This window comes from Arvicola amphibius, chromosome 14 (genome assembly GCF_903992535.2).
Source record: "Arvicola amphibius chromosome 14, mArvAmp1.2, whole genome shotgun sequence".
Classification (NCBI taxonomy): Eukaryota; Metazoa; Chordata; class Mammalia; order Rodentia; family Cricetidae; genus Arvicola; species Arvicola amphibius.
Window position 1 is genome coordinate 62,533,873 of NC_052060.1, and position 288,358 is coordinate 62,822,230.

Sequence of the window (288,358 nt, forward strand, 5' to 3'; positions counted from 1 at the left end):
GATTAGAATGAATTTTCTATAATGATTTTTGTCCTGAGAGTGAAAACGGATTAGGACACAGCCATGAATAAGATTTGTGGAAAATGGGACAGAGTAGCAACATATGTTTGATAATTGAGGTATAAATTAAGGTAGATATTAACTTGATAATTAAGGTATGAATTTCTAAGGTTATAATGTTCTGTTCACACTAGCAGAGACTTACATATAGATGTATGTCTAATCACTTATGTCTTTGCTAACTTTGTTAAGATTTAACTACTTGCAAAAATTGAGTCATATGCAAACAAAACCAAAAATGTTTACAAAATACTGTGATATTTTGTAAAATGAGGTTCCTGGTTTGTCTGTGGCCTGTATTTATGTTTTAAAATTTTGATATTAAAAGATCTTTAATTTAAAAAGTTATAAAATTTAAGGCTCAAACTTAGTAGCAATAAAATTTTAAAATCCTAATCTTATGAAAGTTATTAACTTGTTGCAAACTCTTAAAGATAATTAAGTTCTGCAGGTTAATGGTCATTCACCTTATGCATTATCAAATTATTGTTTTCAGAATTATGTTTGTTGTCATGCTAAGTACAAGATCAATCCTTTTACAGAGATAAGCTTTGAGAGAGAGGGTTCAGTTTATATCTTCCATTATAGAGTCTTTATTATATGTTGTCTAAATTACGCCTAAAGCCAGTAAGTCAAAACACATTTAAAGTAAACTTAAAGTTTGTTTATAGAAAATAATACCCCAAAATCAAGAATATTAAGCACAATTATAAAAAATTAAGTACTTGAATAAAATGGGTTAAATTTACAATACCATTGCATGGTAAGATGGCCCCCGGTCTACGTCACTGCCTTATGGAGGACACATTCCTTGTATTGAACACAATCCTACTAGAGGTGGGATTGAATGCCAGCCTTACAACAGGGCAAGGATACATTGGGAATAAAATTTTCTTGAAATCTGATGCTTCTTCCTCCAGCTGTGTAAGCCTCACTAGCTCCAGTCATGTAGGCTAAATCATAAAGACAATAAAACAAAACAAAAAGGTCCTTATCTATAATAAAGATGAATGGATCCTCATATCTCACACAACATTGTGATGGGTTCTCTATCTTAACTGTGTCAACAGAGAGGCAGCAATAGTGTTACTCTGTCCACTATAGCTTCTTAACTGACATGTGAAGAATGGGAAACTATGAACCTAAGCCACAACCTAGTTGATATGGGGCCTGCATGCTAGGTTAATTGGCCATGTTCTTTACCTTGGCTTTCAATTCTTCCTCTTAGCAGAACCAAGTCACAGGTCCATGACCTAGTCACCCACATTCTTTGATTAAAGGAAGCTGTCTGATATTCTCTTATCAAAGTCACAGCTTTGAAAAGTTATTCAAAATCTCTAAACAGTATCTTTGACTCTTTTGTATATGTAGAGTCAACAAATGACTTTATTAAGTGATATCCCAAGTCATCATATTCTTCAGGAGGATATGGCTTGGGTGATGCAGATTCTTTTCAACCTGGGCTCACCTGTGGTGCTTTGAGTTTATAATCTAGTTTCTACTGAGAGAGAGAGAGAGAGAGAGAGAGAGAGAGAGAGAGAGAGAGAGAGAGAGAGAGAGAGAGAGTGCTCTCCAGGACCAGCACCTGCACTGTTGCCTTAAAGCCAATATGGAGTTTACAGGCTTTGGCAAAGAGGCTTTTGGATGTTTTCTAAAAAATAAAAAATTCCAAATGCCAATATTTGTTAAGGCTCCTCTAATTTAGATTTCTTACTTTATAAAATATGCCTCTAAATAATCAGTTTATTTTTAAAATAATAAATATGCTTACTGATGTCAGTATGTGACGGCAAGTGATTTGTCTATCAATGGAAGTAAAGAATTGGCTTTAGCCTACTTTCTTTTCAGTCTGTGTTACATGTAAATTATTTATTACAGATTTGAAATGGCTTACTTCTTCAATCTTTTATCTGTTGGTTGAACTTACGGAATAAAAACATTTTAAAGAAAAACTTTAAATGTTCTGTTAATAGGATTAATTTTAGAAAATCATTCTTGTTGTTTGGTACGAACTTTGTAAAATGAATCATATACTCCCAACATGGTTGTTACTAACGCATGTACTAATTTCTAGTGTTTTGGAGTGTTCTAGAGACATGCCCTTGAGAAAGGAGCTAGTCATTCCCCATCTCTGGAAGTATACCTTTTTGAATTGAAAACAAAAGTGCAAAAATTGTTTCTTTTGGGGGAATACAACTTAAAATTAAGTAGTCTTTTTACATAGCCTAATAATATAAAAATATTTACTTATAGTATTGGAATATAACAACCTAGTGTTAACAGAACATGTGATTGTTATGTTTTTAAATTAGTGGACATGGTCATTTAAGGCAATTCTCACAATTTTTAGAAATTGGTGTGATGTTCCCTTTCTGCTCACAAGGCTTCGCTAACCCAGAGTCTTACAGTTTTGTCTGTGACTTCAGAATGTACCAAATGCCTCTTTGTGTAGGTTCTACAAGTAAGTCCAACTCTTTATTATTAGTTAGAGACAAGCTTTCCCATTGTCCTTTTCTTCCCAAACTAGTTCTCTTTCCTGCAGCTGTGTCTGATCCTCTCCGCAGAATATTCCCCACAAGTCCCTAACAGTATAAGGACGTTGTCGAAGAAACTGGTCAGGCCTGAAGTTTTACATTAACTTTCTGAAAATTTATTTTGTAGATTAATATTTTAGATAAGGAAATCCAACTGGAAGATATAAGCAATTTCTGAAATGAGTTTTACAAATAATAATAATAGCAGAAATGACTTAAGCTCCCTAAGTCCTGTCTGCAGCATCCATGCAAGAATCTAATTTACTGCTGTTAACTTAGAGTTCTGCATTAATTTTCAAAAATGTTTCATTTATAGCAAGGCAAAAATAGTCTTACTTTTAGTAAATACTTCACACTTCCATTTCAGGTGAAAGGAAATTGAATGGAAACACAGTTCGTAACAAATTGTAAGCCGAAAATAAGTAAGTTCTTGATATTCAGTAGAAATGGCAGCTCAGATGGGAAACAAAATTTTTGTGAATACCCAGCATCAAATTTATCTGAAAGATTATTGGAGAAGTAATAAAAATTTTCTCCCAGAGGTCATGAAAAGACTGTTACTAAAGGAGTTTTCAATTACTTCTGTGGCAACACACCCATTAGTGCATATTCAAAAAAATATGTGGTAATCACCTTGGCCATATTTTGCTAGCCTGATGTCATGGCACATGGTTTTACAACATTAATATAATACTGCAAGGAAGATTGTTTCAGAGAAGGTAGAACAGTGGTTGTATTCATGCTATATAGCATACAGATGAAGGGGGATTACTATAGTAAATAAATGCTTATATTTTAGATTAGGCATATGATCTATGATTTATTAATATTTGTGTTACAATGTGTGCACATGTATCTGCCTGTAGAAGTGATTTATCCTCTTTTAAGAGTAAAACTTTCATATGCAACTAATGAAAGAAAAATATAAAATGTTAACCTAATTCAGTTTTACCAAAGTCCATAGGTTTTAGAAAAATTCAGTTTACCTTTAAAGGAATATTTAGATAAAAGAATTCATATAAATATGATATAAGTTGATGAATTGATAGCAGCAAAGTTGGTAGACACAGCAATATTCATGAACATAGAATGTATAAACTTTGACAGTATCTTATGACAAAGAGAAGAATTTAGAATTTATTCTAAGTTGATAGTTCTCATTTTTATCAGACTCCAACCTTCTTTTATACATGAATAACATTCCTCCTTTGTTTATCTTGAAATGAAAAATCTAGATACCAAGAAAATGAGTATAACCCTTTAAATATCAAAGAAGCAAATTAATAAAAATATAGCAATATTCACCCCAATACATAAACCCTTAGGATAATTATAACAGAAATGGGAGAGAAAGTTAATATGTCTTCCAAGAATGGATGAGTGAAGTAAATCCCCCTTTCACAGAAAAACTTACAGCAGCTATGACTGCAGACCTATGGGCTATTGTAAGTAACTCAAACATGGAGCTACATTGCCAATGATGAGATACTTTTCTGAATGCTGCAAAGAATTGGCAATGTTTGAGAAAAAGGGCAATTTGCATAGTGTTTTAATTTCTGGAAATTCAATAGATAGTAAAACTTTGCCAAAAATTCTTCATGTTTGATGCAAAACTAAGTTAGTCCCTAAGTTAACAAAATTTGAATAAAAAGGGATTTAACCCATCTAGATGGCTGGTGTATGTTTATAATTCATTCAAGAGACACAAAAGTTTTGAGGTGAGAAACAAAGAGCAAACACTGGGACAGGAAAACAAATTCACTCCCAACACTGAGTGTCTCTTGCCATCCATCTCAGGACAAAAGACACATCTCAGAACCCCAATCAAGTGTCTAAGTGTTTCTTTAAAGGGCACTCACTTGTGGAAAAGCATTGCTTTATGATCTGGAGTCCAGGGTTGGGAATAAAGCAGTCGTTTAAACGATGGTGGGTACGTGTGAAAACAGTAAACTTCCAGAGGAAGAGGTGACACCAGTTTCAGGCGCATTATTATGGAAACAAGAGGTATGGGTTATCTGTACCCAGCTTTCAATGACAAGGGAGAAACGGGCAGTAAAGTTGAGGGCATGGGTTAAATGTTCAAAAGGAAAAATGTAGATATCAGAAGAAAAATACAAAAACAGAGACATCATAAGTTACATTTAGGAAAAGTTAAACTTAACCTGTAATTACTGATGTGTGTGTAGAATCTGATGTAAGAGTTCTAAGAGCAATATATATGCTAATATGAACTTCTCAGCAATAATTAAAATGTCCAGCAATGGGGAATTAATTTGACAAATAAATTATAATAATGTATTTGTCACTAAATAAAGTAAAATATTGAATTAAAAATGAAATGAGTTCTTGAGATATTGCTCAGAGGCTCGTGGGTGTGCATACCTGCACATGCACGTGGACATGTGCTCACTCAGACACATACACAGATAAACAAACCGTTGAAAATGTGATATAGATACAATCAAAGTATTTACCTTATGGTATAAAACCAGGTACAAAACCCATTGAGACAATGAATTATTGGAATAGAACATATATTAACTTTATATCTATACAAGATTTAAATAAGTTAAGATATGTGTAAGAGAGAAATACTATTCGTGTTATAAGAAAAATGAGGAGAGCAACTGTGAGATAATAATTACAAAAAAGACAAAGTCAATATGAACCCTTTTTTTCTATGATGGATTCAATGAGCCCTAATGGATCTGAAGAAGACAGAAATTTTGAAGCAGACTATTAAGTAGATGATTACTGGTGAACATTATCCATGCTTAATTTTGAGTTTATTATTCACAACAAAGAAAGATCAATTGTAAACAAACTATTATGTGGGTTTATTTGTATACTGAGAACACTGATATTCATCTCATTACAGAAAATTTCTCTGTTAAAGATATAAACGAGGGACCAGAGAAATGGCTCATCAATTAAGAACACTTGCTGCCTTTTTGAAGGACTCTAGTTCAGTTCCTAGCATCAGTGGTGAGCAGCTGCCAACCACCTGCAACTTTATTTTCAGGGTCATAATGCCCTCTTCTTGCATACCTGTATACACATGGCACACACATAAACAAACACATGTATATATAAATAAAAATATCTTTACATGTAAGAAGGCTATAACTTTTATGTTTTAATGATTCATTTGTTTACAACATCTTTCACCATAATATTAGAAAAATTTTAAAGCCTTTAATCCATCAATGAACTAGAAAAATGAAGTGTGTCATTCCTGTTTATAAACAAGTTATGCAAGTTATAATTCAGATTGTTGCACATAACTTTCTGTACAAGTAATTATGTTTAAGTGACCCATGGTTTTTATTGTCAACTCTTGAAATAAAATATGCCATTCTGCATAGTGAATTTAAACTTGCATCCTTATTATTAAAAAAGTCAGATTTACCAATTCATTACTGGAGTCCAGATAAACACCAAAGAAATGTCGCATCCCGAACTCTATATACACTATTCCTTAAAACCAAGCAGCCAAAATTGTTCTTCATTCTCTGCTGACTTCATCAACATTAGTGTGAACCTAATTCTGTATTTATTAATCATTATTAATAAGTCAAGTACCCCAAAAGGGTCAAAGAAAGTAAACCCTGAAATTCAAAAACTTGTAGGAAGCTGTAACAACTTTCCAAGCATTTTAAAACTCAAGCTCTTCACTTAGCAATAGATGTCCAAGGCTTGACATACTCAAGATGAAACTCTGTAAGACATGAAAGAATGAGTGTATTTGGATTCTCATGTCATTGACAACCCCTAGGCTGAGAGTAATCAGCCAGTCATGACTTTGCATCACAAAGAATTTTGTGATTGAAAATAGAAAAAATCCTGAATCATCATAAATACATAAGTGATTTTGGCTTTGATGGCTGTCAGGGTTGGTTGGAAAAATATCATCTCAAAATCAAGAAGCAGCCTCATAATATTAGTAGGGAATCAGCAGGCAGAGCTGTCACTTCATCCAGACAAATTTTGTTTTCTGTTTCAGAAGAATCCTGAGGCTTCATTTGCCTCATACATGGCTTAATTCTCTCTACATCCTCTTGGAGCTTTCTGTGTAGGGGTGGGTTATTGGTTTTCCTAGAAACTGTCATCAGAACGTCTCAAGAGCAGTTCTGCTACCATGAACACAACTGTGACACTCTGGGAGGGTTGTCACTTTGAGAGTAGGCAAAGGGATAGAAGTAGGAATTACTGGTCATTAATGCAGAGAAATACTTTCAGTGAATAGCAATAGTTATCTTAATGGCCAGATCAGTTTGACTATGACCTTTTTCTTTCCACATCAAATTAAGTGTCTGTATCTACTTTATAAATGGATTTATGGCCAGAACTTAATGGCAGGTAGATTTAAAAAACTAATCAAGGGAGCCTCTTGAAGGAAAAAAATCCATAGCTTTCTTTCTGAAACAGAGTGATTACCTTCAAATGACATCTGTTTTAAATCCTAGAGGCTGTAAATTAGAGATAGTGAAAGAAGCCGGGAGAAACAGAAGGAGGTAGAGAAAAGGAATGACTGAGGAGAAATAGCAGAAAAGAAGCATTGATATGTAGATTCATTAGTTTTACATTTTGATTATTTCATTCCTTTAAACATATATAAGATTAGGATCATGTAAAATACTTATTTTACATATGTATGCGTGTCTGCACGTGAGCCTGAGTGCTGATGCTTACAGAGGGCAGAGACATCAGAGTTTTAGAAACTAGAATTTCAAGTAGTTGTGAGATAATAGACTGGGAACTGGGAACCAAACATAGGTCCTATGCAAGAGCAGAAAGGGCAGAACACACTTTTAACTGCTGATTTATCCACCTGTTCCCATATTGGGCCCATTTTATGCTCACTACACAATGTCTCACAGGCAGTTAGCATGCCTAGTCCTATGTAGCTGAGAGCCACTGAGTGAGGAGATCATCTCAGCAATCAGCTTCATATCTGTGTCCTTAGCTCCTTGATGATATTACCAGAAAGTACGGAGTGAGTGGAGAAACTTTCCAGACCATGTGTATGTATTGTCTTAGTATACAGATTATAAAGCTTTGGTCTTTATTCTTGATAAAGGTTTGTCTTTCAGGAACTGAATCATGATGAGCAATTTATCATTCATCAGAATATAAAAGTCCAAACCAAAGCAATGTGAACCTTGTTGCATGTTATCAAGGTATGTGTCATTTGCAGTAGTTCTAATGGTCCATCCTTCATATTTCAGTTCTGGGAAAAGAATTCTTTTTTTTTTTTTTTGGTTTTTCGAGACAGGGTTTCCCTGTAGTTTCTAGAGCCTGTCCTGGATCTAGCTCTTGTAGACCAGGCTGGTCTCGAACTCAGAGATCCGCCCGCCTCTGCCTCCCGAGTGCTGGGATTAAAGGCGTGCTGCACCACCGCCCGGCTGGGAAAGGAATTCTTCACAACGCTTCTCTCCTGGTGTGTGAGGTTGGTGAAGGTTGTATTTCACTTTGCTATACAACCTCTTGAAGTTTCCTTTTCCTTCGAATATTAATTCCACAAGGCTGTCTTGCTGGCTCTCTGGAAGGTGACAAAGTATTTTAAAAATACATTTAAAATACTTTCCAAACCATTTCAGCTCTGCTCAGATTAGAAGGTCAATTCAAGGCAAAATATTGGTACAGGATTTTTTATAGATCTCTTCTCTACCTAAAGTTGTAAGGTGGATTTGTTTTTCTTTTCCTTTAAAAATAGAGACATAGCGCTGGATAGCTGGGAATGTAGTGTAGTGGGAGAGTGCTTTCTTAGTATGTGTGAGGCCTGAGGTTATGTCATCATCATCAGTAGCAACACACACCTACACACACACACACACACACACACACACACACACACACACACCCCACATGCATGCATGCAAGTACATGCACATATAGAACAGACACATGTATGTATGTACATGAATATACACACATGCACATAAGATTTATTATTTTGCCAATAGGATGATAATATTTTCTGGTTTCCAAATGTTCATGAATGTATCTTGGGCAATTTAAGTGATGAGTTCACGTATACTAGTCACTATCATTTCCAGGTTCCTCTTTTCAGCTAAATGTTTCTTGTATTTCTATGGGTATGTAAGTGCGCATAATGGTGCATGTACACTTATTGATATGTATGTGCAGGGCATATCTGGGTATTGGTGCGGGAGAATTGTCTGTAATCTGTCAATCATGTTTTAAATAAATGCTGATTGGTCAGGCAGGAAATAGAGGCGGGAAAAGCAGACAGGAAGTAGAAGTGATGCAATGAAAACAGGAGACTTCTGGGAAGGAGGAAGCTGATTCCTCCAAGTCCTGTCCAGACCACCTAAAAGCAAGATGTAACCTGCCAGACTAAAAGGTACTGAGTCATGTGGCAAACGTAGATAAGAACAATAGGTTAATATAAGCTACAAGAACAAGTAAGTAGCCTGAGCTAATGGGCCAAACAGCTTTATAACTTATAGAGATGTCTGTGATTTTCTTTGGGGCTTGCCAGCTGTGGGGTACCGGTGCGACAGAAACTCCAACAAGCAAGCCGGCCCCCATTTGTGTTACAGGGTATCTTCCTCAGTCATTCTCTATTTAAATTTTTGGACTAGGGCCCCTACCTATACCTGGAGCTTATCAGTTTGGCTATTATCTAGCTTCAGGGATCCCCTATTTTAATCTCCCCAGTGCTGGAACTGCAGATGCACACATGCCTCTGTGCTTATACTTTTAAATGTGTGCTGGGAATAAAGCTCAAGTCAAGTTTATGCAGCAGGTAATTTACTGACAGACACATCTTCCTAACTCTTCAAAAAGGTAATTTTACTTTTATTTATCCTTCGGTGTTTGCAGATTATGTTAATAACTGAACATGAGGCTCTGGATTAAGGTCTCACAAGTGTGATACTCATCTTTCAGTGATCATTAACTGATGGTAAGATGTTATAATAACATGAGCTTTTGATTATCTCCTTATGAAAAAAAATAATTCATTCTGGATATAGAAGAGGTCAGTGCACTGTACTATGTATATGAATCATTGCAGGCATGAATAAAACAATGAAGGCCTGACAATGGTTTATGTACTCATGTTGCTCCTATGGTCACTCTTCTGTACTCCCTCTTGTTTGAGGAATATGTTATTTACTTTGAATATGTATTTCCTTGCCATTAGTTCCAGTAACAACAGTGGGAGTGGCTCTAAATGAATGTATCAATTTAAAGCAGAATCAAAGACCAAAATCTGGCTAGGAAAAACACAAAATCCTCAATACACAGCGAAGAGTGTAACTTCTGCACACAGAGCTCTGTCCTCTGTGGTTCTAAGAAGTGATGACTAATGCATTAGTTTCTCTTCTTGTTGCTGGGAGAGAAGACTTGACAGGGCAACTTAAAGGAGGAGAGGCTTGTTTTCACTCGTTGTTTAAAGAATGCAGTTCATCTCTGCCCACATTAATGGAAACTTATGGTGAAATTTCTTCACATCTCCAAGGACCAGGAAACAGAAAAAAAAAAATGGGTCACAAGTGGTGTCATGTTATAGCCTCCAAGGGTCACCACTAGTGCCTACAGCTGCCAGTTCTCACGTCTCAAAAACTTTGGCAGCCTCTTAAAATAGCATTACCAACTGGGCAAACCCAGGAGTCTGTGAGGGAACACTTTCATTACCAACTGGGCAAACCCAGGAGTCTGTGAGGGAACACTTTCATTCAAACCATGACAGTCAACGTTTACTACTGTGTGGGCCAACAGAATAATAGCCTGCTTGCTTGGGTAGTAAAAGGCACCTCCTGGCTACCTTTAAGCAAAGAAAAAGGGCATGATCTCAGAGGGGAGACGGGCAGGTTGCCACCCAACAGAATATATATATTTCATTATGGATTCTGAATAATATATCAATAAGTATTTTATAATTACTATTATGAAAAAAATTAAGTAGTAGAAAAAGAATTTTAAAAGACACAGAGATGATACTGCTGGCATCTGCAAGTGAACTTATGTTTTTAAACCCTTGAAATCAGAAAATAGTGTTTTGTGAGAATTAAACCTACCTATCAACATGTAAGGAGTAAGTACTAAACATAGGAATTGATAAAAGGATTAGAACGTGGACTCCATTCTGTAATGCAGACTTTTCAATTATGAGAAGGATCATGATCACATCTGTGCCAGGCCTGGCATGGTAAAGGGCTCAGTTGGAATGCTATGCTAAGCAGCATCATGGTACTGTTTTTTTTGGAGGTTGATTACTTGGTTCAAGGAAACAAACTCAAGTCCTTTGGTCTAAACACCATGGACCATGCACATCCCCCCCCCCCACTTTGCACTCTTTTCATTTGCAAATCTGAATGATGAAGAAGCTCAGAACACCAAGGCACAGATGTGTTACTACAACTTGTTTCAAGTCTGCTGGGGCTAAAGACCCAGGTGAGATGAATGAGATTGAGTGAGACAGTTTTCAAGAATCTTGCAGGCATTGTACTTTAATTACAAAACTGTAGGTTAAATAAGCTAACAAAAAAGAGGGCAGGAAATTAAGACAGAAGCAGACTGGGAACCCAGGGACTTCTGCTGCCACTGAGCAGATGCTGGGATGCCTGTCGTGTTCCCTTGGAGAGATGACTGCAATTGCTAAAGTCAGATTTCCTGAATAAGCTTTGGAATTCCATCATATGGGCTTGTTTTTATACACAAAGTATTTATATAAGGCTTCAAGTATATTCTGGAGAAACAAATTAACTGCCTCTGTTTCATGATGGAAAGATATAAATGGAATGTATTGCACAGGTAACATGAGAAAGTGATTTATTTCTATTCTATGTAAATAATTGCCCTGGAGTTCTACAAAGCACATTGAGAATTTGGTTTTAGGATTTAACAGCACAGCCACTTCAGCATTCATCAAACCCTCTGTGCTTTTCAAAGTCACTGCTGTGGATACAAGGTGCCTGTAACATTGTGTCTGACCCATGGGAACATTTTAATGATGATTTGGGGACTTTGGTTTACAGTCAAACTTTCTTTTTAACCTTAGAAGTAGTAATAAATCTGCTTAGTTCTAAAATATTTCCACCAGTTACTTATTCACCTATTCTTTCTTTCCTTAAAAGACTTTATTTTGTTTTCTATTGAATTCTTTCTATTCACATAATAGAATCTAGCAACTGTGTTATGATATTTTGAGTTTCATTTGGCACTTAGTTAATTGGCCAATAGTGACAGCAAAGTGTGCAGAAGAAACTAATATAAACCCCAAAATATAAAATCAAAGCATCTGCTTAGGAAAGAAATGTTAATAAAACAGTATTCAAAATAGCCTACTCAAATAAAAGCCGCAGGAAGCTGGTGGTCAGAGGCAGCCTGGAAGCTACATTAATCACCATTCTGTTTGAACTGTCCAGGGTCATGTCAGCCCACTGCCTCCATCTGTTCTATGTGAATGGCATCTCTGTGAGGGAGCCCAGGAGGGCAGATTAGGTCACTGTCCACACTGGAATAAAGAGCACCCACAGTTCACAGATGGGGGGTCTTCTTTTCCTCATTTTGAAGAAGTTTGTCAGATACATGAACTGCAGAGAATTAATGAACTGAGTTTGCAGAGGCATTTTCTACAGAGACTTAATATCACTTGCAAAAGAGGTCTAGAATCCAAGCACAACTTACATTCACAAAGAATGGTCCCCACAAAGTGCCAACCTTGAGCCTCATAAACCAATGTGTCCAGGGTACCTTTGAGGAATGGTGCAAAGGCACTTAGGAAATAGATCGGGTATAGCACATCCTATGATTCAATGCTTTGATCCAGCACAGAGGCTCATGCTTTTAGCCACTTGGGAGGCAAAGGCAGGAAGACTTCAAATTATAGGCCCAACTGAACTGTTAAGTGAGATCCTGCCTCAAAAAACAACAGCAATGTTTTAAGCTAATAAAAAAAAAAGATTAGATGGATTTAAGAAACAGTTTATATCCTGCAGTCAACCTTGAATTTGCTTCTGCAAAAGAAGTCATTTGCACCTCTTCCAATAAAACTTCTTAAGTTCACTGTACACTTACAGCCCTAACTCTGTCTTAAATAACAGAAAGTACTGCATTCTCCTAAAAAAAAATAAGTCAGTTCTGTGATTCTATTAAACAGTGCCCATGTGTGGCACTCAAAGATATTCAGCAGCTTTTCACCTTATTTCTGAGTGTTAGTCTTTTCTTTAGACAGTATTAAAAAGAAAGCCAGGAAATGATTTTATGTTTATAATCAAAACTATATTCTTAATGCCAATGTATATCAATTATATAAGTTATTTAAAACAACTGCTTCTGTTTCTTGTCTATAATATTTTATAGTTTCTTGAGAAAAACTCAGGCATCTAGATTTATAATATTTGAAATACGAAGGTTGTGGATGGGGATTAGGGAGACAGCTCAGGTGGTAACATTCTGCATCAACAAGTGTGAGCAGCTGAGTCCAACAACAGAAGTCACATTAAAATCAAGCAACAATAAGAGCAAAGCAACAGTAAACATCCCTGCTCTGTGATGGTAGAAAGCAGAGGATCCCTTTTCCTTGTTGAACAGCAGTCAAATCAGTGAGCTTCAGGCTCAGTGAGAAGAGAAATATCTAAGGTGCAGAGCTACTAAGAACACCCTGCATCAACTTTTGGCTTCCTCATGCATGAAGATAAACACATCATATACCTCACACATGTAACCCGCCCCCCCACACACACACAAACCACATCAGCTCACATGCTGTGATGTGCACAGCCTTTTACACTTGTCATCCACCACATGGCTGGGACTTGGTACTAGAGTTTAACTAGCTGACCATGTGGTCATGTCTACACCAGTCAGACCTTGGTGTTTTCTCTGCAGGTACGGCAGACAAAAATAAGAAGAAAAGGGATGAGAGAAATGTTGTGGAGAAACTCTAATAATGAAACCCAAGATACATGATGATGTCTTTTCCTATAAGTTAGATTTGAATTAAGACATTATAAGTTTTAATAGCTCAAAAACTTCCCGGGTGCCTGTTGACCAACCAGATTCTGTTTTGTTTTGCTAATTTTCCTTTAAGTTCTATGAGACTATGACTAGTACAAAGAGGAAGGTGAGGGCCATTCATATTCAGAGACTGACTGACAGTAGGTTTTGTGGAGCTGATCAATTTAGAGATTTGTCTCAGATTATCAGTATTACTTTATAACCTCATGGGAATTAAACAGACCTGACTTGATTTCTGCCTTATTTAAAAAATATTTAACAAGTTTTGTTCTCATGCTTTTGAAAATCAAATAAAATGACATTATTTCTGCCTTTATAAAATTAATTTTTTGTAGTTAATGACAAAAATGAGGCCTAAAATGCTAGTGAGTTAGAATGCTGTATATTGTATATAAAGTGACTTTTTAATTTAAAAATATACATTCGTTGTTTACCTACAGGAAACAATATTTAGTGTTCCAAAGCAGCTTACCTATCTCATTTTAAGCGCCTCTGGGTGAGATTATATATGTGAAATATTTATGTAGGACAGAAGCAATCAGGAAGGCCAGGAGGATACTTGAGAGACTCTGAGTCTGTGGCCTGCTTATAATCAAGAGGAGAGCACCTTGGGACTGGATGATAATGACCATTTATTAGGGGTGTCAATTATTGCAAATCAGATGTTGAAAACATAAGGATGGAAACTTACGTTGTATAAGCTGGATGGCTACTATATATGGAAGTTGAGACCAGTGTGAGTGTTCAGAAGCGGAAAGAAGGTGTTCATCAGCAATACAGTACATAGCCTTGTTGAAAGCATTTTTTTTTCACATTGTGCTTTTGAAAATGCTGCACTTATCTGAGTAACTGTGATAGGAAGGACGATTCTATGCACTTCACAGCTGATCTTCACAGTGATTGTTACTGTGGTAGCAATCAAGGGTGGAGAAGAGAAGTGTAAATAATTGGCTACAGGCTATCAGGGACCAACAAGAACAAGCCAGTAGGTCAAGAGGATATGAGGAAGCAGACAATGGAAAGTGAGATAGTACAATGTCAGAAGAATCAGAGAAGGAATTGACATAGGAGGAGAACCCAATGGATATTCTGAAGTGACTGAGAGTGTAGTCTTGCATTGACTGACCACAGGTCCACACACTGGAGAAGGAGCTGGAACCAACCACCCTGGAAAGGGCACATCACTGCCAAAGCTCATCTCTGAGATTTTGAAATCACTAAGACTTTAAGTTGAATAGGGGAATTGCCATGAAACCATGAACATTGAGAATGTAATACAATTTAATTTATAGAAATGAAAAACAACTGACTTGATAAATTATAAATACATTAAAAAATAGAAGTATAACTTTTCCCATCTATTACACATGTCATTTTATGTATTCATCATTGTTGGGATTGACGCAGAAGCTGAAGATGCTGTCTTTGTAAAAAGATGCTTTCAGAGATAAGGATTGCCCATCAAATGCAAACAATAATAAAAATCCCAAACAATTTTAACCTGATTGCTAAGTGGGTATACTGGAAGGTGGCATCATTAAGACACATGAACAGAAGGGGAGATTTGAACTGAGTGACTTCACAAACACTTATGGAAAATGCCCAATAAGTTCACCCTCTCTTGCCACCACACAACTGTCCCTTCCTGAAGTTTATTAAGAGATGTATGAACTGTTAAGGTAGCATTAAGGATGATTAAAATTAATCCTTTTTAATTCCCAATGCGACTTAGAAAAACACTCAGCGAAACTATGAGAAATTCATTATGAGGTTCTTAAGCATGTGGTGAAAAATATGAGTTTTCAGGAGTAAAAGCTCAAGCAAAATGCTTGAATCTATCAAGTTGATTAAATAAAGGAAAATACTCCATGAAATATCAGTTTTTGAAGAGATTAAATAGAGGGAATTAAGCTCTCAGAATGAATTTTAATCCTCAAATTATGGACATATTAATGACAAAATGAGCAAACAATTTATGACCTTGGCATGGCCACTTTTCTAATAGGGAACTTATGAGGCTGACTAGAAAGGAACTAATTGGTGGGTGAGGAATTTTTACTGTCTACTGACTGGCTTCTCAATATGATTCCTCAATCAGCATAAGTGGGTATTTGCTTTTAAATTTCTTTTGAAAAGTGTGAGATAAATGAAATTACACAGACAGCAGCATTTAAAAATTTTAATTTTTAAATCCATATTAAAAATATAGTCATCTCATATTCTTAAATATCATCTTATTGAGATTCTGAAAGTCAAGCCTCCAAGGAGTGCATGAGAAGTATAGAAGGAAAGCAACACAGAAGCATATCCCTTTCATCCATGCTGTGGTTCACAAGTAAAGATAAGTAAAACAGTGTATTTCCGTTGCAGGATATTTGATCACACTGTGTGAAGATATCTCTCTCTTACCTCACCTGCCCAAGTCACCTTCTAATTGGCTTAATCAAGAGCTGAATGGTCAACAGCTAGGTAGGAGAGGCTAGGCAGACTTCAGAGAAGGGGGTGGGAACTCAGGAGAAGAACCAGATAGAAGGGGGATTCACCACAGCAGGAGGAAATAATATGTACTGTACTGAGGAGAGTTAACAAACCATGTGACAGAACATAGATTGATATAAGCAGGTTAATTCAAGTTTTAAGAGCTAGTTGAAAACAAACCTAAGCTAAGGTCAAGCTTCCATAAGTAGTAAGAAGTTTCTATGTCATTATTTGACAGCTGGTGGTCTAAAGAAAGACCTGTTACAGATTTCAACTGTCTTTAATGAAGGCAAGTAAATATATATCTATGGGTAAATGTAGGAAAGAAATGTCATCACAGTTATAATGATGGACTATAAATTAAAGTGTAAAGAAAAATATTTAATTCCAAATTTGAAATAGCACAAGCCTTCTTTATTAGATGATAATCCAACTGTAGTAAAAATAGAAAGCACAGAAAAATCCCAAACTGTATCAGTAAGGGCTATGGTGTGAAATTTCCCTGTTGACATGTGGATGGAAATATTCACCACTGTGACACAAGAAGTGGTGGGAGGCTAGAGTCATAACTTGGTCAGTAAAGTGCTTTTCTTGCAAGCATGTGGATCAAAGTTTGACACCCCCCTCCCAGAGCCCATGAAAGGAGCTGAACATGGCAGTCTATGCTTGTAATAACATTTCAAGTAAGGTTGAGACTACAAAGCTTCCTGATCAGCTAGTGTAGCCTATTTGGTAATTTCTGGCCAGCAAGAGTCTGAAACCATGTACATACATATGCACATACATATACCACACCTCAAAGCGTGTGTGTGTGTGTGTGAGAGAGAGAGAGAGAGAGAGAGAGAGAGAGAGAGAGAGAGAGAGAGAGGAGGGAGAGAGGGAGGGAAGGAGGGAGGAAGGGAGGGAGGGAGAGAGAGAGACAGAGAGAGAGAGAGAGACAGACAGAGAGACAGAGAGAGAGAACGGGGGAGGGAGTGAGCAAAAGATCTGTGTGGAGTTCTTCCTTATTATTCATGTGATTTACAAGTAGAGAGGTGAATGTGGACCGTGATCATCACTGTGGCCATGTTTCTTTTCCTTTCTTTCTTTTACCACATAGCACTCTCTGTCACCTTAGGACTAAGCCAGGGAGATCTTGTGATCAGATGAAGGCACTGAGCCTCCAGCTAGAACTCTGAATGAGCATACATCTCTTTTTTATTGTAACCTACACCGTATGTTCTGGCCTATCTGAGGAATATCTGGCATGCATCCTCCTTCCTGTGATGTCCTGAAGCAACCTGGATTTTTTTTTATGTAGATGGAATCATCATAGATTTGTCAAAACATTTTCTTTAAATTCCAAAACATCATAAAAACTCCATAAAAGATCAATAATATCCTAAGACAAAAATCTTAAACATGAGAAATGTTGTCTGTGAACCAATGACCTTCTTCTCTACTCATTTGACAATTATACTCTCAAAACATGTCTTTTAATCCAGAGTGCTTGGATATGCATCATGTTGTCTTACAGAGAACTTTGAGAAAATATTTTGGGGAAATTTTTTAGAACTCCAGTGTTACCAAACTTGTCTTGATAATTTATTTCACTGCTTCTGTATTAAATGATATATGTTAGTATCTTAGTTTCATTTCTATTTCTGCAATAAAATATTGAAAAAGAACAACTGAGAGGAAATGATTTTTTCATTTGCTTGTTTACAATGCCAGGCTGCAGTCCATTGTTCTGGGGAATCTAGGCACAAAGGCAGAAACTTAAAGCATTGCATTTATAGACAAGAATAGGTAGAGGAATACAACCTTGCTTGTGTTCTTTTGTCTTATAAGATTTAGGAGCTACTGCCTAGGGAATGGTGCTGCCCACAGTGGATTGGGTTTTTCTACATCAATTAACAACCAAGACAAAGCTCTTCAGTCATGTCTACAACTCATATCACACATCACATCACAACATGATCTAAATAACTCTTCATGAAAACTCTTTCCTAGTAATTGAAGAGTGTGAGAAATTGAAAGTTGGAATTAATCAGCATAGTTACTGTTCCTCCAACAGAAATTTCACTAGCCAGGCAGAGTAGAAAGGGATTTAACAGAAGTAAATTGGTATTGACAAAAACCACTAGAAGACCTGAAACTCCTGTGGTCTTAAGGTTGGACCTTGGGAAAGGTTCACAGGACAACACAGAAGAATTATCCCACCCAGAGCCAGGGACCAGAGTCAGCATGGCAGCAGCCAGAGCATCTCAATACCTTTACCACAAATGGAAGCAGCCCTCTGGACAGCCCCCATCTCTTTCTGTAAAAGGCTTTTAAAACCTCATCATGGTTTGTTTTGATAGTGATTTTTAGAATGCAAATAATTAAGCCCCTATCCAATAGCCACAGGATTTTATTCTGATAGTCATATTTAAACTTTTTCAGAAGATCACTAAACTTTTTCAATAACAGGAATTAAAACACCATTGCTTTCATTTATCTTACTTTGTTTTTATTTCCTTGTTTGACATGTGGTACAGAATTGTGGTTAAGCAAGCACACAGCTTCAGTGTAATGCTATGTGGGTCCAAGTTCTGATAATAACTGGGAAAGACTGGGAAAAAAACATATTAGACTTTAATTTCTTCATCTGTAAAATGGGCAAATTAATAATGATCACTGTTCATAAGACTATTCTGCAAATTTTCCTGAGTGCTTAGATTGGCACATGCCTCTTCACAAACTTGGTGTTCTTTCCTTTTCTGTCAATGCACCATCTACTTAAGTAACAACCTTAGACCTACCATTTCTTTCAGAGAAGAATTAAATAACTACAGCCCATGGTCTCTGCTCAGCCACATCTATCTTCATCTTTTACCCGGTACTGACAGGTTATCATTTTCCTGAGTTCTCAATATCATCAACGCTGACAGCTCACACCAGTGTTTGTTCTTCCCTGAATTCTCTCTGCATTCTTAGAGTAATTATGGAAATACATGTGGTCATCTCCTCTTTCCCATTCATCATCCTAATGCTAACCACATTATCCTGTCTGTGATACTTTTTCATTCACACACTGAATGTTGATGACTTTTCATTATTTCAATTTCAATTCATTTTGTAAACCTGTAACAAATGAATACTTTAAATACAATTATGATGTTGTTCTCATGCTCAGAAAGGGTGAGTCACTTTCTCTTGCACATCTTGTTCAGTATATCACACTGGTCTGAACCTCAAAACTCTTTTCTTGTAAAGAGTGAGGTTCTAATTTCATTTATTCTTTTCAGCTTTATTTCATTTCTTTCCAGCCAATATTTCCTTAGAACCAAAAAATGTAACACGGGCTTGTGAAATTTTTACCATATGAAGCTCCTTGTCATATTGCTTGTATGCTTGTAGTGATCTGAAAAACCCAGAATATTCAATCTGGGTAAAGCTTTGTTTAAAGTAATTTACATATATTGATAAACATGGAAGGTAGAAATTATGGCTTCTATTTTGCTCATAAATCTTAAGCACACAAGACTTCTCTAGAGTCAGCATCTAGGAAGTCATGTGTCAGTTCCTAACACTCTATTGTTTTTTAATGATTTTCTTTTCAAGACTGGGTTTCTCTGTGTAACCATCCTGGCTCCATTGGAACTTGCCTTGTAGACCAGGCTGGCATTGAACTCACTGAGATCGCTACCTGCCTCTGCTTCCTGAGTGCTGGGATTAAAGGCAAGTATTTTCTAAATGCTTACAAACATTAGTTTTTTCCCACCTCTTTTTCTGCTAATGATTTATGTCTTATTAAAAATAGGCTCCACAGAAAGCACCAAGATCCATGCTGTATATGAGCAACTCTGTCCTAAAAATGCAACTCTCACAAACTATCTCATTTACTCCTTTAATTGCTCATATTTGTTTTCCGATGTGTATTAACTTCTTCCCATACCAGTACAAGCACCCTCAGAAGAGAATCTTTAATTTTGAAAAATAATTAATATTGAAAATAATTTCCACAAAGCAATAAAATAGTTCACTACTTGTGACTTATAACCAGTGTTCTTAGTACTGACAAACTTGTGGACTATATCAATATCTGAAATCAGTGTTACATTTTATATAGCAATCAGTTGTGCATTTATAGTAGTCTGTTTCTTTTACACATTATGTTTCAAATTACTCATAGGTGAGACTTTAATCAGCCTTTATCCCTCCTTTCAGGTATTTATATTCAGCTTACTTCCCCACTTGTAAGCCACGATTTCACTACGAGCAAAAACAATGGCTGACCTGCCATGGGAATTCCTATGAAGAATGATCAACAGTCATAGTGAACACACAAATATACATTGTTTAACCATTTGTTGATAACTAGAAATCATTTTAGTTTTACATTCAAATACTTCTGCCTCTCTGTTCGAAAGGCTTTGCTGTAAATGCTTCTGTCTAGATCACTATGACTTTCAGCAGCATTGATGTAACTCCTCACCTCATTTCAGTTCATTCTCTTCTGCATTGCTGAACTGGGGAAATTGGTTTCAAATAACAAATGTTGCTGTTCTCTATGTGTCTCATAACCCATGATTCATGAATACCTCAAAGCCTCTGGGTCCATAATCCCATCCCCAATCTAACTCAGTTTCCCCCTGATCCCATGGCTGCACTGAGTTGCCTGTTCACATATTCTCTGTGCTGTGGTCATGCTGCATTCAAAACTTGCCCCAGGATATAGCTAGAGACAGGACATGTTTTTTCTTCCTTGTGGAAGGGTCTATTCTCTGTTTATATGAAATATCCTCTCCATACAGGTGAGACTATGTCACCATATGAAGTTTTCTTTATATATCAAGTTGAAGTTAGTAATTTCCTCTGTAGTCCACATTTTCATTTCTAATATATTAGCATTGATTAAAAATACTTTATATTGCTAACTGTTGAACAAGGAAATCTCTGCAAATAACAACTGTCAAACATCTCCAGCCTTTATCACAACATCATATAGTCAGCTCACAATGAGCACTTTTTAGCAGATGACTTTACCAGTCTTAAGCATGGAATTTTATCTGACATTGAGGTATATAACCAGTACAGTAGAAGAACAATCTTCCCAAGTGGGACTTTTGAGTAAAACATTATTTAAAATCATGATTTTGGATTGCATTCATATCCATATTCTTTATTTGGAAAGAAAAATGTCACACGTAGGAATTAAATTGCATCAGTAAATAATATTTGGCATTTGAAAATGGACAAGCTGCCAAGTAGACTGTAAGAAGTTCCTCATTAAAGCAGGGTGCATAAAGAAAACCACATTGATGTTTGATGGTTATAGTATAAAATTAGCTATGTATTAAATGTATCATGAATATATTAATTTTTCTAAATTGTATTTAATTGTTGGCCTCCGGTTTTCCTATTTAATGACCACTAATTGCAAGCTCAATAAGTATTTACTTTAATGTTAAGGAATATACCAGAATAACTATTTCAAAATAAAAACACTACACTGAAAATTGAAAGTCTTTTTGCTTTACTAATGGATCCAGCTCAACAGACTCCAGCATGCGTCTATCCAGTACAGCTATCACTCTCTGTGGGAAAAGCTGCAAGCAAGCATAAAACCAAATTCTGCCAAAGCATTCCACCATCAGAGGAGTACAGACACCTCTGGGTTGTACAGTAGGGATGATGGATCAGAAACCACATCAGGCAATTGCTACATCAGCAATCTTTCCAGCAGGGGAAGTCTGGCAGAAGATATGAGACACAGTATCAAGACCTCGACATGGCTGAAGAAAACTCTCAAGTAGACCTACCCCTGTTTATAATTTAAAAGCATTGGCATTACACCAAAGGGTAGGATGGAGTTCATGTTGATTCATAAAATTTCATAGAAATATGATTTGTAAATGAAATAAAATCATGGTCATACCAATAGGAGAAATAAAAAGGTAGTCAAGTGAGGTAATCATTTCTAACAACTGGCAAGTGTTCTATGACTAGAATAACATTTAAAGATTATAGCAGCATTGTGATTCTGCTATCAAGTGCTTACTAGACACTGGCTAAATAACCAAGAGAACAAAGTCTATTAGTTATGCATACCTGTGTACATATACCCCTTGAAATAATGAGGGGGAGGGAAAGAAGAGTATGATTCTTCACTGTGTTTTCAGGAGTCCACAGTGAGATCACTTGGAACTTTAAAATGCTCAGTCAGAACTGATAAAACAGAGCAAGACAAAAATAAAAGAATTCTTCAGTTTGGTGAGGTTCCTATGACTGTGATAAATTATCTGAGGAAATTATCTTAATAATTGAAAAGGTTATTTTCACTGAAAGTTTCAAGGCTTCAGTCCATCTTCTTCTGGTCGCTCTGGGTATGTCTCAGCACACTATGTAATGCATAGACATGCCAGAGAGAAGACAAAACGGAAGATGTTAAATATCACCAGACATCAGGGGGATGAAATATACCTTGATGAATATCTCTCAACCCAATCAAGATAGCTGTTACAAATGAAGCAGTAAATAGTATTAGTAAAAAGTGGAAATTGGAAGTCTCATACACTGCTATCTAAGTTTGTGCAGATACTATGAAAAAGGAGATCGTAGCTTAGTTCTTTAAAACATTAAAAATAAAACTACCAAAAATCCAGCAGCCTCACATCTAGAAATGCCTCCTCCACAGTGAAATTAGAATGTATAAGTGAGATTAGCCTTCCTATGCTCACTAAAGTTTTATTAGTAGGGCTAAAGATATGGAAACAAGCCAAGTGCCTTTATGTGGATAAACAAATAAAGGTGTTGCTATTTACACACTACAATGGAATAGTGTTTAGCCTTAGAAGGAATTATGCAATATTAAAAAAAACCTTCTAAATCAAAGCACGGGTCAACCTTGAGGACATTATGGTAAGTGGCATAGCCCAAATATAAGGGGGATAAATCTGGTATAATTCTATTTACAGAGGATATCAAATTATCTCTGCTATTTGGGAATCAAACAAAGGGTGAACTGGGACATAAGGACAAATGAGGAATTGATAATTAATAGGCATAAAGTCTCAGATAAACAGGATAAGTTTGGTCTAGAAATATGCTGTGCAACATTGTATCTGCAGTCAGAGATATTTTATTATACAGTGAAATTTTATTTACATGGAAGACTTTATATTTTGTATGTTTAGTGTAAAATAGAATTTTAAAAATAAAGTGTTTTACTTTAAATGTTTCTGTTCTATTTACTTGAATTCTTTAAAATTTTAAAAGCTTTTCATTCAGTTTCTTGATGATACTCTTAACTTATTTAAAAATCTAGATTATAAATATAAAATATTAGATCAGAGTATGTTAATACTGATATACAAAAGTGAGGTTTTCTTTACTGTGTGAATTTGAATATAAGGGAAATATGTATTAAACTAATAAATTATTGAAAATGCTACTGGCTTTCTGTTGTGTGTATTTCATAAGCACACGTGTGTCTGTAACTGGAGGATGAAAGGTCAGCTGGTCCTGATAACCCGAGGATGCACACATGCTAGCTGTGGCTCTGCATTGCTGAACCAAGAAAAACATTGTTTTCCTTTGCAGATAAACACAGCTAGAACTGCAGCACTTTTGCCTTCCAGCTCCAGCATGAGGCACCTAGGAAGCATACACATTTTGAAGAAATTTATGCAACATTTTCATTTAAATTATGATGAACTGAAAAAGGCAATGTAGACTAATTACAAGCTGAATGATGTATTCTCATTTCAATTCAATGAATACAGATACAGGCCAGCTCTTACACTGAGAAGGACATCATCTAATAGGGTGCCCTATATTGGATTAAATAAGAAACATAAAACTACTGTTTTTGAATGCCCTCAATTATTTATTAAATCTTTACTTAACATTATAAGGATACCATTTTATAATACATTTTGTTGTGCAGGTTTAAAACCCCCCTGCTCTTCCCATAACATTCAATGACGGGGGTGTGTTTTCTCCACAATGAACTACTTTTCATTTTAGTATGTATTGCACTTGTGTTTCAACAGGTGATACATTCACCTAAGCTAATAAAAATATTTCTACCCCTACTATCAGTTTTTCATCATGTTTTACCACTTGGAGGCCCCAAATTTTACTTTTTATCATACTTCCCTATGCATGCACAAACATGTACTTTTTGTGTATAAATAATGCATGCCAGGCAACCTATGCCCTACTTTTTGAAACAATATTACTTTGACAATTGTTTCAAGTTGGAGCTTAGTACTTTTCCTCATGCCTTTCACAGCCCCACAATTTTCCATTGAACCAGTGTTGTCATGATTAATTTCAATGACTCTGCACTGATGGACTTTGAGGTTATTTTAATTTCTTGTTGAGGCACACAGTGCTTCAAGGAATAATTTTATACATACATCATGTTGCTTGTGTTTAAAGGTAGTCAAAGATTGTAAAATCTTTAGAAAAGATGTGTGGGAAAATGCATGTGTTAGTTGGTTTTTATATTTGATAAGATAAAAAAAAAAACATTGTCCATAGAAGTTTTCTGATTTATATTCATTCTATAATAAACATACTATAATACTTATTTTCTATTCCTGACATTATCCTAGTTGAAAGAGCTCTAGCATCATTTTTAAGGACTTCAGAGAGAAGGGAAGCCACCACAAATGAATAAACAGCTCTCCACAAGCTGAACAACTGCCTGTGACTGGCATCAGGCATAGGGGAGTAGTTGCCAGCATACTAGAGGAGGCACTTGGCAGCAGCAGTCCGAAATCCCCACACAAAGGGGCTCTCCTTTTGACTTGTCAACCATAAATCAATCAACCTGCTGAGATGTATCCATGCTTGAATCCATGTGATTGTGGGGAGAACTAATATACAGTTTAACATGAAGAAATTGTTCATGTTCTTATTCCTGCATTGTATTCCATAATGTGACTATTCTACAATTCACATTCTACTACTGAGGAGAATTCAATTTAGATTTTACAAATATGCTTTTATGAATACTTAAAATATGCCTTTCAGTAAGCCTGAACACACACCTCTGTGAGGCATGTGAGTAGAAGTAAAACGACTGGACCATAGAGAGTGCATATGTTTAAGTTATTTACCAAATGGTCGTGTAAATTTGTACTTCAACTGTGTATGTGAGTCCAAATAGTGTCATATCTTAATTTATAATTGAGACTATCTTCTTTACTCTTGTTCTAATGTAACTTGATATAGTATTAAATTGAATTTTTCTCAATACAAAAAAACATTCTTTACAAGAATATTTGTCTTTTCCAGATTTCTACTGGATGTTCCTCCAAAATACACAAAAAGTAGATTCACTTACTACCCCTACACCTGTCTGGCTCAGCAATAGCCGGGAATCCCCGCTTGACCTGTCTCTGTTCTACTCCCTTTGAATCTAAGCTCAGCATAATAGACAGATTGGCACTGTAAAATCTTCCTATGCTTATTCACTTGTGTCTCTGTCCACATTCTGTCCCAACCATCAACTTCTCTTATTACATTATTCAGTTCCAACTGCACCATGGCTTTGTTTTCTGTCAAATACCTCAAGCATGCTCTGACCTGGAGGCAGCTATATTATCTTTTTCTGAAATGCTCTTAGAAAATTACTTTGGGTATATGCTCAAGAGTGGTATCGCTGGTTCTTGAGCTAGATTGATTCCCAACTTTCTGAAACCACCATACTAATTCCCAAAGAGACTGTAGAAGCTTGTACTCCCACCAGCAGTGGAGGAGTGTTCTTACTCCACATTCTTTCCAACGTAGGCTGTCATTAGTGTTTTTTATCTTAGCCATTCTGACAGGTATAAGATGGTATCTCAAAATCATTTTGACTTGCATTTCCATGATAGCTAAGGATGTTGAACAATTCTTTAAGTGGATTTCTGCCATTTGACATCTTTCTGTTAAGAATTCTCTGTTTAAATATTTTAATGGGATTATTTGGTATTTTGATATCTAGTTTCTTGAGTTCTTCAATGTTTTGGATATCAGTCCTCTGTCAGATGTGGAGTTGGTGAAGATATTTTCCCATTCTGTAGGCAGCCATTTAGTCTTATTGACAGTGGTTTTTTTTTTTTTTTTTTTTTTTTTTTTTTTTTTTTTTTTTTTTTTGCCTTACAGAAGGTTTTCAGTTTTAGGAGATCCCATTTATTAATTGTCCTTCTCAGTGTCAGGAAGTGGTCTCCTGTGCCAATGTGTTCAAGGCTACTTCTCACTTTCTCTTCTATCAGCTTCAGTGTAACTGGATTTATTTTGAGGTTTTTGATCCACTTTTATTTGTATTTTATGCAGGGCAATGGCTACCACTCAGGTATATACCCAAAGGATGCTCAATCATACCAATTAGGACATTTGCTCAACTATGTTCACAGCAGCATTATTCATAATAGACAGAACCTGGAAACAACCTAGATGTCCCTAAACTGAAGAATGGATAAAGAAAATGTGGTATAGCCAGGTGGCGGTGATGCACGCCTTTAATCCCAGCACTCTGGAAGCAGAGGCATGTGGATCTCTGTGAGTTCGAGACTAGCCTGGTCTACAAGATTTAGGTCCAGTAAAGGCTCCAAAGCTACAGAAAAATCCTGTCTCAAAAAAACAAAAAAGAAAAAGAAAATAAAATGTGGTATATCTACATAATGAAATGCTACTTAACAGAAAAACAAAAACAAAATAAAACAAAACAAAAAACCTAAAAACAAAAACATAACAATGACCTCATGAAATTTGCAGGCAAATGGATGGAACTACAACAGAAATCATCTTGAGTCATGTAACCCAGACCCAGAAAGACAAACAGTATTACTTGCTCATAAGTGGATATTAGATGTACAATCCTCAACCCCAGAGAAGCTAGGTAGCAAGGAGAACCCTAAGAGGAATATATGAATCTCCCTGAAAAGAGGAAATGTATGAGATCACCTGGATAACGTGGGGGTGGGTGGGTAGTAGGGGGGAAGGGGATAGGGGATGGGAATATAAGAGATCAGAGTGGTTGAGTTGGGGGCAGGGTAGAGAGAGAGAGTAATGAAAGAGGTATCTTGATAGAGGGGGCCATTATATGTTAGGGAAAAATCTGGTGCCAGGAACACTCCCAAAAATCCACAAGGATGACCCCAGCTAAGACTCCTAGCAATAGTGGAGAGGATGCCTAAACTGGCCTTCCCCTGTAATCAGATTGATGACTACCCTAATTGTCATCATAGAACCTTCATCCAGTTACTGATGGAAACAGATGCAGAGATCCACAGCCAAGCACTGACTCAAGCTCTGGGAGTCCAACTGAAGAGAGGGAGGAAGAAGTACATGAGCAAGGGAGGATTAAAATCATGACAAAGAAATCAACAGAGACAGCTGAACAGAGCTTGTGGGAGCTCATGGACTCTGGACTGACAGCTAGGGAGCAGGCATGGGACTGGCATAGGCTCTCTACATGCAGTTGACAGTTGTGTAAGTTTTAGCTCATGTGTCAGGGACAGATCCTAGCAGTGTGACCAGGACCTGTCCCTGACATATGAGCTGGCTCTTTGGAATTGTTCCCTATGGTGATGCAAGGGGGAGGAGCTTGGTCCTGCCTCAACTTGATGTGTCATACTTAGTAGACTCCCATGGGAGTCTTACCCCTTCTGAAGGAGATGGAGGAGGAGTGATGGGGGGGAGGCTAGAAGGGAAGTGGGGGAGAGAATTAGTGGAGAGAAAGAAGGGGAAACTCTGCTTGGTATATAAAGTAAGTATATAAGTAGAAAAAGAAAGAAAGAAAGAAAGAAAGAAAGAAAGAAAGAAAGAAAGAAAGAAAGAAAGAAAAGCAGGAGATGTCCCCAGCTTGTTCCTTGAGCAACTGAGGAGAGGGTGCTTGAACTGGCCCTATACTATAGCCACACTGATGAATATCTTGCATATCACAATAGAACCTTCATCTGGCGATGGATGGAGATAGAGACAGAGACCCATATTGGAATACTGGCCTGAGCTCCCAAGGTCCAAATAAGGAACAGAAGGAGGGAGAACATGAGCAAGGAGGTCAGGACCACGAGGGGTGCACCCACCCACTTTGATGGTGGGGCTGATCTAATGGGAACTCACCAAGGCCAACTGGACTGGGACTGATGGAGCATGTAATCAAACCGGACTCTATGAACATGGCTTACATGGAGGGCTGACTGAGAAGCCAAGGACAATGGCCCTGGGTTTTGAATCTACTCCATGTACTGGCTTTGTGGGAACCTAGACTGTTTGGATGCTCGCCTTCCTAGACCTGGATGGAGGGGGGAAGACCTTGGACTTCCCACAGGGCAGGGAAGCCTGACTGCTCTTTGGACTGGAGAGGGAGGGGGTGGGAAATGGGAGGAGGGGAGGAGGTGAAAATTTGTAATAATAATAATAATGCAATTACTAACTCCCTCAGCACCTTCATAACTTTTCTCAGATGTCACTTTCTGCAAAAACTCACCCTGACCACAGCTACCCCTGACTCAGAAACTCTTGACACCTATTATTGTTATTTCTCTCCCACAGAACTTATTATCTTATACATAATATATCTATTTCTTTGCATATTTTGGGCTTTTAATAAATGTATTATAAACATATGCATATTTTCTCCCAAAATGCCATAAAATGTATAAAAGGATTTGTAAAATAAAAAATGATGAAATTTAAAATATGGAGATCAACTGAAGAATGAGTGTTTCTGTTTGTATATGTGAGTTCACTTGTGCTTGTGTGTTTCTGTGTATATTTTATAGGTCTGGACATGATGAAATTTTTTCCCAAGAATTTAACCAAAGTTACCGTCATATAGAAAGGCACTACTGGGTGTTAATATGTCATAGAGATAATGTTCAGCAGTATATGAGGTAAAAACCCAAACTAAAATAAATTGGAAATGGCATCTGTCCCAGATCAGACTGTGAAGCACCTAGGAGGAAATGGTAAAGAGCTCATATAAACCAGTTTCAGAAATATATAAGCTTGTGGTCTGATTCATAGCTCTTGGGATTATTTTTCTTTCTCAATTTATAATTAATAAAACAAATTCTAACATTACAGACTTAATTAAAATGCATTATGCAAAGACAAAAAGAGAACCAAAAGAAATAAAAAATCAGTATGTGTGTTAATAAAATGCTCCTTGAGATTGCTTAAATTCTGTATACTAGCTGACTTTGGAAAGAATATAGTATTTGAAAATTTGGTATTTGATAAACTACATTTCCAGAGAGTAAACTTATATAACCATTAAAATGCAAAATAACTTTCAGAAAGTCTTTTTATGACATAATGATTTATAAATAGAAAATTTGCTTAAATATTGTGTATTTTAATTAAATGATGACACTTTGATCAATGATTATGTTGTTATTTGTAGGTGACTAAGGTTATTTCTTGACAATGTATTTTTATCTGTAGTTTTGTCTGCATTGCTGGTTGTGACTTGTCTGCAGTGATAAGGACCTATATCAGTAAGCAGAAAAGTCACTTTCATGAAGTAAGCTGTGCAAAATGTAAAGGATAAACAAAACCAGAGACAGCAGCTGATGGAAATGAAACCAACATAAATCTTGGGTTGACTTAATCACCTGAAAGGAACTCCTAGTCATTAGTTAGTAGCATAACTTCCCCCATAAGAAGTGCTCAGCAGGAAACTAATGCTTTCTCTTAGGGTCACTTTAAAAACGTTTTCATGTGAATAGCAATATCTCTGATTTGAAGTATTCTCAAGAAGACTTGACTATTTGGTATCATCATTTTTCTTGGCAGCCTCTTCCCTATCCTGTGATTAAGTTAAATATCTCTTGAGGGGGCCTATGAAGTCAAGACTCCCAGTGTGGTGTTTCTGCTCTCTGGTTATCTGCACCTTGCTCTAGATTTTTCAGAGTTGAAACTAGTTCTGCTTCCTTTATTGTTGTATCCTTATATTTGACCTGTGGTCTGCACATTATTCACACTAATCTTGTGCTGAATAAAATTTTTAAGGCTGTTTCTTATTATGTGGGTGTTTGGTGGTGGTATTATCACCACCACATCATGCAAGGACTCAGAAAAGTCAAGACAGGAGGCTCTTTGGTTTTTTTAAAACAAACCTGTGCTTACCTCTTCAGGGACCTGACTCCATAATACACACGATCTTGGAAGGTAAACGACTGCTTTGCGCTGCTCAAATTTTATATTGCATATCTCAAAAAGCTTGGAAAATATTGAGTTGCAGTGTTCATAAATTTGGTCACTGACCACACCCTAGCATGTAGGTATTTACGTTACCCAGACTATATAAAGACTCCTGTGGTCACAGAGAACACCAGCAGCAAACACACAGTTTGACAGTTCAATGCTTCCCTTGGCGCATTTAAAGCCTGGGGTTGGTTCCCCAATACCACACTCATCACACAGAAGCTTGTTTTCTGAAAACCCAAGATCAATTATTTTCTTACAACGTTGTTTTGGTTTTATTGTTGCACATAAGTAAATTGACAATTTAAACAACTTTTTTCCTTATGGCCTGCAACAATTGCTCTATGCTTAAAATACAAAATTTAGAAATAGCTGAGGAGTGACGCAAACTCATCCCAGAATAGTCAGAAATATGCTCCAGAAATTTCTCTTTTTTCTCTCCATATATTTTCTATGTTTCTTTAATCTTTGCTTTTGTTCTTTCTCTTCTTTTCAAAGTGGTTTGATTCATGGCATTGTTCTTTACAAGGTGTTGGAACTTTGAAACCATCTGTCAAAAATAATTTTACTTATAGAAGAATCAACTTTAATCTCTGAATTTGGCTACAATTATACAGCCTTCTTCTCGACTTTATTTGTATAGTACACTTCTTAGACTTGAATCAAGATCAATATATATTTGATTTTTCAAGACAGGGTTTTTCTGTGTAGGACTGGCTGTCCTGGAACTTGCTCTGTAGTTGAGACTGGCCTCAAACTCAGATATCTGCTTGCCTCTGAGTCCTGAGTGCTGGGATAAAAGGAATGTGCTACCATTGCCTGGTTTAGACTTGAATCAAGATCAATATTAACTTCTGACTTTAATTAGAAGATAAATGTGTCCAACTCTGGTTTTCTTGCTAACTTGCCACATCAAGTTCTCCTTCTACATTTGAAATATGATCAGAATTGATAATAGCAATAATAATAATAATGTGGATAGCTCATGTTCCTATAAAAGATCCTGAACATGAGGAAATTAGTTAGGAAAATAAATCATATGAATTTTTAATGCATATAAAATGTCTGGTAGTTTATGATTTTTCATTTGTTGTCATTTTTCATAGCCGTTATTTTTACTGTAATTAAAGGGGAACAACTGCTGTTGTGAATGTAAATTTCAGAACATAACATAATAACAGCAATCATTAGCACATAGTAATCAGCTGTTGACTCTAAATATTTCCCCCCAATTCAATGTGGCCAGTTACGGACTTAGTGATTTTCTTTCTGTCACCTGAATGTAGTCTCCTAACGATCATTCAAGAGCCTATTCATTTATCAGTTTTCTTTTTTAATACTGGAGCAACATCCTCATGCTTCATGTTCTGAAGACAAATATGGCATTAAATAGAATGATTCGACCTGCATTTTATGTATATCAGCTTCTGTCAGTAATGAACTAACTCGCAGTGCTTATCCATCCTTGGAGGCTGTAGGCTACAGATATATCTGTGAGCTCTCCAGTGGTCACAGGGAGGCTTCCAACCACAACACCATTTGCAACTCTGGTATCATTATTCTGCATGCCTGTATTTCATTTCATTGACATCCCAGATGGACTGTGCTTACAAGGCCTGTTCCTTCTTTGTTAATAAACCTTTGCACTCGAAGCACTGAAAATGATATTTTATGATCAATCAATATTTTGATTTGCCAAACAAAATCCAAGATGGTAACAAAGTGTAATTTCATAGAGGAAAGAAACCACAGTAACTTCAAGGGGCTAATTGTCTTTTTCAGCCTAGTTCTAACCTGTACAGGCAGACATTTCTTACCCACCTGTGTTTGGAATAAACATCTTGTGATTGATAAATAAAAGCCAACTTGAGTCTATTAACTTAGCAGACCACTAATTTCCAACAGATCAGAGAGTATCTCCGTCCTATAAATAGGCTGCCCTCTCTTCTCATTAACTTTCTGATATACCCACCAATGTATTTTAAACTTGTTTTATTTGTGACTTTCCTTGTTCTGTAAAATATATGATTTCATGAAACTGATTCTACATTGGAACCTAGAACTGGGGTAACCTAAATCTATGTTTGTGCTACATAGTCACTTAAAATGGTTCTATTATTTTCTCACGGAGAAAGAAGGGAAGGAAGGAAGGAAGGAAGGAAGGAAGGAAGGAAGGAAGGAAGGAAGGAGAGAAAAAGGGAGGAAGGAAGGAATGAACAAATAAAGAAACGAAGGAAGGAAGGATACTTCAAGAAATTCTGTAGAACTCCAGAGCAAAATCACTCACCAGTTACAACTTTATTCTCATATACGAACTGACCTTCAGTATTAATAACTGTCTTTTGGTGACAGTAGAATTGGCATCAGAGTGACTGCATGTTATAGAGAAATCTAAGTGCTCAAATCATCATTGGTCAGGGTCCTTTAGATTATAAGTGTAAACTCTTCTACTGAACCAGAAGAGAAAGGACATATCCACAGCAGAAAGGATGTTTGCTTTAGTCAGCGAATTGTGCTGGCAAATTATGCCTGCTATCCTATGCAAACACCCAGGAGAAGAAAGAGCTGTGACATGACACAAAGAAACCAGACAAAATAAACATTCAGAATCTCCAAAGAAGGCCGAATTGTAGGACTACCTAGATCTGATCTTTAGTGACATGCTGACTGCCTGAGCCACAAAGTTATTGAGCATCTCCTCCCAGGTAACGAGCAACACACACATGCTAACCTCATAACTTTAACAATTAAGTTCTCTGTACTTCACTTCTTGTTTTATATTTTTGCAAATATTATTATTACTTTCATCTATTACTAATATATTAATATTAGAATTTTCAAGAGAAGCCTAAATTCACATACTCAATGAGTTCACTAATTTCTAAAATTGATTGAGCTGGCAGAAAATAGAGAGTGAAACTTGTGTAAGCAGAAGCAATAACCTACAGTGCAAGGAGAAATAATGCATGTTTATTTTCTCCTACCCACACCTCCTTCTTTGAAAGCCTGCAGGCAGCTTCTGGTCCTCATGTAATAGTGGAGGCAGGAAACCAGTCCCTGGTGCCAATGCTTGTTGCTGGCTTTACAATCCATGTAATTACACACATGCTTTTCCTCTTTGTTAGTGATGAAGTTAACGGCTGGGCTGGCTTGGTCACCAGCATCTCTAGTGTGCTCTATGGTGGCTGCTCCACTTTACCTCACACATTTCTGCCTAACCACAGAGTGGTTAAAGTAGCAAATGACTGACAGAGAAAAGCCAAAGGAACACCAGCAATTCATGTGAAACCGCGAGACAAACTGCAGATCAGAAGCTCATTATTATTTTCCATGCAAATAAAAGCTCAAATTAACATTGATTTTTGTCAGTGATACCACAGAACATTTCCTTAAGGTAAAAGGAGCACTTTGCATGTCGAGCAGATGTGTGTGCAGATATGCTGTATAGTTTGTTGATACTGGAGCCTGAGTATAATGGAAGCAAACTTCATTGTTCTTGGCGTTTGTAAGCTTTCTTCTTTTAATCTGCTTTCATGGTTATCCTTGATGGGAGAAAAGAGAAGCCAGCTTTCAAAAGATAAAGTATACTGCAGTGGAAACATTTTTATATAGTGGGGAAGAAAGATAAATAAAAGTTCTTTTTTTGAATATTGTACCTAACTGTTCTCTCAGGAATGTTAATTAATTGAAAACTTCTGCTAGGAATAAAGGTGTAGGAATCTGACTTTGAAAATGAACCTCGAGTCACACATGTATTTGTTAATAGATAAAAGAAAAATGCTTCCAGGAGGGTTGTTGTTTTTTTTTTGTTTGTTTGTTTGGTTTTTTTTGTTGTTTTTTTTGAGGTGATTTTATGGTTTAGATGTAAAGATTGATATCTACTGGGTACATTTTTCTCAGTTCTTATTCAAAACAGCAGTTTTTGAAATGAATGACACCAACCCAAGATATTACATAATGTGATATCCTAAAAATAAAATGTCTGAACATCAGATTCCCTCAGTGTCCTGAGGTTCAGAAGATGAGTGGGGGAAACGATTCTGAAATAGGGCATAGGCTTGAGAACTGTGGAGAAGTTAAGAGCTCAGGAAATAAGGGCAGGCACGATTAGAGAGCACTTTTATCTCATTTCATCTGCTTCCCTGCTGTATGTAGGTGCTTGTTACCTAATCAATCCATTTTGTTTAATCTCTTAATTCAGTAGTCTTAATTCTTAAACTTAAAAATACTTATTATCCTATGGTTTTATATGTCATTGGTTTGATTATATTTGCATTCAATTTCTGGGTATTGCTAGAAAGTTCACAAGGGTTTTTGAAGTTCCACATTCTCTTCTCCTCATCTTGTTTCCTTCTACTTTCTCAAAATTAGCTTCCTAATATGTACAAGTCCAAGATAGTACTTTGAGGGACTAATGAAGCACTTCATGCTATCAATCCTGCTGATTTATAGCAACTGGGTTTAATATACACAATGAGGAGAATGAACAAGGTCACAAATCATCCCAGAAACATTGTAAACAAAATATACTTGTGACCACTATGCTTTTTTGCTCAAATTATAGCTGTAAGAATTCCTTCAAGACATTCTGTCTTTGAATGATAACTATCACTTCAGTTTGTAAACTCTATTTGTATCCTAAATAGAATCTTTTCTTTTCTTTCCTTTTTTTCTTTTCTCCTTGCCTCGCCTCGCCTCGCCTCGCCTCGCCTCCCCTCCCCTCCCCTCCCCTCCTCTCCCCTCCCCTCTCCTTCCCTCCGTTCCCCTCCCCTCCCCTCCTCTCCCTTCCCCTCCCCTCCTCTCCCTTCCCCTCCCCTCCTCTCCTCTTCTCTTCTCTCCTTTCCTCTTCCTTTCTTTTATTGTTGTCTCCTAGTACCACCAATCCTGAACAGGTAATAAATAATCTGTTATGAGTGGTGAGAAGCAATAAGTTGTAACATACTTTTCTCCCACCATTTTCTCCATTGTTTTTCTCATGACCACAGGGCTATGCTGATCTCATGCTATAGAACTTCCTTTATAGATGTCTTCTGGAACTGTGGAGATACTCATTCTGTAAAGTGTTTCTCATACAACCATGAGACCTGAGGTTAAACTGCGAGATCCCACATAAAATCCAAGCATAATGGGGTGAGCCTAAAATCCCGGCACTGGAAAGGGGGCGACAGGAGTTACAGTTTTTGAGCATCATATTAACCAAATAGGCAAATTTCAGACCATAGAGAGACCGTACTTCAAAATAGTAGATGGACAGTTCCTGAAGTTGACCTCTGGCGTCCATACATATGTACACATACACATGTGTGCATGCAAACATTCATACATGCATACACTGTAGAACAAGATGTTACTGAAATACACAGTATCTCCTGATATCAATTGGGTGTCACTCTTTCAAAGTAGGATCTGCTGTATTCCTCCACACAGTGTAATCAAAAGAAAAATGTCTGACAAACCAAAGTGAATAATATCCCTTAAAAGAATATTATCAATACTGTCCAAATTTGGCAAGGCTATTGGAAGTGATAGAAAACTGAGAAATCCTCAAAGATGAAAAGATGAAGGATGCTAGGAGTAAGATATGTTTGCTCAGAGCAAGGTCACAGAAAAGACATTACTGAGATCACTGGAAGATCATAGATGAAAATTCAAATGTATTTCATAATAAAAATAAAAACTAGAGTGTGGAGATATTTATTGCTTTTGCTCATTTCTTTAATTCTATTGGCACCCATGACACTGAAGATTCCAGGAAACCAATGTGTTCTAGTCATATGCTTTTTATTCTCAGAGCCCAGAATTGAGACAACTGGTAAGACCTCAGACCAAATTTGTTGGTTGGCCGAGCAGATGTGACTAGAAGATGTGGGTTTGGCCTTCCACATTTGGTCTGCTGATTCTGACAGAATAGATTCTTCCACAGGGGTGATCTCAACACACACTGTCACAGTAGGAAACCTCACTAAGGTATTCTCTCATTGGAAAAAAATGTATGACTTCTTTTTTATTCCTTATTTCCAGTTCTAATTCAAGTTTCTTCTGACAGGTCTTATGTTACTAAAGGAGGAGATAGATAAGGATACCAGTCTTCTAGAGTGTGAGAGCTGCAGAGATAGAATTTGTCTCAAATATCAGGGCCTTCTCTATACTTTCTTTTTAAAATAAAATTCCTTGTTTTTATACAAAGGCATACATTAAATTTGTGAACAAGAAAAATGGAGGGCAGCTTTGTTTCTAGTTTTATTTGTGGACCTTTAAGAGTTAGCCTAGGCTTTAATAGAATCCAAATTGAAAACCACTTTTGCTGCTTAGTGGTTATTGTTAGTTTGAGACAACCAAGAGTCACCAGAACATAGGGGACCTCGGGAGTAAGGCCAGATCGGGCACACTTGTGAGAAATGTTTGTAATTAATAGAGGGTGAAGTTCATTGTGGGAAGCACCATCTCTAGCAGGTGGGCCTGAGATGTGAAAACAAGCTAGCTGAGCAGAAGAGAAGTCAGAGAGTGAGACAGTAAATAGCATTCCTTCACAGATTCTGCCACAGGTTCCTGCCTTTAGGTTCTTCTTATTTTGAGTTTCTGCCTTGCTTTACCTCAATGATGGATTCTGATGTATAAGAATATGTTGAAATAAAACCTTTTCTCTTCAATTTGTTTTGGTTCATGATGTTTATCACAGAAATAGAAAGCACATTTAAAATAAATTTTATGATTATTTCTATTATTATTTAAAAGTGTTTTCACACAATATATTGTAGGCAGAGTTTCTCCTTCAGACCATCAGCCAGCTCCCAAATAATCATACAGAGACTTAAAATTAATATAAATGTTTGGCCAATAGCTCAGGTTTGTTACTAGCTAAATCTTTTTTTTTCTCATTTTTTTATTTAAGATTTCCATCTCCTCCCCCTTCCCTCCCCTCCCTTCCACCCATACCCCCACTCCACCCCTCTCCAAGACAAAGAGCCATCAGGGTTCCCTTCACTATGTTAAGTCCAAGGTCCTCCCAGCTCCCCCTAAGTCCAGGAAGGTGAGCAACCAAACTGACAAGGCTCACAGTGAGCCCGTCCATGCTGTAGAGTTCATGTTCATTGCCGTTGTCCTTGGTTTCTCAGTCCTCCTCCACCGTCAGCCACATTCAGAGAGTCCGGTTTGGTCCCCTGTTCCATCAGTCCCATTCCAACTGGACTTGGTGGTCTCCCGTTAGATCTGTCCCACCATCTCAATGGGTAAATGCACTCCTCACGGTCCTGACTTCCTTGCTCATGATCTCCCTCCTTTTGCTCCTACCCATATGTCTTACCTATTCTCTATCATGTGGCTTAGTACTTTTTCTCAGTATAGCAAGTTCAATTCCTCTCTGAGTCTCCTCATGATTCTGAGACTCCTCATCTTCTTTGCACTCCCTTTTCATCTCCAATTCCTGTCTAACCACTACCTGCCCAGCTATTGGCCAAAATGTTCTTTATTAACCTAATCTCAATGACATATATCTACACAGTGTAAAGGAATATTCCACAATATATTTTGTTCATATCCTTTCCTTTCCCTCAATACTTCCCAGAGCATCCCTACCTCCTTACCCACCAAACTTAATGTTCTTTACCTCTTCCTTAAAAGAAAGGAAAAACAAACAGAAAAGTCAATAAAATAAAAAGTACTGGAACAAAATAAAAACAAATAGCACATAATAAAAAAAAACATGAGTTTATTTTATCTTGGCCAATTATCCCAGGCATGCAATCAGCCCTGGAGTGAGGTTGTTATTACCTACTGAGGGTCACTACATTGGGGAAAACTTATTTTCCCTTTCCCACCAGATATTAGTTATAAACACCTTCATGACTAGTGTAGGATTTTGTGTCCACTTCCCCTTCTCAGTGCTTTTATTCAGTATGATTTGAACTTGTGCAGGTTGTGTGAATGCTGTCCCAGTCTCAGTGAGAGCTTATATGTATTAGTGTCTGGAAGACACATTTTCTTTGAAGTCATTCATCATCTCCATCTCTTAAAATTTTTTTGGCCTGGATATTTGTTCATAAAGCTCCCTGAGACTTGGGGAAGGAATTTGATATCCCATTTATGGCTGAATGCTCCAAAGTCTGTAATTTCTGCAGATTGTCAATTGTGGGTCTCTGTGTTGATTACCATCTATGAAAAGAAATTTCTCTGATGTGAGTTGGATGACACTCTGATCTATGGGTATAGCAACATGTCATTAAGCTTTATTTTATTGCCATGTTCATATTGTAGAAAGTAGGTTTTCCCTAGGTTCCATGTCCTATACAGTCTCAGGTTCTTGGCAACTTTAGCAATGTCAGGCATGGGTTCAATCTCATGAAATGGATCTTAAATCCAATTAAAAGGTGATTGTTTATCCCCATAACATTTGTTATGTTTATTGCACCAATAAAACTTGAAGGCTGGTCTCTGTTGTAGGTTTCAGGGTTCATAGCCGTGTGACAGTGATGATTACCTTTGTTTTTTAATACTATTCACAGTACCGTCCGGAATCCTGGCTGAGTGCATGGGGTGAAGTTTCTAGTTGGGCATCAGATTGTTTTCTCCCTGCCCAATGACATAAGTAAATTGTGTTTTCTTCATGTGTGCCTTACCATCATGGTATGAAGGACAACCAACAAACTGTGATATCTGGGACAAGTTATATAGGACCCTATTGGTCAATGATTCAATAAGTTATAGCCCATTCCTTGAACTGTAGGTTTTACTTGATAGCCTTAGATATCTATTTGGGGAATTGACTCCTCCATTATTCCATGATTCCATTTAAATTTCTTTTATATATGTTTATATTTTAGGCAACTTCTATGCTAGAAGTTATCCATATGACTTCAAAAGGCCTTTAGTGTTAATTACCCCTGCTAATATTTATTTCTTCCTTTATTCTGTCTTACCACCTCCCTTGTCATTTAACCTTCCTATTCTAGTTTCCCCTTTACCTTTCCATAACACTAAATTCTATTTTTCCTTTCTTGGAAGATCCCTTTCTCCCCTCTTGATCCTTGCTAGCCACCTACCTCTATGGTTATTTTCATTGAAATATGCATGTCTAAGGTATAAAGCTATAAGAGAAAACACACATATGTTGTTGGGGTTTCTGTCCTGCCAGGTTCCCACAGTCGTTAAGTCCCAAAGAAATCACACAGAGGTCTACATTATTTGTAAACTGATTGGCCCATTAGCTCAGGCTTCTTATTAACTCTTATAACGTATATTAGCCCATTATTCAAGTATATGTTAGCCACATGGCTCAGTACCTTTTTCAGTGAGGCAGTCACATCTTGCGGCTGGGCCAAGACTCCCAAGGAAAGGGCTTCCTTCCCAGAATTTTCCTGTTCTCCTTGACCTGCCTCTACTTCCTGTCTAGTTGTCCTGCCTATACTTCCATCCTGGCTACTGGCCAATCAGCATTTATTTAAAATATAATTGGCAGAATAAAGACCATAGTCCCACACCATACATATAAGAGAAAACACACAAAGTTTGCCTTTCTGGGTTTGAGCTGCCTCACTCAGGATTTTTGTCTGAGTGTGCCCCTAACTAACCTGTGAACAGAGGGAATATTGAACATGAAGCTTCAGTTCTCAAAGGAAGCCTCATCTATGCTGAAGATCCCCAAACACTGTGCCTGTGTATAACAGCAAGGTCTAGTAAAGGAGGATTGTAATGTTCCTACATTTAACCTCTACATCTGACTTAACCTTCTTGTTATAATTAGTAAACTTCTAATACTTATGAAGGTCTTCATGCTTAGCACCTTCACTTCCACAAGCCCAGAGCTAAGATGCTGGAAAGCAATCACCGAAACCTGAACTTACTATTCTCCAGTCATCAGCATCCTGATCAACAATCCATCAGTGTATGTAACAAATATGTTGATTTACAAACTATTTTTACCGTTATATTGTGTCTGGGGTATAGGTGTTTATACATATGTGCATATGCAATGATGTGTTTGCCTATGTGTAGGTCAGAGGTCAATCTTGGGTGGTATTTGTTCCTCAGTATTTGTCCACCAAGGTGTGTGTGTGTGTATGTGTGTGTGTGTTCAGGCAGGTGCATGTGCTTTGCACACAAATGTGGGAACCAAAGAAGAGTGTTGAGTGTCTTCTTTTATTGTTCTCTGAGTAATTACCTTGAAGTAGGGTATCTCACTAAACATGGATTCTTTTCTCCACCCTATTCCCAAACACTTGGTCACAATTGCCTAAAATCTTACCTGGATGATTTTGTGCCTATTAGGAATCTAAACCTGAGTACTTATGCTATTTCAGCAGAACTATTACCTACTGAATCATCTCCCTAGTCCTCCATCTTCTCTTTTGAGATAGAGTCTCTCATTATAGATTGAGATAGTGGTCTAGACTGGGTGGCTAGGTAGCCTCAGGGATCTATCTATATACTCCTCCCCAATACTGGGAAGGCAAAGAATGTTACCAATCCAAACTTTTTGTAGGCAGTTGGTAATGAGGACATGGTGAATTCAAGTCCTTATTCTTATGTAGCAAGCATTTTCCAGCAAAGTTTTCTCCTGGTTCATTCCATTTGTTCTTTGACTATCATCCTCTTGCGATCTCTCCAGAGTAGAGTGCATCACTCAGTGTAACTTGAACCCAAATTCCCAGGCCAGGGCCATTCACCTTCTGCTTAGAATAAATTGCATCCTCAAATTCCTTAAAACAGGGTTGTTATTCTATGTTATTAACATAAAAATGTATGAATTTTGTATAAATCATATTCCACAATACAATATTGTTAAATCTATTCCACATACAATATTGTAAAATGTTGATAGTGACATTCTTAAAAAAGTTGTGACTCTCTTAGGCAATGGACAGAGCCAATGTATCTGACTGTGAGGTTGAAAATGAAATGATTAATTAAATGACATGGTATAGAACTAAAATCATGAAAGTGTCAGTAAGTTTGTTCCTGATATATTCAGAAATTTTGCTTCATATATGGCTAAAGAGCTCTGAAACTGACTTTCATATATTCTTCATGCCATCACATCTCAGGATTAATGAGACTTTTCATTTAAGTTCTATCTTCTGCTAATGATGTCTAAAAACTCAAGGCCACGTAATGAGCAGATCAATAGTTCCCATTAAAGTCTCTTTGTAGAGCCTCTTCTAATTTAATCACCTTTGGCATGACCTCTAATTTGCATAGAGAGATTCTACTTAAAACTTCAGGCGGAATTGATTGACTGAAGTGGAAGAAGGTGGGGAGAGAGTGCCTAATTTAAAGATCGTCTGAAAGATGGCAAGAATGACTAAAAGGTATGCTATATATACTCTCATAATCTTTACTTCTAATGAGTCTTAAAATTAACCCTCTGGGAAGTTTTTACTTAAGACAGTGATTAAATATCATTAAAATGGTTCTAAGTTAAGGAAATGACCAGACAGTAAGATTTCAGGTACTGGAGGGAGATTAAGTGCTTTTATCCTAAAATATTTTGCTATCCATTGTCAAAGGTTTTACATCATTTTTTATAATCTTCATTTTTACTAAATTTTCATAGTTCTTGATGACATTCTTGGTCATTGTGTTATTGGAAGCTAGGGGTCTGTTTGTACATCCTAAAATGTTTCCCCTCATAGTCACAAGAATGTTAGGTCAAACACAGGTGTGAGCAATGATTACCCATTAAGAGAATAAAGATAATCTAAGGTAATTTTGGCTCCCAACCTATAATGTTCTAGTCCCCAAAGAGCAGTCTTGTAAAATGTATATCACAGTTGTGGCTCTTTTTCTGGAAACTTCAGATAACACCTGAAGTTACAACTCTCTTTCTTAACCAAACCCGTTTTATAGCATTTTGTTGATGTAGTCTGGAGATCAGAAGTGTCCTCATCTCAGTTGTTCCTATTGTTGAAATAAAAGTAATATGGACACATTAGAATTTGTTGAAGGATATTTGAACACACTGCGAACCCAGGATTGCATTATTTATTGTAAAAATCTGCTTCTGGCTGAGGTGTAGCCCAGCCCTAGTACACACTCTTAATTCAAGAGCTTTCTGTTTATTTTAAAGAAGATTAAATAAAATCAACCATTGGTCAAGAGATGGGGCAAGCGACTAGTTGACAGGAAGTAGCCACAGAGAGTAAAAAGGAGTCAGGAAGATGGCTAGAAAGATATTCAGGAAGTAGTAGTAGTAGGGCCTTTGAGTTTGGCAGTCCTTTTTGCTTTGGGTCTGTGGAAGAGAAGCTTTTCCTGGGACTTCAACAAAGGAGGAAAGTGAGCTGGCTGCTTTCTCTGCCTCTCTCAGCTAGTAGATTTTCACTCCGGCATCTTGCTCCTGAGTCTTTATTGGTAAAAAATTAAAAGGTAGAGACTTAGTTAAAACATTTGCCTCCCTATGTGAAGGGAGCTGGGTGGCAACTTCTGAGGTGCAGTCAGCAGCTGAGGCAGAGATAAAATCAAATGTAGCCACTGTACCACAGACATAAAACAAGATTTAACATAGTTTAACTGAGTAGAGAACTATTTCTTACTGCTGCAATTGGCAGAAGACTTTGTAGAACAGTGGGGACAGACAGCACTTAAGCATGTAACATAGAGAAGAGGTACAAACAGCACAGCTGGTAATATTTACCTGGACTGAGCTTGGCTGATCATGGCTGACCACTTGTGATTGAATTTAACTCAGCTATGTGATTGCCTGAGACCAGACTATACAAAATATGCTCCTTTTAATATTTATTAGGGATTTTCTGTGCTGTATATTGAGTCAAGCACTCCGCATAAACCATCTGACTTAGTTCTTCTCATTATTCAGAAAGCAGTTACTTTCCCCAGTTTCCAAATGAGGAAGCTGAGGCTTGATGAGGATAATCAGTTAAGTTTGAGAGTGGGATTCAGAAACAACTCCAGGCAGTTTAAGAAGGAATGGATTTAAACCCACAGACTTAGTTACTTAGGGTCACTGAGGAGTAATTAGGTCAGTGTGAGCCAGGTTAGACCCTAAGAATGGTGCCCTAAAAGTATAACCGGAGGAGTATCCTGCTGACTTATTGTTGGAAGACTCATTCACAATTGGTCAGGGAAAACAGGCAGTAGCTCTCATGATCATCTGAATTCTCTCGTGATATTTGCAAATTTAGACATATGTTCACTGGTCTAGAAAAAGCCTTTGTGTTCATAGGACTTTAGTTCATCTATATGAGATTATATGTGATAGGAACATATCTACACACTCCCTTTTACCTCTCAAGACATCTGTGGTCTCATCTAATTGGTGAACCTAATTTGTATCCAGAATCCTGATGGCTAGGAAATCTGAAAAACATAATCTTTACCCTTATAGGTTCTACAACACAGTACGTCACTGTAGAAAGGGTTGAAAATGGACATTGAGAGCCAAATAAATCACATATATATCACAGAGAATAAAGGAGAACAGAGAACTAGCAATCAAAGCATCTGAGAGGAGTCAGGTCATCTTGTGTGTAAGCTGGGGACTTAGTCTCTCTTCTGAAGTCCTCTAAAGCAAAGACACAGTAATCTAAAACTAAGTTTTTTTTTCAATTTTTTCTCTCCTGAAACCTCTTTATTCATATTCATAGTTTAAGCAATCCCCCTTGCTGAATCACAGATGGTATATTACAAAGTTAATCAATACCAGTCTAATATATCTGCTTCAATATACTTTGGTTAATGAAACTGTACAACCCTGACCAATATTTTCAAACAGACAAGGTTCAGAACCACTCAGTCATAAGCCTAGTATAAACTTCTCCCTCTCTTCACTTTACTCCCTGTCCTTCCTGTCTCTCTTCATCCCCTCCCCTCCCACAATAGCAGTATCAACAAAGACAGAGAGCATTTATTTATCACTTGCTATGCTCCTGGCATGGCATAAGCTTATTAGATTTATCAACTCAGTATGGAGGGGGCAGATCTCCCACCAAAAGGATGAGGAGGCAGGTGTACTTCATGCCCAGCATTATTGGTTTTAAATGGACTAATGGACATATCAGCAGATTTCAGAACATGGCCCAAACCTGAGCTGTTGTTATTAATTCATGTTACTTACTTCATTATCCAACAATGAGAACTCTGACAACTCCACTTGACCTGGACCCTTAGAACCCCAAGCAATAATTAGAATGGAGACAGAGGCTTGTTCTAATGAATAACAAAAGCTCTGGGAGTTCCTGTTTACTCAGTGAAGGATGGATTTCTCTTCACGTTAAATCAGGTCAGGCATAATTAGGATTAAAGACTAACTGGACTTGAAAAATGATAGGACAGAAGTGTCACCTCTCTGTCTAATATATCTGAATTAAAAGGATTAACCTGAATGGCTAACCTGTACTGACCTTGAGTATTTAATTTCTATTCTCTGCTTGAAATACTGGAGACTTAGTAACAGATTCACCACATGGGAAAAGGCATAGAATCTCCATCAGGGGGTATTTTTGTCATCTTCCCTATTACAACAAGCTAGGCCAAGTTCAGAAATTATTTCAGAATTATGCTATGATCTTATAAGACTGATAAAAAAATCTCTGAACTATTTGACCACATGCACTTTATTTATCCCCTCCAACATATATCATTTTATAAAAAAAAACAAAACATAGTCATTAAAGCTCCCTGTCCCTTCTCTTATTCTTCTGAGCTATGGACATGTTCCACAGGAAATACAAAGAAACTCCTATGGTCAAACCATGAGGCTGTCCCTTTGTACTCGGCTTTCTCATTGTCATCACCTAGTGTCACTTCATTCTTTCTCCTCTCCTAGAAAGTCTTGTGGGCTTTTTGTTTGTTTGTTTGTTTTGTTTTTTGAGATATCCAGTTTGTATTGCTCTTCGAAGTCTCTTCCTCTATGAAGCCCCATCTTCTCTAGAGGTGGTCTCAGACAAACTCTAGAATAGTATCTCTCCTTTCTTCTCCCTTTATACACGTTCTTCCACTTTTTCCGCCTTCTTTTACTTTTAGTGCCTACCCAACCTCTTTGGTCTTAGTTTTCTTGAGATCTCAGAATCAAGAACAATCCATGGCACATGACCTCTAGCTATGTCTTTATAAATACTTTAGCATCTTCCAAACGATAGCTGCCTCTGTGTGTTTTAAACTGTAGTTTGATTTCTCTGGTTTCAATCAGATAGGTATTTCAAAAACATCAATATACAAAGCCTAGTGAAAGCTTTTTCTTTTCCTTAGGCTATATTAAATAAATGCCAAGAAATACTGATTGAAGTCTTTGTCAATGTTCTGAGAAGTTTCCTCAGCTCAATCAAAACAATAAAAAAGAATGATCTTTACTAGCATCTAGGCAAACTCCTATGGACCTGTCCTTTATCAAGGGAGTAGAGTATTTTTGGTTATTTTCATTATCCTCTTTTACATAATTTAAGATGCACCTAAGTATAATTTTGTTTTGACTTATTCAATATTCAAAATACATATTTTCTACAAGCTTTTTATTTAAGCATATGCATGAAAAGGTCAAAGAAGAATGATTTTATAGTGACAAAGCTTTGAGTGAGTACTTTACAAATTTGTATATGAATGTCAAGATCCATCTTCCTTTCTGGAAAGGGTAACTACACATCAATAGGTACTTTCTTAAGAAAAATAGAAAGTAGTCACCCCTTTAACCTCATTTGCTTTCCTTAATCAGAAAAGTTGCTGAGTGAAGTGATGTAAAGGATTTTTCTGAGGGTAGATCTTTAGCACAAAGATATGTGCTTTCATTCCATAACACAAGGCAGGTTCTATAAGGAGAAAATGGAAATAACTTTTCTTTCCAGTGAAAGACTGTGATACTTTAATTTTCAACTTGGTGCATTTGATAACCATATGGGAAGTGAGTTTGAATGAGGGATTATGTAGATCAGATTGACTTCTGGATATGTCTGCTGGGTATAGTCTTATTTACAATAATTAATGCAGTAAGATCCAGACTAAATGGGTGATACCATTCTCTCAGGTTTTGTCTTAGATTGCAGAAGAAATTTTAAAAAATGGGAGCTGAATAGGTGGTTCAGTGCTTAAAAGCACTTTGTTCTTCCAGACAATGTGAGTTCAGTTCCAAGCTCCTAAATCAGGCAACTCACAACTCCCTGTAACTCCGGTTCCTGGGAATCTGACTGATGCCCTCTTTGCTACCCTCTAGATAGTCACACAACACAAATGCCCCCATCCTCTCTCCACCCCCCACACACTCAGAGAGAGAGAGAGAGAGAAAGAAAGAGAGAGAATAGATAAATATAAAAAAATTATTTTAAAACAGAGAACGTGAGCTAAGCACTGGAATCCATGCCTAAATCTACTGTGGATGTAATATAAGCAGATGTTTTAAGTTCCTGCCACCTTGATTTCCATACTATGATAAACTATAACTTGGAATTGTAAGTTAGCATAAAACTTTTCTCCTTTAAGTCACTTTGTAATGTATTTCATAACAACAACAGAAAAGGAACTAGGACAAGGTTTATGGCTACATTTCCTATTTTAAAAATTATAACAAGAAAGATGAGGATTTAAAATAAGCTTTATATGATGCAAGAATTTTCTGTTAGTTTTATGTCAAGTTGACACACACTAGAGTTATTTGAAAAGAGGGACTCTCAGTAGAGAAAATGCTTCCGTATAACTAGCCTATAGGCAAGAATTTAGTGCATTTTCCTGATTAGTAATTAGTATAAAAGTACCCAGCTCACTGACATCAGTAGCTCTTCAAGGCATGTAATACTGGATAGTATAAGAAACAGACTTAGAAAGCCACTAAACCGTGTTCCTAAATAGCCTCTACTTCATATTCTGCCTCTAGGTTCCTGCCTTGAATCTCTATCATGAAATCTGTTAGGATGAAGTGTGACCTGAGAATTATAAACCGAAATAATCCCCTACCTTCCGATGTTGCTTTTGGTCATGAATTTTTATCACAGCAATAGAAACCCTAACTAAGAACACCTCAGAAATGAAGACACAAGAAATGAGATCTTTGTATTAATGTACAGAAATTTGAGTGTGAACAGACAGTAACAGAAGAAGAATTACATAAAGGGGGATTGACATAATGTCAATAACCAAGGGTTTATCAAGTCTGTCTGCTCAGATTCCTTTCATCCCATATCTGCATGTCTTAGTGTAAGAATATTCCTTTGCTCTGGGTATTGCAAGGACACTTCTGGAATGAGAGTTTTATTCTACAAAGGATGGAAACTGAATGTGGAAGACTGAAATGACAAAGGGCTGTTAAACCTCTCAGGGCGCCTTAAGTGTATTCTCAAAAGATTAGTGTTTGACATGGTAAACTGAGTAACACAAGATCACTCTAACCACAGAAGTCATAGATGCCTGAATGAAAGTGACTCTAATCAGTCCACAACGTAGTGCTTTCCTCTTCCTGTCCCCTTGTTTTCAAACTTCAGCTGGGATGTATTCCATTGGTTTACACGGTCCTCAGGCCCCTAGGCATGGACCAGAACTACACTACTAGATTTATTCAGATTTCACCTGGTATAAAGTATATTTTGAGACTTCTCAATTCTCTATAAGTACATGACCCAATTCCATATAATGAATTATATATTATCTATATATCCATTTAACATTATCTGTCTATCTCTGTCTCATCTGTTTCTGTCCTTTTGTTATTGTTTCTCTAGGGAACCTTGACTAATATAGTAGCTATATTTCTAAAACCAATTTATATAGCCAAAATCAGTTTAGTCTCTTTTCCAGCTCTGTTTATAAGCACTCAGCTCCAAAATCTTACAGTCATGTCTTATTTATAATATTTAATTTATGATCAGGCATATGGGGTTATAAATATGCTTCCTTTCCATTCCCACTGCCTTAGTTTCCCCTTCTATGAATTGTTGCTGTTATCACCTCACTTCTTACATTTAATTTCTAAGATTTACAGTTTTGTCTTTGGCCTTGTTCCTTTTTCACCTCTGGGTTTAGGTCCTATTCATTTCTGTGACTATTGTCACATTTCAGTACTGAACATTTGATTTTTGATGTTTTTGCACATTCAGCTTTTCCCTACAGATCTTATTTGCTGCATGTACTCTATTCTTCACAAACTGTTGTAAAATCTGAAAACAAAACAAATAGGAATACCTATATAACTCAGGTTAGGAAATTCTAATGTATTCCAAAAGCCTTGTGTATAAGAAGACAGAAATAAATTTCTACTTGGTTTTATAGCACACTACTCATTGCAGAATAGTTCTTAGTAAATATTTGTTGATTAAGCCTATGGAGATTTGCTTCCTATTATTTATTATTTCACTGTTTTATTTATTCATTCAGCAAATACATGGTACTTTTAATGCTTAGGACACTGCACATGTAGGTTCTTGAAGTCACGGATTCTCCATTCCTCAGTAAATTCAACTTACCAAGAAAGGCTTTCAACAAGATAGTTACTATATGTCTACTTTTCCAAGTGCATTTTTATTTCTCCATTTTAAATATTTATCCATATATTCTGCCATATAAGTCATCATTTATGTGCATCAGTTACTTTCCACCAAAATGTCCTATTAATAAGCATTGCCATATGATTTTAGTCTTTCTTCTTGTTCAAAATTAGCTGCACACCTGCAATTTTATATTCACTAAATTAATAATTACCTACTGCATTTTAGCTATCTATTCTAATGCCTGAGTTATACTCTATGAATATGAACATTTTCATATTATGTAATTATTTCAGAAACATTACTTTTGGAATTTGTTCTCATACTGAGCTTTTATCTACCTACTGTTGTTGGCTCATATTTGTCCGTGTAGCCTTTTCTACTACTAAGTCACCTTTGTTTCTCTTCCACCTGTTCTCCCATCCTATGGAATCCCCAAATCTACTTGCTACTCATTTCATTATTATTTAGATTTATAGCTATTATTCTGATGTATGCCTTGTTTATTACCTTCACAGAACAGGAAGCAAATCTTTTCTACTCTGTCATAGTACACCTTTAGACTAAATAAACATGGTCTAAATACCATAAACAACGTTGTTTGCCAACTGAGATATATTAAAGATTCACAGACTGAAATCTTAATGCTAAGTATGGTATCCTTTAGGAAGGATGGGTTTAGGAAGGTACATAGAGCTTGAGAATGGAACATTCAGAGTAGAACTAAACTAATCCCTGATAAAGACCCAGACAATCAGTTAATGCCTTTTTCGTGTAAAAGTACAGCTGGAAGATGGCTATCCATAGGAAAGGAGTCCTCACCTGGACTTGGTGTAGAACAATGGTCTGTATTCTGTCAATTATATTTTAAATAAATGCTGATTGGCCAGTAGCCAGGCAGGAAGTATAGGCGAGACAACTAGACAGGAAGTAGAGCAGATCAATGAGAACAGGAGAATTCTGGGGAAAGAAAAGCCCAGTCTTAGCTGCAGTCCTGACCTGACCACAGAAGAAGCAAGATGTGACTGCCCCACTGAATAAGGTACTGAGCCATGTGGCTAACATAGACAAGAATAATGGGCTAATATAAATTATAAGAGTTAATAAGAAGCCTGAGCTAATGGGCCAATCGGTTTATAGTTAATGTCAACCTCTGTGTGATTTCTTTGGGACTTACCTAATGCAGGAACCGGGCAGGACAGAAAACACTGGCAACATGGACCAAATTTCCCAGCACTTTCTTTTTGATTTCTCTGCCTTCAAAATATAAAGGACAAATTTGTTATTAGTCGTCCAAATCAAATAAAGAAGGAAATGGGTACTGAGAAGTATGGACACTGCTATGCAAAAATATAGGATAAATAAGTTCACCTTATATTATGGTTAAAAGATAGGATAGCTTTGAAGTGAAAAGGACTACATTTCTAAGAATTAATCAGGAAAGGCAATTTGTGTAGGGGTCCTGGAAAGAACAAGAGAAAGTATAGAGCTCCAGAGAGACTCTCAGGTTTTTCAAAGAACAGAATTCTAGTAGGAATATGAAAAGAAACACTACTCTAATGATATCTAAGATGGAAATAAAAATTGTGTTGGAATACAGAGGAAAAGCCATCTTATTAATGTTAATAGTCAACTTGTCAAAAGTAGATCACCCATAAGTAAAGCCTCTGTACATGTCTGTAAGGGAGTTTTTAGACTGGGTAACTGAGGCAAAAGACCAACTTTAATTGTGACAGCACCATTTCATGAGTTGAGGTTCTGAACTGAATAAAAATGAGAAATGATCTGAGTGCCAATATTTATCTCTTTCTGACTTCTGTGTGTGGTTATAGACTCCCCATGTGCCTGCCATCATGTTTTTTCCACTATGATAAACTTTACTCTTTAACTGTGAGTAACAATAAACTGTTCTTTTTTTAAATTGCTTTTTCATGTATTTTGTCATAGTAACAAGGAAAATAACTAATATAGCTTCTTGGTATAAATAGTTGCAAAGAACTTACTCAATTACCTTTATTTTCTAGTGTTTGTGAGAAACATGTAGTTTGAGAACCACTTGAGAAATTTTCTAAGCAATATTGTATATGTATTGATTTCTCTGGAGAGATTATAGCAAATAAAAGAAAATGAAAATGGATTAACAGCACAGTTATTTAAAACATAAACAGAACCTACTAATTTTGAAAAATTCTTACCCTATTGCAATTAGGAAACAGAAGAAAATTCTGTCTGAAAGAGAATAGGCATTTCAAGGCACTATAAAATAAGAAATTAGTGCAGACCAGCTATCTCCAAGAAGCTGGGTATTCTTTGTCAAGAAATGGAAGAAGGACACCAATTTGGAGCTCATAGTGGTAGACTCTTTATTAATGTCCCAAAGACTAAGGACACGACTTCAAGCCCAAACAGTAGACACCATCACTTCTTCTGAAGGCATAGATAGTAAACATTTCCAGCATCATTTCAAGGCAAATTATTCTTGAACAAATAGTTCACAAGCCATGAAGGTATAGTCATATAGATGTAAAGATCAAAAGAAGAAGTGGTGAATGTAAAACTTAGACACACAGTCTGAGGGAAAGGACATAGCTGATGCTCTTCACTATGACACTGCCCAATGAGCATAGGAGGTTGATTCACCAGGTACAGTGCTATCCTGGCAGTACAGTCATCACATACAATGTTTGAGAACTTTAATGTGGCCTATGTCTAGTGAGACCATGGTGATCAGGCCTTTCAGAGTACTCGAGTCAAACCATTATCCCAGTGTATGCAGAAGGCAGGGGAAAGTCAAGGAAGATTTTCTCCAAACTTAAGATTCATGTTAATTTTTCAATTAAGGTATGAGACTTAACTGTTATCTGTAACCACTTTCTCTTTTATTTCTCTTTCTTTTAGAATGGGAATGTCTACTGCATATTGGAAGCTTATAATATGGCTTCACAAATTTACAGTCTGGAAGAATTTTACTTCAGTATACATCTTAGGTTCAGTTGTTTCCATTTCTAATTTAGTTGATATTAAATAATACTAGAACTGAACTTGTAAATTGAAGTTTCTGTCTTATCCAGTCCCACAGCCATTCATACCCAACAAATTACACAAAGGCTTATATTAATTATAAACTGGTTGGTTTATTAACTCAGGCTTATTATTAACTAGCTCTTACAACTTAAGTCAACCCATGATTCTTGTTTATGTTAGCCACATGGCTTGCTACCTTTTATCAGTGAGGCATTCTCATCTTGCTTCCTCTGTGTCTGAGTGGCAACTATAAACTGAACCTTTTCCCAGAATTCTCCTAGTCTGTTTTCCCCACCTATACTTCCTGTCTGGCTACTGGCCAATCAGAGTTTTATTACAGGGTACAAGATCATTATCTCACAGCATGAAACTTTCATTGGTGTTGAAGTAAGTTAAAACTTTGGGAACTGTTGGAAATATTTTAATGAACACGAGAAGAATATATATTGGGACAACTGGAAGCAGAAATCAATTAACAAAATACTTATGTTCCCTAGAATTGTGGGTTAATATGTTCCAAAGTAAAGTTTGGAAGAAGCATAACCAGAAAAGATTTATTGTATCACCTGAATGTATTCATCAGTGGCATTATTGTCTGCCATGTTTGGATATGGATTGAGTTTATACATCAGTGTCTTATGTGTAGAGAAATGTGGTTCCTGTTCTGGCAATACAGTAAGAGTTGGTGTGGATTTTATGAGGTATTACCCTGTTGGTGGGCTTTTGTCATTGAATATTAAGGTAGTTCCTCAAGGATCCAGAATTATTTCTTGAGAATGAGTCCTCAGAAGGACTGCCCTCAAACCTATTCTCTGACATTTGAATCTCGTGAAGTTTCTTGTATGAATGTCCTCCTAACATCAAGATAATCTTCCATGATTCCTTCTCCAGGGCCAGTCTAATGCTAATTCAGGACTAGAAACTCCAAAATATGGGGCCTAGAATTTGTTCTTGTGAATTAGTCTTTAGAAAACCTGAATTCAAACTTGCTCTCTGACATCCCAATCTAGTGAAGTCATCTTGTCAGAAGGCCCTCCTAACTTCATGATAATCTAATATGATCCCTTCTTTATGGACAAGCTAATGTTTCATGACTATAACTCCTAAGATATGAACTAAATAATCTGTTCGTTATCCCTTTTAAAAAGAAGAAAGAGCATAATCAACTTATTAAAAGAGGTTTATTTTGGTTCACAGTTTTTAAGCCAAGCAATCCAGTGTTTAATTGGCCCTGTTACATGTGGGCCTGCAGTGAGGAAACATATTTTTCTAGAAGTATATGGCATAGAAAATGCGCTATCCTCGTGGTCAGGAATTACAAGAAAGAATGGAAGTATTGCCAGGATCTCTAGATCTCTAATATCTTAACATCTAATACTGCTCAAGATATTAATTTAGATTCCAAAAGTCAAAGTAATGGTTGAGGCTGTAGATCAGTGGTAAAGTACTTAGCCAGGCCCTGAATTTGACACCCTTTGCCAAAAAAATTTATAAATAACTCTACAGAACACACACACACACACAACACACACACACACATACACACACAATACATACATACATACATACATACACAGTCAAGTCAAATTCAGCTGCGAGCTTATATAATAATTGGAGTTCTACTCTTCTTAAATTAAATTCCGAATCACATGTGGATATTCTCATTTAATAAGAATGAGTAGGAGAGTGAAAAAAGTATGGTTTGTCCAAATCAAGAGAAGTTCAAGTAAAGGAAACTCCAAATGCCAATACTCCATGAACAGCATCTGGGCACACTGTCAGGGCATGAAGTCCCAGGCCTCAACTGATCTAGGGCTACAATCACATGATTGCTGCACATAAGAAACATACCATGTAATTCCTATGTTTCTCTAGGTGGTCATTACACTACAACACAGCTTACTCAAATACTTTACCCTGGGAAGCACGTGAAACAAGTTCCTGAGATACTTTCATGACACCTTTTCTACTTTGTTGATGGAAAGCACCAGGCTTTAAAAAAAAAATCAATGCTAATCATCACACCCTTGGGTAAAACCATATAGGAGCTCATTTTCTTACCAAATGGAAAATTTAAAATAAAAACAGGTTGGAAGAAAAAGTAACAGGTTTCATCTTGGTATCTTCACATAGGAATGCCATTAGATTAGTTGCAGTCATTTATATCTCCCTGCCTCCACTGCCATTCCTTGGTGGCCCCTCCTTTCACCAGTTAGTACCTTTTCTGCTTTCAGACCACTTGTATTCCATTGGCCTCTCTATTTCCCACTTTCTTAAAAAATCTCTTCATACCTTTCTGGTTTTTATGACATTCTTTCTTTCCCCGTCTCTCAGTCTCTCTGTCTCTGTCTCTCTCTGTCTCTGTTTCTCTCTGTCTCTCTGTCTCTCTGACTCTGTCTCTCTGTCTCTGTCTCTGTCTCTCTCTCTCACACACACACACTTACATATACACCACAAGAGATCTATGAGATCTAGGTTCAGTATTTGGTAGAAAATATGAAGTAGTTGCCTTGAGTCTGATTCATTTCATTTGGTGTAATTCCTTCCAGTTCTACTCATTTTGTTGAAAATGTTATGGTTTAATTTTTCTTTATGGCTGCATAAATTCCAGTACATATACTTACCACATTTCCTTTGTTTATTCTGTGTTGTTACACTTCTAGGCTGGTTGAATTTTCTGGTTATTGTGAATAGTGCAGCAATAAACATGGATGTGCAAGAGTCTGTAAAGGCTGATCTGACATCCTTCCAGACTGTCCCCACAAGTGGTATTACTGGATCACATGGTTTTTTTTCAGCAGTCTCTAACTTGTAAATTTTGAAATCTTCTTGTTTTATTCCTCTGGATGTTATTTTTTACTATAAATATTATTTAAAAAAGATAATTCTTGTGACAGAGCCTGAAAACCTTCTTGACACCTTGAAAATTCTCTGCCAGATAAACTAATCTATCATCTCAAAGCTGGTCCTCAGTGTACACTCACCCAGTGTTACAGAAAGAGAAAATAGAAAGCAGAATGGAAAGATAAGAGAATACCAAGTTTGTAAGGAAATGTGTAAAAAAAGTTTAAAATACAGACAAAGTCAGGTTCAAATAACTTCCAATCCTTTTAGGTAAAGACTAACATGACTGAATGATCCAGTCACTTCTTACTAATACTAAAAGTTCAGAATTAACTTTCAACACAGTAGCTTTTGCATGAAGCAGGAAAAAAGAATCCATTTTACTGTTACTGGGCAGTATAAATTAAGGGTAGTATTTTATTCAGGCAAGTGAGTCTAAGTGGTCTTGACATCGATTTGGACAAAGCAGCTTGGGATGTAAAGTAAGTTGGTACAAAAATTGTTGAGAAATGCCTGGAAGATGAAAATATTTTTAAAAGTATAACATCTAAGTAATCAGATTATGGATGTAGTGAAAATTTCTAAAGAGGACCACTTTTACAGCCACATCACTTGGGAGCAAAGAACCCAGGAGACAAACAGTTTAAAACAAAAATCAACTAACCATGTGCACCCTTTGCAATCATCTCGTCGTCAGTCTCTTTATTTGAAGACAAATTTGAATTTGCGTTCCTTCTACAGATTGTGTGTATGTGAGTGGGGACACATGCATGCGTACATGTGGATGTATGCTTGTGTGCATACCTGTATGGGATACACATGAAAGACAGAAGTCGACCATTGATGCTGTTCCTCAGCACCCATCCTTCATGCTTCTTGTTTCATTTGTTCTTAGCAGGTTGTCTCAATGGCCTTTAGTTCACCTATGAGTTAGGCTAGCAGTCCAATAATGCCTAGGGATCTCCTTGGCTCTGCCTCCCTGGTGTTAAGATTCCAAGCATAAACCACTATACCTGGGTAGCTTTATTTTTTTTTTTACATAGATTTGGGACTTAAACTCAGGTATTTATGCTTGCAAGGCATAGTTTCATCTAAGACCCAACCAAAATGTAAATGTATTTTTGGGAACCCAGCATCTCAGCTGGCTTGCATGGACCATGTCCAGGTAAATACTCCTTGAGAGGTTTGTCGGATTTTATGGTGAGGGACTTCACAGTAATACTTGGTTTTATATATACTTGTTCTGCTGCATGAAGCAGCCACTTTGGTTGAGCTGAACTTTGTTTGTTTTATTCTTATAATCGATTATTTTACTTTTTTGTTTTGAATGCAAGCATTATTTCCGGGTGATTTTTTGTTATTTCCATGCTTCACAAAAAAAAAAAACCAAGATTTTTTTCCATCCTTCAGAATTATTTTACTTGTTGTGATCCTTCTGCTTATCTTTTAAAAATAAATCAGATAACTACATGGCTTGTTTTTGTCTACCACTGACAGGTTTTCTGTGTCTTGTGAATTGCATCTCAGTGAAAATGTCTTCTTTGGTGACAGGAGCATGCTTTCCTGGGTATGCACATGGAATTTGGCTTGTGAGGCTGGATCAGAACTGATTCTAAACTGTAGTGGAAACAAATAATTTATACAAGAAAGCAGAAATGTGAAGTCTCAGAGACTTATGTTTAACCCTTAGCTCAGTCATCCGTGGAAACGCTACTGTTTAATTAACCTTTTGAACTTCAGTTTTGTCTCTTATTAAGAGACAGTGTGCTGCATTTCTCTAAGTTTAGCATTAAAAATTTCAAGTGTAAGGCACCCAAATTTTAATAATATCATTTCACAAAAGTGATAAATTATGTGAAACGCAAGAATATCTTAATTATAAAATGTCTCAAGAGTTGTTTTATTGTCATAAAAATCTAACATTTATTTTCAAGGTGTTTTGTTCATAGTAGGCTTACATGTAGAAACATGACATATCAAAGACATTTGTTTGACAGTAGATCTAGTCATTCTCCATTTGTGATCCCAGCTGTTGTTTAAAGTTTAACAACATAGCCTACGTCCAGAACTTTATTCTGTAAGTGCTATTCTGACATACCTGCATATCCTGCAGGCACCTACTTTTCTAGATAATTTTTATTCCAAGATCTTGCTTCTCTTGAGGTCTGTATCACATCTCATTTCCTGTAGCCCTCTTGTCTGTTTTTCTTCTCATTCAGCCATCTGTGAATACCTGTATGTATACCTTTTTGAATGTTTAGAGTAATTTATTTATATTTACTCTGAAATATTGAAAGTATTTTTTATTATGAACTAGTAATGTCTGTCCATGAAATCTCTGTGCCTGCTTGGGCACTCAGATTTCTCCTTCATTGTTCCTCCTTTTACCAGAATTCCTACTGTGTCTCTGGTTCCTTCTTTCATCATAATAACATTCATTCCTACATTCTCTGTTAGGAAAAAAATCCCTGATAATTTCCAATGCAGAGTACATTTTACCTTTTTAAACCCTGTGATTCAAAGTCCCATTTTCTATTGCCAAAACGTTTAACAATATATCTTTTGAAATACAGATACTTCTCCTCATAGACATAAATTGGATGCGAATTATCCATCACATTTCCCAAACATACATTTCAAGAAGATTATATTTAATTATGACTAAACTGTTGAACTTAGCTCTTGAATTATTATATAAAATGATGCGCAGGAAAAATAAACTATACACACATTGAATACAATGTTCTTTAATTTATGCTATCTACTTAATTTGTCGTTTATTCTTTGAGGTAGCACATTTCTTTGAAGTCTTTAGTGGTCTCCTGGGACAGATGGCTACACTCTTACCCTGCTGCCTCTGAAGAAGGAGGGAAAGAATAACTGATGAGTCCCTAGGGCTAATATTCAACACTATGAGAAATAGGATGTACTGGGGATGGTAATAAAGGGAGCAATTCTATATCAGAGCCATGCTGTTTTCTTTTATAGTGTGGAAGAGTAGTAGAAGGACTTTATATATGGACCTTCAGGTGATATCATTGTCTGTTGCTGTGACCCAATGTGATTTTCCAGAATTCAACACTAATGACACCATGCAGTCATGTATTTATTCTATAGATATTTAACCAGGGTCAGCATTACACCAGTTTCTGAGAATGTACTGGGAAGAAAGACAAATGGAACTCCTGACTTCAAGTCTGTTTTATCTCAGTAGTCAGCTAAAATGAGGAGGGCCTATTAGCTTGCATCACAGTACAGAGTTATTTGAAATTAAGAACAGGGACTTTTCCATGCTTTTCAATATCATGAATTCCTCACCACCAACTCATTCCTTCCCTAACAAAGGAATGACTGATGAATATGAGCTCAACTTCTTTGATTTTCACCTTTGAAGGAAGAGCCAAGGTGGGGGGTGCATAGTGATCTTCCCTGTGGCAAAGTGTGTGCTCCAGGATTGAACATTAGAACTAAGCTATGCTCTTTAATGTGCTGTATAGAACAAAACCAAATTTCCTTCTCTTTTAGAATTATTTTTTAAGAATTTTTAAAAGATGTATTTATTCATTATGTGTACAGTGTTCTGCAGGCCAGAAGAGGGCACCAGATGTTACTACAGATGCTTGTGAGCCACAATGTGGTTGCTGAGAATTGAACTCAGGACCTCTGGAACTGCAGGCAGTGCTCTTAATGGCTGAGCCATCTCTCCAGCCCTCTTTTGAAATTCTTTATCTAACACCAATTCATTTACAAATACTCCTACCAGCAATTCCAGAGTTGTGTTTCCAAGGCCTCATAAATGTAGTCATATTGACAAAGAGGATCATGGTGGCTTGAAAATATGGCTCCCATAGTCTCATAGGGAGTGGGACTATTAGGAGATGTGGCCGTATTGGAATAGATGTGGCATTTTTGGAGAAACTGTGTCACCAAAGGGTGGACTTTGAGGTCTCATATGCTCAAGCCAGGCCTAGTGTGGCATTCTCTTCCTGCTGCCTGCAAATCTAGTTGCAGAAGTCTTAGGACCTCTCCAGCAACATATCTGCCTGTGCACCACTATGCTTCCTGCCATGATGACAAAAAGCTTAGCCTCTGAATCTGTAATCCAGCCCCAATTAAAATTGACTTTATAAAAGTTGGCCTGGTCGTAGTATCTCTTCACAACAGCAGAAACTCTAATTAAGACAGAAGTTGATGCTAGGGACTCGGGTATTACTGTGATAGGTCAGACAATGTTTTTGGTGGAGTGATGTGGACGTTGAAACTTAGGGCTAAGAAAGCAGCGGGATGCTTTAAGCATGGTTTATGGGCCATACTAGTAGGATGCTGAAGACAGTGTTCTGAAGGGGATTTGAACTGCGAGAAGCTGTCTTAGGAGGTATCAGAGGAGAAGACTTTTAGCATGTGGCCTAGAGCCTGTTCTTACTATATTTTGGTAAAGAGTGTGGCTGTTTTCTGCCCTTCCTTTAGAAGGAACCTTCTTAGTTTCTCTTCAGATAATAGTGGGAGAGAGTTTAGCATGACTCATCAGTTAGGGAGAAGTTCAATCTTGCCAGTATCTTGTTTTTCAAGGTGCCTTCAATGTGGGCAATTCAAGTCAACTCAAAGATAATAGAATTCTAACTGGATACAGTTTTGTGATCATATTCTTCAATCAACTTCGATTCATTTATATCTGTCTTCCAAGTATTTTCTCTCAATTGACTCCAAATTCAACCCACTACCAGAGATCCTATGTATTGCCTTCACTAAAACCCCAATAAAAAGTAAAACCTCTCTTTCTAGGAACACTTCGGAGAGTTGAACAATATTGATTGTTGAGGCAGAGACATGGTTTTGGTGTGATCAATGTTGCTTAGGCTGAGAGAACAAAAGGTTGCAATGAGCTCAAAAAGAACAGCAAATGAGATCAAAGGTGTGTGGCATCTAATAAGTCTGTATCAGAGACACCACAGAGAACTTGGCTCTGGTTTCAGGTGTTTCGGTTAAGGCATGATTTTCTGATTAAACAAATAAGAGTATAAAACTCTCAGTTTAATCTGAATGTCAGATGAGTCTTCTTAATACAAATGTTTTATGTAATGTGTATAATACATAAGGCATACTTACAGAAAAAAGACTATTTGTTTATCTGAAATTCAAATTTAATAAGGGCTTCTACATTTTCCTTTCAATTATATAACAGAAATGAAAACCCACTGAAGATTTGAAATCTGAACATTAGAAAACTTTAATGTGATTATGTTCATAAATTAAAGGGATGGAAAGTTAGTCATGAAGCATAAGTATTTGCAAATGTGCCGGTTTCTGAGAAACTTCCTTTCAATGTGGCCTTGCTATAAAACCAATAATGAGAACTTATACCCCACCACTTGCAAAAATATTTTAATAAACCCTAAACCCAAGGTCTTATGTAAAATACACAAGTTGTAGCCATTAAGTAGTTAGTAACACAAATAGTTTGTCAAGATATTGAGCTATATGTGTAACATGGGAAATGCTATAATAGGAAAATTGACAAAGCGGCTGAGAGAAATAAGAGGCCACTCTAACTAGGAGTGCTAAGACCTTCTTGGATGCACTAACCCTTATCTTCATCTTAATAAATGAGCAATGAAGAGATGTTATGCCACATTTGCTGAAGGGAATTGAAATACAATGGATGTGTCCAAGGACTCAGGGAACTGAGGCATCGCGCGTGTACAGTATGGTAGGGAATAGTACTGTAATTGTGTGTGTAGTTGAGAAGACAACTTGGGAAGCAGCTTTAGAAAGACAGGGACCAAATTCAGAATGGCCACCATCATTTTCCGTCAAATAGTTTGCTTCAGTGTTTTTGAGACAGGATTTTGCTGTATATCTCAGTCTATCCTTAAATTTATAACAATCTCCCTGCTTCAGCATTTTAAGTGCTGCTGTTATAGATGCCCCATTGTTCCTGACTCAATAAACAGTCTTAATGAGTTCTCAGTAAAGTTGGGCTTTGTTTATCCTTACTGATAATGATACTTAGAATATTGATACTTTTTAAATTACACTCAGAGAATAGAAAAAGTACTAAAAAAGTTGAATTAAAATATGTACAATAAACCCCATGGGCCTCGCATATTAATCCATGATTTTCAACAAATGCACAAGGTCATAATTAGCTTGCTGTTTCCAGATGTGCATTGCCTTCCATTCAGATTTGCATTAGGAGTTCACACACAAACCTTCCAGGCTCAGCTTCCATCACCTTTCCCATCAAAAGCTGGTACAGAGTCTTAGGGACAACATTTGCTGTCAAATGGAGCAAATCTAACCAAAACTTCTGCAATAAATATTTCTCTATCTTTCCATTCTTTTCCTTGGCCTGACTTCTGTTCATGAAAAGTAAGCAAGCCCTCTGCACACTCAAACTTCCCTGTGCTTGCCTATTTAGAAATTGAAACTAGGCCACAAGGAGAGCCAACATTTCCAAGCCCAACCCTTTTCAATGTATTTCAATTTTCATCTACTTATATGTCTGTCTATGGATTGTATTAAATCATAAGAAAAGAGAATACTGCTATTGTCACTTAAAATATACTTTAATTGACTGAACTACTGACACCCTCTGACATTATAGGTAGCTATCAAATTAAAGTACTCAAATTAAGGTTTTTTTGATTAGTCAATCCACTGCCTCATATTTAGAGTCCCAGAAAAATAAGTAATTACTTCTAGACATGTATGCCCACATTTCTGTAGAATGGAGCGGCGGGCTGTGTCCCGCCACCCGGCTAGCTTTACCCAAAATAATTACACAGAAACTGTATTCATTTAAATACTGCCTGGCTCCTGGCCCGTTATCTGTAGCTTCTTATTGGTTGATTCTCATATCTTGCTTTAACCCATATTTAGTAATTTATATAGCACCATGAGGTGTGGCTTACCAGGAGAGATCTTAACCTGTGTCCATCTCAGAGAGGAGAAGCATGGCGACTGCATATGGTGACTGCCTGAAGCGTCTCCCCACTGCCTGCTACCCAGCATTCTGTTCTGTCTACTCCGCCTACCTAATTTTCTGTTCTCTTAAAGGGCCAATGCAGTATCTTTATTAATAATGAAAGTAACACATAGACACTCCTCCATCACATTTCCATTACCCACTGTGTCTCATTCAACTTTTTCTGGAGCTTGGTGTTGCAGACTTTCGTAGATTTGCTAAGTTAGAACAAACAAACCCTGACATGTCATTGTGAGGGTCCTATCCATGCGTGATTAAATAAATGTTTCTGAAGTGTGAGTACCGCATTTCACTCTTATGATCAAGGTCACTTTCAAGCAACCTTGGGTCTTTTCTTTGGCCAGTTAATGAATGTAGTAAAATGAGGAATGTCCTGGCATTATTGCAACAAAATGATTTATTGATATTTAATGAAATGTTAACATTGTTTTAGAAAATTTCTAAGCAATCTGTTAAACAGCCATGTGTCTGTAACCTCTCCCCAAGAGAGCTTCATTGCTCTTTGGCCTGCCAATGAGATGGTAACACTGGAGCAGGGAGCCAGAATATTTTACTTCGTGTTTATAGAAATAGTCATACATTAGGTTCTCTCTTCAGAAGTTAATATAGTAAAAGAATAGTAACATATAGTTTTCACTGTAATTTTCATCTTTATGTTTTGGAGACAAGGTCTCACAATGTAGCTTTGGATATCCTGGAACTGAACGTAAACCAGGTTGACCGCCACATCACATAGCTACACTTGGCTCAGTTCCTGAGTGCCAGGGTTACAGATGAACCACCTTTTTCTTACTTGTTACCAAAGAGACTATATATGGCTGGATCTTAAATGACTGCCAAAAGCCAATATATATATGGCACCTAGATTGGGATGGTAGAAACCTTTAAGAGGTAGGGCTTATGTTAATGAGGTCATTGAGGATGGGTTCTGGGACTCAGCCCCATCCTTTTTTTTTGTGTTCTAACTTCCATGAGCTAGGCAGTCTACTCTGTTACATGAGTCTATCATGGTGAAGTGCCACAATCTTCAAAGCAACTCTATCAGTTCTCCATAACTGACACGTTGGAAGCCACGAGACAAAGTATTTTCCTCTTTTAAAGTTCTTGTCATGGGTATTGTGTTATAGCCACAGAAAACTCCTTAACACAATTAAAAGAATTGAATCCATAAGCACCATTCTCATAGATCTACACAGGCTGATGAGTTCACAGTGATTTCAGGTTGGAATATCTGGTCAAGGCCTGGTCCTTGCTTCTAAGATGGTACCATTTGCAGTCACTCCCGATGAGACAAATACTCTGTTTTCACTGAGTAGAAAGAAGGTAGAAAAACAAGCTAACTGAAGGCTGAGTGAAGCCACATTTATAACCCTATCAGAGAGAGGAGCCCTCATGCCTAGATCTCCTTAACTTCCCCCTCTCCCATCATTTCATTGGCAATTACCTGTAGTTGGAATTTTCTTTGAGTTGTCAATCAGTTCCCAAATAAAAACACAGAGACTTATTAATTATAAATGTTTAGCCATAGCTTAGACTTGTCCCACTAGTTTTTTAACTTAATTTAACCTGTATCTAGTCATCTTCATTTTGCTTTGGGGCATTTTTCATTTTTAAATTCTGTTTGTCCTACTTTTCTACTTCCTGTATGTCTGGCTGGCTATTCCCTGGTATCTTCATGGCATCCCTCTTCTTTCTCTGCTGAGCCTAAATTCCTCCTCATACTTAAGCTCCCTGCCCAGAAGTTCTGCCTATACTTCCTCCCTCGGTATTGGCTGTCCAGTTTCTTATTAGACCAAGCAGGTGCCTTAGGCAGGCAAGGTAAAACAGCAACAGATCTTTACATAATTGAAACAAAAGCAACACCTCTTTACATAGTTAAACAAATGAAACACATCTTTGCATAGTTAAAAAAATATTCCATCCACAACAATTGCATTTAATACCTGCGTTTTGGAGAAAACTATTCAGTGCATAGAAGGATGACTTCTGTGTGAGATAAATACTTTATAAAACACACATTTATTCTTGACAGTAGGAACTGTTGAAAAATCTGAATTATTCATCTCTATTCTGTGTGTTTTTATTATTGCCATTTAACCAAATAAATTACCCTTGCCACTTGCATCATCACAAAATTATGAAACAAAATTATGGAACAAGACTTTTAAATACAGTTTCATTTAATTAAACAGTAAACAGATTTCTGTTCTGCTTCATTTGCTTAGTGGGAAAAATACATTGAAACAAAAGTACTAAATTTCTATGGGAAGTTGAGCAAATGGAGTCCCAGCCATGTGTAGACAATATTCTTAAAAGCTATGCATGTGACTGCTCCCCATTAAGAAAGCCTCACCACACCTGATGCCCCATCCACTCCTGCTTCATTGTGTCCTCTGTGCTGTTACTGTCATTGCTGATGTGGATATTTCAGAGGAAGAATGTGGAAAATCACTAATATGTGGAGAATAATCGACTAGGCAGTTACCAATCTAATCCAATTCTTGGTTCTCAAGCTTCTTACTGGAACTTTTTAAAAATTTGTGTATTTCAGTAACTATTGGAATGTCTTGAAAGAAGTAAAATATAGGTTCTTAATCTCCAACATCAACATGGTAAGCAACAACAGAACCCACAGTCACTGCCTTTCTGTGTGGAACCAAGCTTTTGTGTGACTCCTAATGGATATATATTTAGAAATATGTATATATTTACTTAGGTTTCAATCAATAAAAAAAATACTTAAAGGAGAGGTAGACAGTTTCAAGTCTATTTATTAAGAATATCTTAATTATTTAATGACTATCTAATATATTTTCCTATAGAAGATGATCTAACAAATCTAATAACTTATAAAATGGGATATTCTCTATATTTCATATATTTTGCTATTGTGAAGCCACCCCTTAGAAGATATATATATATATCTTCTAATACATATATATATATATATATCTTCTAATATATATATGCACTTAACATAATCCCTGCAACACAGTAGGTGTTCAGTTAACATTAGCAGTAAATGTTCTATGACATATGCAAGTGGATGGAGTTTTAAATTGTTTCATTTGTCTATCATTAAACACAATGTCTGGGAGCACTGCCAGTGGACAAGCTGCCTCTGTCACTCTGGGTGACACAGCTCAGTCTTAAGCTTGAGGCAGGATAATGAATGAATTAGGAAAAACTGCAGCAAACGTGTGGGTGGATGTCCCTTGTCAGAGCTTTGATTTGGATTCCTTGCAGAACAACAGAAATGTTCATTATATTTTCAGTCCTTTCAAAATACAAAGAGTAGCAAAGCTTCACAAGCAGAACAGCAGTATCTCACGCCGGAGGAAGTAGTTTTAGCAAATTTAAAAGCAGCCTCTAGGAATCGGGCCATTGCAGGTGTTCCCATTGTTGTTTCTCCTGCTTACTGTTTGGCATCATTGTCTGTTTTGATCCATTCCTACAGATATGTCCATGATAACATTCTAGAATCATAAGCCCTAAACCCACCAAAGGGTCCATAGCTCACATAAAAGACAGTAAATTATTAAATGGAGTTCTGATTTGCTGGTTCTCATATGTTCTTTAGCAGCAGAACAGAAGCTTGTGGGTGGGAAGGGAGGAGCTCCCATTATAACCATGGGTAGAGAGATGGTTTCCTCTGACATTTTTCTTTCAGAAAAACTAAGCAAAATTGCAGTACAGTTTAACAGTACCCTTCTTAACTCACTGCAGGTTGCCATAGAAACAGGAATCTCGACCCAACATGAAAGGCATTTGGTGAATCTGTTAGACTATAACATTAACACGATGTAAGCATCCATGCTTACTGCTAACAAGTCCAGCATTCCTTTTAGAATATTATTAATAATCATTAAATTTCTCTGCATATAGTTCAGAGGGTCTTCATATCTTGTCTGAGATCTCCTTTGTGAGTGACCAGCTTGCCCGAGATCATGCACTTTGCAGCAGTATACTTAGCTAACCAAGGATGTGAAATAAAACATTCCATTCCATGAACACTGAGATTTTCATCTGATCCAGATTTAGATCTTAATAGGGAACATGAATGAAATAACAATTAAGGAAATATTTTAATATTTAAGAAATTTTTAAAATAATAAATAGAATAAGTGTGAATTATTGTTCTAACAATGAAATTTAGTAGAAACAGTCCCTTTGGTCCTTTGTTCTGGATAATTTTTAGTTAGGTCTCATATGTTTATCAAATAGCATATTTTTAGTGTTGGATTTTGAAGATAAACCAGGAATCTTAAAACACTAAGAGATTATGTTTCTGGCAAAAATATATTTTTCTTTTTATTTTGTTTTGTTCCATGAGTGACACAAATTGAGCCTTTTTGTCCTTTTTTGGGGGGATGGGGTGGCACCAGGGTAGGAGGAAACCTGGGAGGACTGGGAAGAAAATGTAATCAGGGTGCATGATGTGAAATTTCTAAATAATCAACAAAAATATAAATAAATTTTTAAAATGTAATTAAGAAGCCACCAATTTGCTTTAAGCAATTGCAGAAATAGCCAAAACACTGTTGTCTTTTTATTTCATAATATAAAGGAATTTTGGTGAACTCATGGGGAAAATAAGAAAAAGTCTGTTTTGAATTATGTTTTTAAATCTTCCAGTTTTTTCTTGGATGTGAATTGAAATGTTACTAATTTTAAGAGTTAATGTCTTATAGATTACTAGTTCACCACCTCCAGTTGGCTATACGTCTTCTCATTACAGAAAGATTCTTGATCACTTTCAAGTCTTTTCCACACATACAGGGCGAAACAGAACATACCAGTTGTAGAGTCAGAAAGCCCACATTCCACTGTCATCCCCCACGGTTTGCCAGCGGTTTACCATGAGCATGTTTCTTAGTCCTGTTGCATCATAAGACTGGTAAAAGGATCTTTTTCATCATAAGATTGGTAAGAGGATCAACTTAGATACTCATACACAACACTTGGATTTTTTTCTAATACATAAATGCGCCCACAAACACTATCCTCTGGATTTTAGTTGCTATCGTTATAGTAATTGTATCAGTTAGGTAATTTGGCAGCACTTCTAAGCCACTTTTTTACTTTTTTACTAGAAGCAATCCTTTTAGAAGAATTTCTAGACAGAAACATTCTGGGATGATTTTTCTCCCTGAACTTATTCACTTTTGGAATTTTAAAATGTTTGAAGTACAGAAACAAGAAAGATAAGACCTGGAAGAAACAGAAATCAAATGTTTAAGGGAGATGATGAACATGCACTCCATTTCCCACTTTGCAAAGTACCAACCAGAGAATCAAAGTCGTAAGGGGAACCTAGAAATGTCATTCCAACCAGTCACCCATTGCCTAGAAGGACCAGTGTGCAAACTCTTGCTAATAAAACACAATTCATTGTGTGTTTTTCAGCTTCCAGACTGTGCACAATATTATGAATTCCACAGAAACAAGGCCTTAGATTTTAATTTTGCTCTCTTCCTCGGCTAGTGATTCATAACACAATGCCCTTGAACTAGTGAGCAGTAGCAGGGACTGGAGCCCTGGGTCAGCCCATGATCCTGCTGATAACTCACAGTATGCCAACACCTGCACATTGCTACCCAGCTGTTGTGTTTGGAAGCTAGAACTTCAACTCCACTTTCACTTCAGGATATTTCATTTTATGGAATGGTACTGTGACAGTTCCACTGTAAACTGAGATGCATATACACTATTTTCTAGGTTAACCAAACAACATAATACTTTATTGCTCAAGCATTAGAAGTAAAATAAAATTCACAGTTCAACAAGCTACAAATTTCAGGTGGAGGACACCCTTAACTTCACATCTTGAAAAGTAAGAAATTTATAGGAAAAGATTTTCTAAAAGGTTGAGGAAGAGGAGGCCAACAAATAAAGAAACTATAGGAGACTATTAGGGAAATGGCAGGTTAGAAAAAGAAATTTGATAGGAGGTAATAGGGGAAATGGATGACATTTTTTTCTATTTTATTTCAATAACATTATTCAATTATTTTATCTAGCAACAACCTCCCTCCTCTCCTGCCAGTTCCTTTGCTTCCCATATGTCCACCTCCCCTTCTACTTCTCCTCCACCTCCATTCAGAAAGGGGCAGGCCTCCCATGGGCTTGCACAAAGCATGGCACATCTAGTTTAGGCAGGACCAAGCCCTAAATAGAGAATTTTCAACAAAAGAATCTCAAATGACTGGAAGACACTTAAGAAATTTCTCAACATCCTTTGTCATCAGGGATATGCAAATCAAAATGACCCTGAGATACTATATTATACCTGTCAGAATGGCTCAGATGAAAAACACTGATGACAGCTTATGTTGGAGAGAATGTAGAGTAAGGGGAACACTCTTCCACAGCTGGTGGTAGTTCAAACTTGTATAGCCACTTTGGAAATCAATAGGGCAGTTTCTCAGATAATTGGAAATCAATCTACCTCAAGACCTAGCTATACCAGTCTTTGACATATACTCAAAGGATGCTCAATTATGCCACAAGGACACTTGCTCAACTATGTTCATAACAGCATTATTCGTAGTAGCCAGAACCTGGGTGACATTTTGATATGTGAGAAATAAAATGCGAGTTTTGCTCCTGGGAGACAGTTCTAGAAGCATCTGGAGCATGCCAGGTGGAGTGGAATCTAATGGGCAGACAAACATCTGATGGCCCCTTACTCAGAGTTTTAGTACCATCATGAATGTTACATCATTAGCAAAAGCTAAGGTACTGGTCTCTACACCCAGTAGATTTAAATACTGCCTACCTTAATGTGACCCATTTGAACAGCATGATATAATTGTAGTAAGAAAATCTCCAGTTTACTCAAAACAAATATCCAACTTCTTCCTGCTCTATTAGTTTAAGTTTACATGTTCTTGCCTTAAATTTATGGCTATCTCTTAATTTTGTCACCTTTTATTTTTGGTTTGTTTTCCTACAAGACTGTGATCAAGATACTGCTCTGAAATACTTTCATATCAAAGACTAGCAAGACTGCTGCCTCACAAAGTCTTCCTTTCATTTTTGCTTAAATGTTATTATTAAATGTTTTGATTTTATCATGCTGACCATTACATCTTCTGTCATTATCTCATTTAAAGTGCAGCCAAGAACAGAGAGAAAGGCCATTCTGAGATCTTTCAGAGACCTGAGCATAGATCTCATTCAGACTGGCAGCGTCACCTATAGCTTCCTCTATTTCCTTCAATTGGAGATTTTAGTTCCATCTTTACATTCTACATTATCTTACAGGCAAATTCACAATTTTTGCTAAGCAACATTGCTGAGATAAAGTATGAGAAACTACACTAATGACAACTTATGCTGGAGATGTTGTGGGGAAAAGGGAACACTTCTGTATTGCTGGTGGGAATGTAAGCTGGTACAGCCCCTTTGGATACCAGTGAGGTGATTTCTCAGAAAATTAGGAAACAACCTTCCTCAAGACCCAGTAATACCACTTTTGGGTATATATCCAAAGGATGCTCAATTGTGCCACAAGGACATGTGCTCAACTGTGCTCAAAGCAGCATTGTTTGTCATGGGAAGTAGAAAGTAGAAAAATACAAGATCTCCTGTATTGGGAGCATGGGGACTTTGGGAGAGGGTTGAAGGGAGAAGGGCAAGGCAGGGAGGGGAGCAAAGAAAAATGTAGAGCTCAATAAAAATCAATAAAAAAGTCTTACTAAATCTTTTTTATTGGTCTTCTATCAATAGTGATGTTATTAGTTATTTTTCTCATTTATTTCCCAAAAAATCTGATGAAAGCAATTTAAGGAATGGTACATTTTGAATAACAGCTATGGGAGACACTAGCCAGTCATGGTGGGGAAGTCATAGTTACAGGATCATGGGAGCTCATTGTCAGGAAACAGAGAAATGAACTCTGGTGCTCAGTTCACAGTTTCTTTATTCAGCCTAGTAACTAAGCACATGGAATGGTGCTGTTCATTTCTACCTCAGCTAAACCAACGAAGATACTCCCTCAGAAACATCCCCAGAGATTAGTTATTTAGGTCATTCTATATCCTTTTGACTTGACAGTCAATATTAACCATCACAATGACATAAAATACCTGAAAGTTTCCCCAGTGATTTGTCTCTGGTATGTTCACATCCTCACTCAAATGATACTAGTATGTGAAACGTAGTGTGGCTGAATCCAGGTACTCCTACTGCCTCAATATCTGTCTTCTCTATTTGACTACACTAAACCAACCTGCCCAACTGAAGAGCCATTACAAATAGTACTTTATGTTTTTCTCTTAATCTCTACTTTAAATCCATTCTGTTATCCATTTCTGTTAGCTACCACATTGCCTGTTCCTTGAAAACTACAAATGATTCAGATTGTTGGAAATTCCTTCCAGTATTATTCTTCCATGTTTTGGTCCCTCTGTTCTATGAACAATTCAGCATAATGGAATTCACTTTTATGGATGTACATCTCATGCTCTGATGGCTCAAAATCTTTCCAATACCCAAGAATTTCTTGTAATAACTCTCCAAATATTCCACTTTCCTTTCATGGCTCATATATGGGGTCATTATCTTCTGTCCAATATATGACAAACTGCATGTAATAACTGCTTATGGGGATGAGGCCTGGCTTCATTTCCACTGCTAATCCTGGTCAATCTCTTTGTCTGATGCTATCAAATCACTGAACTAGCTTGAGAAACTTGTCACTTCCCCTTGAGTAACAACAATATTTAAGAAACAACTTTTTCTTTTTGGTGTATGTCTCTGCATGCGTTCACAGATGCTGCAGAGAATAACTTACAGCACTCAATTTTTCCTTCCACCATGTTGGGCCAAAGGGTAAAACTTTGCTCATAAGGCTTGGTGACAAGTGTTTTTACCTACTAAGCTGTTTCAGTGACTCCCAGCATGACTCTTCATGATTTCTTGAGAAGTGTGTGTGTGTGTGTATGTGTGTGTGTGTGTGTGTGTGTTCATCAGTCTTGTCACCCAAAGCAAAGTTTTGATCAAGAACCCTTTGGCTTCTGTATGGAAATGCTAATGGCTAACTGACTGAATTAATGACTGACTGAATGAATGATTGACTGAATAAATGAATGAATTTCTGGATGAAATAATAAGTTATTGGCTGACTGAATAAATAAATTACTGACAGAATGAATGAATTACTGATTTAATGAGGGAATGCCCGATTTACTGACTGACTGAATTCATTACTGACTGACTGAATAACTTACTGACTAAATGGCACTTCCTTGTGCTTTTTCTTACTTTTAAGACCATTCTATGAGGAATGTCTTATATATGACTTCTCTTTAAACATATCATTTGCATATCCATTCTATTGAATGCCGTAAGAAAGCTGAGTTACTATCTGTCTGTCTGCCTCCCTGTCTTCTCCCTTTCCTTGTCACCCTGGTATCTATTACACTTGCCTGGTTTCATTTGGGTTGTACGTTTGTTTTTTATTCCAGTGTCTTTATTTTGAAAATGCTATGCAGAACTAGAATATCTATATGCATATTTAGAATTTGAGGCTTTTTTTCTTTTTCATGAAAGCTCTTTTCATATCATTTACTACCAAGCATGTTACCACTCTTGGTTATTTTGAAAGATCTGTCCTATTTATCAACTTGCTTATCATTAAGAATAACTTATCTGCTCTAATGGGAATTTGATATGATCCTATTTGTCTCTATCAAATTTTCTGGGTTTTGAGAAATTTAATTTCAGCTTTTATAATATTATAGTCAGAAAATACAATGTCTCTCACTGTATTATAATAGTTATTGATATAAATCCTATCAATTTCCTTAGTGAGTACTTTAACCTCTTGATAATGCTGACTAGCCTGTGAATACACTCAAGTCTAAAATCCCTTTTCATACTCACGTACAGATTGTACCTAAATGTGTGATTTAATATTTTTGGAGTTCTTTATTTCTTAACCTGGCACCAGAAGTAGTTGAGTTTATTTTCCACATGTAATATCCTAAGCTGCACATGAACAAATGCTATGCTCACTAGAAATTGATATCTGCATTTATAAGGGAGATCTGTTTACATTCGTGGTCATTAGTATCTTTTAATACTAGATGGGATTTCATGTTGATAATTTATGTCTTCTAAAACACACCCAATAAGAATCATTGCCCTGTTTAACCTGTTGTCAGTGCTTACCATCATCTTGATATCTCATGCCTTTCGTTCCCTGGTTAATAATCAGAACACTCTTTCTAGATGCACCAGTCACTACTGTTATGTAACATGCATGTGGTGACTCATGCAACTAGCCCTGCATGGCTAACTTTCCCACTCTCTGTGCAGAGCTTCAGTGCTTTGATATCTTTCGTGATCTCCAGAGATCAATCTTTCCATAGCCCATTGCTGACCAGGGCAGTTTTCTTCAGTAAGAAGCTGATGAAAGGAGTATGCTGGGATGCCCCTGGTAGGCTTCACCCTGGTGGGTGTTTTGAACTGCACCTTTTACGTCTTTGCTTTAGACACAGAATGTTTACTAATGCTTTCTGATTCTTTTTTAATTTTTAATTTAATTTAATTTTTAATTATATGTGCGTGTATACATATTTATGTGTCTGTGAGTATGTCTCTGCATAAGAGTAACATGTCCTTGGAGGCCAGAAGAAGTTCAGTTCCCTGAAGATGGAATTACAATCAATTGTGAGCTTCTTGATGTGACTCCTAGAACTGAACTCAGGTCCTCCAAGAGTAGCACAGGCTGTTAACCAAGAATCCATCTTTCTACCCCTATTAATTCTTTCTGAATTGAGGACTCCAAGGTTTCCAGTGATTGAAAGGAAAAGCAATGTAGACACAAAGCAGAATGTTTTCCTATTAACAGAGAAAATAACAGAATGGAAATGAACAGAATTGGCCTACGGAGTTGGATAATGTGCTTTGTCGTTTGCACATTCTGTTCTTCTGAGAACAGTTGTAGGATGGTTATGTGAACTTGGTACGACAGTGGTAGCAAAAACACTGGCACATTAAATCTGTGACAGTGGGCTAAATCATTTCACTTTGGGAAAAATCCTACTGGGGATCATTCTCTTCTCAGATACTTTTCTGTTCTTATCTGTACAAACTAAGTTCTCTCTTAACCCCCTTTTCTGTGACACTTTAAAATAACATCGACTTTTATGATCAATCCACACACATGTCATGCACACACACACAAATATAATAAATTTTAAAAGTTAAAAATATAATAAATACACATAACTCACAAAATAACGCACAGTATTCTAACAATATCCTAACGAAATATACATTGTCTGTTACTCACAAGGAAAATGTATTCATTCCTCTTCTGCTCCGATAAACAAACCACTGACATGAAAGTGTGCTCTTTCTTTCCTCTAGAATGCTTGATTGCTTTTTTTTTAAATTTTCATGATAAATATTGATAGTTTGTGTTTTGTGACATAACAGTTACTTTTTCCAATTGTATGATATTTTAATCTCTACTGTATCTATTATGATTAAGTTTAGTAAAATTTATCAAGCTATAACATGTAAAATATTTGTTTCTTATTAAAACTAACACTATCTAGACCTGGAATCATAATAATATTCTGTGTTTCTGTCTACAGTTTTGTTCTAGTCAGACTTGAATCCCAGAAAACAATGCTGTTGGAGAGTAGCAGAGAAGAAATACTATTATTTACATATGAAGTATTTGAGACAATATTTTACCCAGGTATGCAGTTAGAATTTGAACCCTGAAACTGAGTTTCAGAGTTTCTATGCCTTAGTACCTTCTAAAATATAATTACAGCAATTATACTGCATGGAAATGTGACTAAGAGAGGTTGAGTAACTTGTAGGAGGCTGCACAATTAAAGTTACAGACATTATGTGAATTTCAGCACACATTCTCCAGGAATTCCATACATTTCTTTGTTTGCCATTATTTCCAAGGTCCGAATCACGACCTTCTATTTCTGTTTCCACAGGCCCCCCTCTTTCTGCTGCATTTTGAGTTATTTATTTCCTAATTACCTGTTCAGAGAACTGACTTTATTCATATTCTCTGTTTTACTAACAAAGTGAAAATTTATCTCTGAATTACAAATATAATTTATCTTTCTTTGGCTTTATTATATAACCTTATACTTTATCCTGAATTCTGTGCAATTTTTACCTCTTAGAGCCCCATCTGCTGACCTTCTAAAATTCTGCATTCAGTGCTATTTATAGGAGACTTCCTTACATTCAGTCTCATGGTATCTCTTTTTCCAATGATTGCAATAAACATATCAAAAATTTCTTTGATCACCTTATTTTCAATTTTCTTTGGCTCATATGTTAGTGCTTTGTCCATTTAATTAACATTCACAGCTGGCCAATTTGTACATTTGGTAAGAATACCACATTCTTTTTTAGCAATTTTCATAATTGCACTAGGACATTTCATATGCAATATCTCATTTACTGTTGACAATAGCCATGTTGTTATCTGAGCATTATTAATCTCTTATTACAGACACCAGATCTGAAATTCAGAGGTGTCAAAGACTGTAACCATTCTTAATATTGTGCTCTCTGAATGACCATTTAGACGTTACCAAAATACGTATTTGTGTGTGAGAATGTGTGTATATGTGTATGGAGAGAAAAAACATTATACCATGAAATGTCACTAGATAATAACTTGGATCATCTTCCCTTATTAAGTACATTTCCACTGTGTTTATGGGGCATTGCATTTTTCTTGGATCAAATGACACATAATGTACCATTAAGAATAAAAGCTGAAACCTACGGTGTCATTTGGAAACTTGCAGTCTGATCTCACAATGTAATGGCATTTGATTACAGGCAATGGGAAAAGTCACCTCTGCCCTCCTCTATGAGCAGGTAGCTATTGCATCGCCTAACTAATGGGACAGCATGTGTTTTTAGATAAAATTGCCCGTTCGTAACATCACCCTCATTATGTAATCTAGGCTGAGATGATGTAAAGGATGTAATGAAGCATTGCCACAAACTTTGTGTCTCTGGTGGCAAAGCAAAAGCTGACCCCTGTGCTTCCTTTTCTTTGAGTGCTTCATGTATGTAAAGTTGCTGTTGGACATTGGATATCATAGACCTTTTCTTGGGCCAATTTCTAAATTACATGAAATTATTAATGTTAAGTATAAATATTAAACTATATGAAAGATTATTGCTGTATATTTAATCCACAAGTACTTTAGTTATACTCCTGTAGTGTGCCCTTTTAAAGGGAAGAGTCTTTTGGTGTTATAAATGTTTTACCACTAATATAACACATATCATATTTATCTGATATATAAATAAATGCTTATTATACTTCCCAATGTTTGTGGATGCTTATATAGATTAATAGATGAAAGAAAACATATGATACAGCAATGCATAATATTCCTTTCAACAGCATAAGCCAGGAGATAATGAACAATGAATAAGATACTTCTGTGCAGAAACACAACTATAAATATGTTCTGGACTTAATATCTAAGTCATACACATGGAGCATCTTAATACCTAAGATGATCTTTTTCAAGTATTTCAAAATAGAAATAAAGGTGAGTATTCTGTGCTGAGATTTACCATAACTGCTGGCCTCTATAGATAGTTATCCTGTGGCATAATCATCTTGGATAACAGTTGAAGAGAAGAGATGACAGGTAGGCATGCCTCTGTGAGGGTATGCCTGGTCAGCATACTGGTCCTGATGTGTTTAGGTATATCTCTTGTGCCAGGGATCGAGAAGACATAAGGAACACCAAATGTGTCTCATGAGAAGGTGGGATGGTGAGCAACTGCTGTGACCCAGTGGGAAGTGTGTCCAAGGAAGGAATCCTTAATCCTTATAGTCTCTTGACAGGAAATAACAGAGAACTGCTACTAGTGAGAGTCTTATGGTGTTCTTAGCTTCCAGGATGGATGGTTGTTCAATCAGGGAAACAGATTGAAAGGAAGCAAAGGAAGAACGGAATATGCCTTTCATTTGTAAATAAAATCCTCATAAAGCAGCATAAGATAGGGACATGACAACATGGATCCATAAGCTACTGGGCTTGTCTGGGCCTTTCACAGCACATTGGGTGTTGCAGGGGGAGGGGGATGCTCAGTGCTGTCAACAGACTCCCAACCACCCAAGCACATTCTTCTCATTGTCTTTCACTTTGTCATCTCTTTCTTATTTCTTTAGAGAAATGAGATCACAGAGGAAGACTGGGAAAAATGGCTAAGCTAAAAGTTAGGTTTCCTTCCTTCCTTAATTAATTCTTTCTTCATGTCCTTGAGAAGTAACTAAAGAAATTAATTACTAAATGAATGAAGGAAGTTTGTCACATTAAAGAACAACGGCAATAATATGATTTATTTTCATGAAACTAAATGTCCCAAAATGTTTTGCAAAGCATTTGAGTACACGCTAGCCACAGATGAAGTGCTGGCATTCCTACTTGCCTGATCCAGCCTAGTACAGTGAATTCACTCCCTCCAGGGGAGACACAGAAAACTCCTGTGCTGTGGGGTTTTGTTTGTTTGTTTGTTTGTGTTTTTTTTAAATATAACTTCTAACTTCATGAAGAATGCAGAGAGAAGATGGGTGGTAAAACACACACAGGTTTCTTGGAAAATGAGGTGACTGATCCTCAAGGCTCCTGCCAGACAGGAAAATGAGACTGGAGTTAGAATGAGTAATAAAATAGTGGTCAGGAGCTCCTGTTCTATGTGGAGGTGGAGGCAGAGTAAAAATATGGTCACAAAAAGCAAAAAGAATGAGAAATGATGATAAGGGAAGAAGGTGGGGAGGAAGAGGAAAGAAAAGAAAGGCTGGAACATTAAGAACATGCCAGAGAAGGCAAAGAATCTTCAGGGCTTCAGCAAAGACAAAGTTGGCACAGCCTAGGGTATTAAACAATGGTCTGGAACATTTCAGATTTTGTTTTTTTAAGCTGTCCTACATTTCAGTACACCCACTCTCTTTAGATCCATAGGTAACAAAGAGCTCCCACAAGTCTGTTCTCATTTGGTCTTCAGTAGATCCTGAAATAATTCAGCTATGAACTCAGATAAGCTGAGGGCTAGAAGGCTGAAATTTGGAGGCCCATTGGGGCATAGTTATTTTAGTTTACAAGATCATGAATAAATGCATGGACATACGAAGAGTGGGAACTCTACATTAAGTGAGAAGGTTGTAAAGAACAGCTAAGAAGAGTATGGATTTTGTGTTATATTCTGTGGGCATCAGCTTAAAGGTCTGAAAAATGATTATTATCAGTTCATTTTGACAGAAAACAAGTGTGAAGTGCCTTCTGTATGCTAGACACTGAGCTAAGCAGAGCATAGTCCTTTAGTCATACAAATACAGATTAAGTGGGATTAGTGGGATGACTCCTGAGCAAATGAAAGCTGAATGCTCATCATTGGTAGTATTGCAGTAACATATTTCTGCTTATTTATGAGGGAAAAGTAACTTTTAATCTAAGTGTTGGTGTTAGAGGTGGAAAAAGAAGCTGTTGAGATAGCTTTTGAAGGATCAGGAGGTATCTTTTAGAGACAGAAGCAGAAAAAGTAAATTCTGAGTACAGGAAGAAACATGATCAGGTGCCTGGAGTTTCCCATCAGTCAGCCTTGTTGGAGACACTGTGATCAATTGAAGATGTTGGAGTTCAGGGTTGGGTGCATAGGGTAGGAAGCAGCTGTTCGGGCACGTCATCATGGTTGAGTGCACACAGTGGAGTTCTGATCCTAGCACTACTGTGAAGAGCAGGTTCAGGGTTGAAGTCAGTGGACGAGTTAAAAGATTATTGCAACTGTCTTTCAAAGGCATCACCAAGAAAAGCATGCCAACAGTTGTGGGGAGAAAAGAAGTCCAGTCTACCAGTCAAGACAACAGACCCCAAAAGAGTGAGGTGTGTCCAGGGCTGACACTGTAGCTCCTAACCTGATCTTTTAGATAGAAGAGTGGTCAAAGTTTTAGTTAGAGTTCCCATTTCTGTGATAAAACTCCATGATCAAAAAGCAACCTGGGAAAGAAAAACTTTATTCAAGCTTGTAACTCCCATTGAAAGAAATCAGAGCAGAAACTTGAGGAGGAACTTTGGAGTCAGAAACTGAAGCAGAAGCTATGGGCAGTGCTTGCCATGACTTGCTCAGCTTTCTCTCTTATTCAGGTTAGTGTCACCTACCCAAAGGTAGCACAACCCACACTAGATTAGTCCCTTCCACATCAATTATTAATTATGGCATTATCCTACAGACAGCCTACAGGCCAATCTTAGAGAGAAAACCTTTCAGAAAACATTCTCTTTTCCCATATAGGTGCAGATGTGTGTCAGTCAAGTTGATAAAACCCAAAGAAAACAGTCAATTTCTCTTATCCGTGTAGCCAGGAATACATAACAGTGTCTCTTCCACAGAGATCATTTCATTTTTACTAATAAAAAGAACAAATAATTTCCATCAATTACTTGAAAATGTATTTTTAAAGTACTTTTACTGATGAATCTCATTCATTAATCTCAAATGTAGAAATTTAAAAAGTAGATTTCCTTGCTTTTTGTTGTGTTTGTGTGTGACTGCTTATGTATATGTACAGTATGTGTACCTAGTGTCTGCAGAAGCCAGAAAAAGATGATTATGTGGTTACAAGATACCAAACTAAAGTCATCTGCAAGAGAAATAAATGCTCTCAGCTGCCAAGGCGTGTTGAATCTTGAATGTCTAAACATACAAGAACAGAGCTTTCCAATAGTAATCACATGTTGAATGAATGAATTAATGCAAAATGGTATTTTAAACAGGGTTTGAATGCCATGCTTATAATTTAAATACTGAGATTTTTGAATATTTTAAATCTTGAGTACTTTAAGTCATACTTATTTATCAATACTTATGAATGGTATAAAACATTGGAATGGTGACAATTTTATATATGGGCATAACATACTTAATTTTTATCCCTTTATTACTGTATGTACTTTCTGTTGCCTCATTCCTAAGAGTCCCACAGTTCCAGAGAGGACTGCAGTGCATACCATTTGAAAGATTTGCTTTTATTAATGTGTGTGAGTGTGTGTGTGCTTGTGTGTGGGTGTGTATGAGTGTACTACTTGAAGAACCCAGAAGAGTGCATCATGTCAGATCACCCTGGAATTGGAGTAACAGGCAGTTACAGGCTGCTGCTGTGGAGCTGGGAACTAAACTCCAATTTTACCAAGCACTCTTCACTGCTAAACATGTCTGTCACATTGTAGGAAGAAAAACAATGCAGTGATCTAGCTGTAACAGTTCAGGTTTAATGTCGCCTCACTACTTGCCGTTCTCAGCCTCTTGGTCTCTAGTTATAAAACAGTAATATTTCTCCAAAGTGGGTTTTTGATCTTTAAATTAAGTAACATAGTGAATAATGACAACACGGAGTTTCCTAATCATAAACTTAATCTGTTGTAATAATCTGTTGCCCTACTGAACAGCAATTCTTTTCTCTTTTCATTCTTGTCTTTAGAATACTACGGATATTGTCCTTGAATTCTTTCCAACAATGTTTTTAGGACAGCACCCAGGAAATTCTCCTGCTTTGAACCATTGAACAAATCTATGAACAAAATTTTATATTATACAATGGGCATTTGTTCACAACTGGCAAACGAATGGATGTCAACAAAAATGCATAGCAAGGCAAGAGGAATCTCAGTTCGATACTACTTAGATGGGTTCACAAAACTGGAGTGGAAGATTCACTTCAGAAAGTTATCAAAAATTATACGGGACTGGATCTGAATTTTCTTTTAGTTTTGTGGGAAAAAATAAATCAATAAAAGTAGTTTTATAAAAGGTAAATCCCTAAAATGAACCATTCGTCACTATTATACAGAATGGGCTATCAATGCAACTTTAAACTTAGTTCATATATCCAATATATGCAATTGTAATCAAATGACTTGATTTTAAATAAAAGGGAGCAAGGGAAGCAGGTAGAAACAGTTTCAAAGAGAATGTGTGCTTCTGATATTTTTTGCCAATCATGACACAGGGATTGAGCAAATCACTTAGATTTGTTTGGTTTTATGGAATTCTAAGAACGTGTTCTAGGTAGGAATTCTATGCCAACTCTAAATTCTACCCAAATAATATAACTAAATACTATTTTTGTTGCCATGGATACCAAGTTCATACTCATTATTTTAGGTGTGCTCAAATTGATCTTTACTTACATTGATCAATAGCAGTACATAACCAGTCAGGAGTAGGCACTCTGTATAACAGCACACTCTGACTTAATGTACTGAAAATAGCAACTACTTTAACTTCCTAACAGTTACATTTGTAAACTGAAAAATGCAAGCAAACAAACAAAAGCAGGTGAAATTAACTCAGTTATCTATTTTATGTAATAGATCATATAATTATCTCAACATGCAATCATTATAAACATCACTATCAAGAATTTAACTTTTTGAAACCATACCTCTAATACCATAGCGTATCTCAATTGCTATGCTGAATTCTCTTAAAAAATAAGCTAGATGTGTGTTTTAATTTAATAAAAGGGAGTAAAACATTGATTTAAATACCTATAACATTCCCAACATACTTAAAATTTCCCCTAACTGAACAAAACTAGTTTTAAAATTCAAATTAAAAACTTATGAATCTATTTTTCTCAGTTGCACTTGCTATATTTTAAGCATTTTGCAGGAACACATTATCAAGCATGCCCTGGGTACATGTAGTCAAGTGTCTTGTGATACACATGGTCAAATATTCACATGGGTGAGTACATGTGATCATATATGTATGAACTCTGAAATGTAACTTCAGCAAGGATTTAGGCTGGCTTACTGTAAAAAAGACAAAATAACACGTCAACTCTGCTGACCTTTGGGGCTTCAAAATCCAAGAGCCTCTCAATGTGCTCCATGAAAAGAGTCATGGTAATCAGTGTTAATATGCATTTGCTTGATATTTTAAAAGCATTGTGTGGTGGAGATTCAGTGATGAGTGTCCCTGTTCTTGAGTAATTTAGCAGCCAAAATGGAGATTAATTAATAAACACATTACAGTCAGAAATGGCTTAACTATAGCTATATTGGATGTTATTTAATATTTTCTACAACCATGAATTAACCAGTTATTAACAAGTGTTTAGATGAGGGCTAGCTCAGAGATGCATTTGTAACAACAGAACTGGTTGTACAAGGAAAACACAGGGTGTTTGGCATGACTGTGTATCAGTAGAAAATGTCTCAAGCCCTGAGACTATAGCACTTTTTGCATTGGTGTTTAGTAGGTGCTTATTTATTTTTTAAGATGATGAAGATGTCTCTCTGGTAAGCACATCTGGAGTGCTGAACTTGTACCAAGGGGAAAAGGAATGAATTTGAGAGGTTAGGTCATCTTAGGACTTACCAGCAAAACAGCTATTCCCCTTTTAATTTAAAGAAAGGCCCTAAGATGAACAGATCATTTATCTTGCTTTTTATTTATCATAATACTAAACATTTAGTTTTCAATGAAGGAAGATTTTTTGGGGGGAAGAAAAATCAATTTTAAATATAAAATCTGACTAGGCAACAATCCAAACAACAATGTCTTCAGCTGTGGAGGACAATTCTCGCAGGAAGATTCCCTCTAATGAGTCCTCACAATAAGTCCAGTTCACTGAATGTAAGTAACTTATTTCTTGGAGAGCTTGAAGTTATCATGGTCTTCACTCCTCTGTCAGGTTTGTCTATTTGGTCTCTGTAAGTACATCTGCTCTGTGTTCCAACCATCTTAAGTGTCTATAGAGAGGCAAATATGAGTATCAAGAACCCCAGGAAAGCTTTGTTCCCATTGAAGCCATAGACATCTCCATGTGATAGACTGATTTAGTTGTGCTTCACTAAATTTAATTTTGAACATCTACAAAAGCATCTAAATCACCCTTTGTTTTCCTGGAGAAGAACAATTAGTGCTGAATTGTTGGCTATTTTTCTAGTCCTCTCTCTCTCTCTCTCTCTCTCTCTCTCTCTCTCTGCAGTATTATCTACCCAGTGAGAAAACATCAGGAGTTTATTTCTGACAAGTGTGTGCCTTTCGTTAAAAAACAAACAGGAATGTAATTTAAAATGCAAGGTTAAATGAAAAGCACAATTCAGTTGGTATTATATTTAAGTGTGTGTTTTGAAGGTGTTTCATTCTTAAATTTATAACAAGGATGGTGTCAGATTTTTCCTTTTATTTTATGAATAAAAAGAAAACAAAACAGAAAAAGGAAGAAAAAGAAGACAACCCAAGATAACATTCCTACGTTTTATCTGTCCTTACCATGACAAGGTCTACTCATGTTTTCCTTCAGCTTTGCTGTGAGCCTTGAATCTGCCCTGTAAAGCCTCACAATGTGAAAATTTGCTCTTCTTGCCCTATTCCTCATTTCAGCTGGTAACTTGAAGTTTGCTCTCCCAGTGTCTCTCACAACCAATCCAACAGAGCACAGCTGAGTACCCCCCTTCTCTCCTACCATGGTGTCAGCAGTCAGAAGTTCTTTACTGGTCTCTTTCCTTCAGTTTCAGTGTCTACTTCATATAGGAGGCCACCAGTAAATCTCTCCAGCCAGGGAAACATGTAGGCTAACTACAGACCTTAACTTCCTCTGCTCCTCCAAATTCATTCCCCTAGTCTCATATCCAGCTCTGCAACAGAATACTTGCTGCAGCCTGCCTTCCTTCCCCCTTATGGTGACTATTCTTAATTTTCAACTTGACCACATCTGGAATTGACTAAATTCCCAAAATGGAGGGAATAGAACTGTGAGGATATTTTTTTGCTTAATTTGAAGTGGGAAGGTTTACTTCTAATCCAAATCTTTAAGGTTGGAAGATCCACCTTTAATCTGCAACTTGAAGCAGGAAGATAGACCTTTAATCCAGATCTTCTGAGCAGGAAAAACTCACCTCTACTCTGGGCCATGGAAAAAGAAAGATTTTTCTCTTTGCCTGCTTGTTCTCACTTTACTAGCAAGTCCATTCCTTCACAGGCATTAAAACATACTTTGGGATTCCGTCTTATACTTCTTATACCCAGACAGATCTGCAGAGTCCCCCATAAAACCAACAAAAACCAACAAGGAGACTGAGTCCTGTATGAGAAAGCAAAGAGCCTTTATTCTTACAGTTCGTGAACTCGGACTCTCTGTGTGGCCAATGTATTGGCACCATTGGAGAGCCCTGAACACAGTTGGGGTGGGGTTTTTATAATAGGAGAGGGATTTTTAAGGTTCAGGATCCCTGATTGGCAGACTTTTGTCTAGGGGTGTCTTAGTGAAAAACAAAGGGTATGTGCTAGTAGGTGATCCTATCTACAATGCTTGGAATGTTAGGAATTTCCTTTGGATGGTTTGTTTCTGAGTGGAGCATAGGTGGTCTCAGTTTGTGGTCCTTCTTGGAACTAGGTATTGTCTTAGGGTAAACTGAGACTCAGACCTACCTTCCTGTTGGTCTATAGGGTCTTTTTGGCAGGTGTGTACCAAGCTGCCCTGGATCCTACAATACTGAAGACCGGCTGATTCATCCAGCCTTATAGACTAAACAACAAATAGATATTTGGTCCTCTGTTCATAGGCAACCATTGTTGGTTTAGCTAGTCCACAGTCTGTAAGTCTTTCTAATAAAGACTATATATATACACTAATCAGAACAAATGGTGAAGGACACTCACCACATACTCAAAGGAAATGTCCACTCAGAAGATGTAGCAATTCTTAACATCTATGCCACAAACTCAAAGGCACCCAAATTTATAAAATAAATACTTCTAAAGTTTAAATCACATATTGACCCTCTCACAATAACAGTGGAAGACTTTAATATTCCACTTTCTGCAATAGACAGGTCATCCAGACAAAAACTAAACAGAGAAATTCTGGAGCTAACTGAAGTTAGAAACCAAGTGGACCCAACATATTTATGGAACATTTTATTATCTATATCTATATTCTCAGTAGTTCATGGAACTTTCTTGAAAACTGACCACCTACTCAGACAACTCCCAACACATATAAGAAAATCTAAATAATACCCTGAAACCTGACAAACACTAGTTAAAGCTGGATATCAACAACAAAAGAAACAAAGCTTACAAGCTCACAAACACTGAAAAATTCACTACTGAATTTTTCTCCCTATCACCTGGTACTTAAATTCTTTTTACCGGCCTCCCTTCAGTGAGAGTGCTTGCTTACTTAGTGGGAGTGGTATAAATTATTGACATCATTTTCTTTTACAACTGCTCCTTCGTACTACAGCATGGTAGTCTTCTGTTTGTGCATCATGCTAAACATGGGCATGCCTCACTTAAATACTTTTTGCTGTTTCCTCTGCTTCAAATGTTCTTTCTCTAAAACCAATCAACCAATCAGTCAAATAAACAAGCACTGTGCTTCTCACTTTAATTTCTCACATACCTCCCTTGCCAGAAATCCTTGCCACTGACAATGCTTGTAAAATTTGACCTTCTGGCTTCAAACTGCTTCGTTTTGTTGTTGTTTGTCTGTTCTTTGTTTCAAACACAATGTGCATTCCTGGAGAAGGGGTTTCTTTGTCCTCTGTACTCTAGCACTTTGGAGCAATGCTAATACCTAGTAGGGATTTGATGACTCTACTTTTTAGGTAGGTGACTAATGTACAACGGCTTTGAAAGATAGCCTCAAATAAAATTTCTAACTACCATTCATAAGCTTCAAGTTGCAAATACCAAGTGTCTGCATATTGCTTCTCAATGCAAAAACAAGGCACAAGGATGAATAATGATCCTAAAGTAACTGAGAACCTCAGGTCATCATGGTATTGTTGGGTGCAATCAAAGAACTCTTATTCCATGGCCATAGTGTTTTTGTGGTCAAAGATAATGCCTGGGTAAATTCTGTGGTCTGTGGAGTCAGTGGCCACAAAGATGTACAACATCCTGCATCATGTGCAAAATCCAAGTCAGGAGAGCTCTTTGCATACTAAGGGAACTTTAAGATATACTTTAGGATGGCTGGAGACTGGGAAGAGGAGAGACTACTCATGGAAGGCCTAACATATAATCTCCAGATTGTGGACTCTAATACTAAAAGTCATTAGTAGACTGAAATATTTTAACTAGAAAAACAGCATAAAGAAATTTGCATTACAGAAAGATGCTATTGGCCAATATTGAGAAAAACTCTTTGCAAAGAATCAGGGATGACCTTGATTCTTTGACAGCAAGGCAATGGTCTCAAAGCTAGTAGTAAAGCAATGGGCATTTGATACAAGCTTTGACAGTACTGGTCATTCTATGTAAATATGACTGGAATTACCCAGTCAGAGTGAAAATCAATGCCTTTCTGTACCAAAGGAAAGAAACTTGGCTAGTAATGATTACCTCATTCCAGACCAATAACAAGCCTTCCTCTCACTCAGAAAACAGAGGTATTGTGTGTATATAAAGATTGTTATCTTCATCACCAGCCCTGACAGCTGGGGCTGGTATCAGTGTCAGGACTAAAAAAGGTACAGAGCTTGTAGTCTTATCTATGAGACAAGAAATAGGTTCTTTGAAAAGACAGAGACAAGAAAAGATAGTTCAGACTAAAGTATGCAAGATTAGGCAAGTCTGGGTTCTGGGAAAGAAGTACGGCCCTTCAGGGGAAACTGGAAACATGACACTGAAACCAAAGTCTTCTCTGGGGCTGAATGTCAATCAAGACCCAGTAAGAATGTTCCTAACCTCTACCCCCTCTAGCTCTGAAGCCTTATATCCTTTTGAGAACACTGATTGCAATCATGAACAAAATGTCCAGTTGAAAGGAGAATTAAGCCTGGGCAAAACTCTTTCCTAATTATAAAATGATTTTTCCCACATCATGAGATAATTTATTTTTGAGGCATGGGATCACGTCTGCAGGCTGGTTTCAAACTCCATATGTAACTAAGGATGACCTTGAACTCTTGATCTGCCTTCCTCCACCTCTCTAGTGCTGGAACAACCTATGTGTATCATTATATCCTGCTTTGGAGTCTCAAGTTTTAAAGTCTGACACCATATTTAAGATAGTATGGAGGCTTTTCTTTGGGAAAATTTATTCAATATATTAAAATGTAAAGCACTCATGGATAGATACTTTCGCATTTCTTGTTTGTTGATCACTGTCCCCTGTGAAATGATAACTCTCAATTATAAACGGCTAAACATGCAATGACACAGTGTGACCTCTGGGTAAGGTACAGCTTTATCTTTCCTTTTCTTAGATGCTTTTAGGCTGGTCAAAGAGGTCACTTGACAGCAGGCAACATCTAAATAGCTTCCAAGATGACAGAGACACAACATGTACAAGAAATACGTATGAAAATGTGAATGTTCTATTTAAAAAGATTCAATATCATGGGACATGTGATTAAAAAGATTATGAGTCTCAATGTCAGAGACAAACTCCAAGATTAAGTTATCAGAACAAATCACTTACTCCTTTGTACAGGTAGGACATACACTGTCTAGTTGACACAGACTCTGATGGGAGGACCAGACTGGACAGTACTCTGGCCAGTGGAAAGGCTGTACAGAGTCCTCTGAGGACTGTACATAAGTAATTCAAAATTGTAATTGGGCCATAGAATGGGAGAAAACACATGAAGGATTGTTAGAAAGAGACTCAGACAAGAAGATAAAATATGGGGAAAGTTTTCTAGTCCATCAAAAAGGTGTTGGGGAAAGATTGTCTTCACCATATACCCACAGGGTGATGCTCTGACCTAGATTAGTATTGGGTGTGTATTTTTTATGGCTTAAACAATGTCTGTTTTTTGCATTTTGTAATGATTAGGAAGACCTGTGGAAAAGCTGTGTTACAGTTGGATGGTTAACCACACCTTCTGCAATTATGTTGCCTGTCACTTTGTACAACTTTAACTCAATTTTAAAAAATGAAGGATATATTGATGTCCATTTCTTATGGCAATTATAGGGGTGAACTGTTTAGTCCAATGACTGACACATATGAAAAGCCAACATGTTTGCTTTCACTACTCTAATCTACTTTCATAACTTCTTCAGCAGCATGTACTTATTCAATACTTTCAAAACATCTGCATGACAAAGAGAGGCAAGTCCCTGTTCCTGGATCTGTAGAGAGACTCTATAGTACAACCATGGGTCTGTCCAGAGTTCTGTGTCCTGAAGACACACACATAATATAAACAGGTACCCTAGAGTCACATCACTCTCCAGAAACAGTTCACAGGACTGCCTGAGAAGAGAAATTAAGTTTGGGTTCACTGTGACATGTCTGTCTACACTGGGAGCTGTGGCAAATGGCAATCAGATGTCATTTATCTCAGTTCTGTCAGGATTGTCTGGACCACGGTATTGTGCTACTGTGCCTTTCTTGCACTCAGATCTAAGATTAAATGTAAATCCTTCTGTGTCGGATGGACACAACAGACATAAAATATATAAATATAAATGTTTATATTCAAATGTTTGCCTGATGACTGGAATATTAAGAAAATTTACTGATGGGTCAAATTATACCTGTAATGCCTGGAAATGAACATGTATCTCAGTGGTCAAACCCTTTCATATCAAGAGCAAAGTACTGGGTTGTATGACTAATAAATGGACTGACTTCATCAATAGATCATCAGAGATCTTCTGATACCCATTAGGTAATAGTATTCAGCATGTAGCAATCCATAGCTCTCCTTCCACCTACTTTTCTTTCTCTCATTTCATAGAGGTGGCAAGCAAGGTTTTAAGGCTCATAAAAATTGCAACCCAGACAGAAGTGGCCTGTGAGAAACTTAAAACTTGTACAATGACACTGTTAGAATGCCCACTGTGAGAATGAATTGCTCTCTGTTGGAATTATAATACAGATTCCACCAAAATCTTCATTCTCTGTTCCTAAGAGATCAGCACATATGCATGGTGCAGTATACTATATATGCAATCATTGTCACTTATGAAAGAGAGTTGCAGACTGATAACAATCCTGGCATTCAGGCATGGATTGAACAACCAATCTATGGTGCGCAAGCTTGCATGCAGAAGCTCTCATTTATACTGACTGCTAGGTCAGCCTGCTGCCAATCTGTAACTGGTTCACATCTGGGTTCATTCCATGTGCTTATTAAAAAGCTTCTTCACTTTTTGGACCTCAATGATTCTTCAAAGTTTCACATATAGTACTGATATTAAGCAAAAAAATTAACAACAACACCAAAACATATGACACATACCTACTTTTATTATTCACCAGGGTGAGATATACTCTGTCAGCAATTTGTATGTTATAATATTTTGAACATTACTGGAAGTTTACACATAAGGAATTGAATACTCATGAGGTTAAACAATATATAGGCAAGGTTATACAGGCAGTAAAAGATAGAGACAAGTTTTAGATGTGAGAAGGGCTCACCAGCTGTGAAGCTTACTGACTCATGCATCCACAGTCATAATTTCTAGAGACCATCACAGCTGTCTCAAGGGAACTGTTGCCTCTCATTGTACAGAATAACCTAGTGAGCCTCTATTGCCATGGCTATTATAAAACATATGATTTCTAAGCCCTGCCTGTGTGTACAGCTGAGTTTGATGCAGCATTTTCTTTTTTTTAGTCTGAGATCCCAAGTGTGAGGCTGTAAAGGGGATAGCTGACCACACCACTGTCTAGCTATAGCAGCTACAAAAGCTGTCATAATTAATAATAACTTAATAATTATATAAGAGAGCACAACCAAGAGAATTCTCAAATGAAACAATATCCTGAACCTGGAACATAAGACCTGAGAAATGAAGGAGAAATAGAAGGGCTGAAAATACAAAGGGGAGGTGGAGTTGGAGAGACGTCTCAGTGTTTAAGAGCCTTGGCTGCTCTTGTTAAGGGTCCGAGTTTGATTCTCAGCACCTATATGGGGGCTTACAACAGTCCAATTCCAGTTCCAGAGGATCCAACACCTCCTTCTGACCTCCACAGGCACTACACATATGTGGTACAGAGATATACATGTAAGAAAACACCAACACACATAAAAAAGTTTAAAGTATTTTTAAGGGGAAATGGTCATAGGATGTTCCACAGAACAGAATATGGTGTTTGCTTGTTCCATTTACAAATGAATTTTCTTTGCATAAAAGGTCAACAGACAGCTGAGGTAGAATTGAAAACTAGGTGAGTGTGGGTAGCTTTTTAAAGGTCATTGTGTTTTAACTGATGATTTCTGTGCTACAAAAAAATCTCAAGAAAAAGCCAGGCATCATCTGTTCCCTTTATGACAAATGCATGAGTGTTTTGGGGAAACCTGAGTGCTTACTAAAGGTGTTATGGTGGAGGCCAGAGCCTGACATTGGGTGTCTTTCTCTATGACTTTCTGTATGATGATTGATTGATTGATTGATACAGGGGCTCTTATTGAGCCCAGAACTCACTGTTTCTGCTAGTTTGATTATCCTGTAAACTCCAGGTATGTACTTATCTTCGCCTCTCTTCTCAGGGTTACAGCCATATGCCAAGGTGCTCAGCTTTTATTTTCCCAAGGGTGTTGGAGACCTGAGCTAAGACCTTTATGGTTATGTAGCAAGCGCTGTTTATTGAAGCATCTTCCTTGTACTGATCTAAACTTCTTAAGTAGCGTCCTAAATGCATAGAGCAGCTAGGACTATTTATTTACCTCTGTTTTTGTTTGCTTTTTTTTTCTCATAAAGGAAAACTAAAGAGAAAGAACAAGCAAACATAAAACAAAAATAAACACAGATATTTAAAACAAACAAGAAACAAACTCTCCCAATGACTATGTAGAATGCCAGGGCTTTTCTTTACCAGTTATGGTGAGAGGAAGCCAGAAACTTCTAGGCTTCCATGGCTCAGCAGGCACAAGTCAGATTGCAGGAATCTGTTCCTGCTCTTCGCTGTCTGAAAAAGCAGCAGGGAAGCATATCAATGCATTTTATGCTCTAGAGAAGGTAGCCCTCTGCTAGAATTCCATCCTGTTTGATTCCACACTCACCTTGTGGTCTGCATGGAAAGGTCAATATTTGAAGAGAACAAGCAAGATATTTAGGAAACTGTAGGAATGAGCATTCATTTGGAAGTGCTAACTGAGCCTTCCGCATTTCTTTTTGAGGCATCTCCATGGGAAGCCAGTATAAATGCACCTATTATTTCTGTGAGTTGAGTTCCTAATTTGCATCTGCTTTCTATTGAATAACTGTAGGAAATTGAGATCACAAAGTTTAAAAATGGAGAATACCTGTTTAATGTTCCATGCAGTCAGATTTTGTGTTTGGTGCTTGCTCACAGCCAAAGCCTCAGGCAAGAGACAGAATGAGCAATTTAACCAATCAATGACTGCTTGAGTCCATTATGCAAATAGAAATAAAGCCCTTCTATCAGTGTAAGAAAATAAGGACTTCCCTAGATCTGTCCCTTATTTTAATGCCTGTCATACAAGAGAGGCTCCTTAAGGCAATCTATAAAATTTAAGAAAGGAAACCTATTTTAAAGTTATAGACATATAGAAACCTAGTGTTGGGGTATCATGCAAAATCTCATCTTTCCTCATTGTTGGAAATAAAAAATAGCATTTTAAAACTTTAAAGTATAATGCATCCTGGGAATTTTATGGATATTTATTTGTAATTGACTTTTACAGTCTCAGCCTCCACTAAATTCCTTAAGGATCAGACACTTTGAATATGTTTAGTTTGAATCCTTATAACAAACAACATCAAATCTTGCTCATGTGCACCAGAAAGGCTGATCATACCTGCATTTGGACCCAGTCCTCCTAAACTTAACTGGGCTTTCTCAAAGGTCTGGAGGTTGCTCTACTGCCCTCAGGGACATGAGAAAAACTGTCTCTATCAAGGTATTGTGAACTGTCCAAACATATACTTCTTGTGATAAATGAAAATTTGTGAGGGTTCTAGTCCTTGTTCACGTCTTTAAAATTTAATTGGCTAAAGCAACACTTACAGAAAATGTGCTGCCTTTGAAAGGTGAAGCATCAAAGTCTCCTGGTGGTGGGTAAGAATGGGGACCCTTCTTAATTGGGCGTGTACAGATGACAGTGACTTAAAATTGTCTATTTATTTAGTAAATTGCTATCCAAGTCCCTTGTTTCAGCTTTGACTTAACCAGTAAGACTTGCTCTTTTATATGAGAAAGGAAATAAAGCCATACACCTAACAACAGTTAGATAGATCATTTATTTTTTCTGATAGCCCTACTCTCTCTCACCTTTGTTAATAATAAAGATGGTGATGATAGCCATTGCCATTAAGTGATATTTGTATGTCAGACACTGACAACACACTGAACAAATGCTCTGCTTTATGGAAGTTATAATCTGAGTCCAGGAGACAGACTGAGCAATAGGAGATGGAGAGAGATGGAAAATCTTGCTGAAGTTTGTTCTGGTGGTGTAGATGCCTGGATTGAAATTCACACCGTTTAGATGTCAGCATAAGACTTCCCAACTGTCAGCTGGTCTGAGTTTGAAAGCAGAGAAGGGTGAAAGCTGGTACTTATCTTGTTTTCTTATTTTTGTTAATGTCAGGATTCAAGCCCATGGCATCAATCTTCTTATTTCAATTAATCTAAACTAGATAATCCTGGTACGCATGCTTAGAAATTTACCACCTATATTAATCTAGTTCCCAACAAGTTGACAGTGAAGTTTAACCATCATGATAGAGATCTATAAATTTTAAAATTAGTTGTTAGATTTTGGGTGACTTATTGGTCCAAGACTTGCATGTTTAACCAACAAGGCACAAAAAATAAACCCACTAAATTTTGTCATACTTTAATACAGACTTTGTTTTGCTTACTATTTAAAAGAGAACAATCTCAGTATGGAACCACTTAATTCATGTTTCTATTTATCTTCTGAATTTTAAAATATTATGTTAATGTCTTAAGTGTATCTCTAATTTCTCAAAGCTACCTCAAGTTCAAAAATTAAGTGAAACAGGCAGAAGGAAGCTCACCGTATTGAGCCACAATAAGTTCTCCCGTGTTTTGTGTTTTGATGAATGGCGTTATCACACAACTGTAGCATGATTAATAAAAACTCACAGAGAGATCTCAGGAAAACAGAGGTAGAGGTGATAATAGCCAACGACTGGCTGTTTTGCTTTTCTGACCTTTAGGTTAAACCCCAATATCTATCTCTGGGTTTTTTTTTAATCGTGCTACACACAACTTTTTGAATATACCAAGAAATTGAGTTATAAATTTTTATTTTGCAAAATCAGTACCTATCTAGTTTTTGTCAATTTAAATTTCATTGTCATACTTAATAGAACCTAAATGGTGTCCATTTGCTTCCCAAGATATTTGTAATATATGAATGGAAAGAAAACTGCAAAGAGACCAATAAACTGTACCAATCTCCTTGTTTTCTGCGAGTCTTTCTCTCTGCTTGCTGTGGTAATCAATGCTGTATCTCACTATTACTTTAGTTTATACTTGTGAGCCAAAGAAGGTTTTATGTATTAGTTCCTTGTCTTGTTCCTAGTACAGAACACTGGTGAAAACAACTTAGAAAAAGAACGACTTATTTTGCCTCATAGTTTGGGGGTACCTTCCATGACAATGAGAAAGACATGAGAGCCAGAACTGGCAGTTCTTTTTCTAAGTTGTGACAGCCATTTATTCAATTTAAAATCGTTATATTTTAGTTAAAGATTTTCTTGTGAAGTTCTGCCTAGGAAAACAATCCAAATAACATAAAGAAATGTACCCACATATATTCATAGTTTTGTTTAAAATACTGCAATATTAGAAACCATGTGTAGGTCGCTGGAATGAAGAGTTGGAGGTTTAAAGCACTTGCGGCTCTTACCAACTACTCAGTTTTGGTTCCAATACTCACATGACAGTGCACAATTTCTGTAACTACATCTCCATGGGTCTTGATATCCTGTAGCCTCTTTAGATACCAGGCATGCAAATGTTGCACATATTGTCAAAACACTCACACACATAAAATTAAAATAAATTAAAAACCATATTAAAATTTAGAATCCATTTGTATAAGAAATTTGAATTAATTATGGAGATGTATTGAACATTATGTAAATAATAAAATTGTGGTTTTGAAATATTTTTACTGTGGAAATATGCAGAAAATTAATATGTAAATAAATGATCATTCTTTGAAGTATAATTATTTAAAGCTGTCTTAAACTTTTTTAAATGAAATAAAATTCCTTAAAGAACAGGAAGTGTGAATATTGAACAGGAATAACATGGTAATGCCAAATAAATTAACATTTAAAGATAGTAAAAGTCAGAGAGATAGCATGACTGATTTGACATATGGGCCACGGATGTACACAATGTCCTAGCCTCATTCTCTTCCACCACACATTTCTTTTTCTTCTTCAATCTTTACTCTTGCCTTTACTTGCCCATTCCTTTTTCTTCTTAGCTTCCTTTTGAGGAGAACTGATGGGGAGAGCTGCTCTTTGTTTGCTACACCATTTTCATAGCCGCTGGTCTTGGCTCATGTTCAGGATCCTAGGATCAATTTCTAATTCAGACATCCTCAACCACCACTCACGTCAAGAGCCAATTGAGACAGCATCAATCAAATCCTTGCATCAATGCTGTCATCCCAGGAGTCGCAGGCTGTCAGAGCAGATGGGACTCCATTTTCCGGGCTGCTCATTTGCCCTCCAAGCCTTTCTTTCCTCTGGCAAAGTGCTGGGCGGGATGTAGCTAAGCCAAGGAGCCTGTATGGCTTCTCACAGGTTGTCTAGCATTTGTTTTCTTCACTTTGGTACCATGGATTTAGCCATTTATTATCTTCGAAGAACTCATTGAAGAAGATACACATTAATAATCCCCATTTCTAAGTAATCTGAAATGATGCAGCCCTTGCTCTTCTGAATTTTGTCCAGGATTCATGAAGCTGGAAATTGGCTTGAAAGCCGTGCGAAAGGAACCGACTCTGTTCTTCCAACATAAACCCGAAAAGCACTCTCTGGCTATATCCTAGAGCTAGGATGTCAATGGCTAATAGGTAAATAAAATTTTGCTTTGCTATTTTTTTCACATTAAATATTTCCTAAAAAGAGATATCAGCAAGTCAGCTTAGGAGACTTCAAATAATTCTGCCAAAGAAATACTCAAGTTTTAAACTCATGTGAACACAAGACTGATTTTACAATAAGTGTTCAAGTCATGTACCGTTTATAAATAAAGAACAATTAAAAATAGCTGCTTTTAGATTTAAAACTGCGGCATGAGATTTTCATTATAACATCATTTTTCTAACATTTAATTATATCCTTACATTATTTTAAGTCCCTAATTTGTTATCTTGCCTTGAAATCAATGACACTGAGGCCCCCCATTCCCATATGTGTTTCTCTATAAATATCTTCTTTAATATGAGGTTTACTGCCCCTGTTTTATGATAATTTTTAATTTCATTTTTGATATTTTCCTCACATTTATTTATTGGGATTTTTAAATTACTAAGAATTTCAACTTTCATATTTATTCCTAATTTGATTACCTAATGACCAGAGAATATGCCCTAAGAAAATGTTTCAACTTATTTTTTATAGCTTTTTATAAAATTTGTTGCTATAAAAATTTTGTTTATTTTATTGGACAGTTGTAGAATTACATATATATTTATCTACTTACAATATTTCATTTAAAACTAAATTATTGATTATATCATTAAAAATTATCTTTTTCTAGAATTTTCAATTATGGAAGAAGTGTTTTGAAGTCTTTTATTACCTGTTTTGAATCACTACTCACTTTCCTTTTGTTTTTAAATTTTCTTATTTATTCTTTGTGTCTGATGCATCGTGTACCTGGGTTCCTTTCATTTCCCCATCAGGTGTATTTGCTCTCTGCCCTTGCAGCCTCTTCTTCAAATAAAATTTAAGAGAAAGGAACAAAGAAAATAAAAAAGAGAAAAAAATCTCATCATGGATGCTATAATGTAGCATAGTAGTCATGAAGTAAACCCCTTTCTGTCTATGTATTTTTACTTGCAAGTGTTCATTGCAAGGAGTCATTGGTCTGGTTCAAGGCTTCTGGTTTCTGCTACATTATCGATGCTGGGACCTCACTGGAACTCCTTTTGCTTATCCTGTTGTTGCTCTGTGTTATGGAAATCCTGCAACTTTGGGTCTGCAGGACTGGTACCTTCACATACATGCTCCAGCACATCACAGATGAGATGGATATTGGGGTGGGCAGACCCATAACTTGGCCTGGGTAGTTACAGTGTTGGTTAGCCCACCAGCTCTCCTTATTCTCACCTCCATTGCCTTAAAGTATACCTTCCATATATTTGTTCTACTTTACCTGAGCATCACCTGGTTCTGATAATACAGTGCCTGATAGGTTCCATGAGTCTGTAGTGCCCTTGATTTGTCCCCCCTTTCCCTCAATTATCCTACAAACTCTGTGAGAACTATCCAGATGCATCTTCCCACTATGATGTCCCTACTACTTATCTTAATACTTGCACATAGTAGGACTTACTTGCAGCAGCAAAACATAATAGAAAGACTGAATGAGAAAGGAGGCAGGTTTTAAGCTTTTTTTGAGAAGTTATCTGGGTCAAGCTGGTTGATGTTAGATTCTTTCTTCTTTGTCCCACTCCCTTGAATGATTGTAGGATAGCCACATTTCTGAGTCTCATAGCTGCTGGTCGCTGTTATGTTTGAAGTTTAAGGGCTTTGTGCAGTTCTACAGTGTAAACTTAAACATCTCTCTTCTCACCACTGAGAGACCTTTACACACTTTATTTATGAGACCAGAAGTGTGATTCTTTCACAGAAAATTTTCTTTTCAATTGATTTGTTTAGTTTTCATAAACTCAGAATTGCTTTTCAAAAACTATTTATCTCCTTTTCATCATTCTGATTGTTGAATGTCACTGAGTTTAAATACTGATTCAATTCATAAAACCAGTCAGCCATTCTGACTCAGTCAAGGTCTTCTTTTGCTTAGATACTCATACTTTCCATTTTAATAGGAAAAAAAGATGAAAACACATCTGTTCACATAAAAACACAACTTTCTCATAAAAGAGAATAAGAGATATTATTTTCTGGAGCCAAATATGAGTAGTCCAGAACACAAATTTAGTTTACTCCAAATTTCCAGCCCCATCTATATCTTTGGATTGGAATCTTCAAATCCACTATTAGATATTCACAGAATGACTGTACCTCTCAAAAAATTTGCTTGGATCGAGAATGTGAAAGAAGAATGTGGTAAAATACTGCTGAGCTTGAGCTCAAATTTGCAATGACCTGGCACTTCCCAGGACTAGCATGTTTCTCTGTTGGCTCTGATGAGAAATAGTCTCTGCCTTGGTCTATCAGCTAACGTCACTATGGAGAAAATACTTTAATGTTCTAAGCAATTAATAAAGTAGTTTCTCTAATTGGGCTCTTTATTCAAATGAGTAAAAATGGTAAATGTTGCTTAGTTAATTGTGGAGGTTTACATGAGAAATGCCTTCCATTGGCCCCTGTATTTGAATACTTGGACCATAGTTAACTTTTGGGCTATATTTTATTATTAGAACTTAACACATACACATCCGTAATCACATACACCATACCAATGACACACTACAAACTCTTTGCAACATCACATACCCATCACAATACAAACCCTGTGTCACAAATTTTCAGTTATTATTATTCTATATCAGCTTTCTAATAAATCAAGAAAACTATATAAAAGAGAAAAATGTATGATTTGGACTTGTTCTCTTTATTCATTGAGTATCATTTCTTCCATTCTGTGTAGTAAGGAGGTTGCTTGTTCGTTTCCTGGTTGTCCACACTCCCGAACCACACAGAAACTGTATTAATTAAATCACTGCTTGGCCAATTACTTAAGTGTATTGCTAGCTGGCTCTTACATCTAGAGTTAACCCATCTTCATTATTTTACATTTTACCATGAGGCTCGTGGCCTACCAGCAAGGTTCCAGTGTGTCTTTCTCTGGCAGCAGCTCCATGGCTTCTCCCTGACTCTGCCTCCTTCTCCCAGCATTCAGTTTTGTTTTCTGTTCTATCCTATCAGGCTAAACCAGTTTCTTTATTAACCAATAATATTCACAGCATACAGAGGGAAATCCCACATCAATTCTGTATTTCAGCTTTTATGTTTGCTTCATTTTAAGATGAAATCTCACTATGAGGACCAGACTAGCCTCAAGCATATGGCCCATCTATCTCAATATCCCTAATGCTAGAATTATGCACGTGCTATTATATCTGGCTTCACGTTTAGCTAATAAACTTAATATCCAAGCATGAGTGTTACAGAAAATTTGTTTATACTATAAAAAATGTGTCTGCCTAACGCACCTTCTGATTGGTTTAATAGAGAGCCAAATAGCCAATAGCTATGCAGAAGAGAAGATGTGGGACTTCCAGGCACAGAGAGAGGGAGAGAGAGAGAGAGAGAGAGACAGAGACAGAGACAGAGAGAGAGACAGAGAGAGAGAAACTGGGAGGAGAAATCTAGGCACACAATTTCACCAGCAGACTTGGAGCAAGTGGGATGTGTATTACTAAGAAGGGGTAACTAAGCCATGTGACAGAATGTATTTTTTAAAATGGATTAATTAGGTTTTAAGAGCTAATTTGGGAAAAGAATAAGCTAAGGTCAAGCTTTCACAATTAATAATAAGTCTGAAGTCATTATTTGGAAGTTGACGATTCAAAGACAAGTCTGACAAGAAAGATTGCTACATTTAAAAGGGCAAATGTTGTGGTATGTTTGTATACTGTGTGAAGGTATATAGTTGTGATTGATGTAATAAAAAGTTGAACAGCCATTAGCTAGGCAGGAGGTATAGGCAGGACTTCCAGGCAGAGAGAAAACTCTGGGAAGAAGAAAGATAGAGTCACCAGGAGAGGAAACAGTTGGTGTAAGATAGAAGAGATGTAATACCACATGGCAGAATGGAGAGTAATATAAATGATTAATTTAAGAAATACGAGCTATTTGAGACAAACTTAAGCAAGAGGCTTTCATAATTAACAATGTCTCTATGTTATTTTTTGTGAATAGTAGCTGAGAAAAAAAGCTTGCTACACATCAGTATCCCTTGCCATTATTTCTAAGAATTTCTTAGAGTAGAGTTTTGTCTTAAAAGTCAACACAGATGGTGGCGCACGCCTTTAATCCCAGCACTCGGGAGGCAGAGGCAGGCGGATCTCTGTGAGTTCGAGACCAGCCTGGTCTACAAGAGCTAGTTCCAGGACAGGCTCTAAAGCCACAGAGAAACCCTGTCTCGAAAAACCAAAAAAAAAAAAAAAAAAAAAAAGAAGAAGAAGTCAACACAGAAAGTTAAGTTATAATATTATAAAGGTTGCAGGAATGGATACAGCACCCATCTGATTAATATGCTCAGATACAGCACCAATCAGTGAAGCAGAGAAAGAATGAGGGGGGCTTACTTCCGAAACTCATGAAACTGTCAAAAAAAAGAGTTCCCTGGTTGGTGTCTTCAGAGGTAATGATGGTGTACTTATCTTAGTTAGTGTTCAACGGAGATCAAAATAATGCTGCAAAAGCCAAGGAGAATGTTTTCAAAACCAAAATAATGTGAAATAAATCCATAACAAACAAAATATAATATCACATTTTAATGAAGTACCATGTATAGCACTTTGGGACAAAAGGCAGAGGATGGTGGTCATTTCTTTGTTTAAAATTTAGAAATTGTTATCAGTATTTTGAAAATATTTTACTTTAGAGTATTAATAACAGAAGCCAGGGGCATACTTGTTCCATGTAAAATCTCTTTCACTTAATCAGTATCCCTAGACCTTTTGCTTGCATCAACTTTAATCTTTTAAAAGTAATCTATTGAAATCTCCTTTATGTTGTTTTTTAAATCTTGCATATATTCCATTACTCTAATTTTTGTGTGCACCTGAGCATCTACATATCCCACTGGTCATTTCTCTATAAGTGAAATAAAAAGAATACCACAGATAAAATAATAAAACCATCAAATGCTGAGTTTTAAGTGTTGTGCATGAGGTATAAGATAATCTGTGCTAAGAATCTGCAATGCTTCCAATATCCCTTAAACAACTAGTCCAGGCTAGTAAAACTAGTGTTCATGTTCTTAAGTGTGCTTACTATCTGCCTCCCAAGCCCCTTCTCTCCCCAGCCTTTCACCCTGCGTACCAACCAACAGCAGCCTTGTTGTTATTGTCCTCATTATCCAGTGATCAGACCAAGGTTTTATATTTTTATGAAATCTTCAAAGAGTTCAGATTGATGAATATCATACTATTGGAGTCCAAAGCTGGCAAAAGAAGTTTAAAAATTCAAAGTGTCCTCCCTTGCCACTCTCCCTTCTCCCCCACCCTCATGCTCCCAATTTTCTTAGGAGATCTTGTATATTTCCCTTTACTAGGGAAATCTATTTATGTTACTCATTGGGTTCTCTCTGTTACTTAGCTTCTCTGGAATTGTGGACAATAGGCTCGTTGTCCTTTGCTTTATAGCTAATGTCCACTTAAAAATGAGTACATATCATGTTCATCTGGTTCATCTGGGTTAATTCCCTCAGAGAGTTTATTTCTAGTTTCATCCATTTGCATGCAAGTTTCAATATGTCATTGTTTTTCACTGCTGAGTAGTACTCCATTGTGTAAACATTTTCTTTATCCATTGTTTGGTTGAGGGGCATCTAGGTTGTTTCTAGGTTCTAGTTGTTACAAATAATGCTTCTATGAACACAGTTGGACAAATGCCCTTAAAGTATGACTAAGCATCCTTTGGGTATATGCCCAAAAGTAGTATTGCAGGGTCCTAAGGTAGGTTGATTCCCAATTTTCTGAGAAACCACCATAGTGATTTCCAAAGTGGTTGTACAAGTTTGCACTTTTACCAGCAAAGGAAGAGTTTTCCACTTACTTCATATTCTCTCCAGCATATGCGATCACTGGTGTTTTTGATCTTAGCCATTCTGACAGGTGTAATATAGTATCTCTGAATAGTTTTGGTTTGCACTTCCCTGATGACTAAGAATATTAGACATTTCCTTAAGTGTTTTTCAGCCATCTTTTCTGTTGGTTCAACAGAAGGGAAAAGGAGAAGGGAGGGGAGAGGAGAATTTGAGGGAACAGGATAGTCAAGATGGGGGAAGAACAGAGACTGAGAACAAGGAAAGAGATATCTTTTTTTGGGTTTTTTGAGACAGGGTTTCCCTGTAGTTTCTAGAGCCTGTTCTGGAACTAGCTCTTGTAGACCAGGCTGGCCTCGAACTCAGAGATCCGCCTGCCTCTGCCTCCCGAGTGCTAGGATTAAAGGCGTGCGCCACCACAACCCAGCCAGGAAAGAGATATCTTGATTGAGGGAGATATTATGGGGCTATCTAGAAACCTGACACTAGAGAAATTCCCAGGAATCCACAAGGATGACCACAGCTAATAGTGGTGAGGGTGCCTGAAATGGCCCTGCCCTGTAGTCAGATTAATGACTATCTTAAGTGTCACAATAGAACCTTCATCCAGCAACTGATGGAAACAGAGGCCAAGAACCACGGCAGAGCACTGGGCTGTGCTCCCAAAGCCCAGTTGATGAGTGGGAGGAGTGAGAATATGAGCAAAGAGGTCAAGACCATGGTGGGGACACCCACTGAAACAGCTTACCTGATCTAAGGGGAGCTATGAACTCCAGCCAGACAGGGAAGGAACCAGCATAGAATCAAACTAGGCACTCTGAATGTGGGTGACAGTTGTATGGCTGGGGCAAACTGTGGGGCCACTGGCAGTGCTTACTGCTTGTACTGACATTTTGGAATCCATTCTCTTTGGAGGGATACTTTGCTCAGCCTAAATATAGTTGGGAGGATTTGGTCCTTCCTCAAAGCAGTGTGATTTACCCTCTCTGAGTAGTAGATGAAGGTGGGGTGGGGATGAAGGCAGAAGGAATGAGAGGAGAGGGAGTTTTAACTGGGATTGGTATGTAAAATGAAAAAGATAGCTTTTTAAATAAAATAAAAATGGAAAAATCAAACTGTTTTTATTTAAACCTGAACTCCTTTAGCTATTTAAGTACAAGTGTTTTGTTTGCTTGTTCAGTTAGCTTTAGAATGGCCTCTCTTCTCTACTTCCCTGTGCAGGTCTTCTGGTAGGATGACATGCAGAACAGTTTTTTAGTAATTGTAAAATTATGGCTAAAATAGTCAATGTAAGTTATGTGCCAAATCTATGAATCTTTATTTAAGTCAGAGTTTTAAAAGTGATAGTTGTGATTTTTATATCCTTGGCTTTCTACCTTGTTTCATATGGGACTGCAAGATATTTCCAAAGTATTTAAATTTGAACATTGATGACTGTTTTCAACTATGTAAAGCTATCCTGTGAACCTCTTATGAGACCCTGACTGAACGATCTCCAAAGGAAATAAGATCTAAATTACAGCACACAGAACACATCTGTCCTGCTGTTTGTGAGACAGTCCCCACTGGATGCTGTGGAAATCTTAGTTTTAGCAAGCACGAGCTTTTCCCCATGGAGTCTGTAAAACATGAATTGTGATGGTGTAGTATTATTTCTGTTGAAAGAAATTTTAGTCTCAATTCAGATTAGGATACTGTGTTGTATTAATAAATCTATTATGCTCAACCAGCTGGACATGCTCTGCTAACTCTGGGACGTTGTGAATGAATACATTAGCTATCTGGCCGAAGTTCTAACTTTCCATCTGTGAATCGGCCCCATTTTCTGATGCTCTAGATAGGAGATTAATGATACAAGTTAGAAAGGTCTTTAGAGGGATTGTGGGAAGTGGGGAGCTTGAAAACGATAGTAGAGAACCTGGAAACGGTTATCATTTCTTGATATTACCAAATTTTCTTTCCCTGAGCAATAGTACAAGATCTCTGGATGAAAGAGTTACAGGTGAAGATTTTCAAGTCAGCTCAGTTTAATCCAAAAAATATTGATTCACACTTACCCACTAGGAATAAGTTCAAATGTTATTTTTTTTTCTTGAGTAAAAGAGTTGTTTCAGGTAATTCTAGTCATAACCTTCCAAAAAATATTTCTAAAAACAACTAAATATCAAAGTGTGTCCAGTCTTTCTGTTGTTTTGTTCCTGATTCTTAGTTTTCCCCCCTCGTATACTTATTCACCTGTCAGTGTATGACTTTATTTAATAAGGACAATCAAACAAATACAGATAACTGGATAGTCAATGCTAGGATATTTTCTTCAAAGCCAAAAGTATCTCTTGAGAATTATAACCCTGAGCAAAAGTGAGAAATAGAGCTTTAATCATATAATAAAATATTTCACATACTTTACTAATAAAATTTTTTATTGACATACTGTTATAATTACAAAGAAATAGGTCAATTACTTATCTTTAAAAGAAAATTAAGTGAACTTATACAGCTCTCCTAAGCAAATTTTTAATAAATTCCTATTGAAGATTTAACATATGTCAGGAAGAGCCTTTAATATTTGTGAGGGGAAAATGGTTTTTATTATGTATGATCATGAGTATGTATGCTGTATGTGACAGTAAAGGCCAGCTCAAGGAAGAGTCTGGCTGACTAGAATTCAGATAAACATCGTTTCTCCAATTTTATAAACCATGTACCTATCCTGGAAGAGGTTTTATTTATCTGACTTTCAAGTTTAACTGGGAATGTCATGTTTTAATCTGTCAAGTGTGAAGTCATTATGGTCAAGACATATTTGGAGTTTGTATATTATTACTTCTATCTAAATTTCATTGGCCAAGAGTCACATGTTAGTGCCGAAGGACAAAGGTTAAAGCATGTGTTTCATAAAGGAGTGGGTGAACATTGTGGTAAACAACCTCAACTACTACAGCTTGCTTGGGCTTGCAATAGGTCAATAGGACATCAGTTAGATATTTGATGTTCTGTACTAGCACACACACAAACACACACACAGACACACACACACACATGATGTGGAATGTGTTGCTTTTATTGGTTAATGAATAAAGTTGTTTTGGTCGATAACTTAACAGAGTAAAGCCATGCTGGAAATTTGAAGAGAGAGAGAGAGAGAGAGAGAGAGAGAGAGAGAGAGAGAGAGAGAGAGAGAGAGAGAAGAGAGAGAGAACAGGCAGAGTCAAGGCGACATATGTAGCCAATGAAGAAGAAAGATACCAGAATATTACTGGTAAAATTTTGACAGCCTTGTGGCAATATATAGATTAAGAGAAATGAGTTAATTAAGATACAAGAGCTAGCTAGGAATATGCCTAAATCATAGACCAAGCAGTGTTGGAGTTAATACAGTTTTTGTGTTATTATTCGGGTCTGGCCAACTGGGAAAGAAAAGCACATTTTCTCTTTACACATATACACACAGAGACACACTCAGACACACACATAAAAAAGTTTGACCCATTTTATTTAGTTTTGAAAAACGTGTGTGTATTTAATCCTGACTGAACTAAATGAGCTTCTATACCACTGACCACTTTAGCTATTTAAATGCTAACAACAGCAAAGCGGTAGCATACATATTTTGCCTTATGACATGTCAGTTAAATTAACATGCCCTTTCCTATTCCTAAAGCAATGAATTATTTTTTCCGCCTCAATGTCTCCATGCTTGATTTTGGGCTCTTTGGCACAAACAATTTTATGTTTACATGAACACTTGTGTCAGCCCCAGTGGCAGTGCAGTTAGCAATCACATCTTAGGGTGAGAGTAGCTATTCAAGTACAGTTTTAAGCATCGTCAAATGTTGGAAGGTTTTAAAAATGTGTGGCTCTACAGAATGTGTGTGAAGTCAGAGGCCCCTCAAACATCCCTGATAACTTCCACCTGCTATCAGCATACTTTGATCATGGATTGACATCATTTTTCCTTTCCTAGATTTGTACTCACTCATTTTTTTTCTACCTTCTGACAAAGTAGATTTTTAAAAATACAAAGTGAAGCATTATTAATATTATGTCTTAGCAGGCTTCACTTATAAACAGAGTTAAATAAGAACATTGCTAATAAAGGGCTCTAAGCAAAGCATCGGATGAAAAGCCATGCTATGTCAGGTATCTGGCCCCTGGATGCCCTATGTACATCATTATCTGATTTATTCCTTATTCATTCCTTCAACATTTCTCAAGTATCTATGAGGTTATGCTTAATGTTGGGAATGCAGTATAGAAAACATCTGTCTCCTAAAATAATATAACAAACACCTTGTTACATTAACAAAAATCTATATCTTAATTTTTCTCTTCCTTTAAATAACATACTATTTACTCTGATCTCACTGCATGGTGATGGAATCTCTAGATTATGCTTGACATTCTGATGTAGGATTTGGAAATACGTTGTTAGGCGTTAGGTAAATTATGCCACTGTCAATCAGTGCCACACCTAACCTTTTGCATAGACCCAGACACCAAGAGAGTGATTGTGTGGTAGCACAATTATGTACATCCTTGCCTCTGCATGCAGCACTTATCAAATACAAGGTTCTGAAGCAAAGCCTGCAAAACTCTGGTGCCAGGCTGAGGCTCTGAGTCCCTATGAAATGTATATTTTTACCTTGCATATTTCTCCAGTTCTATTAACAGGAGTTTCTGTATAGTAAAAGCAGGGCCTCTTATAGTGATCTAAGTGAGTTGCAAACTAATGAATCTAGTATTTACTGAAACATCATTGTGTTACACAGAAATTGTTCTTAATACTGATTTTGCCATATCTAATCAACTCAGAAGTTCCAGGAGGATACTGGTTTTATGGAGCCTAATAAGATTCATTAGCCTGGTTTTACATTCTGATTCCTTAGCAGAATAATCAAATCTAGTTTTACTTCACAAATCAATTTTTTATGGAATACCCAAATCTGCCAGAGAGGTCAAGATTTACACAACACACACACACACACACACACACACACACACACACACACACACTGTTGCTTTTGTTTCTGTAGAGTCAGAGGTCTAAACTAATTGTTGAATATGCTGAGGTCTGAAAGAGTGATTGGTTTCACATTAATTTTATATCATATTCTTCAAATAGCTATTTCTTTGTTCTTCATATAATCAGGCTCCATCTAGGTAAGGGGAACACCTTCAAATCAACCTTCTGCATACCCGTTGCTATGTCTATCACTAATGGCTTGGAGAAAGCAGAGAGTAAATTTGACATCGGTGTTTGTTTAATGGATGTTTCTTTAATATAAAGGATGTGGGAGATGGGGTAAGTATCTGTTCTGTTTTTAAAGGCATGGCCTCACATTCTATGTGCTTTAAGACTTTTATTTTAAGTCAGATTAGTTCTAAGACATAATACAGTGCAGAATGGTATCTAGAAAGGGTTAGGTCTCAGAAAAATGTCACTGGAATATAATGTTGGAATTTATTTGTGATCTTGTTTTTGAAATGTAAATAAGGGTGGCTGGTATTATGTCCTTTCAATACTAGAGCTATATAGAAAAGATAATAAAATGTATATAGTGGTTGTCACAGATCCTAGCACAGAAAAAGACCCCAGGTGTAAGGTATAGGATGCAAATTAGTCTATGGCTCTGCAACCTAAAAACAAAGCTGGAGTGAAAGAGATTTCAGAATTATCAGGGTTCAGACATAACAGATAAAAATGTCCTCCTGTTTGAAAAGAGACAATTCATGTTTAAGCATTGGCTACTTTGTCTGGAAATGTTACTCACTTGCTGGTTATGACCATAATGCTTGTTTGTGCCCCTGACCCCATAAACACAGAGAAATCATGGACTTTAGAAGTCCAGAATAACAACCAGGTGTTTCCATCTGTCTGTGTGGTAGCATGTTCATGTACATCTTAAACTAAATCATCATCACTCTGTCGGTGCGTCCGATGATGCTTTTATCTCAGCAGGATAAATTCCTCTTGTCAAAATTGGCACCAATTATGTAAATGAATTTTGAAGGGTTCATTAGCTAAATGATAATTGGAGTAGCCTGCATCAAAGAAATGGTATACAAAATTTCTATCAAGAAAAATCACTTCATTTTTACAATAACCTTTAAAATGCTCCTCAGCAAATAATAAATAAATCAGAATTTTAGAATTGCAGATATTTAAATAATTTGCAACACTTTTCAATGTACGTTTCTGCTTTTATCCTTTTCTGGGCTGTTGCTTTGATTAGAATGCATGGTTTACAGTAAGAACAACAAAGACACAGCTTTACTTCAAGACACAGCTTTGTCCTGTTGACTTCCATAAAAGAAGCAAGTTTCTGTTGAAAGAGGCTCATAAGAACCTCCCCAGTCATCCTGAGCAGATTTAAAATCCATCCCAGTAGGGATCTATGCCTTGTTTGTAAAATGAATTTTTCAGTATTTCCTTCTCCTCAAGTTCAAGAAAAAAATTGTATTGATTGAATTGGCAGTTTTCTCTTAAATGATTCTTAAGAGTAATGGCTGAAATCATCTGAAACCTATAAAACATTGTAATTTACAGTGGCTTTCAGAAGGGAGTCATCTATTCATTATGGCTTTTTAAATCCTACAGTGTCACGATCTCTGTCTTTAACTTGAGGGCACCTCAAAGCGGTAGTTGATGTGGTTATATTTTCTATTACCTTAGTATAACTTATACATTTATATTGTTTTTATTGTTATATCTCTCTTTTAATGGACATATTGCTTATTTCCATTGTAATTCTGACATCTTTTTAGTGATAACTCTTACTAATGATTGCATTACATTTTGTCGTATAGATGTCCAATATTTGGTATCCAGAGAGAATGCTTTTGTTTTTCCTCCTGGCCTTGAGGTCAAGGGTTTCATTTATAGATATACAACAAAACCTATTAGATAATATTTTTAACATTTACCTTATTTTTAAGAAACCAGAGCAGGAAAAACATTACATTTACCCACATGAATATCAGTCCAAGTGTTTGCCATTCATTAATGTCTGGAGTTTTATTTTGTATCATTTATTTTTCTGCCTGAAGAATTCTTTCTTTTTCTTCTATTTTTTTAATGAGATTCTAATGAAAATAAATTCTTCCACTTGCATATGTATCAAAGTTACTTTGTTTAATCTTGACTTTGGAAATAGATTTTTCCTGGGCTGTTATCATAGGGCTGATAAAGTTTTCAAATAGTTGCATTATTTTAGAGGGGAAATGTGTTGTTGTCCTTAAATTTGTCCTATATGAACTGTCTTTTTTCCCCTTTGGTTAATAAGATTTCCTCTTTCTTTCTTGTTTTGTATGACTTACCTTGATGGGTCTTGTTTAGTTTCCCTTGTGATCCTGATGTTTGGATCTTTAGTTCAGTTTTTTGCCACCAAAGGGTTTCTTCCCAGCTGCATGCTTAGTTACTGACATTGTTCCACAAATCACTAATACCCCTTTCGTTTCCCTTTTCTCTCTTTCCATCTATAAATACTTTCAAAATATCTTCAAATTTACTCATTTTCCTTGGCTGCATTTAATACACTGTTTATTTTATACAGTGTGCATCATCTTATTTCATTTTCCATCTTCATAGTTGACATTTCTAACAGCTTCCTTGTCTCCTCATAACTTTTGAAGACATAGAATGAAGTTATGATAAATAATATGATGTCCTTTTCTTCTAATTCAAAGACTTGCATCTATATGGGTCCTTTTTTAAAACTTTCTTTTAATTTATTCTTTGTGTCTTTTACATCATTCATTTTATCCCATTCATTTACCCATTCCTTCATTTGCACCCTCTGCTCTTGCAACTCCCCCAGAAGAAGAGAAAAAGGGAAAAGTCTCACTATGGAAGCTGTAGTGTGATACAGTGAGTCATGCAGCAAACACTAGTCCATTTATCTTTACTAGCAAGTGCTCATTGCAAAGTCATTGGTCTGGTTTGAGGTCTCTGGTTTCTGTTACACTATCGATGCTGGGCCCTCATTAGCACTCCTCTTGGATATCCTGTTGTTGCCCTGTGTCATGGAAACCCTGCAACTTTGGGTCTGCACAATCAGCACAGATCATAGATGGGTGTGCCAATTCATAATCCTGGTTCTGGGTCTGGGTAGCTGCAGGGTTTGTCAGCCCACCAACTCTTCCCCACCCTCACCCCCTGTCCTCAGCAGCAGGGTGAGCTCTCCAGCATTGCCATTAGTAGCTCACACCTTGCATCTATGAACAAGGGGTCAGGCCAGTTCTGCATTTAGGTTCAGGTTAAGACATCTGAACCACCAGGATCAACTGTACTGTGTTGCCCAGGCAAGGTGCAGGGGCCACTCTCTCAAATGCTGCAGTTGGTGAGGGGCAAGGACAGCTCTCCCACTCTTACCACCTCAGCAGCTCTCCTACCTGGTACAAGCAGTGAGGGGCAGGAGGAGGAAGGCGTTGCCCCCTCCCCCATCGTGCGCACATCACCTTATGGCAGATTAGGAACAGGGCCAGATCTCCCATACTCACTATCGATGTACGGTTTAACCACACACCCACCTGTCAATAGGGTCAGCCCTGCTCTCCTGCCCAGTTAAGGGCAGGACCCACTTTCCCAAATGCTGTAGCTGGTAAAGGGGAGAGGTCGGCTCCTTTGCCCACCACAGGTGGCACGAGCAAAGTGGGTGAAGACATCTTTTCTTCGCCATCACTACCATAAGGCACAACAGGGTCAGCTCTGCGTTGTTGCCCAGGCGAGGTTCAGAGCCTGATCTCCCTAGTGGCCAGCTCTCCCAGATGCCTCTGGCATGGAGAGGTAAAGGTGAAGGGTATACATACATATATATATATATATATATATATATATATATATATATATATATTGCATGCTGTGAATAAAGAATCTGTCTTGGCCTGTGATAGGGTAGAGTAGAGCTAGGTGAGGAAAACTAAACTGAATGCTGGGAGAAAGAAGGCACAGTGAGGGAGAAGCCATATAACCTCACCAGAGACAGATGTTGGGGACAAAACTTTACTCAGTAAGCCACAGTCATATGGTGATACACAGATTAATAGAAATGGGTTATAGAGACAGAGACCCTCATTAGAGCAATGGACTGAGCTCCCAAGGTCCAGTTGAAGAGCAGAAGGTGGGAGAAGATGAGCAAGGAAGTCTGGACCGTGAAGAGTTGGTCCACACACTGAGACAGTGTGCCTGTTCTAATGAGAGCTCACCAAATCCAGCTGGACTAGGACTGAATGAGCATGAGATTAAACCGGACTCTCTGAATGTGGCTGATAATGGGGGCTGATTGAGAAGCCATTGATAAAGGCACTGGGACTTGTTTCTACTGCATGTACTGGCTTTTTGGGACCCTTAGTCTATTTGGATGCAAAGCTTCCTAGGCCTGGATATTGGGGGAGGACCTTGGACTTCCCACTGGGCAGGGTTCCCTGCCCTCTCTTAAAGAGGGAGGGGGAGGGAGGAGGATGAGTGGGGGAGTGAGAAGGGAATAGGAGGAGGGCAAGAAGTGTAAATTTTTAATGGAAAAAAAATAAAAAAGATGTAAGAAGTTAGCCAATAAGAAGCCAGAGCTATTGGGGCAAGCAGTGATTTAATTAATACAGTTTTTGTGTGGTTATTTCTGGAATCTGGGCTGCTGGGAGCAAACAAGCAGCCTCCTACAACAAATCGGCGCCCCACTTTGGATGCCAGATGAAAATGAACACTTAAAAGAAATCTTGCACTAGCTCAGAATTGAGTATAATAAATGGTTATTTATTTAGGGATAGACTCACAGATCACAGTCTCCTCCTTGAATGGGGAACAGCAACTAAATCCAGCAGCAGAAAGGGAGAGGCAGCAAGCACTTTACATCGGCATTTATAGCATAAGAGACCACACCCAAGTGGTCAGGTAACTTGAAAGCTACTGGCTGAAGGATTTCCTACAGCAGAGAGAGAAACACAAAGAAGAAAATGCATTTCTTTTGTTAGTATACACTAACAAAAGCAGCAGAGAGAGGATAATTGACCTTGTGAGCATGTTTCTAAAAGATTGTGAATGCAGAAAAAAAATATTATTTTGAGCCATTTACTGGGGACTTTCAAGTCTGATGAAAAAAGTCTGTACAGATGGATAACATACCTCACAGGATGAGAGCTGGGGGACAATAGATCAATGGAAATTCTGGACAACTCTAACCCCATATGTGATATATTTGTCCTAACTATATGGTATTATAGCATACACCTGAGCAGGTCTTATGCGTGGACACTGCTATTCTTATACCAGACTTGACATTCAGGACATGCGCTGCACATTGCTTTCCTAGAAGGCCCTGACAGCCAGGGCTTCACCACCTTTCCTAATTATCATATCTGATTGGAACCTAGGCTCCTTCATTAAAGGGCTTTTCATTGAAAGATTTGGACTGCTGTATTTTGGATTCAATTCATTTAAATACTTTTCTATCCACCCTCCCACATCCACTCAGAACCAAGAACATGCAGAAATCTTACATTTAAACCTTCCAGGAGGAAAAACAGGCTCTATAGTCCTCCAGCACTTCGCCACTTTGCCTGTGCTGATCTAATGTCTCCACTCCCTTTCCCTCATTTCCTGATCACTGCATGTTATTCCTAAAGAAAGAACCCAAAATACTGGGGCCTGCATAAGTTTTGACCCGTGAATATTGGTCTCTGTAAGGGAATAGGCTGTGGTTATTTCTCTCTGCTCCTTCTCCCAATTGACTCTGTCAACACCAGGCTGCAGTGAAGGGTAGAGAAAGTAACCATTTCACACTGAAATGTTATTACCTCGGCTCCATAAGTAACTTAGAAAGGCTCTATTGCTCACAGGAAGGTTGTTTTCCTTGCATAGCACTTTATCCAAGAAGGATTTCTTTGAAGTTCCTAAAATCTGATTGAAGGTCAGAAAACTAATTAGGGTAATTGTGCTATTCTTAGTAATGAATGTTTAATGTCATGATTATATCAATTAAGTTAAACTTGAGGCTGATTGCTTAAGACACCACAATGGAGTACACATCTGATATTGAAACTGTTTTTTATTAAGATCAGGCACTTCCTGTGTCATATAATTGGAAGTATCACATTTAATGTTTTAACAGTAAAAGGTGCACAGGTTCCTGTGTAATTTTCAACTAAATTAAACATCAGGAATCATTTGCTGATATTAGAAAGTAGAGTTGACCTTTCTTGTGTGTCAGTCAATCATTTAATCATTTGGTTATGTAATGTCTCCAAATCTAAGAGGTAATTACTAAGAGGTAATAAAAGAGGATGAAGACTGTATCAATGTTTCAGTTTATTGAAATATTGATATGGGTAATGCCAGCTCCCCTAAGAAGACGGTGGTGTCGTGTCCATAGAAACAGTTTTAGTGTTACTCTACTAAAGCAACGAGAGGAAAGTAGGAATTTTCAACTATTAATTGCAACTTATTCCTTTATCTGCAGACTAAGATCTCCAAGCCCATAGGTAGAGCCAAATTCTATATGGGCTATATTTTCTACATATACCACCCACGATAAAGTTTAATTTTTAAACTAGGTATAAAAGGAAACTAATAATAATAATAATGAGATAGAATGATTGTAATAATATATTTTAACAATATTTACTTTGAGTTTATGAATTGTTTGTTTTTAAAATTTATTTGTTGTTTGTTGACTGTTCTGGTGGGTTTCTGTATATAAAGGAACAGACAAAAAGACTGAGAGTCAGGAACACCTCTGCAATAAGGAAAACTAGGGGCAAACGTTATTCATTAAGGTTTTCTAGAATACAGCCATGAAGTAAATATCTTTTCCTGTTTAATCGCTACTCTGATTATTTCTCCCAGCAGTGAAGTCTTGTTTTTCTTTTGACTAAAGACAAAACTAAATAAAAAACAAAAGCACATAAGCTGAGGGAGACGACTTATTGAGTAAGAGTGCTTTCTGTCAAAGGTGGGACATGAGTTTGTATCTCCAGCGCCTGTGGGAAAGCAAGGCTTGGATCTTCATGTCCGTTAACCCCAGTGTTGTAAGGAAGAGACAAGTAGATCCCAGGCACTTGCTGGACAACTAGTCTAAGAGAAATGTCAAGCTTCAGTTTCAGTGAGAGACCTTTTCTGAAAAATAGTGAAGACAGCAATAAAAGACTATTGATGCTATCCTTCTCTGGAGTCTGCACTATGAAACACAGTTGTATGCAACTGTACACACGTGTTCTACACCACACCCACACATTCCCCCACCACCACACACACCAGAAGTCTTCTCAAATTAGAACTTCCTTTATGACCTAATAAATGTATTCAAATTGCAATCTTAAAATGCTTTCATCAATTCTCATTTTGTCATCAAGATTATTTTTATTTCTAGTCTAAAATTCAAAAGAAAATAATACTGCATTTTTCAAAATCTAAATACTTCTCTCTTTGATTCAAGATCTGTCTCTCATCTCCTCCTTGTTCTGCAATTAGAATCAACCAAATCATTAAGCAATTGTAAGAGAACAACCTATGTGAATTTCAATGGTTTACATTTTTACTTTATTTTTCCAGTGTTAAATAACTGTAGACACAGGAAAAGTGATTTCTAGTTCGATTGTTAATCTAACAACTTTTGGTACACTTTTCTTTAGTTGAGATAAAAGCTTAACATCATCTCCCGTTAAGTGGCTATTATGTTACATCCTCTATGAATAAAATACAAAATAAAGAATCTAGGTCTAATGGCAAAGATATATAATCTCAGTGTTTGGGGAGTGAGGTAGGAGGATCATTTCCTGCTACTATATATGCTAAGACCAAAGTGTTTGGCATCTAAGTGAGTACATTTGATTTGTTCTGCATCTCAATCAATCTATCCATGAATAAATAAATCTTAAGGAAGGAAGCAGAATAAGAAAAGGAGAGAAAGAGAAAGGGAAGGAAAAATACAAGGGGGAAAGTTGAAAGTGAAAGATAATTGATACATACTTGGCTCAAATGGACAAATAAGACATTCATTTGTTACCATGAATCTAAACAATGTAAATGAAAGTTTGTAAATTTTGTATTCAGCAGAGTCAGATAAATTGCACGCTATTCATATTATCATAAAACCGTCTTTACTGAGTTATTAAGATACAAAGCTTCACTTGGAACTCAAACAATTTCATATGCTGACTATGGTTTCAAAGATGTAGAAGAAGCTATATCTTCACTGATTCATCAGTTCAGGAAAGTAAACCTTCCTCTAGCAAGCATTTCCATTGCTGACTCATCCTTAAAATGATTCCAATATTGTTTATTGTTACATATCAACTGTTATACTTGCTGATATTTTTCATATATCCTGTCTTATTTACAACTAGAAGAATAAGGTTACACAATTCTAAGGACAGAAAGAATTTTACACCAAATTAAAAGAATGTAATTTACATATTGGTACTGGTATTTAAAAATCTCAGAAATGTCTCAAGTAACATGTCTTTGAGAATGACAATTTTCATTCTAACTCAGAAAGTATTGCAATGCCACTGAAGCTGCAATGATACAGAGTGGAACTTAGAATAGGAACTTACTATCAATACAAATTGACCTCAAGATGGGTAGAAGGTGACATTCACTTTTAGGTGGATGTGTTTCAAGTTTGATATAATTCAAGACAGAGTATTTTTTTAGTGAAGCTGGTCTGGTTATAGGAAGGTATACAGAACAAGTCAAATGCACTCACTTAGATGCCAAACAGAGATACAGAACTGTAAGTTTACTGTGGTGGGCTTGGGTCTTGCTTTGGTTTTATCCTCACTTGTTATTCCCCTACTCCTCCACTTAGAAATGAAATATGTTACCTATATTATTGTGGCTTGGAAGTTTACAAATTGTCATTTAAATATTATAGAGTTTAAATTATATGTTGCCTTGAGTCTCAGAGGAGACTTTGAACTTGGGCTTTTGAACAATTTCAAGTCTATTAAAAATATAAGGATTGTGGAGATATACTGAGTGTATTTTACACTGTAAGATATATATGAGGTTTTGGGAGCCAAGGGGTGGAATTTTATTTCTTGAAATGCTGTATTTGTGCATCAAGAATTAAGCTGAGAATTGGATTTTGATTGTTAACTTTGATTGTCCACTTGATTATATTGAGAAATGTCGATATTAATGAAAATCTGTGGTGGCATTTTCAGGGATAATCAGATCATGAGTCTCCAGCATAATGAATGGTTTAATCAATTGATGCATTCAAAATCTGAATAAGCTATTGAAAGGCAGTAGAATTGTGGAAGATGACTTGGCTCAACAACTTTGGTCATGGGTGCTGAGACCTTGCCTGGCTCTTTCCTCTTGTTCCTCCGCCATGATGAATGCATTTCTGCTTTGCCAGGTGTTTTTATCATGATTTATTGAATTGTGTGTGTGAACAAAGCAAATGTTTTCTTTCTTAACATTTTCTTTCAGGTATGTATTTACAAATATCAGTAAAAAGAATAACGAAAATATATGCATTTGGTTTCTAATAATCCACAACTCTTAAAATTCCTTTGAACTCTACATAATCATTCTCAGAATGCTTTCTAAAGGTTTTACCTATTATACTTCCAGTATGAAACTGAAAACCTTCTCAAACCATATCGGAAGCACACACAGCCAGAAGACATCCTCCAATACTGAGGAAAAGAACCCCACCTTAACTGAAAAACATTTACAGAAGAGTGTTTCCATTACCAAACTTGTAAGTGTACTTCATATGGGTACATTTTAAAGATATTTATTCAATGTAAATTAAGTATTATTAAATGTAAATGGTGTGTATATGTGCATTCATGTTCGTATGTTGACAAATGTAAACATGCAGGTGGAGGGCTGAGGTCTTCTTTGTTTGGCCTTCATCTTATTTTGTGAGACTGTCTCAGTTACTGAATCTGGAGCTGCCAGATTCAGCTAACCGAACTGTCAGGAAGCCCTAGAAACTTTCCCATCCCTGCTTGCTCAACAGTGAAACTATAATTTCATGCCACTACACCTGGCTTCTGTTTTTTTAACACAAGAATATCAGGGTATTGACCTTATGTCTTCATTCTTATCTAGCAAGTGCTTTATTGAGTGAACCATCTCCTCAACCCTAAACATATATTTTAAAACATACAGTTATGTATACTCGATTCTTTACATACTAATAACAAAGATATTATTAATTGATGACATTTGGTAAACAGTGTTTTGGGCTACCTTATATCTTAGAACCTCAGTACTCCAGCATCTCTCCTCAGGCTTCTTGGCTAAGCTTCTGATGCGATTTATCTTAACTGCTGGATAGCTTAAATTTAGTGTCATATGACAATTTTCAAAAATAATTTAAAATCTCAGTCTTTTCTCAGTCAATTTACATGCTGGTAAATGAAGCCACCTTACACTAAATATCATAGAAAAGTCTCCAAAAATTCTCTAAACTTTCTAAACAATTTTGCATCTTTATTATTTTACCAAAACATTTTTTTTCTTTTGACTACAGCACTAAAACTTACTTTCTCTTATATGCATTTCTGGAAAGCCCTTAGTTTAGTTCCTCAGCTCCTCTCTCCTCCTAATCATGCTACGTTGTTCTGAGAATGTGTAAATTATGTCATTTCTCTAACTAAATATTTTAAAATACTGTATTTTGTATAAGACATAACCATATAATCTTATCCTCTCCTTTTATACCTCACACAAAAGCTACCTCCCAGTTTGCTCCAATTTAACTGGGTGTTTTTCTTGGTGAAAACAGTGAAATCTCACATATTTTCTTATATTAAAGTCTAAATTTTACATTATTCCCTGTCTCTTTGAATTGAGACCAATTTTTTTAAAACCTTGGTGGTGTTTTCCAACTCTATGGTGTGTAAACGCTGGAAAATTTCATCACGACCATTTCTTTTCAATTGTATGTACTATCTTTCACCTTAAATATCATCCTCAGTACTTGGGAACTAGGAGTGTGTCAATTCAATAGTTATATGTGCCACAAAATTGTCTCTCAATCTGGATCATTGCTAATTTTAAGCTATTTCAACATACCCTGGCCATTATACGTACAAATATATACCACTACTGAGAAATAGACGTGAAAAACATAAGAATTAAGGATAATTAACTGTTGTTTATTTAATTAAAACTAAGTTTAGTGAGCAAATGGGTACTGTTTTTTCCTTTGTCATTCTTTGATTTTATTTTAATGTTGTTTCAAAGTTTTGCTATAATATTTTCAATAAATTGAAAAAGAAAAATGAATTACTTAGTATTGATTTCACCTGCAGTAGCAATAATGGTTTGCTCATGACCTCTGACCATCATTTGACTTCTGTCCTAACTCCTGTCCTAGGCTCTCAAAATTAAATCCCATGACCTCCAGCAAGGCCTCTTAGAAATTATTTAAAAGTTAAAGCTTCTGCTGGGTATGTTAAATACAAGTTATATTTAAATACAGATACAATTTAGTAAAAGATTTGGGGCATGTAAATGCAGCAATTAGAGGAAGAAAGCAAAGTGTTGATTCTGTTTTATTGATGAGAGCAGAGAACTGGAAACCAGGGCCTGGAGTTTTATTCCCAGCTGTATTGCTTTATGCTGTTATCAGGAGAAACATTTTATATGTCTCAGTTTACCCATCTGGAAAGAAAATTTTCATTTCTTCACTTTATTATTAAAGCTGTCTAAATTAAACTTCGTGTAAACACATGAGTTACAATTTAACATTGCCTCATTCAAAGGGTACCTTTTCATTAGAATGATGCTTCCATAGTTGAAAAAATTATCCAAAGCTATTTGTATGATCATCATGTAGTGTACTATGGCTCGTAGACCCAATACTTGATAACCTAAAGGAGGAAACTCTGGATTAAAAGCTGAGACACAGATTGTTTCAAAACAAAGACAGTATGACCATGGTAGATCTTCTCCATCCTATGAAGACTCTACAGACAAAGCCTAACTTCCTCTGAACCCTATTTTTAAGGAAGATTTGTTCTTAATCCTTTGAAATGACTAGTGTTAATCAAGAAGAATTCAAAGTCAGTGCTCCAGTTTGAATACCTACAGTGTTCCCCAGGACCCAGATACTATTCGTTGTTCTCTGCTGATAGTATTGGGAAGTGCAGTGGACCTTGCAGAGAAAGGGACTATTGTGTGCTGCTTAGGGGATTGTGGGATAATCTCAGACTTTCTGTTTCCAGTGAGCAATTTATTCCAGCAAAGAAGCGCTGCTTTACCCACCAGGACTGCTCAACTGAGGCCAGCAACACCTGTGCTATTTGAACTTGGTCTAGACTCTCCAGGGCCACAAGCTAACTTTGTACATTAGCTCCCTCCATTATTTCATTATAGTGATGTGAGACTGACTTAAGCAGTTTACAGAGATTCTACCCCCTTCATATCAGACCATATTCAATGTCTAATAATATACTTCATCTTCTACTCTTGATATCAATAATCGATTTTGCAGGAATTCTCTCTACTTTGATCTTTCTGTGATTATTTTTTTCCTTCACTGACTCCTTTATCGACGTAAAGCCCCAACTTCCTTCCTTATTAGGATAGCCTGGTCACCCATTGCACCATTACAGTTCTAAGTAGACTTCCATTGCTTTAATGATGATTTTCTATTTGATGTCATCAGTTTTCTCACACCCAGTCATGAGACTCACTTTCTCAAAGGAATCTAGTGCACTGGAAGATATTTAGGAAGATGGATAAAGAATAATTAATGGAGAAATGCCAAATAACTGTACAGAGAGGAATAGACTACCAGACAGTTCATCCAGGTCTCCAGCCATAATTTTTAGGCAAGTCATCATTAGTCTTGAACCTTTATTTTTTTTTGAATTCATATTTTCCCAAAGGGAAAGAAAATAATAAATTTCAAGATGTCTTTCAATCATTATGGAATCCTCCTTTGATGGGTTATGCACCACAGCGTTCTATTCAGTCACACCAAGGGTATTGTTTCAGACTCCACTCCATTTAGAAGATTCAGTGACTGAAATTGGCCAGGACAGGATTAACAGAAAGGGGCTGGGGCTGAGGCTGGGACTCTATATGGAGTTCTTGCCTAGCATATATGAGTACTTGGGTTTCATTCCTAGCACTACAAAAATAGTAGACAGTCATATCATTACTTAATTGACCTTATGAGTCCTAATGATCATTTTGTTAAATTTGAAACTTCTTGCATTTATCTTCTATTATAAAATTGAACCAACAATGCTTTACCCCGAGTACCTCATATTGTCGTGGAAACTTAAAGTCTTGATATGGCACAACTTCACTTAAGATTAGATTAGGGCTGTTGGTAGGGATATTTTTTGAATTTGGGGGGATGTGATAAGCTGCCAGCTAAAAGATTATACATACACAGACAGATGTCCTAGTAGATAAAAGAAGAGAAGAGAGTGCATAATAAAACTGGTAAAAAGGAAGCTTTTTCTCTGTATTCACGAGGAACACTGCAGATCTCAGACAATTTAAGTCTATCTTGTTTAACAACTATCAAGTAAAAGCAAATGTGGATGCTATGAAAATTTTCATAGTGGTTTGAAAAGGAGGAAGCATCACAATGACAAACCAGAACGCATGTGGAAGAAAATGATAGCTAAGTCACGATAACAGTGCTAAGTCAACACACAAAACTGACACAAAAATCACTTACTTTCTCAAGACTCCCAGAAGCAGTACCAGTTTATATGCCAATTTGGAAAGAAGTCACCATTGTTTTCAAATGTTAATAACTACTTATTTATAATCCAAGGTGAAAAAATGGATGATGGTTGTGATTATTGCTATATTAAAGTATTTTGTGAACTATAACATTCTAAACTAAGCAATATAATCCATTACTTACAGATTGAGGTTTCAGTAAAACCTCTGGGCATGTATTTTCTATAATAGATATGTGATTTTAAAATAGAAAAATATGCAAATCTATTTTGTGACACTGATGTGCAAATCTGAGCCACTGTTGAAATACAGAGCAAACAAATTACTATATGTTTCTCTTGACCTAGCATCAGTCTATATTTAGATACATGCAAGAGTGCTGTTGCTTAAGGGATAATTAAAGAGCAAAGAGGGAAATGAATTTTAGAGACACTCTTCTGATTAACTTAAACACATTTATTTTCTCTACAATAATCTGCATCACTAATAATGCAGTCAACTAATGTTCTGTGTCAAGCACCATTTCTGAGAAAGAAGGAAGAGAACTGAAATCTCAACTATGAGAGACTCTGCTTCTGCTTGTAAAGGCCTCTCTAGTTCCTGCGATCAGTTCTTTAATCCCAGATACTCCCCGTCTTAGATATGTCTTTTCCTTTGACTCCAGTGTGCTGAATTTTGCCAAAGTCCAAGTAAACATGTTTTATGCATGACTGTGAAGACTAGATGACAGCAAGCAGCAGAACTGCACAAATTGCCCTTCCCACTTCTGCAGTCTAATTACAGTTAACTCAACTGTCTTCCAGAATCCCAATTTGGCTCTCAAATTAAATCTGGGAAGTCCCTAATGCATGAGTGATTGCTTCCAGGATGACTGAGGCACTGGGCTTCATTCTCTATAAATGTCAGTCATTTTGTTAGTATTCCCCAAAGCAAACAAATTGTTCAAGAAAGCTTGATGTATGCTAGGCACCAGAGAAATGCTGGCAATTAAGCCATTTAATTTATTCAGTCCACCTCTACACTAAATGATGTGAAAAAAATAATAGTGAATAAAATGTTTTCCCCTTCATGCAAATGTACTAAATAATAAATTTATAAGCAAAAAGACTGAAACATTAGATAAAATCAAACTCCACTGCAAATAATGCAGATCAGTTATAGTGATCGTGGAAACTGAGGACCTCACAGAATGCAGAAGGGGCATCCTAACTATCTGTAGGCAGGGAAGAAAGATCAAGGCAAATGTTAAGGCTTTGCAATGGCTATGACCTTGACAGGCCAGAATAACTGCAAGGCCTGGCAACTGAACTAAACAAGGAGAGAGTGAACCTAGAGAGACCATCAGGGACTTTGGGTGGTATTGAAGTCCTGGCCAAAATATGGGCTGCATAAGAAGGGAAATAAATGATATTGAGATGAGGGTTTTAGTCTAAAATGATACATAGTATTCTGTTTATTGAGATTGCTGTGAGGGACGTGTGGAGGTTGAATGATCCCAGGAAAGCAAAGGTACTTCATGAAGGAGACTGGGGGAAGCCAGTATACATTGTGATGGGAGACTTTGTTTTGTATTTTCCAATGTTCTTAACATAACTGCAAAGAATATGGTCCTGTGGAACTTTCTTGAGATTCCTTTTTAAAGAAGTCTGTTGCTAGGGAGGTTACCAAGGAGACTGAGCAAAGCCAGAAAGATGAGTGACTTCGGGATTTTTATGTAGACTAATTTAAATACCAGAAAAGTGCAACCATGAGTACTTAAATTTTCCAAAGGGGGAAATATGTGAGTGATAAAATATCATTTAAAAGACTATGTCTACCTGTAAATGTGTGTCTGCTATGTGTGTGGTATACTTATGTATGCGTACATATTAGTAGTATGTGTACAATATATATGTTGTGCTATGTATTTGTTGTTTGTTTTTCTGTATTGTGTGTTCAGTGTTTATGTTTGCTCTGTATATGTTGCATATATGTATATATATTCTCTGTGTATATATGTTCTCTGAGTCACAACTAACAGTGATGGCCATGCCTCACAAAAACTACATGTTTTGGGAATATTGTTTAATTTTTAAAGTTTATTATTTTAGGTATTAGGGTTGTTTTTGCACCATGTATGTCTGGGCACCACATGCATGCCTGGTGCCCATGGAGGCAAAAAGAGAGTGATGAATGTTTTGGAACTGGTATTTGTAATATGGATAACCATGAGCTGCTATGCTGGTGCTGGAAATGAAGACTAGAGTCCTCTTGATGAGCAGACAGAGCTCTTTATTGCTAAGCCCAAGAAGCATTTCTTTTAAGAAAATGCAATTCCTGGTTCAAGAAAATTCAGGTGCCTGGAGAGATGCTTCAGAGAGTAAAAGCACTTGCTACACAAGCACTAAGACCTGTGTTCAAATACCCAGAGCTCTGATCACATGCTTAACATAGCTGAGCACTTCTGTAACCTCAAAAGTATTGGGCTGTGATGGACTGAGATGGAAGGATCACTGGGGCTTGCTAGCCACTAGTATGGCTCAGGATTTAGGAAGACCTAGTCTCAAAGGAATAGGATACAATGTAATAAAAGAAGTACAGCCCCTTCTGCACTGCCCTCTGAATCACAAAACTTTGCATACAACAGAGAAAGAGAGAGGGGGGGAGGGAGGGAGGGAGGGAGGGAGAGAGAGAGAGAGGAGTGCTATGTTCTGAATAAGAATGACCTTCATAGGCTTATATATTGAATGCTAAGTAATCAGGGAGTGACATTACTTGAGAAGCATTAAGGAGGTGTGGCATTGTTGAAGGACACAAGTCACTGGGAGTGGGCTTTGTGATTTCAAAAGCCCAAGCCAGGCCCAGTGTCTCTTCCTGATGCCTGCAGGCCTGGATGCAGAACTATCAGTTTCTTCTCCAGCACTTTATCTGCCTAAATGACACCATGCTCCCTGCCAAAATGATAATGGATTAAATCTCTGAAACTTAAGTAATCACCAATGAAATGCATTCTTTTATAAGAGTTTCCAAGGTTATGGTGTCTCTTCACAATAATAGAATACTGGGTAAGACAAGAGAGAAAGTCAAATTGAGTTCTTATCAGCTGATTCAATAAGTTAATAAAATCTAAAAATTGTCCTTAAGACAAAAGTAGGAACAGAAAGAGTACCTTTCATTAAAAACATTTTAGTAGCATAACAACTCACCTTAACTTTAAAACCAGACAACAATTGAACAATCATTCAAACATTCTGAGTCCTTAGGAAGATTGCTGAAATCCTCCTGAATTTTAATATCTTTAATTTTAAAATTGGGATAGTGATGTCATTGACCTTAGAAAAGAATCTACTCCCACCACTTTGCTAAAACAGCTTTTTATTCTTACTACATTCTAAATCATATCCTTCTACCCACAGATAAGTGTGGCTACCACCCTCATCAAAGATGCTTCTCTTTACAGCAAATTGGGACTATCACAGGAAACCATGACTGAAAAATCAAAGTTCCTGTATGTAGGGCTCAGTGGACAATGAGAAATGGGAAACAGAAAGATTGTAAAATCCCAGATACCAGGAAGTCTACTGTGAAACATTCTGCCTTAGAAATTTGCATAAACATGGAATGGACATGTTAATGTGGATGAGGAACATTTTGAAGAAATACAGGCGACTATTGACTGCTGTGAGAAGGACAATTAGAAAGACTCCCAGAAGTGAGTCCCCTTATTGGTTCTGCAATGCAGAGTGATCAGCCCCTGAAACCACATACTAACAAACAACAAACAGACCCAACATGTTTCATATATATGAATGTAACAAATATTAACAGAGTCAAAGGCTATCCAGAGTTGGACTATTAAAGGGATTTGAAGAAGGGTAATGAGGAGGTTCTGGAGGGAGGAAAATGATGGGGGAAGTATTATAATTCTATTTCAATTTGAAACACTAATAAAATAAAATGAGAAAAACTCATCCCGCTTGTTGTGATTGGGGAGGTCAGTTTTCACCCCAAATCCATTAAATCATTCACAGCAGGACTCGCGGAGAAAACTACTCCCCAAAGACCCATCTTTCCAGGTCCCTTTTTACTGCTCACCCTAGGTGAAATTTTCTGGCTAGTGGGATCCATGTGTGTTGTTTCCAAGGCAACTTTTTTTTTGTACAAAAATATTCATTGAATTTTAAAACTGGTACATCTCAAGAACTAGCAATTCCATTTCTCTAAATTTACATTAGAAAAAAACACTTGTAACTAAAAAATCAGCACAAAGTATTCACAAAAACATAATTTGTAATATATAGGAAGGGATGACTTGTTTCACTTTTAAGGGAAGAATAGAAGTTACCTAGCATATGCAAGTCTCCAGCAATACAAAAATAAATGGATAGATAATGGGTAGGTAGGTAGAGAGATAGGTAGGTAGGAGGTAGGTAGGTAGATAGATAGATAGATAGATAGATAGATAGATAGATAGATAGATAGATAGAGCTAATTTCTATAAGGGATATCCTGAAATATTCCAAGGAAGTCACAAATTGCCCTGGTGATTCGATGATCCACATTTCTTTCATTTTCTACCACTGTTATTTCCCAAGACTTTGGAAACTTCCTCTGGATCTTTCATATCAAACTGGTGAACAGCACGTGAGAAAGGACACTGAAGCCTTCATTAGCATTTAATAGACCAGGCCAGATTGCACCGCCCATCTCTTTTCTCGACAGTCCACTGAACAGATCTGGGTAACTTAGCCACATCCAATTACAACATAGTCTATATACAGGTTCAGGGAAGAAGAAAATAGAATTTTTATGAACAGTCACCAAGTTATAACACAAATATTCCAATATTAAAAGAATGGGATATACATGTGTCTCTCTTTTTAAAAATATTTATCATATGCATCATAATGTTTACATGCCGACAGAGAATGGAGAAACCAAACTAAACCTTTCATTACTTTCTATAGTTACTGTTTTTGTTTTTGTTGTAAAGATACTTAAAATTTGCTCTCATCACTTTTCTAGAAGACAATATCCCTTCTTTGTTTGGAGTTGTGGAAAGGACTCCTCTTTACTGCCACAAAGCAGATACTGTGATAACCTACAGGACACATATCCCAGAGTCATGGAAGGAAAATAAGCAGGAAAGCAGAGTTGGTAGCTGAGTAGCTAGGTATATTGTACCTCCCAGATGAAGGTAACACCTGATATTCTAGCCACCACTCTCTCCTGTCCAAGCCGCATGTAGCCTTGTGGCATAAGACCTTATGAAAAGTGGGAAACTACCTGGGGAGGCATGTGGACTGTGCTTCAGAATTTTGTGAGTCTCCTGCTCTGGAATGGGACCCTAGTAAAGTCACTTTTCACCAAGATAAATTTTCCTTGGTTTATCAGGGCTCAGTATATATGGGTGACTCTTTACACTTCCCTGAAAAAGTCATGCAAGGGAGGCCAGAAGAGATAGAAAGCTTCAAGCTATGTGAATAAAATACAGTTTCAGAATCACTATAAAAAAACATAAACCTTAATAGAAGTAAAGATCAGATAGTTAAATGTATAGAAATAATTTTGTGATGTTTAACACTAAAATTTGTAGTGTTTATTTATGGCAGTCTATACTACCACAAACAATACATGTGCTTAATGTAATTATTAGGTACAATGTAAGGTCCCTCATTTGACAGTGAATAAGCTGCCACTGGTATTAACTTTATTAAAAGTCATGTCAGACCTCTCTAAAATTCAATTTACTTATATGCTAAGTTATCTAAATATTTACTTCCCCAGTTTTGCCCAGCACTTTTTGCTCTTTCTTCATCTTTGTCTCTTCTAAAAATCTCTGATTGTCAATATGTCTTTAAAAATGTACCACTGAAAATTAAATGTATTTTCACATCCTAGATGGAACAATGGCCAAAGGGATGGCTACAGAGTAGAGCATCCTCAAGGGCAAGGGTTGACAAGGGCTAGAGATATCACTGTGTCAGATACATTTTTAAGAATGATTTATACTTTGCCTTGACATATTTAGAAAATTTTTGAAAGATGGACTTATTAAGATAGTTATTTTTCCTAGGAGGAGGTAGACTTTCCTTGCTAGGCCTCAACAAAGCCTTGCTACCGCTACCTGCCACAAAAGTGGAAGGTATTCTAAAGGGATATTGAACGCAGGCTCTGATGTTGATTCTGATGGAAAAATGTAAGGCAAACCTATGTCCTCCTATGTCCTAGGAAAAAAATTGTCAAGTTCAGTCTCAATAGCCTAGCAGCCTAATAACAATATATGACTAATAATCCTATTTTATGTGTAAAATACAAGTGCATAATGTATATGTTTGAGAATATCTATATTTATATATAATATATATTTATATATAGATACTCATTTATTGCACACAACTCTTCAAAAAATATCATTAACTTACTCAGTAAAAACAAATTACTCTCTTTGTAAATACATCAAGATTTTCATTTGGAAGAGAATATCAAATATAACAACAGGGAACTGTGTCATTCTGTATTTTACTGTTGTGTTCATATGCAGTTCCATGTACCATGACTATATATTAGCCTGTGTTTCCATTATCAAGACTAATATTGTAACAATATTCAGGTGAATGTTTTCTTTTCTCTTAAAACTGTGTTTTTATAGTGGGTACCAGTGAAGCAGGGAGAGAGAGAGAGAGAGAGAGAGAGAGAGAGAGAGAGAGAGAGAGAGAGAGAGAGGAGAGAGAGAATTTCAGAGGGCTGCACACAAGCCTATACACCTATGAAAGAAACCTGTGAGGAAGAAGAAAACTGTCTCCCTCCCTTTCTCAGGACCAAATACAACTGGTTGAAGTAACTAGTACAAAACAGAAAGAGTCTTGGATGTTTGAAGGTGGCCCATGATACATTATACTCAACCCACACCACTGGGCAGGGATTTGAGATGCTAATGTGACATATGATACATTAAGCTGTTTGTAGAACTACATGTACAGAAAGCCCACTCTGTACAAATGACTGAAAATCTTTGTGTTAATGACATAAAACCAAGACTTCTAGAATAGAGCTAATTGAGGTACTAAACTCCATTTTCCCTGCCCCAGTCCTCTTCTCCACGCTTGGGAAGATTTTATTATCTTTTCATAGACTATCCCTGTTCATGATATCAGCCCTGTGTGTCTGCACAATACCTCATTTAAATTCAAGTACTTAAGAAACTGGATGCTGTCAGGAATTGCCCCCTGGATCCCAATATCTGCTGTTATCACAAAAATATATAACTCAGTACTATTCCTTCTATTGTACTTATGTCTGATCTTCTTTAATAATGAAACTCATATTATTTCATTAGAAATTGTATGCTACTTTTACTATTTTATTAGAATTAGGTCATAATTCTCATAATATTGATTTTTTCAAGTATAAAACATATGTAAACAAGGGCTTAATTAGTCTGAATCACCATAATACAATTCCATAAACTGAGTGACGTAAAATAATCTTACCAGGACACTGGAAGCTGGAAACAGGGACTGGAATGGCCAGTAGTGCTGTGTTCTGGTGAGACTACTCATTCCTGGCTTGCAAAAGGATGTATTTTGTTTGTTATCATATGATGGATACAAGGAAACTTCACCTTTCAAGGCCACAGTCCTGTCTAATGAGGTCTCCACACTATGATATCATTTGGCAACATTTCCTGAAGACCCTGTTTTTAGATATTGTCACATTTTGTGATACTGTTGAAACATACAAATTTTAGAGGGACACATTCAATACAAAGCATTAGGCTATTCTATATTTATTTTAAGATGGTGCATTAAATATTTCAAGGGATTCATTATGGAAACAGAGGAACCGGGCTTGATGGTGTTACGAGGCACTTGCTTAACATTTTGTTTGTTTTAAGAACTTTGTGGCAGACAAATTGGATTAGGAAGAAAAAGATCTTCTTCCCTTAGGAATTTGGGTGGGTTGTACATTTGTCATGATAAACATAATGAGGGCTCTCTGGTGAAGCTCCCGGGGGTGCTCTTGTCACTCAGATCTGACTGGTTCCCGCATGAGGGTGGTGACTCAGAGAGTAGGCTTTCTGATCACTGGGATACATTCAATTCATGCCCAGAGGAAGCAGAAAGTGCCATGTTGGTATCTTCTCCTGAGAACTGTTCTAATCCAACAATGGATGGAAGCTAGCACATGTTTATTCCAGCTCAGTCACACCTCTAAGGAATTGGTGGGTTTTTTTTCATGTACTGTCTTTGAAAATCCTGGAACAATTGAGTTTGGGTTGCCCACAGTGTGCTCCACTTCTAATGTTGGATATGTCACTTCCTTGTGTTTTGAATAATATTTTTCATTTCAGTTTCTAGATTCACCTTCCAAGCAAATTACTTGAACTTCAGTCCATATTTTGGACTCTCTGGTGATTAGATAAATCTAAAACAGTTTGCAAATTTCATTCACATATTGGTTTATTTATTCTCCAACACTTGTGGCTCTACTTTGGATCTCTGAGAACACTCTAACTCAGGCTCAAAGACAAAGTAACATATAACTACTTTGGGAACTAGAAGTTACTGATAGAAGAACGAAGGTTAGAAATGAAGAAAAGTCAGAAAAACCATGTGTCTCCCATGTTGTTTGGTGGCATTTGGGACAACAATAATTTTGACAGATCTGAAGGGCCCCTTTTCTCTTTGGATCAAGTCCTGTATCATCTATGATGGCTCTACATTTTACAAGACAATCACAACCTTTGACTGTAGAAAAGCACATCTTACTCATTCAATTCTAGCATGGTACACAGAGAAATACTGCATACATTGTTAGAATAGCCAGTGTCATACAGTGAGTGACAGGATATGAGCTGGAAAATTAGAAAACAACTCAAGGAAGACCTCATTTGCATTGAAGAAGCATGGGATGTACTCTGCTCAGCAGAGTTTCTTGAGTCTATACACTATTTCCTACTTTGGTTTTCCTACAGAAAACCCATCATAGTGTTAAGTTTCTCAAAACAACTTGAATCTTTGTTTCCACAAAGCAAACAGCTTTTTCATGTATTTCAGTAGCATTTCCTTTTTGAGAAACAAAGTTGTTCTCCACTAAAAGAGATTTGATTTTTTTTCCAAGGAGATGTTACTCATAGCCATGAAATATAAGTAGAAAAGAGGCAAAGAATGTGATGAAGTGGAGGTCAGAGTAAACATCAGGAAAAAAGTTATAGACTCCATCATCCCACTTTAGGTAATGACAATTAAAAGAAAAAAATTAAAAGATTCTAATTGAACCTCAAATTTCCATGTAACCCATTTTCTTTGGATGTTTCCTGATTTTGCTGCTTTGGTTAAAATTGTAGTTCACAATTCAGATCTAATGATGATCAGCCAGATACACTACCTAAAATGGACATTACTTTTTATATTTCAGTGAAACCAACCATCTAAAATTTGTGAGCTAAAGATCTATGAAGAATAGTTGCATTAAAGCAATTGGTAGACTTAAAATAGTAGTTTTTTGTTCTGGCATCTTCACACTGGAGAAAAGGCTGCCCTGACAAATTATTGCCAAGAACTGAACTAATAAACAGAAAGTTAAGAACCCGTAGTTGAACACATATACTAGCCACAGTTGTAAAGTATCCTGTGTTTCAGAGACAAATGGATTTGCTGTATGTCTTAACTAGTTTTAGATCAATTTAACACAGCCTAGAGTCATCTGAAAGGAGTGAACCTCAGCTGAGACAAAGCCTCCATAATGATGGAGGACTCCCATTGGCTAATAAAGAAACTGCCTGGCCCATTTGATTGGCCAGCCCTTAGGTGGGCAGAGGAGACAGAACAGGAAGAAAGAAGTGAGGTAGATGGCTCAGTCAGATGCTACGCCTCTCCTAAGTTAGACAGACCACCATGCCTCTCCTTAGGGAGAGAGATGCGATGAAGCTCCAGCCCAAGATAGATGTACGCTAGAAACTTCCCGGTAAGACACTGCTCATGGTGTTACATATATTATTAGATATGGGTTAGTCAAGATGTGAATAAGCGGCTGAAAATAATGAAAATTGCTCATATGCTCATTGGAGCATATGAAAAATACAGTTTCCATGTAATTATTTCGGGTTTTAAGCTAGCCGGTGGCCAAGAGCAGGGCGGCGGGAAGCCGCCCACAACTCCACACTACACCATAAGATTCAGCTGAGGACTTTATCTTTTATTCTTTTTTTCCTTTCTTTTCTTTTCTTTTTCTTTCTTTTATTTTCGTTAATCTAGTATTTTTATTGATTATTTGGGAATTTCATACAAAGCATGCTGATCACACTTGCTTCCCATTCCTCCCAGGCCCACCCTCTCACTCTGTGCCCCACTTCCCCCATTCTCCAAACCCACCAAAAACACAATTTGCATTGCTCATATGCTCATTGGAGCATGATCAAACTCCAGTAGCCAGCCTTTAAAGATAACTGAGTCCTTACCCATGCCCCACCAGAAGCTAACAACTTTGAATAACTATACTTCATATTTATTACAATTTTTATGGACTTTCCTCAAAGGCTTTCTTACCTAGACTGTTTCTTTATTTTGGGGGGTGGGGAGTGGGTGAGGTTGTTGCAGAAGCCTTCAACATCTTTCATTTACAATTACAAGTCTGGAGTCATCAATACCACTGCAACAGATGATTTCTTGCCCATAACAGCCATTGGCAGCAAGGATCATGGACTTCTATGGCTTCCCTGAGGCTACACAGAGCACAGACATCCACATAGTCTCTGGAGACATCATGAACCATGGACCTCACCATGGCCACTGGTGGCCCTATGGACCTCAGACACTAAGGGCTGCAGCACAAACCACAGATATCAACATGGCCTTCCTTGTCATTAGTGACCACAAACATCAACATGGTCTCCTGTGGCAGCCATGATCACAGAAAAAGGCTTTTCCTTAATTGGTGATTGATGGGGGAGGGCTCAGATCATTATAGGTAGTACCATCCTTGAGCTGGTGATCCTAAGTTCCATAAGAAAGCAGGCTGAGCAGGTAATAACAAGCTAGCCAACATGGAGCACTCCTCCGTAGCCTCTGCATCAGCTCCTGCTTCCAGGTCCCTGCCCTGGTAGAAACATGAGCCAAATAAACCCTTTCTTCTTGGCTTGCTTTTGGCCATGGTGTCTCATCTCAATAATAGTAACTCTAAGACACTGCAAAGGTTAATAAATTTGATAAAATAATATGTTTTAGTCAGATGTATTTAAAACAAAAATGAAAGGAAAACCACTAAAACTGCAGTTGTTATTTTGTTTTCCAGCCCTATCTCCATGACCACATTTCAGCAGAAGTCATGATTAGTTAGAGAGTAAATTAGAGCAGCTTTGACAAAATGTGTTTGATTGATGTGGACAAGAAGTTGAGGGGGGGGGTCAGCAGAGCATTGCATTTCTATAGAAGATCCAAGTGCTTTCATGTCTTCACATCCCAGTGCACTCCAAGCCTCCACAGTTTTCTTTTGTAGGAGACTGGCAATTTCTCTGCCATCACTGTATGACATTTTCCCAGACTGGCTGTCAAAAACTAGGACATTGAATTGCATGCTTTCCAAGCAGTTTCCTTCTTACTTATAAAAACAAGAATTGCATACTTCTGTGTCACATTCAGCTCAAATTTACAGGTTTTCATTAACATGGTAACAAATCCATAATGTCTAAGAATACTATTGTTGTTTCTCTATTCTTACAAGGCTTATACAAATAAGTCAGATTTTTATTCTAAGGAAGAAGCATGATATATTTTTTATTATGACTGGAGAAGTAGTGAGCTTAGTTCTCTTTGTGGCTTTAGTGTACTTTATATATACAACCAGCACTCATTTACCTCCCCCTGTATCAAAAGTCATTTTGCTCAAGGATAATTAAGCAAAACTAACTCTCAAGTAATGATGGTCTGTCCCTAAATCCCTTGTCTGTCTTCAATTTCCTAACTGCTATATGTGTGAGTTTCATCTGGATATACTATTTGATATGACTTTCTGAGGTTGTTCACATTAGGATTTTGATATAAGACCAGGCTTAGATACCTGAACCTACAATAAAAATTCCTGCTATTATTAATGGAGTAGACAGTTTAGAGACAACATTGAAAAAATCCCTATGGAATTTTAATAAAGATTTCAGCAATGTTAACATAGTAAGAGTGTAGCCTTCTCTTGTTTCTCACACTGATCTATGATCTCCATTCCAGAACACATGGCCCATGTTCTGGTCATCCTCAGCACAGAAAGTTAAACAGAATCCTCTAAGGATACTTTAAAGAGTCTGGTTCATGGAGTGCTTTCTCCCCTGATCCCTAGCCATCTAACCGGCACAAACCTGAGTCAAGATCAGAGCCCAAGCCTAGAAATATGGATTTTAAATGCCTGAATAAATTGTTCTGCTGTACAATCAAGATGAATGACTGTAGAAGGAACTGAAGATAACCAACATCTGAAATTCTTAAAGGATAGTAGAATGCTTTCCTTTCAGATAGGGAAGACAGGCAAAGATCCTTGGCTGAATCATACCAGGTGATTGGAGTGTTTGTTCAATGACTACCTGATGCTTGAACTCTTACCAAATTTATCCATAGAAGGAAAATTAGTGTGATAAGCAATGAGGAGATGATTCAATCAGCAAATTCTTATATGACTGAGTTCACATCAGTTACCAGCAAACACCTATGTAAAAAGCTTAATGTGATGATATTCTCCTGTACCCCAGTGCCAGAGAGGAAAAGGATGAAGACAGTAGGATCACAGTGAATATCGTTGGCTTGACAATCTAATTGAATTAATGAATTTCAGGTTCACTGAGAAACCTTATCTCAAGAAATAAAGGAGCCAAGGAAAAACAACTAACATCAATTTTTGCCTTTCACACCTATTCACATACACATACGATTATACCAACTAACAGAACACGAGCACACATATACACTATACACACCCAGAAAGTCATGATAGGTACTTTAAATATAGATATATATTTAAATATATATAAAGTATATATTTAATATAATATATATAAATATATATAAAGTACCTATATATGATAGGTACTTTATATATATATATATATATCTTAAGATTAGCATTCCCATTTCATAGGCAGCAAAACTTCAGAGGTTCAAAGTCATATGATGTTGTAATGAGTGAGGCTCTCATGTCTGTCTGCTGTCACATCAACTCACAATACTGATATTTCTTTCTGTCCACTTCCTACCCCAACAATACCCATTACCACTCAATGGAAATGAAATTATTCTAAACTACTCAATATTATGGAAGAGAAAGGAAAAATTCACAGTCTAGTAAAAAGATTCTAAACAGTTACATTGAATGACTTTAATTTTAAAATAGTCAAATTGGAAACCTTTCTCAGTTATGAACATTTTAGATTGAAAAACTTTTAGAAACCATTAGTTTGAAGATCATTTCTCATAAGAAGGAAATTGACATGTGTGTATGATTGCCAGAACTCTGCTTTAGATTAAGAATCAACCAAAAAAAAAAAAAAAAAGCCAGACGATGGTGGCGCATGTCTTTAATCCCAGCACTCGGGAGGCAGAGGCAGGCAGATCTCTGTGAGTTCGAGACCAGCCTGGTCTACAAGAGCTAGCTCCAGGACAGGCTTAAAACTGCAGAGAAACCCTGTCTCGAAAACCAAAAAAAAAAAAAAAGAATCAAGATACTCAGGTTCCTAACACAAACTTGTATTGGTGAAAATTAAAATTTCTAAATGTTTGCATGTCTTTGAAAAGGGAAATCTATCTCAAAAGGATATTGAAATATATAATGTCAGCATCTTAAAGAGATGAGAACATAAACACACAGCACTTAATAAATATGAGATTTTCATAGAGGTCTACAAAGAAAATGTGAAAAAGTGATTCTGAAGTAGGAGTCAAGCCTGGCTCTTTTCCCACTATTGATTTGTTGTACTCAGCACACAGTCCAGGAGTTGAGAATATTTACTCCTAGAACCCTAGGAGCATCCTTCTCATCTCATTGGCAACATTCCTGGATGGAGAATAGCACCTCCGCCAGTGTGTGTGTGTGTGTGTGTGTGTGTGTGTGTGTGTGTGTGTGTGTATGAGAGAGAGAGAGAGAGAGATCTGTGTCTATGAATATATGGTGTGCATTTGCACATAGAGAGGAGAGATCTGTGTCTATGAATATATGGTGTGCATTTGCACATAGAGAGAAGAGATCTGTGTCTATGAATATATGGTGTGCATTTGCACATAGAGAGGAGAGATCTGTGTCTATGAATATATGGTGTGCATTTGTACATAGAGAGAGATCTGTGTCTATGAATATATGTTGTGCATTTGTACATAGAGAGAGATCTGTGTCTATGAATATATGGTGTGCATTTGCACATAGAGAGAGATCTGAGTCTATGAATATATGGTGTGCATTTGCACATATGTCATAGCAAGTGTGTGGAGGTCAGCAGAAAACCTAAATTCTGCCTTTTCTTTACTTTCTATCTTATTTGAGGTAGCGTGTCTATTCTTTGGTAATGCATGGACCAAGGTAATTAGCATGTAAGCTCCTAAACATTCTCCAGTCTCTGCCTCTTGTCCCACTGTAGAAGCTATGGGTGTTTGATGTGCACTGTCATCTCACTACCATGGGTTCGGAAAATCCAAGCACAGGTCCCTGCACAAGCATGACAAGGGTTATACTCACTGAGACGTCTCCCCAGCCCCTGGCTACCTTTTCTGTTGATGACAAAGTGATTTCTATTTCTAGGTTTTTCCTTCATAAATTTTTATGAGCCTTCCTTCTGGGACATTGAATGTCTCTTAAAGCACAGGAATTGCGTCTTTATTGTTTCTTTATCATGTGATATTCTTAAATCAGTTACTGAAGGCAAAGGCCAGAATCACTAACAAAAGGACTAAAAATTCATTTAGAGTCATGATGTAATTGACCCCTCCAAATTCCATATAGCAAGAAAGTGACAGGTTATGTTAGAAAGCCAGCTTGATGCTAGAAAACGACTAAGAAATAATAACTATGTATGTAACTAGAAAAAACTTAATTCTCATGGAAATTACGATTCTTTTGGACTCACACCTGTCATCCCCGATCTTTACTATGGTTAAATTTCTCACCTTTTTAATGTTTGGACAGGGGAGGATACAAGGAAAGATAACTTAAAAATATACCAACTTTCCCTCAAGAATTGGTCTTCATAAAACCAGAACAATTTGTAAAAATATAAAACCATGTACTAAATTGAGTAGTGCAGAGATTGCAACACTTTACATGACACGTTTGTGAAACATGAATAAATTATCCCACTCCCTTGCCTGCATTTCACGGGAATATTTTTAAATGATGGTGGGTTTCACATTGCAATACCAAAACCAAGTTGAGAAGGCTACATATTTTAGAGAAAATATACCTGAGACAAAGTTTATCCATTTAACCTTCTTGAGATTATTTTTAAAGAGACTATAAATATCTACTGATGAGATATTGAAAGGGTATACTTCTGAGCACAAAGCAAATGATATCCATTGGTTTTATAGCTATAATGGGTGTCTGACATGCAGTCTCTTAAACAATTCAATAAAGATGACATAACCATGTCTTATATTTGCAATGAACTTAAATTCCAGCTGAGGTGAACACACACACACACACACACACACACACACACACACACACGCACACACCATTTCTCTACAGAGTTGACTATGGATCTAATTAGATAAAAGTACTAAGAGTGACAGCACGCAAGGCCCACATTGCCTTTGAAAAAAGAATATTAGCCATCCTATAGCAGGCAGCTCCATCTTTCCCCTGGCTACACACATAATTTGCATGAGTAGGTGGCTTCAGCCCTTAATCAGCATGACTCATTTCCTCCCCAACATATGAATCAAAAAAATAGCACATGACTAAATCTCCAGGCCTTAGTTGGCTGATTCTAGTCTCCAGGAAACACACAGCAAGTATTCAACTGCATTTCAGAGAAGGAATTCTCCTTGATGAGGGCACTCTGCCTCTCTTTTGGAAACCATTATAATTCAGCTAATGGCAAAAATTCTGAAGATATTTGTTTTCTCAAAATGTGTTTTAGTGAAATAAAGTTGACAAATTCCTTCCGCATGTATTTTCATGGAGAGAAACATCTTAGGAATTTATACTTTTTGTATAACATTTATTTTTTTTAAAAAAAAAAGTATATCATACTTGTCTACAAAGCTCTGTAATCACATTCATTCTCTACTTCCCTCTCACTCCTTCTCTCTTCTTCCAATTTCTCTTCTTTTCCCAATAGCCCCACTCCTACCCTCATGTTCCTCTTTTCCTTACTTCCTTTCTTTTCTCTATTTTAGGACCCATCACTGAAGCATAAAACGGGAAGAATAAAATGTAGCCTAAAATCTCTTTCCTGACCTTTGGTCCACTCTCAACAGTTTCTTCTCCTACTTCTTTTGTGCTTGAGTGTGATTTCTGTCTTTGCAAGCAAGCTGGAAATAGCCTCTGCTGTGCATGTGCTTGTGTGGGTGGAGAGAGATAGAAGTGATGTGGAATAGAAAGCTATGGTGGCAGATGGGAGCAAATCCCTCCCACAATTCCCTAGGTTTATAGGATTGTACGAAGCACAGCAGATATTCTGCTGACCATTTTGCTTTACCCAGTTCTGGTTATCACCCTGTGACTCACTAGCACAGTCTCCACCCTCCTCTGTAGCATGTGGGAAACTGGTTTTAGCCCAAATAACACAGACAGTGACTGCAGTGGAGCACAACACCTACTGTATGCTCATATCTGCTGGTCTCCAGAGAAGCTTTTGATATGCCAGCAGTTTGTCCACACAGGAAGAAGACACACCATCAAGAAAACACATGGGATACAGTGAATGCTCCCCACTGCTGTCAATGCTGAAAATGCCATTTTTAAAAGGTCTCCTTCTCTTCGCTTCTTCTTTCTTTTCCTTTTTCTTCTTTTTTCTTTCCCCTCCCATCTCTTCCTTTTTAGTTTCATTCTTTCCTTCCTTCTTTCTTCTCCCTCCCCTCCTTCTCTCTTTTACTTCCTCTTCTCACCACCCGTGCTCTTCATACCTCCATTTCTTTATGTCCACTTCACTCCCCTATGAGAAATGCACTTACCAACCTTTTCCGAGTCTTTTTGTCCCTAGTATCACTCTTTATTTCTAGGATAGATTGATAACAAAAAAAAAAAATTCAAAAATGAAATTCATTCTAAAGCCTTCCACTTAGTGTGTGAGGGTCAGGGATTCAGTGTGTGCATAGAAAGCAAGAGTTTATTTACCCCAGGACTCAGGATGTAAGGAGGGATGACCAGGAGGATAATTTTATGGCCACCACGGATATCTGCTGTTTTAGAATTAAATTCCACTCAAAATACTCAACCTTATGGGGGTGGGAAATGGATTGGGCAGCCAAAAAGACCAAGTGACTCAGACACAGCAGTCAACTGGGAGAGATGGTTACCAAGCAACGGTCTCAAAGGCTTCCTAGCAGCTCCCTAGAGAATCCTGCCCCCTTTCCAGTGAACCCTTTTTTGCTCAGGCTGTGATTCCTACTAAAGTATATTCCTCATTTTGTTTTCACAACTTGTGTTCACTGTCCATGATTCTCTAAGACTCTAAGTCCATGATTACCCACACTCTGCATATGATGACCTTAACTTCCTCTGAGTTCTAAAGCCTCACTCATATAGTTTGATTATAAAACTTATCCAACCTATGCTAAAATGACTGGGTCACTTTAAGCTTATTCTTCTAGAATCTAGACTAGGTTATTAAGGTGCCTATTTTTTTAGTTACTTAGTATGACATTAAGAATTTGTGACACACTTTATGTAGGTCTTGTTATGTTACTTTAGATATGGCCATATTCTGTTGAAAAAAAAGAAAATGGCAGCTCTCCACTACTTGTGCTACCCAACCACCATTAAACCATTTCCCAAAGCAGAATTAGTGTTGGGGCTCTCTTTACTTTAGACATGTAGGAAGTTGAGGCAGGAGGACCACTGAGTCCTGTAGACAGAAGTTTCTGTCCCACTGGTCACACAGCCATTCAGTCCCAGAGAAACACACAAAGCCTTTATAATATTAATTATAAACTGTTTGGCCTATTAGCTCAGGATTATTCTTAACTAGCACTTACAACTTAAGTTAACCCATAATTCTTATCTGTGTTCAGTCATGTGGCTTGATACCTTAGTCAGTGAGGCATTCTCATCTTGCTTCCTCTGTGTCTGACTGGTGACTGCACCTCTACCTTTCCTCTTTCCAGAATTCTCCTAGTCTAGTAACCCTACCTATATTTTCTACATGGCTACTGGCCAATCAGTGTTTTATTAAACCAATATGAATGACAAATCTTTATGGTGTACAAGAGCATTATCCCACAGCAGTGTCCTGAAGTTTGAGACCATTCTGGATAACATAGAAAAACTCTTTAACTCAAAAAAAAATCTTCTTGTCTTGTTTATAATCTATCTTTTGTAGAAACAAAAGAATCTGCAATAGAAAATGGCTGCTCTCCACTACCTGTGCTCCTTTGAACAAAACAAAAATATTAAAACTGTGCAACTATTTTTCAAATCACAAATTGGCCTACAATGGGAAGAAGTAAACTTTTTCTTTCATTTGTTTGCTATTTATGTTCTTTTTCTAAAGTGCCTCAATAATAAAAAAGCTGTAAGTTTGTTCTGTGTTGACAATCATTTTTTGGAAATATAGAGGCATACCAATAAGTCTCTAGCATGTATTCTGCTTGGGTTTATGTGCCCATCATTTCTCCACTCAGCAGGTACAAAGATAATGGGACCAATATGGAATAAAGCACCAACTCATAGAGCAAGGGATCCAGTTCTGAAGGGAAAAGCTTAGTCAGAAAAAACGTTGTATAATGTCTCGGCTCCTAGCAGTTCTTTTTCTGTCATGAGGAAGCATTGCAACCAAGTCTCTTGTAGCCACGGCTGGGTTAAAGCTCCTTATGTAAGTGACAATGACTTTGAATTTCTCATCTTCCTGTCCCAACTCCAAAATCTAGGATCAAAGAAGTGTGCCATTATTGTGGCTCTTCTAATGTGGATCCTCAGGGTCAAGCCAGTTGATGACCCATTTATAAAGAAATTATCTCTTAAGTCAAAGCATTTTATGAAGTAATATGTCAAAAATATATACAAATTAAATTAACTAGTGAAATTAATGGAAATTTAGAATATATACCACTCCTTCTAATAAAGTATATTCTACTGGAGTTTCTCTTTGCATTTTTTAAAGGAGTTTCTACCATAGTTTTCTATTTTTAATGAGTATAGAATAAGTTCTAGAACTCAAAGCATGTGGTCTTACCCTATTTCTGCTGCGTATCACATAAAATTTTGGAGAATCATGTGATTATTTTGAACTGCTTTATTTATGAAATACAATGTGAATCATAGCTGCTCATTAAGCACTGTTATACACTCTACATCACAGTGTTTTATGTATGCAGTCTTATTAATATTTATTAGTATATGAGGTCAGACCAAGCTTACAGAGAGAAAAGCTGATAGAGATGATGATGGTGATAGCACTTGTTTCAGTAACTATTGAGGGATTCTTCACAGCTGAGATAAATGATATTGTCTTCCTTTAGCAGATAATGTAGATGAGGACTTAGGAAGTCAATGTTCTGCCTGGTTTCATACAGTTCAGAAGATACAAAATTATATCCTGACTCCAATGCCTATTTCCAAAGGATAAACTCTTAACCAGAGTGCACTGCTGTCCTGAAAATACCTATTGCTCATTCCCACATTGTTTGGACAGACCTATGAACATGAAATTATTTGGAAGCACTGTATTGATATCTATAAACTGGGTCTAATCCCCACTTATTCTTGAAGACATTGCTCATTTTAATAATCAACAAGCATTGTCAAATCCAGCAATTCATTTTTGTAGAGAAAGTTGACAGAGTGGACGAGTCATAGCCATTTGTTTATGAATTATCTTGGCTGAGCTGGGACTAACAAAGAATAGAGCAGCTGAAATAGAGAACTACATAATTTATAAAACCTGAGCTACTTGTGCCTGTAAAACACCAGATAATAAGTATCTCAATTCTTGCAGTCACTGCGAGTTCATTGAAATGCAACCAATAAACAAATCTGTAGAATATTCTTGTGATTGAAAAGTGATAATTGTCATTAGTGATGAATTAGACAGATATATTGGCACATTGGTAAATCAGCTGTCACAGAGCTGACAGGGACAACAAGCGGCAACTAAGAACAGATATCCTGTGTCCTGACTGTCTCCACAGATCTGGAGTGAATTCTCTTTTATTTGACAATGGAAATCACTCAGAGAGTGGTTCTTCTTTCTGGAGACCCTACTATGCAGGCTTGCAGGCCTCACAGCATATTATAACCTATGATAAACCTAACTGAAACAGGACTAATGAACTACCTACCTCCATATAGGAGGAGAATGCAGTTGGAAAAATCTAATTACAAATATCTAAGAAGTATTGTACAGAGAATGAAAGATGGGGGTGCTCTTTACTCTGGTACATTCAGAAATTTTATTCCTAAACAAAATTTAAATCACATAAACTTATTCTTAAATTTGAAGCATAAAATACCCATACCACTGTGTTCTTAACCTTGAGAGGGAAGTTGATATCAAGCATCTGACTTTGGCTTTGCAGTGTAGTGTGTAGCAAACAATGCCCAGTCGATTATCTGGGATGAATACTGTGCATGCAGATTTCCAAGACACCCACACCCCAGAGATAATGCCAGGGAGCTAATCAAATGCTTTTCTGCCTGCACAACTGTGATACCCAAAGCTGCTAGGAGCATCATTTTTAGACATCCGTGGGAGGGATTCTTTTTGTAATTCCACATTTCTTCCACTCCCACCACATGTCTAGGCTTTGCCTTCCAGAGGCACTGCTACCCTTTCAGAGATTTTCCTTTCCTACCTCCTGCTTTTCTCCTTCCCCTCCTCCTCACCTCTCTGCCATGGACTGGGAAGCCCTCTGGGCTAAGTGGCCCTCTAGTGTTGTAACTGATACTGAAAGAACCAGTAGAATCCTACCAGAAGGGAATAACTGACCTAAATTGAATTCTCAGAATAAAGCTCACCATTACTCTCTCCCCAAAACTTGCTTTGCTACCTTTACCCCAGGTATCATGTAGTAACTAAACTAAAACAAAAGACATTCAACTCTGATATTTTTTGACTAAATGTCAAGTAAAAGTTACAAACATGGAATAAGTAGTGGACAAAGAGGACTTCCCATGAGCAAAATAATATCAGGTGATTTCGCTTGATGGTAAACAAGATGTGAGAAATTGAGCTGGCCCCGTGAGAAAGCAAATCTATCTCATGGCCTGTGGGGTCCAAGCAAGAAAAGTTGCCAAGAAGAAGCTGTGTTTAAGTTGTGGTATAAAAGCCATAAATGAAGATTAGCCCAGAATAAGTTAGACGAAAATGTTTATACCATAGAATCATGAGTGAGACCCTGAAGGAAGAGAGATCCTGTCAGGAATGCAGGAATCCAGGTAGGATTTGCTAAGGCCATATAGGTATAAGCTTTGTGGTCTCAACTCTCAAACTCTAGATAAATTGTTTAACCTTTCTCTGGCTCAGTTTTGTTGTCTGTTAAAAGGTAATAACAGTACATCTTAGAGTTTGTTATAATAAGGATTAAACAAATATAATTCAAGAGCAGCAAGCTGACACTAAATTATTATTTTATGATGCACTATATTGTTGGTTTATTAAAATATTAATTTTACGATCAAACCTCAACTCTTTTAAGTCTCCATTAGAAAATTAGGATTAATTATATGTCTTACCACCAGATACTTGTAAAGTCTAAAAAAAGAGTGCCTAGATTGGTATAAGGAACAATAATGACATAATTCTATTAGGGACATTTTAACTGATAGACCTCTTAGCAGAGTTAGTATTAAAATAATAAAAAACCAAGACATACTTTTCTTACATAAAAGAGTTCTGGAGTTAGGAGTTCACTAGTAGTGTTGGTTTAGAAGATTCATCTGACCACTATTTTTGGCTTTTTTTCCCCTGTCATAGAACCATAGGGCTTCTCTTCTTCTAATCCAGGAGTGCACAGTTGAGCTATATCCCCCAGTCCTCTCTACTTTTTATTTTTCTTCAAAATTTGCTTCTACTTATTGCTTTGGTATTTAGTCCTGATATGATGCATACACTGAAGGAAAAAAAATGAGAAAGTGCTGGTACAAGGCAGATGTGATCTCTTTTAGGGGGAAAGTAATAGCTTTTATGGACAATTCTACACACAATAAATTGGTCAGAATTACCTTATGTGATGATACCCAGTTCAATGGAGTCTTGGGTGAGTATTTGTGTAGCTTTGTGTCTCTTTCCTCAGTTGGAATTTTATCAGTAGATATGGATGTCATCCAGGATTGGGGATCTCTGCCATTGTACTGTTAGGCAATTTGCTTTGTGCCAAGCTCCACACTGAGTGGAGCCATTTCACTCCTCAGGTTTATGTAATGACATTTCACATTAGTAACTTATCAAATAGGAGATAAAGACACAGACATATAATTCAGAAAACAGTGACAGTGTACTCAAATCCACATAATTTGATTCTAGGACACTTCTTTCAATATTTCTGGAAAGTATGTTCTTATCTGTGAGTGTTCATAGTGGTAGACTGTTTTTGCTGTTGTTGTTACTGTTTTCTTTGCTTTTTAGCTTTTGTTTTACAGTAAGTGTTGATACATTGCCCAGCTGATCAAACTTAAGAGTTCAAGCTCTCATTGAATTCAGATCTTCTTCTTGCTCTGGTCTCCTGAGTAGCTTGGATCATACATGTAGCCTGCATGCAACTATTAAAGAGTGTAGTTAATACCATAAACTTTACTCTTTCCCTGATCTCCAACTCCACAACTCTGGCATATAACTTTTTGCAAGCTCCTGAGGTTCACACTGCAGCTATATTATGCAGTCTCTGCTACCCTCCCACAACTGTCACTCTCAACTGTACTTAATTCTGTGGTAAGGTTCTTTAAACTGCTCCATCACAAAGACAATGCTTCTAATAAAACTTGATAAATAGAGATGATTTAAGTCCAAAAAACTTGAGGTTCTACTTATTGGGCTTGTTCCTTAGCTACCTCTAGGTTTTGGAGGGACACTGGGCTACCTCTAGAGGAAGGGACCCTGGGCTAGACATTCACAACTGGGAAACAACATTACAAAAACCTTCTTTACTTAGCTAAGTTCTTCAACTATATCCTCTTGCTATTTTCCTTGGGCTCTTGTCCTTGTTGATTTTAAACTGTAGAAGCAGAAAATATAGCATGAATACGATTAAATAGGAACAATATAATAGGAAAATATGGCATTATATCTTAGCCTAAGATTTATGATGTTAGCAATATGCAAGTTCATTAACATCGGTGCTTTGAGAACTATTATGATACAATAAATATGTACCTAGACCTTTTTCAATCTCAGGGGAAAATCTAATTCATAGACAAACAATAAAGATGGATGACAACTTCATGCTTCCATTGGACGCAGCAAGGAATAACTGAGTTCAATGACAGAGTCAATGATGTTTATTTATCTAAATTATATTTTTATCCCAATACCTGCAGAAGTCCACAAGAATTGTCTTATTTTTCAGTACCATTGTCTTTATGACTACTAGTCCAGAAAATTCACTTAGTGACAATACTCAGGACAAAATTCTCTCTATAATGGTAGTTTGACAACCCAACCTGAAAGTTCTCAGGGCAGAGCATGGTCAAGGCACAGAGAAAACCCAGGCATGGAGCACTATGGTTAAATCCTTGTGAACTGAGCACATTGGTTTGAATCAAACTCTACATGTTAGTTTTGAAGATAAGGGGTGGTTACATATCTCTTCAACCTTTTTTTCTCCATTTGTGAATCAAGAATGAAGAAATGCTGCTATCTGATGGGATATATAGGACATCTCATGTCTAGTATATGGGGCTTCAATAAACAGGGGTCATTTACATGCTATAACAGGGGAGAAGCATGGGAGGGCAGGTTCAGAATAAAAATGAACCCAGGAGCCAGTGGGCCCGAGGGTAACCTCTAATAGAGGTGATTTTTACCATGATTTCTGGATCTTTAGTTTTCTCCCCCTACCATGCCCAATGAGAGTTGATGCTCCAAATTAAATATATATTGGATTCTTCCTATCTATACACAGCCAGAAGAATGTGGGGATTAGCTCTTGACAACTTTAGCTGACAAGATCTTGAAGTGTTGATAGGTCTGCTCGTGTTGTCTTTGTACTATTTGGGAGGCAGGAACCTCTTTACTGTGAGTCATCAGTCTAGTTTTCCCCTGAGATGTTTGAAGGAATGAGACTCTTCCAGGTCTTCTTTTAGAAAGCAGAACTTTTTTTTTTTACCATCATCATAAGCTTCTTCATGAACAGCCTTACTTGATAAGCAGCATGGGCTGAGTGGATTGCCTACAATCTTAGATGAGGACTCCTAGTCTCATGCAATGAAGCAGAATAGGACAGGTTGCAGCTCTCCCATGAGATGAGACTGAACAAATGCATGAAAACCTAACACAGGTTTCACTACCAGGCAGAACACCGTTCAGCCTACTGATGTCTAGTTTGAACATTTTGCCTTGGGTATTAAAATTAAACTGCAGATTTCCTGTGGGGACATCCACTGCACTAATCCAGTTTCAGTTGGTTTGGATTTCCCATGTTCTTTGTATAAATGCCATCTGCAGTCAACTCTCTTCACTAAGTTACTGTCTCCTGGGTCAAGTAATGTCTGCAAGGGAATTTCTTTGATTGAAGGTCATGGCTGGGATTAAGTAAAGTAACTGTAGTTTAACATTGCTCAACTAGACCTGATCCACTGGAGCAGAGAGGGAAGACGGAAGACTGAACTTCTGCGTCTGAAGCAGAAAGTGAGAACTTTATCACTGAGCAGATGATGCTGGGGAACATCTTTAAAGGACATCCATTTCCTTTATTTTGCATCATAACAAATTCAGAGTTTTCAAAATGAGAGATTGTTGATAACTCATGCACAATTATTAATATTTTGACACCCTGAGAATCCAAGGCCTGGAAAACGACTCAGTGACAGGTGTGCTTCTTTTAGAAGCTCTCTGTGTCAAGGATTTTTTCAATTCAAAGGAACAAAATATTAACTGAACCTTGTTGTTTTTTGGGGGGTGGAGCCGACAGACAGAAGTGGATCTGGTCCACCTTGACTGGAGGTCAGAGAGCTCAGGCTTGTTCTTGTTCCTTCAATGTTATTGACAAGAGGTTTGATTTAAAGTGTGGCTACTAACAAGATATCTTCACCCAGGGTGTTTTGGGTATTAAGATGGCCTACAGAGGTATATTCATTCCACTTTGACCAAAGGTCAGAGAGTTCAGGCATATTCCTGCTCCTTCAAGGAGCAGACAGGAGAATTGAACCAGGGAGTGGTTGCCTACAGGATGCTAGGCCTAAGGTGTGGTCACTGCACATCCTGCCTAAAGAAACAGACTATTAAAAATTCAGGGTATATGTAAAAGAAGACTGTGTTCAGTTTTCTGCCACCCTGAACCAAATAATCACACAGAAACTATATAAATTACATATTAATTACAAGACTGTTTGGCCTATGACTTAGGCATATTACGAGCTAGCTCTCATATCTTGAATTAACCCATTTCTATTATTTTATATTTTACAACAAGGATTGTGATTTACCAGTAAGGTTTCTGTGTCTTTCTCTTTTAGCATCTACATGTCATCTCCCTACTCTGCCTTCTTTCCTCCTCTGTCTCTGCTTGGATTTTCTGCCTTGCTAGATTCTGCCCTGCCATTGGCCAAAGAGGCTTCTTTATTTATCAATGGTAATAAAACATATTCATTACATACAGAGGGGATTTCTCACATCATCTCATTTTTTCTGTTTAAATAAAAAGTTTTAACTTTAACATAATAAAATTGCATATATAAAACAGTGATCAAGCAAGAATTATTTATTTGTGAGACTAAAGTTTCATATCTAATTTATCTTTTATCATAACTAAGGAAAACTATAAATATAACTATAAAGATCCCAGAAGGATATAATATTGCCTAAGTAATCAGAAAGTTCGTTATAAGCATTTTCTAAAACTCTGGAATTGACAGAGACATCTCGTTGCCTGGACAGTCACCCAAAATTCTTCTGTAACATTGGGGCATCCATCTTCAGCCTACAGGGACATAATATCTGGCAGAATTTTTCATGAAGCAGGAAATTTGAAAGACTGTTTGCCTGTAATGGCAGTTTGTCAGTCACTTTCTTCTGTGTCCTGCAGAATGTCTGGCAGTTTCCTCTGTGAATCAGGAAACCTGAAGGACCATCCAAGCTTTTGGAAAGTTTAGCAGTTACTTTTCTCTGGGTCCTGCATGTCCAGTTCATACAGTATAGCATCAAGCAGTCCAGACAACAGCAGCTTCTTGCCCAAATGGCTAGCCTTGTTACAGTGAAGACAATAGTGAGTTTCTTCAATGCCCATCAACTTCTCTAAGTAATTGGTGCTGCCAGAAGCAGGCATACCTTGCTGTCGAGAAAAGTCTAAGTTCTTAAAACATTTTAAATACCATTTTCTTTAGGTCTTTGAAGTGTCGAAGACTATCTATCTAACCAAAATATATCTCCATATAGCTAAAAGCCCTAACTAGCATGACTACAAGTTTGACTACTATAAATGACTATCTTTAATCTGTAATTTTAATTATATATTACACTTTAATTCCTTAGAAGGTATTAAAGATGAATAGAACTAAACATATAACAAAATTGACCTTAAATTTGTATCAATAAACCAAGATCCACACCAATGCAAAGTATTCATTTATCATATACCCCTTACTTTTTAAAAAAGAAATTGACTGTGACCATTAATCACTTATAATCAACCCCCTTTAAATGAAAATAAACATTTATAAACAGTCTGTTTATTCTATGTATCACATTAATGCAGTCTTTGGCTTTCTTCCTTCCCCTTCCTCTCTGGATTGAGGCATATAAGAATATGGAAAATAATTGTGGGTGAATTCAGTATTCACTGGATTGCCCTCCCAATTCAATTCTGTGTTTCTGTCGTTTTCTTTTGTATCTCTGCTCTGTCTGCCTGATGTTTCTAATCCACACTATCCTACCCTGGAACGTACAAACTATACTGAGGCTGGATCCTGACAGTATTTCAGAGAAAATATGAAGAATGACTTTTCTTCAGAGTAATAGGCAAGGATTTTAATACCGTCCTTTAAATATAAAATGGCAACTTCATTCTCCTGCACTGTAAGGAAAATAATGGTTTTCTTCTATTGTTCAATATTTGAAATGGAAGTTGGGAAAGCCATCTCCTGTGTTAAAGATGAGTCTAGACCCCTTGCTTCCAGATGCAGATTTTCTGTTGCAGAGGGCAGGAAGAAAGCTTCCGAAGTCCAGTGTATTTTCAGGTCAGGGACAGCACACTGCACTTAAGTGATCTAAACATTTAATACAATAAACACTCAAAGAGAAGTCAACCTCTAATACCAATAGCATCCCAGTTATCTTTCTGGCCATTGTATTTTTTTTTTCTTACCTGTATTCCCATAACCAGAAAACTCAGAAGAACATAGCCATCCCAGTATCTTTTTTTTTCATATGAAAAAACAAATATACTTCAGTGGAAACTCAACTGGAACCTGTGAAAAATCTATGCCATGAACTAGCATAGAATATAATAATCACAAGAGCCCATGTGTATTACAGAATAGAAAGTTCCAATATCTCGGGAGGAACCTCCAATTGCCGAAATCTCGTTGGGACATCCAATTGCCAGGCACCACACCCCCGTGTCTGCGTTCGGTGCACTGGCACCCAGTTACCGAGCTTCGGTCAAGGGGCTGGAGGTTAAAATATACAAACACACACAGAGAGACAGAGACACGGGTCATCCTTGAATTCCCCAAGAATGCCCCCTTTATTGTGTTCAGGGGCAGATTATATAGAGATAGCCACGCCCCAGCCAAACCCACCAGAAACCACTCTCCTGCCATCAGGAACTCCTGAAGGTCTCGTGCTCAGAGCAGCTGTAGGCACTCAGATCAGGGATTACAAGAAATTCAGGATTTGGGGTCTCACTGCTCCCAACAAGAAAGCCTTGTGTTAATGCTTGAAAGAATCAGCAGAAAAATATGTTATCAGTGAGGAAGATGATAGCCGAGATTAGAATATTCAATCATTGAAAATTCAAAAAGTTTTAGAAAGTTTTAGAATTCAAGAAGAATGATTGGTTTACATTATTCTTGAAGTGTGGCATATTGAAATGTAGAAGGGCAATAGAAATATTTGATGATATTTTTCTCCTCCTCTTTGCTAGAGGGACACCTCTTAAAGTTCCAAAGAACTTCCTTTGAAGTATGCATGTATTTTTCTTTTCTTTCACTTGCAATCCAGTTAGATTTCTCTATTCTTTTTTTAAATTTATAAAAAGAACATTGTGGCCTTCTGAAGTCCCAGAACAGGCTTTTCAGAGCTCCCTGGGTTTGCCATTGACTTTCTGACATTAGCTAAACACATTCAAGTGAGTGAGGCCGAAAACATAGAGCAGAAAGCTGGCTGAATTTCCTGACTCAAGTGAAAGTCCAATGTTCCATTGCACCCTGTTGGCAAGGCTCTCATGTTTTCTTCTCTCAATATGGAAAAGATCAAGATCTGTCTATTTACCTGAATTGGGGTCTCTTCTTTCCTTCATAATGTCTTCCTTCTAGTCTGTTCTAAGTTGCTGTTATTATATGTATCAGTGCTGTGAGTGACCCTTACCAAGCAATGGATACTGTGCTGAAAATACCCATCCCCAATTCCTATGTCCAGACAGCCACCTTGTGAGGAGGGTGATTACCCACATTCTGTGGTGGTGAATGGAGAACAGAAAGGTTAACTAACTCTCCCAGTTAGGAAGTTGCAGAATCAGAATACTGAACTATTAATGCCCATATTTTAGGTCTTATCCTATACCATATACTAAAACCAGTAACTCCATAACCATCTAAAATTATCTTGTAAATAACCATAAATTTCAACCTTTTGCCCCACATAGTGTTCCAACTGTAAAAATCCACTTGTTATCCTAACTGGGCCTTTTTAAATGTTAATCTGTTTATTCCCTAAAAATTGGTAAAATACATAGCCTTTTCTTACTCTAGTATTTGTAAGCATTTTAAACAGAGTATTTGTGATCTGTGTTGCTAAGACTTGTATCCTCTAAATGTTTCTGCAACATGAAGGCTCCATGTAGCTATTAAAGAACTTTGATTTGTATTTTCATGTCTGTGTGCTTTATGCTGAGGCCTGTTCCCTTAGCCTCAGGCTTTCTGGTTCATAGCCTTGTGAACTGAGCTCCCTTGCTCCTGAGGCAAACAAAAGAGGATTCTTTAACATCCTTTTTAGTGTGATCTTGAAGCAGCCCCCTACTTACTGACCTAACACCTCTCTCAGGTAATAGAGACACAGACATTATCACAATTCCTCTCTGGTCATTATACTATTTTCTACTAAATTTCACTATCAAAAGGCATTTTACTTGCTTCTAGTTCTTGCATGTGAAGAGGGTTCAGGTTCTATCTCTTTGTTTTGTCTAGTATTACAAGACCTATTTTGGACATTTGAGAAAAAATATTGTGAGGTCTGTGAACCCAGAAAGCCTAGTTAACCATTTCAGGCTCAGGAGCTTCATCAGTCCTCTAGAGACAGAGTTGTTGCTAGGTTACTGTGGGTATTTCTCCGCCTTTGCTCTGCAGATTGTCATAATAGCAAAAGTAAAAAGAAGCCACAACCCTTGTCCTTGCTCCTTGCTATACTCTATAGAAATACTGGTCATGTGATGACAAAGTACCAGGAAGCATTTGCAGCTGAGAGACCTGTGTTGGTCATCAACCCTGTGTTTTCTCATTTTCCTTCATAATAAACTCCTATACCACTATGAATTGAAATTTCCAGAAGAAAAGGAAATTGAAGATTGTATAAGTCAGGTCATCTGTCTCTGTGTTTGACCCCCTCTCACATTCTTGAACTCCCCCCCCCCTTTATATAATCCCTCTTCCCTCTTTTCAACTGAACTCCAGGAGTTCAGCACAGAGTTTGGCTGTGTGTCATTGAATCTGCTTTTATCAGTGACTGGATGTAGGTTCTATGATGGCAATTAGGATAGCCACTAATCTGATTAAAAAGGAAGGGTCTTTCAGACAGCCGCTCCACTATTGCTAGGAGTCTTAGCTGGGGTCATAATGACCTCATGGACTATAGACTCAGGAGATTTTTGCCTTTTTTCTTTTCCAAGTAGATCCATGTATGTATCTCCTAGGGTCCTCTGGAATTGGCACTGTAGGCTGATTATCCTTTGCTTTATGTCTAATAGTCACTTATAGTACATACTATATTTGTCTTTCTGAGTCTGTGTTGCCTCACTCAGTATGTTTATATTTTTAGTTCCGTCCATTTGCTTGTGATTTTAAGATGTAATTATATTGTGTGTGTGTGTGTGTGTGTGTGTGTGTGTGTGTGTGTGTATAACACTGAGTAGTAGTATACCATTTTGTAAATGTACCATATTTTCCTAATTCATTCATCAGTTGAGAAGGATCTAGATTATTTCCAGGTTCCAGCTATTACAGATAATGCTGTTATGAACAGTTGAACAAATGTCCTTGTGGAATAATTGAGTATCCTTTGAGTATATTCCCAAAAGTGACATTGCTGGATCTTGAGGTAGATTGATTCCTAATTTTCTGAGAAACTGCCATACTGATTTTCAAAGAAGCTTTACAAGTTTGCATTCTCATCAGCAATGGAGGAGTGCTCCCTTTACTCCACATCCTCTTCAGCATAAGTTGTCATTAGTGTTTTTTATCTTGACCATTGAAATGGTATCTCAGTGTTGCTTTGATTTGTTTTTCTCTGATGGCTAATGAAATTGGGCATTTTCCAAGGTCCTGATGAGGAGCAGAAGGAGAGAGAACATGAGAAAGAAAGTCAGGACCATGAGGGGTGCGTTCACCCATGGAGACGGTGGGACAGAACTAATGGGAGATCACCAACTCCAGTTGGAATGGGACTGATGGAACATGAGACCAAACCGGACTCTCTGAATGTGGCCAACAGTGGGGGCTGACTGAGAAGCCAAGGACGAAGGCGCTGGGCTTTGATTCTTCTGCATGGACGGGCTCTGTGGGAGCCTTCTCAGCTTGGTTGATCACCTTCCTGGACCTGGGGGGAGTTGGGAGGACCTTGGTCTTAACATAGAGTAGGGAACCCCGATGGCTCCTTGAAGGCCTGGAGAGGGAGGGGGTATGGGTGGAGGGGAGGGGAAGGAGGGGGAGGAGAAGGGAAGGAGATGGAAATTTTTAAATATAAAAAAATAAACCATATTAAAAAAAAGAAATTGAGCATTTTCTTAAGTGTCTTTTGGCCATTTGAGATTTGTGTATCAAGTTCTCTGTTTAGTCCTATACCCTCTTTTTTAATTGGATTATTTAGTATTTTGGTGTCTATTTTATTGAGTTCTTTGTATATTTTGGAGATCAATTCTCTGTCAGATGTGGAGTTGGTTAAGATCTTTTCCCATTCTGTAGGCTGCCATTTTGTCTTGTTGATTGTGTCCTTTACTTCAGAGAAGCTTCTCAGTTTCAGGAGGACCCATTTATTAATTGTTGCTTCCAGTGTCGGTGCTACGGGAGTTATATTTAGGAAAGGGGAGTGAGAAAAATGTCTAGCTCAATAAAAACAATAAAAAATCAGTGTTTTTTTCATTTTGCATTGATATCATAAACCTATGAAGAAAAATGATTAAATGTTTTCACATTCTGAGACAATAGGCATAGAAAAGTTAAAGAATGTCTCCATGTCATCACACCCACAGAATACACAGAATCTAGGTCTTCTAGGCCATGATTTGACCCCTCAACTATCCTAGAAGTTACTGAAATCATTATCAACAGAATGAATGACAAGTTTTTCAGAAAATGATAGGACTCTATGTTAGATAAAAAACACCACATTTTAAGTCAATTGATTGATTTCTCCAATTTAGTTACCCAAAAACTGTTTATTAATCCTACCTAGTTTATTATCCTATTTATCATTGTTATACTGAAATGCCTGAGGTAGGTTCATGGCACAATAAAAGAGTTTTATTGTCTTTCAGTTCTGGAGGTTCCAGAGTGCAGTACTAGGAAGAGATTCAGATGACCAGATGCCTCTTGATCAGACCATATCATGAAGGAAGCACCCAAGGAAGAGAGATTCTGTCCTTCACCAAGATTACAGGGAGACAAAAATCCCACAGCCTTCTCTAAGGGTGCCCCTGATTTACCTATGGATCTCATTCTAGGCTTTATCTCTTAAGATCTCACCTCTCAATGATTGGGGAAAGTAGGGCCAGATAGGGTGATGGTATGTTCTTTACTAGAACTTTACTGCTTTTGTACTATATAAAATAAATCAGCATAGGCATGTTATTAGCAGCTTAACACATACACAACAGTTACTTATTCATTTGTTGATTTAAGCACAACCCAGCCCAGATGTCCCTAGATTAGTGAAAACTAAGCTTACTCAATGTTCTAGGAAGTACCTGAGCCAAGGATATCCATAGAATCGGAAAATTGTGCAAGAAATGATAATAATAGAGGCAAAGGTGTCACAATTTTCAGAAATTTAGCTGACCATCCAGCCAGTGTTGCAAGAATGAACTCTGGAATGAGGGTCTGTCTCCCAACTCTTCTTAATACAGCCTGCTTACTAGACAGGACACCATTCAATTTCTGTATTTATTCATCGGCCTCTGAGGTAACAGGAAGCATAAAGTCTGGCATTCAGGTTATGGCAGCATCAGCACACCATGTGCCGATCACTGTTTCAGCCATGGAAGATGTGCTAGTTGGTACAACAGACATATCAGCCACCTTACTGTGAGAGGAACAGATGAATATTCATTAGCTTCATATTAGACAACGATAGCATGAGATGGAGGTGGGAGATGAGAGGACAAAGGAAAGTAAAACATGCTTGGTTCCAAGAATTCCTCAATAAATCAGGAGGGGAGAAAAATTAAGAGTGAAGATTGAGAGACATTGTCACTGAAACAAACCAAAAAAAAAAAAAAACCCACATAAGTTTGGTATTCTCGATGTCCGGTGGGATGTGAATTTTTTGCAAAGTAATAGTATACTGCGTTAATCATGTGTATTCCTTGAAAGAAAAGGCTGATGGTCAAAGTAATAGTATACTGCATTAAATCGTGTGTATTCCTTGAGAGAAAAGGCTGATGGTCAAAACCAGAATATGGCAGGTGCAAGAGAAGTGGCAAGGCAAACTGGAGGTGCTGTCTTTGTTGGGGCTCCAGTGTGAAGTACCACGACTGCAACAACAGAATTCGTAGTCAAAGAGGCAAAGGCCAAAGATCACAGTGCTGGCACGTTTGACTTCTCCAGTCTCCTTTCCCTCCTCACTTTCTACACGCAGTCCTCTTTCTATGCCTGCAGTTCTGTGCTCATTTTTTTCTTATAAATCCCCTCTGGAATTAAGTTAGGGCCACCCTGCTGATGCTTTGGACCTTAATCACCTTTAAAGGTTTTTAAAGGCTGAAACTAAGTACTTCATTAAACTCTTTATCAATTTTGGTTTTTTATAGTATTTCTTTTATTTTTGAGATTATAATATAATCATATTATTTCCCCCTTTCCCTTTCCACTTTCCTACCCTTCCATTCACTCCTTACTTTCTTTTAAATTCATGGCCTTTTTTTCATTGTTGTTACATATAAATATGTATAACTTTATATATTCCACAATTCATAAATACACCCAGTTTGGTCTGCATAGTGTTACTTGTATGTATGCTTTCAGGGTTATCCACTTAATATTGGTTAATCAACTGGTTTGCTCTTCATTGAAGGAGACTGTTTCTTTAGCTCTCAGTGTTTCTTAGTTGCTTTTCAATAAGCAATGTGCCTTTTAGTTTTGAAGGGAGAATAAATTTACTATGTTATAAATTGCATAACATCTGCCAAGCATCTTTCACAAAGACTTGCATTTTTGTAGCTCATTGACTGCTTCTTGTGTTCCTCATACACCATTTAGAAAATGCTTCTCTATGTTATTAATAATACTAACACAAACTGACTTCCAACTGTGGGTAAAGCTGCATGTGTCAGTCCTTGTGGAAAATCAATTTAGCCAATTGCTGTTGCTGCTGGAATTTGTTATTTAAAACACTTCTGATACACTGAATAATAACAGTCGTCTGGCGAGCATGTGACTGATGAATAACAATAGTTGAGAGCCATTGTGGCGAGTTCTTCACAAGCACTATTGTATTTAATTGTCTCTACTTTGAAGGATAGGTTCTTTGGTCACATTTCAATATATTAGGAACCTAGATATTTGGCCTCAGGGTCATCACCAGTCACTTGACTAAGGTCTTTTGTTCTAACAGACAGGAATCATGGTTACCAACATGCTCTCCACTGCTGGGCCATTGTCAGTGTTTATATCCCTTGGCCTCTGGTAGCAACTGGCTAAAGACTACCAGCTACAGCCTTCTAATGTTACAGCTCTCCTGCTGTTGCCAGGACTTTCCTGTGCTAAGGGGTATCACAGCTCTCACACAAGCCCAGGAAGATGGGGAAGATGGGGTTTCTAGTCTTTCATGGTGGCTAATATTTCAGCTTTGTAATTCAAATGCTTTGAGCCATGAATATCAGAAATCCCAAATGTTTGACAATAGATAGTACGTTTCTAAGTCTAAGTAACAGAATTCTCCAGAACCTGACAGAATCTAGGCCTAAGATGTTGAGACCTTGGCTCTCTGGAACTTCTAGTGATGAGGGCTTACAGGATTTCCTTTCTGGTTCTTTACTATTTCTCTAACTTCAGTTTTCTAATCTCTTGTCTTCTCTTGGACTCCCCTACGCCTCTTGCCTCCATCCCTGTTCCCTGGCTACTTCTGGTATGCTCTGCTTGCCTCTCATCCTTATTGCTGCTGTCTCTGGGGTGGAAGAAGCTACTGCTTTTTATCACTTTTTCTATTGTCACTGTTGTTTCTATCTGGCCACTTTCTCTTTGCTACCAATTTCACCTACCCACTTAGTGATGATCAAAGGTGACACAGAAAAGCCACTCAGCAAAACCATTTTGTTGGCTCTAATGTTACAGTCCCAGTATGGGCAAGACAGGAAGGTATCTCCCTGCTGACTCTTAAAATGATGTGCAATAGTGTCTAGACGATAGCTTAGTGGTTAAGAACATTTGCTATAAAAGCTTCAAAGCCAGAGTTCAGATCCTATTGCTTGCATGCCTATAACCCACAAAGCAGGAGGACAAAGACAGGAAGATCCCTGGAGGCTGTTGCTTTCCTGGGTAACAATATAAAACAATACCTCCAGATTCATGGAGGGAGCCTGTCTCAAAAGTATCAGGAAAGTTTTGATAGAGAAAGACACCTGATAACCTTTATTAATCTCCACTTGCGTACAAACCTCCCAACATGGATACACACATATATATCATATGTAAACATATAAATGCACATATGAATATTAATAGAAATGAGCTGAATAGCCTACTTAGATTGCCATAAAAGTTTAATTTTTTCTAGTTGCAGTAGACCTTCAGGCAAATGAAGACCTGGGTTCATAACAGTCATGAATTCATACCAGCCATGGGTATCCACTGAGTGGGCTATCAGGGGATGTGTTTTCTCTCTAACTTGGGTATAAATTGCAGGGAAATCCATATTTAACTGATAAAATATTTACTGGGGAAAAAGTGTAACTTGTGAGGGTTGTTATTGGTTGTAGTCAGGACTTCAAGAGTAGAACTATGCTTTGGCAACAAGCATCTGCGTTTGCTCTGTACCTATCTCAAAGCATCTATGGAATGTCCAAAGCAGCTGATGCTGGCATGAGGCAGTTGGTTAGCAGCTTGGCTGTCAGTTCTTCCTTCAAAGCAATGGGCATTCAGAAAGAAACCAACAACTTCCAATTACAGGGAGTGAAATTTCCCAAGCCCCAACATCTTAGCTGATTTATGGAAAAATATTGTAAGGGGTGTTTAGAATAAGGGCTAATAATTAATAATGAATTTTGACAAACTTTAGCAATGCATTAACAATCCCTAACACTTGGTCAGTGCCCTGAGAAAGGTAAATCACCTTAACTTGTTTCTGTCTTTAAGTCTTTCACCTATACACTGTATCCTATATGGGCAGTCCTGTTCTTTCATGGTGCATCTTGATATGCAAATCTTATTACTAGGGTTATAACCATTATAATGACCATATCAGTATGAATTACCATAATTAGATGAGTTCATTAGGGCACAAATATGGATATGAGAGACCCCAATTATGACTGTGAAATACCAAAATATGACAGCCCAAATATGCCTGTGGAGACCAAAATGCAGCATCCCAAATATAACTGTGAGACCAGAATTCTCTATCCCAAATATGACTGTGAGACTGGCATGTACTGCCCCAATTTCTCTTTTGCAGAAGGGTTATTTTGAGTTAATTATTTTCAGAAATGGCAGATACATAAAAAGCTCCAAAACCAGAGAAGTTACCCATTTGGTAAGGGAAATTTACATTTATAGCAGAAACTCCTTTATAAGGGTATCTCCCTCTGTGAATTAAATTAAAGTTAAGCTCATCAATGGAGAAAACACCAACTGACGTTTCATAACAAACCTGACTCTGTTTATCATGCTTTTCCTGGACAACTCCCTGCGCTGGCCTCCCTCACAGTCTTCTTTTATGGATACAACTGAAGAGTAAATTTAAAACTAAACTAGTGCTTTGAGCTAGTTATTTCCCCTAGTGTCTTCTAAGTATATATGACTCACACATGTTAATAAACTTGTTTTCCTCTTATTGACCAATCAAGAGCTTACAAGAACAGAGAAAAAAATCTTTGCTGTTTAACTTAAAATGTTAATTATGTTACCATTAGCCAATAGTAGTCAATTTCTTCTATTTTCAATATTAAGTTATCTTACTATATTGCAACTCTTAAAAATACACATTCCTAATTTTCTTGATAAATCTAAGCACTAAGATACACCAGTCTCTGTGACTTTGTTTCTAAAGACTTTTGTGCTCTGTAAAATGCCAATTAAATTAATCGTTTCTCTTGTTAGCTTGTTTTCCTTTGTCAGTCATGCCCTTATGATGGAAAAAGTCTCATCTCTCTACCATTTGTTCTGCTGTTACCACTTCCAACCTTAACATGTTCTTTCTTTTTATTTCATAGTTATGGAACCAATAAAAAGAAACATCATATGTACTAACGTCACCCTCCAATAGTAGTGAGAAGTGGATAGGGAAATCACTTCCTGACATGTTGGGGATAAGAAATGAGGGGAGTTGACAAACTAATAGAGATGAAAATATCCCTCTATTTATCTGGATATGTGAGTCTCTTGGGAGCTCAGACATTTCATTTTTTCAGTATTTGGATTTTCCACTTTCATGGCCATGGTCAGCTGGAGGATATGGCACTAAGCACACAAATGGGAATTGTAATGAAGTTAGAGATTGTATGGAGGGCAATCAAGCAGTCTTCCTACATTCAACTCATCTTGCCTAATTCTACTGAAAAGCTAGACTTCAAAGCTAGACTTCTTGTCCCCCAATGTGTACAGACTAATGGAAATTTAGATCAAATAATCATCACAGATCAGGGTGAGGGAAATGTTACCCAGAATGAAAGCTCTGATTCTGTACAGAAAAATACGCAAATAAGCCAAGCTGTAAAAGTGGAAGGACCACAAAGGGAAGGCCAACACTTAACTTCAGATTGCAGTGTGATATCGTGAGAAGTTAATGACAGCTAACTCTCCAAGGATATGAAAGGAGCAATTTGGAGCAAACAAAAATGAGACAAAGCCTGAACCAGTCCACAAGATGGAATCCATATCTGAAGCTGCTCCAGTGGCCAAGATACTAAGAGTAAATATGCTAGGACCTTGTAGAAAACTAAATACTACTGTTTTTCTAAGAGAACAAGAAAATAAAATGGCTCTTAATGACATTTTGCTATACCCATCATCAGAGAAGCTTCCTCCAGCAGTGGATGAGAACTGAGAAAGAGATTCACAACTGGACAATATGCAGAGAATGAGAGACCTGGGAGCACCCAGTCCTAAATGAGTTGTCTCAATCAAACTCTCCCCTCAGAGCTCAGGGAACTATGAGAAAAATAAAATGAAAAGATTGTAAAAGCCAGAGAAGGAGATACATGATACTAAGGAAATGGTGTCTTCCAGGTTTAACAGGACTGGCACACATAAGAACTTTCGGAGGCTGTGGCAGGACACACAGGGTCTGATGAGGTCTCAGCATTGAGAGGGAAAGCAGACATAAACCTCTACCCCTAACCAAGAATCTATCACCAATTAACAACCACCTGCAAATGGCAAATTAGTTTCCCTAATGGAGTATCACTGGGTTTAGTTTCTCTAATGGAGTATCACTGGGTATCCAAACCCAGAGAAGCACAGGCCCATGCCCAGCAGTATAAAACCAACACAAAATGAACTTAAGTATTTTTAGAATTTTTCTTTGTCTCAATTTGCTTTTTGGGGGCAAAAAAAAAATCTTTACCTTACTGATCCTTTGCTGGAATTTTGTGTTTTTATCTTTCTTTCTTTCTTCCTTCCTTCCTTCCTTCCTTCCTTCCTTCCTTCCTTCCTTCCTTCCTTCCTTTCTTTCCTTTTTGTGTATATATGTCTCTGTGTCTGCATTTGTACTCATTTCTTGTATATTTACTTTGTTTTGTTTTATTTTTGTTTGCTTTTTTGTAACTTGCTTGTTTGATTACTTGAGAGAATAAAGGTGTGGAGTTGAAAACGTGGGGAGGAGAAGGTGAGGGGAAAGGAGAGGGAGTGGTGGGAAGGAGATGCTAAGGTACTAGTAGGAAATAGGAGAGTGGAAAGTGTATTCAGAATATAGCATATAAAAAGTTAAATTAGAAACAAAGAAGAAATGAGAAACGATCTGAACTGTTAATAAACATTCTTGATCCTTAATGTTCTACTCGAGCAAACTGATGAAAGGATCGCACCACACTTTGATTAGTATTAGTCGTTAAAGGCATAGATTTAAATAACCAGGAAAACAGACTGGATCAAAGTTTATTTTGTAAAAGTCAGGGTCTTGAAATTTATTCTTATAGAACAGGATTAGAAGAGAACAGTAGCTCAGCAGATAGGAGGCCCAAGGTTTGAAATAAATAAATCCAAACTATTTGGGGAATGAAATTGGAGCCTCTTTTACCTGTCTCTTGTGGAGAGGTTCAAAGAATCTGATAGCCAAATGATGCCTCAAGTTTCTCTTGAGAACATCTTCATTTCTGCCAGGAAGGTTACATTTTGTGACTTAGTGACACATTGTGCTAACAAACTTAGTCAACATAAAAATTCTCTTACTTTTTATCTATAATACAACCTGGGAGCTTTCACTGTATAATTGTCACAATAGTGGTATTAAGCAAAATCTAATATCTGATCAGGGCAGAGGAAAATTGGGATAGATATGAACCAGGTAGCATGAGTAAGAAGATTTGGGATCCTTTCATCTTCTAAAATTGAGTGTACTTATGGCAGAACACTAATCATGATAAAACTCTATAAAATACAGTCCACTTAGGGTTTAGGGAGATGGACTGTCCCTACCTTGGAAAAGACTCCTTGATTCCCTCCTCTTTTCTTGTCCTACTTTTTCCATCTTTAATGTGATGTCTTGCTTCCCTAGCATTTAACGTTCAGAAAGATAGAGTACACTAGTATCTCCCTCAATCAGCAAAATTACTCTGGTACTCAGCTATGGAAAGAAAGAGAGAAACAGTTTCTTACAAACTGCTGTCACCATATTTAGCTGGAAGAAGAGACAACTCTCTTTAGTTTTTCATAGCCCATGCTGTGTGGAGCTTAGATGGGAAAGGCTTGTAGCTGAAGATGGCTAGTTATCATTCCTGGAAATCATGTGCATTTATACAACACCTCTTACAGGAGCAAATCAAATCATTAAAGCTATTACACTAACAAGGAGGCAAGTACCATTACATCCTGAGGATGCTGAGGTAATAGAGGTCCCCATGAGTCCAAGGAGGAGCCAATTAAGCTCAGGTCTCCTCTGCACCTTTCAAGACACATATGGTTCCCACAGTGCTTAAAGTGCATTGAGACAATTTCTTCAGCACTGATGAAGTAATTTCTGGGCCTAATATTTTGAAATATTATTTTCCAAAATTATTTGGAATCCATTATTTCATATTTATCTCCACACTAGCATGCTTTCCAGTGCTCATATCTAAATACTTTCTTAATAATGTTTGCCTTTATTAGCTTCCCAAATACTTTCAGGGGTGTTACTCCTGAGACTAAGGGGATCCTGGTATCTCGCTCGAGTATGCCATCATATTTCTTGAAACTATTCAAAAAACTTTAAGTTTCTTGACCCTCAAGATTTTGGATGACACCGATAACTTCTGTCTCTAACTATTCTGAATCCCCTTAGTGCAGCAAATCAACAGGTCTAATGCCTGAGAGAGGCTAAAGACACGCTAAAGAAAGGCACCACAGGGAAATGAGACAGCCTCACTTTTCAACAATGTGCAGTTGCTGTGGTCAGTGTTTTCTCTAATGCCCTGTCAGAGGCTCATCCTGCAGGCAAGAGTGACAGGTAAGTGCTTTGTCGCACTTTCTGCCATTCTGACTCAGGGCTCCACAGCAGGCAGAGGCAGGAGGACAGGGTGTTCCTCCAAGAGCACCATGTCTACAATGCTGCAGAAGACAGGTGAAGCACATTTTATTTCTGGTAAAAAAAAAAAAATACTCCAAACGTTTCAACATAACAGTCTCTTGAAAAAAAAGAACACTTTTCTTTGTAACTTAAACTCAAGTTCAGACTCTAGTGCTTTCCTCCTATGGACTTTGGCTTTGATAATCACTTCCCACTCTCTCTCTAAATACTATGTAGCACAGTACTCTCCCAGCTAATGAAAATTCTGTTGTCTTCAACTTTTATAGTGTGTGTGTGAGAGTGTGTGTGTGTGCACGCATGCGCAAGTGTATGTCTGTTAAACCCCTGTACCACAGCAAACAGACAGGTCAGAAGAGAACTGGGGGGACCTCTTTTCTCATCATGTTGATCTCAGGGATCAGGCTCTACATCAGATACCTTTACATGCTCAGTGAACCGTCTCCCTGTCCCTGTGAGTATTATTTTTTTGTTGCCTCTAGCAAGGTACTAAAGGCAGAATGCTATAGGCTGTCTGTATCAGAAACATGGAGGACCACATATATGTCTTCCCGTAATACCATAGTTGATTAAATAATGTTTTACTGGTTCTGTTGGCTACAACTCAGCAAGTCACAGCAGTTTCATTTGTTAATAGGGCTGCTGGCAATCACAGTTTCTTTTACTTCAGTCTTAATTATTAATTATTAGCTCTCAAGTCATTCACTACATTTCACACATGTATCACAGAGTGTCTACAAAAGGCTCAGGAGTCTGAAGAGTTCAGAGTCCTTGCTGAAGGCAGAAACAAAGCTAATATAGATACTCAAAGAATGGCTGAATTTATGTCATTTGCAGGAAAAGGGTTGACTCTTAAATCTTAAATTAACCCATTTCTATTATTTTATATTCTACTGTGAGGCTCGTGGTCTGTTACCTCTTGCTTCATGGGCAGCTACATGGCATCTACCTTACTTGGCCTTCTTTCTTCCTCTACCTGCTTAGATTTTCTGCATTGCTATAATCTGCCCTATCATAGGCCAAAGTAGCTTCTTTATTAACCAATGGCAATAAAACATATTCACAGCATACCAAAGGGAAGCCCATGTCATTGCTTTGAATGTTGGGGCTTCCATCTTCAGCCTACAGGCCTAGCATATCTAAAAGACTTACTGTGAAGCAGGAAATTCTGAATAGTTATCCTACCTAGTCTTTGAAAAGTTTGGCATTCCTTTCTTTTGTGTCCTGCTTATCCAGCTTGGACAGCATTCTGTCAGCAGTCAAGGCAAGAACACTTTCTTACTTAGTAGTTAACTTTTGCCACAAAGAAAGTAACTTTTATGTGGAGATTCTTTGATGGCCATTATCTTCTCTGGAGTATATTGGTGCTGGCAGGAGCAGACATGCCTCAATGTCATTGAAAAAGAAAAGAACATATGCTACTAAAACATCTCAAATTCTATATTATGTAGGTCTCTGAAGTGCTAGAAGATGACCTGTCTATCCAAAATATATCTCTGTTTGATCTTGAAAGCATATCTAATATGAATACAAGTTCAATTGTAATAGGTGACCAATTGCTATGTTGCATTTCCTTAATATCCTAAAAATTTGGTAATAATAACTTTCAAGGGCTAGATATTTTCATTACATTATTAAATGACTTGCATAGGTATTATACCTTGAACAAGATTAGAAATGTATGTACAGTATATTCTAACAAAAAGAAGCTCAGGTTTGTATCAATAAACAAAAAAATCCAAGCCAATGCAAAATATTTCAAACTAGTAATTCATTTATTTGATTAAAAGTAGATTCAATAATCTATCTTTTAATTTTATTTCTATCCCCTCTTATTTCTCTTCAGAGTAGATTCAATAATCTACCCTTATATCCTATCATATGTATATCCTCCTACTTTTTTTCCAAACAAAACTCTTAATCTAATCTTCTTTGTTCAACTTTCTTCCTGACCATAACCAATAACAACTTGTAACCAACCACCCTAAATAATGAGAAATATTCATAACCCAGTGAACAACCAAAAACCACTGGTTCCCACCTCTTGGGAATGTGGGCTTTAAATTCTTAAATATATTTTCTGCTGTCTGGGGGCAACAAAATCTTTAGGGGATCCTGAAAAGAAAAAAATTTGGGCTAATTGTCAAGACCTGGGAGAGGTAGCTGTATTGTTTGTTGTCCATTTCTGTCTCTGTGTAATGGGAAAGTGCAGGGCTTATCTCAAGTCCTGGCTAAAGTAGTCTGTGAGGCTGATCCTATCATCTCAGTTAGCTTCCTCAAAATTACGCTGAGTAGTTCATCATTCAAGGCCAATCTTTAGGTGGTGTTTTCAGTTTACTGGTGTTATAATAGTCCTGGTGGAATCATCATTGTGGGACCCTAACATACTCTTGGAGAATTCAGATGTCACTGTTAGGCATGGTCTTGGTTCACTGCAGAAAACTTAAATATTTTAAATGTCATGTGCAGCAGATCTCAAAGAGGTTAAAGTATCAATATTTGTTATACACATTCAGAGTACAAAAACTTAAATCCTAGTTATCTGATAGAGACCCAAATCCAAAATCATGTACAAAAACCTAAATGAAGTCTTTTTCTAGAATTAGTTAGTACTCTATATTGCCATTAATATCATGACAAAACTTTAAAATATATGTATTTTAATCTTATAAATTTTTAGATAATATTTATACTTCAGGAAAAGCTTCAAAGACTCAAATAGAACTAAAGGTTTGTAAGATTAGTAGCAATAAAGTACTCCTTTATTTTTTGTTTTTCTTCTAACTCATATCAGATGGCTCTTCTTGTAGGAGGAGGCCACTAGTTAGTTCCTGGTTGCTTAGCCCCGAAATAATCATGCAGAAACTATATTATTTAAATCACTGCTGACCCCTTATCTCTAGCTTCTTATTGACTAACTCTTACATATTGATTTAACCCATTTTTATTAATCTGTGTATGGTCATGTGGCTGTGGCTTACCCGCTAAAGTTCTGGAGAGAGAGAGAGAGAGAGAGAGAGAGAGAGAGAGAGAGAGAGAGAGGGAGAGAGGGAGGGAGGGAGGGAGGGAGGGAGAGAGAGGAAGAAGAAGAAGGAAGTCTCTCTGAAGAAGGAGAAGAACCAGCAGAAAGGGAAGAGGAGAGGCAGGTAGCTAGTAGAAGGGGGTGAATATAAGCAAAGTAATGTATATATGTGAAATTCTTATTACCTTTATATTTATTACATATATTTATATAACAAAAAATTAAAGGAGAAACTAAGGAAAAATATAAATAAATATGGTTGGAGAGCTGTTGAAGGCCCACAGAGCCAAGCTGATTCAAGCCAGGACACAGACTGACCTATGCACAATATTTTCAGAAAAAAATATATTTTCTGAAGATTTGGCAGATCCTTGATGAGATAACTTCAGAAGCCTTCACTACACTACTGTTCAAAACATATCTGATTTTTCAGATGTTCATTTAATGAGCCTTCAGTATGTTTTTGAATCTAACTGATATTTTTATTTGGCCAAAAAAAATTAAATGAGTTTTCAAGGTCAAGGGCCCATTAATAGACAAACTTCTAATTGAAGTTGTAAAGTCTATATCATCAAGCAACAGCAATATCAAAACCTTACCTTCTCAGTCTATTGACTTCCCCTTTCATTGCCAGAATATTGCATCTTAAACTGAATTTGGGAATTGAAATCAGATAACACACACTCCCCGACTAGCATACTTCATCACACTGTCTCCCAGGTATTGCTCTGAGCTCAGTGTTATCTCCCAAGAACAATTAAATGATTGTTCCACTTCTCTGCTACTCTTATACCTGTCACATTAACATGATAGGTGCTTTCTTGTTTATCTCAGGGCAGTTTCTTCTGCAACATCCCTGTTTTCTGTCGGAAAGAAAAGATGATAGGTAGATTGTTAAGACAAAGTTAAAAGGTGGCTGTACAGGTAGGGCCTGATAGATGCTACAGGATTCAGGAACTGATCTTACTAGACTTCAGAGCACAAAGCACTGCAATATGGTATCGTTGCATACTGAGTGTTTTCAACTGATTAAAGGTGCCATGATCAAAATGAAAGAGTAATATTCTCTGTAACTCACATGATGTTTTTATTGCATAGGATTGCTCAAGCAAGACAAACAAGATTCTATAAACTAGTAGGACTTTTGTAAAATAATGTTTAATGTGTTTACTAGTATCCATCTAAATTTTACTCTTAAGAATTATGTGTATATGAAAAAATGTATGCACAATCACATTATGACTTTGTAAACAACCTAAGGAAGACATTCACAGGAAGCATGGCGTACTTACTGAGGAATGCCTCTCAGCTGTGTGAGCCTCCCGACCACCTACTGTTTTCTAGATATGACTGCTGCTGTTTTGTTGTTTCTACCACAGGATTCCTTGTTGCTTTTGTTTAAATTCTGCTTCCTTCCTTCCTTCCTTCCTTCCTTCCTTCCTTCCTTCCTTCTTTCCTTTCTTTCTTCCTTAAGAAAAAGTTACTAAAAGGTTTTTTTTAAAAGTTTCTAAAATTTCCTTCAGAAAATCAATTTAAAAAAATTTCTTGATTTTTCAGGATTTGTTTTATTCTTTAGATGCAGAAGATATGTGATCAAAAGGTTTGTGTGTGTGTGTGTGTGTGTGTGTGTTCAAACAAGGGCCTTGTATATTCTGGAAAACATATGTTCATGTGTAATTTGTGTTCTCACCACCTGATTTTTAAGCAATTGGCATAGGAGTGGGCTCTTATTTGAAACAGCCAATCAGAGTTAAGGGTAGACTTTCAAAGAACTAAGCTTAAAGAGGATCTTACGTAACTAAATAGTCTATCAGTGATCCATCAGATGAGAAAACATGGCCTCATGGAGTCAGCAGACTGCTGAAATATCATAGTGCTTTAAAGGAAATAAAATCAGCCAATGAAATGGCAGTATGGTGAGAGAGGCTGCTTTTTCTGAGATTGTCACAGTAGGCCCCTCTTTGACAATTATCTTTGAGCTGATGTATGAATGGAAGGGTGCTGTACATACCAAATGTGTGAAGAAATAGAAAAAGACTGTGTGAGTATTAAGAAAAGTGGCCTTCTTGGAGTTGCAGAACAAGACAAGAACTTTATAGACTCAATGCCCTTCGTTTATGTCTAGAATCCACTAATGAGCGAGTACATACCATATTCATCTTTTTGGGTCTGGGTTACCTCACTCAGGATAGTGTTCTCTATTTCCATCCATTTGCATGCAAAATTCAAGATGTCATTGTTTCTTACCTCTGAGTAGTACTCTAATGCGTACATATTCCACACTTTCTTTATCCATTCTTCCATTGAGGGGCATCTAGGTTGTTTACAGGTTCTGGCTATTACAAATAATGCTGCTATAAACATAGTTGAACAAATGCTTTTGTAGTGTGATAGGGCATCTCTTGGGTATATTCTCAGGAGTGGTATTGCTGGATCCTGGGGTGGGTTGATCCCGAATTTCCTGAGAAACTGCAACACTGATTTCATGATCCTAGAGAAACTAAATAGGAAGGTGACCCCCCCCCCAAAAAAAAAACCCATGTAGTTAGCCTCCTGAATATTAGAAGTAGACAAGATTTCCAGGCAAAAATGGAGAGCTTTGGGGTGGCAGTGGGAAGGGGGGTAGGGGAGATGGGGAGAGAGAAGTGAAAAGGGGAGGATGGGGAGAACTTGGGGGAATGGGACAGTTGGGATGGAGGAGGAGTGGATATGGGAGCAGGGAAGCATATATCTTAATTAACGGAGCCTTTTGAGGGTAGGCAAGAAACCAGACTCTAGAGGGGCTCCCAGGTGTCCAAGGAGATGTCCCCAGCTACTTCCTTGAGCAGCTGAGGAGAGGGCACCTGAACTGGCCCTATTCTATAGCCACTCTGATGAATATCTTGTATACCACCATAGAACCTTCATCTGGCGATGGGTGGAGATAGACACAGAGACCCATATTGGAGCACTGGACTGAGCTCCCAAGGTCCAAATGAGGAGCAGAAGGAGAGAGAACATGAGCAAGGAAGTCAGGGATGCGAGGGGTGTGCCCATCCACTGTGACGGTGGGGCCGATCTAATGGGAACTCACCAAGGCCAGCTGGACTGGGACTGATTGAGCATGTAATCAAACCAGACTCTCTGAACGTGGCTTACATGGAGGGCTGACTGAGAAGCCAAGGACAATGGCCCTGGGTTTTGAATCTACTCCATGTACTGGCATTGTGGAAACCTAGTCTGTTTGGATGCTCACCTTCCTAGACCTGGATGGAGGGGGAAGGACCTTGGACTTCCCACAGGGCAGGGAACCCTGACTGCTTTTTGGACTGGAGAGGGAGGGGAAGGGGAAAAAGGGAAAGGGGGAAGGGGGTGAGGGGGAGGGAAATGGAAGGAGGGGAAGAGGTGAAAATTTGTAGTAATAATAATAATAATAATGAAAAAAGATAAGAACTTTAACAGTAAACGTCAAGGAGGCAGCCTGCACCCCTATGCCATGGATTCTGTAGACCTAGACAGAATCCAGAAGCTTGCCATATTTTCAAAGCAAAGCAACTTGAGGTTTTAAGCAGAAGGACAGTGTTCACACTGGTCAGAGGAAAGCATCTGTTTTCTCTTACATTACATTTTTCATTGTCAAATTTCTTACACTCATGGTAAGTTTAAGAAAAAGGCATATTCATAAATATTGAATATGAAATGCCTGCAATACAATAACTCACACCATTAGTTTAAAAATACAGGGGTTATAAAGTTGGTTGCTTACATGCAATATTGCTTGATGTACTCCTCATCTTTGTTCACATTCAGTTTCTGGAGACAGGAAAACAAAAGCAAGCATTGTGACTGTTTTCAAAAGGTTAATGGGTATTCCCAAGGAGAACCAAAATGACCATGCAAATCAAGAGCACCCCAAAAGCCTATTAATGGAAGTAACATGTCAGACCAACAAAACAATAAGCAAAAATGAAACAAAATAACAACAAAACCAAAACCAACCCCAAATATTGTCAACAATGAGAACCTCCAAATGCTTTTACATATTGGACACTAACTCCTATATTTATTTAACTGACATGCCATTCCTAAGAACATATTTGTATGGAAACGACAGAGCACATTTTAAAGCATATTTAAGAATACCCATTCGCTCTTGTTAATGATTTTTAAAAGGTCATTTTCTACACAGAGAAACCCTGTCTCAAAAAAAACCCCAGCCGGGCGGTGGTGGCGCACGCCTTTAATCCCAGCACTCGGGAGGCAGAGGCAGGCGGATCTCTGTGAGTTCGAGGCCAGCCTGGTCTACAAGAGCTAGTTCCAGGCCAGGCTCTAAAAAAGCTGCAGAGAAACCCTGTCTCGAAAAACCAAAAAAAAAAAAAAAAAAAAAAAACATTAAAATGCTAGGGAGCTTCATGAATAACTGTACCTATTTATTTTGATTTTTTCTATTTCATATCAATTCAACTAATAAGAAAAAATCTAAGTTCTAGTTAAATGGCATTTTAATTTTTTTCTTCAGCTTTTGGTGTGAATAATTGAATTCAGGACAATGTGCTTGCTAATCATGAACTCCACCAGTAAGGACACTCTTTTTATGACCATGATAACCTTGAAATTTTAACCAGAAGTGAGAAAAAGAAAAGTTGGACATACATAAAGAAATATGAAAAGCCCTGAGACAAAATTTGGATAAAGAGAAACAGACTAAGTTATAACAGCTAGCAAGAACACAGCCATTTAAACTTAAAACAGATCATTAGTCATCACAAGTTCTTAACTTTATATTTCTTTCTGGATTAGAAAAATATATATATATATATCACATTTTCTTTGTACACTTGAGAATCACTTATGTTTTTCTTTCATAGAAAATATATTAGCTAGTTATTTCATAGTTAAACACTTTAAAATTTCAAGGTTATCCTGGTGATAGAAAGAGTATCCTTAGTGGTGGAGTTCATGATTAGCAAGCACATTGTCCTGGATTCAATTATTTACACCAAAAGTTGAAGAAAGAAAATTAAAATGCCATCTAACTGGAACTTAGATATTTTTTCTTATTTGTTGAATTGATATTAAATAGAAAATATCAAAATAAAGGATATAGAGTAATTGATCAGTCTGAGATTTGTGTGTGTGTGTGTGTGTGTGTATGTGTGTGTTTGTGCATGTGTGTATGGGGGAGAGAGAGAGAGAGGCTAATGCAATAAAACAAACTAAACAGAATCTTCTCCTTGCTATGAAAAATACCTAATAAAAGCACCTAAAGAAAAAAATTTATTTATGCTCACAGCTCGAGAGGGAATGATCTATTGAGACCTGGATGGCATGGTGGAATTCTTGGCAACAGGAATGTGTGTCTGGGATTCCTCATACCTCAGTAGAGCAGCAAGCAAAGACATGGGAATGCTGAAGTGTATCTCACTTTGTTCCCTGTCTTCCTTTACTCAGTCTAGGCCCATGGTCAATGGAATGGTACAATTCACGTTCAGGGAAAGCCTTGACTCCTCATTTAATTCCCTCTGGGATTGTACAGATACACCTAGCAGTATGTCTACTAGGCGATTCTGAACCTAGTCAAGTAGATAATGAGGATTAATATCAAAACCAAACTACACATACTGAGGTTCTCATGAAATGTTTTAACATAGTTTATAAAGCTAACCTCAATCAATTTCCAATCTGCAAGGTGATTAATCTCTGCCACACAAATTCAAAACTTAACACTAAGTGGAACAAACCAACAACTATTAGACAAATTAGCTCAACACTAGAAATTGATTAGGTTATGTAATTAGCTTTCATCATGAACCATAATAAATTCCTGATGCCTAAACAAGAAAAAGTAAATTATAAAGTTATAAACATTAACATAATATTGAGCTTACTTGAATTTGGGTTAAGGGATGATTTTCTTAGGATAAAAATGATACAAAGTATATTTAAATGATTTTCAAACATACTTTAATGTTTTAACTATCAAGATTTAAAAGAAACCTGTGAACACATTCTTACGGTATTTCTTGGAAAACATGGTTTTGTCTGTTTCCAGACAACTCTTAAAGGGCTTTCTTTACTGCTCTCTTCTCTTGAGGCAGCCCCTGCTTCCGTCACCACTGAGCTTCCATTGCCTTTACTTATCCCTAAGATTATTTTTGAGCTTGAAAAGTTCTGCTTGTTCTAAAAGCAGAAAACACAAAGTTAAATATGACTTTTTAATAAAACAGCTCCTGTATGTGATGACTCAGATGGGGAGGGAGATAAAGCAGGTTTGACCTGACTATGCTATATTTAATCTGAAGGACCTTGTTTTCATACACCCTGAATCATCACATAAATTACACAAAAGCTACCTGTACATAGGATTCATTTTCTGAACAAATGTATTTTCTGTACTTATGAGAAGGAAGAACAAAACTTTTAAGTATTTTGAAGTATTCTTTGGCCTGGTTGTACTGGCACAAATCTTTAATGCCAACACTTGGGATGTAGAGGCATGTGGATCTTTGAGTTTGAGGCCAGCCTGATCTACAAAGTATGTTCCAGGACAACCAGGGCTACACCCTTTAAAAACAAACAGACAAACAAACAAACAAGAAAGTAATTTTGGAATATCTCAGGTACAAATATGAAGATATCCAAGTGTAGCCAAGTATAATTGTGAATTTATCTGATCCTAGTAGTTGGGACAAGGATGGAGCAGAAGCGTAAGAGTTCAAGGATATCCTCAGCTATGTGAGACCTTAGCTGAAGAAAACAGCTAAATAAACGGAAGAGAAGGATGGATGATCAACGCTAGGTGGGAGCTAAGAAGCAGCTGGTGAAACAAAACTTAGCCTGAGCCACTTAAGGAGATGTCACTCAATGACAAAAAGTACCAGCTGTTAAAAGTTAAAGACTCCAGAGCTAATTACCAGGCTTCAGGATAGACATTATTATATAACTTTTAAGTGACTGGGGCAGTTGCTTTATGAATTGAACTATTGTATTTGCAAAATGGGGTTGATGACTTTATTTAATGGGTTAAAATCAAGAGGGTTATTTTTATTATTTGGAGGAAATTACTCTGATGTGATTTTTAAATCGTTCCTACATATCCAATAGAGTCATAAAGGTATCTATTTCAAATTTATCAATAACGAAAGATACCCAACAAAGTACAACACTATATTTTACTCATGATTTTCCATATTTTTAAGTAATAGATTGTAATAGTTTGAAAAAGAATATGTCCCATAGGCTCATACATTTAAATACTTGGTCTCCAGTTGGTGAAACTTTTTGGGAAAGATTAACAGGTGTAGCTTTGTTAGGGGAGGTGTGTCGTCGACTCTGCCTTGGGATTACAGTTTGGGATTAGAACTCTTGTCTACACAGCAGCTGCCTGGCTCTTGCTATCTCTGCTCTGCCACCATGGCATCTTGACCCTAAGGAACCATAAACCCCAAGCAAATTATTTCTTTTATAACTTCCCTTGGTCATATTGCCTAATCACTCCAATAGAAAAGTAGCTAATACACACATTTAGAGAATTGTTAAGACAACTGTATAATTTATTATTAATGTTAAGAAAGGGACAAAGCTTTTCCAGAAAATAAGTTTCCAAAACATCTTAAAATTAACCTGAATGTTTTAATATACTTATTCTATTTATCAAATGTATACATTATAAAAAGGCTAAAAATCATGAAAAAATCAATATGTAAATTAGTTAAGTAAGTATACCATCCTTATTATTTGCTGATATGGAATGTTCTTCCTCTGTATATGTGTTGCTTTTATTGGTTAATAATTAAAGATCCTTTGGCAAATGGCTTTGCAGTGTAAAGCCAGGTGGAAACAACTAATCATTAAATGTCTCTTAGTCTAGTTCCTATCACATGCCTGACTGATTTCCTGTGAACAATTCTAGAGCCATTTGCCATTCAAATGGGATTCCAAACAAAACCTCATTACCATCATGTTTATTGAGGGATGAATGTATTCTATACTGTCTTAGTTTTGGGCCTTTGTTTTTAGAAAAAAAATATACTGAAAAGTCAAATACTTTTCAAGAAAATACTACATATTTATCTATCATTTTTGTTATCTTTTTCTTTGGTTTTTCAAGACAGGATATCTCTGTATATCTTTGGCTGTCTTAGAACTTACTTTGTAGACCAGTCTGGTCTTGAACTCACAGAGATCTGCCTGCCTTTGCCACCCTGAATGCTGAAATTAAAGGTGAGTGCCACCACCTCACAGCTCTTATTTTAAAGATTTATTTATTTATTTATTTATTTTGTATAGTTTTTTTTTTGTCTGCATATATTCCTGAATGCCAGAAGAGGGCACCAGATCTCAATACAGATGATTGTGAGCCCCCATGTGGTTGCTGGGAACCGAACTCAGTACCTCCGGAAGAGCTGACAGTGCTCTTAACCTCTGAGCCCTCTCTCCAGTTCCCCTTTTTTATTATCTTATAAATATGTAAAAATATCTTTGCATATAGATTAATTTATCACTTAGTTTATTTTTTTTTGAGTTCTTTTTTTAATTTTATTAAAAATTTCCATCTCCTCCCCTCCTCCTCCCCCTTCCCTCCCCTCCCTTCCACCCATACCCCTACTCCCTCCCTCTCCAGGCCAAAGAGCCATCAGGGTTCCCTTCACTATGTTAAGTCCAAGGTCCTCCCAACTCCCCCTAAGTCCAGGAAGGTGAGCAACCAAACTGACAAGGCTCACAGTGAGCCCGTCCATGCTGTAGAGTTCAAGCTCATCGCCGTTGTCCTTGGTTTCTCATTCCTCCTCCACCGTCAGCCACATTCAGAGAGTTCGGTTTGGTCGCCTGTTCCATCAATCCCATTCCAACTGGACTTGGTGGTCTCCCGTTAGTTCTGTCCCACTGTCTCAAGGGGTGAACGCACCCCTCACGGTCCTGACTTCCTTGCTCATGATCTCCCTCCTTTTGCTTCTCATCAGGACCTTGGGAGCTCAGTCCAGTGCTCCTATGTGGGGCTCTGTCATTTTCTCCATCCAACGCCAGGTGAAGGTTCCCAATGAATGATGGATCTTCTGGTAGACAGTCAGGTCTCCTTGCTGGCCAAACAGCTCGCTGACAAAGGGCCTATCTTGCTGCAGGCAGGCTATTGAAGCAGGGGACCTCCCACTGGCCGGGGTGCACTCAATTCCCAGTCCAGGCACCCAAACAGGCTGAGCTGTGGGATTTTGTGGCCCCAAAGACAGGACGATGAAGGGGGGGGGGTCTGGGTGCAAGCTGGGAAGGGACAGGAAGAGCTGGGAAGGGACAGGAAGCCACTTAGTTTATTAAGGTAACTTTGTGTACCGAACAGTCCTAGCTTCTCACTCACAAAAAGAAGAAAGGTCAGCTTTCATAATCTCTGCCTTCCATGTACATCACTCTTTCCCAATAGTACCATAACTCACAACAGATCAACGACTTCTTAGCAGTGCATAACCTACACCAAATATAGTTCTAACCATGAAAAATAAATAATTTGTTTCCTGGTGTTAGCAAAATGCAAGAAGTTCTCTCACACAGTTTCTATTCAACCCTCTTCTGAACAGAATGATAAAAATAGTTGAATGTCTAGAGATTGGAAAGAAAGAAATTTTCTCCATTTCATAACAGTCCAGTTTTTTCTATTAAAAATCCTAGGGAACCTGTGATGAAGCTTATTGAATAATCAGGTTGATATATTCACACCATTAATACAAAATTCATGAAAAAATGAATGTTTCTGTAATGAATAAAAAATTAAAATTAAAAGCCAACACCTTCTGCATGAGTGTATAAAGATGAAATCAACAGAAATATACAAATATGCATAGACATTTTGAAAAAAAGGTACCAAACACTAAAGAAAATATACCATGATCCAGATAAGAGGAGGAAATGCAATGCTTTTTTGAGAGATTGAGATATGATAAATAGTTGAGATGTTAATTTTTCCCAAATAGATATGTTGATTGCATACAATGCAAATTAAACTTTTGAAAATGTTTCAGTATATGTAAATGAGATGATTCTAGAGTTTATAAGATTGGAGAAGAAAACAGTCCAAACAATTTTGAAAAGTAGAACACAGTTGAAGTAATCATATATCTAAATTTTAATCTGCAGCAATCAGGGGACTGTGGTATTGGTGAAGAAACACGTGGAGAGAATATAGAATTGGTATCATAATTATTTTGATTTATGGCAATGGTATAAGGCAATTAATCAAAAAGAAGATAGTTCTGTAAATGTGCTATATGGTAATGACCAATGTTAGTCACAATGGACTGGCTTAAATGAACTCAGTAAGGAGATGCACAGATGTGAGCCTGTTTCACCTTGGCTAAAGATCAGAGAGTTTGAGCTTATTTTTACTCTTTCAAACTTGTTGACAACAGGTGTGACTACAAACAAGAGAACCCGATCTAGGGTGTACTTAATTAGTATTTTGGGTATAGAGGGGGATCCTCTCCACCTTGCTATTCCTGCTCCTTCAAAGGAATTTGTCAGAAGGTTCCAGGGACTGTCTGCTAGCAGGATTCTTGGTTAGATCATGTTAGTTAAGTCTGTTGCCCCTCCCTCCCCTTTTGAAGTGAAATAGATACCCATGTGGAAAATAAACACAGGTGGTTCAATATTCACTGAATGTTCCTCCCAGTGCTGTTCTGTGTTTCTATCTTTTATTTTTCTCATTGTCTCTGTTCCTTTTGCTTAATAATTCTAATCCTTATGCTTCTACCCTAGAACGTGTAATTTTTGTCAAGACTGGACCCCCAACAACTTAGTGATGAGGAATTCCAGGGAGACATAAAATCAGCAAATTTTAAAATGACAAAAGATGATAGATCACTGAAGTGTAGAAATTCTTAAGTACGCATGCATGCGACTAACAAAACTTCTTAAGCAAAAACCGAGAAAATTAATCATACTTATGAAGCTATAACTTATCAATGCCAAAATTTGTTTGATAAAATTTATACAATTAGTAGTCCTTTAACCATACTGATAAAGAATTGAAAATAAAACAAGTTGGCAATGTAAGAACAGAAAGAGATATTACTACTGATGTTAAAGACATTTGTAGGCTAATAGGAAAACATTCTGAAACAATTTTGTGCTTATAAAATTCTAGCAACTTAAATAAAATAAACTGCTAATTGAATTAAGGTTATCAAATATTCAATCCAAGTAAAGCTGATCATCTATATGTGATAAGGAAACTACTTTCATAACTACAAAAATTTTTACGATTAAAAGCCAGTTCTGAAGTTATTCACTAGTAAACTGGATAGAACAATTAGAAAATAATTACATTCATTTTCTCTGATACTCCAACTCTTAAAATATTTTAACATAGAAATATCCTTAATGAATCATTGATGAAATTTTTAATAGTTCTATTATTTGAATGAAAACAGTGAATCAGCACTTCTCAACTTTTTTATTTCATTCTTCCCTTTTACTATGAAGCTATTGATAACTTCAAAAGCATTTCCCATCTATTCATATCTGTTACCTCAATTGGAAAAAGGAAGGTTAATTCATTTTTACACTGAGATAAAAAATCATCAACAAAAATAGTGTAGTTTCCAAAATAAAATAAATTGACAGCATTTTTACATTTTTAGAAAGCTTTTCATAACTTGAAAATTAGTAGAAATTAATTGGGCTTTTATAACTGCTTTCATGTCAGTGAGTTGAGCTGTAGTCTATAGTCTTAGCAGAAGTCTGAGAACAAAATTTAGCTTTGCGCATATCTGAATGAATGGAGATAGCTTTTGATAAGTTTTCTGGGTCATTACAATTATTAATGTTGAATGCTACTTCACAATACTACAAATGATATTATCTTCTTAGTTATTTACAACATAGAGTTGACACCATGTTAGTCGATTGAATACCAGCATGTTCTCTGTAGTCGTAATGAACGTTTTACTTAACAATGTTTTAATACCATACTTGAAACCTCCTGCTCACAGCAAAGTCACAGTCACATAAATGTTTCCTTGGCAAGGTCATTGTACATCGGAAATATAATTATGTATATCTTCCATCTTCTCATACAGAATATGAATTTATAAGTAAATATTTTAAAAAGGTAGAGATTTATACAACTTTATCAAAGACCATCTTAAGTAAAATTGAACATTTAAAAATTTTAAGTGTGGGTGGTGAGAAGCTGTGAAGGCAGCCATGTGCTGCTTTGGTAGCAATTTCACATTCTACCATCTCTCCAACCTCCTCGGCAGCTACCCGTCATTATTCAATGTGTACATAACTTCAAGTCAGTATAGATATAAACCTCCTACCTTAGCCAGTTCAAAAATGTGTAAGCATGCATCCCGTTAGTCATCACACTTCAGGTTTCCTGTCAAAAATACCACTCTATATGTAAAAGTAAATAATCATCTGTGTTGTTATGTAAATGACTGAACTATAGAGTCTCTTTAATTGTTTTAGGAATAGTCTCAGGCTGCAAGATCAGACTTTGAAAAGTGTTAGCTAATACCATTTCTGGAAATTTCTGTGGGTTAGAAAATGCTGCATTTATGACGGGCTAAAATAAGTTTCTTAGTCCTAGTTTTTTGCTTTTTTTCATGGTTATAAATTCAGGGCTTTTCAAATCCACATTTAAACCAAAAGATCCTTTTTAGTTCACCAAAAAGAACTCTCTATTGCAACCTTTATTCAGGTTTGAGACCCAGCTGAGGTGAAGTCACCAGAGGCAAATCATGGAGGGCAGAAGAGCTCCCCAAAGCCTTCAATAAGCACAGCTTCTAAGATGCCTGATAGGGCCTCCTTCTATGACCTATCATCTATCACTTTTATGTCCCTTGTTGCTTTTTTGAAGATCGTTTCTGTGCCATGCTACTGGGTGTTCTGTCCTCAATTCCCTTGTCATACAAGAGAAGGAAGAGCTCCATCAGGCAGCAGCCTTATGTCAACATTTGTTCCCAGAATGATTGGTTCATTATATTCTATCTGTTTTTAGGTCTGCAGGCCTTTCTCTCAACAATAACCAGAGCATACCTGTATACTTTGATGCTATTCATTCTCATGAATGTCAAAATCCAGGCCTGAAGAGAGCCCTTGAGACCCAGCCCATTGTTTAAGGAGCATTTCTGTCTGGTAGTTCATTTCTGGCTATTTGAATTTGTGATTAGGCATTGCACAGACATAATATCTATTTCTATAAAAGTGTAGTGTCTATTTGAAAAATACAGCTAAATTTCCCCACTCAGAAATAATTATGACATCACGATGCAAAGTGACATCTTGTTTTCTGCTCACTCAAATACCATTGTAATTGATGCAGTCTGGTCTGATACACAGCACCATGTGATGGAGGAGGGTCATCTGTCTATGTGTTACTTTCATTGGTTAATAAAGAAACTGCCTTGGCCCTTTAATAGGACAGAAAATTAGGTAGGTGGAGTAGACAGAACAGAATTGTGGGAGAAAGAAAGCAGAGTCAGGCAGATGCCTCAGGCAGTGGCCATGCCTCTCCTCTCCAAGACAGACGCAGGTTAAGATCTCTCCTGGTAAGACACCACCTCGTGGTACTACACAGATTACTAAATATGGGTTAAAACAAGATGTAAGAGTTAGCCAATAAGAGGCTAGAGCTAATGGGCTAAGCAGTGTTTAAAAGAATACAGTTTCCGTGTAATTATTCTGGGGCTAAGCTAGCTGTGTGGAAGCCAGGTGGGACGAAAAGCAGGTCTGCCCGCAGCTCCATCTACAACCATGTACTGTGACTACACGGTGAAGGGCATTGTGTCTGCATGTGGTTGTTGTGCTGGGTAATATTGATTGTCAACTTGACAGGATCTAGAAAAGTACTGATTGTCAACTTGAAAGAACCTAGAAGAAGTACCAGGAAGACAAGCTTCTTGGCATGCTTGTGAGATATAAAGTTGGTTAATTGAGATTGGAAGACCCATGCCAAACGTGGGAGGACAAATCCATGATTAAAACAAAAGAGCAGTGAGCTGAACATCTGTATTAATCTCTCCTTTCTAAGTGTGGACATAATGTGACTAGCTGTCTCTTTCTATACCTTAAGAGACTATATCCCATGAATGACACTGTAAAACAGAAAACTAAACACAAACACTGAAGGAAAAAAAAAACAGCCTTTCTTAAGTTGCTTTTGTCAGGTATTTTATGTTAGCAATGAGACATGTAATTAGTGTAGCTAGTATATTTAGTGAATAAAATAAATGGGAAAAAGTAACAGAGAGATTGCCATTCTTAGAACTAGAGCATGCTGGTAAGCATAGTCTGCAAGTATATTTTAATCACAATATATTAAGCCAGCTTAAATTATGATTTTTTTAAACTACTAGATTGAGGTTTTCTGGTTCACAAAGCTTTAAGTGACTCTGAGCCTCAGACACCAGATGATACATAAGATATTTGTAGATATTTGCCATTTGTTACACTGCTCAGGGTAGTGTTTCATTCAGAGAGGGGTGCACTGCACCCTTTAGATGCCAGCTCTCGGGACCCTCTAGAACTCAGCCAAGTTCTCTTTGACCTTCATTGTGTTTCTTACCTTGATTCTTTAGACAAGACTAGACAAATCAAAACTGATAAACAGTCTTAAGGTCAATGTATCTCTAGTCTTCAAAATTGTGACTTTTATGGGCTCTGGGTGTAGGTAACAGTAGAAAATCTACTTATTATTCCCAACAATCTGGGTTTGATCCCCTGCACTGGAAAACAAAGTTCATGTTGAAAGAAAAAAATCATTAGAGCATGATTGTTAAATAAAAGGAAATAAAGAAGAAATGAACGCATTCATTTCATATCTAGGGCTATGACTTACATTGCCTAGGAAGAGAATTCTATAAGGAATAATACTGGCTTAATTCAGAAATAAAAACCTATGGACTCTGCAGGAGATTATAATAATAATCTGAATCTCCAACTATGATCATTTATCTGTAAGTAAAATAAAGAGACAATTCTTGTTAAAGATAGTGTCCTGCTAAGGTTTGTAAGAGGAAAGGTCACTGTACTTTCTTCTAAAATTATTCTGTGAAGTGTATATGCATATTTACATATAGATATTCATATGGGCATAAAGGAGAGGTAAAATAAACACCAAGGATATCAAAGAAGAAGGCATGTGTATTTTCATAGTTTTGTTTGGGTTTTGATATTTTTGTGAATTGTTTTTCTATGTATGCAATTTAAAATAAATGAGCAGACCTACATAAAAAATGAAAACAAATTAAACCACTTTCCTGTCTGAAGTTCCCAGGCTAAACTTGTGACTTCTTTTTCCCACTGCAGATACTTTAACATCATAAGATAAACAATAGTAATAGCTGTAAGAAATAGCTCAACATCGGTCTGTTCTCATGGGCACAATATCAGTCTGTTCTCTTCCCTTCCAGTCACAGAATCAGTGGGAGCAGACCACCTCTAGACAAGGTATTGAAGAAAACTTGATATGTTTGTGTCTGAAGTTGGGAGGAGGAAAACCTACTTCTAGGGGTTCTTCTTAGTGAGTTTAAACAAGTGACAATTAACCAATAAACTTACGTGAAAAAGTCTTGAAAATACTTCCTCTGAGGTGCATTTCATTGATCCCATTGTTTACCCAGTGAAAAGGGAAAATAATAATATGTACGGCAGAAATCAGAGGATTTAAGACTGATATAAGTTATTGACTAAGTTCTTCCAAAATAATTGCAATTAGTGATCAAGTGATAAAGTGAGAATTTGAGATCACGTAGGAAAGAAAAAGCTCACAGCAATTTTATGCTAGTGATGGAACAGATATTTGCCTTACCAGGGACAACTGGAGAAGCACAGATGCTCTGCTCCACTCTTTTTTAAATTCACCTACAAGAAAACCTTAGTTATGAAATACATTTAGCAAATACTTAGCCCATGTTGCTAAGTGTACAAAGACCAGGGATTTATAGACAAATGTTCATAGCCTTATACATAAAAATGTCATGTAAATTTCATCATTCCTTAAGTATAGATAGATTTAAGTTACAGGAAATGACTTTTTTTATAACTAGCAATGTTTTTCATGGGTTACTTAAAATACACTTAATCAAAATAGAATAAACGTTAGTACTTGAGGGGCTGCAAGGTTTTCTTTCCCAAGGACATGGACAGATTGTCTGTGTGTAGCAATCACTCACATCTTTTTTAATTACTAAGAAGTAAAGTATTAAGGTATCTGATTCCTGAGATAGATTCAACAATCTAAACCATTCATTTTTTAATCTTCTCAATAGGTATCTATGATTTCAAAGTTTGTCTGTATATTACATTCTGTGGCAGTGCTTAGTTCTTCCTGGTACATTATTGCTGTCTGAACAAAGAATCATTGGCTCAAATCTATAAGTCACATAATTTTATTCCAGATTCTTTAACCAAATGTATCTCTGTGATTTCCATTATTAAAACCTATTAAATGTAGCTAAGATACCATGATACAAGATGGAACTCTCAGAAAATAAAAATAATTGTGCGATATATTTAAATACAACAGGAAAGAAATTCTTCATATTCTTATAGAATATGGAGAGCTAAGATGATCCAACAATAAGAGTGAAATATCTCTTTGTAAGGTGCTGATGTTGGCATTGAGCCTCCTAAACAGTTGGGGTCAACTGTTGATGCCCAACATGCAAAATCATGCTTTTGGTGTCCTTGGTTACTAAGGGACTTTGGAATAATTGCTTGCCAGAAAGAAAATATTCTGCCAGTATTTTGAAAATAAATCTGGAAAACAACAAATTTCCTGCTGAGTCAGAGACCTTTTCAGCTGTCTTGAATAAAGTTCATATGGGAATCATTTTCACCACAGATACTTTTAATTGGTTTCTTATCATAAAAATGGAAACCTGCCACATTCTATTTTTTAACTCTATGGAACTTTTTTTGTTCACAGTCTTGTATCTATTAATTAGCTTGCTAGAAAACAAATTACTAAAATGAACCTTGATAACCTTAAAAATAAAAATAATTTGTAAGATGAAAATCAGTCATTCTGTAATTTTTAGTTTCTTGATATCACGTAGTCTCCTTCACTCAATTTTTTCTCTAATAAAAAAACAGGAGGAAATGTTAACTTGCTTATATCATGGGGGTATTTTGAGTATCTGATGATAGGATACAGTGGTCATGGCAAATGAATCATGTACACATACACACACACACACACACACACACACACACACACACATGTTCAACTCTGCCAGGTGTGTCTACAGTATTTCTTTACTCTTTTCTGATATGTTCTTAAGTTAGTGTTTTGCCCAATTAAATCACATCACATGTTCTCTTAAAATAAACATTGAAAAGGAATTTGGGGCCACCTGTCAACATGGTAATTAATAATGACTGTCTGAAACAACATTTTTGGAAAGACTGTGAAGAAGTTTTAGATTTATTAAGGCAACATTATATAAACTAAATATAGTATTTTCCAGGGTCATTAACAATATAATTCCTTTGTACAATATTAATGACATATCAAAATCATTTTCTTTTAATTTTGAAATAGAAAGAGAATGCTGGATGCTAGATTGATTTAGCTGTGAACTCACTGTAGAGAAAGATAAAACATGAGACTCTGGCCAGAGAACATCTCACTCAAAGAGGGAAAGTTTTCATCTTGAGGGACGGTTCTTTGGCAAAACACAAATAAATGAGTGTATGTCCCTGTGAGAAACTCCTCACAGGTTTTCAGAAACTGTGAAGAGTAAATTAAAATCACTGTTTTCATGATTACAAATTACTGATAATGTATTCCAGGAAAAGTGACCCAAAAATATTTTGCTCCAAAGTGAGGGTCTGAGGGAAATATGACAATGTTTTCTAAGCAACTAGCTCTAAAAATGAACTACTAAAGAATGGTCATGAAAGAGGAAAGCACTATGGATTCCAGACTACAGAAACTAAATTATCTTATATATTAGATTCATCCAGTTCCCGTATTTGTTGGGAGGCCTAGATATTCAGAGGTTTCACTCTGTAATGGTCTGGCAGCTTTCTCCAATGCTGAACAATGTGAGGGACTCCTTCAGTGAGATTTCCTGTTCTCTACCTGCCTTTATCTGGAAAATGTCTCAAGGCCTGTTGGACTTACCTTAACTAGAAGCTGTCTCTGAGCCTGGATGCCTGATTCATTTCTAGCGTGATCCTTGGCACAGTTTCTTGCTTGCTAGAACCTTTTCCCCTTGCTGCACATATGGTATTGAAGACGGGTACTAGGAGCTTTGCTGTAGGACCCTACTGCCACAAATGAAGTCTTACGATATGAGTTTGCCACTTAATGCAAATTAGGGTTTGTCCCCAGGCTCGCCACTCCTATATATATCCTATACTCTGTAATAAAGTTGAACTGATTCACTGAAGTCATATCTCAGAGGGCTCATATAAACAGCCATCCAAATCCTGTTCCCCACTCTAGCTCCCTGCCTCCTTACCAACCAGCTACTGATGATCCCAAGACTGAGAAGCGCAGCTGGTGCCTGCAAACAGAATCTCTATGACTGAGGGGTCTTCCCTGGCCAGCTGGGTAACAGAGTCATTTGCCTGGCTGTCTCTCAGAAGAGCAGTGATCTTCCTGCCCCCGTCACTGGTGGTCTTTTCTCTTTTTCCCCTCTCTCTTTTCTATAATGAGAAACTCTGCTTCTCATCAGGTCCTCTCGACTATTATTACTGTTTGCGCTGCCTGTCCAGCAACACCTCCAGCACTGCAGTTGGCATCTGGCCACCACGTGGAGTCCATGTCCCAGCTGCCTCTTGCAGACAGCCTGTGCTTGTCTCTGCCATGCAGATGGAGGAGCAAGGAGCCCCGGAGTCACAATGACCCTACTTTACCGTGGGCAGGGGCACAGGTTACTAAATGCACTTCTGTGAGGATGCCCTTGCCAGCCACCATGCCTTCTGCCAGTGGCCCCAGCAGATCTTTCCCACTCCCGGTTCCTCCCAACTCCTCCACCCTGGCTCGCATCATGCCCCTCCACCACCACCACCCAATACTGCTAGGCCGCTGGGAAAAGCAAGGAAAGTGGCTGGGGGTGCACCCCCGTGGACCTGAACCACCCTGGCTCCGTTGTTATATACCCCAGCCACCCACCCCCAAACACCACACACACAGTAGGCATCCTCACTGGCAAAAATCTCAGGGCCAAAGAAGCCACAGAGCCACATATCCCAGCTGTGCTCCCCTCCCCTCCGATGCTCTACCCCTGCAGATGTCTTCCCCTCCACTGAGGGGGTTCCTCTCCTGCTAGGACTGCTGTTCCTTTGGGGTGAGGGTGGCCAGCCCTCCCTGCAGCACCTGCAACTCCCTTTTCTCCCGCTGTAAATGTATGCTAGTCTGGTTCCCACAGCCTGATGCACCACATGGAGACAGCCTCTGCTACACCCTCCCTTTCTCAGAAGCTACAATCCTGTCTATGGAAGTGTAAAAGACTCACTAAAAATCTTTTCTCTTTATTTTAAAATGATGCTGTTAAGTCTTATTTTAGGATTCATAGGTTGCCCATCAAGCAAGAAAAAAAAATACCCTTCGGTGCTACAGACGTTCTCCAGATAAGCAGGAAGTCTCCTGAGAAGGGGGTCCTTCATGTTGCTGAACTTTGTATATAAATAAATATGGTTGATGAGAAAATAAATTATCTAGCCTGATTATAGTTTTAATTCTGGTAGTTTATTTTCACTTAAGACGGGAAAGTTTTGAGTGCCCTATCCCTGGACTGACTTCAAAAGTATCAATCTTTTGTATTGATCTCTCTGTCTCTGTCTCTCTCTCCTCTCTCTGTCTCTGTCTCTCTCTCTCTCTCTCTCTCTCTCTCTCTCTCTCTCTCTCTCTCTCTCTCTCTCTGTTTTTTCATGTCAGTAATGTCACAAAAACTTCCTCCATGGCATTAGCCTAAAAGATGCATTCCTCATTTCCAGAGAATAATGAAAACTGGGTAGAAATGTATATGGGATGGTCAAAGAGAGAATAATAAAATTCTCAGTAGGGACAGCCTACTTCCAGTGCCCAGTTGACATGATTACGCAAACACCTCAAATTGAGACAAATATAAAAGTCCTTGCCCAGTATTTGTACTCTGTAGCCACTATCCCTTGTGTTGTGATCTGTTTCCTTCTCTTCCTTCAGGCAGTAAACCTCTAGTGAGGTGATATGGGATGTCCTTCTGTATATGTATTGGTTTTATTGGTTAATGAATAAAGCTATTTAAATGACTCAGCAGAGTAAAGCCAGGTGGGAAATCTGAACAGAGATATATATAGAGAGAGGAGAGTAGGTAGAGTCAAAGAGATGCCATGTAACTGCAGAAGGAGAAGGATGCTGGAACTTTACTTGGAGGCCATAGCCTTGTGGTGATAGACAGATTAATAGAAATGGGTTAATTTAAGATATAAGAGTTAGTTAATAAGTAACAAGCCAAACAGTGTTGCAATTAATATAGTTTCTGTGTGATTATTTGGGTATGGGTGGCTGGGAAATGGAAAAGCTGTCTCCTTTTACAATGCAGAATCTGTAGAATCATGCCATATTTGATCTGTGATCTTAGACTTTCAAGATGTAGGGTTATAATAAATATACATCTTGCTTATGCCTCTTGATTATGGGACCTCGCTGCCTACCTTCACTGACTCTGTGTCAGTGTTTACTTCCTAGGAAACCCAGCTTGCCACAAAATCTCTCCACAGTACAACTGACTCCTATGTAGGATGAGACCTTGGACTCAAATGAAAATGATAGAACTTACTGAAACAAATAAATGTTATGCATAAAGATTCTAATATGTTTAAATGTATTCTGAGTTAAAACCAAGGGTTTCTATTTAGAAAGCATCTCAGAACAAATTATTCTGAGGATATGACTGCCTGGTGAGCTCAGGGCTATTCTTCATATTCATGACTTGGGGAGATGGTATACAGGTTCCCAAGTTTCTGGCAGGTGGAAATGGAGATTGTCATTTGCAGAACATCCTGTCCCCAGTGGTGCTGAGTCACTTGAAACTCCTAACATCTGTGCAGTTTCCCCTAGGGCCTCTCACTCAAAGTCAGAATTCAAGATGCTGCAGTGCTGAGATAGGCAATAAGGAGAGCCTACTGAGTCAGAAAGCCACAAATAATTGCTAAAGTCTCTGGAAATATAGCACTTCCTGCCAAAATCTTGTGTACTTTGAGCAGTACTGAGTTCTTCACACTGAATTACTTGAGGAGGACAAAGTATTTGTGGGAAGGCAAAAGGGTCTGAATTTTGTTTCCCTCTTTTTTCCTCTTTTATTAAAAATACATTTTTTCTCACATATCTTGATTATAGTTTCATCTCCCTCTACTCGTTCTAGTTCCTCCCTACCTCCCTTTCTATTGGGATCTTCCTCCTTTCTGCCTCTCACTAGAAATATACAGATACCTAAGGGACAATAATAAAACAAAATAAGATAATACAAAAATTAAGACATTGGAATAGGACAAAACAACAACAAAACAGAAGGATCAAATCCCAAGAGATGGCACAAGAAACAGAGATCCACTCATACTCACACTCAGGAATCACATAAAAACACTGAAATGGGAGCCATGATAAATATGTAAAGGATCTATAGGGTTAAAAGAGAATGAAATGTATATACGCATATATATATATATAATAAATTACTAATTTAAAAAACAAGGTAGAATAAAAAAAATAAATTCAAAAAGAAGGAAAAGGGAAAGTCCTGAAATTACTTTATGAGACAAGGAACCTTGGAAGATGTTGATAAGTTGATTTTCTGTTGGCTATTTACTTCTGGGCATTCAACCTTCCCTTAAGAGTAGTTTGTATCCCCAATGAGATTCCCATGAAGGAAACTAAATTTTCATTTGCAAGTGGTAATCACTTGATTATTGCTTCTGGGTTAGAGGTGTGGGCATGTGTCCACCTCTCCCTTAAGTCCTAGGACCCCTTCTGATACAGGCCCAGCACATGTGCCCTGTCGGTGGAGTTTATCTGTGTCTCAGCAGACACTCCCAAGTAACCATTCAGAGACTTAGTATTAACTATAAATGCTCAATCAATACCTCAGGCTTATTAGTAGCTGGCTCTTACATTTTAAATTAACCCATATTTCTTATCTACCCTTTGCCTAATGGCGGTACCTTTTTTCAATAAGTCATCTTGCTCCTTTCTATATCTCTCATGACTCCCAAGACTCCACACTTCTTACCAGCATTCTCTCTGCCCCTAAAATCCTGCCTACCTATCAACCAATTAAATCATTATTGACAATGAAAACAACATATTTTCATAGTGTGCAAAAGGATTATTCCACATCATTTTCCACTTTTTGACTAAATAAAAAGAAGGTTTCAACTTTGACATTAGTAAAATTATATACAACAAAACAGTTATCAAGTAAGAATTATAATTTAAATATTCAGCCCATTTGTATTTGACCAAAATAGAGAAAATAGTATCTATCCTATTTTTGTGAGTCTAAAGTTTTATACCTAATTTACTTTATATCATAACTAAGGAAATCTATAGGGTTAATTATTTAATCTTAAGTTCCTTCAAAGATCCCAAAAGGGTGTAATGTTTCCTAATGACAGGGACATCTGGATGCCTGGACAATCACTCAGACTTTTTATGTAAGGTTAAGGAATCCAACTTTGACCTAAAAGGCTAGTATATTTGACAGAGATTTCTGAGAAGCAAGGAATTTTGAAGGACTGTTCTACCTTGTCTTGGCCAAGTTTGGCAGTTGCCCTTCTGAGTTCTAATGGTCCAGTTTGGACAGTATACTGTCATCAATTGAGACAAGGTTGGTTTCTTTGCCCTGATGGCTAGCTTTTGATGTAAATAATATTACCTCCATACAGGGGTTCTTTGATGGCCCTCATCCTCTTTTGAAGTAAATGGTACTGTTGGGATCAGACATGTCTTGAAAAGTCTTATGTTATTAAAATAATTTAAAATACCATATTCTGTAGGTCCTTGAAGTGTTTGAAGATGTTCTATCTAAACATATCTGTTTAACCTTGGAAACATATAATATGACTATAAGTTTAATTATTATAAACCACTAATTCAATCTATATTTCCTAATTATATATTGTAGTTTTAAATGAGCTGCATAACATAATACCTTAAACAAGAGTAGAAAAGTACATACAGTATAACAAAATTAAATTTAAATTTTTATCAATAAACCAAAATTCATACCAATGTAAAATATTTTGAGAATAATAGTTGTTATTTGGATCTTATCATTTCTATATCATATCTCCCTTTCTTTCCCTTAGAAAGCAATCTTTGAATATGTGTCTTATAGTTCTTCTAGGTTTATTTCTTTATGTTTGTAGTCAGGATTTTCAGGGGCTCTTCCCCTATCAAACCTGATCCATATCAACCTGAAATGAAGCCATAGCCTCCCATCACCTGTAGAAATAAAAGCATAATGTCTTCTTCGAAGACAAGACATTTTAGAAATATATAGGTTGGTTTAATTCAGCAGGTTTTATAATTCAATGTGTCTTAACATCTATTGTTTCTTCATTAGCAAGCAGAAAATCTAAATATAACACAATAACATACAGATTCCAGAGTCCCTGTATATTTTATATCTTTATGTGGCTTATAGTTTTTACTCTATTCATTTTTAAGGACTTTATTATTTTAAACATTTTTTAAACTCTATTACTGTTTTGATCCTTTCTTTTTTCTCTCCCAAGCCTATGTATATTTTTAAAAACACTGTAACTTGTTAGAGGTCTTTTCCATCTTTATCTCTCTTTACTGTGTATCTGTGCTTTTTTTTGATCACATGATATGAATCTTAAACTGCCGTGTTAGCCACCACCAGTGTAGCTTAGCTTAGTGCATGGTGGTAGTGCTGAGGCTGGTAGCTGGCTCCTCCCACAGGCAGTTACTGGGAGACACATCTCAGTATTGCAGCTGGCGTGAGAGTCAGTACAAGAAAACCATGTTTGGCTCTGTTTTTGTGTATTTAGAATCTCTTTAAGGTTTTCTCAGGTTTGTTGTGGATGTAGGTGTTAGACATTTGGGCACCAGCTCCCTCAGTCTCTGTGTGTTCCCTTGTGCTTTGATCTTGGTGATTTAGAGGGTCTTGTTTTCTTGGTGTCCTCCATCTTATCTGGCTCTTATACTATTCCTGGCTCCTCTTCTGTGGAGTGGGGGTGGGGGGAGGGTGGGTGTGTGTGTGTGCGTGCGTGCGTGCGTGTGTGTGTTTTCTGAACCCTGAAATGAAGGATTTAAGAGGCTTCACGTTTAGAGTTAAGTGTTTCAAGGTCTCTCATCTCTTTGTTATGCCTATTAGTGACTCTGTATTTCCTCCTATCTGCTGCACAAAGAAGCTTTTCTGATGATGACTAATCAAGACTCTTATCTGTTTACCTGGTTGGAGTTGACTGAGGTTTCCCAAGTAACTCCTGGGGCAGTTAGGGGCTGGATAAAGCAAAAGAAACATCACTTTCCTCTTAAAATAGAATTTTATATTTATTCGTGTGTGTAAGAGAGAAGGAGAGATGGGGGAGTAGAAGGTAAATTTTTGGAGTCCAGAAGACAATTTGTGGGACTTGGATGTTCATTCTATACTATGTCTTCCAGGAACTCAGGTCATCAGTCTTGGTTCAAAACTCTTTTACCCAAAGAGTCATCTAGATAGCCTGTTAGCCTGTAGATCTTCCCTCCTAATGTGACAAGGACCAACAGTATAATGCTTCATCATTAATTCTGGGCTGGTGCTCACTCTGATTATGTTTAGATGTGGAGGTTAAGTTAACCTAGGTAAGAATGGAACATTTCCATTTTCACCTTTACCCATGTAGGCTTCTAGGACTGCTCTCTCTCTCTCTAATTAGAAATAAAAAGGAAGACAAGAGAGATCTGTGACAAACACACTGCTGTTTACTCTGCTGCCTCTGTTTGGAAAGATTTCTTTAAATGAAATTCTACTTGCCTCCATCAAAGATTTTAAGAGGAAAAAAAATCCTGATTTCATTGGCAAAAAGCACCCTACACATGCCCTTTAGCTTGGCTATGGATTTATTGTACCTTTTAGTTTTCAATTATTTACTAAGATTTTTAATTTAATGTCTTTTGGGGAATCTCATACATGAGTACCCTATTTTTATCATTCACATCCATCTTTCTCCCTCCTCCAACTCTCCCTTTGTCTCCTGTTCTCTTTCAGACCGATGACTTTTTTTCATTAGTTTTTATTGTTACAGAGTCTTGTTTATCTAATCCATGGGATGAATTTAAAATTAGACCTTTCAAACTATAGGTGTCTACCAAAGTACCTTAAACAGCACCTGGGATGGATTTTGTACTTCAGCCTCAAATCCCAGAACAGCAATGAGAATTCCTGAAAGAAAAACAAACAGACAGACAGACAAAAACCAACAACTGTCTTCAGAGAATGATGGACTGATTAGAACTTCAGTGCTATGGATAGGCTGGAATATTACAGGTCCAGAGTCTAATTACCTTATTTTGGACTAGCTTTGGCAACCCTCCAATAGCCATTCCTTGCCCATTTCTGTGTCTAAGCTAACATCCTGTCACTAATAGATAAAATCTTTTAGAATATATTAATTGAGCATACTACTGACTTCCAACAACACAAAAAGCGAGAATGTCATCAGAAAACATCTTAGGCCTATAGAAATCTACCCCCCATCTTTTTGTAACCACCCTATTGAATAGTTTTACATCATCTTGACACAATCTACAGTCATCTGAGAGGAGGGATCATCAACTAATAAAATAGCTCCATGAAATCAGGCTATAGGCAAGCAGGCAGGGCATTATCTATCCAGTGTTTAATGAGGGAGGTCCCAGCCCATTGTGGGTGGGTCCTGAGCTCGATAAGAAGTCAAGTTGAGGAAGTCATGTGGACTAAGTCAATAAATAGCACTCTTCCTTGCCTCTACACTGCCTCCCACCTCCAGGTTCTTGTCCTGTTTGAGTTCCTGTCCTGACTTCCTTCAGTGATGGATAGTGCTGTGGAATTATAAGCCAAATAAATGTTTCCTCCCCATGTTGTTCTGACCATGGTGTTTCATCTCAGCAACAGAAACCTTAACTTAACTTTCATGTTTCACCATAAATACAGTTTCAGAGAGTTGTAGTGTTACAGAACAAAGGAAGTCACTATCTCTCTGATGTACTGCCCAATGCATTTTAAACTTACCTTGATTTATGTCTTCCTTTGTTCTGTAAAACTATACAACTCTCTGAAACTATTTTTTATGCTGGAACTTAAAATTTAAGTTAACCTAAATATGTGTATTTTGGCTATGGTCACTCAGAATAGCTTCAGAATAAATGATTCCTTATTGCCTTTATGATGAGAGTTGTGGCTTTGTGATGACACCCCTCTGCTCTACTTTAGCCATAGTTCCAGACCCACTGAGCTGTATGTCAACCTACACCATTGTGCCCTCCAGCCTTCACTCATACTGCTCCCAATATAGGAGATGTTCCCCCACCACTGTATTTATGACTGTCTTCTAAGACTGATTCTTTTGTGCATATCACTTCCTGCACAGTGCCCTGGACCTCCACGCCCTCTTTAGCACTGTCCTGTGTCTTATAGGTATCACATTTTAAAAATGGAATATGTATTTTTCCCAGCTTATCAATCCTTTAAGGAAGGATCCAAATTGTTTTCATTTCTCTGCCCCTTGGAGAAGAGAGAACTCATGAACCAGCTTGTTTCCCTGCTCTTAATCGCACTGAATGGGTTATACCTTTTGTACCCTGTAAACAGCAAATATAAGAATGAGAATCTTTTCACTAAACCTCAAAACAAAACAAAACAGAATTAACATAAATTCATACATTATACAAATGAAAACAAAAAGGCCCTCAAAGTGGATCACTGGATCTAAATATGAAACACAAAGTGGTAGAACTTCTAGAAGCAAGCTATTTTGACTTTAGTATTTACAAAGGTTTCTTGGATACATAATAATTCTCATGCAAAAAATATAAATCACAGGGGTTTATAAGATGGCTTAATAGGAAAACTGCTACACAGAGCCTGAGGATCCAAGTTCAGTCCCCAGCACATAGCACCAGATGGCATACATCTGTAACGCCAGTTCTCAGAGAGCAGAGACAGGAGAATCTCAAGGGACTGGTGTTCAACCAGTCTAGTAAAAACATCAGCTCTGGGTTTGGTGAAAGACCTCGTCTCAGAAAATAAAACGAAAAGGGATTGAAGAAGATCCTGACATCAACCTCTGGTCTCCTACTCATACGCATGGGCAAAGACAGAGACACACACATGCACATGAATAAGTGCAAACACATCTGTTCATATAAAACACAAAAACACAATGATGAACCGATGTGTTGTCCTTTAAACTACTAGAAACAAAATGAAATGTATCCAAAACTAATGAAATATTTTCAACATATAGATCTGATAAAAAATTTGTGTTCAGAATGAGCCATATGAACATTCATACCTTAATAATAAGAAAAACAACTTCATTCAAATCAGCAAAATATTTGAACACAGGCTTTACAGAAGAAAATGTTAAAATAACCAATAACTATATAACAGAAATAACATGATCAGTTCTCAGGAAAATGATAATGTAAATTCATTTCCATGAGATACCACTGCTTGTCCATCATATTAGAGGAAATTAAATGGAGAGTATGGGAACATTAGAATTGTCATGTTTTACCACAGAATGGCACATAAACTCTGAGAAGTTTTCTTTAAAGTCAAAGAATTTAAAGTAAAAACTAAGATGCATTTATCATATTTCTGATATCTATCTCAAGAAATAAAATCATGTCTATACAGACCATACATTACTATTCATAATAGCTCTGTTACATAATTTATTTAACTGACGCAAATTGCAAACACTACAAATGTGTATCAGTGAGAAACTATTCACACAATGCAAGCAGAAGTCACCTTAATTTAGGATGAAGAATCTTAAAAGTGAATTTGAGCTTTATGAACCCACAGAGGAAATTCTAAAAGATGGAAATCAATTCACTGCAACAAAAAGCAGGCTGTTGGTTGCCTAAAATGGAGGGAAAGGAAATGCATTGCAAAAGAGCATGAAGTAACTTTTGAAGTGGTAGAGAAGCAGCATAGTCCCTAGTATACAGTAGCTGCATAAGAATAGATAAGAAATCACTGCTCAGTTCATGAATGCACTCAGACATCAACTGACTTTGTATATATTCCCTGATGCTAACTACTCTATGCTTTACTCATACCTCTTCTGTTCCTTGTACCGTTACCATCCAGTATTTCCTTATATTGTGCTAAGGCCTGTTCCCTACTTATGGACCTTTGGAGACTACAGCAGGCAGGATTCCAGGATGTTTTCAAAATACTTGTCCGTAATTCACACAAACCCTCCAGCTGCTCAAATACTAGTCAGTATGTTACTGTGAAGGAAGCTTTGTAGATCTAACTAGGTCCCACTCAATGGGTCTTAGGTTTGGTAAACCGGCAAGACTCTTCACTGACTCATTCAAGCTCTTTAAATGTAGAGACTTTTCTAGCAGGTCTCAGAGGTGGAAGGTATAAAATATTCAGTCCTGAGAAAGTTTCAATACCTCATGGCTGGCTAGGAGATGGGAGACACTAATAGCAGTGACTGTTGTCAGCCACTAGACGATGATAGCATCCAGTGCTTTACAGTCAGTCAGAAAACTGGGGTTTCAGGACTACCTCTCTCTGGGTGATCTTGGAAGTGGGTCCCTGATCCCCAACTGGAGCATTCAGAAAGAAACTCAGCTGGGCTGCCATAACTGTTTCAGCCTGTGCTATCATGAGCATGGAGTTCATTCACACTATGGCAGACTTCTGAATACAGAATGCTTGGCTCACTTATAGGTATTCCAAATCTCTAAATTTGTGTTAGTTTTATAGATTCACAAAAATAAAAGAGAGACAATATCTTACTTATCTCTAAAATTCATGGTTTTTCAAACGCTAAGTCCTCAAAATATTTTTAGAAACGATAGAAAGAAGGATGAGAAACAGAAAGAGGGGAAATGAATGTAGCAAATACAAAGAAAATAAAAAGTGTGTGTTTTTCCTCCTTAACTGCAGTGACCATATCTTGTGAATAACCTTAAAAATTTCAAGTGCCTGTGACTTGCTTTCATGATTTCTACTTCATTATTCCAGGTGTGTCTGGGAATCAGATTATTGAATACTTCCTCACATGACCTACACATTATGCCATAATTAACCAATTTAAGGTGACTCTCACAAGGGTAGGAGTTATAGAAGCTAGGGCTTCTATGGAAGGAGGCTCCTGTGGAGATTGATCAGCCTCTAGAAAGCTCCTAGATTCTAACTTCTTCCTTTTCCAGGGCATTAATGCATCTCACTACAGAAATCTTGTTCTTCATTCTAATCTTATATTTTTTTGATTTAGGTCTAAATATCCCCGAGGTATTTTAATAACATATCCGTATTATAGTCTTCTTGAACTCTACTGATTGCTGAGTTCATCTTTGCAGAGTACACAACTGCAAGTCAGAGGTAGGAGGGCATTTTAGTGATTCTGTGATTAGAAAAAGTAACATCAATGGGATATTAATCTTCCATGTTACCCAGACCAAAAAGTCTTGATATACTGTCAATCAATTTTTTTTGAATAGGGTTGTATTGTGAGACAAAGACTATAGTGTGATCCTAAACCCAGGTCTGGCTCTACCCCTCAGACCTGTGGAATACTGGTGAAATACTTAACCTCCGATGCAAATGGTTTCTTGCAGCTTTAAAAGTTGTATTTATAGAATTTCTGTTAGATTTATGAAATGTAAGTGTGGATCTCTGTTCCAAAAGACTAACTCTAAAGTTGCTCCTGGGTATTGCAAGAGTAAGTACTGTGATCCCCAAGGATGCTATGCTCAAGTCCTTCAGACAAAATGATGTATTTACATTTAACCTATGCATGTTTCATGGGCTTTAAACCATCCTTATATTGCTTTTAATACTGAAAATACGTAAGTTATGTGAAAATAGATACTATATGGCATTTAAACTTGAATGACAAGAAAAAAATATCTGTTTGTTCTCAATGTAAGGTCAGCTTTTTTCTGAGTTCTTATCTGTGGTTTGTAGGTGGAGTTTTTCTGTGTCTCAGAAGTCACTCCCAAATAACCACACAGAAAATTAATATTAATTATAAATGCTGAGATGCTTGTCACAAACTAACTCATAACTTAAATGAACCTATTTATATTAATCTACATCCTGCCATGAGGTATAGCTCTTTTTCATCTTTCATCCCCTGTTTCCAATCCTTGTCTCACTGGTGACTCCTTTGACTTCACCCTTCTTCTTCCCATTGTCTTTAGTCTGGTTCTCCTGCTTAATCTTATCCTTTTCAGCTATTGGCCAGACAACTTCTTTATTAAACCAATCACATATATTGACACATTGTAAAAAAAAATCCACAGTGTTTGATTGGTTGATTCTGCAGAGAAAGGACCTGTGCATATAGAGAAATGGTAGTATACATTCTGTGGAAATCCATACATGTATACAAATAAATACTCATTTTCAATACATGTGTGTCTGAGTTAGGGTTTCTATTGTTGTGATGAAACACTGTGATCAAAAAGCAAGTTGGGGTAGAAAAGGTTTAATTGTCTTACCCTTTATCATTGCTGTTCCTCACTGAGGGGTGTGAGCACAGGAACTCAGACAGGGCAGGATCCAGGAGGTAGGAGCTGTTGCAGAGGCCATGAAGAAGAATTCCTTGCTGGCTTGCTTTCTCTGACTAACTCAGCTGACCTTCTTATAGAACCCTGACCAACAGCACAGGGATGGCACCACTCACCATGGGTTTTCTCCCATTGATCACTAAATAAGAAAATGCCTCCCAGCTGGATCTCACCAAGCATTTTCTCAACTGAGGCTTTTTCCTCTGATGACTCTAGTGTCAGATTGACACACAAAACCAGTCAGTACAATGTGCTTGAGTATCAAGAATACTTATGAAACCATTATGGGAGGCATTCAGAAAACAGTGTTAAATATTTCAACAAATGCTTTCATTGGTTGAGACAAGAAGGATAAACAAGTCTCATACTCTACTTAATATAAAAACATGAACAGCCCTAGCTACCAGTTCTTAAGCATAGTTGTCTTTCAAAGCTGACATAACTTTACAAAAAGAGGACAAGGAGAACATCTACATAAGCTTTTTAGATTTGTGTTTAGAATTTCATAAATGAATACTGTATTTACATCATTTCCACACCATCCTTTCTGTCTTTCAACTTCCCTTATGTTCCATCCAACTTCCTATAAAATTTATGACCTCTTCTTCTTTAATTATTATTGTTACATAAATAGGTATGTATATATACACATGTATATATAAATAGAGCCTACTGAGTGCAGTTAGTGTTGCTCGTGTGTGTGTGTGTGTGTGTGTGTGTGTGTCCAGGGCTAATCACTTGGGATTGTATAACCTATCAGGGGAATCATCCCTAGGGAGGAGTGATTCTCTTTTTCTTACTAGCTTTTCATTGTCTATGACTCTTCACCTAGGGGTAGGATTTTATGACATTTCCCCCATCCACGTTGGGATGTCAGCTGGTATAGTCATAGTGTAGGTCTTCTTTGGGAGGCCATACTAAGATTGGGTTCAGCTCCTTTTTATGTATAGAAAGCACTACTGTAGAGCACATGTTCTTATCCTTTGACTCTTACAATATTATGCTCCTTATTGGTTTTGTCTCCTTATTATTGGAAATATGAGTTGTGTTGTGGATGTATCAAATGAAGATGGACATCCCATAGTCAGTTTTTTTTAATCTGACCAGTTACATCATATGAATATTAAGCAAACTCCTATACATGTCTGAAGCTTTGTAGTTATCTTAATATTATAATTAGTTGCGTAAAATAACCCTTTAAGGTGGGTACCATTACTCTCACTTTTGTAGATTCAGGTCTCAAAAACAGTATGAACTTGAACTTGATAAAAGACATTTTAAATGGATCTTACATTTTAATTCAAAGTTCTTTGGCTTGCTAATAAAACCAGAATGAATGATTTGGGGTGCCAAAATCTACCTAATCCATGCTTTAAGCTGCCATGAAGTTATGCCAGCATTTCTAACATGTAACACAAAATTGCTGGCAGATGAGAAGCCAATGTCCAGGAACAGATAAAAAGAGATATATGGAAAGGGAGAACATGAGAAGGAAGGTCAGCTGAACAACTTTGAAGACATTCTCCATGTTTGCCATGACTCTTCAGAACAGGCATAATTTTCAAGCTGGAAGGAGCTTCAGGAACTCCCAAGAGATTTCAAAACACAGATCAGCAGGGCTACATGCAGGAGTTCTTATTTTGGATCTATGTAAGACAAAATGTTTACATTTTTAGCCAGTTCAGAGTGATACAGATGTTGCTGAACAGGGAACCAAATTTTAAGATCCACTGTAATAGAGACTCACAGTTGTATCTGATAACACAGTTCTGTACTGTTAGACAGAGAATAACTGAGTTTAATTGTGTGTAAACTATAACTAGACTATGTGGTTGGAAAGGCCAGTCTGTTACAGTTAAGATGGCTAGTTCTAGACAGCATATTTAATATATGGGGGATGACAATGGACAGATGCATGATATATGATATCTGATAGATGAATGATAATTGACACATAGAGGACACATATTAGATAAATTAATAGATTATAGACAGGATCATTAAATAGGCAATTTATCAAATACATTATTTATTATTTAATTAATTAATAACTTGTTAAAGAAATAAATATTATTAAATAGTAATGAATAAATGGATGCTATATAGCTGGATAAATAGAGAGATAGGTAGATGGTAGATGATAAATAGATGGCTGATTTTGATATCCATATGTAGTATTGAATAGAACATGGAAAAACAAGAGATAGCTCTTCATAATCACCATGTGGCAAGAATATGAAGTGGTGGTCACAGGCATGTTTCAGTAAGACCATCATTGTGAAGTCCCCACTGCCCTTCTGTAGGGAGTTGTCAGTAGACATTTAGCTAGCTGCTAGGGATTTGTGTCAACTGCAAAGTCTTTTCCCCTCAGCTGAGGCTGTGTGTTCTCGGACTGGTAACTCACTTCTAGGGAAGGCACCTTCATTGAAGGCTAAGACTTATTTAGAAAGGCCTCATCAGTAGGCCCCAGTGCGATAGTTCATGGGGCTTCGATCTTGGCCAAGTGAGGCTGCTCAGTCTCCTTCATTTTCAGTCTTCTCCTTCTTTCCTCTCAATGCAGTTTTCCCCATGGACCTTAATGCCTGAAGTACTACAAGTTAAATTGCCTCTCAGCTTAAACTGCTTCCTTGAGACCCAAAGTCGTAGTATTTTGAGCCCTGGAGACCAAAGGCACGTGATATGAGTAAGGAGCAGAAAGTAAGAACAAAAGTCTAAAATCTAATTCTTATGCTTGGTCATTGATTGTGTAAAACTTTTCTCATTAAGTACGGCATTGATTCATTCATTCATTGAGAATAAGTCAAAGGTGATACATAAATCATCAGGAAATACCCACAGTGCTGTCAGAGTTATCCCTGACACAGAGAAAAGAAAACATGAATTTTAGACAAAATTACCCCCACATTTTTAAGCAGCATGAATGAATCCTTTTTTTTTTTTTTTTTTTTGCTGTTTCAAAGACGACACAGTTGTCCATCCTGTTTTTCTCATTAAAGAGAAATAGAAGTGCTGTTTTTCACAAGGTAAGAGGCTTGAGGCTGGGAAAGCTTTCTTAACCCAAACTAGCAAAGTCTGTCTGGCAGCCTGCTATCATCCTCACAGGAGAAACTGTTGTTTAGCCACAGGGGATTTGGTAACCATTGGTGCTAGGAATTCTGTAGATTAGGAGAGCTTTTCCTCTCGGCAGGCTCTGGAAAGGGGGCCTGTGAGACATAGAAGTGGAGTTTGACATTGTTCCAAGATGTAAAAAATCTTCGACAAGGTATATGCTTTAATTCAAATTTCAAATTGGGATATGTCAAGGTGTGCATTGAACCACGATTGCCCACTGTGGGACTTGGGTCTCAGGGGCCAAATGGAAACTTGTATCATAGAACCATGCTAAATCAGATACTACAGACAGCAGGTACCTGCAGTTAGAGGACCTATGTGGTCCTATATAAAGCAAATATGTGTTCTATTTCAGCACCTAACTCCAGGACATACCTTAATCTTTGTTCCCTAAGTATTACCACTCTAGTGGTGAGTTAAGACAAAGGATACCAAGTCGAAGAGAAACCTGAAGTATAGACCCGTTGGCCAAGTCTTCCTGCTTTTTACTCCAAAGTCACATTAACAGTCTAGTCTCCGTGTTTTACCATTTGAACATGGTAGGAAGGCAATATATTGTCATATTTCCATGTGGGTGTCAGGGAATGTAGAGCAAAGAAATTATTTACGGAGATGATATCACTCCCAGAAGATGTTCTCCACAAAAAAAAAAAAAGCTGAGATCTTTAATCCACTTGATAAGCACACCCAAACTTCTAACGCCAAGCACCATGGTCCAATAATAAACGTACACTCAATGCATCCATCTGGTCACTCCTCCTCAGGGAGAAATGGGACAACTGTGCTTCAGGTAGACCTGGATTACAGCCTTCCCACAGGCAGCATCAGACATCTATCTGGAAAATTGGAACTACTCTGAAAAATTTAAGTCTACCCTACCTTCAGATTTGCCTTGTATTTTATTTTATTTCCATAAGATCAATAACCTCCTTCCCTCCAACGCTGTCCTATTCTCACTTCTCTGTTTCTTCTTTCTTGTTGCACGTTTTCTTTTTCCTTTTCAAAATGTAAATACATTGTCTCTAGAAAAGATCATTGCATAAAGAGCAAATTAAAGTGGGAGTTAAAAGAAAACCTGCTTTGCATGCTTAATGTAGGCCTTGTAACTCACAGACACCAATCTATATGACTCCCAGGTTCCTGGTCTGAAAAATGTAGAGAATATTTTTATCACTTACCTACCCGGGTTGTTTGGGAGATTAAATAAGAGAACATGCATAATCCTGTTCAGTTCCTTGCCTGGAAAGATCAGCTCAAGTTGGTGTCTATTGTTACTATATTGTGGATTGACTGGGGCAAGGACTCAAGAGTCACCTGCCATCAGGTAACACTGGGGATACTTCAGTGAATAAAACACCAATGGGTAAGGAAAATATGGTACATTTATACAATGGAGTACTACACAGCAGAACAAAATAACGACATCTTGAATTTTGCAGACAAATGGATGGAGCTAGAAAACATCATTTTGAGTGAGGTAACCCAGACCCAGAAAGACAATTATCACATGTACTCATTTCATAAGTGATTTTTAAACATAAAGCAAAGAAAACCAGCCCACAAATCACAATCCCAGAAAACCTTGACAACAATGAGGACCCTAAGAGAGACATACACAGACCTAATCTGCATGGGTTGTAGAAAAAGACAAGATCTCATGAGTAAATTGGGAGCATGGAGACCTTGGGGGAGGGCTGAAGCAGGGAGAGGAGAGGCAGCGAGTGGAGCAGAGAAAAATGTAGGGCTCAACAAAAATCAATAAAAAAAAATAACATCTCAAAAAAAATCGATGTTGGTTTCTGAAGTTTCCTCCGTTTTCCTCCTCAGGTAACACAATAATCTTACTGCCACAATAAAGTATCTGATAACTCAATGATGATTCTCGACTCATAGAAGAGAATAAGCTATAGTGCTATATCTGACCTTGCACTGCCTCCTCATGCCTCACTGGTTGCTAACTGTAGAGCAGTGGGAACATGTAGGCATCTATAGACGACAGGGGTGAAGACACTCAAGTGTACCTACCATCACAAGTTAGCTAAACCCTGTGGACAACAAATGTGTTGACTGATAAGTCTTGGCAGGCTTAGCTTCACTTCTGTCACCTTATAATCTGTAAGGGATATAAAGTTATGTTGGCATCATGTTATAGCGATTGTATTTCAGCTCTTAATCGTAGTGATTCTTATTTATCTTTTTTGTGGTTTTTCAAGACAGGGTTTCTGTAACAGCCCTGGCTATCCTAGAACTCCCTCTGTAGACCAGGCTGGCCTCAGTTTCATAGAGATCTGCCTGCCTCTGCCTTCCAAGTGCTGGTATTAAAGGTGTGTGCACCTCATCCTGGCCCTATTTATCTTTGAAACTGGGGGCCATAAGGCTATTATAAAGATCAAGTAAGCAGCTGTGAAGGTGGCTTCAGGGATTCAGATAGGGCACTACAGAACATAGAATGCATTTGGAATTTAGGGGTTTTTTTGACATTTTTATAAATAAATATCTGGAAGATTGACTAAGAAAAAATGACATCTTGAATGAAGAAAAAAATAAAATGTTTTATCATAAAGGTATTATGATTCCTGTATAGCACTTACATAATTCCCTTTAACTAGCAAAATAAAAAAGAAAAAGAAAATACTTCATAAAACTGACCACATCTTTTAAACTCTATTGGTGTTTGAATAAATTAAATGTAAGGCTAGGGCTTAAATGTTCTTATTCAACCCACAATGCCTTTCTCTAATACCCCTACACAAATAGCTAGTCCACCTGTGTTTGGCATGTTTCCATGGCAATTGCCCTGAAGTTTCACTACAGGTTGTGTTGTTAATTTGGTTAGTTAAAATTTTTCATATTGATCAAACTGATACAATAGTTTAGTCTCTTAAAATAAATTTTATGGAATTTTCAGTAGATTCACTATTCTGTAATTTTTCATAAATTTTAGACAGATTTATTTCTGAAGCTAAGAGTTTAGCGCAAAATGGTCCTGAAAATGTATTTGCCTCTTAGGGTAATTTTTTTCCCCAAATGGCAGTGTGGCTTCAGGCATATTCTCACTACTTAGAAAGCAATGATGGGGCATAGCCAGAGGCCTTGTAGAAGGTGTCAGGATTGCATATGTAAAACGGAATCTGATGTCAATGAAATACAAATGAGAAAATAGATAAAAGTCTTTGCCGAATAATGGTATTGAGTTTGGTTATTTCAAAATCACCTGGGGAATTTTGAAAATATACACATTTCAGAATTCAACCCTACCCATTGCACAGAGTCTAATTCTATCCTCCTTGGGTTGGGCTTAGGAATTTATATTTTAAATCTTCCTTCCCTACAGTGTATATAGTCATATAGTTCCTAATCCTGTTAAAAGTGCAGTTTTGTGGCCCCAACACTGTCCTAGTAAATCACAGAGAGTACTGTGTTATCTGAAATTTAAATTTTTAGTAAGCACTTCCATAGCTAGTCCTATAAATTGAGAAATTTTACTATGGAATTGGATTGATTCAGTACCTTCCCTTAGAAGCAAGTAAAAAGCAAGAAAAAATAGAAGACAAACATAATCCAGTCACATAATAGAACTCTTCTAGGATATTCTTACAATGTGAATAATCTGTGCCCAGGAACATTTGATGGGCATGTATGTGACTAGCTATCTTTAACACTAGTAGTGAAGAAAAAGTTCAATATAGGTTATAAAAGAAGTACAAAGCCAAGATACAAACCAACCAACCTAGCGTGCATATATAAGACACTGTGAGATCAGCTATATTTAAAATTCTGAAATGTACTTAATATAGAGTCAATGCCTATGTGTCCCCAAAAGTTACACATTGTAATCCTAATACCTGGAGACAAGCAAATGTAAGAACTTTAGTGAGGTGATTAGGTCATGAAGGCACATCCTTGTGATTGGAAAGATCTTCTTTATGGGTCTCTGAGTTTCTTTTGTGCTCTCACACCATGTGGTAACTTAGGAAATATCCTTTTTATGCTCCAGGAGAAAGACTCTTACCAGGTACTCTCTCACTTGTATCTTTACCTTAGAATTCCCAGCCTTCAAAATCATGATAAAGAAATAATTCTTGTTTATATGTCAACCAGTTTATGGAACTTCATTATAGCAGAAGTGGAATAAGACAATAGATTTAAAGGTTACTGAAGTCAATGACAGATAGTTAAATATGAGGCTTATCTTAGAAAGCTTTCTTGAAGAAACAAAGTGAGTTCAGTAAAGTACTGGGTAGTAATAAAATGTGAAATGTAGAAGGCAAGCAACACAGAGTGTTGTGGAATAATCCTTCTGTATACTGTAAATATGTATTTCTTGCATTGGTTAATAAAGAAGCTTACTGGCCTATTGCAAGACAGGATAAAGTTAGGCAATGAAGAAAGGAAGAGTCAGAGGAAAAATCAGAAGAGTTCAGCCAGCCATGGAGCAAGCAGGACATGTAGAAAATGAGGTAACAAGCTATGAACCATGTGATGAAGAATAAATGGAAATATGTGTTAATTTCAATGCATGAGTTAGCTAGTAACAAGCCTGAGGTATTGGCTGAGCATTTATAAATAATATTAAATCTCTGTGTGGTAATTTGGAAGCAGCTGTCAGGGCAGGGAGTGGGTGGCCAGGACAAGAAAACTTCTAACAACAACAGACCTCAGTGGAGGTCACTATAAAATTTTGAGCTGTCGTATTTCAATGATATATCAGTGTCAATCACCCATCTAAAAATATCCATTCCATCATCTTTGTTTCCTCACTTATAGCATGTAAGCAGTGAGTGCTATTCACAACTATGTACAACAAAAACCTCTGTCCCTTACTAAGACCATAAAATGCTGGACATAGACTCTAGTTCCCTGTGTTCACGGTAATGTTGAAAGTCACATGTGTTGTAAAATTGAATTTATCAAAATTACACCAGCATCCAGTTCCCCTAGATTTGATGACATACATGCAAAAAGAGCAAAGTACTGAATGCATAGCAACATGTGTCACCAACAACTAATTTCCCTGAAATCCTGTATATAATAGAAACAGAGAAATAAAGAAATAGAAAGGCAAGTGAGAGACAGAAGAAAGAAATAGCAGTAGTAAGGTATAAGCTCCTAAACTTTCTTGCTTGATATGGCCTCATGGAATTAAACCAAGCCTGGTGAAGAGGCCACAGCAAGATTGAGTCTGTGACAATTTTATTGAGAGAAGTAAGACATTTTATACCTTTATCAAAAACAGAATATAGTGGCAATTGCAAGGATCAATACGGTTGTAGTTGCCAGGATACAAGGATGTTTGCAAACTTTACCAAGTACACAAGACTAATACTTAATACCAACTCTCCTGTCAAGCTTACATGCTTCCTTGACTTCAAAAGGAGCATAAAGAGAATCACAAAATGGTTTGAATGCTTCACTGCTTGAGGGAGTTGTCAATTTCTCAGGAACTGAAAGGCAGGAAGTGCTCCAGAAGCCATGGACTCTAGCTGAAAAACCTATGATGCATGCCTCTCAAGGCAGCTAGACCAGGCTAACTGCATGTAAGATACTTTGAGAACCTTTAGAAATCCTAAAGAAGAGATTGCTAGGAAATTAAAATTAGAGGCCTTGGAAGTGAGCCCAGTGGATGAAATACTTAACTACATAAACATGGGATTCTGAGTTCCTATTCTAGTGTCTACAAAAGTAGGGCATGATAGCAACTATCTATAACCTTAGTGCTCAAATGGTAAGATGAAAGCTACAGACAGGAGAATTCCTGGACCTTATGAGCCAGCTAGCATGGCTCAGGCAGAGAACTGTGATCTGTGAGTCTACCCCTAAATAAAGAACCTTTATTATACACAATTCCGAGCTAGTATGGGACTACTTTATCGCATCCATCTACACCTGATTATTGAGAATAGGAATCTGTGTATCCCTTTTCAGCATGCTGACCTCTACACAAGAATATTTCATTTTATGCTGGGCGGTGGTGGCGCACGCCTTTAATCCCAGCACTCGGGAGGCAGAGGCAGGCGGATCTCTGTGAGTTTGAGGCCAGCCTGGTCTACAAGAGCTAGCTCCAGGACAGGCTCTAAGCTGCAGAGAAACCCTGTCTCGAAAAACCAAAAAAAGAAAAAAAAGAATATTTCATTTTGAAAGAAAAAATAGAATTAATAGACTCAGAGAAAATAATATTATTGAAGCATGGCAGTCTCCTTTATCGTGATGATAGAAAATTTTTTACTTACCCAGCCCTTTTATCATCTGTGTACAGGAGGGCTACTGATATTTTTGAGTTAATCTTATATCCTGTTACATTACTGAAAGTGTTATGAAAAGCTCCTCGGTAGAATTTTTGGGATCACTTACATAAACTATCAAATCATTAGCAAACAGTGAGAGTTTGACTTCTTCTTTTCCAATTTGTATCCCCTTAATTTCCATTTGGTGTCTTATTGCTCTAGCCAGGACTTCAAGAACTATATTGAATAGATATGGAGAGAGTGGACAACCTTGTCTTGTTCCTGATTTCAGTGTATTTGCTGGGAATTTCTCCCCCTTTAGTTTGATGTTGGCTGTTGGCTTGATGTATATTGCCTTTATTATGCATGCTCTCTCCAGAATCTTTATCATGAAGGTATGTTGTATTTTGTGGAAAGCTTTTTCAGCATCTAATGAAATGATCATGTGTTTTTTTATTTTTCAGTTTGTTTATATGGTGGATTACGTTGACAGATTTTCATATGTTGAACCATCCCTGCAATTCTGGGATGAAGTCGACTTGATATGGTGGATGATGGTTCTGATGTGTCAGTGTGGCGATTTCTCAGAAAATTAGGAAACAACCTTCTTCAAGACCCAGTAATACCACTTTTAGGTATATATCCAAAGGATGATCAATCATGCCACAAGGACATGTGCTCAACTATGTTTATAGCAGCATTGTTTGTCATAACCAGAACCTGGAAACAACCTAAATGCCCTTCAACCGAAGAATGGATAAGGAAAATATGGTAGAATTACTCAATGAAGTACTACATTGCACAGCAAAAAAAGTGACATTTTTAATTTTGCAGGAAAATGGATGGAGCTAGAAAACATTATTTGAGTGAGGTTACCCAGACACAGAAATATAATTATCACATGTACTCCCTCATAGGTGTTTTTTAAACATAAAGCAAAGAAAACCAGCCTACAACCACAGTCCCAGAGAACTTAGACAACAATTAGGACACTGAGCGAGATTTACAGATATCTAATCTACATGGGAAGTAGAAAAAGACAAAATCTCCTGGGTAAATTGGGAACATGGGGATCTTGGGAGAGGGCTGAAGTGGGTAGGGGAGAGGCAGGGAGGGGAGCAGAGAAAAATATAGAACTCATTAAAAATCAGTAAAAAGAAAAGAAAGTTTTTTTAAAAAAATAAAGAAAAGTTTTTTTCTTCCACTCCAAAGCCACATTGGTAGGATTTGCCTTACCTGTGTCTGTCCCTGGGGTTACTGACTTGCATGAGACTCTTAATTGTTCTGGGTCTATGAACCTCATTCTGTAGAATAAATTGATGTGGGAGTTTCCTCTGTATGCTGTGAATATGTTTTTATTACCATTGGTTAATAAAGAAATTGATTTTGCCAATGGCTTAGTTGAGTAAAGCCAGGCAAGAAATATGAACAGAGATATAGAGAGAGTGGGTGGAGTCAGATAGACACCATGTAGTTGCCAAAGGAGACAGATACCAGAAACTTACTGGCAAGCTACAACCTTGTGGTGACGCATAGATTAATAGAAATGTTTTAAATTAAGATGTAAGGATTAGTTAGTAAGAAGCCTGAGCTAATAAGCCAAACAATGTTATAATTACTATAATTTCTGCATAAATATTTAGGTCTGGGTAGCCAGAAAAACAAATGTCTACAATAATTATAACTCAGAAATGTTGAAAGGTAAGGTCTTTCCATTGTGTAATGGTCCTCATGTCTATAATCTTCCCCTTATGTCCATTCAACCCACTGTTCCTATCAACTTTCAATGGCAGTAACAATACCTCATTGCATCACTGCACATGCATGCATCCTCCTTTTACTTATTTCTAATAATACATGATGAACAGCATCCTCTTCTATATTCCTGAAGCACCAGGTACACACAAAGGGCTTTGATTTTCTTCCTACAGTATGTGTTTGTTGCTCTTGTCTCATAATGAAATGAATGCCAAGTGCCAGGTGTGCTAGGATTTGGATACTTCTGTCCTAGATTAGAGCCTGGCAAAATGGATGAAGTCAATGGTGGTTGAAATAAAGGCAGTTAAGAAGGGAGCTTTCTAAACTGGGTGCTGGTGAGAGGTGGAAACAGGGGAGGGGGAATGTATAACTCAGAATACATTATTAACTATATTTATGAAAAATACATTTATGAACACATAATTTGCCAAACAGTCAGAGTCTAGCTAGAAATAAGCAATCTGTTTGAGTCTGTAAAACAAAACAGGCAGACTCTTAATCTGTACATTAAGAGTTTGGCTCTTAATCTGTACATTTATCTTTGAGATCCATGTTATTAGTTCCTATGCTATATAACTCCTTTTTCTCTTGGGCAGTTAGTATATCTTATTTTCTCTGCATAATTTTCATATGGAATAAATCAGTGTGAAAATGCATTGGTCCAAGCCCAAATATAGCTTTATCTGTTGTGCTTAGGGCTACTAAAAACTATCAGATGGATGATGATTCCACACATTGAAAATAAAGCAAGCACTTCAAAATCTATCTATCTATCTATCTATCTATCTATCTATCTATCTATCTATCTATCTATCTATCATCTATCTATCTATCTATCTATCTATCATCTATCATCTATCTATCTATCTATCTATCTATCTATCTATCATCTACCTATCTATCTATCATCTACCATCTATCTATCTATCTATCTATCTATCTATCTATCTATCATCTATCTATCCATCTATCATCTATCTATCTATCATCTATCTATCTATCATCTATCTATCTATCATCTATCTATCTATCATCTATCTATCTATCATCTATCTCTATCATCTATATGTCTATTTATCTATCTATCATCTAGTTATCTCTAATTTGTCTGTCATCATTTGTCTGTCTGTCTGTCTATAATCTTTATTTTTTACCTATCTACATACCTACTATATATCATCTCTATATATCTCCTATCATTTATCCACTAATCTCTATATATCACCTATCCATATTTATCATGCACCTCTATTCTCTATTCGCTACCTATTTATTTGTTATTTATCAATAGCATATCTATTTCATCTATTAATCTATGTCTGTCTGTACCATTTATCTGTCATCTATCATCAATCTATATCATGTAAGTATGTCTCCAATCATCTGTTGTGTATCATTTGACTACCATTTATCATCATATTATCTCTATGATCTATTTTTGTCTGTCTCTCAATTTATATCATATACTTATGTATATCTGTTTTTTATAATCTGTCTCCTATCTGTTTATCATCTATCATTCATTTCTCTATAATCAGTTTATATATGTTTACTATCTGTATATCACATATTTATTAATCTATTATCTATATCAGTCAATGTCTATCAACCTATTTATATCACCATTCAAAGTATCTATTAATATGTGTATATCTGTCAGCTATCATCCATCTCTCTGTTGTCTTACAGTAATCTATCATCTATCTCTTGAACATCATATATCCACCCTCATTATCATCACTGTCGTTATCATAATCATCACCATTTATCATTTCCTCTTCTTTCCTGTTATAGAGGTATTTTTAGTGTCTTAGTGGGGTAAGAGTTAGTTTTGAAATTGAGTTCATAAATATTCTTTTGTTAGTATATTGGGTAGACATGTAGATTATTTAGAAAATAATTTAATGTTTGAATTTACAGAATAGATTGAAGTCTGACCATCTGAAAAGAAATAAATACAGCCTTGTCATAAGAGCTACATTTTTCAGCTCAAAGATTTGGTCATATAAAACTAACTTAAATATTTAACATTCCCAGTTAAAAATGCTTTAAATCACTAAACAAATTTTCTTTATAATTCAGAAAAAGATTACAGATTGAGTCATCATTAACCACAATAATTTCCAGAGAAGAAACAAAGTTTGTCCAAGACTAGTGAGGATAAACTTATACTATTACCTTAGGAGAGGAATGTTAGAGCCTCAAATTCCTATAATATACATGCTATCCTCTGACCTTATGAGCTCTGCGAAGGCAGGGAAGAGATCCCTACATCTCTGGCCAAATGTATTGACTCAATCATCCAGAAAGATGTGTTAGAGCATCATTTTGCAGAATTATTATTTTAGCACTACTAATTTACTTTGTATATATCTTTTTGTTGTGGCCTGTAATTTTTTACAATTTAGTACAATTGCAGTAAAGACAAGCTATCTTAGCCACTATATTTCTCAATAAGAAATATAAATAAGTCTAAGCAAACTATTAGAGTTCAGATGCCTTCTTTGTGTCTGCTTTTCTCATTTCCGTAGACAGAGGCATTGTGCTAGCCTGTGGATTTGTGAGAAGTCACTGTCAATGACATTTATTGATGCTTTACAAAGGTACACCTGAAAGGGTGCACAACACATGATGATCACTTAAAACACAAATCATGTGGAAAGCAGAATAAAACACTATTCCTCCTGAGTCATTTTATACCCAAGAAGAAACTTGGAGATTTCCTATATTTTGAAATTTCTTGCTGTATAAAATAATGTTTTCTCAACATCTTCCAGTCAAGCCGTCACCAAATCCAAATGACCACACCACCCAGGTACTAATTCTCGAAGGTACTAGAATAGTAATCTGTGTCTATGTTTCTTCCTTCCTGCCAACACAGAAAGTCACTGTCAGCTTTTCTCCACGGAATACTATATCTGGGTTCATTTAGATGCAAATTAAAGAAACTCTCTCCCAGTTTAAACAACTTAAGAGATTTTACTTTAGAGTCCCAGAGGCAACTTAGAGCAAATAAGGGCAGCACACACAACCAATCATAACAGCTTCAGGAATCAGAACTGCCTCTGGAAAGCATGAAAGATGTCAATGTTTTCTCTCAGTTGCATGTCATATGCTTAGTGTTTGTTTTAATGCCAAAGCATAGCATGGAATGGGTGTTGTAAATGTTTGAATGATCAAATGAATGGGTTGCCTCTGCCTACGGAGGAAAATCAGCCACACCAAGCAGCTTTTCAGCTGCTTTTCAGAACTGCTGACTCACTCGCTTATCTTTGCTTTACAATTTAAAATTCCTAGAAAAGGAATCTGGTTGAACCAGCTCTAGCAGTGGGTTGACTATCTCTCTGTTGTCTAATCAGCTCTTCTTGAATGGCTGAGGTTATGTCAGCTGAGCAACACAAAGGCAGATGATAGAAGGATCTATTTTTAGCAGGGTCCGTCCTAGGATGTATCTGTTAAACTGTGCCTTAAATGTGCACCAAATCTCTTCTAGATATTTATATCCACAGACTCCTTTGTAGTGTGACCGTGGTGTTCTTCCCTTTAGAAGAGTCCATTTCTTGTTGATTATATCTGAGCAAGAATTGTTACTTCTTCAGAGTAACCATTTCTAAACCAATGTCTCAAATGACCTTGAGTATGTTGTACCACCATGGGAGGAATCTCCTCTAACTGTTAGCTACAGAAAGTCCTAAGTCAGTAAACAATTATTGCTAGATGTGACAGCAAGGCTATACTGAATTTCTTGGTCACAGTGGAGCTGGTGTTACTCCTAACATGTGAGTGATCTCATCTGTTACCTCCAAATTTACAGTAAATACATAAAATGACTTAGGCTTTAGGCCTTTATACTTTGGGGTAACTTATTATGAAGAAATAGATAATTGATGTAGTTTTTATAAAGTTTAGCAGTTTTCTTTGTTCTTTAATTACCCAAGAAGATAGTAAAAGTTGAGACTTGAATTGGCACCAAAACTTTTAATATGTTCATTACTTACCAATATTCCAAAGTCAACCAAGATGAAAAGAGAAAGCAATACTCTGGGAAGGATTTGAAATTCTTCTTATCATTATAGTTGAAAGATTTAGTTTGTTTCTTGTTTCCTATGCTCTTTAGCTGTGCTGTTGTTTAAGCCACTTGACCCCAGTTTAGTAAGAACTGAAACGCATGTATTGAAAGAGCTTTAGGCTGTGAAGCAGTGGCAAAGTCATCCTTAATATTAGCACTCAGGAAGAAGAGGCAGGTGAATCTCTGTGAGTTTGAGGGTACACAGAGAAACCCCACCTCAAAAAACAAAAAAAAAAAAAAGAGCAGCTTCAGATGCCATTTTCTGAATAGCATACATGACTACTATTTATTCATTTGATTGTTTGTTTGCTTGCTTATTTTATTCATTTATTTATGTGAATGTGTGTGAGTCTGCATGTCTGTATGCGGGCCATGTGAGTACATGTTCTGTGGATGCCAGAAAGGAGCATTTAATCCCCTAGACATAGTTATAGATGGTATGAGGCACCAAATGTTGATTGGACTCAGGTTATCTAAACAAAAAAGTGATCCAGTCACATAAGTTTGTCCCATCTTCAGACAACTTTGCACAGAAGTGTGTTATTATCAGTGCCAGCCAATTATCCACCAAAAATGAACTAGAAAAAATAGAATGCCCATTTCTTGACATATACAAATATATAGGTTGTTTATCTGAAATTAGAGTTTGCTTGATGACTTTTATTTTTATTTGTAAAAATCCTCCCAATACTGGTCAAATGATATGCTTTGATTGGAAAGATCCTTAAAACCCAAATTTTCTGAGAAGACTATTAAAAGGAGGGAGCTTTTAGAGATGACTGGGATCAGAATACTCTGTCATCATGAATGAATCCAGGTCCTGATCAGGGAAAACAAGTTCTGTTGTAAGAGCAATTTAGGCCCATGCTTGCCGTCTCACCCATTAGATGTCTCCTGCCCACAACATGGAGACATGCTACACTGTCATTGAATGCCAATGTTTAATTTCCCAACATCTAGAGCTGTGGGGAAATGTATCTGTGTCCTTTGTACGTGATCCTCTGTAGGATGCCACTATGGCAGCATAAAGACTAGGAGACTAAGCGACAGTGCTGTGTTAATAATAGTGTTTGTCTGAATAAAAGTTCTGTTTTATCCTCCTGGATTCTGCCTGCTTGACCCCTGATTTCCGAGTGCTTCCTTCCTACTTCAGATTGAAAAATCTTAAATTTCCAGCTCATATTCTGAGGCTACATTGTATATGAGTTAGAATCTAGAATGCGTTAAACTTTACCAATTAGGAATCTGGTATATATTTCCTCTGAATGTCACTTCTAGCATTTATAAAATTAGGGCAATAAGATTTTCAACAGTTATGGCAAAAATTTTAAATAACACAGCAAAGCAACTCATGTGGGCCAGAAATACAGACAATCTATTCAACCAATGTTTTTCAAACATTTCTTTGATGTGGGATTCCCCTCTGTATGCTGTAAATATCTTTTATTACCATTAATGAATAAAGAAGCTATTTGGGCCCATTACAGGGCAGAATAAAGCAAGGTGGAAATTCTAAGCAGAGATAGAGGAGAAAAGAACGTGGAGTCAGAGAGATGCCATGTAGCAGCTGAAGGAGACAGACACCCAGGACCCTTACCAGTAAACCACGATCCTCGTGGTAAAATACAAAACAATGGAAATGGGATGACTTAAGATATAAGAGCTAGTTAGCAATATGCTTAAGTGATTGGCCAAACGGTGTTGTAATTAATATAGTTTCTGTGTGATTATTTCAGGTCTGGGTGGCTGGGAATGAATGAGTAGCCTCTGCTGCACTTATTCTATACTATAGCAAAGCTGAGACTTTCTTTGTCCTACTGGGGTTTAATATTTGAATTACAAATGCTGGGGAAAGCAAACATGAGAAGGCAGTGAAGCCATGGCACCTGTAGATGATTTAGGCCCCTCTATTGCTGAACCTCTGACTTTCCCTCAATTCTTACACATATACATGCATGCATACATGTACTATGGCTGTAAAGATATAGAGAAACCATGCCATAAAAATACATAAAACCAATAGAGTAGGACCATCTCCCTCATCTCAGTACCCAATTTACACTTGTCTCCTGCTCTGAGATATCACTGTTCTGTCCATATTGTTTCCTGAGCATCAGTAATTGGTGCCTTACTCAGTTCCACAACACATTTCCAAGCACCATGCCACTGCCTCCTGTGTTACTGCTGTCAGAATGTTGTATTATTGGCTGGCAGCTCGTGGAACAGTTGGAAGCAAGCAGGCTCCTGGTAACAGCCATGTATTACTATCTCACACATCTACCTGGAAGACTGACTTTCTCTTTGGTGTCTTTGTCTGCTCATTCATAAGCTCTCTGGGATCCATGCCCAATTCCGGACCACACTTGATGGAGATACGAAGGCTGTTAGCAGCTACTCACCCACTAGCTCAAATGGCCTAAAATCTGTCTTTGTCAAGGCAAATGTCTCAGGAACCCTGGCACTGTCTTATATTGGCTCGAATCACAATCCCTGAATGTTTAGCCTTGTTCTCTGACCTGTAATTCATTTCCATTCCTAAGTCTGGAACAGCAACTACTACCTACTACCCACCTATAATCTCCAACCTTGCCTGACTTAAACCCTACCATGAAATATCAATCTCTGTCTTTATTGACCGTTCCTGTTTGAGGTGTGTAATGTTCATATTCAAATCTCATCACAACCAAATGAGTATCTCTTCTAATTTTGTAGAAGGAATTGAAGGTTAACAGAGTTTTATTACTCCAAATCATAGAGTCAGGAATTAGAACCTCAACATTCAAACTTCTTTTCTTTGTGCTGCATTTACCTTTGGCTAGCATACACTTCATACTGTGCCAAGTCACACAGGCAAATCTGCTGCCCATCTGACAATGCACACTGGCACTGACCACCAGAAGGAACCATCATGGATTTTAGACTAGTTCCCTTCCCCAGTTTCCAGCAGAAATAAAAACTAAGTTGGAGCTCTTCCTTTTCTCTGATTACTCTTTTTTCTTGGACAGTCTACCAACCCATTCTTCTACCCCCTTTCACCATTGTATTGACCTGCTGCTAGTCTACTTAAATAGCTCTTAGCTATAGCTTGCTAGAGAGATTCATTGAAAAATCTGAGCTACACTGAGGTGCAGAAGCTGAGGCTAGTCCCCAAAGTCAAGACAATGAATAGGACTCAGACTCCTAAAATACAGGACTCCATGAAAGAAATATGTCTGTCTGAAGAAAGCCTCTGACCCAGAGGTGTTGAGATGAGGAGACAGCTTAAATGTTAAGTAACTGTGGGAAGCAGAAGGCTGTGATTACAATGTAGCAAGGCAGACAAGACATAGAGAAATTCTTAAGGCATGAGAATCATTGTATTTTCCTGGGGCCTGACTCATTGGTAAAGGGATCCAACCTACATAACAGTGCCATTTGCTTTTGAAATTAGCACTAGGAAATGCAGAGCACAAAATAATTCTTCCTTTGAGTCCATGACAAACATAATTCCAGAGTGCAGAGCTGTACGAAAGGCTCATGCAGTCAATTCTATATTTCTTGTGGTGATTAGTTCTATAACACAAGCACCACAATGTGAAACTTGTAGCACTGGACTGTTGCCTGCTCTGCATAGAACAAGGGGTTCTATGAAGGGACAGACACAATGTACCATTAGCAAGATTTCAGTGAGACATAGAAATTATTCCATGAAAAGTTAATTGCCACTTTATTTCACTAATCAGCATTATCATAGAGAGTATTTAAAGCTGCAGCAGATTGTACAGAAGCCAGGATTAGGTATTAATTATGCTGCAGGAAACAGTAACTTCTAGAAAGCTACAAAATTGAAGCCTAGGTATTGTAGCTGACTAAGTTACTATAGGCCCTGTAGGGAGTGTAGGGGAAAGTAACAATTTTAGTTGGATTGGTCCCTGAAGAGGCATGTGGTAAGAGACCACCAGCTTTTTGAGGACCCATAACCTAACTCACCTGAATTAAACTCATTCAGTTCATTTATACTAATCATTATATACATATATACTAATCATTAACATTATATATAATGTTATATATATAACACACACACATATAGTCAGCACCAGTATATGGAAGATATAGCCAATGACTTTGTGGAGGGTTTTGGTGTGCTATTAGGCATAAAAAATTCAAAGATGTTTGTTTATAACCAAGGCTTGTTTCAATTCTTGAATCCAGAATTAATAGTTGTTTGCCTTTGGTTAGTTACCTAATTTTTTGAGTTCCACTTATAAACTCTTTGCAATAAGAATAAGATCATGGACTCAAGAATATCAGAGTTTGAAATATGTCCACATATGAAGTCTTACAGTGTTTGGCATACACCAGGTCTTTTTTTCACAGGTTTAAGACAAAGAAAGTAAACAAATGTGACATAAGAAAGCAAAAATGAAACTCTGAGAATTTGATAAGAACTGATATTGTTTTGCAAAGATAGGAAATCTTGCATGTGACAAAAAACTGTGAGAGACTTTGGAAATCACAGGAGTTGTTAAAAAATACTGCTAAAAGAATGAATTAAAGGTGTGACAATGTGAATTTTGTTACAAGGATAGTAGGATTCATATGTCTGGAAAATAATTTAAGAACAAGAAGTTAGAGAAACCATATTGGATACATACAGTTTTGAACATGAAGTCTACCTGTTTCACTCATGCCATAGACAGATGAAGTTGTTGAAAAATTTATAAGTGAGGAAATATATATGGAGGTAGCAGAGGTAGGGGAAAGAGACGTGTGCTGGAAGGTCAGGGGTAGGGACATTAGTGGAGACTGATGAACCAGTTCAGGCAGGGGATAATGAGACATAGCCAACAAGTGTGAAGATGCTGAGAAATACACCCCTCAGACATTGGTAAGTATCTGGTTGTAGAATTAAGGTAGTCTCTGGAAGTTCAGTCTGCCTCTGTGTGTGTGTGTGTGTGTGTGTGTGTGTGTGTGTGTGTGTGTTGAATAATGAACAGAAAAAAGAAAATTAACAACAAGTCATTGGGTAGAAATCTGTGAGAGAATTACAGCTTTACAGACAAATAACAGCTTGATAGGAAAGGATTAAGAACCATGCCAGAAACAGAGTCCCAGTGACTTTAAGAATTCAGCACCTTTGTAGGTAGGTAGGTGCTACCTAAAAAAAACACCACCACACCAAGGCTGGCCAACCCTTCCTGTCAATTTACAGAATCACCGTCAAATGTGTATTTGAAAAGCTTGTTTTGCACAGATGCAGTGTCCCGTGTATCAAGACAATGGGACTGATCTAATGGGAGCTCACCAAGGCCAACTGGACTGGGACTGATAGAGCATGTGATCAAACCGGTCTCTCTGAACACGTGGCTGACAAGGAGAGCTGACTGAGAAGCCAGGGACAATGGCACTGGGTTTTGATTCTACTGCATGTACTGGCTTTGTGGGAACCTAGTCTGTTTGGATGCTCAGCTCCCTAGACCTGGATGGAGGGGGGAGGACCTTGGACTTCCCACAGGGCAGGGAACCCTCTCTGCTCCTTGACTGGAGAGGGAGGGGGAGGGGAAATGGAGGGAGGGAAAGGGAAATGGGAGGAGGGGAGGAGGTGAAAATTTGTAAAAATTATATAATTTAATAAAAAAAATAAAAAAAACAGGCTTATGATCACTGAGCATCAGTCTCCTCTCCAGTACTATCAACCATACAGGTCACTCAGCCAATCCAATATAGACTATGCATTCTAAGGCAGGTAGGGGGGCTGTCTGTCAAGTTCATCATAGCTTACAAAGAGAAATGCTCAAGATGAGCAATTAAGGGATGGGAAATGAATAGAGAAATTTAATTTCTAATGCAAAAAGAATTCAAGATAAAAATACTACTATAAAAATTTCTAATCTAGACCAGAAGAAGCCTCTACACTGGAATCTGTATGTCAGCAAAGCCTCTTGTACTGGGACTGGAAGCACTGTCACCCTTACGCCATACTTGGTTTGTGAGATGTTGCTCTTTTAGTCATTTACTCAGAGCAGCTCTATGAAGTGTTTCCAGATACCGTATGAACTAAACCTTAAATATGCAGCTGGGGCTTGTGATAATGCCCTATGAGGAGCTGCAGAGCAAATATAATACCAATGATTTATGAAGTATTAAGATACAGGAAAATGGTACAATTACAGCTTTTCCTATACGTGACATATGGTTTTCAAGAACCATGGAAACGAGTTTGACAGCCTAGTCACACTTGTTGGAATGCTGCTTAAAACTATTGAAGTATCAAGAAGACTATTTGAATCCTGTATTCCCCATAGTTATCAATATTTTAACTGCCTGCATTTCAGCTCATATTGATACATTCATTCAGATGATATTTTTGAGTGCACTCATCATTTGCATAGGTATAATCCAAAAAGTTTGAAAATCACAGTTACCATGACTTCTCAAATCTGAGATCTTGCAGTTATTTCACACTGCCAAGGTTGTACATTTTATGAAACAAAATTTTTGGGAAAACGGCTATATAAAAAACATGTGTCTTGCAATGGGTAAGTGAAAAGGGTTTAATATGGCAAGAAAAGAATGCAGAAAATACTGGAAACAGTGAAAATAATGATATTTCTTTTCTTAATTTTATCCAGGATGCCTAAGAGGCAAAGAAGTAATGATCTTTTTTCTAGAACTAAGATACTTTAACAAGTTACCTTTTGCTATGGACCACCAGGCTTCCCCGTGCTCTCAAGACACTGAAGGCTGGTGAGGAAGTCCTTCAGTGGATGATATTTCAAACAGTGCTTCATGCTTTTCTTTTTTTACTTCCACAACCCAGAGGCTGTTGTGATGGGCACATTTTTAGAATATTTAAAAATAAATTACAGTTAGTGGCAAAATATGTAAGCCAAAAACATGCTGGGCAAGTGTTTGATTCAAGCTACACAGTCCAAGGCTTGCTGTGTATAAAAATACACATGTCTTCAATCAGACTAAATGTAGCTTTAGCAACTGGTAATTTTTGCATGTCATAGTCACTGCTAATTGTTGAATTAGAACATCTGTCAAAATGGGATTATATTTTCCAGAATACAGAACAGGGAAAATGCTTTTCTCTAGACTGTGGCGGCACATTATGACTCCCCCCACAATAAGCGCTGAAACCTGCTTCCTTTGGCCATTTTTTATACACAGCTGGGGCTACCTTACAACCTTTCCTTAGAAGCAGTCAGGGTATATGTAGACTCTTTGTCTCCTTCCACAGGAATGTCAATTTTAACATTTTAAGTATCTGACTTAAATGTTACTTCTCTCCAAACAATGGTGTTCCCAGAGAACACTGCCTCAAGAACCATTAGTTCAGTCCACTGCTTAATTCTGAGGATGCAGGGAATGTTAGTGCACATGGCTTTGTGCAAGTATTATACCCCAGCAGAGTCTCCGTTTTTATTTCTATACAATAAAGAGATTCAATAAAAGCAATGCTGACTCCTTTGGAACACATGGATGTTTCAGAGAAGGAACAGGACTGCCACATCAGGGTGAGTTCTTCTTTTGTTTGTGTGCTGGACTTAGTATTTGGTTCAGAGAGGAAATGATTTCACATGTAAAATGCTTAGAACATAAAAGTCTTGTAGGATTTCCTGTGATAGTTCAAAGAGATCCATACAAAAATTAGACCAGCCAGCATATTACACAATGAGTACACAGAAGGACCAGGGTCTCCATACCCAGATCGATACTATTAACACTTTGTTTTCGCTCACCCTGCTTCTACTATTCCATCCTCTACTCTGTCTGACATGACATAATTTACGGAGCACATTGAATGCCCAAGGAGTGACAGCACCCATTATCAGCAAGCATTGGGTGTGTGTGTCCCATAATCATTCTACACCTGCCCAGTGACACCAGTGGAGTTGGCAAGCATCCTGTTAATTGTGCTTCATATTCAAAACCCTATTCTAATGCTCTCTGAGATACTCCAGAGCAAGTGTGGAATGTCATTATTTAGGGTCTTACTCAAGACACCCAATCTTTCTTGTCAATATTCTGTCTGTTGCTTATTTGTTGGTCATACTAGAATTAATTTGCTTCCATTTTCTTAGTTATTTTTCTTATTTATTTTATAATTGTCTTTGAATTATGCCTGGAAATAAGAAACATGGATAATTTTATTTGTCACATATGACTTTGTGCTAAGGTTCAGTGGGATGTGGGGAGGGTTGAAACACTAGAACTTGAGGGGAACAAAGATACTCCAAACAAAAACTATCTACCATGTCCCCTTAAATTTCATGTCATCCTCATATGCAAAATATATCAATTCTATCTTGACTTGGTTCACCATCAACTGTAAAGTGAGACTGTATTTTCTTTTCCTGGCCACCCAGACCTGAACAATCACACTATAATTAAATAATAATTGAAGATAATTAATAATTAAACTATATTAATTACAACACTGTTTAGCCCAATGGTTCAGGGCATTTCCCTAGCTAACTCTTACATCTTAAATTAACCCATTTTTATCAGTCTATGTATTGCCACATGGCCATGCATTACCTCATTTTCTACATGTCTGTTTCCTTGGTGGCTGGCTGACATCTGCTTGACTCTGCCTATTCTTTCTTTGTATCTTGGTTTGGATTTCCCACCTGACTTTACTCTGCTATTCCATTGTTCAAAACAGCTTTATTAATTAATAAATACAAGCAACAGATATAATAAGGACATCATATATCAATTAACTAAAGTGTCACATGTCCAGACTCACAAAAATTTCATCGGAATCATATATAGACATACTCAGAAGAAAAATTCACTGTGAAATAATTCCTTTCATCTGTGAGCTTTCTCTTATTTGCCAGGTTTTCTCCAAGCCCATCTCTTAAAGGACTTGATTCTTATTTTGGTGGTAGTGGAAGTGTGTGTTGTTGGAAATCAGAAGATATAGGCCCTAGCAAGAGATTTTAGGTTAGGTCTTGTGTGGCTTCTTCCCTTCTTAATTTCTCACCCTTCATGCTCCAGACAGAGGCCAAATGAAGACAGAATATGACCTCCGAGACCATGAGTGAAAATATACCCTTAGTCTTTTTAAGTTGATGTTTTATTACAATGATAGAGAGTTGACGTTCACAGAGTCCGATAAATCAAACAAATTGTGAATTTCTCTTTTAGACTGAATCAGGTTTTTTGTAGCCCAGGGTGGCTTTGAACTAACAGAGATCTGTCTGCCTCTGTCTCCTGAGTCCTGAGATTAAAGTTATGTACCACCACTATCTGGACACTCATAGTTTAGCCTTGCACTCTGATCTTCAGGCAAACTTTATTTGTTAAAAACACAAACAAAATATCACTAGAAATTGTTGGCGGGCGGCCGACCACTCCCTTGTTTGAGGGGTGTGGCCGCCCCATAAAACTGTGCAAATGCAAACTATATTTTTCACACAAGTTTTATGAATTTGCAACTTAAATAAGAACCACAATGTTGCAATTATCTCTGGGTAATATTGAAGTATAAAATTGCATCTTCAAAGTTAGGTATCATATAAAAGTTTGATGAAATTTAAATAAACTATGCTTACTCTGAAAATCTAAGAACATATAACTTAAAATTTAAGTCACAATTGGAAGCTGCAGGTAAAGAAAGGATATGATCCCGATTAGGAAAGAAAGCTCTAGAACTTTCTATTAGATTTTGTGGAGGAAGAGAACTTTACACCATGTCCTTTTGTTGCCTATAGAGAGCATCAAAGCATCACCAGCACAGTTCTCCACAAAGTGTGTCTCTAAATAATTCTGCAGTTGGTGGCGCCTCTGGTGAGTGGAAAGGATGCGCTATTCTCTGTTCTAATTCAATCCTGTAAGTATTGATTGAGCTCCTGAGATGTACTCAGCCAAAGCTGACCTAACCTGAAGCTGTAGCAGCCAGATGCCTACACGCTCTGCCTCAGATAAAGCAGTAAAGCTTCTGGGTCTGCATAAACTGCCTCCCTGACCCTCCTCTTCCCTGCAGCATGTGAAATTCTGCTCTGTCTCCCAAGCTATAAAATGCATTCTCCCACAGGATACATTTGATGAGCAAATGTCCCAAAGGTGCTCCCAAGTTGGGAAATGTGGCCTTCTCTTAGAGGTTTTTCAAGTTTGTTAGTAAAAAGAGTGAGAATACTTTCAATAATGGGATTGTTTTTAGCTTTATGATTTCTAGAATTATTTGAACATAGAACTCTTCCCTTTCTTAATTTCCTTCAACTCATATTATTTTTGTTTTAATATATATGCATATATATATATATATATATATATATATATATATATATATTGAAGAGAGCTCTTGCTATGCAACCCTGGATTGCCTCAAACTCATGGAGCTCTATATGCCTGTAACCCCTGAGTGTTGGGATTAAGGGCATGTGCCACAAACCTGGCCCCTCTTATATTAGAGTGTTGATTCATACTTAGAATTACAGTCTAAATTTTAGGCTGTTTCCCTTTGCTTTCTTTTTCCTGTCACAGCATCAGGTAGATTAACTGACACAGGGCACAGAGAAGACTTTGGGTCTAAAGATGGGAAAGCCTTGCCTAGCTCTAGAACCATATTTCAAATAAAATAGAATATCATGAAATGACTTTAATGTTATTCACACCAAAAAGGATATCTGAACTCCTGCTGACTTGAATCCAGTGACAAGAGAGCTCAGAGATAAATTTAGAGCCCCAGCCATACAAACAACTGTGGTAGTGGTGGTGACTGGCGGATGGTGGCAGCAGAAACAACAAAAATATCTGATCCACTTCTGTCTCAGCTCCATGTTTAAACAATAATTACAGACAAAGCAGGAAACACAGAACAGACAAAACTTTCCAACCATCCAGAACAAGGTGGAGGGTGGTGTCTTGTGACTTTCCACAGAAGGAAGAATACCAGGGTCTTGTTAATGCCCCTCTACATCCCAGACAGGGATTGTATAAAACAGAACCAGAGTAGAACTCACCAGGAGGACTCTGTAGATGCTTGCTAAATTTCTCAGTATGGCAGTTCATTCTGATAGTCTATGAACTACAGATAACCTTGGAGTCCTGGGACATTTCAAGGTAAATGCTTCCTGAAGTGGCTCTTCTGTCCTGGAGTCCCAGAGTGAAGGTACAGCTTTAAAATTTGAATAGATTATCTGACTATATCTGCTAGCATCTAGAAAATGTTAGTCCCACCAGTTGAGAATAAGACCACTACCACAGTTTAAAGCCAAATTTGAAGCAATCTTTAATTAAATATTGGCCAGGTAGATAGGCTCTAGCCAGTCCATACCTGTGTTTCCAGGAAATAGTCCCAAATCACATTTTTTCAGGGATTTAAGAAGAGAAAAACATAATTTACCACATTTTTTATGAGGTGCAGTCAAGAACAAGCATATCTAGATGTTCCTCCTCCCTGCATACCTCCTTCTTATATCTAAGCAGGGGCAAGAGTACAGCCTGACTGATTTCCTGCCCATGTACCATTCTTACCACATATAATCAATCACAGCTGGTGCATTAAACAACTTTGGCAGAGGGTGGTGTGGAACACTTATTTAGCGACACGAAAACAAATGGCATGTTATCTTAACAACAATAGACTGCAGCACTTCAGGAACTGTGTGTCCTAGGGCCAGGGGCTTTGCAGTTCCATGGGTCTCTTAGACAAAGCAATTAAAACTCAAAATGTAACTTTGGCTCTTACAGGGACCCAAGGAAAGTTTCCTATCTTTTCCTCACCATTGTCTTTCCTGCTTTATGCCTGAGCTCCATGGAGTATGAAATGAACCATTCTCTGTTCTGTGTTTAGAAAGTGTACCTCTCCAGATTCCTATTCTGTTTATCAAGTGTTTGAGTCCTATACAAACCAAAAGAGGGACATATTCTTCTATGTCTGTGAATACTCTCTTTTGCTGGAAAACTGCTGACACACCATACTGCTCATGGAGGGGAAGAGGTCTATTTACATTTGTGGACATCAATCCAGTCTTCCCATACGTAGAAACTTAGGTGGACCTGTCAACAATCAGAGGTCACATATTTTGGGTTTGTAACTTATTATCTAGCATAATGGCTGACAAGCTTCAGGCAAACCCAAAATAAATGTAAATATAATAAAGAATAAATGAAATTTTAAAAATAAACACAGAGGATGGAAGGAATAAAGAAAACATATTCGAGATAGATTTTCCAGGACAGTCTTTTGGGAGAGGTGTGCTGTGGTCTATAATTAGATCTGAAAGAATGATTTTCTTTAATATACAAATTTATCTTGAGATTTAATCTATATTTTGTAAACCTAAAGAATGAAAAGAAATTATGTCCTTGAGTTAAACAAATTTTTCATTGCACTTGTACTTCTAGGCAATTCTGCTCCAGAATCATCTCCTCTGTGATTTATAGCATATTGAACTTCTAAAATCTGTTTATACTAACAATGCTTCTACAGCCTTAGATGAACATGTGAATACAGGCATGAATCAAGAACTGACTACAATCTAGTATTAACACACAAATGTAAATTTTATGTTAGGGGACATTCATTCATAAACTATTACTGAACATTAATTTGGTATGACAATGTATGGTATATTGGTAACTGAAACAATTAATGAAAAGTTATTAGTTCTTTCCTCCAGAAGCTTTGTGTGGAAAATTAAATATAAGACAGTAATTTCATGGATCCATGAGTTAGTAGGGAAGAATAGGGTAATACATTGAAATCTGAAAAGGAGTGTTTTGCAGAATCGTTCCCCTTGTTCACTCTGAAGGAAGGGCTGCAGTACCAACTCTAGAGTTGCATCACCAACTCTAGTTACATTCATCCATCACTGATCTAGACAATGTTATGAATGTGGCATTAATTAGATGGTTTCAATTTAACACTAGCTTAGAAGGTATCACATCCATCTTAGATAGAGAAGGGCAGAACTAGGATAGTTAAGGAATTCATTGCAAAAACAAGCACACTATGCATTGTAAAATGCAATTCTCTAATTTACAAATCCCACCATCAATGTCTTTTTTATATTTTTAGCCAAATAACACCAAATATACTCCTCTAAGTCAGAAATGATACCTAGGATAAAGAAAAGCAGAGATATGAAAAAAAGAATATTTGGGGATTAAAACAATGATAGAAGCAAAATATATTAGGTATTTCAAAAATCAATAAGAAATTAAAGCTTAAAAATGTTAAAACTCAACCTAGATGCCCTTCAGTGGAAGAATGGATGAAGAAACTGTGGAATATATACATGCTAGAATACTACTCAGCAGTAAAAAACAATGACTTCTTGAATTTTGCAGGCAAATGGATGGAAATAGAAAACACTATTCTGAGTGAGGTAACCCAGACCCAAAAAGATGAACATGGGATGTACTCACTCATAATCGGTTTCTAGCCATAATTAAAGGACATCGAGCCTATAATTTGGGATCCTTGAGAAGATAATAAGAAGGTGAACCCCCCCCCCCAAGAAAAAGATATAGTAATCCTCCTGGATATTGGAAGTAGACACGATCGCCAGGCAAGAACTGGGAACTTGAGGGTGGGGCGAGACGCGGCCAAGAACCTCCACCTGGCAAGAGATGAAGAAAATGACTGAGCCCCACATTGGAGCACTGGACTGAGCTCCCAAGGTCCTGATGAGGAGCAGAAAGAGAGAGAACATGAGAAAGAAAGTCAGGACCGTGAGGGAACCTCCACCTGCTGATAGATGAAGAAAATGATTGAGCCCCTCATTGGAGCACTGAACTGAGCTCCCAAGGTCCTGATGAGGAGTAGAAGGAGAGAGAACATGAGAAAGAAAGTCAGGACCGTGAGGGGTGCATTCACCCATGGAGACGGTGAGACAGAACTAATGGGAGATCACCAACTCCAGTTGGAATGGGACTGATGGAACATGCGACCAAACCCATCTCTCTGAATGCGGCCGACAGTCGGGGCTGACTGAGAAGCAAAGGACAATGGCGTTGGGCTCTGATTCTTCTGCATGGATGGGCTCTCTGGGAGCCTTCTCAGCGTGGTCGATCACCTTCCTGGACCTGGGGGGAGTTGGAAGGACCTTGGTCTTAACATAGAGTAGGGAACCCTGATGGCTCCTTGGCCTGGAGAGGGAGGGAGGGCAGGTATGGGTGGAGGGGAGGGGATGGAAGGGGGAGGAGGAGGGGAGGAGATGGAAATTTTAAATATAAAAAAAAATAAACCATGGAAAAAAAAAGAAAAAAATGTTAAAACTTGAAAAAATAATATAGAAAAAAAGAGAAATAGAAAATTGGTTTTGGAAAATAATGAGTCAAACTTAAAACCAACAATAAAAACAAACCAACCAAAACAAATGGAAAATAAGTGATGAAATTTACATTGAAATCTCAAAGCATTTCCTAAACTGTATAGGCATTTGTCTTCAGCTTTGCATGGGATACCAAATGATGCATCAATTAGATCAACTAATTGCGTCTTTTAGAAAAACTAGCAAAATGCAAAGATTCCAGAAACTTATAGAGAGTAAAAGACAGAGATCAGACATATGTGCTCAAAAATTATTATAGATATAGCAGCATTAAGGGTTGGAAGGCAATAAAGCCATCAAAAATATTAGTGAAAAATTATCAATTCTAATGTGTAATGTTAAACATAAAGAATGTATCAATTGAGGATATAGAAGTGAGAGATGTGTTACTATTTTTTGCATGCTATTAATGCACATTTAGTGACAAAAAGCACCACCTAGTAAGTTTAGTGGTTCCAACACTTTTTCACATTTGCAGAATGGGAACTGCACTCTTAACATGTGAATGTCTGGTGACAAATACAAACCATTCAAACCACAGAATATTGATATCACTGGTAGTATATGTACCTGGCTCCTCACTTAGCTTAAAAATTCAAATAACTGATAGAGAGTTATTTACTTCAATTCTATTCCACAAAAAATAATTACAGAAAGGAGAAATGAAACTTGGTAATAGCATTTAATATGTTGAGTTACTATAGAATAATGTTAATACCACATGTAAAATTTTAGGGTAAGATTTTTAACAGGCTTAATTTAGGTTCCTGGTTTTGAAAAATGGGGAAAATCTCAGATCAGAAAATGTGGGAAAATAGCAACATTTTTATCCATGTACAAAGCTGTTTTCAGTAGTCTTAAGTCTGGAAACTGAGTTTTCAAAAGACATAGCAAGAAAGTTTCTTAAAATGTTCAGAAATAAAGGCAATCTTACAATAAGTTCTGAGATTACTGCCTCATATTATCACAATCCTTTGAAAAAAGACACAAATTCTAAACTCTGTCAACACCAACTGAACATGAATCAGGGAAAATTGTAATAGACAGATCAAACTATCCAACCAAGCAAACCTGGTACCATTCCCAATTAAAGGCCATTTGGAATAAAAAGCTGAACTCTGAGAATTATGAGCTTTCAGAGACAGGTTCACAGACTGCAAGGAACAGCAGAATTTAGGCCTTCACATAACTACCTAAAATTCTGCTTCTGGCCCAAATACTCATGGATAGGCTGTGTCCACCCAGGAGTAACCAGCTGCTTTTCAGAATGCTATTTCTTCTGCTGCTTTTATCTCACCAGGTACAGTATCATCACAAAGCTCGAGAGAACTAGAAGCTGAAAATATCCCTTTCGAGCATTTACACTGATCAGGACAGATATTTTTAGTATGCAGTTGTCTGTCAAATATGAGTCACATGGCATGTCACCTTAATGATCAGAGAATTTGCAAGTCCCTGAAAAGTCACAGCTGCAAATGAAACTTTAGGAGGTTCCGCCAAGCAAGCAGAACATTGATCATGTATATTGTCAAAAGCCATAATCAAAGCAAAACGTCAGTGGAGACACTGAGAATCCTCTAGGTAATGAAGTATGTTCTGACCAGGCATTAGAGCAATTTCTGTAGGACTCTGGTTAATGCTGGTAAAAGTTGCCACAATTTTATTGCTTACTATATTTAAAATATTTGCCTTCGTTATAAATTTGTGATTGGATAACATTTTTAAAATAGATGAAGTGATACACAGATAAAATAAGAATTTCTACATGCTATGTTTTCTGTAAAAATGTAAACAGAAGTTCCAGGTTTATCTATGCTCATTTGCCATTGACAGCCTGCATTTCCCACCATGTTGTTCCGTCCACAATCCCTGCCCTGCATCGTTCTGACCAAATGTGACATTGATAATGTGACTGGTTATCCACAGCCTTAAAACAAGAATGTTGGCTTCATGTTATCTCTAGAGACATGTGGGAAGTTTCCCTGGAGAAACTGTGATGCAGGATGTTGTCCCTCTGTAAGCTGTGAGTATGTTTTATTATCATTGGTTAATATAGATCTTTGGCCTGTGCAGGGGCAAATAGAGCTAGGCTGGAAACACTAAACTGAGAGCAGGAGAAAGAAGGTGGAGTCCAGGCAGAGGCCTTGCAGCTGCCCAAGAAAGCAAGAGGGTAACAAAACATGAACCTCATGGTAAAATATAAAATAATAGAAATGGATTAATTTAAGATATAATAGCTAACTTGGAATATGCCTCAACCATTGACCAAACAGTGTTGTAATTAATATAGTTTTAGTGTGATTATTCAGGTCTGGGTGGTCAAAAAACAAAAGAACAGTCGGTGATTCTGTTTGATGAGGATATGGTTGACTGGGTCAAGACTGATAGTTAATAGCCTTAGATATAAAGCTCTGTGCCATATTTTGATTATCCCAAAAGGCAGTAAAATTATGTTAGAAATACAATAGCACAATTGTGGAGAAATGTCCTAGAGCCAAATTTCCTTTTAGTCAAGTATTCATTGCAATGCTGCTAAATAGTTTTAATTCAGTATTTATCATCTTTAGTTCTTAGATCTACACAAAATTGTATCAAATTCTCATAGATTCTGACTAGCTTTCTCCCTCTAAATTTGGTTTACTGTCTTATCTTGTATGTATATAAACAGTTCTATCCAAATTCTGGGCCCGCTTTAAGCCCACTGGACAAGTTTCTCTGCAGAATTTCCACTATAGACTCATTCCCCTGTAACTCTGGTGGATCTCCTAGTACTCAGTTGTATCTTTTCTGAAGATCCTATTGATAGTTTCCTGCTTACACAAAATGATTGTCTGCATGAACATTTCAAGGAGGTCAACTTGCTCCTTAAAATAGCCTCAAAATCATATAGCATTTCCAGCAAGGAATGAATTCATAGATAGAAAATATAGAAAATATGCAATTATTTTCACAAAATAGGGTGACTGTCCATCCTATCATTTTCCAATATATCTGAAATATCAGAACATAGGTTCATAAAAAGCTTGGTTTCTAGAATTGTTATAGAGCACACTTATCATCATTCAATATGTGAGCTGTTGAGAATTCCTAATGGTCACCAAACCTGGATTAAAAATTCAAATATACCCAGCGTGGGAGCTGCATAGAGATGTTGGAAATTCCCAATGGTTCCTAGGCCTTCAGGGACAGACATCGGGATCTGGCTTCTCCTGAAATCCTGAGGTCTGAGACCAATTCTTGACTTTTTCTTCCATTAGATTTTTCATGTGAGATCTTACCTTGCATTTTTAAAATACTTATTTCACACAAAGAATACATAGAAGAAAATCCCCTCCAAACCCCTAATACATTGTTCCTGTGTCCACACTGCTATTGCCAACTTAAAAAAGGAACATTCATACTCAGTATTTAGAAGGCACATTTAGCTATGGAATCACAAAATCTGCCTTACACCCAAGGTTCTATGTTGCAAGGAGGGCCCACTTGTTTGTTCCAGTCGCCCAGCTAGCTTAGCCCCGAAATGATCACCCAGAAACTGTTTTATTTAAATTACTGCTTGGCCCATTAGCTCTAGCTTCTTATTGGCTAACTCTTACATCTTAATTTAACCCATTTCTATTAATCTGTATATCACCATGAGGTTGTGGCCAACCAGCAAAGTTCCGACATGTCTGACTCTGGCAGCGGCTCCATAGCATCTCCCTGACTCTGCCCTTCTTTCTCCCAGCATTCAGTCCAGTCCTCCCTGCCTACCTAAGTTTTGCCCTATCAACAGGCCAAGGCAGTTTCTTTATTCATTAATGCTAATCACAGCACACAGAGGGGACACCCACATTAGTTTTATATATAGCAAGTGTCCCTGATGATTGCACCTTTGACCTTGAACACCCCAGAGCTCCCAAGTTTATTTTTACCTGTGCTTCAGATTTTTTTAGACTCCATCTCTGATCCTCTTTTCTCTCTGTTTTTGACTCCGTGAGGACCATGATTTGCACTCCTCATAGAATTCTCCCTATATAACTACAGCTTCTGCAGCCAGAGGAAAGAAAACTCTGTTACTCCCTTTGGCTCATCTTCCTGTTTTAGAGATCCCTGACACCTGCTCTTTTTTGGTTGACCCCTAGCACTCTCTCGATACACCCAACTACACCTTGGGAGTTTCTCCCTTTGACCTGTCACAATGACACAGTCAACTTTTCTTACATGTAGAAAACTGGGGTTTTTAAGATATACTTGAAAATGGAAGTTAAACATGAGAAACTCTAAGAATCTAAAGATTTTGCCAATGATTTGAGAAAATAAATGAAAAAAGAAAGGTGAACTTTATATTTTGAAAGAGTCAACATAGCTATTAAAGCAATGAGGGAAAATACTTCTCTCATGATGTCTACTATTTAATAACTGTAACTCTTCAATAGGTTCCCAACAATGCAAAGCTATTAATTTTCTAAGAATGTATTTATTGCAATTGTTTAAGTATTCTCTATAATTGCCATCATTTCGTGTTTCGTTTTTATTCTTTTGACCTCTGAAACAGCAAGATCATGTTTGCATATTCAGCAGGAGAAGTGATTGTTATCTACTGTGTAAGTCAACAAGTCAACTAGATTCTTCACTCCATAATAGCTAGAATATCCTACAGTGTACTACTTGCCACTATTGCAAGAACTTACTGAAATTTTAGGCAATAGACTTTTTAATCTTTTCGTTCTTTTTTATTAAAAAATTACTTTTCATTTTACATACCAACCCCAGTTCCCCCTCCTTCTCCTTCTCCCACCTCCTACCTCCCATCTTCCCATCCAGCATTCTCTCCTCAGAGGGGGTAAAGCCTTCCTTGGGGATCAATGAAGTCTGGCATATCAAATTGAGGCAAGATCAAGCCCCTCCCTCATATAGAGTCTGAACGTGGTATCCCACCATAGGGAATGGACTCCAAAAAGCCAGTTCATGCACCTGGAATAGGTCTTTGTGTCACTGCCAGGGACCCCTCAGCAGATCAAGCAACATAAATTGTAGCCCACACTCAGAGGTTCTAGTTTGGTCCCATGCAGTTTCTCCAGCTGTCAGTCCATAGTCCGTGCGCTATGAGACTTGAGTCAGCTGTGTCTGTGGTTTTTCCCATCATGTTCTTGACACCCTCCCCCTTGTTCATATGATCTCTCCTTTCTCTCTTCAGCTGAACTCCAGAAGTTCAGCCCAGATCTCTGCATCTGCTTCCATCAGTTACTGGATGTAGGTTCTATGATGACAATTAGAGTAGTTATTAATCTAATTAAAGGGAAAGGCCCTTTCAGACATTCTCTCCACTAATGCTAAGAATCTTAGCTGGAGTCATCCTTATGGATGTCCTCAAGAATCCACAAGGATTTTTAAATCTTATCCAAACTTCAAAGGAACCATGTACTCAATAAATAATCATCTGTAGGGAATGTTTCCAATCTATTTGTCTCATTTACACTCTTGACATCTCTTTAAAAGTAGTGTTTACATCACTTTGAATTGCTGTAATAAAATACTGTAGAAGTAAGTTAGCACAATTGTTTCTTTTGGTAAAAACACTAATTTTACATATGATGGTCTATGTCATTGCAGTGGGACCTGGAAGAATGGGCCTAATAAACAAGGTAGAATAAAGTCTCATGTAATAACCAATGTTATTTAGAGCAGTAGACAAGTTATACACTGGGGGTTAAAATTAGTCACATGAGCAAAGTGTACAATTGCAAGGGCAAACCACATATGTGGGGAAGCTGCATGAAGTAGCAAAACATATTTTTCACAGAAGCATATAAACAAATAACAATCAATAGTTGTAAAGAAAATATGAATTAAACTCAGTCCTATCTGCTACACTTTGGAAGGGCATGAAAGCACAATCCAAGAACAATTTAATGTTTTTGAAGAAATTAAAGTCATAAGATTCTTGTTTTTTGTTGGGGAGGAGGTATTCCCTCACAAGCTGTCAGAAATCTCCACATTTTGTGGGATAATCATACACTGTGTGAAGGTTATTGCTGTGATTAGTGTAATGAAAAAACTAAACTGCCAATAGTTAGGCAGGAGCTATAGCTGGGACTTACAGGCAGAGAGAGAACTCTGGGAAGAAGGTGGAAGAAGTGACATGAGCAGTATGGAGAGATGAGGCAATGAGTCTTGTGACAGAAAACAGCTTAAAATAAATGGTTCGTTTAGGTTATAGGAACTAGTGCAACAAGCCCAAGCTAAGGCTGAGTTTTTATAATTAACAATAAGTCTCCATGTCATTATTTGGGAGCTTGCTTGCAGAGCTTGGAAAGACTTGCCACATCTGCACATGATTCTGTTCTTGGACCATATTCCAAAGGTCTCACCCTTGCTTGTTTCTGAATACCTCAACTCAAAGTTCCAACATATTTGGAGTTGGAATTTTAATCTATGAATTTTGGGGGACACTGGCATATAGTTCATACTGAATACAAGTTTTAATGCCAATTGAATGTGAACATCTTGGAAGAAAGTTGAAGAGATGGTAGAATTCCTGTGCTAAGAATTGAGCTAGGAAAGGATAAAAGAAAGGTCATGGGCAGAGGGAGAGTCTGCCTTTCTTATATCTTGCCATAGGAAACTTAGTCTCTATTGCCTCTCTGATTACTGATTCCTCTTATCACTTATTTCCCCTTCAACTAAAGTTAATTCCCTCATTCCTCTTTGGTCCATCTATGGATTATGCAGTGTGTTCCTCATATCATTAATGCAATATCAAAAAGAAGTTTAAGACACTCAGTTTCGTTGGGAATATTATTTTCAGGTGTGTTACTTTTGTTTAGGCTACATTTGATTCTCTCCAAAGCTGTAAGTCTTTGCCTGTCTAAAACGCCTGTTGGTCTAGTAAAGAGATGAACACCAATAATGAAGCAGGAGCAAAGACAGTTGGGGATATCAGAGAGGATAATTAGAAGGAGAAATCTGAGAGGAGGGAGAATGAGGAACAATGAGAGAACAAGGAGAGGAGGACATCAGGGCCAGCCACCCAGTCAACCACAGAGTAAGAAGGAAAGTAAAATATATAGAAGTGAGAAATATAAAAGCCCAGAGGGTAAAAGTAGACAGGATAATTTAAGACAAGAAAATGACAAGAAACAAGTCAAACATTCATTCTTCTACAGGAATGCAAACTTGTGCAACCACTTTGGAAATCAGTGTGGCAGTTTCTCAGGAAACTGGAAGTCAACCTACCACAGGACCCAGCAATTCCACTCTTGCGAATATACCTGAGATACCCAATCATACTACAAAAGCATTTGTTCAACCATGTTTATAGCAGCACTATTTGTAATAGCCAGGACATGGAAACAACCTAGGTGCCCCCCAATAGAAGAATGAATAAAGAAGGTGTGGCACATAGACACTTTAGAGTACTACTCAGTGGTAAAAAAAAAAAAAAAATGACATCTTGAATTTTGTATACAAATGGAAAGAAATAGAAAACACCATCCTGAGTAAGGTAGCCCAGACCCAAAAAGAGGAATATGGTATGTACTCACCCATAAGTGGATTCTAGCCATAAATAAAGGACATAGAGCCTAGAATTCGTGATCCTAGAAAAGCTAAATAAGAAGGTGAACCCAAAGAAAAACATATTGTTATCTTCCTGGGCAACAAAGAAAATCCAATACAGTTTTCTTTCATTGTGTCAAAGATAGCCATTTAGGTAAGAAATTGCCCTTGCCTTGCTGCTGACAGTATGCTGTACAACTGAATATGCACGGCATACAGGAAAGCAAGTGCCAAACTTTGACGAAACAAGGTGGGACAGTCCTTCAAAATTTCTATTTAATAGAAAAGTCTACCAAATATTCTTTGCCTGTACATCAAGGATGGACGCTGCAATGTTTGCAGAGGAAACCTTGGGTGACTGTCCAGTCAGCCAGACATCTTTCATTTCTATAGTTTTGGAAGTGGCTTGCACTGCACTTTCTGCTTACTCAGGCAACATTATATCCTTCTTTGGTCTTTGATGAAGTGCAAGACTAGATAGTTATAGTTTTCCTTTGTTATGATAAAAGATAAATTAGGTACAGAGTTTTGGAATCAGCAAGATAAAATAGATAATAGAGTGATTTCTCCGAATTTGCCAAATGCAAATAGACTTAATATTGTAAATGTGTTCCTTACTTGATAATTGTTCTTGTTGTGCATAGTTTTACTATTTTAAAATTAAAACAATTCATTTTTAGCCAAAAAGGGGAAATGAAATGATGTAGAATATTATTTTAACTTCTCAAATATGTGCTACATTTTTTAATCCTGAAGAATATTACTTTAACTGTGTAAAAGTGTGTTACATATTCTTGTGCTACATTTGTTTAATGATGTAAGGATGTGTGCTTAATTATTTAAAGATATGCCACTTCTGTTTCACCTTGCCTGCCTAAGGCACCTTATTGGTCCAATAAAGAGCTGGATGTCCAATAGCTAGGCAGAGAAAGGATATGCAGGGCTATCAGGTAGAAAGAGTAAGTAGGAGGAGAAATCTAGGCTAGAGAGGAGAGAATGAGAGACACACCCTGGGCAAGAAGCCAGGCAGGCACCACCAGCCAGCCAGACGTGAGAAACAGTGAAAGTAAGATATACAGAAGGAAAGAAAAGTTAAAAGGCCTGAGACAAATTATTGATAAAGAGAGACAGGTATTTTAAATTAAAACAGCTAGCCAGAAACATGCCTAAGCTTGGCAGAACATTCAAAAGTAATAAAAACTCTCTGTGTCATAAATTGGGATCTGGCTGGTGACGCAAATGAATAAAACATCCCAACCTTATGCAGGTCCTGTGCAGATCTCCATAGGTGCTGTAAGTTTGTGAGTGTAACACCCATGTCATTTCCCCAAGGCAACATTTCATAGGACTACTCCCCACCCTATGGCTCCCTCCTTCCTTTTTGCCCCTTTTTTTACCTTGTAAAGGGAACCAAATTTAATTTAAAGGTCAAGGATGATGATGTGAAGTCAACATCCATGAAGCAATGTTTCAGATGAAAAATAATTTCCAATATCTGAAGCTCAGAAGAGAACAAATAAAAAACAACCTCAGACCTTGCTCTTGAATGTAACTTCACAGCTGTTACTGGTTGGCTTTATTTCTCATTCCAACTCTTTCATGTGGCTTCTTCATTCTGCATGTTTTTAGATGACTCATAATTTCCCTCATTTTTTTCTTAATCAGGAATGTCAATGGCATAGACTGAACTGCTGAAGTAGTGTTCAGTCCCACAGTTCACAATTTAATTCACTAGGAAGATTTCTAGGTTTGAACAAAAGAAAGAGGTAATCTATAAGTTGAAAAGTATGTCAAAAGATGAATTCCTTACAGTTGCATTTAAAGTTGTTTTATAAAGGAAGGGTAGGCTTAGATGAGCATTCAAAACTTTTAAATTATGAGCTGTCCTTTTCCATTACATAAAATTCTTTAGACATTTTTCTTGCTACAAAGCTTCATTAAACAACAGGAATCTTGGCAGCAGGTGGACTTTCAGGATAATATAAATCAACAATACAAGCCTCAAACTATTTTACAGTTAATAACCTGTATCATATCCATGTTTCAGAAACAACACATTTTCCTCTTTGAATCTTTTAAAAGACATGTGAAGTAATTTGAGGAGCTTGATCAAACTACTTCTCTTTTTGAATGATACAGTGACAGTCACTAAGCACATTAAACTGAGCTTATTAAAATGAAGGAAGAAAGCTTGCCAATAAACACATCAGATTTTGTAAATTGGCTTGGGAAGAAAGGAATAATACACCAAAATCAAGCTTCTTGTCATCGGTTTTCTAGCTTTGCAAACACATGAGTCATTCCATCATATAATTCATGTGAACACTGAGTTGTAAGAAATTCTGGAACTTTAAAGACACCAATAGATGAGGAGAGGAAGTCAGAGCTGCAACAACATACTTGGGTGTTGATCTGTATTCTTCTCAGACAGTCATCTAAGTAATGTGGTCAAAGGTAGAACAAGTACTAGGCTTTGAGAGAACTCAACTAGGAATACAAGAGACTAGATCTGGCTCTCAGAGACAGAGTCTGTCCAAGTTCAGGTCAGATATCATCCAAGGTACAGAGAGGAACACATGTGGATCTGACAGAAGACCTGGAGAACAGTGAAATTGCAAGGTAAACAACATCACAAAAGCAGGCTACAGCGGTTGTATTATATCATTCCTTATTTCTTAGGATCCTCTACAGACTAACCAGGTACTGATGCAAATTTATAGCAGTGAACATTGATCTGTACCCTAATATTCAAGCTGATACCGTAGTAAGTGCTGTCACGGCTGCAGGCTCTGAATGAGCTGCACTGAAACAAAGGTGAGCAAATTTTCAGTGTTTCTATAAATTAGCATGATGGTATTGACTAACAAGTGTTCGTTCTACTTGACTTTGCACTTTGGTCATTTTAATTTATTTTATGCTCACAGATCCACAGACCATTGATCATTATGTTCACTTTTTTTTATCTTAGGGAAATGAAAAGAAGATTAAGCGATTCACCGAAGGCAAAAAGGCCAGGCCATAGAACATGAACATTTTAACTAGAAACTAGTGTTGTTCTAACTCAAATAACACTTATATTTTGCAGAGTTAAATCATATGATGAACCACTACAACAAGACACATGTCAAAATGGCAAAGGCAACAGCTATTCTTTGAAGAGTTGGAATATGTTCTTTGATGTTAAACACAGGATTTTAACCTCCAACATCTTAAAAAATAATTTCCCCCAGACAAGAAGAGATGTGATCATGTTGGTTGACTATATGTGAGGTGTCAAGGATACTTAACCAAGGCAGGGAATGCACCCTGAAGCCAGGAGTGCTTAAACTCTTTGTCCGAGGAGGATAAAGATGGGATGGAAAAGGTCCAGTGAGGCTTCTGAGAGAAAAGTAGCAAGTAAAGGTAAATTAATGGAGCTTGAACAGTAGAGAAAGCTAAGAACCTCAAAAAAGATGAGATATTTCCCTTTTATAAAAATCTAAGGGGCTGGAGAGATGGCTCAGAGGTTAAGAGCATTGCCTGCTCTTCCAAAGGTCCTGAGTTCAACTCCCAGCAACCACATGGTGGCTCACAACCATCTGTAATAGGGTCTGGTGTCCTCTTCTGGCCTGCAGGCATACACACAGGCAGAATATTGTATACATAATGAATAAATTAAATAAATAAATAAATATTTTTTAAATCTAATTATTTTTATAAATTTATAATTTTATAATTATATCTAAGGTCAGTTATTTTACATTTTGTAGAATCAAATAGCATTTAAAGTGTTGCATATTTTGAAAAACTGTATAGAATTGCTTAGTATGAATAAGGAGTTAAGGATATTTTTAGTATAAGAATAGCATGATTAAATGTACCCTACTAAAGAATAAGAATTACTAGGATGTAATGGTTGCTTTCAACAGAACTTGAATAGTATACATGTGTGAACATGAGCTTGAGGGGGAATTTGAAAAATGGGCATTAACCATTTTTACACTGGCATTCCTTGTAGTGTGTTACATGCCTTGAACATGATGCACAGGTATTTTGACTCAAGGAATACCATTCTTCAGTTCATATTTTGGGAAAAGTATTACCATAATACCCTGATGTTGGGGAACACCAGAGGAAGAATAAGGACGTGACAAAGATACAGGCAAACCAAGAGTGCATGGAAGAGAATGACACAATTATATTTCAGGTGCTGGATAAATTTAAATGTTCATTGTATTTTATGAAGACTTTTTAACTCATTCTTAACTACACTGCAAAGTAAATATATGTATCGTACCAGATAGCACAGTATTAAGTGCTTCTCACTCCAAGTACCTGATCTTAGAGAAGTAATTGAATACATTAGTAATTCACTTCTAACTGCGAATGAGACCTTGAAAATGATTCCACTAAAGGCTTAGCTTTCTAATGTTTAAAATTAAAATGACTCACAGTGTTTTGTGAAGATTGAATAAGATACTGCATGACTACACCAAGTGAAGTAACCCAGACCCAGAAAAACATCACATGTTTTCTCTCATCTGGGACTCCTAGCTCCAAATGTTCAGATGTAAGTACATATCCTAGAGTAACTGCAGAAACCAGAAGAATAAAAGGGACCACTGCTGGGGTGGAGGAACAATAGAGGGAGTACATGTGATTTGATAGGGAGAATGAGAAAAACAGAGGTGCTCTAACTGAGGATGGGTGGGAGAAATAAAAGAAGGAGGGAACAAGTTGAACTGGAAGCAAGGATGTCTGAAAAGTCATAAAGGATCATAGTATGAATCGCCTAAAATGCCTATAATACACCAAAGTTATTGTGTAAATATACATACATAGTTTAAATGAAATTTTCTCGTCCGGGCTGACAATGAGCTCTCTAAGAACTGAAGGCCATCTAACAAAAACTTCAATACTGGGAATGAGAAGTCCTCTTTTGATTTGTTGATCAGGGTTGTCCAAAAGACTCCGAAAACATTGCAGGATATTGGTATTGCCTTTAGTTGCCCCTAGATGTGGAAGGTACGTCTCTATTGCTGAAGACACCATGCACTTCAGACACAGAGCTGACAGACCCTGATATGGAACCGACTTGAAAGTCTTTTCCTTGAGAACTATCTCCAAAGGAAATAAGCAGTTAATAGTCTAAGTCATTTACTAGATGACTTAGAGAAGAAATTATCTAAGAACCTACCTACAACCTCATTTTACTATACCTGCATATTCCCTAACTACATTCTAAACATTTGTTTTTATGCCCACAGATACATGTAGTCATAGCCTCACATCAAGGACATTTCTCTTTGTAACAGAGAGAAATTATTATAGAAAAACTCACCAATCAATTTAATTCCTGCACCTAAGTTGCAGGGATAATTGTGGAAGTATGAGAAGAAAGATTATAAGAGCCAAAAGATCAGGGAGTTTTCTGTGAGATTGTGTCTCCTAGGAGTATCAGAAGCTACACCAACATGACTTACTTACTTACTGTTCTGTTATAATGGACCCTAGACCTTAGTAGGCACCAAGAACTTAGCACAACTGACACCATGATAGAAACACCATGCAGGTATTAAAACCCACTCAAAATATAGTTAGCAGGAGGAAGAATGGTGGTGGGGTGGGGTAGGAGGAAGGGGAGAGGGGAGAGGGGGAGAGAGAAGGGAGAAGGGGAAGATTGGGGAAAGCTTGGGGGAATGGGATGGTTGAAATGGAGGAAGGATGGATATAGGAACAGGGAAGAAGATATAGTAATTAAGGGAGCTATTTTAGGGTTGGCAAGAGGCTTGGCTCTAGAGGGGTTCCCAGGTGTCCACGGGGATGTCCCCAGCTAGGACCCTGGGCAGTGGAGGAGAGGGTGCCTGAACCGGCCTTGTCCTATAGTCAGACTGATGACTATCTTGAATATCACCATTTTGTTGAATATATTTTCTGGGCCTTTGAGTTGTAACTCTTCTCCTTCTTCTACTCCTATTTTCTTAGGTTTGGTCTTTTTACAGTATCCCAGATTTCCTGGATGTTGTGTGCTAAGAATTTGTTGGATTTGTTTTGTTCTTTAATCAGTGAGTTTATTTCCTCTGTAGTATCTTCAGTGTCTGAGATTCTTTTTTTTTTTTCAGGTTTTTTTTTTCTTCTCTTTTTTAATTTCCATCTCCTCCCCTCCTCCTCCCCCTTCCCTCCCCTCCCTTCCACCCATACACCCACTCCACCCCTCTCCAAGACAAAGAGCCATCAGGGTTCCTTTCACTATGTTAAGTCCAAGGTCCTCCCAGCTCCCCCTAAGTCCAGGAAGGTGAGCAACCAAACTGACAAGGCTCACAGTGAGCCCGTCCATGCTGTAGAGTTCATGCTCATTGCCGTTGTCCTTGGTTTCTCAGTCCTCCTCCACCGTCAGCCACATTCAGAGAGTCCGGTTTGGTCCCCTGTTCCATCAGTCCCATTCCAACTGGACTTGGTGGTCTCCTGTTAGATCTGTCCCACCGTCTCAATGGGTAAACACACTGCTCATGGTCCTGACTTCCTTGCTCATGATCTCCCTCCTTTTGCTCCTCATCAGGACCTTGGGAGCTCAGTCCGGTGCTCCTATGTGGGGCTCTGTCATTTTCTCCATCCAATGCCAGGTGAAGGTTCTATGGTGATATGCAAGATATTCATGAGTATGGCAATAGGATCTGGACATTTCTGGCACCCTCTCCTCAGTTGCCCAAGGACCTAGCTGGGGGCATCTTCCTGGACACCTGGGAACCCCTCTAGAGTCAAGTCTCTGCCAACCCTAGAATGGCTCCCTTTACTAAGATAAATAATTGTTCCCATATCCACCCTTCCTATATCCCAACCATCCTATTCCCCCAAGCTCTTCCCATCCTCCACTTCACACTTTTCTCTCCCCATCCTCCCATCCCCCCACCCCACCCCACCCCCATGTTCCCATTTTTTGTCCGGCAATCTTGTCTACTTCCAGTATCCAGGAGGATAACTATATGTTTTTCTTTGGGTTCACCTTCTTATATAGCTTCTCTAGGATTTTTTATGGATTATAGGCTCGATGTCCTTTATTTATGGCTAGAAACCAATTATGAGTGAGTACATCCCATGTTCAACTTTTTGGGCCTGGGTTACCTCACTCAGGATGGTGTTTTCTTTTTCCATCCATTTGCATGCAAAATTCAAGATGTCATTGTTTTTTACCGCCGAGTAGTACTCTAATATGTATATATTCCACAGTTTCTTCATCCATTCTTCCACTGAAGGGCATCTAGGTTGTTTCCAGGTTCTGGCTATTACAAATAATGCTGCTATAAACATAGTTGAACAAATGCTTTTGTAATATGATTGGGCATCTCTTGGGTAAATTCCCAAGAGTGGGATTGCTGGGTCCTGGGGTAGGTTGATCCCAAATTTCCTGAGAAACCTCCACACTGCTTTCCAAAGTGGTTGCACAAGTTTGCATTCCCACCAGCAATGGATGAGTGTACCCCTTACTCCACATCCTCTCCAGCAAAGGCTATCAATGGTGTTTTTGATTTTAGCCATTCTGACAGGTGTAAGATGGTATCTCAACGTTGTTTTGATTTGCATTTCCCTGATTTCTAAGGAGGTTGAGCATGACCTTAAGTGTCTTTTGGCCATTCGAACTTCTGTTGAGAATTCTCTGTTCAGTTCAGTGCCCCATTTTTTAATTGGGTTAATTAGCATTTTAAAGTTTAGTCTCTTAAGTTCCTTATATATTTTGGAGATCAGACCTTTGTCTGTTGCGGGGTTGGTGAAGATCTTTTCCCAGTCAGTAGGCTGCCTTTGTGTCTTAGTGACAGTGTCCTTTGCTTTACAGAAGCTGCTCAGCTTCAGGAGGTCCCATTTATTCAATGTTGCCCTTAATGTCTGTGCTGCTGGGGCTATACGTAGGAAGCGGTCTCCTGTGCCCAAATGTTGTAGAGTACTTCCCACTTTCTCCTCTAACAGGTTCAGTGTGTTCAGATTGATATTGAGGTCTTTAATCCATTTGGACTTGAGTTTTGTGCATGGTGATAGACACGGATCTACTTTCATTCTTCTACAGGTTGACATCCAGTTATACCAGCACCATTTGTTGAAGATGCTTTCTTTCTTCCATTGTGTGCTTTTAGCTCCTTTATCAAAAATCAGGTGTTCATAGGTTTGTGGTTTAAGATCTGGGTCTTCTATTCGATTCCATTGGTCGACTTCTCTATTTTTATGCCAATACCAAGCTGTTTTCAATACTGTAGCTCTGTAATAGAGTTTGAAGTCAGGGATGGTAATGCCTCCAGAAGTTCCTTTATTGTATAAGATTGTTTTGGCTATCCTGGGTTTCTTGTTCTTCCATATAAAGTTGATTATTGTCCTCTCAAGATCTGTGAAGAATTTTGATGGGATCTTTAAGGGGATTGCATTAAATCTATAGATTGCCTTTGGTAGTATTGCCATTTTTACTATGTTGATCCTCCCAATCCAAGAGCAAAGGAGATCCTTCCATTTTCTGGTATCCTCTTCAATTTCTTTCTTCAAAGACTTAAAGTTCTTGTCAAATAGGTCTTTCACTTCCTTGGTTAGAGTTACCCCAAGATATTTTATGCTATTTGTGGCTATCGTGAAAGGTGACGCTTCTCTGATTTCTTTCTCTGCTTCCTTATCCTTTGTATATAGGTGGGCGACTAATATTTTGGAGTTGATCTTGTATCCTGCCACGATACTAAAGGAGTTTATCAGCTGTAGGAGTTCTTTGGTGGAGTTTTTCGGGTCGCTTATGTACACTATCATATCATCTGCAAATAACGAAAGTTTAACTTCTTCCTTTCCAATTCGAATCCCCTTGATCCCCTTGTTTTGTCTTATTGCTATTGCTAGAACTTCAAGCACTATATTGAAGAGATAAGGAGAGAGTGGACAGCCTTGTCGCGTTCCTGAATTTAGTGGGATGGCCTTGAGTTTCTCTCCATTTAATTTGATGTTAGCTCTCGGCTTGCTGTAAATAGCCTTTATTATATTTAGGAATGACCCCTGTATCCCTAATCTCTCCAAGACCTTTATCATAAAGGGGTGCTGAATTTTGTCAAATGCTTTTTCTGCATCTAATGAGATGATCATATGGTTTTTATCCTTCAGTTTATTTATATGATGGATTACATTGATAGATTAAAGGCGTGCGCCACCACCCCCCAGCAATTGGAGGAATTCTTGCATTGGCGCCTGCCCATTTCTTCCTCTGAATAATCTCCTTTGGGTATTCTTTTAGAAGTTCAATTCACCCCAATGAATTCAATTCACTCACCGCAATGAATGATGGATCTTCTGGTAGACAGTCAGATCTCCTTGCTGGCCAAGCGGCTCACTGACAAAGGGCCTACCTTGCTGCAGGCAAGCTAATGAAGGAGGGGACCTCCCACCGGCCTGGGTGCACTCAATTCCAGGTCCCCAGTGCCCAAACAGGCTGAGCTGTGGGATTTTGTGGCCCCAAAGACGGGAGGATGAGGCGGGGGGGGGGGGGGGGGAGGGGATGGTTCTGGGTGCAAGCTGGGAAGGGACAGGAAGAGAGAGGCAGTATCTGGGGAGAATCAGTGTCTGAGATTCTCTCTTCTATCTCTTGTATTCTGTTGGTAATACTTGTCACTGCAGTTCCTGTTCGTTTATCCAGAAATTCCATATCCAGCCTTCCCTCAGTTTGTGTTTTCTTCATTACCTCCATTTCATTTTTCAAGTCTTGAACTGTTTCCCTAACCTGTTTGATTGCTTTTTCTTGTTTTTCTTGGGTATCTTTGAGAGATTTATCCATTTCCTCAATCTTTTTGTTTGTCAACTCTATTTCTTTATGGCAGTTTTTCACCTCCTGTTTAAGGTCCTCTAATATTTTCATAATGTTCCTTTTAAAGTCGATTTCTTCTATTTCTTCTGGAGTAGGGTGTTCAATTCTTCTTGTTTCATGATCCCTTGCTTCTGGTGATGTCATGTTGCCTTTCAGGTTGTTGGAGGAATTCTTGCATTGGCGCCTGCCCATCTCTTCCTTCAAATGGAGCCAGGAGAGTCTTGGTGTCTTGGTCCAGTCTGCTGTGACTGACTCTCTGGGTGGATCTCCTCAGTTTAGGAGTAGGAACTGTTCCTGTCCCTCTGGATGAAACCCCTCAGCAATGAAACAGGGATACCTGGTATTCCAAGACCACCTCAGACACACAGGCAGATGTGGGGGCAGGGCAGGGTTAAGTAGGAGAGAGAAATCCTGCAGCAGGAGCTGGGGTTGGGGGCTGTGTTCTCTTCTGGGACAGTCAGCCCCAGAATAGCTCACACTCACCCGCCTGGATGAAACTCCTCAGCACGGAAACAGGGATACCTAGTATTCCAAGGCCACCTCAGACACACGGGTGGACGTGGGGGCAGGGCAGGGCAGGGTCAAGTTTTTTTTTTTCACACTTTTGGACAACTTTTATTTTTTTTTTATTAAAAATTTCTGCCTCCTCTCTGCCTCCCATTTACCTCCCCCTCCCCCCTCCACTCCCTCTCCCTCTCCTGTCCGAAGAGCAGTAAGGGTTCCCTGCCCTGTGGGAAGTCCAAGTTCCTCCCCCCTCCATCCAGGTCTAGGAAGGTGAGCATCCAAACAGGCTAGGCCCCCATAAGCCAGTATGTGTACTATGATTAAAATCCAGTGAGATGAAAAGTTTTAAAAAGTGAACGTTTATGCTGGCATTTGCACATTTGTTTTAGACCTGTGGTGGGAGGAGTAGAGTAACTGCTCACCTAGTGGCAGATAGGAAGCAAAAAGAGAGAGTGAAAGGCTTAGGGCTTCATTGTTCTCTTCAAGCCATTATCTTTAATAACAACATTTATCACCATTAGACTCTGCCTCATACAGTCTTCACCATAGGTTGGAGTTAGAAAAAAACACTTGAAAGATTGTTCTTAAAGAACATCCAAAGTACAAATTATAGCATATTGAGATGGCATAAATTAAGTGAACCACAAATGAACAGGAAGACAGAATAAGAAGGATAATCAAGATTTAGCTTTTGATTGACTGTAGTAAGTGAGGAAATTATTCTCACAGAAATTATTAATCTGCGAATAGCAGATTCATTAATGATAAATATATTTGTAGAAAATGACTTGGTCTGACACTTTTTTAGTTAATGCACAGGAAATAGATGTGCCATTGATTCTGGATCAGGAGACAGAGAACAAGACTACAGATAAAGAGAGGAGCACAATGAGACCATCATGATGAGACTTCCCAGGGGCAGGGCTGTGTAAGTAATGCTATTGAACTTGTTAGAGTAAAATTGTTCTTCAGGGACACGATTCTTAAAAGTGGGTCTCTCTCACCTCAGGGATGCAGGAGATCCTACTAATCTCTCAGAGCAGCTTCTTTGGCCTGAAACTCATCAGGAAGAGCTGATGAACAACTTCTTCACCTCTTTAGTGCTCCTTTGAGCAGTCTAACATGCATTATAGCTGCCATTGGTGTCTGGCCTCTGGTAGGCTGCAACATTAGACAAGTGTTCAATTCATGGAAGACATGAACTGCATCTGTGAATATTCCCACCATAGCACAAGAAAGGTAATAGTTTCCAGTGTCTGGAAATATCAGAAAGCTAACAAAATTTCACTTGTGCTTGAAAAAAAAAACTGTTCCTTGCCTTGTCAGGACATTAAATACAACATAGGTAGCTCATCATTGCAGATTAATGAAGTCAGTCACCAGGATCATTTAGAAAGCAATTGAGTGTTTAATTTTAATTAGAGGTTTGATTGCTATTACTGGGATGACACAAGAGAAACTAATACCCTTACCTCCTAAATGTTTTTTTCCTTTGGAACAACAATTAGAATGTCAGTTTTAACTCATTATTGGGTCCTTTATGGGAGTATGTCTGAGACAACTGCCAAATAAGAGGGGATTCCAGGAAGTGAATGTCATCCACATGACTCCAATCAGGTAGAGCACCAAAATAAAAAGAAGAGGACAATGACTACTTGCTAAACGTTCCAATACTATCCTTTGAAAAGAACAGAGTCAGATACTCTTCAACAAAATTGCTATTTCATACAAATGCCTGAAAAACCCTGTGGTTCCATTAGAGAACTAATCAAATTGAAGTTTGTTTTTAGAAGAGATGATGAATTGGTATAGGATCAGTCTTTTCATGCTTCTGAAATTCCTCATCAAATGTAGGAATTACCACATTTTCTTGAGGTTAAAATCATTTATTTCAAGTAATCTGGATTCTTCTTCCTCTTCAAAGGTGTTTCATGTTTCATAAATGGCATAGAGACAGATGTTTTGAATATCAAGTCACAGAGGACAGATAAAAGTGATCGTGTTATAACACTTAATATAATATATTCTATTAATTTAAATTAATTAATTAAACATTTAATATAATATATTATATAATATATAATATTTCAGAAGGGTAGCTGAAAACCTCAACAAATATTGCAATTGTTGAAATCTCCAAAACTCTCTGGTCAAAAGACTCATAGAAATTCACATTGCCAAAGACTTCCACTTAAGGATCTGTCTGCCATGGGAAGGTCTTACCCTCACTGAGGAGTGGGTGGGAGGTGGGATCCGGGAAGGTGAAGGGAATGGGAGGAGCGGAGGGAGCAGAGCTAGGACTAGTATGTAAAATGAGAGAAGATAGTTTTTTGTTGTTTTTTTTTTTTTTTAAGAAAATAGAATCTGTCTGGCTAGAAGATTTCAATGAAGAATAGAAGATGCTGTAGAGATCATGTGATCAAGAGAAAAGTTGAAGCATGCAAAGGAAACTCGAGGCCACAGTCAAAGAGACATTTGCTTTCAGAACAAGTCTGTTCAGAGACTCAAAGGCAACACTCAACTCACTTTTCTTTTTCTTTTTCTTTCTTTTTTTTTTTGAAAAGACAAAGATTTCTGAAGAGAGAATTATGAGTTCAGGAAGTTTCCCGTAGAGCCTAGGAAATGGAGATATAAAGGCTCTGAGACGACTGTAGAGTGAGTGTCTGGGGCTTTAAGAGTATCATTAAATGTAATTTCAAAAATGTAGCCGGTGCCGGGGAGATAGTTCAGTGGATATAAGCACTTGGCTGGAAAGCCTGACAACCCGTGTTTAATTCCCAGAAGCCATGGTCAGGCGTTGTCCTCTGACTTTCAATTATACAAAATGGCACATGCATATCATAAGAATATACAAAATAATAATAATTAAAACTAGAAGTATTTTTCAAATTAATTTTAAAAAAACAGGAAAAAGGGAAAATAGCTGTGGCTAGGGAGATGGTTCAGTCAGTCAAGCACTTACTGTAAAAGCACAAAGACCTGAGTTAGAAATCTCTGTTTGGATTCTCAAATCTCATCTAAAATGTTGGCATAAAAATACATGCTTGTAATACCAGCCTTAAGTGGAGAGAGACAGGTAGATCTCTCTCTGAAGCTAACTGTGTGTGTGTGTGTGTGTGTGTGTGTAGCTTAATTTGAAAAAAATATTATTATATTATGTAACAAACTTGCAAATACTTCAATTTAATATTATTCATATTTTATTTCTACAATAGAAGAGTGTTAAACACAGAGAGACCACAAGAAAGAATAAACTACCTTATGACAGTAAGTAAGCTACATAGTAGTTTAGGGAACAGTACATCAAGATACATTTTATAATCTTGAATGTATTTGCATCAAATATTGGCATACAAGCTTTCACAAAAAATACAACTGGATATAAAGACAGAGAATAAACTCAACACAATAATGTAAACTGGAGAGTCCACATCCAAGTTCATTCACCTGAGTATTTATAGGTCTCACTTCCCAGCAGCTGTTGACTGTAAACATCCATTGTTTACCAAGTGAATGACTTCAATATCACCCGCCCATCACTAGAGACACCATCCAAATACAACATCACCAACAATAAATGCACATCAATGAAATGACATAGATCAAATGCAGCTAACAGACACCCATGGAATATTCCACCTAAACATTGTAGAATGTGTATTCTTCTTCATAGTCTATAGAACTTTCTCTAAAGTACAGTGTTTTGTAGGTTGCTGTTTTCCCTTCATTGCAGTGTCTATGTTTTAACTACTATCCACCTTGTCACTAAGGTTGTTGCCTGGGGGGAATTCTGTTCCCCGAAACAATGACTCTGTTGCTGCCACTGAAAGTTCTCACTAAATCGCTATCATTCTAATAACACTCAAGATTCAAAGGCTATGGTTAAAATCTGCAAGCTCAGAGAGTTAGAATAGCAATGGCTAATTTTTTCTCTTTGCTAGCATCCCCAGATGCCACTCCCTTCCTCACCACCCCAACCACAAAAAAACAGAAACAAAAACAAAACAAAACAAAAGAAAAAACCTTGCTAAGCTCCTTCCTGCTACTTCCTGTTCACCAGTTGCTAACCTCACATCTCTAAGTTAATTTTAAGTTAACCTCTCTAGGTTAATTTTATTTAATTAATGCAAATGCAACACATTTATACATAGCTAGCAAATACATTACAAGCAAATGTAACACATCTTTAAAATCACTAACAAAGGCAGCAGAGACAAATCTAACACACCTTCACATAGTTAAAGTAATATTCCACAGCATAAAAAATGTGACACATCTTTTCCCAGTTAAAATAATATTCAAAACAACAGAGTAAGTAAATAATAAAAATGCAAAAAACAGAAATAATCTCTTGTATTCTGGTAATTCCATGTGTCTAAAGGTATTTAACAAAACCACAGCAAAGTCTTGCTTTTGTGTGCTGTAGAGCAGTTAACAGAGCTTTTTTTAAAAACTGTAATTGTCTCAAAATATTCCTTAAATATCTCTGAAATATCACTGAGTAGTACTCCATTTTGTTAAAGTTCCACATTTTCTTTATCTGTTCTTGAGCTGAGGAGCATCTAGGTTGTTTCCAGGTTCTGCTTATTACAAATAATGTTACTATGAAAACAGTTGAGCAAACGTCCTTGATGTATTAGTGTGCATCCTTTAGGGATATGCCCAAAAGTGGTATTGCTGGGTCTTGACGTAGATGGATTCCCAATTTTCTGAGAAATCACCATACTGATTTCCAAAGTGGCTGTGAGTTTGCATTCCCCCCCCCCCACAATGGAGGCGTGTTCCCCTTACTCCTCATCCTCTCAAGCAAAGCTATCATCAGTGTTTTTGATCTTAGCAATTCTGCCTTGTGTAAGATTGTATCTCAAAGTTGTTTTGATTTGCATTTCTCTGCTGACTAAGGATGTTGAACCATTTCTTAAGTGTCTTTGACCATTTGAGATTCTTCTGTTGAGAATTCTCTGTTTAGATCTGTACCACTTTTTTAAATTTTTAAATTCAACTATTTGGTATTTTGGTGTCTAGTTTCTTAAGATCTTTATATATTGTGGAGATTAGTCTTATGTCCAGTAACATCTTGAAATTTACAGGCAAATGGGTGGGACTAGAAAAAAACATCTTGAGTTAGGTAACTCAAACCCAGACAGACAAACATGGTATATACTCACTTATAAGTGGATATTAGATATAAAGCAAAGGATATGCAGCCTTTTGCCCATGGCCCCAGAGAAGCTGGGTAACAAGGAGAACCCTAAGGCATACACGAATCCCTCTGGAAAGAGAAAAAAGACAAGATGATCTGAGAAAATTTGGAGTGTTGAGGGAAGAATTTAAGGGATAGGAGGGAGAAGGGGCAGGAGGCGATCACAAGGGAATGGGATGAGATAGGGGAAGGACAGGAGAGCAAGGAAAAGGATGTGTTGATTGAGGGAGCCATTATGGGGCTAGTGTGAAATATGGCATCAGGGAAATTCCCAGGAATCCACAGGCAAGCCCCGCTAAGACCCTAAACAATAGTGGAGAGTGCCTGAACTGGTTTTCCCCTGTAATTAGATTTGTGACTACCTTAATAGCCGTCATAAAACCTTCATCCAGCAACTGACTAAAGCAAATGCAGAGATCCACAGCTTAGAACTGGGCTGAGCTTCTGGAGACCAGTTGAAGAGAGGGTGGAACTATACTATGAGCAAAGGGATAAAGACCATGATGGGGAAACCCACATAAACAGCTGACCTGACCTATTGGGAACTCACTGATTCTAGACTGATATTGGGAGACTCTGCATAGGACCAAACTAGGCCCTCTTAATGTGGATGACAGCTGTGTGGCTTGGACAGTCTGTTGGACCAGAATTTATACCCAGTATTTGAACTGGCTCTTTAGAACCATTCTTTTTGGAGGGACACCTTGCTCAGCCTAGATACGGGGAGGCCTTGGCCTGCCTCAAAATGATGTTTCAGACTTTGTTGACTCCCCATGGGAAGCCTTACCCTCTCTGGGGAATGGAAGGGGTATGAGGTGGGGGAAAGTGGGCAAAGTGGGAGAAGCAGAGGGAGTGGGAACTGGGATAGGTCTGTAGAATGCGAAAAGATTGTTTTAAAATAAATAGTAAATAAATCTCTGAAACATTCAAACCAAATAGATATCCCAGTCTCTTTTCTGTTGCTGTAATAAGTACTCTGACACAAAGAAATACAGGAAATAAGGGGTTTATTTAGATCAGTTTAGGTTACAGTTCATAGTAGCAGGGAAATCAAAGTGTCAGATACTTAAATATGCAGTGCTTTTACCAAAGCTTTTGTGAGCGAGCCCATACGGCAAGGAGATTTCTTTCTCCCTGGCCCTGTTTCTTTCCCCTTCTCATCTTGGATTCTATATCTTGTATCTTAAGCTCTATTTCAGTATCTGCTTCTTCAGAACTTGTTCTGAGGCAGACAAGGCTGTTATGTGTGCCTTAAGAATTGCTATACTGTCTGCCTTAGCAGTTCTGCTTCTCCCATTTAACCAGGTAATGAGTACATACATAAACAAAGAAAAATATTTTTGTTTAACTTGACTTATTGTTGTCAGCATGACTATTTCATTTCTGTGCTGAGGCCTCTCACCTCTCTACTCAATACATGTCCTTCCTTCTTTTCATATAATCTCATTGTGTAATGAACAGGAAGTGAATTGTGGCTGTAGGTAGAACTCTAAGCTCCTCAGCTATCCTATTCCCTCTTCTGAGATATGAATCATATCATATGTTGTGATGCAATTGTTGATCTCTTTACACAATATCAAATTGTCATCATATATTTAAATGGCACATTTAATTCTACCTATAAAAGAAACCTCCAAAAATATGCTATTTGAGAAATCATAAAAGTGACATTAAAAACCCTAACTTCTTTTGTATAAACATGAAATATTCAAGAAGATAATTAAAAAAATATTCTACCTTGTAAATGAATTACCATACTTGTCATTTTGTGGATGAGAAAGTTAATGTATGAATCAGAAACAGAGGAATCTAAAAGAAACTGTACTTCTTAGCATCATATCCATTATATTTTATTAAAATGTATCATAAATTTGCATTATTTTATCCATAAAGGAGCAAAAGCCAACAGAAGGGTTCTTTTACCACCATATGATCTAAACTAACAGTCAGAGGAGCTGGTCATGAGCCAATCAGATAGAGCTAGGGCTCTGAGGTCCCAGATTAATGTTTCACTGCCAAAAGACTATGCTCAAATGACTGCATGCAGCCTCAGAGGAAGCAGACACGCTTTGAGGATAAGCAATTATGTTCACTGATCTCTTAATTATTTTCCAAGTAAACTTTATCAGTAGTTACGGATTCATGTTCCATTCATGTCTTGAATATTAAAAAATGATTTATTTTTTAAACCCCATTCTTGATAATTGTTTTAAAACAAATTGTTTAAGAAAGGATAAATCATAGTTATGAACAATATGAAAAAAACTACCATCAAAATTTTGTAATGCATGTTACTTCTTTCAGCCTTAGAGTATCCTCACATTCCCTGTGACCATCATAATCCTTTCCCTAGGAATTTTAGAATTTTTAACTTTATCTCTTAAAGAGCTTAGGTCTACCACCACTGAGGGATGTGATCCCACATGACACACTTACCACTGGTGCTTTTTCTAATTGGTTAATTCTGGCTTTTCTAGCTAATATAGTGGATATTAACTCCTTAGAAAGTTCTTCAGAAGAGAATGGAGCTGAACTACATGGGTTGGTGAGGAGTGCAGGGGCAATGAGAAGTGTGGGAGCTGGAAGGCTCTTACCTCTTAAAGAAGTAGATGCTATGTAGTTGCTGCTATGAGAATGTGGACTGAGTGCTCAATATGATATTTCAAAAGATCCAAAAATCATGATTTTATTAAAATATTCTCTGAACACTATAACCTGATCCAATATTATAAAAAAAATGTTGTGTCATCCTAATTAAGTTTAACATGGTCTTGAGTTGTGAGTTTCCACCCTCTGCTTCTGGAATTTTGAGTGATAAGTATGCTTTGGATCCATTACTCTTTTTATCTTCCAATGTATCACTCTTTTGATCCGTAGTTATGGCTGCATAATTAAAATTGGAAAATTAGGTTAAAGGGTGAAAATGAATACTATGTCAAACTCCTTTTTAATTTGTCTTAAGCTCTATCAACTGTGTCTGTTCAGATTTTCCTCAAAGACAGGATATTGATTTTTACAGTTAAGGGGAAGCTATGTAGAAACATGATTTGTAGCACAATTAATATAAACCAAGAGACAGATATTAGGGTTAAAACAGAAGACCAGAAAAGCAAAACATCCAGTCACTGGCTCTTACCTCTACCTCAGTCTGAAATGGAAATCCTGCCTCCAGGAATCTTTATAATAAGACTGTGCCTGAGAGTGTGTGCTCCCATTTTATATTCCTCTCTAGTGCTGGGATTAAAGGCATGAACCACTACTGCCCTGTTTGTATGGTAAACTAGTATGGCTATTGGGATTAAAAGTGTGTATCGCCACTTTCTGTTCTGTAAGGCTGAACAGTGGGGCTGTTTTACTCTCTGATCTTCAGGCAAGCTTTATTTATTAAAATACAAATGAAATATCATTGAAATAATTAAAACTGTCTAATATCACTAAGTGTTTAGAACTGAGACTTGGTTAGAATACCAGTAAACTTTTACTCTCCAAACTTTCTATACTACTTTTGACTTCATTCATACACCTGATATTTTACATGTGGATATTATTCATGTAATTATCACACTTGTTAGAAATGATAATCCTAATTATTCAAAGCATGTCTTAAATGGCAAAATAAGTATATGCTTGGAGTAGATTGCATTTTTTTCAATTCTTTGATAAAATTGCAAATATAATTTGGTGTAATAATGACAGAAATAAAATTTTATCATGTGAGTTCCTTTTACATTTAATTTATTATTATGAGTGTGCGATAGGATACTTATGTGGAGATCAGAAGACATCTCAGTGGAATCAGTTCTCTTCTACATTGTATTAATTCTGGAGATCAAATTCAAGTCATCAGGCTTGGAAGCTAAACTTTTATCCACTGACAATAAGACAGGGTTTCTCTGTGTAACAGTCCTTGCTGTCTTGGAATTCACTTTGTAGACCATGCTGGCCTGAAACTCACTGCGAGCTTCCTGTCTCTGCCTCTCAAATTCTGGGATTAAAGGTGTGTGCTTCCACTGCCTGGCTCCACTGAGCTATCCTACCAGTCTTACCCGTACCATGTGAGTTATTAAGATTCCCACTGCACTCAGAATTCATTTGAGCCTAAACATATGAACTTGGATTGGCATTGTGTTTAGCAACATGATTTTTTTTGATGGGACAGAAGCTATATTGTCTCATGCCCTAGCTGAAGCCAGAGAAGCATCAAGTGTCCCCATACACTTTCTCAAGATCTTGTACTTTACTACAATATAAAAACATCTAGTTCTATTTTTCAGACTCAAACAGAGACATGTAGAGAAAAGTTACACTAACAGGTCTTCTGGAGTCCCTAGAAACCTCCCTGGGGGTAATAAGATAGTTTTAAGGTATTGTTAAATATACTCAGGCCTTCTTCAAGAGCCAAATGTTCATGAATACCTTCCTTCTGATAACTGTCCTTGTGTCAATATCACAAGGAATGGTTGCAAAACATTAGAGGAAATCTTGATACATGAGCACTTGACTGCCCTGGCAAGACTCTGGGGAAGTATTGACAAGGATAAGGAAGTATTGCTCCTCATTTCTCTATGCAGCTCTCACTGTTACATTCTTTACAATATACCTCCAACTTTTCTTTACAAATGAGTTAAAAAATGTAAGCCCTGGAATTTTATAAAAATATTCTTGAAAGAAAGGAGCATAAGAAGAAAGAAAGGAGAAAATAAGTGGTAAGAAGGAAGGACCAGACAAAGCAGGAAAAGTTTAATCACAGCATCTGGGACATTGTGACAATAAATATCACTTACACTATATCTTTTCAAAACTTTCCATTATCCTGTTCAGACGGATTTTTAAAAATAAAACACAGTCTTGATGTCATATTATATATAGTATCTAAATTCTGACTGGTAAAATAAGGTCTAGGGTGAAAAATGCAAGCAGTAATACCACATTAATTATTAATATTATATAGATTTAACATGTTTGCCCATTTCTACCTATATCTTTTACTGATCATCATTTTATACATGGCATTATGAGGTCGGAGGTCTGAAGAACTTTATGCTGTTCTCAATGTCACTGTGTCCCACAGTATGTTAAATGATTTTGTGTAAAGCAAGTAACAGGTCTTGGAATAGAAAAGTGTCTAGCACCCAAATTTTAAATCAGTGTTTAATAGAAATCCAGTTTTGAGTGAGTTCCTTGACTTTTCTTGTTCTTGTTAATAGGGATGTTGAAACCAATTTAATACTGAATTTGCAGAGATAAATTGAAGACTAGAGACATTATATACATACACAATCAATGACTGTCATATAAGATAAATCTCAACTGGGACATTACAGTTAGAATCAGTGGTACCAACATATTAACAGATTGCATGACATTCTAATACTCCCACAGATATAGGTGATTGGAATACAAATATAATGGTCACATAGACCCAGGAGCCAGAGTTTGGTAAAAAGAAAAAAATCCCTCTTTCCATTGCCTAAAAGACCTTTTGAGAAAACCTCTATTCTCCTTGGATTTCTTGAGCACTATATCTTTCCTTTAGTCCCAATACAATCATTAACCCATGTCTATGCCTGTCTTTCTTTGGTGTTATTTTTAAGACTAGTCATTTTGTTGTGTCCTGCCTAATCTCTCAACAGGTGGCCTTGAGTCAAAATTCCATCCCATGTCAACTGGTCAACTAAATGTAGCAATTCTATGGGTTTTAATAATTAATGTATATCACACGGGAAGAATGTAGGTTCTGTGTTTAGATTAACCTGGATTTGAATACAGATTCATCAACTTATTCTATTTACCTTATATAAATGGCTAATCTCAATATGTCCTTACTTCATTCTTAAAGTGTAAATCATAAAGTGTTTATAAGCTATTCAAAAAGCTTTAAAAAAAGCAAAAAAAAAAGAGTAGCTAGTACTGCTATTAAGAATGGCTTCACTTCTGAGACTAATGAAAAAAATTCTTTTTAAACTACTTTTCCCACATAATTTGCTTAGTTGTCTGGGAGTGGCACTATTTGAAAGGATTGGGAGTTGTGGCCTTGCTGGAGGAAGTGTATCGCTACTGTGGGCTTTGAGATTTCAAAAGCCCATGCCAAACCCAGTGTCTCCCTCTCCTCAGCACCATTTCATAGTGAGCCACCATGATCCCTGCCATGATGATAAAGGCCTAAACTTCTAAAACTGAAAGCAAGTCCTAATTAATTTCTGTGTTATTATGGTGCCTTTTCACAGGAATCAAACTCTGTTTAAGAAAGAAATGATACTATGGTGCAGGGTATTGCCATGGCAGGTCTGACCATGCTTCTTTTTGGCAGAATGTGGACTTTGGGACTTTGGATCAGGAAAGCAGTTGAATGCTTTAAGTACGGATTATGGCATACTAGTAGAATCCTGGGAAACAATGGTGCTGACAGTAATGTACATTATGATAGTCTGACTCAGTAGAAGAATTAGAGGTAAATGGCCTAGAAACTGTTTTAATGATATTTTGGTCAAAAGTGTGTCTGCTTTCTACCCTTATCCAAAAAAATACTCCAGAGACTAAATTGAAGTTTTGGACTAATACCATAGGCAGTGGATATTTCAAGATAGCCTAGTATTGACTTTTTCTTGTGTTTTCCCTTTCGCATATTTATAATGAAGAGGAGAAAGCTGTTAAACAACCAACATTTCTCCTTGGTCTCTACATCAGCTTCTGTCTTAAGTCTTCTGTCCTGCTTGAGCCTCTGTCCTGATTTTAATGACTCACAGTAATATGGAAATATAAGAATAATAAACCATTTCTTCCCCAACTTGTTTTTGGTTATAATGTTTCATCAGAGCTAAAGAAACCCTAACTAAAACAACTCTTTTTTCACTTCTATTCATTAATTTTGCCAAATGCATGTAACATTGTAGGAAGGTCACTTGGTTGCTATCCATCATCACATTTTTCATATTAGCTACACTAGGTCAAAGGCTGTGTGACACTTCACTGTCATCAGAAGCAAAGACAATGCTGCACTCAAAAATATTTAATCAGCGAATGTACTAACATCCTAACCCAACATCTCAACTCAGAGAAAAAGTGCATTAGGACATGCATCTTTGTGAAGATAAAAGCAACCCCTATTTAAATGTCGCTAATTAAACATTTTGGTTGAAATTTAAAAGCACTGTTTCCTATTCAAGAATGTTTCTAATTAACACTGTGATTATGGCTAGACTTTACCTAGGAGAAAAGTAGATTTATCTGAAAGATAGTCAAATAATTTTCTTTGTTTGTACCTTCCTTTTCAAGAGTAACAAGGTTCTGACTGAGGAACAGGACTTGGAGTCAGTATCCCTCCTCCCTTAGGAGTCACCATTCCCTGCTCCCTCCAAAATCTTTTCCCAACCTCAAGCCTCTTACTCCATTTTCCTCTACTTCATTCTCACATCAAGATTCTCTCACAAAAATATAGTACTCGGGTCTTACTCTTTCTATTATGATGATTAAATTTGTTTGGCTAGTTTAGTTTTGGCTTTGGCTTTTTCGTTTGTTTTAATAATGTTTATTTTATGTGCATATGTATGTTCCTGAGTGTATGTATTTGCACCACATGTATATAGGAGCCCACAGAGGTCAGAGGAGGTATCTGATTTCCTGTAGCATGAATTGCAAATGGTCACTATGTGGATGCTCTTCCTCTGCAATAATAGTAAGTGCTTAACCACTCAGTCGTTTTTCTGGTGATGTGATGATTAGTTTTAATTGTTAACATAATGTGTAATCACCTGGGAATAGAATCTTAATGACAAATTTCCTACATTGGATTGACCTGTGAGCATGTCTGTGTGTAATTGTCTTAATTTATGTGGAAAGCCTTAACTGAGTACAGCAAGTAGGTGAGCATGAATTCATTTCTCCCTGTTCACAATAGATGCTATGTGACCAGCTGTTTTAGTTCCTGCATTTTCTTCCCTTTTACGGTGGACTGTAACATGAAATCGTGGGTTTAGTTCTTTTTGTCAAGGTTTTTAAATCAGAAAAACAAATGAAACTCGAATACTGGACATGGTCTCTGTGCTGCATAATTAAGCTGATACAAACAAACAAACAAGCAACAGGATAATTTACTCCACAAGCTATCCTTACATGGTAAGAACTCTATTTTAAAAAAAAAAAAACAGAAAAGAAGACAGAACTGTTAAGTCATGTTATTCACTTAACATTTAATAACATGTTCATTTACTATAAAGTAAGACTTTGGGTCATTCTCTATAGAGCAACAAGAGTGGTAGCGCTGTCTCTTACTTGATCTTACATTGTTCTCCAATGACATTTCCCAGGTAAAACAACTTGTGAAGTGAAAGGACTGAGTATAAGGAAATAATATATTTCCAAATCTGACACTCAGCAATATAAAACACATGTTGAGCTGCATCATGATGCTGTCTGATTCAACACACCCATCTTTGTCATTTATTACAGATACATATACATTTTTGTTTTTAGGATTCTTTGGATGATAGTAGCATTAACACAAGGTTTGAGTTCCTTCAATATGTGCAGTTTTAACTATTTTGACAAACATTTTTATTTTTTCTTTTAGAAAAGCACATTACAGAGCACTTATATGACCTTTTCAATCCCATATCCACTAAAAGGAATTTAGGAGCTGTACAAAGATCTAAACATGAGTAAACTATACAAAAAAAGGCTGTAAAGTCATTTCAGTAAAATATATTGTTAGCATTTTAAAATTTTTCACTGTAGGGTTGGAAGCCATTATCTAAGTCAACATTTCAGCTATCATGGCATCTTGTATTTTATGTTTCATTCTAAAAGGAACTGAGACATGGTACATTGTCTGAATCACCACTACAACAAAAAGTAAGACCCCTTAATGTTTTTCCTAGATAGTCAGCTAGGGATTGAATAAAATTGCTGTGTCTCATCTAAATGACCCAAGCTCAAAGTATAGAGACACACTGTTCTCAGATCAAGAAAATGCAGCTTCCTATTTAGTAAATAGGAAAGGTTCTGTAAGACCACCTTATTCAACTGAAAATTAGTTATAGACCTAATGAAGGAAGGTGTGTTACAAACTTGTATTAATAAAAATAGCATTATTGGCATAAAAACATAGAAATACTGATAAACGGAATCAAATTAGACACCCAGACATAAATATACACACCTATGAACACCTGATATTTTATAAAGAAGCTGAAAAAGGACAGCATCTTCAACACATAGTACTGATCAAACTGGAGCTGATTTTATTATCATTGTTACTGCCTTTTGCTACCATACCTAAGATGCCCTTCTATTATAAAGTTGAGCAAGTAGATCTGACTCTATGAAATGTGTTATTTAGAAGTATGCCTAGTGAAGTTTCAGATAATTTCATCTTTTTCTACTGCTTCCATCTGATGTCAATATTCTGAAGTTGGAGAGATTATCTCCTTCAGCCTGTGTATCTTTACTCATTTAATTATCCCTGCAGGACTTTCTTAGTGAAGCAGGCTTTTAGAAAATAAATAATTCTTTGAAGTAATGTATGATTTATTTGACTAGAAATTCAACTTTTAGGAATCTATGCCACAAGATATGCTGTTTAATTAAGAAGTGAAAGTGCCAGTTGAAAGAGTTGGAAATAGCCAAAATCTGTTAGTAGAGAAATGAGCATATGAACTTTCGTGCATTCATGCAATTTAATGTTTTGCAGCTATTTATATAAAACAAGTTTTATTTCTGTGTGTGTTGACAGAAAATATCCTAAAGATACCTTAACAAACAGGTAAATTTCAGCTTATATTTAGTAAAAACTCAATCACATCAAAATTAAAATACATCTGCATATAAATGGAAGCAATATATACAAACATTTGTATATCAAACCATGAATGCTCTTTTATTTAGGAAAAAGAAATAAAATAGGAATGGAGACAATAAGTAATTGTTTATTTCTACACTAATTTATTAATTTCTCTATATTAAGCCTATAATTGTGTGTTTTCTGTATAATTTAAAATAAAACATTTTGAAAGACAGAAAATTAGCTATAGTTATAAGGCAATGCCTCTGTGGATAGGAACTGTATAATGTAATATTTTGGGAACACATTATAAAATTTCTCAGATAATGCTGCCACAGAAAAGGTAAAATCAGTATAGGAATAGTCAAATGAGTACTCGCTGTCCTTTTGTTTATGTACATTAACATACAAAACAATTTGAGAGGGTTGTAGAGATGTCTCAGCAGGTAAAACCACTTGCTGCTCTTTCAGATAATCCAGGTTTAGTTTTCAGTATCCTCATCAGGTGGCCCAAAAATCACCTTTACTCTAGTTCCAGAGAACTCAACTCCTTCTCCTCCCTAAAGGCACTTGCATGCATATGGTGTAAATATGGACAAGCAGACAAGCACACAGACAAGCAGGCAAACACATACACACATATACACACACAGACAAGCAGGCAAACACATACACACATATACACACACAGACAAGCAGGCAAACACATACACACATATACACACACATGCAAACATATTTTAAAACATAACATTGACACATTGTTTATTTATATTTTGACATAAAATATGTCAAAAGATGCTACAGTGCTGTTATTGTTCATCTCTTTGCAAGTGAATGAAAAACTCTGGTCAAAGCAATCTAGCATGAGTTCTCTAGAAAGGCAAGTACTGAACATAATTATTTGGGCATTTTTCACAAACTGGACTGGGTGTTTTTTTAATCCATGCTATCAGTTTCCCTCTCTCCATATTTATTTTTCCTCTCTCCCTGTGTTTCTATTTCCTTAAGCAGAAGTCAGAACATCTCATGAAAAAAAAAAGGCAACCCTTTGATAAGTGCCAGAAACTCCATCCCATGGAGTAGGGTCCCTGACTGAAAGAAAGCAGGGGACTTAGAAACTGAGCTGAGCATCAGAATCCATTTGTCTTTGCATCCTAACTACAGATGTAATGTGGACAGGCACCTCATGTTTGTGTTGCCATGTCTTCCCTGCCATGATGGATTGTACCCACAAATTGAGCTATAATAAACCCTGCTTTCCTTGACCTGTTATTTTTTTTGAGGGGGAGCCATTAGAGAAATAATGAAAGTATTTAACATGGTGGTGTAATCATATTTTTGTTTTCTAAATCAAAGAATATCCAGCGGAAATGCAGTGAAGTAGGGGAAAGCAAAGATATAGAGACTACTGAGGGGGCAGAAGGGACAGAATATAGAAATGTGTCATAAAGAGGTGGAGTGGAAAGACATGTGAAAACATAAAATGTTACTGAAGATCATGTAGACTTAGACTATTCAGAGTGAATGAAGAGCAGAAGGGTTCACTGATTTGCCACACACAGGCTTGCTGAGCATCCTGTGTGTTTGATATGACATCGATGCTCCCACATCGTATCATTTCCCTACAGGCAAATGACATTAAACTTGAAAAATATCATCGATTATACTTCATATGACTTCCTAAAGATAACATTTTAAAGTCCAAAGTTTAAAAATGGCTTCTATAACAACACACATGTGTGCATTTGCATGAACACATCCATGCACACATGTGTGCATTTGCATGAACACATCCATGCACACATGCTTTCACATTTTTGCAACAGGATCCTGTAATGGAGTTCAGGCTAGCCTTGTGCTCGAGATTCTCTTATCTCAGTAACCCCTAACCATGAGTGTTCATACTACAGGTGTTCAGCACTATTCCAGGCAAAATACTTTGAAACTAGTGAGAATAAAATAATTCAGTCATCCTACTATCAAACAAACCATTTTGACTAACTTCTAATCCAATTATAAGGTGTAAAAGTAAAGTTCCCACTTGGTCTTCCTATTGAATAATGAGTACAGTATCCACACATGCATAAACAGTACTCACATGGATGAATTCAACAAATGGAAATATTTCATTGATCTTTTCCCCCTTCTCTGTTTTTACTTAACCCATGTATTTGTTTACTCAAACTTTAGAAATATAAATGTGTTCAAGTGAACTATAACAGCCTCATCAATGTTCAGGAAACAGACTCTATGCTAATAGATCTTTCTTTCCAAAGTGAAAAAGCTCAGACACATCTGTGGGGTAACAAAGGTACACATTACAAATTCTATACTTGTCTAGACATAATCAAACCCATTTCAGAGTTGATGCTAAATGCTTCTAATTAAAGTAATTTAAGAAGTTTATAAAAATTCAAGAATGGTAGCAAAATGTTAACATTTAAAATCAAAATTCTTGTTCTCACCAGGCTCCACTTGGGTCTCCATAGTAACAAGAGCATTTATCAGCCTTATGCTATGTGATAATTGATGTTCATGTATATAAAATAAAATAATGTCTTTCTGCATATAAAATTTACATATGTGAACTGAAAAGTGGAACACTTGTCTGAAAAAGGTCTTCCTTCAGATTTCCTCCCACAGGATTCTGAAAAGTGAAATAATAGTCAGGAAGCAGGTATTCCTCAGGCTGTTCCCCAGGTGTTCTTTCTTCTCAGTGTTTATTCTTACTTTCCGTCTCCTAAACAAAAGTGATGCATCTTCCAAAGAGACTTTGACACTCCACGGAATACTTCAGTGAACACAATGAACTGGTAGAAGTTGAGTTGATTCTCACACAAGGGTAAGTCACCATTTGACATATGAATCTGCTACCAAAAGAAGATATATTGCACAATTCCCTTAGACAGGGTAGACACTCTTCACACTTTATGCTATCTAACCTGAAGCACTGTCACCTGGAAGCAATTATCTGAAGATAGCAGTCTGCAGAACAGTAAAGCAAGTCCACAGAAGAGCTCCATTTGAAACTCAAAGAGACTCCTTATGAATTAGAAATTAATCTGATTACAGAACTTTCCCAGTTTAGGCCATCTATGCTTTTTCACTGCAGTTTCTTACATGTTATACAAAAGAAACATCTTGGAGGTCTTTCTCAACTTAATTTTCTTGGTAACAAAATAGTAAATATATCAAGTGATTATTTTCCCTTGGGCTATGAATTATGTTTAAATTAAACAAAAGAAAGACTAAAGACCATTGGGTAAGGAAAGAAAAAACGGAAGAAGAAGAAGAAGAAGAAAGGAGAGAGAGAGAGAGAGAGAGAGAGAGAGAGAGAGAGAGAGAGAGAGAGAGAGAGAAAGAGAGAGAGAGAGAGTAAAAACAAAACAAAAACAAAAAAGCATTACTCATTTATTCATTTCATGGCTCTTGTGAGTTTTACAAGCCTGTCTGTCATATACAATTTCCTCACAACATTGTCATAGTCTCTGATAACTACAAGGGTTGGTTTATAAACTGTTGGTCACATTAAGTATTGAGAAGCACATCTCATTTTCCTCTGAAATTTTGGTAATTTCACTGGTCTCATTTATACAGGGGGATTGCTGAAGAGGCCTTCATACTTTGAAATGAGGGCATGGGGTCTCCTGAAAGACAGAGCTGGCCAGGTACTAATTCCAGCATCATTTGGGATCCAGCCACCTGTGTAGTTTGGGGTCGGTGACTGCTGGCCCTTGAAACCTGCTGTAAAGAGACTGCCATTGGAAAACAACAAAATCATACAGAGAACCTGGAGGGAGGGAGGAAAGGCCAGCTGTGCTGACCACTCTGGTGTCTGCAAAGCCAACAATGAGTAGCTATCTTATGATCTCATGACCCAAGTTGAACACCAGCTGAAGTGTTTATCTAATTATCCTTTATCAGTAAAAATGTTGGAGCCATTTATCAGGGTAAGAACCTGAATGTTCAGAGAAGTGACAGAGAAGTAACCAGTGACTTCCTTGCTCTTTCTCATCCCTCAATCCAAAGGACCAAGACTCTCCCCACGCCTACCCCTACTATTTCCTGTCTCTCTATCTGTCCTAAGTTCTCCAAAACTTCTATGGCTAATTTTGGTCAGCTAACAGCTAGTTCCACCCTCTGATTCAAAGCAAACTTTATTTTCAGTCATGAGAGCATCAGAATGTGATCAAAATATCCCACAACACAGTGATGATCCAACTTCAAGGAGAAAATTGCTACTGACTTTGAGGTTGACCATCTTATAGTAAGCGTATTTCAATATAAGAATAAAAACCTCAACTGTGCCCATTCTTCACACTATGGTCAACTTGTTAAAACTCTACAGAACAAATTAAAAACAAATTGATTGTATTTCTACTTCCATATTTATCTATGAGGTACCTGTTCTCAGTTTCATGCCACAGACCTCTCTGTATACCCAAGTATCTAGCAACATTCTTGTTGATATTGATGCTTAATATGATGGTATCTAAAATGCCTGGATCATGTCTGTGTAATTACATACTTCTTCTTGAAAATATGTCTTAAAGTCTTCTGATAAAGGTAAATCCTTAATAACTTAGGGTGATAAATCTTCACTATATTTGAATATTTAGCCATACTTTTTCTGTACATGAAACAAAGCTATATACTAGAGAAAATAGAGGAATAAAGCATATTTCCGGCACCTAAGAAGCTGACTTTCCAAGTATTGAAAACAGAATACAATAATCAATCTACTAAATGGTCATTTATAGGAATTTTTACTAAAATATATTTGTCATAAATACTAATGGAATGTGGTACATTTAGTGGACACTTAGTCCACAAAAAGCATAGCATCTTAAGGTCCCTCTTTAAAAAAAGGGGGGGGGGCTCTACATTTGGAAATTCAGTCACTCAGGATAATGATGGCTATCAAGCTAGTAGGAACCATTTTCCTCCATATCAGAACAGTTATTGGCACCTACATCAGAAAATTCTTGGTTATAGTCTTATAATGACATGTAAAAAGTCATTTTTTAACATTTAATTTATAATTTTCAAATTTTACAAAAGGAGTTAGAAGACCGCGTTTTTCCCTATAATGTCCATAATATCTGTTGATTACATTATATATTAAAATTCATATGGTCTAATAACACCCGTGATAGTTTTCAGAATCCTACTAAGAAGTGAGTGCTTTGAGAGCCTAATAAAGGGAGAAGGAAAATTATTGAAGAAAAAATTTAACACAATTCTCACCTCATCAATGGAATTCAAAAATAATACAATTTACAGACTTCTGGAAAAACAGGGGGTTTCTAAGTAGTTACCAATAACATTCCAAACATTAGTCATGCTTCCTATTCCCTTATGAACTATCAACTTCATAAATGGAAGAAATTGCTGTGTTAAAGTACCTTAATGATGCAGCGTGGGTCAGTAACAAATGATCTCCACAAAGTGCTACCCTCACACCCCTTAGCAAGGCTTCAGAAAATTCTATTTCATATACAAATAGTATGTTTTTCTTAAAAATACTCGGTATAGGAAGGTCTTATGGATCATGGAATACAGTGCTCAGCAGCTGAAGCAAAATTCACAAGTTCACTACAAGAATTAAAACTGTTCTAGAAGAGCACAGGAATTATGGCTTTTGTGTAACATGCAATTGTAGGGCCAGAGTAGGATTTGAGAAAAGCATTTGATTGTCTATTGGAACATTGTATCTGCCTATTTCTATGTTCCACATGAAGTGTTAGCCTTTCAATCTGCCATTAAATCATCTCCTTAAAGTATCTGACCTGTGAGGTGTAGCGGGAACAAAGCAGCAAGTGGGGTACAAGAGTCCTTTCCTTGCAGATCCCTTCAGTCTACAGTATGAAAAATATCTGGAAAGTTGCAACATAAGCACTCTGAGAGGAAAAAAAAAGCACATGTTTAAGAATAACTCACAGAGCCGGGCGGTGGTGGCGCACGCCTTTAATCCCAGCACTCGGGAGGCAGAGGCAGGCGGATCTCTGTGAGTTCGAGGCCAGCCTGGTCTACAAGAGCTAGTTCCAGGACAGGCTCTAAAAAAGCTGCAGAGAAACCCTGTCTCGAAAAAAAAAAAAAAAAAAAAAAAAAAAAGAATAACTCACAGGAGACCATCCTATAAGAAGAAAGTTGAGCTTGGGACCAGAAGGAGAAATAAACATTAGTGCCGCGCACCGTGCCCCCCCTCATTCCCCCTCCCCGTGTCTGCATTCGATGCACTTTTACCCAGTTACCGAGCTTCGGGCAAGGGGCTGGAGGTTAAAATACACAGACACACACAGACAGAGAGACAGCGACACGGGTCATCCTTGAATTCCCCAAGAATGCCCCCTTTATTGTGTTCAGGGGCAGATTATATAGACATAGCCACATCCCAGCCAAACCCACCAGAAACCACTCTCCTGCCATCAGAACTCCTGAAGGTCTCGTGCTCAGCGCAGCTGTAGGCACTCAGATCAGGGGATTACAAGAAATTCAGGATCTGGGGTCTCACTGCTCCCAACACATTAGCATAATTAAATTGATGGTAAAAGACAATACCCAGAGGTAAGACCCAAGATGCTTTCACAGAGAGACAACTGATAGTCATACAAAGGCCAAGAAATGAGAAGCTTGGGGAACTCAAAGACTGGGACTCTTAGTGGATAGAATCAGTTCAGAGAATGTGCAAAATCATCAAGGATGAGGAGAGCAGAACATAGGTGGTCTGAACACCAAGGCAAGGAATCTGCTAAAGAATAATGGACTTTCAGCAGAGAATTATGTGGGCTACTGGGAAGTTAACTTAGCACAGCCCTTGTCCAGGGTTTGGGGGTTGGTTTTTACCTCTGACACTCAACTATAAGTTTTAGGGAAAGCAATTTCATGTCTGTCACTGAATGGTCACTATATAACCCTCAGAAAAGGATAAGCTGTATCATGCAGGTCAAAACTGGCAGACCTTATTTCTGCTTCTTAAATTTGGGCCATTGCTTTCATTTTAGGAATCTCCCAGTTTTCAAAATCCAGTTGCCCTCTGAATCAGGATCGTTTTACATCTTATAACACATTTGCTGCTGTATTTTAGTGATGCAGGATTTTCTTATATAGCCCAAGCTAGACTGAACTTTGTGATCTTCATACCTCAGCCTCTGGAGTGTAATTCTCCTGTGATTACAGGCGCAGTCAACCATGACCTGCTCCTCTCTTAAAGAGCATCTCAATTGTCCACACATTGTCTGGGAGAATTCTCTGAGTGTGGCATCTCTGATTAGGTTTCCTCATCAAACACCTCAACAATAAACAGCATTTATAAAGCTCATGTGGACAGAGGTTTCATGCTTTAGACACAGTGATTTTCTTCTTCCAACATTCAGGTGTCTAACAGTCTTAAGTGGTTTCTAATCAAAGAGATATATTCCAAATATTAATTCTGAGACTTATTAAACCTTTCAATCCAATCACCTATTTATAGGAAAAGCAAAGGAAGCAATATTTTATACAGCATTATCATAATTCTACCTTAAATATATACAGCATAGAAAAGCTATAGAATTGAAGATTCTATTCACCACATGAATTTGAAAGGATAAAACAGAGAGGAGGAGATATCTACAGATTAATTTTGAGATATTTCAACAAATTCAGGATGCAGTCTTTACTAGATTCTGACTTAAATAAACAAAAAGCTGAACGCAAACATTAAAAGGATCTCACAATTATGAAAATTTGAATCCTAAGTACTTATTTGATGACATTAAGAAGTGATCTATTCAAGGGAGGTAAGAACATTATTATATTTTAAACTTCTGTGATATTAAATTGCTTAGAAATTAAATGATGTATGGATTATTATTAGAATACCTACTGATAAGGACGATTATAAATTGCTAATATATTCTGAAATAAAATGCTTAAAGTGTCCAGAAATAAAATGTATCATAAAAAATAATTGCATATTTCTTCAAAACACACTGAACCAACTCTGCAATCAAGTGAGATTATTGAAACTTTTGAAATAATATAGGCATATTTTCAGGAATATGGATAAGAGATGTTCAGGGGATAAACAATGACAAGGAGTACCTTCATCACTTGGACCTGGTGATGTACATGATCCAAGACTCTGCCCACTTACTGGACCAGGATCTTCCTTTAACAACCTTTTCAGTGATGGGCCACTCTGGAAGTCAGGATAGATTATCTAGCATGTCTTTAAACTAAAGTTTAATGAGAGAAGAGCAGGAAAATGAGTTGTTATCCATGAAACTAGCTTACATAACAGCAATTTATTTGTATTTGTCTATAGTATTTGTCTATAAATACTGTATTCTACAAATAGATCCAGCATAATTATCAATTCTTGTACCAACTCTCGTTAGACCCAAATGGCAGTGTCAGGCTGAACTCTGACCAATAAAACAGAAGGATTGCTACCTAAAGTATACACTCCTAGGAAATGTTATAAAATGGGTTTCTGTTTGTCAAGAAAAGCCAGTACTTCCTTTACTTTCCTCCTATAGCCAACTTCTCCAAAAAATACTTCTCCTCTCAATTACATCCCAAGGCTTTGAAAACTATGGAGGCAGGTTTTAAGGGTTAATATATTCACAAGCCATGCCCAGTCTTGCAGTCCAGATCTCATTTCCCTCTGATAAAGTTGTAACCAGCACCATGTCTGCATGCATACCATGCTTCCTGCCATGATGATAATTGACTAAACCTTTAAACTGTAAGTGAGGCACTCCAATTATTTTTTTCTTATAAGAATTGTCATGATCGTGGTGTCTCTTTACAGCACTAAAAACCCTAAGATATCTTCTAGACAAACATTTTAAAGGTAACCATATTTAGAGTCCCCTCTCCTTATACACAGAAGTCTCAGTCTTTCCTTCTACCCTTCTGTGATTCCATCTCACTAGAGAGGAGTTCTGATTTCATATTTTCTTCACTAACACCACTTCCTTTAAGCTTTCTTTCTTCAATAAAACTCCATTTTAATCTCACTTTTCTTTGTCAGTGAAATTCATTCTTTGAGTTTGTTTAAAAAAAGAACCAGAGACATCTTACTGAGAATATCTAATGCCCTAGACCCTTAATTAAATCTATCAGTGACAAAACATTCTACATTAATTCCCAAGGATCCCATTGTTCACTTTTTCCAGGTAAAGGTATTTACTAATTTTGAAATCAGTAATGTTGCAGAATATTTGCTCACACTAACATTCTGAGATTGACAATAAAGTTTAACCTAAATCAGAAGACAGAGTCAGTGATCGGACGACCCAAATTAGCCATACAGAGTTTGGAGGACCCAGGTAGGGGGGTGTAGGAAGATATATGAATGGGATTTGAGAGATTCACAGTCTTTAAGTTCTAGGAAGCATGAAGAGTCAGGATCGTCTGATTGCATATCCACCCTTCTTTAGATGTTGTTTTGTAGTTTGATATTTGACTCTCAAGTTTCTATTGATATTAATGTAACTTAGATAATTGCATCATCTAGCATTCAAGGCATGCACTAGATCACAACATAGCAAAGCCACCATGTCCCCTTCATTGTAGATACTGCTCTAATGTCTCTTCCCCGCCCCGCCAGCCTCTGTGAGTTTCTGATTTTTCCTGTTGCATTATCACTGTGGCAGCTTCTGGCTACAACACACTTGGGCCCCCAACTCCACAGTCACAGCCACCTGCCTTTGGTTCTAGAGCTGGAAGAATCAGCCACCCATAGCAGGCTCTGTCCTTCAGGCAGCCCATACCCTTGCATTCAGCAGTGTCAGCCTGACTGCAAGTACTACATTTGCCCTAGGCCAGGGTGATACACCAGAACAGCTAGCTCCACAATTTTAGCACCCCACTACAGTTTCTTAACTCACAGGTTAAGAGCCCCCCAGTGTGGCTCCATGAAATCCTAAACCTCGAAAGCACAAGTGCCTGGGACAAGGAAAGGCCCAACACTTCCCTCCAACAACAGCTACACATCACCACTGCAATTGGCTAACCCACAAGAACACAAGCATTACTGCTGTGGAAAAGCTAAAGTGTCAGCAGACCTGATGAGATACCTAGGAATTCCTAGGGCGGGATTTAGGTTTTATTAAGATATTTCTTTCCCTTGTGAAGAATAGGGACTATTGCAATACAAGGATTTATTATTCTATATGACTCCACGATAAATGGTTTAAAAATGGAAAAATTAAGTGGTGACCAACTTAGCTGTGACTGACATATTTTTTTTATTTTCACTTTAGTAGTTAATATTTTATCCTTTAAAAAGTGATGATACCTTTGCCAAATATGAAAGATTATGTGATAAAGTCTTAGGAAGACCTACTAATGAAACTAAGAAAAATATTCACACACAGAAGAGTACTTTAGCACAGAACTTAACATACCATTGCATGATGAAACTGAAAATGAGCAACCCAAGTTTATTAGCAATCGAACCTTCATTTATCCAATCAAGAATGGCCAACAGATGACAGGCATACCAAGTCTATTCAGAAATTAAAATTGAATCCTATGGAGATTTAAGTAAGCAGTCATTTCATATGGTATAGATTCATAGTATGTGAAGCAGATGATAAATTCATTAGCAACTCGGAAGTTTCTCCAAAGACTTGAAAAATTTAGAAATAGTAATATTGGAAGCTGTTCCTCAATTACAATGAAAAACAGAGTGTAAAGAGGAATCTAGGTTCATAGAACAATGAAATAGGACTATAGTATTAATATTTTCCAATACGAGAACCTTGGTGATGGGCATCATACTGATTTGCAAAGATTGGATTTCATGATCACACCTTGGCCCTAAGCCATAGAGTAGCTTTGAATGCTAGGGACAAGTTGAAGAATCAGAAAAGAGGACAGAGTCTTTTACTAAAATTATACAAGGCTTATATATAAATATGTGTGTATAAATATAGTATAGGCTTATCTGCAAAGATAAGCTATTTTTCTGTAAAGATTGACATCATCTGTAATAGTATCATATCTACTTTTATGAAAAAAGACAAATTAGATATAAAACTTTAGACTTACAAAGATAGGATAGATGATAGGGTATTTTACTTAATTTGCCAAATGTAAATGGACTAGATATTGTAACTATAATTCTTGCTTGATAACTGTTTTGTGTATGAAATTTTCCTATGTTGAAGTTAAAACCTTCTTTTTATTTAGTCAGAAAATGGGAGATAATTTATGATATCCTTCTGTATATGTGTTGCTTTTAATGGTTAATTAATAAAGCTGTTTTGGCCAATGACTTAGCAAAATAAAGTCAGGCTGTTAATCTGAACAGACATAGAGAGAGATAGTAGGCAGAGACAAAATGATGCCAGGTAGCTGTTGAAGAAAAACCTTGAACCTTTCTGGTAAGCCACAGCCTCATGACAATTCACAGATTAATAGAAATGGATTAATTCAAGATGTAAGAGCTAGCTACAAGTATGCCTGAGTCATTGCCCTGACAGTTTTGTAATTGATACCATTTCTGTGTGATTTTTCAGGTCTGGGCAGCTGGGAAACAAACAAGCAGTTAATTCAGAATACAAAAGGGTGATTAGGACTTTAAAGACATAATCAGAACACGTAGAGGAGAGGGTCCAAAATACAGCAAAAATTAGAAGTCACAGATATGAAGATACATTGTTGGGAGAAGTGATTTCTGAAAATTTTGGGAAAGAAATCAAAAGTTCAGATATTTAATTGTGGTTTAAAAAGGTCATCTGAAATGGGATTCTAGGCAAGGTATTCCCAGAAACAATGTATATATATTTTTTTCTAGAGAAAATTCAAACACAAGGCTCCAGCCTATGGAATATGCAAAAGGTGTAGCAAAGCTGTTATTGGACTAAATAAATATAGTTCAAACATTTATCACTGGGAATTGCCTTATCAGACCTCTTTCAGGCTCTGTTATCAAATTTTGTTGAATCATTTTCAGTCAGCATTGATAAAATTTATACAAACAGTGACTAAAAGACTTATTATATGTTAAAACCTCTACTATTCTGAATGAAAGAACAGCTTCATTAGATAAAAAAATTCAGAGGGTATCACCAAATAAATATTTTGGCAGAGTTCTTTAAATAATCAAAGATTAAAGATAAAATATGAATAGATAACATTGTAATTAAAAGTTTGGCAAACAGAGGTGTGGATGTATCAATAATTTCACTACAATTTTGGCATCCAAATTGCCTCTTTGGGAGGTAAATATTCAGTTTCTAGTGATTGGAACTTTATATCAGATAAAACAAAGTACAACATAGGTCAAATATATAGTGTGAAAAGAACATGCAGAGAAATTAAAGTCATATGTGACTAACACAGCAATGAATTTATGGGAATGTGATATGTTACAACAATGGAAAACACAGATTAACATTTCTCCAATCTCAGAATCAAAGCATAAAATAAAGAATGTTTCTAAGAAAAATATTAAACATTTTAATTGAAACAGTCACTGACTGTTCAGGTTGTACATAAGCAGGGCAGAACAGCACTAATCTTTCAAGGTTACCAACAGCCCTACTTTTAAAATGATTAACTGACATGTCTTATGAAATGATGGCTTTTGATATCATAAAATCTACAGGCACTCGAACAGCTTCAGTAAATGTTCAACATTTTGAAGAACCAACCAGTTCTAGGAGCTCTCTTATATTTGTCATTAAAAAGAAATCTGGAAAATAGAGAAAAGCAATATGTCTGAGAGCCATTAATAAATTGATCTAGTCAAAGGGCTCTTTAGTGCCTAGAATTCCCCTACCTTCTTTATTGCCAAAGGGATGGTCTATTATAGTATGCAGTGGAATAATCCTCTTGTAAACTATAAAGATTTGTCACTCAAATTGCTTTAATAAAACACTGATTGGCCAGTAGCCAAGAAGGAAGTGTAGGTTGGATGACCAAAGTAAGGATGAATAGAAAAAGAAAGGCACCAGTCCGATACAGAGAGAGCAGGAGATGAACTGCCATACTATTAAAGAAATAACCACATTGCAGAGCATAAATGGGAAATAAGGGTTAACCTAAAATGTAAAAGTTAGCTAGTAACAAGCCTGACCAATTGACTGAGCATTTATATATAATATTATGTCTCAGTGTGTTTATTTGGGAGTTACTGGCAGGACAGAAACTTCCACTTCCATATGGCACCCAAAATTGGATATTTTCATTGTGTTCTGATAAATAAAGCTTGCTTGGAGTTAGAGGACAGCCACTAGCTGACCATAGAGGTTTGGTGAACTGTAGAGAGAGGACAGGAAGTATTAGGTCAGGGCTGAGGCAGGATCTCAGGCCTTTCCATCATAGGGACCAAAGAGGTAGGAAGCAAATGTGGCTGCTCCGCTGCCTTCTAATCTTTCACAATTTATCCCAATATCTGCCTCCTGGTTCTTATTGATTAGATCAGATTTATGCTTTAGTAATGATTTAAAAGTCTGCTTTTTTACTATACCTTTAAAAGAAAAATTGGACTTTACAGTGCTCATTTATAATAATTTATAATAATTCCCATCCTGTTAGAAAGCACCAGTGGAGAGTCTTCACAAGGAATGTTAAATAGCCCCACCTTGTGTCGATATTTTGTACAACAACCATTGGAAATAATTCCAAGCAGTTTCCTCAATGTATAATTTACAATTATATGGATTATATCTTACTAACTGATTCAGATGCAAATACTTTAGAAAAATATTTGAAGAAAGGAAGAAATTTTTACCTTGTTTGGGATTTCAAATTGCACCCAAAAGAACTAAAAACTGGAGATTCTATTAATTACATAGGGTATAAAATAGGTTTACAAAAATTCAGCCATAGAAATTACAAATCAGGAGAGATAAATTATGAACTCTCAAAGACTTTCAAATCTTGCTGGGAGATATTAGTGAGCTATGGATAACAACTAAATTTACAACTCAGGAACAAAATAATTTATTTCAAGCCTTACAAGGTGATCAGGATTTAAATATTTCAAGAAAATTATCCACTGAGGTTGAAGAGAATTGGCCCTGGTAGTTAAACATGCGGACTCCTTCAATCCAGAGCTTGACTGCATCCTGGTCATACCTTCTACTCATTCTCCTCCAGTAATTATTCTGCAGAGAGAAGATAATACCTTAGAATCTTTAACAGGCAAACAGAGTAAAAAAAAATTAAAGACCTCTCTGGAAAAGGTTTCTGAATTGATTCTGAAAGGAAAATGAAGATCATCAATTAGCAGGAATTGACCCAACAAAAACTGATGCTACAATTGCCTCATTATGGGCAGAAAATAAACATTGGCAAAGAGCTTATAGTAATTTGTTGGGAGAGATTAGCAACAAATACCACAAAAGCAAAAGACTTCAGGTTATGCAAAGAAATAATTAAATCTTCTTCCACTTGTAAGGAATTCCTCCACACCAATTTCTCAAACCCCTGTATTCTCTACTGATGCAAAGAAGTCAAGAAAGGCAGGTTACAAATCAGGACAAAATAAGTAAAGTGACTTAAAGCCCTTATGATTCCACTTAAAAGTCAGAATTATATGCTATTCTCATAGTGTTATTAGATTTTCCAGAATCTCTTAATATAGTTATTGATTATCAATATGCATGAAGAGTTGTTTTGCATATTGAAACCACTGAACTTATTCCTGATCATTCAGGATTAGCCTTGTTATTTATTCAATTATAAGAACAGTAAGAAATACAAGCTATCCCTTGCAAACAACACATATCCAGTCCCATGTGACTTTCCAGGCCCTCTAGTACAAGGTAATGATGAAACTGATCAGTTATTCATAGCACATGTGCTACAGTCTCAGAAATTTATAATAAGCACATTGTTAATAGCAAATGTTTAAAGAACAACTTTTCATCACTTAGCAACAAGCCAAGGAAGCTATAAAGTAATATCCTACTTGATTTTTTTATAACTGAACTCCACTAACTGCAATAAATAATGAAAAGGGTACTCAAAGAAATGAAATTTGGCAAATAAATGTGTTCCATTTTGTAGAGTTTGTATTATTAAAGTATGTGCTCCATAAGAGCAATACATATATCGGATCTCAGTAGTCAACAGCTTTGAGTTCTGTAAAGGCTGATTCTGTAATTATACATTTATTAGAAGTTATGGCCATTATGGGAATACCTGTGTAAATTAAGACTGACAATATTCCGGTATGCATATTACAACTTAAAGCATATGTAGGTAGAAGTTTCTGTCTCTCAAACTACTCCCATGTAACCACGCAGAGGCTTAATGTTAATTATAAATTCTTAACCAACAGCTCAGGCTTGTTACTAGGTAACTCCTAAGTTTTAATTAACCCACATTTCTTATCTATGCTTTGCCATGTGTCTTGGTACCTTTTCTCAGTACATCATGCCTTTCTTGCTTCTCCCTGTATCTGCTTGTGACTCCTGACTCCATACTTCTTCTTCCCAGCATTCTCAGTTTTGCTCTTCCATCTAACCTTATCCTGTCCAGCTATTGGCTAGTCAGCTTCTTTATTAAGCCAATAACAGGGACCTGTATTCACACATTATAAAGAAATATACACAAGCATATTATAGGTATGCCATACAATCCTGCAGGACAAGCAGTGATTAGAGAGGTCTAATCACACTTAAAAAGATATGCTAAATAAACATGAATGGGTAATAAAGACAACCCTAGAGATAGAATTCAAAATACTTTATTAACTATAAGATTTTAAGTGCTAATAGAAAGGAATTACACCTGTTGTAAGACATTGAATAGTTGAAAATACCGCTGCATTAAATCAGCCTGTAGACTTTAAAGATGTGTAATGAAAACCAGGATACATGTTTGCTGTGGGAGCACATTCTGCTCCTTCAACCAATAGCCTTTAGGATACCAGCCCACTTGGGTGTGGTCTCTTTTACTGAAAAGCAGCAGTAACCATCTGCCTACTCTCTTGCTTCTGCCTCCTGGTTCCTGTTCACAGAGGACTATTGTCTAGGACAGTGATCTGTAAATTTTCCCCTTAAATAAATAACCCTTTTATTATTCATAATTCAGAACTGGTGTAGGATTGTTTTACTTATGTCATCACATGTTACATTGGGGAAGAGTTTTGTTTTTGTTTCCAAAGGAGAAATAAAATTATGGACAACATCAAGATAGATAAAGATTAGATTTGAACACGGGAGACCTTTTAATTAATTAGTGTGTGGGGGAAAGGTTAGTCAACTGAAGCAATGGTACTTGACTGTGGGGGAGGCCATAGGTTGTGTGCTTGAACAACAAGACTAGTATGATAGGTCCTGGGGTCATACCGGATTGCTGTTATATTGCTCAGGCTTGCCTAAGGGCACCTGTAACTTCTTGAGTGTAATTAGGGGCTGAGGGTGTGTGGTGTGGCAGCAGCAGCAGAAGCCCAAGTGGGTAAGAGCAGGTTCTGAAACATTCCAGATTACCCATCTGTAGCCTAAAGAGGAGGTCTATGGAAATTCTGCAACCCACGGGGAAAGAGAGCAAGCTGCATGAAAAATAGACATAAGGCAATGTGCAGGAGAAATATGTGTATCAGGAAGCCAGGGCACTGAGACCTTCTAAATGGCAGAGCCAGCATAGCTGGCTGACTCTGGTGGTGGGTAGATGCAATGCAGTGTTTGGGGCCAGGATGAGGTTTCTACAGGGTGATTGCAACAAGAAAGCCCCAGAACTCATGGGGAGGATATTCAAGGAGTTAGAGAAGGTTGTCCAAATGATGTTTGTGGTGATAGGGAGAGGTGGCAGCTTCACTGCTACATAGTCTAATGCCTCACATTGAGCATCAGGTTAAGCATTTAGTTATACTGTTCTAAAATAAAATGTGCAATGAGATATCAGGATAAAATCCTGATTTATTGGAGAAGCAGTGGAGAAGTAACCAGTGCCCTTCTCTCTCTCTCTCTCTCTCTCTCTCTCTCTCTCTCTCTCTCTCTCTCTCTCTCTCTCTCTCTCTCTCTCTTCCTCTTTTATCTAAAATGCCTGTGATTCTTTTGAAGCCACTTTGTACTATTTCCTTAGTCTTTCTATATGTATCATCAGTCCTCCAATCTCTATGGCTGATTCTGGTAAGCCAGTGGCTAATTTCCCATAATTCAAGGGAATTTGTTGTCAGTCTTGAAGTGTCAGTAAGAACAAGAAAGTCACAGCATTGTACTCTGGAGGAACTTAACCAGTTGTGGTCCTTTAACTTCAAAGAGAGCTTCTGTATATGGCATTTAAAATATTTAAATTTTCTTCAGGGACCCACATCTATTTATGACAGTGACCTTTGACATCTCTAAGAAAATGATGGTGCACTGCAACAACAAATGAACCTAGATTGTGGTAATGCCTTTAAGCTGACAAACATCACCCAAGATCAGCTTTGGACCACAAACTGGGCATCTTGATGCAAAAACAATTCTTACAGAAAAAGCAAAAAAAAAGGAAATGTTGCAACAATACAGGAAAATAAGCTTCTTTCCAGCAAAGAATTCTAAAATCAAATTCATTGCAGAAGACAATATATAGAAGACTCTAGTGCATGTAAATTACAATGCTCTCAACACAGTGGGCCACAGTATCCCAAATGAACTGCAAATGACTCCGTCTTATAGCTGTCATGGAACAAATTTGGTTCATAGTACATTCATTGCAACTTGGTTTTTTAATTTGTTAATAGAAAATCAGGAGTAAGATCAGCAAAATAGCCTCCTGGTGATTCAATCAGCTACAAAGTTGGGATTTCTATTAGTTCTATGCTTAATACATGCTTTCCTAAACATGTTTTCAGGTGGTCTTTTAATCATAGATATTAGATCATACTTGTATCATTTACCTTGTTCATCTCTGAAGAAGAATAGCTGAGCAAAGCATTTCATGGGAAGGATTCATTTTAGGTGGATCACACCCTCACAGTGAGGAAGGCACGGTATCTGAAGAGGCTTACTCTTAGATGGTAAGTGTTTGTGGTGTGGCTGGCTATAAATCTGCAGATTAAGAAATGGGAATGTTGGACTATATAAGTTCTGCTGACAGTGATCTGCCTCTACCAACAATGCTTCACATTCCAAGGTTTCCACAATCACCACAAAACACTAGTAACTAGGGAACAAATGGTAAATATATAAATCTGTCAGGACATTTCACATATATACCATTATACAGGTTCATTGTTATTTACTGCAATTAACTGAAAATTAGTACATCCAATATGCAGTTCATGAGGGTTATGTGTCCAGGATAGCTATGGATGTAGCCCAACCCAACACTGTAATATTTCACAAAACATTATGAGATATTATATATGTGATTTTTGTAACCCAATTACATGGTTCTTTAAAGTGCACTTTATAGAAGAAAATGCTGCATCACACTGTGAACAAAAACATGTAATACAATGTAAGAAAAAAATCAGGGTCTTTTCTACTTGTTCTAGGATTTTAAAAGTAGCTACAAACTCTTAATTCCCAGTATCTATGCAATTATTACAATATTTATTCAAAAAAATTAATACAGTCTGAGAGGAATCCAGTTATCTCTACCTATACATTTTCCCCTTCCATCCTCCTGCTCTTCTTCAGTGAGCAATCGACACACTACAATGCAGAAATACTCCTGAAGCATGCATTTCTTCAGGATAGAAGTATTTACTTGGGAAAAGAAATACACACTAAGAAACTCACTAATACACTTGGGAAGTTCCCAAAGACTCACACATGGTGCCATTCTATAGCTTTTCATACCTCATAGACAGAAAGAAACAAAGGAACTGATAAAATTATGCAAATAATAAGAGTGACTTGGCAGTCAGTTTTAAAGACCCAGACAACTGAAGTAAAATAAGTAAGAAACAGTCAGTGCCTATGGTTTGACTATCAACAGTGATAAGAAAAGAGAATGTCCACATTTGAAAATACATAAATTATTTTGATAAATTCCAGGATGATATGGAAGTTTTACTTATCTTAAACAATTAAAACTGCATTTACTCTTTTCACAATGTTGCTCACAAAGTAAACTGGTTTTCAATCACCTGTCTGTAAAATATGTGAGACAAAACTGATTTTCTATTTCTAGAAATCTATTATTTAATATCATCTATTAGACAAAATATAATAAATTATTGCTATCTGAAGAATTACATGAGATAAACCCTGGAAAAGCATACAGATCAGCAATATCTTTCCACTCATCAAATCTATTTATTTTTGCTCTTTTGAGAAGTTTGTTCCCACATATAAAAGCAAAGGGCATTAGAATTACTATCATTTGCAAAAAAAAAAAAAAAAAAAAAAAAAAAAAAAAAAACCACATTGTTTCTTTTCATTTCAAGAGCAGAAATATACATATAACAAAATTGCTCTTGATTAAGATATGGTGTTTGTGCAGCTCATTTAAAAATGTAATGTATAATTAAGAAATACAGGTTAATAGATAATCATTTATAATAGTCAAGTTTATCATCATGTTAGTTAGATTTTCTAAATGTACAGAAATGTATTTCAGATGTATTCTTCAAACCTTTCAAAGACTACAGAATATGGCATTTAAAATGTTTTAAGAAGTTAGGATTTTCATGACAGAGACACATCTGCTCCTGGCAGCACAAATTACTTCAAGAGAAAGATGGCATCGAAGAGGCTCCTTATGGAGTTGTTAGCCATTTGAGCAAGAAACTCCTCTTGCCTGGACTGCTTGATGAACTGGGCATGCTGGACCTGCAGAGAAATGACTGCTGAACTTGCCAAAAGTTGAGGTGGACCTTCAGCATTCCTAATTCAGGAAAGGGTCTTTGCCATTCTGCTCGTTTCCAGTGATGGATAGTCTCTCCACGGGATGCAGCAATCCTAATACTCTGTGAGAGAGGGACACTGTAGCTGAACTCTACTCTGCTCCCCAAAGGAGTTTCCAGGCAGAGGTATCTGAAAGGTTTTTACGCCTAGACAAACCTCTCTGATGCAATAATCCAAATCAGACCCAAATCAAACCAAATTAGAAAATGCCCAGGTTTGGAGGCTGCCAGCACTCTCAGGGAGGGCATTCCCTGGGAAAAGAAGACTGGAAACCATGAAGAGGGAAAAGAAAGACTGAGACCATCTGTTTGTTCTCTGCGGGGGGGCAGTTTAAATAGTCTGTGGCAGTGGTCTTGACCCTCTCTAGGGAGGGTTCACCATTTGGATGCTTTCTTGGAGGTGGAGTCTGGACTGAGGCAACAACCAGGGAAGGGGGCTTGGCATGGAAAGTTCCACCCAAACATTCCAGACTCCTTGATATAGAGGTGCCCAGGGGCTGCAGTAAAGCCTGGCCCCAAACATTCCAGACTCTTTGAATATAATAATTTCAGCGGCTTGGGTGAAGCTTCCAACCAAACATCTCAGACTCTTTGGGTATTAGGGGGTGCCAGCTCAAGCCTGGCTACTTCCTGAGGGCATGGTACAATGTAGGTGATATTTACATTATGATTCAAAACAGTAGCAACATTATAGTTATGAAGTAGCAAAAAAAATTATTTTTGGAGGTCAACAGGATGTGAGGAATTGTATTAAAGGGTTGCAACGTTAGAAAGGTTGAGAAAAACTGTTCTAGGGCATGGAAACTTGAGAGCACAACAGAAAAATGCAAATTGCTGACAGCACAGATGATTTTCCCCTGTCGGTATGTACATGATATTGAATTATTTTATTATTTTATTTCTTCCTTCACTGTGGGAAAACTGGCTGAGACTTCTTAGGTAAATTCAAGCCTGTACCTGAGTGACCTATTAAAAGTGTACTTTTTGGGCTCTCCCTGTAACCAGTTATAACACCTTACTTATTTTCTCACTAATTAGTAGCATAAAAATATTGAAATGCTTATTTCCTATTTTCCGGAGACGTGATCTTAGACATTATTTGTTTGTTTTTAATTATCCCTTAACACTGAATTGGGAGTAGTCTCATGTCCTTCTAGAAATGTCACCAATGCCTCTCAAAGACTTTCTTATAACCTACAAATTTTGGTAGCAGAAAAAGGATGTGCTTCATGATTCTCATAAAGTATACATTACTCTGTTAGTCTCTTTGCGAAGTCACTAATTCTTGTAGATGCTCAATATTATGAAACTTTATTCCACATATTTATTGAGACAACTGGAGGAAATCAGAACATTTTCATAATGCACCATCTATGATCTTGCTCAACACTGCTCCTTCCAATTCCACCAAGCAATAGTTACAAGAAACCAGAGGATTCTGCCTACCATGGTCTTGATTCTTAGAAAGAATTTATGTGTTTTACTCCTCCAGAAACTTCCCTGTGCCTATCACTCAGAAAATCTTTTCTGAAGTTTCCCACCCAGACGCCAGATGCTGACAGCATGAAACTTCTCCCAGACAAACTGATTCCTTCCAGGGTGCAGTCCCTGGAACTCAGCTTTACAGAACTCAGCTTTACAGAACATTCTTTACAGAAGTTAAGCCTTCTGTCTTCCTGTCCCACAGTCTTCAAGTTACATGTTTCCTACTTTCGTTGAAGGGCATAAAGCTTCTGTACTCATTTATAACATAGGAAACAGATGGGGCTGGCTTGTTTTGCAAAGACAACTAGTTATCTTATAAGTGCAGATGGAGCAAGTAGCACAATTTTTACCAAAGAGCTGGGTTCTGAGGATGCCAGATGGTTTCATTAAAAGGAAAAAAAATTAAGGCTGTCTTCCAGATTCACAGCAGGGATTGCCTTGCTTTTTAGAGTATGGACAACCATAAAGAACGAAGTAACCCTGCTATTCATTTGTAGCATGAATAATAAAAACCCAGAGACACATATTCGGGTTCAACTTCTAGATCAGAAAAGCAAAGCAGCCAACTGTTAGAGAGACATTTTTACCTCTACCAAATCTTCATACTAAAGGGGCGAGATCCTGTTTCCATAAAACCTAAGGCTCCATGCTTCACTGAATTCCTCTCTCTTCCTCTTTATATTCATTCCTCTCTCCACCCAGCCATATTGTTCCTGTCTCCACCTCCCAGTGCTGGGATTAAAGGCGTGCAATCCCAAGTGTTGGAATCACTTTTGTGTGAACTCTCTTCCTCTTTTAGACTGATTCAATCTTGTGTAGTCTAGGGTGGCCTTGGGCTCACAGAGATCTGTCTGCATCTGTCTCCTGGGATTACATGTGTGTGTCACCAATTCCTGACCTGTATGATCTTCAGGCAAACTTTATTTATTTATTAAAACATAAATAATGTACAACTATATTCATTTTCTACTTTATCTCTCCAATACATAGCCCTTTTGCATGTTTAAAAAGATAACTGGGAAGACTGGGACTACCAGTAAGGCAGAAAGCTTTCTGGAGGTAAAAGTAGAGAATTGAGAAGAACTGTTTGTTTTTGTGTGTATGTGTGTTTAAACATGCATAGTTCAGTATTCAAGAAGACCAGAAGAGGCTCTCACATCATTGGAGCTAGCATAATAGATGTGACTAGCCTGATGGAAGTACTGGGATCTGAACTTCAGTCTTCAGGCAGCAAACACACTTAACCACTGACCCATCTATCCCCCTCTAGTACCTATTGTCTTAATTTATATTTGTTAGCTACTTTTTATAATTTTCTAAAGCATTTGAGTACTTGGAATACATAAAAGTCATATTTTTTGTACCTTTTATTTCACATCAAGGACTTCTAAAAGAGTTGGTTTACCATATTCACTTGACTCTTTGTGTTTGATACTTTTGTATTTATTTTTTTATATTGAAAAATTTCCATCTCCTTCCCTCCTCCTCCCCCCTCCCTCCCCTCCTCCTCCCCCTTCCCTCCCCTCCTTCTCCCCCTTCCCTCCCCTCCCCTCCACCCATACCTCCCCTCCCTCCCTCTCAAGGCCAAGGAGCATTTGTTTATTGTTTGATGAGTATTTAAAATTTGTATTGATATCTTCAGCTTAAAATAGAATTCTTTAAAAGATCTAAGGAACTGTGAACCCTTTAACATCACTGGTGGGGATATAATTAATATAGCCAGCATGAAAATGAATAAGGAACTACCACTTGATCAATTTCACCACACCTAGCTATACATTTGAAAGAAATGAAGAAAGCATACTGCACCTCTGAGGACACATTTGTGATTGCACTATTCACAACAGTTAAAATATAGAGAAACTAGATGCCCCTTCAATGTATGAATAGATTACAAAAGAATAGATCACACAATACACTGTGTTATTTACTATAAATAAAAATAAATTCCTGTCATTTAAAGCAAAATGTTTGTAATTTGAGATCATCCTGTTAAATTAAATAAGTCAGACACAAAATAACAAGCATTACATGTTTTCATTTGATATAAGAAAAAACTTCTTAAGTAGGGGAGAGACTAATAAAGAAAAAGGGGACCTGGAAAAGTAGAAAGAGAAAAAAAGATGAGACAGTAGAAAGAAAGAAGGATAAGTTCAGAAACTAATTTTCACTGTTAATATGTACTAATGGCTATTATAACAAAGAGAAAGAGTGGCTGAAATCAGCCTTAAGTTTCAGTTTTCACATAAAATTTCTCACCTAATTCTTACAGTGTAATATAGATAAAATTTTTATATGTACCAAAATACAAGTAAACAAAGTAGTGTGATAATAGCCTTATGTCAGTGTCTAGATCTATGAAGAGGGTCTAGGAAATAAGGTAGCTTCCTAAGAACCATAATGCTGACACAGAGTGAACTAATACAGACTAATTTTTGCCTACATATAAGTGGTCTTAAGCTAAATAATGTGTCTATAGTAATAATACTAATAGTGATTATTATTATTTGGGTTTTCAAGACATGGTTTTTCTGCATTTCCCTGGCTGTCCTGAAACTTGTTCTGTAGCCTTGAGCTTGCAGAGATCCCCCTGCCTCTGACTTCTGATTGCTGGAATTAAAGATATATGCCACCACTGTGTGGCTATTATTATTATTATTATTATTATTATTATTATTATTATTATTATTTCACACTTGTGAAAATTGAAGAATAAATATAGTAAATGTCCAAAGTCATGCACTGATCTAGGACATCTGTGAAGGAATATAGAATTTATATTGGCTCCACTTCCTTGCTTTCCTGCTACCTATTATTCCAAAGTGCTTAAAGCATTACCGTATTAATGTAGTTTGATTCAGAGGTAGTGGTTCAGGAAGAGAATACTGCACAAGAATTATATTCCCTTTGAATTTGAAAACAAATTGTTTTGTGTCGAATTGTGATCTGTGAAGTACATTTAGTCAGAAGTTTGAATTTTATAAACATATGATTGAATAAAATTTAATATATGATTGAATAAAATATGACTGGATTTTATAAAAATAGAATTAATTATGCTAGAATAATAATAAGCAGTAAAATATGTATATACTTATAAATCATTGCCATATTTATCTAAACATTTTTAAAAGTGCATTACATTTCTTGGGAGCCACTGCTTTTATCCTTGTTTAGGATCCCCAGTCAGGAAGCTAGCTCATAATAACTTCACTGGTAGGATCACAACAGTAACCTGATAGAACAAAACGCAAGTGCATTGTACCAGCATGGTTATGAAAATCTAGTATCTCCTGGGCACAGTTGCAGGCATCCTATAAGCATTATCATTATAAAAGCAAATGAAAGTAGCAATGAGGAGAGGAACAAACCATGACCTTGATAAATGCACTTTAGCTAAGGATCATTTAGAAAGAATATAAGAAACAATAAGATGAGAAGATCAATGAGGCTAAAAATAAAAGCAAACCAACAGCTTTCATATATTAAAATTTGCTGGACGTATCACAGACTGTTCAATTTGCTTGTTTGGTTTAAGCTGTAGCAAGGAGACATGTTTGCTGAGTCTCACCTAGTTATCCATATGGCTGTCATGGCTCTGCAGAAGCTTTTTTCTATACAGGAATGCAGAGTTTAGGTAACATAAAATAGGGTTATGGTGATTTTTTGGACATTGTGCACACTTTTAGCAGCTTTCTGCTGTGACTTGGTCCCTGTCCCTGCTGCTTCCAAGAATGATGAAGTTCACTTCAATGATTATATAGCAAAATAAGAAAACTATGAAATTATCAATATATATCCTTTTTAATGATAATAAAAAAACCTATGTTTTTAACATAATTTACTTCTTCAAAATTCTACTATGCAATTTAGAAGGGAATTGAGCATTTTCACCTAATTTTCTAAAAACTAAGTAAGATCACTGTATACTGGTATTTACATTAATGCTTTATTATATTCATTTTCTTCCTTAATAATTATTAAAATCAATACAGTATTACTGTAGCCATCATGCATGACATTATAACAGTAGATTAAATTTGAGCTTGTTTTTTTCTATAGCTTTGCGTTCAGCATAGTCAGTTCAGCAGTATCTGCTGTACTAGCATCACATAAATACAACAAATTGTAGTTGTGTTTAATTTTAATTTTATGTCTTTATTATAGAATTTGTAGAATCAGATGGCGTATGACAATGGTGATTTAATTACACATCACAAAATGTAATGTTTTAAATTTATGAATGTATTATGTATGAACTGTCACTCACTTTGATCAATACTATAAAAATACTTCATAATAAAAAAAGAAGCACCAAAGTCACTGGTTAGTAAACAAAAAGCATTTATTAGCACTCGGTCATCTGTGACTGGGTGGAAATCATCAATAGTGCTGGGCTTTACTGGGTGGTATTTCCCAGCTCACCCTTCATGCCTTTGAGATGGATAGCTGACTAATAAAATCTGGGTTCAGAGTACCCACAGTGAAATTATGCAGCTCTTATCTCTGCTATGCATTTGTCATCTTCTGCAGAGTGCTGGGCTATCCGGGATATTTTCTTCTCATAAGCATAATAAGGAAGGAAGGAAACATGCAAGGCTTCTTGACATTTAATCACAACCAAGACACTGTGCTGCTATCATTCAACTGACCAAAACAAATAATATGGCTGACCTATTTCTGGGAACACAAGTTCCCATGGTAGAATTTATGTTTAAAATAAAAGAAGTGAGGCTAATGATACAGTCACAAGCCACAAGACATATTAAAATCTAAAGCTTAGCCAAATATAGAGGCAGAAGACAATAATCACAATGCCTGAGTCTAAGGCAAGAGGACCATGGGTCCCAATTAAGACCTTTAAAAACTGAATCTGATATTACTACCAACTATCGTTGGGAATAAATTTCAGAACCCACAAAGAAAATAGAGCTGTGTACTTATAGCTGAATACAAGTAGATATACAAATGAGAATATAAAATCTATGAGATCAAACAAATAAAAGAAGACATTGTCTTAGTAGCTCAGATTAATAGCTAGTTTTAATATTTCTGTTAGTTCATACTTCAGTAAAAGTACAAACACTTCTATAAAATGGCAGTGAAAGATCATTGCTATAGTATGGGGGTAGAGACAAAGACAGTGGGATCCATCCGCTAACCCTATAATGGCTCCCTCAATCAAGATATCTCTCTCCTTGCTCTCATCTCTGTCCTTCCCCATCTCGACCATCCTATTTCCTCAAGTACTCCTCTCCCCTCCTCTTCTCCTTCTACTCCTCACTCCCCCCCCCATGCTCCCAAACCTGCCAGTCAATCCTGTCCATTTGCAGTTTTTTTTGTTTTATTTTGTTTTTTCTCATTTTTTTATTAAAGATTTCCATCTCCTCCCCTCCTCCTCCCCCTTCCCTCCCCTCCACCCATACCCCCACTCCACCCCTCTCCAAAGACAAAGAGCCATCAGGGTTCCCTTCACTATGTTAAGTCCAAGGTCCTCCCAGCTCCCCCTAAGTCCAGGAAGGTGAGCAACCAAACTGACAAGGCTCACAGTGAGCCCGTCCATGCTGTAGAGTTCATGTTCATTGCCATTGTCCTTGGTTTCTCAGTCCTCCTCCACCGTCAGCCACATTCAGAGAGTCCGGTTTGGTCCCCTGTTCCATCAGTCCCATTCCGATTTGCAGTTTTAAGGTGGGTCTATATATTTTTTCTTTGTGTTCATCTTATTACTTATTTTTTCTAGGATCATGAACTATAGGCGCAATATCCTTTGTTTATAGCTAGTACCCACTTATGAGTGAGTACATACCATTTTCTTTTTTCATTTTTTTAATTAAATTATATAATTTTACAAATCTTCACCTCCTTCTCTCCTGCCATTTCTCCTCCCCTCCCCCATCCCCATTTTCATATTTTGGGGTTTGGGTTATCTCACTCAAGATAGTGTTTCCCAATTCTATTCATTAGCATGCAAAATTCAAGATATATGAGGACATAGTCAATAAGACAAAAAGCCAGCCTACTGAATGGGAAAACATCTTCCCCAACCCCACATCAGACAAAGGACTGATCTCCAAAATATATAAAGAACTTAAGAAAATAGATATTAAAATTCTAAATAACCCAATTAAAAATACAGTACTGAACTAAACAGTGAATTCTCAATAGAAGAATCTCAAATGGCCAAAACATATTTAAGGAAATATTATTTCTTTTTTTTGAAAAACGAAAACAATCTTTTTTTTCATTTTACATACCAATCCTAGTTCCCATTCCTTCCCCTCCTCCCATTTCCCCCATCTACCTTCTCACCCCAACTCCCCATCCACTACTCAGAGAGGGTTAGGCACATTTCTTTGGGAGATGTCCAAAGCCCTCCCTACTATAGTTAGGTTGAGCAAGGTATGCAGCCAAAGAGAATGAGTTCCAGTACATACAATAGGGATAAATCCTGGTGCCACTGCCAGTGGCCCTACAGTCTGCCCAGGCCATATAACTGTCACCCACATTCAGAGGGACTAGTTTGGACCCATGCTGGTTCTTTCCCTGTGTGATCCGAGTTGGTGAACTCTCATTAGCTCAGATAAAGTTTTTCAGTGGGTTTACCTATCATGATCTTGACCTCTTTGCTCATGTTCTCACTCCTCCCACTCTTCAACTGGACTTTGGGAGCTCAGCCCAGTGTTCCACTGCTGGTATAAGCTAGCTTTGAAATTTTATTAAAATATTCAAAGGTTTGGATGAAAACTACCTTCATCATGAAGAGTTAGCTGCTTTATCCTACTGAGTTTATCTGGAGCTGGAAAGATGACTCAGTGGTAATGGCATTTCCTTGAAGGCCTGAGAACCTGAGTGTCATCTCTAGAACTCAAATGGCAGGAGAGAACCAACATCCACAAATGGTCCTCTGACTGCCATATGCCTGTCATGACAAATGTTCCCCTTCCACAAAATGAATAAATAAATGTTAAAATAATTTTGAATATTTTGTCTAATTTAATATGAATGGCTTCCATTTCAAAGGCTAATCACATTTAAAAATTTCTTCTGATAAAACAATCAAAATAATGTAGACAAAATATCTGGATACCTAGTAATTAAGTCAAGTTGACACATAAAATTAATCATTAGAGGGAAAAGTCCTGCTTCATACCAGTATGGTTGGATTTGTGCTCACTAGGGTTATAGGACAATCCTGAGTGGTGTTGAGTATAAGGGGAAGGAACACTCAGGAGACTCTGTCAGAGGACAGCTTGTTTATTAGAAAGAGACAAGGGATAGTTATACCTCAGGAACAACTGGTTGGATCTATGTGGTAGTGTCTTAGTTAGGATTTCATTTAATGTAAAGAGACACCATGACCACAGCCACTCTTATAAAAGGAAACCATTTAATTGGGGTTGTGGTTTACATTTTCAGAGTTTCAGTCAATTATTATTGTGAGAAGGATGGTGAGGTATAAGCAGACATGGCACTGGCATTGTCTTTATCAGAAGGCAAGAACAAGTGGTCTCTGTGTTATACTGAGGTTCTTCCCAGTGACAGAATTTAATATGATCAGAGTTGTTCCCAACTATAGCACCTTCTTTTATAGTCTGAGTGGCATCCTTCAAAAGTTCTTATTTTGAAATCCTAACTTTCAATACCTAAAATATAACTTTATTCGGAGATAGAACTTTTAAAGAAATTATGCAGCTAAAATGATATTACAAGACCTGGCCCAAACCTAACCTAACTACCAACTTTACAAGAATATAAAATTTTGATGTTCACTCAATGGATCTGTCCTGTATATTTGTAAAGACAGAAAGAAGGTCACCATGCTGGCACCTAGCTCTAACTAATTTCTAAGACTCAGTCACATAGGTTCTAAAAAGAAAGTCTATAAAATGCAAGAATTCTTTCTAGATGCTTGTTTCCCATAAATTCTGTAGTGCTGACAAAGCAAGCCCAATAAATCCGGGCCTAGTGTCACAGGGATTCCCAGAGGAATCAGTAGTTTTAGCAAGATTCCCCAGTAACAGTGTGTTTTTTATGGCTTGTTACATCTGATTTCTAGGGTAACTGTAAGAAAATAACATTATTGAATATTTAGCTTAAAAAATAACATTGTATTCTTACAGTTACCCATGCTGAAAGTTCTAGAGCTAGGTTAGCAACTAGTTCTACAATTCTGTGGTCTTATTAACTCCCAGTCCTACTCTGATAATGATCAAAAGCACACTTTGAGGACCATGATTCTAAATGAATGTTTTACAAAATTCCTTTGTACCAGATTAACTAGGCTGCTTCTAATCATATTTCTAAGTATAAGCTTTCCAAATCAAAGACTTTAGGTAGGTCCCACAGTGTTTAACAAAAGTCACTAACTGAATGATGTGTAAGTATTAGAGGCAAAAGCAATGTCCTTACCCTTTCTTTTTATATTTTATTTTATTTTATTTTATTTTTTAGCATTCAGGAGGAAACCTAGGGATCTGAGGTTGCTGATCAAAATTAAAGGCATCGCAGAGAAGCTAAAGCAGTTTGGAGAGGAGTTCCCAGGCTTTTATGTTCCTTAGCTCAAATACAAAATATTGGTGGGGAAATCTAGTTGAACCTCTGTTGTGATATTTTGTTTGTGTTCTGACAAATAAAGCTTGCCTGGAGATCAGAAGGTGGAGGTCTGTACTAGCAGGAGACAGGAAGGGATATGGCTGAGTAGAGAGAGGAAATGATAAGGCAGAGCATAGACAGGATTTTTGCCCTTTTGGGGCTGAGCTGTCCGAAGGGTAAGAGGTGACTGTGACTGGTTCCTTGCCTCGCAGATCTTTCAACTTTTACCCTGATGACTGACTCTGGCTTTTGATTGTTAAGAGTAATTAGGATTGCGATTCTAACTTCTGTTTCTTCTCTGATAAAATGGAACCTTTGTACTTTAGAATCATCAAAATAATTACATTAATTTATATAAATCTCTCATGAACATCTAAGGAGAAAATAGTGTGAAACAAAAGATACACATCACCTGTCTCACCATTTAAGAAAGCTAAGTGTGGTAGTGAATTCTGATTATTAACATGACGGGATGTAGACTCATCTCAGAGACTGGCCTTTAGGCATCTCCATACGCTCATCATCATGTAGATTGCCTTTAGGCATCTCCATAGGCTTGTCTAGATTAGACTGACTGAAGTGGGAAGGTCCACCGTAATGTGAATGGCATCATCTCTTTGGTCTAGAGTTCCTTATGAACACAAGTGATCATAGCTCAGTCTTCGTCATTGTGGATGCAATGTGACCTTCTATCCCCTGCTCCTTCTGCCGTGAAGGACAACATTCCATGGGACTGTGAGTTCAAATAAATTCTGCTTTATTTTGTTTTTGTAAAATATTTGTCATAGGAAGTTAAGTAATGAATAAACTATTCCAAAATGTTAAGGTGCTTAAATGGAGTAAGGTAGCAGTTTCCAGAAAAGTGATATTGGAATTTTTGGTTGTCAACCTATCCTTTAATGGTTGATCCATCTCTCCAGTTCAGCAAGGTGCTATTTTTAACACATCAGAGATTAGCCTTGACCAAAGGGCAAGCTCTGCAAATGGAATACGCACATTGAACCCTGGCATGGACCTTCTGCAGCTGGTTTGTGTGTCTTTCTCAGAGAGAGGAGTAATTTTCCTTTAACAAGCCTCTTCACAGTCTGGAGATTCTGTGAACATTAAAATTTTCCTCTGCAGAGTGAACAGGGCTTGTGGTTCCATGGTAACCACAGCTGAATCATTCAAACTGAGAAGCTTGCAAAATGGCAATTTACCTAGGGATGTTTTTTTATAACCCCTTATGCTATAATCCTAATGAAAGGACTTGTAATCAAGACTGTTATTATTACAGGAAAGTACACACACACACACACACACACACACACACACACACACACAATTTGTCAGTATTTTCTCAGAGAGTACTACATGCAGCAACTGAAAAGGAGGATAGGTATACTTAAACAACACTCAATTTCCTTTCAATACATGAAGTAAGGCTTCATTTTTAATTCAAATATATCTGAGGTAGGGCCAGCAGAAGAGCACCCCAGTCAACAGAAACACTGCACCTGCAATGCCCCTCAGACATTTTCCTGGGCACAAAGAACATTCATATCAGCACAAAATGTACACAGCTTTCTGAAAGCACTCAGAAGCATTCACACAGTCCTTATACACAACAGCCAGCTGGAGATTTTTTAAATTGCAGAGTTGAAGATTCTATCCCTATTTTTTATTCTGTGCATCTAACATGTAGCTCAAGAGGTGGTATTGTTTTAAGCTTTTCTTGGATGATGTGCTGTAAAAATTGGCAGTCATTGTTACCATAGTTCATGTAGCAATGTCAGAACTAAAAAATGCACCCAGGTTAAGAGAAATTAACTCCCTTCCTACAATGCCTGCAACTGAAGTTAGAAGGAGAGGTAATGTGTCTGTATATTAATAGTTTTCATTTTAAGTGTATCAATCCTCTAATATTTTATTTTTATGATTTTATAATTATTTTTCTATTGCTTGATAAACCAAATTTATTACTTCAAGGAAAAAAGCAAAACATAAAACAGAATCCCATGTAAAGATTCTACCACAAAAAAGAAAAAAACAAACAAACAAAAATCAACCACTGAGGTATGTTAGAGGATTCTATGGTCTTTCTCAGTTCCTGCCATGTAAAGCTTTTAGTTCATGAGCACAAGCATATTGTATCATCCACAACTTTCTAAAGGAATAAAACCGATATAATTTTATGGTCTGAGTAGTCTAATAGCGGCTATCTCACAACTGAGAAGCCAAGAATCTACTAGTCCCCCACTCTATGAGGCCTCTGCCTCAGCCCTCTGAAGGTTCTCAGATATCTGCTTGCCTTCAATATACACATTAGCAGACCGAAAACTGCTTTTAATAAGAATGAAGCACTATACCAATGGCAGTAACAGGTAGATGACCTGGCCAGTAGAGAGAAGGAAAAAAAAGCAGACCCACATGCAGGGTAGGTCTTCCCTCATTGAATAATCTAATAAAGAAAGTCCCTTTTAGGCATACCGAGAATCTTGCATTTTAATTGTATTCAAATATAATCAAGTTGATAAGCAATTAGCTATCACACATGTGGACCCCAGGGTCTCATCGGACTTGAATCTTCAAAGAAGTGTTTAACTATATGTGCTGTGTTTCCAAGCCTAAAATGTTAACTCTTTTCTACAATCAAAGTCACTTTGAACTTAAGGACTTCTAGAATGTCAGGTTTGAGAATGATTCTCTTGTACCTAGACCTCAGAATGTGGGCTAACAGATAGAGTCTGTAGCCCAATTATAGATTAAGCAACGTATTGTTCTAAACAGTGTGAAATGCACCACTTATAAAATAAGGACTTAATTGTTTATCATTGCTACTATGCTGTAAGTACAAAGGAGAGACCTGCATAGGACCAAATGAGGCCCATTGAATGAGGGGGACAGTTGTGAGGCTTGGGCAGTCTGTGGGGCCACTGGCAGTGGGACCAGAACTTATTCCTCATGCTTAAAATAAGCAAAAGTTTTAAGGAAAGATGAAGGGTTAGACAGTATCTAACTTTTCCTAGTAAGATGTAAATTAATAGAAGAGCTACTATGAAAAAAATACAATAAATGTTAGAAATTTAACATTGACTATTTTCAAAAAAATGCCATACATCCTAAGCTATCTAATTTTCCTGTAAAATATTGAATCTAGAATTTATTCTTTCTGTGTTTTCCCTTTTCCCCAGTAATATACATGTTTTGCTACAAGTAGCTTCATATTATTTTATCCTCTTAATCTCCTGTTTTATATTTTTATCTAAACTGCCTTTTATTCTTTCGACCTTCTGAGGATTCCTTGAAGGCACAGTGAAGAATCCCTGGGCTGCACCTCTGCTGTCTGCTTTCACTCACCGCTCCACCCCAGACTAAGTGTTCTCTTACCTTTATGAAAGTGCAGTTGGGGTTCTTACTCAGACTTTCTCTTTTAAGTACATCATCTTGTGTTTGTGATTCAGACACCGAATCTCTATTCTGCCTAGGTAAACAAAAGGACAGAAACATATCTTGTTATTTTGTTTCTTTTTGTGCCAAACTACATTCAAGAGTTGCTATTCCATCTGTATTTAGTTGCTTCCA